General features: G+C 43.5%; 2 protein-coding genes across 4 annotated transcripts; one reads left to right on the top strand and one right to left on the bottom strand.

The window, feature by feature from the left end:
• Positions 1 to 25,956: 25,956 nt before the first annotated feature.
• LANCL1 (LanC like glutathione S-transferase 1) lies at positions 25,957 to 54,541 on the bottom strand. 3 transcript variants are annotated; one of them, XM_088668054.1, is made up of 10 exons: positions 54,448 to 54,541; positions 47,225 to 47,322; positions 42,296 to 42,413; positions 34,944 to 35,151; positions 29,903 to 30,038; positions 29,232 to 29,378; positions 28,599 to 28,781; positions 27,973 to 28,149; positions 27,030 to 27,102; positions 25,957 to 26,429 (listed from the first exon to the last, which is right to left on the bottom strand). In XM_088668054.1, the coding sequence occupies exons 1-10, from the start codon at positions 54,539 to 54,541 to the stop codon at positions 26,353 to 26,355; spliced, it is 1,311 nt and encodes a 436-aa protein (XP_088524180.1). In that variant the 3' UTR covers positions 25,957 to 26,352. The 3 variants fall into 3 exon arrangements, with proteins under 3 accessions (XP_088524180.1, XP_034994642.3, XP_034994647.3); XM_035138751.3 differs by lacking the exon at positions 54,448 to 54,541 and adding an exon at positions 47,415 to 47,693; XM_035138756.3 differs by lacking the exon at positions 54,448 to 54,541 and adding an exon at positions 47,636 to 47,693.
• Positions 54,542 to 63,878: 9,337 nt separating this feature from the next.
• Positions 63,879 to 201,374, top strand: CPS1 (carbamoyl-phosphate synthase 1). The gene is made up of 38 exons (XM_035138778.3): positions 63,879 to 64,330; positions 78,389 to 78,498; positions 82,082 to 82,226; positions 83,039 to 83,128; positions 84,067 to 84,123; positions 86,521 to 86,613; positions 92,678 to 92,767; positions 93,505 to 93,633; positions 94,189 to 94,295; positions 95,014 to 95,155; positions 97,656 to 97,733; positions 100,633 to 100,731; positions 104,650 to 104,745; positions 107,646 to 107,835; positions 109,511 to 109,668; positions 112,112 to 112,240; positions 116,444 to 116,588; positions 117,849 to 118,059; positions 118,760 to 118,958; positions 123,009 to 123,185; positions 125,458 to 125,576; positions 148,608 to 148,749; positions 154,905 to 154,970; positions 157,248 to 157,311; positions 158,470 to 158,651; positions 161,018 to 161,212; positions 162,923 to 162,990; positions 174,072 to 174,147; positions 175,944 to 176,021; positions 177,399 to 177,506; positions 178,054 to 178,143; positions 180,287 to 180,457; positions 182,229 to 182,303; positions 188,829 to 188,927; positions 195,935 to 195,994; positions 196,832 to 196,944; positions 197,981 to 198,110; positions 200,941 to 201,374. Exons 1-38 carry the CDS (start codon positions 64,205 to 64,207, stop codon positions 201,037 to 201,039), a joined length of 4,506 nt encoding a protein of 1,501 aa, XP_034994669.2. The 5' UTR covers positions 63,879 to 64,204; the 3' UTR covers positions 201,040 to 201,374.
• The last annotated feature ends 61,875 nt before the right edge of the window (positions 201,375 to 263,249 follow it).

Here is a 263,249-nt window from a genome sequence, read left to right as displayed (position 1 = left end):
CTAGGTTTGTCATTGCTTTTCTCCCAGGAAGCAGGCGTCTTTTAATTTTGTGACTGCTGTCACCTTCTGCAGTGATCATGGAACCCAAGAAAGTAAAATCTCTTACTGCCTCCATTTCTTCCCCTTCTATTTTAAGTTAAAGGTAAAGGTACCCCTGACCGTTAGGTCCAGTCACAGTCAACTCTGGGGTTGCGCGCTCATCTCACTCTATAGGCCGATGGAGCCGGTGTTTGTCTGCAGACAGTTTCCGGGGTCATGTGGCCAGCATGACTAAGCCGCTTCTGGTGAACCAGAGCAGCGCACGGAAATGCTGTTTACCTTCCCGCTGGAACGGTACCTATTTATCTACTTGCACTTTGACATGCTTTCAAACTGCTAGGTGGGCAGGAGCTGGGACCGAACATCGGGAGCTCACCCCATCACGGGGATTCGAACCACCAACCTTCTGATCAGCAAGCCCTAGGCTCCGTAGTTTAGACCACAGTGCCACCCACGTCCCATTTTACAAGTTAGGTTGTATTAAATGTAGAAAAGCACTCAAGATTCAAGTTAGTTACTTTCCATATTAATTACTGAACTTCCCCTCCCACAGTAGTTTGGTCATCTTGAAAGTTTGATCACCTGTTTATCTGCCTCAGAAGGGTATACCACACATTAGAAGCAGATATGGCAAAATGCTCAATTATTTGGACTCATGGTAACCTTAAAACATACCCACACTCTTCTTGGGCGGGGGGGGGGAGGATGCATCTATATTTTAAGGAAGAGAACATCTGGGAAATGGTCTGACATGACTGGCAGCTGTATTTCTGACTGTAAACTTAAAATATTGACTACCCATGGCTGGAACCTCCTATATGGAGTGCAAAAGGTCTTCCTTTAATTTTGTTGTCTAGCTTTTGGTCACAATTAGGCCACATAACATAGCCTACCGTAACATGGGGTCACACACACAAAACCTCTTTGGTTTCTTTCCAATGCTGCTGTTATGCTTGCAAAACAAGACTTCTGCTTGGACAATGGTACTTAACCTTCTTTTTCCTTCCAGGGGGTTGGAGGACCCTTTGGGCTCACACAGGGAGATAAGGGGAAGGGGAAGTCTCCTGCTCCATGAGTTTAACTCTGCTCGTGCAGTGTTAGATGCAACCCTTTCTGATGTTTTAGTTTATTTATTAAATTTCTATCCTGCCCTTCCTTCCAAAGGAGCCAGGATTGCAGGAGGACTGTGCTAAACACTGCATTTGTCCCTGGTTTATTAAGCTCTGTACATTTGCATAACATTTAGTTTACATTACTGTGAATCTACACCTTGCAGAACTGTAGTTTATAATTTGCGGTAAGCCAGTAAACTTCATAATGACTAAGGGTGATATTCAGTACATTTTTGCACAACTTGAGGGGGATTATGCTCTCTCTCTCCCCCCCCCCATTGCTTTTTCCAAATTTGCTCTGGAAGGTTGGGGGAAGGTTGGGGGAAGGTTGGGGGAAGGTTGGGGCAGGGAGGAGAGGGGAAAGTGATTCCATTGGAACCACATGCCTAGCAGTGCACTGAATACAATCCATAAATGGGGTTTGCACATAGAAGTTACAGCAACAATGTAATGGGATTATCATCTCCCAGTTTGACTCCACTTGTTAGGTAATTGCCTACTGTTAAGTAGTAGCCCAAGATAACCAATCTGGAATGGCAGTTTAACACATTGAAATATCAAATGCTAATTAGAATGACCTATAACCAGCGAAATCCAAGAGGGAGGCAGCAGTAGCATAAGACCTTTATTAGAACCAGCTAAAAGTCACAAGGCAGTGAACTACCGGTAGCTTGAGTTTCACAAAATTCTTCCTCAGGCTGGATGTTAAACAAAAAATGGAAGTGGGGGGATGTTGTCTGAAAAGGGCAGAGCAAAGGCCCATCTGTAATATGGGGCCATCTTAAGATGGTGTCCCAGACATGCAACCTGATCCTTTGCAAGTTTACTCAGCAGTAAATCCCACTAAGTTCAGTTACTCACAAAGTAAGTCAAATAGCAGCACCAGCATCGAGACAAATAAACATGTCAGAAACCATCCTCAAAGCCCATTTCATTTTCAGCTTTCTAAAAACTATTGGTGAATATACAGTATGTGGGTTCTTGCATGTGTGAAAAGGGCCCATACACAAACCAGACAAAAATATATACAAACAAATGCTGCAAATCTGGGTTACACAAAGAAGGAAGAGGCTGCTTTGCAGTATGCATTAGTATTGTGTGTTAAGCAACTGAGGCACAGGTTTAGGTCCCACAAGGTTTATTTAGAAAATCAGAGCTTGTTTTAACACCCCCCAAAACAGCAGCAGCAGCAGCAGCAGCAGCAGCAGCTGGAAACTCTTTGTTTTTAACATTTTGATGTATTGTGGTTTTATTGGTGTCAAGTAAATTATTCAGTTTTTAATATACTGTAAACAAAAAGAAAAAAATACTGTAAACCACTCTGTGGTTTTTCATGAAGGCATGTCTATAAATGGAACAACAACACCCAGTTTGTCTGAGAAAGACTGACTTGTGGTGCCTCCCTCAATGTATATGGCCATCCTTGGCCCTGAAGTTGCCATTAATGGTCTAAATCCTACAAAGGTAAATTTGCTTAAGCCCCGTTAAATCAATTGGCTTAAACATGCCTACTCTGTGTTGCATTTAGGCCAATGATCCCATATAACTTAAACCTCTCTCTTAGAAAGCTTTATACACCCAACCATGTATTCATCAATTGGGCAACATGTGCCCAAGAGTGAATGATGGCTAAAAGGCCAGTGCGCATGGATGTGAGAGCCACTTATCAAGCAAGACAGTCTGGTAGCAGTTCAACAGGTAGAGAGATACGTGCAAGCCTCAGTATTATAACTTACGGCTCACTTGGTGAGGTGTTCCGAAGCAATCTTGAAAATGATGCAGAGGTAAAAGGAAGGAGGAGAAGAAGAAGAGCGGGAAACATAGTGACAAACATGTTTTTTTAAAAAGCAGAGTCAGATGGCAAGGCAAGCCTTAAAGTGAGGAAAGACTTCATAACACAACCAGTATGTCATTATTATTCATATTATAGAGAGAGAAAGGAGAAAAACACACATTTGCCAAACCCAAACCAACTCAGATCACCGTTTTTTCTTATTTTACAATTGAGAACTCAGGATGAGAAAACATTTGGATGTTTTTTATAAAGGATGTCCCAAGTTTGTACATCACATGGGTGGGATGCCTCCACACATGCAGAAGGTTCCCTGCTGCAGATGTTATTCTCAGCATGGCAACTGAGGGGGCAGGAAGAGCAGCACAACTCCAGGGCAGGGCTAAATGGTGAGCTTTGCAACCCATTTCACCACGCTTGCCATCTGTATGTAACATGTGAAGATGGCATAAGGATTGGATTAGATTGATGTTAGTTGCTGCCAGACTTGTCATAACACAGCTGTGGAAATCGCTGTTGTGGAGAAGCTTATGCATCAAATCTGTGCCGTCAAGGGACAAGCAAAACAGAATACTGTACTTTTTTGCTGAAGGCAGTAGTTTGGTCCCCCACCCCCCAATACTAAGATTGACAGTTCAAGGATACTCCCAGCCCAATATGCAACAATTTGGGGAAAAATAATGATTCAAGCGTCCAGGGAATTATAATCAACTGATGTTGTTTATGGTGCCTTAAGTTTCTGCGACTTTAGATATGTGTGATCCGCTTAACATAGCCATGTGGACTGTGCTGGGGAGTAACAGTGGGGTGTGAGGCACACAAGCATAAGATACGTGTAGATCTCAGTAAAATAAGAGAACATGGTAGTGTCTGTGTAAGAGACTGTGTAATGAGGCTGGGGAGGGGCAAACATTGGAGGTGCAATACATGGATTGGGTCAGTGGGCTGTGTGGAGAGGTCAGGGGGGAGGAGAAAGCAGGAGCTGGAAAGGGTAACTTAAAACAAGCAAATTACAGCCTGTTTCTTTTTGCTGCTGCTCTGAGGCCAATTCATCTTCAGGAAGAGAAGGGTGGTGGACTAGCCCAGTTCTGCTGGGTAACAGAGGGTTAGAAATCAACATAAAGCTTTTCTTGCCTTGGAGCTTAGCTTTCACACCTACTAATAGGCACATATCAATTTGCTGTTGAAGTTTCAAGCTCTGGCATGGGAGGCAGAGACAAGCTGTGGACTGCTAGCTGCCTAGTTCAATCAACATACCAGGTTCAATCGTCATAATCAGCAACAGCCAGCAAACACTACTGGACAATAAGACCTACCGTCCTTTTCCAACTAACCATTGCCCTAGACATCATGTAGGAGAGTCCATTTTCTGTGAATAACTTCTTGGGTGCCTAGGACAAAGTTTAAGTAATTTAAGCATGCGGACAGGAGCTGACCACAGAACTGGAGAGCTCCACCAAGATCTACTTTAAGAAGCCCTGGCTCAGAGGTGCTTTGTACTTTTCAAAGCCCCTGAAAGAAATTGGAACACCATTGAGGAATTCACACCAATTGTTTAGTATGTAAAGCTTAAGATGGACAGCTGCAGATTTAGATGCTTTCCTGTATGATGGCGTGAAACAGAAACATTGAGTGTCATTTGGGAAGCTGGCTAGTGCTCTACTTTGCACTGGGAAAAGACATGGGAAATTGCTTAACACTGATGGTCCAATGTGAACAGTGGTAGAGGCTTATCTGTTTCCAGGTGTTATAGAAATAGAGTTTCTCTTCTGCTTTTAACACAGCAAATAACTAAATATTAAACCCATGTCAGATTTGCTTTCACTGTTTCACTCTGTCATCCCTGGCAGTGTGACTTGACAAACTTCACTTGTAATGGAAAGCAAAGGCAACAGCTGAGGATTCGGGTGTTCCATAGCAGCTGGCTTTTTATACGTTCTGCTCCTAGACAATAGAGTCCTTCACTTCATCATAGGTCTTGCTGCTAAACTCTCTGAACTGGGGCAAAGGAACTTTGCTTATTAGAAGCATTGCATATTTGCTTTGGAGTTAAAATTGTTATACCATTTCCACAGAAGGTAGAAAGCTGAAAATTGTCCAAAACACTATTACTGTACTAGAAGAGTCTGGAAACTGGACATTTGTACTTCTTGTCCTCAAAAATGTAGAAGATGAAGTACTCCCAAGAACAGACAAGGCACTTTCACATCACCTAGAAGCCTGACTTGAACATCATTCCTTCAAAGCAGGGGATGTTCAGAACTGGTTAAGGACTTTTACATATTTACACTGGCTAGAATGCTACTTTAAATACGTATATTTATAAATAATAATTAGTTGCTTTGAATAGGGGTTTTAAGCTACAACCCCATACACACTTATCTGGGAGTAAGTCACACCGAGGTCACTTGAGCAGAAATGAAGAGGATTTTGCTATGAGTCATTGATGGAGAATTTTGAAAGTTTTGCATCTGACATCCTCAAAAGCTGTTTGTCTGACAATCCTGTACACAGCCAACTGGAAATAAGCCCCATTGATGACAATGATGAAGCTTCCTTCTGAGGAAACATGACATAGACTTAGATTTAGATTATGAGGGTGCTTCCACACAAGCAGTTGATCATTGTTGGGGTTACACTGTACTGTTACCAGCATGGAATTCTAATTTCCCCATGAGGAGAGACAGCCCTCCAGACAGAGAACTGTCCTCTGTAAAGTAGGACCTTACATGGAAAAGTAATTATGAATCATTCTAATGAGCTCTTGGTCCTGCATCTTTTAATTGTGTTTTTCCACGCAAGAACTTGGCTGAATTACAAGTCCATCAAGGGTTGGCTTTCTTATCATAGAATCATGGAACTGTAGAGTTGGAAGGCAATGTGAGGGTCATCTAGTCCAGCCCCCTGCAATGCAGGGGTTTCTTGACCTGAGATTGAGAGTCTAATGCTCTACCGGGTGAGCTATCCTGCTGCATCATAGACAATGAGAAAAACGCTCATTCATGATATACTGGATTAATCTGAAACATGGAACAGAAGCGTGGCTATTGAAGTCTGACCATGATTTACAGATACCTACTGAATCATTAAGGATTGACACTGACAGATCATTAAAAGAATAAAAGGAGTAGCCAGTGGCATCACAACAGGGGCGGGGGGCGGTGCGCCCCGGGTTCCCTGTCTGTGGGGGTGACAAGAAATCACCCCGCAGGGGCTAGCGGTGGCACAAGCAGCCATTGCACCGCCGCCGCATGTAGAGGATCCTCTGTGGAGCAGCGCCAGCAGCAAACTGCTATACAGTGCATGTGCAGCGTCGCTATGTACAGCGCATGCGTGCGATGTACTTAGCGGTTTGCCGGTGCTGCCGCACCAGCGCCATACGGGTGGTGCCGGGATCCTCTGCTCACAGCTGCAGCCATGAACGGAAGATCCTCCATTCGCGGCTGTAGCGGCGACGGAGGGATCCCGGCACCATCCATACGGCGCTGGAGCAGCGCCGGTGGCAAACCACTATACAGCACATGTGCGGTGTTGCTATATACAGCGCATGTGTCGTATGCAGCGATGCCGCACATGTGCCCCACATAGTAACGCCTGCCCCGGGTGCCACGATGCCTTCCTTCGCCCCTGGGAGTAGCCCCAAAGAAAGTGATTGTATATTTAAAAGCAGAGAGGGTGAGACAAAAAAGCAAAAGAGTTAGAGTTAGAAGTGTATAAAAAGCAACTAGAAAAGCAAACAGTGAGAAGAAAGCACCACTTTTCTCTCTTATAGTTCGGGTTATGTGTTTTTCCTTTGTGTGACGTGGGGCTGGTGCGGCTGTGTCCAATCGCTAAGAGGAAGAACGCCAACTGCTGTGCTGCATATAGCGGATGGCTGACTTTGCAGTTGTGCCTCATTGCCCTCTCACTCAAGGTTTTCTAATTCTGTCTCAAAGCAATATCAGTGTCTCTAAGCGATCAGCCCTGAGGAATGCAAATTATTCCTTCTAGAACTCTCCACCACCTCAGCCCCTCTCAAGGGGACATAGCATGCCCAAAGAGGAATGCCTTCCTACCACGGCAGTTGTTTACTAGAGATCAGAGCCCCACCCACAAGTCCAGATTCAGAAGCAAAGAAACTAGTATTCTACGTTCTTTTCTTTAATTAAGGTTTTCTACCGTGGGTGGGGGGAATTACAGGAAATTTGAAAGAATTGATTAGTATGCATTGCGCTGAAATTAATGCTTGAGGTACTTTAAAGGCTAGGGTTTGTGTTCTAGGATTACTTCCCAACAATACAAATTAGAAATTTGTTTTAAATTAAAAATGTGGAGTGCTGGGAATCTTAAGTGCTTTGCTAAGTTACCAGCTTACGTGAAGAATTTCAAAAGAAGCGTATCCATGTATACACAGCTTTTTCTCTGAAGACATGTGCATCCTTGTGGAGAGCCAGGGATATGTTTTTCCTTCATTTTCAACAACCCTGAAAACTTCCTCCCTTTCCTCTATTTTATTTTATTTTTAAAAAACTCAGCTCCTCAAACCACCCTTGGTTTATTGGTAATCCTGCTACCGCTGGGGCTATCAAATGTAAGCAAGCACTATAATGTAACAGGAAAATTTGCGACAGCCACTTTGCCAGCACCTGTTCACAGCTTCTTTTGAGATATCTGCAGTCAACACAAAACACATATAATAATGATTCACATCATGCACAACCCTTCACAGGGGAAAGAGTTTAGCTGACAGGCCCAGTGGGGTAGTTCTCACTGGATAGTTTAAAATGTGAAGATTAAGCTCTGCGCAAGATGCTAATTCCAGCATTCGTGCTTGTGCTGTGTGTGTTAAAAATAAAATCTCTCTGGTAATTCTTTGGACAATTTGAATTCTTGTAGCTTCAAGGCCCCCACAGTCCGTGCATTTACTGTAAAAAGTTTCCACTTCAGACTATTTCCTGGAATGCTGAACAAACAATTCTACTTGATTAATTCTCATTTAAATGAGCTGTGTCTTCCTTGAGTCTCATTCAATATTTGCCTTCAGTGACTTCAGGGTTAGAATGAGCATTATAGGATGGTGAAGTAAATAGTGCATGGACCCTCAGAAGTTCTATATTTCCATATAAATGTTCCAAATTTTATATCTGACATGTCAGGTCCAAGCTACCTAAGAAAAGTTGTCACACTCCCCATCTCTCTCTCCTGCCATAGAGAACATACAGGGCATAGGATCTAAGACAGTCTCCATGCTTAAACTGGGGTGAAATCCTAATTAAAATGGTTCTAGAAAATTATTTTGCTCCAAGAGTGCCTGAATCTGGTAACCTAATAACCTTGCCCAGGAAAATATTCTGGGTCCAATGCAGGATTTCCTTCGGCAACTGTAATTCTGGGTCCTCCATTCTTTAAGATTTCTAGCCTTCGGTGGCCTTCTATCTCTGCAGCCTAGATAAGTAGGGAATTTAAATTTAAAATAAATGTAAAACAATTTTTTAAATATATATTTTTTAGAGTTTTCCCAGTACTTGTCCATTTATCACTCAGCAAGACCATGGTTTATCATCATGTTTATAGGTAGTGGTACAGTACATATTCAATATACAGTACAGTATATACATTATTGGGAGCAGTGACCATAGCGCTGTTAAACAAAGTGTACATGTAAAAGACCAATTATCAATAAAAATCAAACACAGTCACTTTGGACTTCAAAAGAGGAAACTTCCCCAAAATTGGGGGAAAGGAAGTTGAGAGAAGTTCAGATTATCCCAAAAAAGTTTTGTTGTTTAAAATTATAAACTGATAAGAACAAATTAATTCAAGAGGATGTTTTTGTGTTATCATAGCCAATAGAAGCTCGACTGGACTGTTTACTAAAGATCAGGAAGCGTACCATAAGAGCCAAGAGGATTCCGGTGTTCTTAATGAGCAGAGTCAAAGAAGCTATTACAGGTGAGAAGGCTTCCTTCAAAACGTGGAAGACTTGTCCAAATGCAAAAAACAAAAGGAGAACAAAAGACGTATGGCCAGACAGTAAAAAAAAGGTAAAGGTGAAGGACCCCTGACAGTTAAGTCCAGTCGTGACCGACTCTGGGGTTGCGGCGCTCATCTCGCTTTACTGGCCAAGGGAGCCTGTGTTTGTCTGCAGACATTTTTTCCGGGTAATGTGTCCAGCATGACTAAGCCGCTTCTGGCGAAACAGAGCTGCACACGAAAATGCTGTTTACCTTCCTGCCGGTGTGGTACCTATTTATCTACTTGCACTTTGACGTGCTTTCGAACTGCTAGGTGGGCAGGAGCTGGGACCGAGCAACAGGAACTCGCCCCGTCGCGGGGATTTGAACCGCCTACCTTCTGATTGGCAAGCCCTAGGCTCAGTGGTTTAAGCGCCACATCAGACAGTAAGGGATACTAAAAAGAATTTGAGGAGCACATTGCTAAAAACATTAAGACCACCAACAATAAGTTATTTAAATACATTGGTAGCAGGCAGGGCTTTTTCTCCCAGCTGGAACTCAAAGGAACCAGCATCTCTCAGGTGAGTGCCATTGCCATTAAAAGGGAACAAGGAGGAGTTCTATCCTTTCCATTTCTTATACATTCCCTTCTTACATCTCAGCTTATCTGTAAGCTCCTTATGCAGCTACACTGATTTCTTTAGGTGCCTCCCACTTTTCTTTCTTGTTGGAATTGTCTGCCTTTTTGCCTTCAATATTTCATGTTTAATAAACTCCCATCCATCCTGGACTCCCTTCTCTCTGATACTTCAGTCAAAAGAAAAATATGCCATCAAAATATGCCATCTTTCAAGCAGAAAATGTTAATTCAGACTTCCTGGCGTGTCTTATCTCAAAAAGGGTTGCTTATTAACTTTGACAAATTGGAAGATCTTGGGTAACCTGAACACATTTTATGAAACAAGGCATCTCCAATTTCTGAGGGGGGTGAAGTCATATCTCATGTGGTCTAGAACTAATCAAGATACTAAATTCTGATAACAGCCAGTGACACTACCAGTCAGATGTTCTGTGTTGGCCACTCCGCCCCCTAGCATAGTGGCCAGATACGAAACTGGACAGGGCTAGTTGTGCAGAAGAGGAAATTCCAACAGGTGCTGCCGCTACACTTGCTGAAATTCCCTCTTCTGTTAAAGGTACAGGAGTGCACTCCCCTCTAAGCTAGCCTTAACTTTAATATATTGGTCTCTGGAAGGAGAGCAGACCGATGGGAAAGTAGCTAATGGCCCATCAGGCTATTTTGGGACTATGCAGACTTTTGAATAGACGTAGCAGAAATAAATGAAATCTGTATAGGCTGAAGAATAAAGAGGTATCTAAACATCATAGCTTATTTTAGCAGGTGAACTTGATTCCTAAAGTCAGAAAGGAATTTTGCATTTTAAAATGGCTATGAGCATATGGTACTGCCTTATACTCAGTCCCATCATTGATCCATCTGTCTGGAAACGGCCTACTCAGCTATCTAGTTTCTCAGGCAAAGGAGGGTCTTTCCCCAGGACCTACTACCTGAGATTCTTTTAACCTGCCCAGGATTGAATGTGAGACCCTCTACATCAAAGTATGTACTTTGCCACTGGCCCTCTACCTAAAGGCAACACCATTGTTAGCATAATACAAGTAAAATATAATAAATAATTTATGCACTTTTTAACATATGCATATAAAGCTTTATTGGTATAATAATAATAATAATAATAATAATAATAATAATAATAATTTGTTATTTATACCCCGCCCATCTGTTTGGGTTTCCCCAGCCACTGGGTGGCTTACAACAGAAAAATGAAATAAAACAATTAAACATTAAAAGCCTCCCTAAACAGGGCTGCCTTCAGATGTCTTCTAAAAATCTGGTAGCTGTTTTTCTCTTTGACATCTGATGGGAGGGCGTTCCACAGGACAGGCGCCACCACCGAGAAGGCCCTCTGCCTGGTTCCCTGCAACTTGGCTTCTCGCAACGAGGGAACCGTCAGAAGACCCTCGGTACTGGACCTCAGTGTCTGGGCAGAGCAATGGGGGTGGAGACACTCCTTCAGGTATACTGGACCGAGGCTATTTAGGGCTTTAAAGGTCAGCACCAACACTTTGAACTGTGCTCGGAAACGTACTGGGTATACATATAAATATAATCTATGGGTTTGTCAATGCATTTCTTATGCAACTAAATGCTCCAGGGAACGAGAGGTTGACTGCAGCTGTCACACAGAGCAACAAACATATGTTAAAGGCTTCTTTTTTTTTTAAGTATTTTTATTAAAGATTTCTTGAATTACAAAGGTATGTGCAGTGTCTCTCTCTCATATTTTTACATGTATCATCTTTGCAAATCAGTTTCATTTGTTGAGACACTGGGAAGAAAGAGTGGGAACGAGGTGGATCTAATGGCTTCTTAATTTATTTCAGTCCAAACTATACCTTCTTGTGGAACCTAATCTATGTTCTGGCTTCAGCATCTCCCAGAAGCTCAGTTTTCCTTGTATGGTTTGATGGTTAGATTTCTGTTGCTTGATCTGGGCTGGTTTTGTGGAAGGAAAAAAAGCTTGTCATTAGGATTTTTTAAACATAATGTATATTTTAAAATATTGAAAGTTTTTTTAAAAAAACTCCACTCAGCTTTTTGGAAGGGTGGAATTAAGATTCAAAAGAATTTCTACTGTGTACATATGACTAAAAAATAAATCTTGTTGCATTCAATGGGGCATACCCGCAGGAAAGCGTGTGCAGCCTTACTGACTAAATTGGGAGGGGTGGCTAATACCCCAGAGGACAGGATCAGACTTCAAAATGACCTTAACAGATTAGACAACTGGGCCAAAGCAAACAAGATGAATCTTAACAAGGAGAAATGTAAAGTACTAAACTTGGGCAAAAAAAATGAAAGGCACGAATACAGGATGGGTGACACCTGGCTTGAGAGCAGTACATGTGTAAAGGATCTAGGAGTCTTGGTAGACCACAAACTTGACATGAGTCAGCAGTGTGATGCAGCAGCTAAAAAAGCCAATGCAATTCTGGGCTGCATCAATAGGAGTATAGCATCTAGATCAAGGGAAGTAATATTACCACTGTATTCTGCTTTGGTCAGACCTCAACTGGAATACTGTGTTCAGTTCTGGGCACCACAGTTCAAGAAGGATACTGACAAGCTGGAACGTGTCCAGAAGAGGGCAACCAAAATGGTCAAAGGCCTGGAAACGATGCCTTATGAGGAACAGCTGAGGGAGCTGGGTATATAGAGGAGGGAGAAAGGTTGTTTTCTGCTGCTCCAGAGAAGCGGACACGGAGCAATGGATTCAAACTTCAAGAAAGAAGATTCCACCTAAACATTAGGAAGAACTTCCTGACAGTAAGAGCTGTTCGGCAGTGAAATTTGCTACCAAGGAGTGTGGTGGAGTCTCCTTCTTTGGAGGTCTTTAAGCAGAGGCTTGACAGCCATATGTCAAGAATGCTTTGATGGTGTTTCCTGCTCGGCAGGGGGTTGGACTGGATGGCCCTTGTGGTCTCTTCCAACTCTACGATTCTATGATTCTATGACTAATTTTCTGATATAGACATTTGCTGCTGTGACTTGATCATTGAGAGTATAAGAATGTGTGTGGAAGATGATATAAACCTCAGCCACTCTATGTGTGTGGAAGCTTTTGAGAGCTGTGCAACTCAAAAGCTGTGTAATGTGTACCTTTACCATTTGTTAATTTGTTTAATTTAGAGCATTTGTACCTGTACTCTTCAGTCAAAAAGGTTTCCAGAGTAGCTTACATGAAATCAAAACAAGTCACTCCCTACACACATGCCTATATTCAAACAAACAAACAAACAACACACAAAGGAAAGGGGAGATGGAGGGAAGAGGAAAATACAACTCAAAACTGAGGCATCAGTTTATAGACCATTGTTCCTATATTGATCGGCTGGCATAGTTCAGAGGCAGGAGGTGTCCAGTGGCTAAGTGGTTATATATATGTGTATGTGTGTGTGTGTGTATATATATATATATATATATATATATATTTCAAGTGGGAGCAACTGAGGTCATGTTGGCTCTTCTCGACTCATAAAATATCTCTTCATTCCAAGAGCTTGGTAGTACTTAACTTCTAAAATGAGACATGACGGTGCTCAAGCATGCCAGGAAGACCTACTTTTGATATGTAAATGCTTGCATCCTAATTATAGAAGTAGAGATTGGTGTGGTGATGGAAATGCACTCTGCACATGCTCATAGGCACCTGTTGTTGGTTTGGAAGGTGAAATAATAATAATAATAATAATAATAATAATAATAATAATAAATAAATAATTTATTATTTATACCCTGCCCATCTGGCTGGGTTTTCCCAGCCACTGTGGGCGGCTTACAACAGAAAAATGAAACAAAACAATTAAACATTAAAAGCGTCCCTAAACATGGCTGCCTTCAGATGTCTTCTAAAAATCTGGTAGCTGTTTTTCTCTTTGACATCTGATGGGAGGGCGTTCCACAGGGCGGGCGCCACCACCGAGAAGGCCCTCTGCCTGGTTCCCTGCAACTTGGCTTCTCGCAACGAGGGAACCGCCAGAAGGCCCTCGGTGCTGGACCTCAGTGTCCGGGCAGAACGATGGGGAGCACTCAGAATACAAGCAGGCATATTAATGAATGATACAGTGGATTGTGAGGAGGGTAAATAGGTTGAAGGCAATGCAGGAAGGGAAGCAAATAGTAAAAGTAATCACAGTGCTCTGTCTGGGATGAACCCTAATAAAATAAAAACACCTGAGGGGAATTGGTTCAGAAAGCCGTGTGTAGGTATTACTGTTCTCTCCCCCCCCCCCCCGATTACTTAAGGGAAGGGGTTTGACACTTATAATAAAATGTTGGCAAATACTGGAAATTCGATAAACTCAAATAATCCGGTTAGAGCAAGAGTCGTGAAACATTTGTTCCAGTTCTGTACACTGTTGCATGCTGAAGGGTAACTATTTATGAGGCTGGCTCCAGCTGGATTTGCAGGCGATGAGGAATCGCCTGTGGTTTCAGTTACAGTCACTGCAAAAATTGCAACAAATTGTGGCTGCTGTGAACACCTCTAGCACAAACACTTGTACCTGTTTCCGGAAATTTCTGAGCCATGTGGAAATGCTTTGGGAGAAGAACTAGTTCGTATTTCTTTGCCAGCCTCAAAGACCATCCTTGTTCTCTCTAGCAGCAGTCTCCTAGACACCATGTCACCATTTGCACTTGGCCGTCCCTCTTTACAGACTCTTAAAATGAATCAAGGTCTGAGCAGCCACCTATTGCTGTGCACCTACAGTACTTCATAATTATTTTCCTCCCAACTCAGTGGCTGCCTTCTGTGTAAGCAGCTGGAGCAGGAGACTGTAAATCAGCCTAGAAACAGTTGGGTAAATGAATGCGCAGTGCGCAATCTGTTCCAGCTAAACTAAATATTTAAAAAGCTCCCAGTTCATGTGCATGTAAAGAACCTTAGCACTGAATTTGATGTATACTTACTTGAGAGGAAAACACAATAAAGCCAGTAGAACATGTGTAGAAACGGACTGGATTCTGCTGCACAAATTGAAGAGAGTGTTGCTGCTTGCTTGAGATTAGATGTGTGGGTCTTTTGAGAGAGAGGATCCCCCCCCCCGCCCAACTTCATTTCATGCAACCTATAATAATTGACACGCATATAATGTAGCATAGACATAGAGATCATAGATTTTAGCTTGAGTTTTCTGGATTGTAACTGACAAGACAATATATGCCATTCTTCTCTAGTCACTAACATTGTAGATAGGGCAGATTTGTTTTACAGAGGGCTTTTTTTCAGCCGGAACGGAGACATTCATAGTGAGTTCCAGCACCTATTTTTCTAGAAAAATAGCACTGGTTTCACATATCTGGACATGCAGAAAGGAGGACTAGTTAAGCAATCTCCAAAATTTCTCACACTGGAGATGGATACATATATGTTTATTTTTTTTATCTTTAAACAATTTGCAGAACTGCAAACTATCCAAACAAGGAATTGTAAAGTTCCCCAAGTAATTTAGATTCTCTTTCTCACCTCAGTGCATATAAACCTTAGCTTTAACATATCAAACCAAAGACTTTGAGTTATGATGTATTTGGTTTATTTTGGCATTTTCAGCAAAACTTTTCAGCTGCCTAGTTCGCCTTAATGGACGCGCCGGCCCTGGCTTTATGTATGCTTCAGAACCCCTTAAGGGGAGAATGAGGTTAAATCATGCAATGATTTTCTACAATGAGTAGAAAAAAGCTTCCCACTGTAGACATTCAGCCTGCAATATATAGAGGCTTGTTTGAAAATGCCACCATGTGGGTGGTGCTGTGGTCTAAACCAGAGCCTAGGGCTTGCCGATCATAAGGTCGGCATTTCGAATTCCCGTGACGGGGTGAGCTCCCGTTGCTTGGTCCCAGCTCCTGCCCACCTAGCACTTCGAAAGCACATCAAAGTGTAAGTAGATAAATAGGTACCGCTCCGGCGGGAAGGTAAATGGTATTTCCGTGCGCTGCTCTGGTTTTCCAGAAGTGGCTTAGTCATGCTGGCCACATGACCTGGAAGCTGTACACCGGCTCCCTCTGCCAGTAAAGGAAGATGAGCGCCGCAACCCCGAGTTGTCTGCGACTGGACCTAACGGTCAGGGAACCCTTTGCCTTTAGGGTCAGGGAGCGCAGCCCCCCCATTCTGCCCATCATGTGATGGCAAATGTGTGAGGGGAAATGTCTGAAAAGCCCTAAAGAATAAAGGGGTGGCCACAGATACCAATGTTATCGGAGGTGCCTTGAGACGCAGGCGATACCAAGCCTCTGTGCTCGAAGCTGTGGTGCTGCTAGCCTCTGAATAGTCTGATATAAATTCATTTTGCCTAAAAAAAAGATGCCAGTGATCTCTTAGGTGTTTGCCATATAAGGGAAAGTGCTACCACTTTCCCTTGTGTTTGCAGCTGTTGCTAATAAGCCCTTATAGCATGCATGGAATGTGGAACGCGGCTCAGCCATTCAGTTCGTCTCGAAACCATTTGAATCTGCAGTTTGATGGGGGGTGGGATGTAGAAGAATTTTCAAGAAGTCGTCTGAGCAAAATGTTAGACATAGCAGCTGCTATGAAGCAAAGGGTTAACGTTGGCCATCTTACAAATCTGAAGATTTATCAGTCTTGCTTATCTCTGCATGCCTATTGCAAAGAGTATTCCTTTGTGGTATGCCTTCATAGAATTGTTGGAAGGGTTCTCAGGGGTCATCTAGTCCAACCCCTGCAATGCAGGACTCTCAACAGTGCCCCATCCAATTTGAAACCATACTGGACCCTGCTTAGCTTTGCAAACATGCTAGCAGTTTTATTCTCATACATTTCAGCAAAGGCATTGTGGCCACACCCTACCCCAAGTTTCATTTTGGTAACGTTTCTGTTTGATTGCTGTAACATATGGGGGGCCTCGCCACATCTAAAAGCTATGACGAAACTTTTTCATTTTGTGTAAGCTTTTCAGACTCTAAGCTTGAGGGCAGGGTCTGTCATCTTTTATTTATTCCTAAGCTTTATTCTTAGGAGCTTTTCTGGCTAAAGGACAGGGGTATAAATAAATGACCCACACAACCATAGCTGCCAAGTTTTCCCTTTTCTCGTGAGGAAGCCTATTCAGCATAAGGTAATTTCCCTTAAAAAAAGGGATAACTTGGCAGCTATGCACACAACTATGGAAATATATGAAGCAGCCACTGCTTGCCTTCTCCTTTATGTAGGATTCCATGATAGATGTCGAGGGACACATTTAGGAGGGATGATAGTTCCTCTGAACAGGCTCTCACCCCCACCCCCACCCCGATTCTGTTTCAGTTCCTTTAAAAGGACCTTGTGCATAGAAATTTAGCAGGGGTTTTCCTAGCACAGAGGGAAAAGGCTCACTTGCTAAGCTTCTGCAACCATGCTGCTGTTAAAATCAGATGACTGGGCCCATTTAAAATCAGCAGCAGTAAATCCTAAGAGCCAAGGAACACTGACACTCTGAAAGGGGGCAGAATCATGCAGCACTTGAAAGCCCAAGCATTTAATTGTTGCATTACTGAACTGCTTTTATACTTCACAAGATGCTCTCAGGTGTGTGTGTGGGGGGGAGCGGGGAGACACAGGGCTCCACAGCTTTGACTTCAACATACTAACAGATTTTGGAATCTGGTGACTTTAATGGATTTCATTATTCTTAGTCAGCATCCCAGTGTTTTCTCATGAGAGGTAGGAACCCACCAGACGACAGCACCACCTGCTGGAGAAGAAGAAGCTCTCTTCTACAGGCAGCCCATTAAGCACCTCTAACCAATTTTATCAAATGTGTAACAAATAAAGATTTATAGGCAGGTTGTAATCATGTTGTAAGTCTATATATATATATATATATATATATATATATATATATATGTATATAACACAGGGTGACAAGCAACATTTGTCATACTCTTGAGTAGGCCCATTATAATTTGTGGCTTAAGCAGCCTCTAGGTAAAACAAACATTACACATCACCCATGCTGACTGTAAACCCAATATGAATGCTCATTTTTATACACTTTAAGAACTAAAATCTGTTTTATTTGTGGAATTTTTGATTTTAGGATACGAGTATTGAACATAAGCATGCACACACATATACATGGGCATGTGAAAGATGAAAAATAACAGTCTATTCTTCAGGGTTGCACTTTATTAAATGTCTCACAGCTTCCAGCTAATGAGCCATTTCCCCCTGCAGTTTCAAAAACATTCAAATATAAGCTGGTACAAATGTTTATAAATTAAAAGCTGTAGCCATGGTGACGCTGTGGCACACAGGTTCTCGAAAACTGTCGTGGCAAACCTCCTTGGTTAAAAGAAAGTTGTAGCTGAGAACATAGGCATGCACTAGGCCAGGGGATGGCAAGGCTTACCAGGCATGGGCTGGATCACTCCTGTAGAGATCCTCCATGGGCCAGACCGGCGCAGCACGATGCTGGAAATCGTGTATGTGCATGCCCAGACGCTGGAAATCGCACCTGCGCAGAAGTGATTTCCGGCACCGTGGACATGCACAGATGCGATTTCTGGCATCTGCACATGTGCAGACGTGATTTCCAGAGCTGCGAAAGAGAGTCCCTGTGCCACACTGTGCCAGTTTAGCGCAGCGCGCAGGGACTCACCAAGCAGGCGGCTCGTTTCAGGGGCAACTTGTGGGCCAGTTAAACGGTCTCCGTGGGCCGCAGGTTGCCTACCCCTGCACTAGGCGCTGCCTGCTCTCATCTTGGCTCTGGTGTCAAATAGAGGGAAGCAGTTCTCAAAGCAGGAACCCATGAAAAGGGCTTAAGTACAAACTCTGTGAGTGCACATGGGTACAGCTACTGATTTTGAGAGGGGTATGTTCCAGCATGTTGGGCTGGAAGAGAGAAACTGTACCACTCTTGACAATTGCTTGTGTCCTCTTGGGGAGACTCACTGCATACCCTGAGGGCCAGGGAATCTCATAGTTAAAGGGAAGATGCAAGTACAGCGCAGGCTGTATTCTCCATCCTTGGAAGTGCAATTTTAGTTTATTCACAACATAGCCGATGTTCAGAAAGAATATAAGACAAAGATACTGGTCCAAGGCGGTTTTAATTGTGACAACTGTGACATCTGGCAACAGGCAAATTAGCTTCATTGTGTTTAAAAAGCTTCAATTTAATTGTCCACACCAGTGCAGAAATGCTTTGCCTGAAAGTCAAGGAGATTGCAACGTCTTCAGAACAACTGGTCTAAAACAGGACAGGGCAAACTTGAAGTTTGTTGGATCTACTTTGTATTTCTTCTAGAACCCAAAAAATCTACAAACCAGAGGCAGACACAAAAGATCTGTCATTAGAGTTAGCTCATAGTCCTTTAATGCTCTTGGTTAGCTTTCTTCATTTCAGTAGATTAAGAGAAAAGTTGTTTTGTTTTGTTGCTATTATTATTAAAGAACTATTATTAAAACTTACCTACTTACTTATCTACAGCAAATCTACTAGCAGATCCAAACCAACCTTTGGCTGCTCCTCCTCTGAAAGTATTTTTAAGCTACCAGAAAACCTAGTAATTTATGCTGACATGGGATGGGGAAGCATACAGTTATCAGTCCCTTCCAACAATCAACTGGAAGGAGCCAAGGCAGCAGTCAGCTATCAGTGACACTTACCAGGGCTAACTCCAGGATTTGGGGGCTCTCAGGCAAGGCACCCTCAGTGGGTCCCCCTAACCTCAGAGAATCAGGACATGCATACCTAGAAATGCTTTAGGCTAAATCTGAACCATATTGGATATGCTGGACAAAGGGAACAAGGTAGCAGTGATAGAGCAGCAGGCACTCTGGGCATTTTCCAGGACCCTGAGACCAACTATCTTGTCATCCTCTGAAGCAGAACCTGAAATTGAGCTTTCCATATCACTTACACAGCCCCAGATCAGTTTGAGGTTTGCTGCCTACCTGACTTCATACGGGTACTTTCCACTTTTGAGAATACTTCGAGAATCTACTATTAGGTCAAGCTTATGCCACATTGCCGTCTGACACCAAATTATGGTTTGGATAGCCCTTTTCACAAAGATCTGGTAGCACACTGATTTGCTACAGAGGATGCAAATTAGTTCCAACCTGTTGCAGATTGTAAAATACATGAGGTAACAAGTCCAAAAGCACGATGTCTCTGCTAGACTAGGTTGCCACAGATCTCAAAGCATTCACTGAAGAAACTGTATTATCAGTTCAAGGGGTTATAAGCTTAGGCACTGGGTGCTGATGAAGCAAGCAGCAGTAAACAGAACCTTTGCTTAAAAGTGGGACGATGAGACTTTGGTACATTCCTGTCATAGCTACAAGCCTTTGCAGAGTTATTGGAGAACATCATAAATAAGCATTGCTGCTATTCAAGAAAAATAGCTGTAGCTACTTAAAAAACAACCAAGGTTCCAGCTTGAAAGTGATAATATCACAAGACCCTGAGGACAATACCTGTTAACACAAGGGGGAGCAGGAAATAAATGTTATTAACCTCCAATATTAATAATTATTCTTGGGGATTATGAATGCAACAACCTCAATTTACACCTCCTTTTTTCTCTGTATGTTTAATTCCAAGAAATTCCTCATTTCTTACATGTCATGTGTCACAGTGGCCGGAGTGGACTACTTCAGAGTAACGACGCTACGCAGCTCTGCATTTTATTCTTTTATTGGTGCTGCGTATTTACAGTGCTCAAGTCATTGCTATTTACACGGAGCGATGTTGTCAGTCGGTTTCAGAACCTCCTAATGGCTTTTGGCGCGTCTTTCTCCAACACAAAAGCTTTGGCAGACCCATCCTCTTGCCCCTGCTCTTCCTGCGTAATTCTGGAGTTGGGGGGATGGGTCTTCCCCCCTTACTTGCCCCTTCCTGTCCCACCTGGGACCCTGGCTCCTCTACCTTGCCTGAGCCTCGGACACGACTTCCTGCTTCCCCACTGGAATCGGAACTCTCCCTGCTTTCCCCTTTGCTCGGGGACGGGCTTGAACTCAGGAGGGGAGGGACTTCGCGATATCCCCTGTCCCTCACATCCACCCCCCTCCCAAGCTCTCCTTCACCCCTCCCCAGGCCCCCCCCATGTGTCGGTGACGACTGGAAGCCTAAAAACTCGGTGCTCTCCGAGCCCGTTGGTGTGAACACCTCCCCCCAGTCCTGCGAGCCCCCCCCTTCCGCCTGGGAGGACGGGAATCCCAAAAAGTCCGTGGCGTCAGAGCTGGTGGGGGTAAAAATGTTTTGCCAATCTGCTCCTTCCTCTGACTGGGTGGATCTTGGCGACACCCATACCTCATCCTCTGGTTCCTCAAACTCCGCTTCCCAGCGCCATGGTGAGCTGTTCTCCCGTGCCTCCTCCTCCTCCCCCTCCCTTTCCATGTGCCAGGGCTTGGGTCTGTGGGGAAAGAGGGCGTGAAATTCTTCCACCAAGAATTCCTCCTGTATCTGAGTGGCGGGAACCCATTCATTCTGGGACGGTGGAGCATCCTCCCATGCCATGAGGTACTCCAGGCCCCCCACCCCCCACCTTGAATCCAGGATGGCCGTGGCCTCATTGAGTTGCTCCCTGCTTTCCCTCTCCCCCCCTCCCTCGGGGGTTTGTTCGCTGTCTCTGAGCCTGCTGCTTTCCCTGTACGGCGACAGCAGCGATCTATGAAACACTGGATGCACCCTCATGTCCTCTGGCAGTGCCAGCCTGTATGCCACCGGGTTGACCTGTTGCGTGACCGTGAAGGGGCCCAGCCATTTGGGTGCCAGCTTTTTGCACCTCCCTCTGGTGGGAAGGCCCTCCGAGGACAACCACACCTTGTCCCCCACCCTGATGACCTCCCCTTGTCGCCTGTGGCGATCTGCCCCCTTTTTGTACGCTTCCTTGGCCCTCTCCAAGTGTTCTCTGAGCTGCTGGTGCACCGTCTCCAGTTCCTCTGCCCAATCCTCAGCCTGTGGGCCCTCCTCCTCCTCCTCCCTCTCCCTCTCTGGGAAAGATCTGAGGTCGCGCCCGTAATTGGCCTTAAAGGGCGACACCCCTGTGGAGACGTGCACTGCATTGTTGTAGGCAAATTCTGCTAGTGGCAAGCGATCCACCCAGTCCGTTTGCCGCTGGCTGACGTAGCATCTCAGGTACTGCTGCAGAATGGCGTTGACCCTCTCCGCTTGTCCGTTGGTCTGCGGGTGTCTAGCCGTCGACAAGCTGACCTCCACCTGCAGGAGGTTCATGAGCCGCCGCCAGAACCTGGAAACAAATTGGCGGCCACGATCCGAAATAACCCTTAAAGGTAATCCATGCAGTCTGAAAATGTGATCAACAAACAGTTTGGCTGTCTCTTCTGCCGAGACTGCCCTGGCACACGGTATAAAGTGACACATTTTGGACATGAGGTCCACCACCACCAACACTGCAGTCTTACCCCTGGACGAAGGCAGATCTGTGATGAAGTCCATGGACACCACTTCCCACGGCCTGTGTGGTGTGGCTAAGGGCTCCAGCAACCCTGGTGGCGCTGCTCTGACCACCTTCGCCCGCTGGCAGGTGGTACAGCCCCTTACATAGTCTCGAACATCTTCCCTCACCCCTGGCCACCAGAAGTGTCTCATGACTAGGTGAGTGGTCTTGTCCCTTCCAAAATGCCCCGCTGTAGGGTTGTCGTGCATCTGCTTGAGGACCGTACGTCGAAGCTGGGTGGTGGGTAGGTACAGCGCACCCTTGTAGAAAAGCAGCCCTCTGCGTTCTGCAAAGTCTTTTGCCTGCTCCCTCCCCCCTCTCAGTTCTCTGAAGATGCGGTTGGCAAATTCATCCGCTGCCGTCAGTGCTGTGAGTTCTGCCTCGCTCACCACTGCTGCTCCGCAGGACCATGCCGACGGGGGGAAAATGTGCCTTGGGGCTGGTGGCGCCTCCTCCTCCATGTACTCTGGCTTGCGGGAGAGGGCATCCGCCCTGACATTCTGCTCTCCTGGGATGTAGTGTATGGAGAAGTTGAAGTTCGAGAAGAACTCCGCCCACCGTATCTGCCGCTGGTTGAGCACCCTGGCAGTTCTCCAGAACTCCAGGTTCTTGTGGTCTGTGCACACCTGGATGGGGTGCTTGGCGCCCACCAGGAAGTGTCTCCAGTGCTGGAACGCCGCGTGGATCGCAAGAAGTTCCCGATCAAAAACTGTGTAGTTTCGCTCGGGCTGGGTCAACTTCCTGGAGAAGAAGGCACAGGGTCTCCACTCTCTGTTGGCGTCCAGTTGCAACAAAATGGCGCCCACAGCCTTATCAGAAGCATCTGTTTCAATGCGTAGGGGCGCGTCCTGAACCACGTGGAACAGGTTCTGGTCTGAGGCGAACACCCTCTTGAGGCTTTCGAACGCTGCTTGCGCCTCTGGTGTCCACCTGAACTTCTGCTTGCCTCTCAGGCAGTCAGTGATGGGAGCCGTAACTCGAGAGAAGTTCTTGATGAACTTCCTGTAAAAGTTGGCAAAGCCTAGTAGGCGTTGGGCATCTTTGCGCGTCCTGGGGCTGTGCCAGTCCAGGATGGTCTGCACCTTGTCCTTGTCCATTGCCAGCCCCTTGTCTGACAGCTTGTAGCCCAGGAAGTCCACCTCCTTGGTGTGAAACTTGCACTTCTCCAGCTTCACATACAGGTGGTTCTCCTTCAGGCGCTGTAACACCTCCCTGACGTCCTTCACGTGCTGCACTGGGTCGTTGGAGTAAATAAGGATGTCATCCAGAAAGACCAAGCATTTCCTGAAGAGTAGGGACCCCAGGACGTGGTGCATGAAGGCCTGGAAGCATGCTGAGCCCCCTTGCAACCCGAAGGGCATCACCAGATATTCAAAAGAGCCCAGAGGCGTGAACATCGTGGTTTTCCACTCATCGCCTTCCCGGATCCTGATCAAGTTGTACGCCCCCCTCAGGTCTAGCTTGGTGAAAATCTTGCCTCTGCGTGCCGCTGTCAGGAGATCATCCACTCTGGGCATGGGGAAAGCCACTGGCTCTGTCACCGAATTCAGCCGTCTAAAATCCACCACAAGACGGCGCTGTTGCGTGTCTTTCTTGTCCACCCAGAAGACCGGGCTGCCCCCTGCTGCCTTGCTTTCTCTGATGAACCCCCGCTTGAGGTTCTTGTCGATAAAAGCGCGCAGATCCTCCAGTTCCTGGTCTGACATGGCGTACAGCTTGGCTGGGGGTATAGTTGCCCCAGGCACCAGGTTGATCTGGCAGTCAAAAGGCCTGTGTGGGGGCAGGTGGTCGGACTCCGCTTCACTGAAGACCTCCTGCAGGTCCCAGTATGGTTTGGGTATCGCCTCACCCCCTTTGACGTGCATGGTGGCCACCGTGGCTATCGGAGGCCCCTCCCCTGGTTGGTGCTGCATGCAATGTTCCAGGCAAAAGTCCGATCCAAAAGTGATGCATCTCTGATGCCAACTTATGGAGGGGTCGTGGCGCGCCAGCCAGCTCATGCCCAAAACGATTGGGGGGTCTGAGATGGTGGTGACGTTGAATGCCAGTGTCTCTGAGTGCCTTCCAACCGTCATTCTCATGGGGGGGGTTTGATGAGTGATGGCCCCTCCCAGCAGCTCTCTGCCGTCAATGGTTGCCACGTGCAGAGGAAAATCCAGCTGCAGAAGCTGGATCTGGTGCTCTTCTGCAAAGTTTCTCGAGAAGAAGTTGGCTGAGGCACCACTGTCAATTAGGGCGAGGACCGTCAATGGATAGCCATTTGGGAGCGTGAGCGTCACTTCTAGAACCACTCCTGCTCTGGGAGGGGTGGGCTGGCTCTGCTCCTCTCTGTGCGGGTGGGTGGGCTGGGGCTGTTGTCTGCTGACTGTGCCTGGCTGCCGCCCCTTGTCTCCTGCAGCCAGGCTTTCCCGTTTCCCTGCTGTGGTGCTGCGTCAGTGGGGGAGGGCACAACCGTTCCCGCCTTTCCTTGCCACTCCCTGCGATGTGGGCAGTCTCTGACGAGATGCTGGGGGGAGTTGCAGAGAAAGCAATTCCCACCCCTTCCCTCCTTGCGTCTTGGCGCCGCTGGGGTTTGAAAAGCCCGCGCGCGCGCGCTATCAATCTGCATGGGTTCCTGGTCCTGACTGGCCCCAGGCGTGGCTTGAAAGGGTTGTTGAGGGAGTGGCTTCTCCTGCGACCGTGGGAACCAAGCCCGCTTTGCGCGCGTTGCTTGCTTGTCGCTCCATCTGGATTCCTGCCTCACCCCCACCGCCAGAGCCGCTTTGCTCAGTTGATCCATATTACTGGGCTTTGGACCTCTCGAGAGCTCATCCTTCACCTCCTCATGCAACCCCAAGTAAAACGCCGCTTGCATTGGGGCAGACTCCAGATCCCACCCCAATCTGTGCACCAGCATGGTGAATTTCGCCCAATACGCGCGAACTGTCATCTTTCCTTGGCGTAAATTATGAAGTTCCTCCTTAGTCTGGTCCATATGACTATCGGACGAATACATCGTTTTCAAACCTTCTAGAAATAGTTTGACATTCTTCATGCAAGGATTCCTTGTTGCAATTAACGGTCTTAGCCACTCCCTGGCCGCCCCTGTAAGGTGCTCCACAATAAACGCTACTCTGTGCTCATCATCAGGGAACTCATCGTGGTGCAGCTCAAGAGCATACACAATCTCAGTCTCAAAGCCCTGAAACTCCTTCGGGTCTCCATTGAACTTGCTTACTAGGGTCCCGGCTCTCCTTCCTGGCAGCACTTGGACTTGGGGTGCCCCTCCCGCCTTGTTTTTCTCTGCATCCAGCTTGTTTTGGAGGTCTACCGCCACCGCCCTTAAATGCTGCTCTTTTTCCTGGAGCTCTCTCACCTGTTCCGCAAGTTGTAGCCGGTCGTCCTGGACCTTCTTAGTCTCCTCTTTAGCTGCCTTCAATTCTCCCTGCGCCTGCAGCGACAGCTGTTGCAGTTCTAGCTGGGCTTGCTCAGCGATCTGCCGCCACTTCTCCGCCTCTGACACGCTCATCCCGGCAACTCCAAAGTAGCCCAAAAATGATTAGGAGGTTGCTGTCACAGTGGCCGGAGTGGACTACTTCAGAGTAACGACGCTACGCAGCTCTGCATTTTATTCTTTTATTGGTGCTGCGTATTTACAGTGCTCAAGTCATTGCTATTTACACGGAGCGATGTTGTCAGTCGGTTTCAGAACCTCCTAATGGCTTTTGGCGCGTCTTTCTCCAACACAAAAGCTTTGGCAGACCCATCCTCTTGCCCCTCCTCTTCCTGCGTAATTCTGGAGTTGGGGGGATGGGTCTTCCCCCCTTACTTGCCCCTTCCTGTCCCACCTGGGACCCTGGCTCCTCTACCTTGCCTGAGCCTCGGACACGACTTCCTGCTTCCCCACTGGAATCGGAACTCTCCCTGCTTTCCCCTTTGCTCGGGGACGGGCTTGAACTCAGGAGGGGAGGGACTTCGCGATATCCCCTGTCCCTCACATCATGTAATTTGAAAGATAGAAGGGATAGCACACACACACACAGGGCAAACAGCTGGGCTCCATATATTTTATCCCTTCTATCTTTACAAAACATTAACCAAGTTGCACCCTTATCATTAAAACTGAGAAAGATATATTCATAATGTGAAAAGCCCCCCTTCCTCAAAATAAGATACATAAAATAGCAAGTTTTTTTAAAAAAATACTCCAACAAAATATAGTGCATTTGCCAGCTTTAAAAGCCTGTTCCTTACCTGTAAACCTAAACAATGCACATAATAAATTGGCTAGTAACTTTTAAAAGCAGATCAGACACTGAAAAGAATGTAAAATACTGTACTGATAAACCCCAAAGATTTTTCCATGTTAGACAAGATATGAGATGAAATCCATTTAATCTGCCTTTTCCAGAGATGTGAAGTGCAACAAGCTTCATGCTGGGATGGAATTTACAGTTCAAAAGCTGGGAACTTGGCCTTGGCTGGTACCAGCAGGTCAGCAAGAAAATGTATTGTTCCAGCCATTCCTGAGGAGACAGAAGACAGAGAATAGCAATTACTTACAGCATAAGGAATGTGGCGTTTCCCTAGCTCTAAAGCAGCATATGCAACAGAACCTGCAGAATTGGTTTCTGTGGTCCCTTACTGAGCCTGGCGGCAGCCAAACTATCCCTATAAAGTATTTAGAAGTTTGTTTGGATCCTGGAGAGTTAGCCGATCAATGGTTCTGAAAGCCAACGTGAGTGGCAATCCAAGTGGAACAGGATTCCAGATCCCTGGATGTTAAGGACAACCCACAGATCCAGCTTCCCTTACCTGCTTCAGCTCTGAGAAAGAGCCAAGTAGTCAGCCGAGCTATGGGGGGCTTCAGCCTAAAGTACTGGAACAAGGGAAGCCAGGCCTACCACAGCTAGATGTGACAAATTTAACTTCATCTACAGTGTTTTCCTTTTAAGTATAAGCTTTGAATGACAGTGCTTCAAGCTGATTTGACCAGGCCCCACATGTGCTTATTTTCAACCACATGCTCTAGTGAGCTGATGCAGGATTCTGGGCTGGGAGAACTGTGGAGTAAATACATTCACATCTGAAAATTGTTAAGGAGGAACAAGCTTAACAATGATTACCTTCAAAGAGAGAAAACGGAGTGTCTGGTGTCCGGCAACCATGCTGCCCGTAACTCAAACACCATTCTGCAAACTAAGAAAAGAAAGAAGTTAAGAAGACTAAGGCACAATCCTGTATTAAAGATCCCCACTTGAGGGGTTATATAATCAGCAGAACACTTCTGATACGTCAGTGGGCCCTGGGACAAATTAAATACTGGGACTGAATGATGGTGAGGCAGAGTAGCACTAGACCTAGATCACCACAGATCTGCCAAAGGTGGCAGGAAGAGAAACATGGAACAGGGACATCCTATTTTCCCCACAGCTACTGCTACACTTTAAGTATCACCATATCATGAGTTTTAGAAAAACAGGTCATGCACTTTTAATTACTGTGACCTGTATATGAGTGACTCATTAATAGAAGCACCATGTGCACAGAAGTTTTGCAACAGGTAAAGGCCAGCTTTCCAATTATTATCACATTTCATGATTTCCTAAGTTTAGGTAAAACCCCAAAGCAGAGATAGACAACTCAGAGTTCATGATCCAGAGGCAACAAATAATCTTCCTTTTGGGCAGCCTGTGTGCTCTTTTCAAAATGCAGACAAGCCTTTAAAAAAAAGGCAGTATTCCCCATCCCAGGAGTGATACCAAACATCTGTCATACTTCACTGAAATCAAGGGACTTGAGTACATTGATTTTAATGGATCTATTCCCAGTATGACTAAAGTTGAGTATCTCCCCAAGTCCTTAGCTGGCTGGCATTTGAAGGCTGATCACAAATGATTTTGTCGTGTGTTAGGATCAACCTTCAGTTAGTGGATACAGCTTAGTTTCACCTGACAGGATGTTAGCATGCCCTTTTCTTTATCAGAAAATTGCTTTTGACGACTACCTCAAAATAAAACCTGCTCATCCCAAACAAAGTTCTTGTGTGTGTGTGTGTGTGTGTCTCACCTTGCAGGCTCTGTAGAGATATTTCATGTCTTGAGTGAGGTTGTAGAGAGCCAGGAACGCATATGCATTGCCAGCTGTACCGTGACACAGCCCGTAACCTTTCTTCAGCAACCCCCACTGCCAAATCACTTCAGCACACTGCAAGGCATCGCTGAGGTACTTCTGTTCGCCAAACACCTGCGGAGACAAGAAGCGTTTTGCTCTGGTGTCATCATCCGAGAATAGAACAGGGAGGACTCGGGCATACGTTTGCCAATTAGCTCTTTTATCAAGGAGTGGCCACACACACACACACACTTGGACAAGAACACAGTGACTTTGCCTTACCTTCAAAGACTTTTGGAGTGATAAATGGAAGGAGCACGACCATTATTTAAGTCACAACTGGCTGTCACCATTAGTCAATCGCCACAGAACAGGACACATGGCCAACTCTGAGCAATAAGAATGTCCCGCATTCATGATGCATGACAAGGACGTCTTCAGGAATCATTTGTAAAAGTCTAATTTACATTTCAGAAGGGGGCAGTTATTGCATTTAAATATTATAATCTCCCTGTAAGCAGGGGCGAAAGCTTGCTAGGCTTCTTTACTGTTGCTGCCCATCTCTCTTCTGGAAAGCTTACCTTATAGGCCTGAAGGAGCATGTAGAGAACGCCAGGAGCACCGTGGCACCAATGGACCAGCAGGTCTCTCTTATCCTCAATGCATGGCGGGTAATTTCCCGACGGGAACTTCAACTGGCAGACGTAATCCACACTGGGCTTGACCACATTGTGCAGTTTTGCCTGACTCACTCCAAGGCCAGGCTGAGAGATAAAAGACAAGCACCATGTTAAATCACAGGTGAAGCACTGCTTCAGCCAGCTTTCAATGCATCAAATATGCTAACTTTGTGTCTTTTCTCATTTTCTGTCTCTGGGGCGTAACAAGAAGTCCGGAGGGTGGCAACATGAAAATGCCCCCCCCCCCCCGGCAGTGGCACCTTCAAGGCACCAGCTGAAAATGTTCCTCTTCAACTAGGCCTTTAGCTGATTAACATCCTATGTGGGGATGTTTAAATGTGGGGGGTTTTTTTGGGGGGGGTTATGGGTTTCTTTTGTTTTTATTATGTCTTTTGTGTTTTTATTTTGTATTTTTATGTTGTGAACTGCCCTGTGATCTTCAGATGAAAGTTGCTATAGAAATCAATCAATCAATCAGAAGTTTCATACGGTACAGAGGAGTGGAGCTCCTTCGCTCTGAAGGATGCCTCTCACCTGCATCAGATAGTAATAGATCCCTGCCAGGCCATGAGCAGCTCCTACATAATATTCCTGGTACCATTCATACATCAGGGGGCTCTTAGCTGTGAAGTTCCGCCTCTGGGCCAGGTTCTCGCCAGATGCCACAACTGCCTCACAGACCTGCAGGAAAATCAGAAATAAATGGTGAATGACAAAAACAAACATTCTGAAGCATTCAGTCAATTATTTCTGCTTTTCTCAAGTGACTACTGTTCTGAAATGGATGCTTTGAAATTTTGTTTGTCACAGTTGGACTTAGGGCTTATCCCCATTCCCTCAGGCCCCAGCACTTTCTCGGGGTGGGAACACTCTTTAGCACTTAGTTGGAGCAAACAGCAACCATGTTTTCCACACATTGGTGTTTGTACCGATTTAGAGCTAAGGAACAGGTTTTCTCTGGGAAAGGAGTGGAGCAAGGGGGAAACTGCTTGGACCTGTGTTTTCCAGGCACGGGGCACCCAAAAGTGTGGACAAGCCCCTAAAAAATAATAATCGTGGACTAAGTGTGTGTAGCATTCAACTATCCCATCAGATACACAAGGATTTCTGCTTGTACAACAGGACTCCCTCCCCACCCCACCCCCGGAGGCAGAGAAGATGGATACTATGGTAGTTTAAGGTGGAAGAGGAAATGGGCACAGTACCTGTTGAATATGGTTTTGAGGAATCTTTTCCTCCCCAAATTGTTTGTTCACAAATAGCAAAGCATACAAGTACCCCATACGTCCGTAGAGCATCTCGTCAGGGACCCGAGGGTCAAGTTTGGGCAGATGAAGCAAGCTTGAAAGATAAAACATTTATGAGACTTATACATCTTAAAACACACACACCATGTACAAATTCAGTGATATACACATTTTTCAATTTGTGGGTACAATTCTAAACAACAAAGTTTGTCACCCCTTCTTGTTTATAAATCTGGAATTCTACCCCATAAACATGGATACTGTTTGTATGTTCATTTTTCCCCAAATCACAAGCGAATAAGTATAAAATCAAAACTTCAGGGCTATTTTTGACTTTAGTTTCTGAAGGATAGCTGTGCTCCCAGTGATAAAGCCAGCAGGTATGTTTTTGGTGTGGGGGATAGCTTTGGCTGCCTGCCATTTGGCATTCTGAAATAGAATAAGGCAGGCATCCCCAAACTGCGGCCCTCCAGCTGTTTTGGCCTACAACTCCCATGATCCCTAGCTAACAGGCCGAGGTTGGGGAAGATGGGAATTGTAGTCCAAAACATCTGGAGGGCCGAAGTTCGGGGATGCCTGGAATAAGGCTAGGAGAGCACTCCTAGTTACAGCTGCACAGTAAGGGAGCAGGGCTTGAAAACTGAACCCCCCCCCCCAAAAAAACTTCTTAAAAATTGATTAAAACGTTTGTTAACCACTACTGAGCCAAGACTGAGAATACCTCTGCAGCCTTAACTTTAACTCTCCAGCTCTGTAGCCCAATCATTCAAGATGTAAATGAATCCGCAAAGTATTGCTTCTCCCTGTCCCTGACAGGGAGATAAAAAGAATATTGGTCCTCCCTCCTTTTTTAGAGACAACATCCATTGTTCCAAAAATGACAATGTGGTCACAGCAATTCATATTTTCCCTTCTCGGTGCTGCTTCAGCAGATTTAACAGAAAGCTGGAAAGGAACCTTAGTGAAAATAATTCAGCAAAGCAGGGCAAAGGGCACATGGAGAACATCTGTCCTTCGACAAGCAGCAGGATTCTGTTTTTACCAGCTCTAATTTCTACTGCACTCCTTGATGGTGGTGGTTTTAACCTAATGCCTGCTGGATCAGACCAACAGTCCACCTAGTCCAGTCTCTTCTTCCCATAAAAAGGTAAAGGGGCCCCTGACCATGAGGTCCAGCCGTGTCCGACTCTGGGGTTGCGGCGCTCATCTCGCTCTATAGGCCGAGGGAGCCGGCGTTTGTCCGCAGACAGCTTCCGGGTCATGTGGCCAGCATGACAAAGCTGCTTCTGCTGAACCAGAGCAGCGCATGGAAATGCCGTTTACCTTCCTACCTATTTATCTACTTGCACTTTGATGTGCTTTCAAACTGCTAGGTGGGCAGGAGCTGGGACCAAGCAACGGGAGCTCAGCCCATTGCAGGGATTTGAACCGCCGACCTTCTGATCAGCAAGCCCTAGACTCTGTGGTTTAACCCACAGCGCCACCTGGGTCCCTGATGATCACCTTCTTCCCATAGTGATCAGCAAAATGCTTGTAGGGAGGCATGAAGGAAACAAATCTCCCTCTACCCCTATTTATTCCCTTAGCATATAGAAGTCAGAGGAACATTTCGCGTAGTTGTAGCAACAGAAGGAGTGGGGGAAAACAAGGGTCCCTTCATCAGCTTGGCTGGGACCAATGGTTACTGAAAACTGAAAACGCTGGTGATAATCTGCTTAGGTTAAGGAGGAAAACCATTATGGGCTCTCTGGCCAAAGATGAGTAAACCCATGTCTGGGCTGTATCACTTCAGACTAAATGACTTCCCCTCCCTTTTTTTTTTTTTTAAAAAAAGGCATACCATGAAGTTTATCACCCTTTTTCTGTCACAGTTGTTTTCTATGCACAGTGATCTTTTTGTCTAGAGGAGCATTCAAGTCATGTGACACCCCCCCAATGCAACCTGAAGTGGTACAGTGTGCGCAGAAATTTACTACCTCAGTGAGAACAAGGCCTGTATTATGACTAGGGGAATGTAATGTTCCTCTGTGTCTCTGAAAATGGCTGGTTGTGGAAGTCTGATGGATGCACACGAAAGCTAATACCAATGAAAAACTTAGTTGGTCTCTAAGGTGCTCCTGGAAGGAATTTATTTTGTTTCATGCTAATTTTGCTACTTTTGACCAAGTAAATGTGCATTACTTGTATGCCAATTACATGCAAAACACCACTCTGACATGTATGGCTATACTAACTAAAAGTCAAATCTGAACTGGCCTTTAGTCTAGATATAAGAAAAAGGGCAAATGCATGCAAACAAACAAGGGACTCCCTTCAGGTAGACCTTCTGGAACTGTTCTTGACCAAAAGACAGGCTTCCCCATTGACTGCTCAATATGGCCCAGTGGCAAGAGAAACCACCAGTGAGAGCACATGAATTTATCATAGTTTCCAACATACTTCCTTTTATAGCATCTCAATACATTTCAGGGGAAAAAATGAAATTCCAGCAAGATTAATGTAAACTAGGCCTTAAAATGAAGAGACAAAAATCCCACCATATATTCTTAAAAGAGGCAAATGCACACATGGATTCCACCTAACAAAATAATTGCGGTAGGTGCTAGGTTTAAGAAGTATTTCCTAACAATATACTTGCCACTAGTTGGTGGCTCAACTGGAGCACATGCTAGATGTTATGGTCACATCCATACCAGTAAGGATTCAGAGAAGAAATGAGTCAAAATCATGTATGAGGATGGCATAAAGCGGATTGTAATGGGCAATGGCAGCAGTTTTCTGACACATAATGGAACAACCACTAACAGGAGCAAAACTCCAGAGGGTTAGGAGAAGATGGAGACAGGACAAGCTGCAAAAAGATCCATGATGAATAAATATGCTTAGGATCGAAAGCAGGAAAGCACGTCAAAGATGCTCAGTGGTTGTTCCTTCCTTTGAGGTTTTAATCTCCAGCTATAGAGCAGTTATATGAAAGCATTAAAAGTAAATAAAGAGAATGCATATTTGACCATTGCCAGTTCTGGATGCTTTAGACATCCTGTCCCCAAAGCGACTCTTACGCTCCCTTCACAACACTACTGTATGTATATGGCTGCTTACCCTCACGATACCATTAGGTGGCAGTGTGGGATTATACTAAATTCCCACTCTGTAGCACAACTGAGGTTAAGTGCGGAAGGAACAAAGGAGTAATTTCCAAAATGAAACAAAGAGCGGGATTGCGTTGGAGTGAATATTCTTATGATGGAGAGTATGTTTCTGTCTCTAGTGATAACAGGCCCATGCCTTTTGTAAAAGCCAGAGTCACATCAGGAAAACAACATGAAATCTGCAGAATCACATGACAAATGGAAAACAGCAGGGAATATTGAAATCCATGTGATAAGAATAAAACAGGAAATATGAACATGGGGAATATATAAAGATGACATGCAATGCACATCATATGTTGCTTGCTCAAATGGAAAAAAAGTTTAAAGTAGCTTTAATTACAAAATGAACTATAATGATACCGGCCAAAGTCAGTAGAATAACTGATGAAGAATAGCAAGGATGTATTTTCTGTTCATATACATATTTTCTGTTCATGAAAGGGACGTGGGTGGCGCTGTGGGTTAAACCACATAGCCTAGGGCTGGCCAATCAGAAGGTCGGCGGTTTGAATCCCTGTGACGGGGTGAGCTCCCGTTGCTCGGTCCCAGCTCCTGCCAACCTAGCAGTTCGAAAGCACATCAAAGTGCAAGTAGATAAATAGGGACCGCTCCGGCAGGAAGGTAAACGACGTTTCCGTGTGCTGCTCTGGTTCGCCAGAAGCGGCTTTATCATGCTGGCCACATGACCTGGAAACTGTACGCCGGCTCCCTCGGCCAATAGAGCGAGATGAGTGCCGCAACCCCAGAGTCGGTCACGACTGGACCTAATGGTCAGGGGTCCCTTTACCTTTATTTTCTGTTCATATCAATGCCTTTTATGCAAGTCCTAATAGTATGACAGAGTGTTGCGCCCTAACGCTATTAGGCGGGCTGTGGCTGAGATGTGTTTTCGACGCCAAGTCTCTTCTTCTCATACTCCTGGTTCACCCGGAGTGAAAAGTACATTTATACCAGTAAAACATATAATAAGCTATCTAAGATGCAGAGACGGGGCAGCAACATCCATCTGGGACCAACTGCCCAAACTGTCTCTCAGTGCTCATTCCACCCAGTCATAAACAATTATGTAACATGATTTAAGAACCAGTGGGTGAATTTGCTTAAATCCCCCTTGTCTCTCCAGCCTTTTTTCCTCCTGTTGTGTCTGTTAAGACTGCACGCCACTATTTAAAACTGTACATTTCCCTGAATGCATTAGCAGAAACGCAACATACAAGTACGGTAAGTACTGTATATTCCTGCGTATAAGACTACTTTTTAACCCAGGAAATTTTTCTCAAAAGGCGGGGGTCCTCTTATACGCCGGGTCATATTTCTTATACGGCGAGTATATCCCAAACTCTATATTTTAACTGGAAAAGTTGGGGGTCATCTTATACGCCCAGTCTTATACGCCCAGAATATACGGTAAATAAAAATATACCTGATGGAATCACACCTAGGACAGAGATGCTTTGGGCTGCAAATACTATACACTTACCTGGGAGTAAAATCCCAGTGAACTGCTGGGTATGGATATGATTTGTGACTTTTGCAACTCTTCCCTGACAAACCATTTGGTCAAAATAAATAATGCAAAATGTTTCGCAGTGTATTAACAGCCCTTTCCAAATTTACGTCAAAATCAGTTACAGTGGCAACAGAAAACACTGGCTTTTATTGAGGCTGAAGTAATGGGTATTGCATACTGAATGGAGAACTCCCTAAACATTATTGTGTTTTCATGGAAACGGTATTTGAGTGACCTCTTTGACTGCCTTTCTAGATATTACAGTTTACCCTGGCTGAGATGATAAATCCTAGCGTAGTGAGGAATATCAGCTGAAATACCCTTCAGGCATTACCGGGCAATGCAATCTTCTGCTTGCTTGTCGTTCTGTAGTTTGTGGAATACCACAGCAGCCACTGCCAGAGGTCCAGCATCCCCACACAAGAAGGTGATGGATCGCTTTGTCAGGCAACTCAGGCTCTTCTTTACATATTCCTGGGCCATCTGGAGGAAGGATGGGTCTCCATAGACATTATACAGATGTAAGTATAGCAAAGCAATGCCTGCAAAGAGATTAGAGAAGTTAACCCAAATTAACTCTGATGTTGTGTAACATTTTAATATCTATTTCAGTAATTATGCGCTGGTGTAGATCAGAAATCCAGCAATTGTTGACACCCACGTGGGCATACTGACAATTGTAGATTTATCCAGAGAGTGTCTGTTAGGTGAATGTTAGCGTTCTCCAGTGAGACTCTAAACATTTGCTGCCATGTCTTTCAAAAAAAATAAAATAAAAATGGAGAAATAGATATGCATTTTGAGATTATTTCATTTCTTACATTCCTTGTCCATGTAGTTTTTGTGGAAACTGACAATTGCTGAAGTTCTCAGAACATTACTTTAGACACAACCACTTTTCCACTTTGAACTGGAACCTCAGTCTCCTGTATCATCACCACACACACTTTTGAATCTTTCCATCAGTTTCAAATTCAGCTTCATGAAGTCACATCTCTAGCTCTAGTTTTGCCACTGTAGGACAAGAAACCACCATCATTAGACTAGCTCATAAGACTGTGGCAAGGATAAGTAGGCGCTGGACTGTAAAAAGAGCTGGTTTGTTAAAGTGGACAAAGACTAAGCTGAATCAGGAAGTCTGCAGTTCAAGTATTACTTCTTCCAGGAACTCACCATGGCCTAGTTCACACATAATGCTAAACTATACAGTGGTGCCTCGCTTAACGAATGCCCTGCTTAACAAAATTTCCGCTTAACGAAAGGTTTTTTCTAGCGGAGGTTGCCTCGCTAGACGACTGCATTTTACGAAAAATTCGTCTAGCGAATTGCGGTTTCCCATAGGAATGCATTGAAATTCAATTAATGCGTTCCTATGGGCAAAAAAAAATCAATAAAAAAATCAATGCATTCCTATGGGATTCGCTAGACGAATTTTTCATTATAAGAGAAGACCTGTGGAACGAATTAAATTCGTCTAGCGAGGCACCACTGTAGTTCATTATCTCCTGCCAACCTAGCAGTTCAAGTAGATAAATAGGTACCGCTCCAAGTGGGAAGGTAAACGGCGTTTCCGTGTGTTGCTCTGGTTCGCCAGAAGCGGCTTTGTCATGCTGGCCACATGACCTGGAAGCTGTACGCCGGCTCCCTCAGCCAATAACGTGAGATGAGCGCCGCAACCCCAGAGTCGGTCAGGGGTTCCTTTACCTTTACCTATAATTCATTATACCATGGCTTAGAGTTATGTGTGAACTCTGCCTAGTTGCTTAACTGTGGTTTGCCTATTGCAAGCAAATCTCGATCTGAAGCCGTGGTTTGTTGTTGGCTTACTAAACTGCGCTTGTTTTAACGATGTCTTGGCATCACACATGAACACATAGTACTAATCCAATGTACAGGACTGTTGTAAGGATTACAGCAAGATCAATATACTAGAAGGCCTCTGAATACCCTTAGAATGCTTCATAAGCGCTTAGTTTTCTTATTAGGCACAAAGCAATTATGAAAGCGCTATATACAGTACATTATAAATGGAAATAGTTAACAAGGCAGTATTCTGAACCTGTCCAGGCAACAATCCTCTTATGAATCATGAACGTGACAGCAGCCATACTGCAGCAGTAGGAGCTGCTAAGGCCCCAAATAAACTAAGCTTCTTTAGTTATTTAAATATTAATGTAGAAATCTAAAAACAAATTCAAGCAGTGCTTGGACCAGTGTGGTTTAATCATGAGCTGAACATACAGTGAACCACCCCTCACTGAATCCAGTAAGAGCCAGCGGCTTGCATCAACTCCAGAATTCTCATTTTGTCCCTAGCAGCGTGCTTTCCATCTCATTAACCATTTTTAAGATGACACAGGTCTCTGTATTTAAGCCTAAATTAATAGAGCCAATGTCTTCAGATTTCAGTGCAGAAAAGAAAAAGGGAAAAGAAGAACAGCCTTCAAAATTACCTTTCACTATACAGGGGATCGTTTTAAATTTAGATCATTTTCTCATTTTGCATGGGTAATCTCCAAAGCTTCACACCACAGACAATTCAATTCAGCATGTATATTAAGGGCAAATTTCCATTTCTCGCTAAAGTTAATAACCTTGTCCGCTCTTTAGGCAGTTTCAGTGTTAGTATTTCCAATGAGGGCAGCTCAGAGGTATGCTACCATCAGTCATGTCTGCAAAGGTGTGCACCTGAAGCTGTTTTTAAGAAGGGAAAGCCTTATGCTGGCAGGCAGGCATCTTTCTAGGATTTGGTAAAGCAAAACACTCCAGGACTGAGTCCTTAACAGACAGAAGGTCCACCTACACCTGAGTAGTCGCTTGCCCGGGCAGCACAAAATTGCCACTGGGGAAAGTATCTCAACAGTCAGTACTTTTTTCTTGAGCCTAAAGGAAGGCATGGCAATATTGTCATTGCAATTCCTCATCTTTTAAAGACTGGAGGAACGGGTGATGAAAAAGCTGAACTTCCTTCCCTAGAAATGTTGGGCGTGATTGCAGCTGATCCTCTGGACTCTTAAAAAATTTCTTTCCTATTAATGCTCTGCTGATCTTTACATCAGTTAGTGAGGCTCAAGGATGTGGACAAGGTGCTTGGATCAGTCAGGTCAACCACTTGTGTTTTGGATCCTTGCTCCTTTTGGCTGACAAAAGCTAAGGGGGGGGGACACCTGGCTGAGCCAGGGAGGCAAATAATGCCTATGAGAGGGGATGGTCTCTGCCTGCTTGAAGGAGGCAGTGATAAAACACTCAAGAAACCCTCCCTGGATTAAAAAAAAAATCCAAGTAACTACCAGTCAGTTGCTAATCTTCCCTTCTTGGGCAAGCTTCTTGAGCAGGTAATTATGGACCAGATCCAGATACTCAAGATCCATTTCAACTGGGGTTTAGGACCAGTTTTAGCACAGAAACTGCTTTGGTTGCCCTGCATAATGACCTCTGTTGGGAGAGAGACAGGGGGAATGTGTCCCTGTTAATTCTCAACTGCTTTCGATACCTTCGACCACGGTATCCATCTGGAGCAGCTGTCCAAGTTGGAAGTGGATGGCTCTGCTCTGTGGTGGTTCCAGTCCTGCTTGTGTGGACGTTCCCAGAGGGTGATGCTTGGGGAGTGCTCTTTGGTCCCAAGGAACCTGCAATGTGGGTTTTTCAGGGTTCAATTTTATCCCCTGTGCTGTTTAACACCTACATGAAACTGCTGAGTGGGGTCATCTGGAGTTTTGGAGTACGGTGTCAGTAAAATGCTGATAACACACAGCTCTACGTCTCCCTTTACATCTGCAGGTGAGGCAGTGGATGTTGTGCTGGACCTTTGTCTTGCCTTAGTAATGGACTGAACAAGAGCCAACAAACTGAAGCTCAGTCCAGATAAGACTGAGGCACTGTTAGTGGGCGGTTCCCTAGATCAGATGGATGGGAAGTCACCTGCTCTTGATGGGGTTACACTTCCTCTGAATGTGCCCCTCTCTTGAATTTAAACAGGCCAGACTCCCTGTCAAACACTGGCATGGAACATAACATGCAGAAGGAACTCCACTAGATGTTTCCACACAGTAAAAGCTTCACAAAAGAATTTGCCCAACTGTGACATCCTTTTTTGTGTATAGTTGTTTTAATAAAAAAAGCTTTTAAACCAAAACATAACAAATACAAAAGGAATGTACAAAATAACTCAATACCAAAACAGTACAACCATAATTTAATATTATGCCAAAAGAAGTTGTGCAGCAGATAAAGATATCCACTTAAATAAGACACCAAACAGATTTTCATTTAAGATGCAAATAGGATTTGCCACCTGCAATCTTATTTTGGCAGCAGACACTGCATACGGAACAACTTGGCATGTAAATATTTAGATTGCTTTAAGTAGCTGTTCAGTTTGTTGCTTTTCAGATAAAAAGTGATCCAGACCAATACTGGATTCAAGAACTAATTCCTGATCTTCACAGAAAGTATGCTGCTGCCAACTAAATGCAAGGATCAGACACAATCCTTTTTAAAACAACAATTTTGTACCATAGTCAACATGTTTTTAAATTTCAGGTATTTCAAGCATCTATATCAAGGCAAGATATGAGATGATCTTGTTGGGCTTCTGTATCTTGCAGCCCAGTCTTCAGGAAAGCCCCCTTGGAGGGGGAAGAGCATGGAAAATTGGCATCAAAGGACCAAGGCACAAAACAATAAATGAATTCAGTTGCTCCAGCTTTCCCTACCTGTTGCGGAGGAAGCTTTCTAGCCAATATTCTAAACAAGCAGCATCTCGTGTGGCAAGTATAGCATGCAAGCCAGGCCCTTTAACAGGTGAAAACCATTCCCACAACACTCTAACAGCACAACCTTCTGCTGTGCCAGTTAAGGGGCTGAAGGCAGAAATCCAAGGCCCTTAGCACAGTTCAGGTGACCATCCACCTTAGGTCTGCCAATTGCTCTTTTACAACACATGCAGTGCATGCTGGGTCTTCGGACCAGGGAGGAATACCTGATCGGTGCCTCTACCATCCATCAGAGGATCGGACAGCAGTGGCATGTGATCAGTAGACTAGGGTGACTTGGCTAGTCCCCTAAAAGTTCCTGGTAAATTAGAGTATTAAAAGCCTGGTGCCTCCTTCCCAAAGCCCGGGAAGCTTCTGTCCAGCTTAGGGAAGGAGGTGTGATGCTCGCATGTGCAATGTTAAGCCTCCCACACATTGCCCTCACATGCTGGTGCCTCTGGCCCTAACTGTTCCCCTACAAAAAAATTCACAGCATGCCACTGTGGGATAGGATCCCAGAAGAAGCTAAGGAACATCCATTCACTGAAAGGATGGTAACAGAAACCGTATCTGTGAAGGAAAGGGGAAAATAGAATCATAGAGTTGGAAGAGACCACAAGGGCCAACGAGTCCAACCCCCTGCCAAGCAGGAAACACCATCAAAGCATTCTTGGCATATGCCTGTCAAGCCTCTGCTTAAAGACCTCCAAAGAAGGAGACTCCACCACACTCCTTGGTAGCAAATTTCACTGCCGAACAGTTCTTACTGTCAGGAAGTTCTTCCTAATGTTTAGGTGGAATCTTCTTTCTTGAAGTTTGAATCCATTGCTCCGTGTCCGCTTCTCTGGAGCAGCAGAAAACAATCTTTCTCCCTCCTCCATATGACATCCTTTCATATACAGATGCCTTGCACCAGTCAACAGCCTAATGACAAGATTCAATCAGAGGAAAACATGCTTCTGAAGCCCAGCGCCAGCATATGCCAAATCACTGCTCCCATGTCTCAGCCAGTTCCCTTTTACAGAGGAGGAATTGTGAGGAAAAGAGCCATGACCATTCCTTCCCAACATCTCTTATTAGCTGCCACACAAGCGCCAATTGATTTTGGATTGCCAGGAGATTATCTACATGAGGAGATGCTCAACAAGCCTTTCCCACAGAAGCAATTAAGATGGAATGCTGTTGCCTTGGCCCGATTAATTTCTTATAACCTGAAACCACACTGAATAAATTAACAAAAGTAGGATTGGGTGGGGTGTGTGTGGGAGAGCAGGCAAGCCCTGGAACAGCAACACATTCCAGTTCCCTGGCTGTGACCCAGAGGAAATCCTTCAGAGACTCACTCTCAATTTCAAACATGTTAAGACAAGCCTATGAGTTTAGAATCCACAAGCAGAAAATCAAGCAGCAGCAGCAGCGTTGAGGCACTTCTCTGCCCTATTCAGGAATGCTTTGATGGTGTTTCCTGCTTGGCAGGGGGTTGGACTGGATGGCCCTTGTGGTCTCTTCCAACTCTATGATTCTATGATTCAAGTTGAATTCTGCCTCTCTGGTGGCAAAGCCACTTCTCCCACTACAATTGATGCCTGCAGAAAGTTTAACAATTCCACAGTAAATAAATGCCTCCCCAATCGCACATTTGCTTCTCATGATAAGACATGGAATAATAAACAAGGAAGCTGCAATTAAGCTCAGTTTCAAAAGATGTCAAGGCAGGATCGTGGTTTGTTTCTGCGTAACAAGTCAAGGTTCCTACCCAGCCCTAAACCAAGGTTTGCTGTTGACTTTTGGACCTTGGCTTATTAGCTACCAACAAATCACAATCCTGAATTCATACAACACAGGAAGCTAAACTTAACTGCTCACAGGAGGAGAAGCAAATTCGGAATGATCAGGCACCATGTCCCAACACTAGACCACAATAAACTAGAAGGCTGCACATTTTTGTCTACTGATCAGTTTGATTGATTAAAAAAACAAACCACTGATTTTTTTTAAAATGCCTGGCAGATTAATGTTTTTAAAAGAAAAAAAATTGTATATATATTTACAAATCTCCCCCAACTACGGTTTTATTTATAACTAGTGGCCTTGTAGTCAGCATTGCTCAGGAATCCTAAGACACATCCCCCACCCCCAAAAAACTATATACGGTAGTTTTGAAACCAGTGAGTAAAATCAGGGCAGTTTGAAAAGGTTCAGTCCACCATCTTGATTCAAAATGGCATCCAACTGTATTCATAGGCAGAAAAAAGGCTCATGGATCTCGAGAACCATCTAGGCAAAATGTTATGATATAATAAGAGATGTTCAAATGCTCTGTGAACAATCAACTCCCCCAAATACATAGTCAATTAACCAATTATAGCTGCATAAATTTGCATGTACTGAGTTATCTTTAACTCAGCAATAGCTCCAATTCCTAGGCTTTATTAGCACCTTGATATGAATGCCAATCCAGGACTTTTTGTTACAAGGCCAAACCAAGCCACCTGATTCACACAAAGCTAAGCCAGGTTTTATAAAGTTGTGCTTTATTAAGCCATAGGCTGTTGGTGTGTGTGAACCCTGCCCTGCAGATTAAATGTGATTTGTTTACTAACAGTTATTGGCTTAAAAACCTTCGCAACAAAAGGTGCATGCCTTGAGCCGCATTCCTAGGCACAGTTTCCTCTCTGCACACAAGTATAGAAATGAAATGAAAAACAGAAATAAATCCTGGGTGGGGTGGGGTGGGGGGAGGAATAGCACCTAGATATTGTTGTGGTGACTGTAACATAGTTTTCAAATGCCATTTGGCAATTACCTTATAAATCTGAGTTTCTTACCCTGCTGGATGTGTCCTTCAGCTGCTCTTTAGCCTAATGCCACATTTTTCTCTGAGTGGCAAATGTATTTAATTCACACATGTCTTCAGGTGCCACCATCCTACCTGCCCAGCCGGTGTAGCCAGTGCAATCTCTGGGGTCCGCAGACTTCAGGCCCCTTTCCATCTGCTGGAGAAGCTCCCTGATCTTATTGTTCAGGTGCTGGGTGAACTCAGGAGTCAGCTGTGAGTGTTAAGAGAAATACTGTAGTTATGCCTCGGCAGACACACTGCGGCTTATCAAGTTGCAGCAAAACAGCATAGCGGGATAAGCGCTTTAAAGCGCTCAGCACTTTTAAAAGAAAGCTGGATCTCTTTCGGCAACCTCAAGAAAATAAAGAGCTTATTACTCAGGCAGCAATAATTAGGGAGAGACCGAGAAAAGCCCTACTCACGATCACTCCATACCTAAACTCATTCACTTGGGGTTAAAGCCCCACTGATTTCAATGAAGCTTTTGTCCAAATAACTATGATTAAGAACCCAAACATATATATTGAGAGCCATATTCTCTCTCCCAATAGTAACCTGGTTATCCATGCCTTTATTACCTCTAGGCTATAGCACTGCTGTGCTATACCCTCAGGGGGCCCTCCAGCCTACTCAAATTCTAAACAGTAGATTCTGCTAGTTGACTGCAGTTTGACAAAAAAAAAGTATGGGAATAGTACATTACAATGCTGTTTGACAGTTTGCGCTGACTCGCCACATATCTACTGCAAGTTAAGTTGCTGCATGGGACATTGTGGGATAGATACATCAGTGTTTGCTGTTGTAAGCATGCCTCCCCAAATAGTCAAGGGTGCCAGGTGGCATCAGCCAAGCCCTATGCCAAGCCCTATGCCAAGTCCGCTGCGTTTTCCTAATTGTATCAGGACATGTGCACCCCCTGCACACTTTGAATGTTTACCGTAGCAAAAAATGACATCTCTGTGCTGCTGCGTCTATTGGTTCTGATACTCGCGGGCCCTGGAAAGTGATTGCTACCCCATGTATGGTGGCGTTTATATACCAAGTAAGCAATGGCCGAGGTCCTGGGGCTTCTTCTAACCTTGCCTTTATTGCCACTACAATGTGGCTCCTTCCTTCGCTGCTTAGGAATACTGGAATCTCCAGCTTCCCGGAAATAGCACTGCTGGACTTAACACAGAAAGGAACTCCTGGAAGATTAGTGGCTACGGCCAAACTAGATATGATGGGGCAGTTTGTTCCTTTTTCTTTTTTCACATATAAAGCTGGGGTGTGGGGGGGGCACTACTTTATATTTGTGGAAGAGGATGGCTGATCTTTCTCCCACATGGCTCCCAGTTTGGTTCACTTCTGGCACTGGAGCCAGGTTGGTGGTGGTGGTGGAGGAGTGCTTGACGTGACGGGAGTTAAAGGAGGCACGGCAGGGGAGAATTCATCTCCACTCACCCACATGTAGTTTTTGAGACGCAGATTCCCCTGTTTTATAAGGGCAGATGTGTGGTGAAACACAGCTGACCCATCACAGTCACATCACAATTTTTTGATCATCTGTACTCAGTTATTCTGCTTTTAATCGCACTGTCTGAAAAAGTGCTAAGTAATGATTTCACTTTTGAATAAGGCAAGCATTAATCAAGAGATTATTATGATTATTTTGCTGTGTGGTTTGTCAAGATGCAGAAGTTTACTACTCAAACCATAACATTTTGTTTATTTACTTTCCACTTTAACAAAAATATAAATAAATTCTGGCTTTGCAGGCCAGGGTAAAACTCCTTAAGACCAATCTGTCCCAATGGAGATCTTCCCCACTGAAGATCTATGTATCCGTTGCCAAAGGCGAAAGTGAAATGGTGTCAATTAAATAATACTAATGAGAAATTCGAAGATTGGATGGGTCACTGCTGTAGTCCTGCCTGCTAGAGACCCGAGCCAACAGTTCCAAACATCTTTGGTGAGTCCATTCAGTTTAACAGTCCCTGCCCCCCCCCCCAAGCACTAAACTTATGAAGCAACCATTGAGCAGTCTCAGCAAGTCCTGCATCAGTTGGGAGGGGTTACTGACACAGGAGAAGTATGCACTATGTTTGTGTGTGCGTGTTTGAACAGGACTTTTATTAGGGATCAGATGCAGGCAACCTGTCAGATTCAGCTAGTATGGATTTCAAATTAATGTCTGGTCCATGCACAAAAGGCCTAAAAATAAATGCTTGCATTACATTGCATTGGTTTGCAATAATCTTGATAATGTCATAATATGGACGACCTCACTGTTATGACAACAGAATGTCCTAAAAGTTATTATTTTGAGATATATGATATTAAAAAGGAGGAAGTGCCATTCTGAACAGCAGAGCAATGCTGTCAAAACAAATATTTTATTCTCTTTACGTTCGGATTCATGAGCGTCACAGGCACTCAGCACAGCACATTTCCCCCCAAGTGATGTTATAAACATTCACTACCCTGGCCAAAAATCATACAGCATCCCCCCCCCAATATATGAAAATTTGAAGCGGTGATGCAGTGTCCTGCCCAGGGGCAGTGACAGAACAATTGCAATTTCTAGCTTATTGGACAAGTTCTCATGCCACACCCTTCTCTGAAGATAATTCAGTTCTTTTCATCTTAGCTTTTCAGCAGTTGTAGTAAAATGGAAACCATGTTCTCATCTCAAATTCATTAAGGAATAAGCAATATATGCAGACAGGCCTCTTTATTCTCTAGTGTGAAGCTAAGATGCTTAGATGACTTGAAAGACCTGCATTGGCTCCCAGTACATTTCTGAGCACAATTCAAAGTGTTGGTGCTGACCTTTAAAGCCCTAAATGGCCTCAGCCCAGTATACCTGAAGGAGCATCTCCACCCCCAATCGTTCTGCCCAGACACTGAGGTCCAGTGCCGAGGGCGTTCTGGTGGTTCCCTTGCTGCGAGAAGCCAAGTTACAGGGAACCAGGCAGAGGGCCTTCTCGGTAGTGGCACCCACCCTGTGGAACGCCCTCCCACCAGATGTCAAAGAGAAAAATAATTACCAGACGTTTAGTTTAGAGGACATCTGAAGGCAGCCCTGTTTAGGGAAGCTTTTAATGTTTAAGAAATTAGTGTATTCTAATATTTCTGTTGGAAGCCGCCCAGAGTGGCTGGGGAAACCCAGCCAGATGGGTGGAGTATAAATAATAATAAATAATAATAATAATAAATAAATAATAATCATCATCATCATCTTTCCACTGAAATTGTATGGTGGCTTGTTCTAAAACGACAATAAATTCGGCTTTGCTTAGATCAGGCTTCTTCAACCTCAGCCCTCCAGATGTTTTGAGTCTACAATTCCCAGCATCCCTGACCACTGTTCCTGCCAGCTAGGGATAATGGGAGTTGTAGGCCAAAAACATCTGGAGGGCTGAGGTTGAGGAAGCCTGGTTTAGATAAAGGGCACTTCACTGGGAAACCAGAACTTTCCCTTTGGCACATACAGACATACTTACAGGGCAGGAGGAATAGTTCAAATCCTCAATGCTGAGACTCAGCAGGTAACCTAGTTTCTCCCCCCCCCCATGCCTTTGCTTCTTTATTAATTTCACCCCTTTAGAACTATTAAAGCACACCATGGAATTGCATTTCTCTGATCCAGGAGCTGAGGCTAAGATTGAGCTTCATTAACCAAAGAGGTCTTTTGAGCTTAACTCATGCATCTGACACGAGCCTTTTTTCTTGACGTCCAAAACCTCCTAGCAGCTTGAAAACTCTTGCCTGCCAGTCCCCTAAGGCAGTGTTTCTCAACCTTTTTTGGGCCACGGCACACTTGTTCCGTGAAAAAAATCACGAGGCACACCACCATTAAAAAAGTTTAAAAAATTAACTCTGTGCCGCCCTATATTGACTATAATTATGACTGTAAGAAACACTTGCCAATTGCTGTGTTGGTTGCAATCTCCTGTAATAAGGCTTCACAAGCCGTCCGGCGGATCAGTGCTGTGTATTGGCGGCCGCCAGGCTCGTTTGCACTGAGCTTTGGGAAAGAGGAGGAGAAATTTTGCTTTCCGGCGGGTTAGTGTTGTATATTGGCGGCCGCCAGGCACGTGACAATGCAAATCGCCCTTCTCGTTGCCGCACGTCGCGGCACACCAGCCAGCGTCAAACGCTGCCCTAAGGGACACACATTTTCCTTCCCCACACTAGTGGATCCGCAATGGAGTAATCAGCACTGGTACTTTTGAGAGAGGAACCGAATGAGGGTGGTGGACAGGCAGGGCCAGCTCAAGAAATTATGGCACCTGAAGCAAACAAGAAAATGGCACCCCCTTCCCACCAACAAGGAAGAAGAGGGAAGTGAAAATCTACATCAGGAACAAGGGTGGGGGGGAGACAAGCAGCTCCTCCTATTTGCCAAGAGGCCAGCATGGGGGATGCTCAGGAGGCAGAAGAGCCAGTCTCCAAGGCGCACGCCACAGGCGTCAATGCCATTGTGGCAGCCGCAGCACCAGCAAGCATTCCTGGGAGGCTGGATCTGCTGCCCTTGTGGGTGCTGCCGCCTGAGGCAGTCACCTCATCTTGCTCACGCGTGGGCTGGCCCTGTGGACAGGGCAGATGGTTCTGGAAGGTAAAATAACAGGTTTTCATTTCTAGTTAGAAACCAAGCACCTTGTGACTCTATTGATGAAACAAACAGTGAGAAGGTCAGAAATTACTATCTGAGGGGGCAGTATTCAAAATAATCAACAAAAGAGGTTTCAGAACAGGATTAGATCAGGTCGGTTATTACTAATGCTGAATCGAAATGTTGCAAATAGCTCAGTCGTCACAGCATGAGACTCTTGATCTCAGGGTTGTGGGTTCGATTCCCGTGTTGGGCAAGATATTCCTGCATTGCAGGGGGCTGGACTAGAAGACCCTTGTGGTCCCTTCCAACTTTACAACTCTATGACTCTATCGGTCATACAACACAAGCCACTTCTCCCACCTTGTTTTCCCGCTACAGATTTCTGCAAAAAGCAAATCTTTAAAACAAACACCAAAACTCACCCTCCCTGCAGAGTCAAAGTATCCCGTGGCCAAGGATTTGTCATAGTCTGCAAAAGGATTCGGGAAGGCCCTCTGGGCCATTGTGGCAACGAGCAAACCTGCCAGGAAAGACAGAAAGATACAAAGCTACACGCACACACATATATATCGATATACTGTATGAAGGGAGGCCACAACAGATGCAGCGCACCAGCAGACTGACGAGCCTTTTGCACCGATTTGGAAACCGATCTGCGCAGAATAAAGGCCGCCGCTTGCGCTTTGCAGCAAAAGAGCAACGCTGCGCTCCCTTGCCAGAAGCCCATGGGTGGTAGTGGGGGTGGGGGGCTCAAAGAGGCAGCCCTGCCACTCCCGCCCCGCAAAGGAAGCACGGCCAGCTTATAAGGCGTCGCAGGGGAGCCCCGCTCTTACCCTGCGCCTGGAGACAACAAACCAGCGCGAAAGCGCCTCTCCTTCCCCTTCCTGCGACGCTGACCAATCGCTGCTGCAAAGCTCCGCGTGTCTCCGCCGCCCGGATCCGGCCTCTTAAAACGACAGGCGCCGTTTAAACTTTGCAAGAAGAACAGCAGCAGCAGCGACAAAGCTGGCAGCGCAGCATCCGAAAGTTGCGGCTACAAAGGAACGCAGCAGGCGCGCAGCTGGTTTCTTTCAGGGCTTTGCTAGTGAGGTTGATTTAACCTCCTTGGCTGCGGTGGTTGGTTGCACGGACGCTGCCGCCGGATCCCGCCCACCTACCCACACCTGGCTCAGAAGCCTGTCCCAACGAAGTAGATCAAGCTTAACCCGATTAGAAAATGCATCCTTTCCCTGTGCTCATCCCGCTCCCTTGTGTCAAATGTTAGGTCGTGTAACATTTCCCTCCTTGTGGGAAGGGACTTTGTCTTTTTCCTCTGCAAAGCGATGAGAGAATTGGGGAGTGCGCGAGCGGGGGCTTGACAACTATATCAGCTGAACATGCCCAAGGAAACGACGGCCAAAGTGAGATTTTGACTTGGAGATATTTAAGAGACTTAAATTTTAACATCGCAGTTCACAAGATTATTCAAAATGGTTTGTGTGCTAAAAGGTTTTCTTTTGTAGACGATCAAAGATTTCGTAGATAATCAAAGATTGTTGTATTACTTATTCTTGCCATTTAAACTAAATTTAGCAGTTTCAGTGTTTTGTGCTTTTCATTTTTCCCCCCACAAGTCATCTGTTTGGGAAAATTGAAGTTACGGTAGCAAATTTTGGGTTCTTTGGGAGGTGTGGAATAACTTGGCCCTGCTTACCAGGGAGTCACAGCCTTACTTCTGAGTATACACGTGTAGAGGACTATGCTGTTACAGTGGGATAACAAACCAACTCCAGCCCATATCACCTGGTGCTAGAACACAGGTGGTGGTCAGGGGTGCCAACTTGAATAAAATATGGGGCGGGGGGGGGGGTAGGGGGAAGCCCCACTGTACATATGGTAATCGATCACATACACCATTTGAATGTCAATGTCTATCAGGGCGGGGTAGCCCCCTCAAATATTTTACTGAGGGGGCCAAAGGGGCCTTGACCCCTAGCAGCTGGCTTGATTTTCCCAGATGGATAACAATCCATTGTGTGTGTGTCGTGTTCCTGTGTGGCACGATCAGGTTCCAAGCAGGCTTTGGAGGGTATAACATGCACCATCCCTTTTAAAGGTTATGCCTGTCAGATCCTTACCTGTCTGCCAGGCTGCCTTTTGGCAGGCAAATGAACTTTTTCTGCTGGCCTGAGCTTCTGTCTGTTGGGCTGGGGGGGCTGGCTGGCTGCACCATACCCAAGCCCCCCCTATAAGATCAGAAACAGCAACATTTGTCTGAGCTGCTTGTTGGCCCAGGCAAGCTCTCCCCACCCCCCCGGAAAAGTGCAGTCTATCTTGTTCATGCTACCATTCTACCTATAAGCCTGGGACCGGCTGGAGAAAGAGCCTAGTGGACACCCTCAGGAGCAGACCTTGTAGCAAACCCCTTTCTGTTTACTCCGGTGGCTGGGGCTGGCACATAGAGTGGGCTCAGCTTGTGCTTCCAGTATGGAATGAAGAACCTGTGCATGGAAACAGGTGAACGAAGAAACTTCATAACTGCCCTGACCAGTCCAGCGCAACCCATCCTGCCACACTTGGCTCAGTATAATTTGTGTGTGTCTGTATGGAAAGAGAGAGAGCGCAGCAGAGCACCTGCAGTCTCTTAATCTCATAGCTTGTGAAATGCCATCCTGGGCTGAGCTCAGTGATATGGGCTGTTTACTGTATTTGAATAGATTTATGCAGCAAGTAAAATAGCTGCTGGTGATTTTTTCCCCTCAAACCATGACAGATTTACTGAAAACTAAAATAAAACCTGGCAACCAATCCAAAATTATGGCTTTTGCACACTGTTTTATGACAAGTGACCAGGAGGTAAAAAAAACAAACCCCTAAAAAGCCCCTGGTTGACTGGCAGGCCTTGTGGGCTACCTGGGGATTGCTCAGAAAATAATTCAACATTCAACTGAATTTTTTTCCATCTCAGGCCAGAAGGTTGAAGTAGTATTTAGCTTAGATTGCATCCTCAGCACACACCTGAGATCTATCAGGTCTGAGGAATAGCATGCTAAGTGGAAGGAGAGCTCTTCCTTTGGCCTGGTCTGAAGCTGTGTATAAAACTGAAGAAAACAGGCTGTAGGATTGTTGTTTTCTAAAAATCATTCCTTCAGTGCACACAAGGAACTCAGGTAAATAAAGGCTGCCCTGTTCTTTTCTCCTTCAGGGAATATTCTACTTGCAATGGATAATTTCCATTGCCTGTATGTGTTCAGCTGTGTTTTCTCTCAGAGAAGAGGGAAGGAGAGAATGGTTTCATGTGTAGATTGGTGTGACTCTGTGATTGGAGCCTCATGCAGTCTGATGCGTTGGCTATTGGTGTTTCATGAGCTGCAGAATTAAAGAGAATGTCTGAAAATTGCTTTGGGGGTGAGGATCATTGTTTCTGTGCCCTGTGCCACTTTTTCATGATCTCTGGTCAGATAAACCACCCCATATATACTTACCTCGTGCATATATTCACAGTTTCTTACTATATTACTGTACATAGTTTCTCCCTCCCCCACTTCTCTGGAGCAAATTTCACAAAAGCTCAATTATTCTGGCAGAAATAAAAGATGACTGAACCAGTTTAGGAGCACATAACTGTGGACTCTCCTTCACTGGAGGTTAGAGGTTGGCTGGCCATCTGTCATGGATGCTTTAGTTGAGATTCCTGCATTGCAGGGAATTGGGCTAGATGAAGAGTCTCTTCCAGCTCTTCAGCTCTATGATTCTATATTATTAGCTAGCATCACTTTATTTTGAGCACTGCTATTTGGATCACCCTGGCTTAGAACCTTAACTGTACTGGCTGAGGTTAAAAATGTCCTGGGCATTTGCTGTTCTGCAGATGTTGAGCTCAGATCACTATACTTCAGCTCTGCTGCTGATTTATACAAATAACCTTCCATGTCATGTACTTGGATTAAAGCTGGATGTGCATTATTGGTATTTTCAAAGAGATTGCGTACGTACTTCCTGGAGTGGATCCAGTGTAGCTGCCTGAAATTGGGACAGCTGCCAGAACCTCGGTGCCAAGATAAGACTGCTGTGCTAGCTGTTAAGGGGCACTCAGAATGATGTCTGTCAGAGGGTTCTCAGTCATGTGTGAGGTGGTAGAATCATAGAACCATAGAACTGTAGAGTTGGAAGGGACTCCAAAGGTCATCTAGTCCAACCCCCTGCAATGCAGGAATCTGAACTACCGGTAGATCATGCATGACAGTCGGTCATTCAACCTCTGCTTAAAAACCTCCAAGGAAGGAGAGTCCACATTTATAGCACCAAGAACTGGACACAGTATTCCAGATGTGATCTGACAAAAGCAGAATAAATAAACTGATTCTGGATTGTATGCAACTAAGTTCTACTCAGAGTAAACCCATTGAAATAAATGCAGCTGTTAGTCCAGTACAGTGGTACCTCTGGTTATGAACTTAATTCGTTCTGGAGGTCCGTTCTCAACTCGAAACTGTTGTTAACCTGAGGCGCGCTTTCGCTAATGGGGATGTGACTTCCTCCGGCATGTGACTTCCGCTCGCATCCTGGGGCAAAATTCACAGCCAGGAGCATCTACTTCTGGGTTAGCAGAGCTCGTTACCCAAAGCGTGCATAAGGAGGATGGTTCGTAACCAGAGGTATTACTGTAGCTAAATTAGGGGAAAGACTGTAGCATCTGCTTTGCATGTTGGAAGGTATAGAGTTTGATCCCTAGTGTTTCCAGGTGGGGCTGGGAAAAGACTCCTGCCTGAAACCCTAGACAGCCACTATCAGTCTGAGTAGAATCACAGAATGGTAGAGTTGGAAGGGACCCAGAGGGTCATCTAGTCCACCCCCCTCTAATGCAGGAATCTCAACACACGGTTTCCCCATCCAATCTGAAACCATACCAAACCCTGCTTAGCTTTGCAAATGTGCCAGCAGTGGAAAACAGTGGGCTAGATGGGCCATTGCTCTGGCTTGGTATAAGGCAGGTGTTGATGTTCCTAATTTCAATGACAGCTCCAAGTATGAGTAACTCGGAATGCAACCCTCTGTTTCAAGTGGTGGTGTATTCAGCACTGAAGCTCTTCTGAATTGTATTGGTTTTGAAGCATTAGATATGGGGGAAATTGTGCTGCCTCAAGCCATTTATGCCCCACATGTCTCTTTTTTTCACTCATTCCCTTTTTTTTATCTAATATTTCAACTCAGCTGAGTGTGATATTCAGGTATTAAGAGACAGCTGGCTCCTAGCTGTACCCAGACATTGTTGTTCTGTAAGCTGCAACCAGAATTACAAGTGACTTTCCGCACTCTTCAAGCATAGTACTTTTTCACAATGCATTGTTCTGTTGTACTTGTGGGTATAACATGGCTATATGGATGGGATGGGAAAGATAAAATTATCTGAGCGCACTATTACCCCATCCCATTTTTAAAAATCGGTCGTTTTAAGAAAAGAAAAACCAATGATATCATTATTTAACAATAATGAGTAAACAACTCTAAAAACTTGCCTTTAAAGTGCCAAACACTTTAAAATGTTAGAAAGACTTTTAGGGGCAAACAAACAATGTTGTAACAATGGTAATGACCGGAAGGTCAGGGTTTTGTTTTTTGAAAACAATATATTTTTTAAAAAATAATTATTCCTTCTACACAGTATTTCACAAATGTGTTTCTTTAAAAATCCCATCTAGCATTAATTAGACTGAAAACAAGAATACAGAAATAAAATGACACTCACTGGAAAGGTCAAAGTGCAGGTGTGCCAAAGTGATGATAGTGTGAGGGGTGTGGAGATGGCACAAAAACAGTGGAAGGTGGTGGGAAAAGAAAACAAACAGGCATTTGGGATAGAGGTGCATAATTTGGGTGCATAATTCAGGAAACAAGCTAAAAGGACATGAGAGAGCTAAAAGGACTAAAGAGTATTGTATTGTATTGACTAAAGCAGTGTTTCCCAACCTTGGGTCTCCAGCTGTTTTTGGACTACAATTCCCATCATCCCTGACCACTGGTCTTGCTAACTAGGGATGATGGGAGTTGTAGTCCAAAAACAGTTGGAGACCCAAGGTTGGGAAACACTGGACTAAAGAATGCAAAGGAGGAGGTTCTGGGTGAAAAAGCCCAATGGCACACCAGCAAAAGGGAATCAGATTATTAACAGAGCTAAAGCTGGTGGTGAGAGGGATCCCTAAATCCTTCGGAGATTAGGAATCTTCTAGGCAGACTTGGAAGCAAGAAAGTGCTCTGGGGCTCTGAGGGCTCTTCTAAAAAGAACTTTTTGATACTTGACAATACATCACAGCACACTTCAAAACCACACCTGGTTTAAAAGACCAAAGAGCAGAGTTACAGCATTTTATATCTGCCGGTATTGTGCCACAATGCTGTTCTTTCAAAACAGATGACAAGAACACAAGGAAAGCACAGGTGGTTAACAATTTGATGATGGCACCATATAGCTGCCCAGTAAATGGCGAGTGAACAAAGTGCAACAATTCCACACTAACTCTCACACACAAAGGGAATGAGTGAACTGTAATATATTTATCTTTTGTGAGTCACAGTACTAACTGCACTTGTGCAGTTCCAGAATTCAATACTTTCTCCAACTGTTGGCCCCATTGTGGCTAAGGCAGATTTTTTTCCCCTATTCTTTGTAAAATATGTGCATGCAAGTGATGTGGCACGTGTTACATTTAGTTGCCGTGGATTGTCCTTGAATCAATAAATGAAGATCTAATTTAAAACCAGGTGAACCATGACATGACTAACTAAAATCCATTGATTTAAGTAGAAATCAATGCCAAGTATGACTTAAAAATAAAAAAATTCCTTCAGTAGCACCTTAAAGACCAACTAAGTTTTTATTTTGGTATGAGCTTTCGTGTGCATGCACACTTCCTCAGATACTCTGGTTGATGGACTTCCATTTCATGCGGCTCAATGTGGTGCCTTCCATAGTTCTAGTTACAGGTAGGTAGCCATGTTGGTCTGAGTCGAAGCAAAAATAAAAAAAATCGAAGTGTGCATGCACACGAAAGCTCATACCAAAATAAAAACTTAGTTGGTCTTTAAGGTGCTACTGAAGGATTTTTTTTTTATTTTTGCTTCGACTCAGACCAACACGGCTACCTACCTGTAACTAGAAGTATGACTTAGTTGGATATAACCCTTAATCTTCATATTTACCAGATCTTAAATGGATCAGCTGCCTTCACATGGTACAAGGGCTTCATCCTCACAAACCCCTGATGTAAATCCACATCCCCCTCCCATTTTTCCCAAGTCTTTATTATTTGCCTCTCAAGTATACCAAACTGGTGAAAATGCTACTTCAAATCTTCTTGTTTCTCTCCAACCCACTCACCATATGTGCACAGCACAATACATATGGTGATCTCATAATTCCCCCCCTGGACTAATTCATCCACAATCAAAATGAACCCATCTTGGTTCTCACACTTAACCAGTAGGGATTAGCGCTCCACACCTTAAAACAAATGCTGAAAAAGCAAGAGAAAAATCCATCCTTATGCTGTGGGTACAAGGGTGGTTAAACTGCATTAAGGGACAGCTAAGATGAGTTGTGAGACCCTGAGTATCCATTCCTAGACATAAATACTTCCACTTTAATTCACAGTATGTTGTCACTTACCTATTTCTTGGTGTTGATGCAGCAGTAGCCAGTTGAAAAAGAGTTCATCAAAGGAGCTGTTGACCACACCTAGCCAGCATGACCCAACTGTCATGGAATGCTGTGCAATTTGCTCTTTGCTTGTCAGCCTTTTCATGCAGATAATTTCTGTTCTCTTACTCCTGCCCAATGGAGCCTACAAATCATAATTCTCCTTTAAAACCTCAATTGCTGTACTTCCCCAATATTTGTATTTTTTCCAGTTGGCACGAGAGAAGATAAGCACATAAGAAGAGCCTGGTGGATTTGTCAAGTATTATGTGGCCAACCGTGGGACCCAGGTGGCGCTGTGGGTTAAACCACAGAGTCTAGGGCTTGCTGATCAGAAGGTCGGTGGTTCGAATCCCTGCAATGGGGTGAGCTCCCGTTGCTCGGTCCCAGCTCCTGCCCACCTAGCAGTTCGAAAGCACATCAAAGTGCAAGTAGATAAATAGGGACCGCTCTGGCGGGATGGTAAACGGCGTTTCTGTGCGCTGCTCAGGTTCGCCAGAAGCAGCTTTGTCATGCTGGCCACATGACCCGGAAGCTGTCTGTGGACAAAAGCCGGCTCCCTCGGCCTATAGAGCGAGATGAGTGCCGCAACCCCAGAGTCGGACACGACTGGACCTGATGGTCAGGGGCCCCTTTACATTTACCTTATGTGGCCAACCAGTTGCCTACGGGAAGCCTGAAAGCTGACGAAGATAACATATTTTTTTATTTTGTTTGTTTTTAAACTAATTATTTTTGAACATTGGGGAAAGTTTATTATATCTATATAATACCTAAACACTGCAAACAATATACCAAAGTGAAAAAACACAACACAACAAAAATAAAAGCAGAAGAACCCGTGAACCATTAAAATAGAAAGTTTAGAACAGAGAAAGTCCAATATTCTGCGGATATGATACCGGTAGATGGATTGCTATTTTACAGTCTGAAAAGTAGCTCCAGAAGAGTTATTGACAAACTAAAAATGAGTTATAAGTATTATTTTTTGGTGTCCAGCTACTTTATAATGATGTGCAATTTCCTAAGCAATTGAGAACATCTATTATTTCCTATACAAAGATATCTCTATAGATTCCGTCACTAAAAAGACCGACACAGCTTTCAAACTGTTTTATCTTAAAAAGACAACAATCACAATTTAAAATGATGCCAATGTTTGTAACTAATGCTATTAGCAAATAGTTGCCAAGGATGCAACAACTTCCCAACAGCCTCTGGATAAAATACCGTACTGTATATGGTGCAGGTGAGAAAGGACAATGCCTTCATACTTACCTTTGCTACATACAAGTAAACTCACAATGAAGTTTCGAAATCTAGAGCTAAGTCCAGCGCATGACGTACCCTCCTACATTCCGCAGCTGAAAATAGAGACATTATATTCTACATCAGTATCACTGTTAGTTGACTGACTGCTATTTATTGATTTGGGCTTCCCTAAATGCAATACATAAGCTCAATGATTTCTGTGCTTAAAATACAGCAGTTTCACATGTTTCCTCTAATAACTTTTGTACTTGACCAGGAGGAAATGTTGCAGCTGTGGTATACGGTAGTATGATTGTCTCCACAAGGTGGTGTTTGGTGAATGTTGTTCAGGCCTTGGTGTCTCAGGATAGGCTCCTCAGCCTTATTCTGCCCAGTACTTAAGCAAAATGTTCATTTCCTTTCAGTCAGTACAGTTACCCAGGGCTGCTGGCCTACCCATGAGGTGACCGCCTCAGGCAGCAGAATCCACAGGGGCAGGAGATCCGGCCTTCAGGGAACGTTTCGCCTGCTGCTGTGGTGTCGGCAACAGCTGCAGAATACGCCTTGGAGGCCAGATCTGCCGCCACCTCAGCGGCCCCCACAATGCTGCCTCTGCAGCAGCCTCTTGGTGAACAGGAGGCGCTGCTGGTCTCTTTCCACTCTTGCTCCCAGTGTAGATCTTTATTCCTCCCTTATTCCTGATACAGATATTCGCTTGCCCCTTCTTTCCTGGCCAAGGGTGGTGGTGCCATTGTGTGGTTCTCCCCAGGTGCCGAAATGTAGCCTATTGGGCCAGCCCTGCAATTAATACATCCACATTACTAGGTTTAAAACTCCTTGAGAAGCCATTTAAACTCTATGCTATTTTCCTGCAAAGGCAAGGGAGTCTCAAATATATATATATATGCACTTATTCATGTCAGGATCCAAGTTAGACTATTCATCTGCTTTCATATATGCAGATTTTTGAAGTCCTGACAATGGAGGGCACTGTAGCTCCATGCCTTTTAAAGACCTAGTAAATGTTTTGAAGGATGATAGTCACATGAATACACCCTCACACACAAGGTTGCTTCACGTACTGTGTTAAAACTCCTCCGAGAGAGGACAAAGATAAATTTCTCAGGTTAAAAATCGGAGCAGCCATTTGGCTGAGTTAGTAGATTTGTTACATTTTCCCCCTGAGAATGTTTTACTGGCCGATGGAAATTCACCTCCTTTCTTGGTAAACAGCAGTGTAATGGAATGTATGCAGCAGGAATTTGCTGTCCAATTTAAACAATTGTCCATGCCCCGAGGCACATCTTTGCCTACTGTGTATTTATGTGTAAGTTAAACCAACAAGCTGGATGTATGCACACTCAACCTCAGCTGCAGCTTGTTATCAGCTTTTTCTGGCGCAACAAGAGAAAGCAAACAAAATGTTGTAATTTTCGCCTCTCCTGGGGCACAAGGAATGAAGCTTTGGGTGAAGTGATAATGCGGGTTCTCCATCATGGAGAGCACGATTTGCGGTGGGGGCTAGCAAACCATGCCTGTGACAAAGGTGGGGGCATGAGTGGCCACCGTTTGATTGGTTATGGGCTGTTGTTGGGCATAATCACATGTATCAATTTAGTAAGTCAAGCCCCTGGGGTATAAATACTTAAATGCTTGGTTTTTTCCTTCTCTTTGGCTGCGTTTCTGATCCCCACCCTCCCTCCGCTGTTTTTTAGGCCTCTGTGTTGACATTGCTATGATTTTTTTTTTGTCGCCTGTATTCAGGGGCCGGTAGGAATTTTTCCCATTTGGCTGATTGGCTGGTGCCATTTGGGTTTTCGCCTACTGCATAGCAAATAGTCACAACTTATAAGGTTGGCGGTTAGGCATTGGTTATTTTGGTTGTATTAAAGGGTCTTATTGATTGAGTTGGCCCCAAGTTTATGCCTGCTTGGTTGGGGAAATCCTGGTCAGGAATACAGGGGCTCTATGCTGTGTCCGTAACCCCAAGGTAGGGGGCCAGGACGGCATATTGATGCCTCTGGGAGCCTGAAGGGAGAGGGGAGAGTTCTGTGCACCCGGGTCCCCGTCTCTCCCTGTTGGATTTCCCCGTGTTGACAAGGCAAGTTATTATTATTATCATTTCTGTCCTTAGGTGACAGTTGAGAACCAATGCCTACGCAACCACTCACATTGTTTTGGATTTAATAAAGTTGTGGCCAAATTCATGCCAAAAACCATTAAACTTAAATATTGTCTACGTTGTGATTTATTTAGGGGTGGTTTGGGGACCTCCACACGCAATTGAACAGTCTTGATGCACAGACAGTGGGGGGGGGAGATATTCAACCCACAAAATGCTCCTTCCCTCAGACATGTGGGAAATTATCCTGTGGTGGGCTGTTCTAAGCCTTAACACTTGGAGAGCAACCATTTTGTGAGGAGAGAAGCATTAGTAAATGGCACAGTGGTGGGCAACCAACTCTATGGCGAGAAAGTTATTGGTGTCTGAGTTGGAACTGCCGTTTTTACTACGATATGTCACCATTCAGGAAATTTCCCATTGAGCACTGGAGGCTGGTCCATTGAGGCAACCAGAGCTTAGCCTTGAAGCTGTGCTAATTGGGGTGGCAGAAAACATATCCATTTATAGAACACAGATGTTACTCTGATTGAAGGAAATAAAATTTGACGCTTACAATACAAGCGCTAAGTCTGCCTTTTCAGTCATGTTAAGGACTCCTACTTCTTCACATCAGCCATGTGAGGTAGGCCGAGTGTCCACAAGGCAGTAAATGAGGAAAAGTAACGATGGGTAAAGTCAGTTTTTAAAATGTGGAACTATAGGCTACATGCTCAGAGTATTCTTGATGCTGTTTATCAAGGCATTGCGTGTTTATTTCCAGTTTCCCGTCACTTTTTTTCTGCTAGTGAATGTTCTGTTTTATACAGTCACAGATGTTTGTTTTCTCTATTTTAAAATTTAAAACAGCAGCTAGCTTTCAGCCAGCCTGCCCAAGATGGATCCCAGTCTCCCTTCTTTTTCTCCTCCTCCTCCTTTTTTCTCTTCCTTCCCAGCACACCTTGCTCTAAAGACTCTCTTTTCCTGTGTGGATGTTCAAATCTACATCCCATCGCCGTGGCAACCTCTGTCTGCTAGGTCCAGTGCTCTCTGATGGGCCACAAACTCCTTTTATAATTACAGGTAGGTAGCCAGGTTGGTCTGCTGTAGTCAAAAAAAAAATAAAAAAAAATCCTTCCAGTAGCACCTTAGAGACCAACTAAGTTTTTCATTGGTATGAGCTTTTGTGTGCATGCACACTTCTTCAGATACCCTTTTATAATGTTCATGCCTCTATCCCAGGTGAGGCCCTGGCTTGGATAGAAAGCTTAGCCTGTACTTTTCCACTGGCCTCCAATCTTCCCTTCAATACTCCAAGTAATCAAAATCCTATCATTTATTAATTTTCAGGGTATCCTTTTGCTGATCCTTTAACACATCTTTTTATATTCTTTATTTCAGAGGTTTCCTAAACGTTTTCACTGGTGCGGTTTTCAGGGGTCAGCAAACTTTTTCAGCAGGGGGCTGGTCCACTGTCCCTCAGACCCTGTGGGGGGGGGGCGGAATATATTTTGAAAAAATATATGAACGAATTCCTATGCCCCACAAATAACCCAGAGATGCATTTTAAATAAAAGCACACATTCAACTCATGTAAAAACACCAGGCAGGCCCCACAAATAACCCAGAGATGCATTTAAAATAAAAGGACACATTCAACTCATGTAAAAACACCAGGCAGGCCCCACAAATAACCCAGAGATGCATTTAAAATAAAAGGACACATTCAACTCATGTAAAAACACCAGACAGGCCCCACAAATAACCCAGAGATGCATTTTAAATAAAAGGACACATTCTACTCATGTAAAAACACGCTGATTCCTGGACCGTCCATGGGCTGGATTTAGAAGGCGATTGGGTCGGATCTGGCCCCTGGGCCTTAGTTTGCCTACCCATGGTTCAGAGGGACATCCATAAACCCTGCTTTTCTCCTTATCCAAGGAATAGAAAGCCATTGCAGGAAAATAGCTTGCCATGTACGAAGGACAGAAGTAGGTTTCTTGAACTTGTTCTCCTAGCTAGGCTTCTTAGTAGAAATACTGGCTGATATGAATAAACTATTCATGGCTGGGCCTCCAATAGAGGTAAATACTCATTTATTTAAAGTCTAGTCAAGGACAGGATTATATTGTTTCCGCACGCTACAGCAAACAAACCAAGGAGATCCCTCATTACAGCCTTCCAGACTTAAGGAAAGGAAATAAAATAGACCTTGAACAGGATGAGGAAGGACACATTATTCTTAAAGCGTAAAAAGGAATGTGTAGCCTCAGGGCAGACATCTCTCTCTTTTTAAATGCTGCATACGGAATGTCTCCCAATCTCCGGGTTTCTTATTTGAGCAAAGTCCTTGCTTCCAAGATAAGCCAGTATCAGGAGGAAAAGGTCATGCAAACTATTAAAGCAGAATGCACTTTGTTTTAAATTAATCAGTGCTATAACCACTAATTGTCATTATTGTGATTGTCTATTTATTTATGTATAAATGAGTTTCCACTTGGAAGAAAGGCTTCAATGAGCTGCTGGGAAAGATATACGTATAGTTGGAGCAAGGGAATTAAAAGTTAACGTTCTGCTACAATGAATGGCAAAGGATCTGATGTGAGAGTGTTGGTGTTGGGGCAACAAGCCTTATCACTTGTCACCATATCTATGGCTAGTAAGAAATTTTACCAAGTTGAGATAGCTGCTGATTCTGCTGGCTTTCTGTGAAAAATAGATTACGGTCTGTTTGCTTAAGTCATGTTGCCTGTATATTTTATCAATAGCTTCCTAGATTGCAGGAAACATACATCATTGCCGCTCGTTTAAAATCCCTCTTATGTTTTAAAATAAAAATTTATTAATTGTACCCTGCCCATCTGAATGGAAACACAACTGTTGACTGTCTTACCTGTCACATACAATTAATATGGTAACTGCTTTGGGGGTCTTATTACCATCAAATGGTATATAAATGAAATAAATAATTTTGGATGCCGTTGTAATTGGTAGCCTATGTTGGAGAATATATTTGCCAGGGGCAATTGGGCATGGTTTTATTTCAGGCGGTTGAACTAGATGGATTTTGAAGCTGAGTTATATAGCCAAGCCATAAGGCTGAGAATAATATTGGTTGAGCCAACAAAGTTTTTGGCAGCCTTGTGAGGTGCCTTCCTATGTGTGGTTTGCTATAGACTTCACACAGAAACAATCACTCAAGTATTTCATTGAATGTTCATTCACTCAACCCACAGACTCAGTGTGCCAGTTTGACGACACTGGATGCTCGCTTGCTCCAGTTCTCCGCTACGGCTGTTCTTGAAGAAAGATGAAGTCTGGGGGGTTGTTAAGCCGTTTTGAAATCCTTACCTACTTAAGTGTCCTTTGAATATTAGGAAGGTATTTCATGTATCGTCTGTGTCATCTGACTCTGCTAATCCTACCGGCAATGGAGTTTGACCTATTTCTGAGACCTTGGTTCCTTCTCATATGATGAAGATAAGAAAAGAGTCTTATCTCGCTTGCGTCTGGAAAGACCACAGGTCCCATGTGCATGGAGGAGCAATTGGCTTAGGCCCCTAATACCAAAAGCCCTGCAAACAAACACCCTGGTCATATTTGAAAACAGATTTTGCTAACCTGGGGAAGAAACACAGCCACAAACACAACTGTGATGGTTCCAGCTAGGTGGTCAGTGATTTCAGATTCATCTACAAGTAGCAATAAGCTAAATCTTGGAACTTTCCTCTGTGTTTACACATGCTAAGCAGCTGAAAGTTGCTGAAGTTTCATGGCAAGTGTAAATTGCATGTTCACACAGCAAAATCAACCCCATGTGCAAAACGGTGGGATCATATTCAGCTGTAAGCTTTCAGAACAAGCTTGGGTTTTTGCCAGGCATCCCCAAACTGCAGCCCTCCAGATGTTTTGGCCTACAACTCCCATGATCCCTAGCTAACAGGACCAGTGGTCAGGGAAGATGGGAATTGTAGTCCAAAACATCTGGAGGGCCGAAGTTTGGGGATGCCTGGTTTTTGCTCTCAGAACGTTGTGAGGGAAGGTGTTCTGAAAGACACACCCTCCTTCCTTGGCTCTGTCTGTTTAGCGACACTCTTTCATCTTTGGTCCTAACCCTTCTTTAAAGAAACTGTATATGAGGTAACATCATATAATCAACAAATGTACCCTTGAGCATGTGCAGAATGCTTTATCCCCACTCAAAGAGTGCTTAACTTTTAAAAATAGAGATAGCACCTTCATTCAGAGTGGAAATACACCTGCAGTTGTAAAGTCTGCACCTTTGTAAAGTCAAAGGTACATTTATTTGTTATGGATTGTTAATAATAATACTATTTTATTTCCTATATAAAGGTAAAGGTAAAGGGACCCCTGACGATTAGGTCCAGTCGTGACCGACTCTGGGGTTGCACGCTCATCTCGCATTATTGGCCGAGGGAACCGGCGTATAGCTTCCAGGTCATGTGGCCAGCATGACAAAGCCGCTTCTGGCAAACCAGAGCAGCACATGGAAACGCCGTTTACCTTCCCGCTGTAGCGGTTCCTATTTATCTACTTGCATTTTGACGTGCTTTCGAACTGCTAGGTTGGTAGGAGCTGGGACCGAGCAACGGGAGCTCACCCCGTCACAGGGATTCGAACCGCCGACCTTCTGATCAGCAAGCCCTAGGCTGAGTGGTTTAACCACAGCGCCACCTGGGTCCCTATTTCCTATATAGTTTCTTTTAAAAGGCAGCATGGCTACATTGCCAAACATGGGAGAAAATGGTGCTAAATGGATGCAGCTAAAGGATGATAGGTTCCCAAAGTCTACAGGACCCAAGAGCCAACAAGAGATTTTTTCCCCCTACTTCAAGAGATTCTCTTCCATGAGATTTTCTTTCAATGTACACCATTATTTATAAGTGTAGACTAAAATTGGAGCAGATGACTAATTGTCACATGAACGTAAAATGTATTAGTATCACCATATGTTTAAAAGAGAATAGTGACCCAATTAAAGAAAAAAGTTTTTCAAAGAAGACTTGGGGGTCAAAACATGTAACCTGAAGCACCAATTCACAAACATTATTACTGATCCACAGTAGCTCTAACTAGCATGCCATTTTAGTGCCAGAATATTTATGAGAGTCATTTTTTCTTGTTAGTAGACCAGAAAATATGCCTACTGATTTAAATTTATGTTACATAAGAATATGGTATTTCATGAGTGACCTTTTAATTAATGTTTTAGAGGAACATATCTACTATTCCCACATCTCCTGTATGAAAATTACACTAATATTCCTTCTATCATGCATACTGTATACTGCTTGAAATATCAGTGTTTCATTCTACTACTGTTATATGTATACTAGTGTAATTCAGCCCGTTGAGTAAACGGGCGCTAGAACATCCTGGAGTTCGGAGAAGCGCTTGCGCAGCGCTTCTCCGAACCCCAGGACCTGTCCTTGATGTCGGCGGCAGGGGGAGAGGAAGGAAGGAGGAGAAAGCAGCCCTTTCTCCTCCTTCCTTCCTCTCCCCCAGCCACCGACAGGAAGGAGACATCCCGGGGTTCGGAGAAGCGCTTGTGCAGCGCTTCTCCGAACCACGGGACCTACGCCGGGGAGGAGAGGCTACTTCCCCGCCCTGGCGGCATCGGGAGCCAGACCGGGCTCCTCAAACGTGCCCTTCCTCCCCCCATTCACCTCCGCCGGCCTCCACCCTCACTTCCCCGACGTGCCCAGGCGTGTGCAGTCTCTTCGTCCAGTCCCTGTGTCCGTGGGGCACATGCGCAGTAGCGCGGACACAGGGACACAGGGAATCTGGGCGCAGAGACATTTGCACATTATTATATAGGATATGCTCTCCACTTAAACTTCTAAACTGTTTGCATGTATTTGGTTGGAACTAGCCAATATAGCAAAATGTTTTTGCGTTTTCTATCTGACATAATCTACAGTCTGTAGTAAGTGCCAGTTGTAAATTGTCTCTAATCAGCATGACTAACGTTAAGTGGAACTTCCTTGTCTTCTGATTTCGCAAATTTACACAGCTAGCCTAATCCAGGGCAGTGGGACAGATAGTCCCTTGCAGTTCCCAGGTGCTTTCCAGTAGAAGGAGTGCTGTTTATGCTTGGCCTAGGACACATCTTCAGGACATCCATGACGTATTTTATCTCTCCAAGAATTGTGTCAGACACTCCTCTAAGGAGGAGCAGAGAGGGTGGAGTCAAGCTGAAACCTTTTAATGGAAGAATGAATGAAAATGCAAAGCAAAAGCTGCCAGCTGAGTCAATAGACCAACTGCCCATGAAACTTTGCCTCCATATACATTTTGTGTAGTCTCTATCCACCTTAAGAAGATAATTTTTATTTTGCCACTTTTCCCAAGATGACAAGAATTTTGACAACTTGCAAAATGGTGAAAATGTTGAGAGGGGGATTTGGTGTTTTCCATAGGAATTCTCAGCATAGCCGATATTTTTCAAGAATTGGTATCCGATCACTGAGTATGAAGGTAATTACAACTTCACATCAACTAATTGATTAATTCTCTCCCCCCCTCTCTTTACCTGAGTCTGTAAGTAACATGCTAAGAAATAGTTGACTGCAGATAACCTTGTGTATGTCCAAACAAATCTTTGAGCAAAACTAGGGTTCCAAGTTCCAATTTATTAGAGCCTGTTGACTGCAGGATTATTGACATAGCAAATATTTCTTGTCTGTACCCTGATTTATAGGATAAATTATGCAGGACTGTGAAGGTTCACAAACCTTGTTAAATATGCAGAGGTCTCCAAATAACCTGGGAAGTGTTTGGGTGAACTAGCAGGCTGTTGCTACAGAAGCACAAAATTACCCGCTTGTTTAATCTGAAGCCTCTTCTTAAGAACAATACAGGAATACTGGACATCAGGGGGTATCACTTCCTTTTTCACACATAGGTCTTCAGCAGTAACTTTTGTGATGCATTTACACACTGCGCGTTTACACAATTGGTGCAGTGGAAACATGCCTGCTGCTGTAGGCTCTGTGTTTCTCTGGTTGCACTATTTATTATTGATTTCATTTATTAAAAAATAACTAGAGGCCACAGGGTGATTTAGAATGTGCTAAAAAGATAACAATATACTTACAAACAAAGATACATCAAAACCATTTTTTGAATCATCACAACCAATATAGCAGCTGGCTACCTAAATGCACAAGCATAGCACAGCATTTAGGAGGACTTTAAGCCTGTTTGATTATCCCAGCCAAAGCAGAGTTAAAGGGACAACACAGATGGTTCCAGCATCCAAAAAAGTACACTGGGCAGTTGCCAAGCCATCCTCCTTGCATACTGCTTCCTTTCTGTGCACTTACCTTATATGATGACATATGATTCAGCCCATCTTCAATCTGAATTGCTGAAGGGCTTGAACTTCCCAAAACTAATGGCCCCAGTGTGCTGACAGCAATTAAAAGATGCAATATTAAAAATAGTTTAAAACAATTAGGGTGGGCTACATAAGCAATTAGCCAATGGAATCATATCAGAAGCCAACAATCATACATTCATGAAAGCCTGGGAGGCTTCACATATCTTCTTTTTAAAAAAACCCATTGTTGGAGGAAGATGTACATCAGGAGCCAGGGGCGAGGCATAAGAATTGTTGCGGAGGTGTGTTGATATAAGGGTGCTTCCCAGATTTATTTATCTAGTACAGACTGAATTCAGAGGAAGGGCAAGTGGCTTGCTTTTAGGGATCGATGGAAAGTATGCAGACTTTCTGTGGCTGCTTATTCGTTGGGTCTTTGTGTTATTTTGCAGTTATCCTCTGTTGGCTGTTCTTGCTATCTGCTGCTGTATGAACATAGTACTGGCATGTCTTCTGTTTTTGCTATCCTCTTAGTATAAAGCAGGGGTGTCAAACTCAAATTCATCGGGGGCCGCATCAGCAGTTTGGTCACCCTCCAAGGGCCGGTTGTATCTGTAGGACTATGTGTCCACTCTTTATTCTCATAAATTATTGTCACTGCATTCAATTATTACTGTTTTTTGTAATAATGTAAGTAATAACTAGCTCTGAAAGCAGAAACATAGTCAGAATAATGGCAAGTAGATATTCAAATGTACAATTATTGTACAATTTATTGAAAAATGATTTTTGGTAACTGCACTGGGTGGTGGAGGCTCGCTAGGGTTTCATGCAGGACCTTTGCAGAGCTACTAGTACCTGGAGGTGCTGGGGTCCTTCTGCATGCAGGACAGATGTTCTGCCAGTGAGCCACCACCCTTCACCAAAGGGACTGGCTGAGGTTGACTCACTGGAGCTGCTCTCCTGGTTCCAGGGTTTAAGGGCTAGAAGTATAAAGCAGCATCCTATGTTTCTGAGGAGAGGGAGAGGGAGAGGGAGGGGAGGGGAGGGGAGGGGAGGAAGGAAGGAAGGAAGGAAGGAAGGAAGGAAGGAAGGAAGGAAGGAAGGAAGGAAGGAAGGAAGGAAGGAAAGAGGGAGTGGGAGGGAGAGAGGAAGGAAGGAAGGAAAGAGGGGAGAGAAAGAAGAGTAGGAAATAAGGAAGAGAATAAAGAAGGAAAGAAAGAGGGAGAGAAGACAGAAAGGGAGAAAGAAGGAAGGAAGTAGAGGGAAAGAAAGAATAAGAATGAGGGAGAGGAAGAAAGTTGGGAAGGAAGGAAGGAAGGAAGGAAGGAAGGAAGGAAGGAAGGAAGGAAGGAAGGAAGAAAGAAAAGAGGGAGCAGGAGGGAGAGAGGAAGGAAAGAGGTGAGAGAAAGAAGAGTAGGAAAGAAGGAATAAAGAAGGAAAGAAAAAGAAAGAGGGAGAGAAGACAGAGATAAGGAAGGAAGGAAGGAGAGGAGAGGGAAAGAAAGAATAAGAACGAGAGAGAGGAAGAAAGAAAGGGAAGGGGGGGTCGCCGCCTTGATTCAGCGCCAGAAAAGAGCGCAAAGGGACCCAGGGGCAAAAAGCATTTCCCCGGCCCCAGCTGTTTGTCGGCGCTTTGTTGGCGCGGCGCTTCAGCAGCAAGGTCCCACTGCTGGGTCCCGCTGGCTGGGGCGCTCGGCGGGCCACATGACGAGGTCTGGCGGGCCGGATTTGGCCCCCGGGCCTTGTGTTTGACACCCATGGTATAAAGCAACAACCAACACCATTAGTTAACTGTGGGTAATCAGTGGGGACAAGTTGGAATGTGATAATTTGCAGTGATAGGGAGGGTGCCAATGAATGGATCTGTAACATCCCCTTTGCACCTACCATGAGCAACACACACACAAACACACATGCACTTGAACATACAGTCTCATATACACCTGTGCTAAACACTCTTATATCACCATTATTTATGTGCTGCTTTTCCATGGTAAATCATGGTCAAAGTGGCAACAGCATCTAAAGTTTACATTAAGACAACCTATTTACAATTCATTAACAATTCACTATCAGTAATTAGAAGGCATAACAGAATTTAAATAGTTACATAAACAATAGGCTAATGAAAACATTTAATATTAATAAATGTAGAATATTAAAGAATCCACTGATAATTCAAAATTAAGTCCCAACAGTAAAAAATATAAGAAAATAATCCAGATAACAGCCAGGTAGTGCATTCCTGAAACTAAATCTTGACACCATCAACAATTCAAAAAACAAAAACACCCCACCCCGATGATCTCTAGGCACTTTAAACAACAGGAACAGTCTTTACAGCTGGAGTCAGGAAGGGCCCCACCCCACCAGGAGATGTGGGAATGGACCACACAGAGAACCGAGACCCAGTCATGCTGGAATGCATTTATGCACACCGTGTATTGCACATTTAAATAATATTGGTGAATAATAATAATTTATTATTTATACCCCGCCCATCTGGCCAGGTTCCCCCAGCCACTCTGGGTGGCTTCCAACAAAATATTAAAATGCAGAAATCCATCAAACATTAAAAGCTTCCCTAAACAGGGCTGCCTTAAGATGCCTTCTAAAGGTCTGGTAATTGTTGTTCTCTTTGACCTCTGGTGGGAGGGCATTCCACAGGGTGGGTGCCACTACCGAGAAGGCCCTCTGCCTGGTTCCCTGTAACTTGGCTTCTTGTAGCGAGGGAACTGCCAGAAGGCCCTTGGCGCTGGATCTCAGTGTCTGGGCAGAATGATGGGGGTGGAGACGCTCCTTCAGGTATACTGGACCGAGGCCGTTTAGGGCTTTAAAGGTCAGCACCAACACTTTGAATTGTGCTCGGAAACGTACTGGGAGCCAATGTAGGTCTTTCAGGACCGGTGTTATGTGGTCTTGGCTGCTGCCGCATGGTGAAGGGTAATAGACCAGAAGCAGGGTGCCTCTTTGCCCTCCCTCTCTACATGCACAAACGCAGACACTCCTGCATGCACATTTGAACAGATGTACACACACCTGTAAGGGATGCGGGTTGCGCTGTGGTCTAAACCACTGAGCCTTGGGTTTGCCGATCAAGAAAAAGGTCAGCGGTTTGAATCCCTGTGACAGGATGTGCTCCTGTTGCTCAGTCCCAGCTCCTGCCAACCTAGAAGTTTGAAAGCATGCCAAAAAAGTGCAAGTAGATTAATAGGCACTGCCCCGGTGGGAAGGTAAATGACATTTCCGTGTGCTGCTTTGGTGTTGGTGTTCCGTTGCGTCAGAAGCGGCTTAGTCATGCTGGCCACATGACCCGGAAAGAATGTCTGCGGGGTGGGCAAACGCCGGCTCCCTCGGCCTGTAAACCGAGATGAGCACTGCAACCCCAGAGTCGTTCGCGACTGGACTTAACTGTCGGGGTCCCTTTATCTTTACACAGACCTGTGGAAATAGGACGGAAGGATATCCTTCACCTACATATGAGTAGTGCAACACAGGAGCTGCAAATTTACACAAGATCGTGGCTCCACTTCCATAAAGAAACATTGCGAACTGTGATTCCCCTCCTCCCAGCTCACAGCAGAGAAGGGGACAATCTTATGTACTAGCTGTTCCGACATTGCACTGCTCACATGTCACCTGCTTGCATGAGCAGTTTTCTTCCACAAAAAGTATAGCCAAAAGTTACTCTCAGTTTCTAACACTGCCTGCTGCAATTTCGTTTGCCTCACTGGGTCCATATTCATAATACACGATGGTCTCTTGCATTATTTAGACTGCCTTGCTCCTTTCTAACCTTTTGGAATATCAGAAGAGACAGAAACGATGGATGGTGACACCAAGGGGGCTGTGAGCTGTGTGGGAATAGGATTGCAAAGGCTGATCAAGCTGAGCTATGATTTCCTGGCTGAAAGAAAAAGTGCTGAGCACTGTAACAAGTTCCTAAATGTGTTGTGACAGGTCGTTTGGAAGTGTAGTCATGTCTTCTACACAGCCTGCATCTGGATCTACTTCACAGCTTTAGTGTCTCTCCAGTTAACATGTCAAGAAATATACGAGCTGGAAGGAGAGGTGTCGTTGCAAGCACGCCACATGAATAGTAAGGGCTACTAATGTGCGCTTTCATAGAATCATAGAACTGTAGAGTTGGAAGGGACCCCGAGGATCATCTAGTCCATACGCAGCTGTCCCATGCGGGATCAAACCTGCAACCTTGGCATTATCAGCACCACACTCTTGACTAACTGAGAGCAGCAGGGGGACTGCCAATGCCAGCTTGGAGCTTTTGAAAAAGGTCAAAAGCCAACTGTGTCCTTTTAATCCTCTGCCCATAAACTCCCTCTCCCAGACTCAACTCCCTTGTGGAGAACTTAAGGGCCAACCCTCTTGCCTGAAGATGGCGACCGTGAACTCCCTGCAGTGCTGGACCACTGAGGTGTGGTGGGAGACATTTGGTTCCTCGGAGGAGGGTACCTTTGAGGGTCCTGGTGCTACAGGAGGCTGTTCTGTAGGCTATGTCAGCCAGCCCAAGGCTCACTGGTCTTCTGATCTCTAGTAGCAAGTTCAGAGCCCTGCACCTGGTCTCGCCTCTCAGCTTGTGACGCTGCAGCCTCAGAAATTGTGTCTTCATCATTGCAGGAACTCCAGGGTCATGACAGGTGCTAATAATTTCCTGTGATATCCTCTTGACCACCAGCACCCATGAAAATGACACAGTACAGTTAAATCTGTGGTGTTATCCAGATTACTTCTACCCTGTCTTCCCAGGCCGTTGCTGATTTTTTAAAATAAAAGATTGTTATTGATTTTCTACAAATGCCATTCCTGATTTCAAACCTCTTTTTCCCCTCCCCCCTCCAACCTCTGGACTTCCTGCCCACTGGGGCCAAACTACATGGTAAATGGAGAAACTTACTTAAAATGCAGCCAGGTCGTTCTTTTGGATTGAAGCTGGCTTGGGAGAAAACACAACATCTCCTAAGAATCTACAGGATAGACATGGTTTGTGGCTAATGTTGTGTGTACACTGCTCCCCAAACCATCGGTAGGAGTGCACTGAATGCGGAATAAATAGGAGTATGTACACATGCTATGTTACACGACCTCAACATATTGGTGTTTCTCTTCCCCAACTTTCTTGTACTTTCGGTGGAGATGGGAAATGGCCCCATGATGGCACCACATCATGCTTTTCTCCCCTCTGTCCCCAACCACTGTTTCCAGGGAGTCATGGGATGTATAGATGCAGATCAGGAGGGCCTACTTGTCTTCCTATAATGGGCTGATTTGGGTCTTGGCTTCCCTGACTCCCGTAACCTTTTTCAACTTGGCCTGTCTTGGCAACTCAGCCCCTCCTGCCTCCTAGAACCAATGTGGCGTTTTAGTTCCAGCAAAATCCCCTTGCTGGAGGAAGATTTCATACTCCCCAGCCTAATTTTCAAGTGAGGTGGGCAAATAATAACCAAACTCTTCTGCTTAAGCTTACAAGTGGAGGCTCACATGACTGAAATGCGCCTCCATGCAAAATAAATAAATAATTCCTTCACATAGATGTTTCAAAACCAAGGAGAACAGTTGTAGCCTAGGCTTTGCCTTGATGTATGCAATTAGTCAGGGACCCAGGTGGCGCTGTGGGTGAAACCACTGAGCCTAGGGCTTGCTGATCAGAAGGTCGGCGGTTCGAATCCCTGTGACGGGGTGAGCTCCCGTTGCTTGGTCCCAGCGCCTGCCAACCTAGCAGTTCGAAAGCACATCAAAATGCAAGTAGATAAATAGGAACCGCTACAGCGGGAAGGTAAACGGCATTTCCATGTGCTGCTCTGGTTTGCCAGAAGCGGCTTTGTCATGCTGGCCACATGACCTGGAAGCTATACGCCGGCTCCCTCGGCCAATAACGCGAGATGAGCGCCGCAACCCCAGAGTCGCTCACGACTGGACCTAATGATCAGGGGTCCCTTTACCTTTACCTATGCAATTAGTCTAGCCCAATTAGTATATTTTCATTTATCTGTTTACACTTTGCTTTGGATCGAGACTGTGAGAAACTGTTGCCAATAGTACCTGAATAATAGAAAATGGTAGCATTCCCCTCTGTCAAACAAAAATGTCAATGGTAAGATGTGTTTCCTGCTTAACGAGACCCATCAAAATTCAAGATAATGCTCTGGAATTGTATTCCTATAACCACTAGAGGGTGGAAGTCAGCTACGTTTTTATTGGCAGAAAGAAGAGAGGGTCGGTACAAAAAAGAACGCCCCCTGCAAACCTCAGAATGGTGTTATTTGTAAAATTATTATTTACTGTATTTATATGGGCTACCCAGTAACGTTCTCTGAGCAGCTCACAAGACATAAAAGAATGAAATGATTTCCAGAGGGGTGGCAGGGGTAGGCTGCTGCAGGAAAAACAACAAAGCGTCTAAAATTACAAGAGCCAAACAAATAAAGAGCAGCATAAAAATACTTGATGTGCCCAACATGTTTCAACATGTTGCAATGTCACTTGGCTGACATTTTTTCTTCTCTGAAAAATATACAATAAGTTGTTAGCAATTCAGTCTTTTTGGGGAGGTCATTAGTTGACTCATCTGTCGCAGTGTGGTTACAAAGAGATGTTTTTGGTTCTATGGCTTGTGCCTTTGCAAACATAAGTGCCCCTGACATGTGTTGAAATGGGATGGGTTGTGTTTATCAAATGTCGCAAATAAAGTCTATTTATGAGCACTAAGCCAAGGTAGCAGCTCATTTGGGGAGGAGGGAGCTGACATTTTTTGTTAGGCTACTGGATACCTCTGTGTATTTGTGTCAGGAATCTATCATTTCATGATCTGAATCAAAAGCTGGGTTTCCATGGGAGGCACTATTCTGAATTCAGTGTGACCAATTGATTGTAGCCTGCTATGACACCTTCCCCGTTAGCTTTTGTCATAGACCTAGTAAGAATTGTGCCTGTGAGCTGTGCTGTGAGAAAGGGAAGGAGCTCACGTCAACCACCAGCCATTTTGTCAGCAATTTCCACCACTACAAGTAGCTACTGAGTTAGCCCTGAAGAGTAGCAAATAAGGTGCCCTTCAGTTGTTTTGGATCACAACTGTTATCAGCCCCAACCAGCATGGCCAATGGTCAAGGATGATGAAAGTTGTAGCCCAACCAATATTTGAAAGGAACCTTGTTGGCTACCCTTGCTAAAGATGATCCAGCCCTTCTGATTTTGTATGTTGTTAATAGGATGACCCTGGATTACTGCACTGTAATCCTACCTTAAGCCCTAGATACTCAGTTCGCTATCTTGAGAGGTGCTATAACAAAACTGGGCCCTTCTCCATTCTCCAGCATTACCAAGCAGTACCTTGGGAAGGGGGACCCAGGTGGCGCTGTGGTTAAACCACTGAGCCTAGGGCTCATACCTGCCAAGTCCGGGTCGTAAATATCCGGGATCAGCAGCGCGCGCATGACCGGAAGTTGCGTGACGCAACTTCCGGTGGCACTTCGCCCTTCTATGGGCACAAGAAAATGGCGGCACCAGCGCCGGAAGTCGCTTCCGCGCATGACCGGAAACACGTAAAAGCGACTTCTGGCGCCGGCGTAATTTTCTTATGCCCATAGAAGGGCAAAGCGCCACCGGAAGTCGCGTCACGCAACTTCTGGTCATGCGCGGAAGCGATTTCCGGCGCCGGCGCCGCCATTTTCTGCTGCCCATAGAAGGGCAAGCGGCACCAGAAAAATGGCCGGGTAATTAGGGTTGCTAACAATTGCATTCTCCTCCACTCATAGCTGCCAAGTATCCCGATTTAAGGGACAATACCGGGATTTTTCGCTAAACGGGAGACCGCCGGGAAACGGTAAGAAAAAAGGGGTTTTCCCGGCAGATATGGGATACTTGGCAGCTATGCTAGGGCTTGCTGACCAGAAGGTCGGCGGTTCGAATCCCTGTGACGGGGTGAGCTCCCGTTGCTTGGTCCCAGCTCCTGCCAACCTAGCAGTTCGAAAGCACGTCCAAATGCAAGTAGATAAATAGGAACCGCTACAGCGGGAAGGTAAACGGTGTTTCCATGTGCTGCTCTGGTTTGCCAGAAGCGGCTTTGTCATGCTGGCCACATGACCTGGAAGCTATACGCTGGCTCCCTCGGCCAATAATGCGAGATGAGCGCGCAACCCCAGAGGTGGTCACGACTAGACCTAATGGTCAGGGGTCCCTTTACCTTTACCTTGGGAAGGATGTACTTTTAATAAAGCGCAATATTCATTTCAACAGGGGTTCTTTAGGAAAGTGACAATTGCTGTAAAATTTAACTGTGTTTTAGGAAGGTGCAGAAGCCTGTTAAAGCTGGTATCGTTGAACACACATCCAAGGGCCCTGAATTTAAGGGGTGAGTGATCTAAAGAGCCGTATGAGCAAAGCAATAAATAGGGAGCTTGTAACAAAACAGCCAGCTTGGCAAAGGAAAGGGATTTGGAGATCCATAAAACCCCTAGGAGCAAACTAAAAAATGTAATTAAAGGAAGAGGAAAATATTGAATGCTGGCTTTAAAGACTATTTTTGTCAACGATAAAAGGACTCTTTCAATAAATTTGAAGGAGGCAGGCAGAAGATGGTTTCATTAAAAGCAGAGAGGCAATGCAGATGGAAACAGCGTTCTCAGTAATCCTCGTAGTTTTCAGTGACCCAAAGTGGAAGAATTATTTTGAAAGAACATGTAGGAGGGACACATGCCTGCACAGAGGGGTTCCTGCAGAAGCCCCACTGAAAGGAACAAGAGCTGAGCAGAAGCACTCTCAGTGTATAGTCATGTCCAACATGCAGTCACTGCAAAACTTTTTATTCCCTTGAATGTATGTTGTGGAAAATAGATTCATATGCAGGGGAGCTGGAATGCTTTATTAAAATAACAATATCAAATTATGTGTTTGGAATCAAATGTGTTTACTTTAGGGGTTGAATTATGAATGATCAAAAAAGGAAAGGTACACACTTTCTTTTATTTGGGGAAAGGGTATGTCTGTAAGCAGGGTGTTTAATGCAATGGACAAGTGATGGAATAGAGAAGCCCTCATCCAGGCCACAGAAATTCCCTGTCTCTGTTTGTAGATAGGGCACAAGGCTACCTTTGCAAACAGAGCTGGCCCACTGATGAGGCAGGGTAAAGCATTCACCTCAGGCAGTAGAAGCACAAGAGGTGGCATATTGCTTGCCCCACGATTGGTGAGAAGGAAAAGATGAGTGGCAACGCCTCCTGTAGCACCCCATAGAGGCAGTTTTCCTCTGGCATGATGATTGCTGGAAGAGGCATTGAAAATAAATGGATTTCAAGTGCAAATTGAAACACATCTCCAAAGTGATGAGTTTTTGAAGTCTGGGAATCACCTACTAGCTTTTTTTTTTTTGGTAGGGGTTCTCCTTTCATAATGGGATTGGGGGTTGGCGCCTCTGTGTGCTGTAATTTGTTCTGAGGGTCACAATGTCTGACTTGAAGTATGTGAAAGTGGTCTGCATTTGGGAACCCAAGAATGGACAAACAAGTCTAGTTGCAAGACAGTGTGTGGGGTCTCCCCATCCCCCACAAAATTATAATTGGATGAAAACTCATCTCCATGAATGCTGTTCTGGGTTTCCTAGGCTATACCATAAATGGCCTGCTATTTCTCCACATCCAAATGGTTTCTATGATCTTAAGAACAAGGGAAATATCAAACTACTATAGTGGTCATCTCAGGGACACAGATGTTGGGGAGGACAATGCGACTAGGTACATGGGACCTCTAGGAAGGTACACAGACTCATATGTTGCTAGTGAATGTCATCATACAGCCTTTGCACAACCCAAGAATGGACAAACAAGTCTAGTTGCAAGACAGTGTCTGGGTTCTCCCCATCCCCCACAAAATTAAAATTGGATGAAAACTCATCTCCATGAATGCTGCTTTGGGTTTCCTAGGCTATACCATAGGTAAAGGTAAATGGGCCCCTGACCATCAGGTCCAGTCGTGTCCGACTTTGGGGTTGCGGCGCTCATCTCACTCTATAGGCCGAGGGAGTCGGCGTTTGTCCGTAGACAGTATCCGGGTCATGTGGCCAGCATGACAAAGCTGCTTCTGGCGAACCAGAGCAGCACATGGAAACGCCGTTTACCTTCCCGCTGGAGCAGTCCCTATTTATCTACTTGTACTTTGATGTGCTTTCGAACTGCTAGGTGGGCAGGAGCTGGGACTGAGCAACAGAAGCTCACCCTGTTGCAGGGATTCGAACCGCCAACCTTCTGATCAGCAAGCCCTAGACTCTGTGGTTTAACCCACAGCGCCACCTGGGTCCCAGGCTATACCATAAATGGCTTGCTATTTCTCCACATCCAAATGGTTTCTATAATCTTAAGAACAAGGGAAATATCAAACTACTATACAGTAGTGGTCATCTCAGGGACAATGCGACTAGGTACATGGGACCTCCAGGAAGGTACACAGACTTATATGTTGCTAGTGAATGTCGCTAGTGAATGTCATCATACAGCCTTTGCACAACCCAAATACTGGAGAAATCTCCTGCTGCTACTACTACTACAACTTGGTTTTGATCAGGTGTTTTAAAAACTCATCTTGTTTATCTGTGATGCTTTATATGATTTATATGATTTCAATAAATCCAAAGGCAGGCTGTAAATATATTTAATATTTATAATCCAGAGGTGTGTATTACATGTCATTGAACACAACTGACATCCTATTAGTTGTGGGTGGTATTGTATCACTCCCCCCAAAAAACCAGCAGTATATGTACATGAATAAAAACAGCATATGTTTATTAGGTCCATACACAAGAGCATATTTACAGTTTTTGGGGTAAAGCATTGCTGTTGGAGCAGGGTGTGCAATTCAGCAAGCAAAACCCCAAAAGCAAAAATAGAATTGCTTAAGCTGGGGGCTCTAAGGGATATTTGCATTTAAGAGACGGATCAAGGGATCTTTAATTCCATTTCAAACTGAAATCTTTCACACAGGGAACTGATTAGCCCAAGCGGCCTTTTCTAATGGTTCTAAAACTCCCCCATCTCTCCTTTCCTTTCCTTTCCTTTTTTGCTTTAGAAAGCAGCAGCATATCAGCTGAGGGATGTGTGATAATGTCCACACTTGCAAGTTAAGTAAAAATAATTGCTTCAGGAGTGCTGCATAAACAAATCTGTTCTTATATAATGATGACGATAAATCAGGAAAATATTTATCGGTCTGTAAATATACAGGGTACTGTTTACCTGTGCTACGCTGGGCCCTTGGGGCAGTATAATAAGTAAGATCAAATAATGCAACTTTGTGCTTGCAAATACTACTAAACAGTTTTATAGCATCTTGAGCCTAGCAGCCATGTTTACTCAGAAATACGTCCCGCTGAATTCAATGGGACTTCAATCCCTTGTACCCTGTTAATCTGTAATATTTATTGTGTTCTGTCTACTCAACAACCCGGGGCATTGACTGAAGGCAGATGAGGCAGTCACCTTTCTGAAGCTAAGCTGGTTTGGGTGTGATCAGTGCCTACATACATACGACACCATCTGGGAGCTCCATGTATGCTGCTGTCACGGAATTAAAATTAGGATATAAATGTGCTAAATAACTTACAGAAGGCAACAATCGGTGGGAGAGATGAACTGAAACCCCCTTACAGTGGAACCCTAGCTCTCTGGGATGTTTTGATAACAGAACAACTTCACCAGCAATTAAAAGTTGCCATAAAGCAGAGGACTTTCTCTCAACGCGGCTCTTTTTGATCCGTAGGTTGACAGTAAGCCAGAAAGTGGGTAGCATGGACACTTACCATTCTGACTGTATTCATCCATACAGTTCCTTTACTGGTTGTATTGTATGCTGGTATGCTGGTGGCTTGTGTCATTGGGACTGGTGGGGCAGGGAGCTTAGCAGAAGATGCAAGCCAGTAGGAGGCAGCGTCACCCAAGATGGCAGGCAGGTGGGGCTGGTTAAGGGCAGACTGAGCTTGGTGGGGCAGTGTCCTATTCGTTCTAATGGCCCAGCCTGCACTGTCCTTTACTGGTTATAACAACAGAGAATTCGGCCGTGGAGGGGAGCTGACAAGATTGTTGCCAAAATGGGGCCACTGAGAAATAGGTGTGTATTAGTGTGTTTAGGGGAACCCCAAGCTTTTTAGAAGTAAATAAGGGTGGAGGGAGAATAAGGGGAGAACCTCCCCAGGGAGATACCTAGGGTTTGGTGTGGTTGGCCCCCACCAGGGAGGCAGGCCCTCCGCCCCTGCAAAAATCATGCCTCCACTCTGGCTCAGAGTTGCTAGGAGCCTGGCCATGCACTCCCAGGCCGTTCCTCCGCTGCTCTGGGAGATGGCCAGGCTTCAAAGGTGCAATGAAAGGGGGAGGGGGCTCATACAGCTCCTTGCCAAGGGCACAAGGGAGCCAAAGTACAGCTCTGAACCTCCCTCCCTAACTGTCCAATGAAGACTGAGCATGTTCAGTAGATACTTTAAAAAAAGTGTAGGATTGCATAGACAATCTCCTGCACTGTAGGAACCATATAGGTTACAATTATGCCATACAAGTCAGAAGAAAAAGCATCCCTCCATTCATTCTCTGCCCTCTGTCTGCTTCCAGCCTCTCCCCATAGAAATTGATCTAGAAGAGCCCTGCATAATTGTTGAACTAGAAGTGGTGTTAAAGACTGTTCAAGACAGGAAAACTGGCATTCACTGCTGTGGGGTTTTGAGTGAGAAAGGAGTACATGATCTGGACCACTCACTGGCTAGTGCAATAGGCCACATAATTGGCAACAGGAAGGTTACATACTATTAGCTAGGGCCGGCCCAGTAGTGAGGCAATTGCCTCAGGTGGCAGGATTCACTGGCGCAGCAGATCTTGATGTAGATATTCCTTCCCTGCTTGTTCTTCACCCACTCCTTCTTCGCTGGTGGGGAGGGGGCACTTTTTGGTGACCACACCAGGTGCCAAAATGTTTTGTGCCGGCCCTGCTATTAGCTGAATAATCTTTGGTCTACTGTAGGAGGATCTTACCTATCACTTTATCCCTATTATCCAGGATTAGTACAGGAACAGCCTTTCATACCGATCAATATACAGACGACGGGCATGTTAAAGGTAGAAGGAAGGCATTTCGGGGCTGAAAATTGTTGGTCTAGAGTGGCAGTATGTAGAAGGAAATATAAATGATGAGTTTCATTGATTCCCCCCCCCCTCTAGGCACACACAGCCAACTTAGTGCTGGAAGATGGAACCAAGATGACGGGCTACTCCTTTGGTCATCCATGCTCTACAGCTGGGGAAGTTGTATTCAATACCGGCCTGGCTGGGTAAGGAGGAGATTTTTAAAAACCTATTTATTATATCTAGGAATCTACTTCCATATTGCAATGATAATTAAATACTACCCACCATTATTCAATGAAATGAGCTGTTGGTCCCCCATATTTTAAAGTGAGATCTTTAAAATCTGCCCTTCTAAGTTGCTTCCAAGTTCCCCTCTTCACTTAGCATAGAAAGAAACCACACAATTGGTAAGTTAAAAACGGTTTACTGTACTTACAAACACTTCAAATGTAAGATCCATGTACTGGTACTTTTCCATACAGCAGCAAGAAAAGACAGGGAGTTTAATTTAGGTTCCAGAATCGTAAATGTTTCAAAATTATTTGTATAGAAACACAAAGATGGTTGCTTAAGCCATGTGGTCAAATATTGGAGCATGTGGCTTAGACATCCTTACTGGTCAGGTTCACAAGGAAGAGAGAACAATGAGTTTGATAACCCTCCCAAGGTGAGGGGGAGTGACCTAGCTAAGCCTGGTAGGGCAGCTTGCTCTATTGTCTAAACCTCTTCATGCATTAATCAGAGTTAAGCATATTAGTTATATAAGGCTGTATATCCCACAAAATTGACAGAATTGCCATATATGCCTGGCTACTTAGAGGAAGGGTAGGATAACATGCAATGAAACTAGGGAGTGCTCTCATATGAAAGGACAAAGTTACCATTTCACAGAGAAAAAGAAGAAGACATTGCTCTTGACTATGTAATTGTGATTTTTCAGGTGGTGGAGATTTTGGATAAAGCTTTCCAAGTGAAGCTGAGGTAGTAACTGAGTAATTTTGTGTGAGGACTTATCATGCCAAGTGTATTGGACTTCTAATAACCACTTTATGTCTTTCTTTCATCTCCTCCCTTCTTACATCCGCCAATTTATGAGTTCTAAATTTGCTTGGAGGAACTATGTCTCTTACTGTAACTGCAAAGTGCTCTAATAAGTTAATTATCAGAATCCTTTTATTGGGCGTATTTTATTGATTTTGATAAGAATGAAGGTTCCTGAGATTCCTCAGAGGTGAAGTAAGGTCTTGGAATGGAGAAAGTGAAAATGTTCATGAAGAAGTGAGGGAGGGAAGGAAGGAAGGAAGGAAGGATATACTCCTCAAGAGGGAACACAGACTTGGGTCAACAGTTTGGACCTCTAAATGTCAGCCCTGGCTAACCTTGTGAATGTCATCTATCTGTAGTTGCCTGTCTGTCATAGTGACATGCTGAAGATCCTTCATCTGCAACAGAACATTTATAGGATCCCAACTTAACGAAGCTCAAGATTTTAGGTCAAGACCTACAGCTTTCACACAGTTGCAAGATGCTGTTCAAACTGCATTCTCTGTATGCATGTATCACCACAAGACAAGATGGAATCTTAAGCGGTTTCTCTGGTAGAAACACTAAATTACAGGCAAATCTGTTTGCAAGGTTTTGCATCTGAAGGTGCACTTACGCTTTTTGAAAGCACTAATTACTAGCTGTGTTAATATACCTGCCAACAAACAACTGTTTAATATAGATCAGAATGATGGAGGGCATCAAAGTTTTCTTCCCTGTGACAGATTATGGGCAATAAATCTTGTCACATCACTAAAGCCAAGCAGCAGCTGATGGATTACCTCCCCTTCAACAACCTGCCTCAGTTGCAGAAACTGTATTTTTTTTTTTTTGGCAGACCATTCTTTGAGCTTGTTTTTGCATGGCATGGCTCCTGTTTCCATAAAGATGCACCAGCCAGCGTATCTCATGAACCTTCACAAAAACTGTATCTCTCTTGGGATAAGAGCACACCAGGACCTTCTTCCTTTGTGCGCTTGCTCAGCTTTGGCAAAGGTGAGGCTGAAGGTGGGATCAACAGATGCTCCTTGCACAGATGGTCCTGAGCCACCACTGGCAACAAGTGTCCTCTCCGTAGCAAAACCAAGCATAATATGTACGAGTTATGCAGGACCTGGGCAGCTCCAAGCCAGGATGGAAGCAAAGGAATGGAGTGGAAGATGGTTCAATCACAGATCAGCAAAACACCTTTTATTATCAGAGATAAAACTCCTACCTGGTTTTCACAAGAGTTCCTTGTTTTGTATACTTCTTTCACTAACTTACCTGTTGGCTTGCAGCCAAGACCACTGGACTGAAATAACTCCACCATGGTTATTTGTCTGAGTCTGAGTGCCTGAATCTGATGATGGACGTGCCAGTATCCGGTTTGCATGGTTGGGTGCTGCCGTGCACTCCAAGGCATTGCATTTTTCTTACAAACTTCTCTTACTGTATATAAATGGTGTTTTTTTGCAGTTTAAAAAGTGTTAATTGATGTCAAAGGTTCTTGAAGCATGAGGTGCAAAATATGGCTGATTGTAACATGAATTATTAGCTATGCCATGTTTTGGGCTGCTATCCGCTGTAGTGAACGACTTTTGTACAGTACAATATGGCTGAAGATGTACTTGTGTATCTTTAGATTTATATCTCTATCTACAGCAATAGCCATATTTATCTGTAAAAGAATTTACCCTTAGCAAGAGACCAGGGGTGTAATTCATAACTGACTTATTTCAGAGCAACCCAGCTAATTTTAATAGGATTACTCTGTAATAATTGTAGCCTGATTGTGCATATTTATGTATTCTCCAGGCTTACGAAAATCATACATTAAAACTAAGGACCTAATTCATTTTAGTCGGTGGCAACGCATACATATTCAAAGAGTAGCACATTGCAACTTGGAATATTTCATACCAATTGTTTAATTTGACACATAATTTCTCTCAATTGGCCTGCACACTCATTCGTTGATATCATTCTGTAACCATTCTGGATTATTTAAAGAGTTTTCCAGTCTGTGACAATCCATCTTTTCATAAGGATGTCACCATTCCATAAAATTGCCTCTTGCAACTTGCTGATATCTGAAAAACTGTATGACTATTCAATTATATAAAATTTAAATAACAACAACAAAATAAATTAGATTTAGCTTGTGTAAATCATTCTGAAGAATCCCAATGTACTTGCAAACCACACATTGGGCATATTTTATCCTCTTGCGGCGTGATATATACCCACTGCTGAAGTGAAACTCATCAGTTCAAGAATACCTCTTGACAGTGCGAAATACTTTATCTAACCGGAGAGGAATTTTAGTATCACTGGAAGAATATCACCCTATACTACTAATTCTATATGCCAATAAAGGTGTTGAGTTGAGTTGAGTTGAATTGAATCGAATACTACTAATTCTCTGTCTCCCCCACCCCTTTTAAGTTACCCTTTGGACAGGGAGGGCCCTCTCTCCTTTGCAGATGGTGAGAAATTTCATGACCGTGTACTTCACCTATGTTGTTCTTTTAAAAGCATAGCTGCTAATGGAAATTGTTTCTAAAAAAACAATTATGGGATGAGCTTTCAATATAAGTAGTCCATAAAAATTATACACCGGTAAGAACCCGACACACTTTTCTACTGCATCACTTTAAGCCTGTCCAGTATCCAAGCTTGCTGCTTTGACAGGAAGGTTTAATCTTGACTCGCTTTTTATTCCTCCCTCATGAAAATGATTTTCTATTGTGTTCAACTCAGGTATACAGAAACCCTAACGGATCCAAGCTACCATGGACAGATCCTCACACTGGCTAACCCTATAATAGGGAATGGTGGTGTCCCAGATACCGCTGCTTTGGATGAAATGGGACTCAGCAGGTTCTTGGAGTCTGATGGCATTAAGGTAAGTGGCAGCAATGTCAGAAGAGAGAGAGAGAGAGAGTTGGGGGGCAAGGTTCCTGATTGTTTTGCTAGTACAGTGGTGCCTCGCTAGACGAAATTAATTCGTTCCATGGGTCTTTTCTTATAGCGAAAAATTCATCTAGCGAATCCCATAGGAATGCATTGATTTTTTTTTTTTGCCCATAGGAACACATTAATTGAATTTCAATGCATTCCTATGGGAAACCGCGATTCGTAAAACGCATTCGTCTAGCGAGGTAACCTCCGCTCGAAAAATCCTTTCGTTAAGCGGAAATTTCGTTAAGCAGGGCATTCGTTAAGCGAGGCACCACTGTACAGTCATACCTCGGGTTACGAACGCTGCGGGTTGTGTGTTTTCGGGTTGCGCTCTGCGGCAAACCCGGAAATACCGGAATGAGTTACTTCCGGGTTTTGGCGCTTGTGCATGTGCAGAAGCGCAAAATGACATCACGCACATGCACAGAAGCGCCGAATCGTGTCATGTGCGTGCGCAGACGCTGCACTGCAGGTTGTGAATGCTGCGGGTTGCAAACGTGCCTCCTGCATGGATCACGTTTGCAACCCAAGGTATGACTGTAAGTATATTGGTATCCCTCATAGTCCTTCTAAGGTAAACATGTTGAAAGGACATTTATGAGATCATCTAGAAATGTATCCTTTGTATCCTTCTGATACAAACAAAGAAATGAAAACATTTCTGAGTGTCAAATTCTTTTGATTCATTGTAAAACAGACTTCAGGTTATAATTTAAAATTATATTTTACAGTCAGATTTCCTGTCATTCTTCACAGGTTTCAGGCTTGCTGGTGTTGGATTATAGCAATGAGTACAGTCACTGGCGAGCTGTCAAGACCCTTGCGGAATGGCTGAAAGAGGAAAAGGTGAGGAATATTTTTGGATAACCAAGAGCAAATCATTTGCTGCAGTGGAACATGTTTTTAAAACCATTTGACATTGAATGGCTTCAGCATTGTTATTCAAAACTATTATTCAGTTGTTGCTTTTTTTGAGATGCCTACCTGTTACACTGTTACGTGGGTGGCGCTGTGGGTTAAACGACAGAGCCTAGGGCTTGCCAATCAGAAGGTCGGCGGTTCTAATCCCCGTGACAGGGGGACCATCACATGGTGACTGTTACAGAAATAACGTAAGAATTGGACTTAAGAGAGCATGATTCGTAGACTCTGCTAAAATGTTGCTTCTGTTTGAGATCACTGCTGGTTTTAACAGGGGCATTTAACAGGGGCACCACAGTGTGGTGTAGTGGTTAAGAGCAGTGGGCTCGTAATCTGGTAAACCAGATTCGATTCCCTGCTCCTCCACATGCAGCTGCTGGGTGACCTTGGGCTAGTCACACTTATCTGAAGTCTCTCAGCCTCACTCACCTCACAGAGTGTTTGTTGTGGGAAAGGAAGGGAAAGGAGATTGTTAGCCGCTTTGATACTCCTTAGGGTAGTGCTAAAGCGGGATATCAAATCCAAACTCTTCTTATTCTTTACACTAATGCAAGGATTAGCACTAGTGCAAAGGGATTTACCCTTCTCCTCCATGCCCCCCTGCATATGCCCTGAACCATTCCTAAATTGGGAAGGTTGGAAGAACAGGTCTAGAGGGAGCATGGGAGAGGAGAGGAGGAAAATAATCTGTTGCACAAGAAGAAATTGTGCTGATGGAACATTCCCCTTTAGCGTTGCATTGAATACACCCTAGGATTTCCAGGACGGTCTTCCACAAAGGCAGCTAGTTTCGATATTCTGTTGGGAATGTAACTGATTTAGGTTTCTAAATTCTAATCTGCCTGTATCTGTGTTTTTTTCAGGTCCCGGCACTTTATGGTATTGATACCAGGATGCTTTCTAAAATAATTCGAAACAAGGTAGATGAAAAACACAAATAGCTGTGCTGGTCCATTATAAAACAACAACAACAACATACTGGGCTACTACAATAAATCCTGTATCAGAACCAACTATAAATCACAAAGTAGTGTGCAAGCCTCTGAATTCCACAGAACTCTTCCTCTTGTTAGATATTAAGAAAAAGAAAGGGCAGCAGTTCAGGTTTGCTAGCTGATTTTGGAGCACACAAAGCTTTATTAAGTACTAAATGGACCTTGATTTTCCATAATTTGCTTTATTTCTTTGTGGCCAAGCAGGCCACAATATACACTTGAATTCCCATATTTCTCTCATTCCTTCCTTCCTTCTTTCCTTTATTTCAAAGGGAAAGCTGAGTGCATGCTTAAATCTCTTCTGTTGAAACCCAGTGTTTCAACAGTGCTTTCTTATTAAAACAGCTAGCTAAAAATGTGAATAATATCTGCAGAATTGCAAGAAAATAGGAAATTTCCAAGGAGCTGAAGTGACCATTTACAATGAGTAGGATTGCTGAGGGTCTTGCCAAACCACTAAAAGGCTCCTGGGAGGCTGGAGGGACATTGCTGCTGCCTGAGTGCTGAAGAAAGATCTGCAGAGCCGTAGCTAGGTGATCTTGCGCCCCTGGCAGAACCATCCAGATTGTGCCCCCTAGCCACCGACAAGTTAGCTCTTCTTTCCACTTCTCCTCTTTCTTGCAATGAGCATGGCAGTAGGAGTGGTAGCGGTGGTGGTGGCGGCAGCAGCAGTGTGTGTGTGTAGCTCCACAGCTGCAGGACCGAGTTTGGTAGAAGCTCCACAGCAGTGGAACCGAGTTTGGTAGAAGCTCCACAGCAGCAGGACTGAGCTGCCCCATCCACCCCTTTGGTCTCTTCAGTGGTGGCGGTGTGCTGGGTCCCCTCGCTCTTCCAGCCCTCCCCGCGGGCTGGCTCGGCTGGAGCTTGAAGTGTGCCCGGCAGGACCCTTGGAGATACCTCGCTCCCTAGCAACGTGGGTTGAGTTGTCGGGGGAGAAGGAGGAGAATGCTGGGAGTGAGCAGAAGGAATATTTGCAGGGGCAGCAGGTCATGTGAGGGGAGAAATATGAGGGGCAAGCCGCACACAAGAGACATGGCTCCTTCCGCCACAGCGAGAGGTCCCGATGCTACCAGGTGGTTTGGAGCCACACACATCCCCTCACTGCCCCCGTTGCCCTGGACAAAACCGTTCACTCTCCTCCTAAAGCCCAGTGCCACCCTTAACAGAACTGGTGTTCCATTAAGAGTCATACGCCAATATGCTGATAGACATTATCAGAAATGTACAGTGTCCACATAATGGACATCCATAAAATGGCAAAATGACAAAACCTCAAACAAACAACTTGGTGTGAATCAGGCAAAAGTGTGGAAAATTCTTGGGGCAGAGAGTTCAGATGGGTCAAGATTACAAGATTAGTATTGAGAGCTGGATCATGTAAAAAATTGGTTCATTTTTAGTTGGATTTTCTTTTTTTAACAGCACCTTATTGCTACTCTTTAGTCAGATTAGGTTGGTGCATTATAACTCAAAAAGGGCAGATTTTGCTATTGGAGTTTAGAGATGTGAAACCCTCAGTTGTCTTCATTCTCTCTTCTTCTTTTACTTAAAAAACACTCAGTTTAGGCTGTCTAATTTTAACAAGTTATAAACAAGTTGTTGGGTAACTATCGGTATTTTAGTTCCCAATAAATTTTCTCCCCCAGTAACTGATGCCCCTCTCCTTTCTTGTGTGCACTCATTTATTGTTGGAGGCGTTGGAATGCCTCTCGGCTTGCATTAAGGCTGGTAGGTTTGCATGAGGAGAAAGTAGATAGAGAGTGGAACCGCCAAATTTCCTAGACAGTCTTTCTGACCTAACCTGTGCTGACCTTCCTTCTGATATTAGGTTGAAACTCTCAGGGTAGCTGACATAACTTTGTATTCATCCTCCTTCTCAATCCCACCTCAGAGAAGGGACGTTTTTCTCGTCTCTTTCTTTTTGTACCTCCAAGTTAGATTGAGCTAGGATCTTTATTATCCAACGTGTATTTCTTATTAGCTTTTTAATTTTCATACTAAAAGTCTCTGTGTGATTACATCCAGGGTAAAGTGTGTTCCTCTAAGCAGGGATGTTGTGCAGTGCGCAGTTCAAGCTTCTTCTGATGCACATAAATGCCCTATGCTCATCACATGAGGCCCTGAATCATGTGCCTCCTCTGCAAGAGATCCAGGCCTTTTCTGTGGTGGCTCCCAATTTGTTGTTATGTGATATATTTTGTGTTTTTATTTTATGTTTTATGTTGTAAACCATCCTGTGATCTTGGGATGAAGGACGGTTTATAAATTTAATTATGATAAAATATAAAATGCTATCATTTGTTTCATTTTTGTTCTCAACAGGGAACTGTTCTTGGGAAGATTGAATTTGAGGGTCAACCTGTGCAATTTTTGGACCCAAACAAGAGAAACTTGATAGCTGAAATTTCAACAAAGGTAAACATTCCACTTTTAGTGTGCTAGTCTCAGCTCCTACAAATTTCACGACGAGTTTGACTAATATGTATCTGCTAGAAACAGGCTTGGCTGGGGAAAGAGTAGGTCAGGTATATTTAGCATGTCCCCAAAGGTCTGTTAATGTAGGGATAGGGGGACAGGTTTGTGATGCCAGTGGCAACTTGTGGATGGAATCGCTAACTGAGTTGCTCCCAGTTAACTTGTCTTTGGGAGAGCTAGAATTCACTCCTGTGTTTAGGATTGAAGGAAGGGCAGTGCAATGGAGACTCTCCCTCCTCCTCATATACCCTTTTTGAATTATTTCCATTTATTTTTCCTAAAGAAAGTTCGATTAGCTGACATATTATCAGGTAACATTTCATAATTGTTAGAACAAGTCAGCACTGGAATGAAGTGTGCCATCTATCCGGAATAACTAAGGTCTAGAGAACCTTGAAATTGTAAGAAGTAGGATGAGCTGACTCTTTTGGTGGATATTGGGTATGATGAAGAACATAGGACTATCACAAAGATCAGGAAACACTTGTGGAGTCTCTGGCCACAGTCGCCCTAATGAAAATTGCATCCTCCAAGTGCCTCTTTCATACATTAATCGGATTTGAGCATTTTGTTTTTTGTTTTTTTATAATACTTTTTATTGGTTTTACATAATTTTATACATTTTAACTTTAACCATTTCAAGCATTACAATAAGAAGTTCTTTTGAACCTTTGGACCTCCTTCCCTCCGTCCATGGGTTCCATATTTAAAATAATGTTTTCTGCATTTTTACCATTATTCATCTGTTATATATCCATAGTTGTCATACAGTAGTTAATTCCACACTACAAGTGTAATTGCATCCCTGCCAATGATTTTAACTGTTTACAGTGGTCTTTTAAATAAATTAATAATTTACTCCAGTCTTTAAAAAATACTTGATCTTCCCGGTTTCTGATCTTCCCCATCAGTTTTGCCATCTCTGCATCAGTTTTGTCTGCCATTCTTCTCCTTCCGTCCATCTCAGGGCTAGTAGCATTCTCGCTGCCGTCGTTGCATACATAAAAAGTCTTTTATCCTCTTTTGGTATCTCTTCACCTATTAACAAATATATTTTTAAACATTTTCTTTAATTCATTATATATCATTTCCCAGAAAGCTTTTACCAGTGTACATGTCCGCCACATATGGTAAAAAGTACCCTCCTTCCTTTTACATTTCCAGCACAGATTTGAACTAGTTTTGTACATTTTTGCAATTTTACTTGCTGTTTGATACCAACGATAAATCATTTTCATATAATTTTCTTTCAACGAATAGCATGGATTTGAGCATTTTGGTTACAGAGGCTGGTTATCCCACAGAATGTGAGATTTACCATTTTATATGCTCTGCTTTGTATTATTAGATTTCTTACATATTACAATTCTAAGCATAATTTATCAGTGAGTAAGCTCCACTTACCTTGAGCAAACATTATTAGGGTCACCTTTTAGCAGGGGCCTTGTCCCCTACTAATTGAGTTGATATTCACTTGGGTTTTTGATGTGATAAGAATAGTTGGCCTGTACAGAAGGGCTAGAACCTGGGGGGAAGTTGATTCAATCCAAACATTGTGGAATTGACCCCTTATTTTGATGAGAAATAATTTTGTGAAATGGACCTGCCCCCAACTTTTCTTCTCCAAATGATTCTGCTGATTCTTCAATATGTTTACTGAGTAAACCCCATTAAGCTCAATGGGGCCTTGGATAGTTAATCTATTATTCTCTGTCCCCCCCCCCAAAAAAAGCCATGACATGAGACACTTTTTAAACGTTAAGGTCTGGGTTCAAATACAGAATGTTTGGGTGTTTGTTTGTTCTTTGTATTTGTAAGAGACTCCTATTTTGAGAAGGAAAAGAAATCCAAACCTAAAAACATCGATGCCTTCTCATTTTGCCTTATAATTCTCAGTCAACAAGGAATAAACTTTTTTTTATGAAACCTGATAGTCTGGGTCACTTGCTGACCCTGGGCTGGGTATCGTAGTCCTGTCTGTACCTTTTCTTTGTGGACCTATTCGCCAGCCTTCTTCAATCACTTCCTGTTCGTTGGAGGAGTATTTAATATTGCACTACTTGAACAAAATGTGCTTCTGGGAAAAAAGATACACCTGTTTTGTAAAGTATTTCTTTATCTTTTGGGTAAAGATTCTGCTGCAGTCCACTATGTAGTGGGAAGCCATTTTGAATTCCCTCAAATTCAAATAGCACTTAAGAATGGGGTTTTCTAGGAAAAACAAAATGGTGGACATTCCGATTCTGTTCCTCTCAGCCAAAAGAATTTCATTTCACCCTCAAAATGTAACTGAAGTAAAACAGCTGATTCAGACCCCCCCCAAGTGTCCCTACTTTCCAGGGAAAGTCCAGGATTTACAGAAGCCATCCCAGTTTCTGAGTTCATCCCAGAATGTCCTGCTTTTTCCTATTTTCATTGGAAAAATGTTGGAGGGTATGCTAATTTCAAGGTGTGTGAAACGTCTAAAAAATGGTTCCTGTCAATTCAGTCCAGCCCTAGTGGAATGCCTGATATCTAAAGCTATTTTATAGAATAAACTAGCTGGCCCGGCCACGCGTTGCTGTGGGTTTTTGTGTTAAATGGACCTTTTTCTGTTAAATGGACCTTCAGAGTCTCCCTTCAGAGTCCCCTCACCTGCCCTGTCCCAACCCTGACTCCCCTACGGCAAGTTTCAAAAATAAGACTCCCCCCAGGCGTGTTCCTGAAAATGCCCCCCCCTGCTTTGGCTGACTCAGGGTCCTACCTCCCCCCCCCATGGCTATGTGTTTCTCCCCTCCCTTTGTTGTGCCTCATCCCTGTGACTCCCTCCCCCCGTTGTGAAAGCCCCATATTCTGTTTGTTTTTGCCTGTGCAACCCCCAACCCACCCCCAACTGCTTTGGCTGACTCAGGGTCTGCCCCCCCCTTGGCTATGTGTTTCCCCCCTCCCTTTGTTGTGCCTCATCCCTGTGCCCCCCCCCCCCATTGTGAAAGGCCCTATTCTGTTTGTTTTTCTCTGCTTGGCAATGCTAAAGCTGGGCCTTGTTGCTGCAAAAGGACTTTCAGTTGGTTGCTGTGGAATTTTGTGATGTCATCTGGCAGCGCAGCTTTGGAGGTGGCAAGGTGCGATCTGCCTTTCTATTGGATGCTGCTGGAGTCTTCAGAGCTTCTGGTGGTGACGTCTAATTTGTGCGCCACTTTTTGTGTTTAATCATTATTTTAGGTGTGAAAGGTGTGGTTTTTTTGGAAAAAAATTATGCCAGATCCTTCCCTGATGGGCATGGAATGTTGTGGCCAAATTTGTTACATTATGGTTCAGCGGTTACGGAGAAAGGCTGTGACCTCCGTGCGCGCAATGCCTACATTTATATATATATAGATAAGCAGCAGGAGTAGGTGCTGTTGATTGTCTGTGCCATTAACAAGAAGGGTTTGCTATAAAGATGCTGAAAATAGCATATATAAATGAGATATAAAAAGATTAACAGAACTCCTGTGATCTCATTATCTTTATAACTTTATTTTATAGGCTTATAAAGTAACATCACAAATAAAGCTGACAATTAACTAAGCTCTTCAGTGGTGGTAATTATGGGACATGATAATCTATGTCCTAGTAAGCAACTGTTTCCATGTAAATCAATATGTGGCAGCATTTTAAGAGTTTTCTTATGAATGGTAGGTTAGAAAGGATTTTTTTTATTCCTATGAAACTACAATAGGCTACATCTTGCAGAATATATTGATTCAGTTGGAAGCTTCTCAGCTTTGTCTGCAAGAAGTTAGCTGTCGACTTACGAGAGTTACATTCGGGTTCCCACAAAAAGATAACCAAAATTGTGTATTTCTGAAGATATAATATATTTTTTCCATACAATATTAATTAGGAGCTACATTATTTCCTTATGTTTCGGTCCTGCCTTTATTCCATCATGGAACCCAAGGTGGCATAAACCTATTTCTCCGGTGGTCAACCATCCAGACACTGACCAGACCAAGGCCTGCTTAGCTTCAGCAAATTGGTGTCCTCATGTGCCTTCAGACCATATCCTGCAACCACATCTCATTATGCTGGCCTTTCTTCACGTCTGTCCAGTTCACGTACATGTACACAACAAAGGGTAGAGGTTTGATGTTTACATTAAATAGTGTGCACTGTCAAGGATTGCTGAATCAACATACAATCCACAACATGTGGAGAGCCGGACACCATGGACTAGAGCTTTATGTGCCTATAGTTATTGGCTGGGGAATGAATTACTAGAACTCTTTCTTCCAGGAGCAGCAGTGCTGCTAAGCTCAGGCAGGGCAGCTTGGCTATGCAGTGATAGGATTCCCGTATGCCTGCAGTCTGGTAGGCAGCTATGTAGAATGAGGAAGCTAGAATGTGTCCACTCAGCACCTTTGAGTGCTGTGTGATGCAACAGTTTTGAGGCTCAGGCTGTATATTTAGATTTGCATGAAGGACTTGTGTTTTAATAGCATCCGTGTACCCTTCAAATAAGACTTTCCTGAGTAAAGCTTCTGTTTTTCTCCTGAATAGTGGGAGCTCACCTGTGAAATGATTCAGTTAGGAGATTATCATCTTATCATGAAGCCTTCCAGCTGTGAAATATCAGCATGCCAAAAGAGCCTGATTAAAAGGGGGTTATTAAAAGAATAAAAATAGTTTGCTCAGCAGTGGATCAGACATGGACTCTGGAAAGTGTGCATTTTAAAATAGCAGCTGTCTCAGGTTCAGTGGGTTTGATGAGGAAGAAGAATGCTGAGTTGCTCATTGCTGGAAAACATTCTTGGTTACCCAGGAGTAGGTGCAAGGGTGCAAAAGGTATTTTAAAAAAATAGGCATCTAAGAATCCACAGGTTGGTCAAATGGTCTGTACCAATGTGGGGCAATAAATGGTGAACAGCAAGCTTATGAAGCTAATTTTCCACAAAGTTTGCTGAAAGAGAAAACAACATAAATCATGATAGAAGTATATAAAATCATGAATGGTATGGCTGTGGAGAAAATGGTATAGAGAATTTTCTTGTAATACTGGGGTCACTCAATGAAATTAATGGGCAGTAGATTCAGAAGAGCCCCAAAAGTTCTTCTATACACAACACATAATTCACTTGAAGTTCACTGCCTTAGTTTGTGATGAATAGTGTGGGATGGGTTTTAATGGGTAGGAGAGGATATATTAATTGCAGTTCATCTCCAGGTGCCCACATTCAAGGGTTGAACAGAGTTTCAAAATCCCATCCTTGGCAGCAAAATTAAAACATAGGAATTAGGCTATAAAAAACTTGTTTTAGTCAAGTCCAGCTATGAAGTAAGTTGGCTCTCTCTTTCTTCCCCTGGTTAACAAAGAATCAGTCAACAACTTGGAAAGTAAGTTTAAAAATACAATTTACTTACTTCTAATCTTGCATTGGTTCATAGCAATGGCAGCAGTAAAAACTATGCAGGCAAACTATAACCAGCTTCAGGCATGTGCCTAAAGCTGGAGCAGGCAGATGCATGTCTGCATCCAATGCTGGTCAGAGGGAGAGAAAGGGGGAACCTTCCTCTTCAGGAGGTAAACTAAGCCCCATGACATAGCCAGTAGAAACATGACGCAGCAAACTTACAGTGAGTCTAGTTTTAGCCTAAACAAAAGATAAAAAAATTCCTTCCAGTAGCATCTTAGAGACCAACTAAGTTTGTCATAGGTATGAGCTTTCGTGAGCATGCACACTTCTTCAGATACGGATATCTGAAGAAGTGTGCATGCACACGAAAGCTCGTACCTATGACAAACTTAGTTGGTCTCTAAGGTGCTACTGGAAGGAATCTTTTTATTTTTTGTTTCAACTACGTCGGACCAACACGGCTACCTCCCTGTAACTAGTTTTAGCCTAGTTCTGGTTAGTGCCTCTATGAGAGACCACGTGAGACACTATCAACTGCTTACGTTCCATAATGGAAGAAAGGTAAGGATATGCATATAATAAATAAGTTGCCAATGACAATGTCTTTTTTTTTCTAAACATATCAACAGGAAGTCAAAGTATATGGAAAAGGTAATCCAATAAAAATTGTGGCTGTGGATTGCGGATTAAAGCACAATGCTATTCGTTTGCTTGTGAAGGTAAATCATACATTTTAAAAATAGCTTTCTCTTCTGTGGAACTGGTTTTATCCTTTTGATTTACTCGTGACCAACAAACTGGACAATTGTTTAATTGCTTGAGTTTTCAGAGATACTCTGGCAGTTTCGATTTCTGTACTCTGTACACACCTTTGGCAAATCTAAAGATGGACTGTCATGTCCGTTCTAGTTTCTCATTGGGTCTGATAGATTTGTTTTTCAAACTGGGGAAGAGGATGCACAAAGATGGGGAAACCTCTGAATATGTGCGAAGAGCGCTCATTCATTCTGTCCATGTAGGCCAAACTGAGAAAACCAGTGGACATGAATTAGGAGTGTGCAGTGGATCTGCAGTGTGCTTCAGAGGGATTCTAGGCTTGTCCAAGGCAAAGCAAGATATGAAGCCTCATAGGGATTCAGTGATTCAGATACCCCAAAAACAAAAAACAAAAAACTACAGAATAGTGTCTGCTGAAACAGTATGTTTCAGGTCTAAGTATGCCATATAAAGAAAATATAAAGAAAATGTCAGAATGGGAGTGAGGGAGAGCAAATGCCAGATTGAGAGATGGAGGACCACAAGCTCCATTGTGATTGATAGGTCAAATCCTTTTAAAGTTGGCTTTTTCATATTCAGACTCTACTGTATCATGTTAGGCTGTACTGTTCAGCATCTCGGAGTTACATGTTGTTCTGTAGTAAACCTTTTCATACTTTCCCTTTTGTTTCCTTCCCAGAGAGGTGCCGAGGTGCACCTGGTTCCTTGGAATCATGATTTCACCAGGCTGGACTATGATGGGCTTTTGCTTTCTGGCGGTCCTGGTGATCCAACCCAAGCCCAAGAACTAATCGAGAATGTCAGGAAGGTAGGAAACATGCACTAGAATTGATATTTTGCTCAAAGCACCGTTGTCCTAAATTTCCCATGTTGCACAGTGGCAACTCACAACCTTGGGATGTGTGCATTCCTTAAACCTCAGCTCTCCAACATTTCACCTTGGTAGGAAAAAAAAGCGGGGCTGTTTTACCTTGACTTGCTGTGCTCCTTCCAGAAACTCCCTTGCCTTTAATGTGAGAAAATGTGAGATGGAAAAGTAGATTGTCTATGGTGACATGATATAAGTTCATGAAATTATGCTTGGCATTGAGAAAGTGGATAGACACTAGAACTCATGGGTACCCAATGAGGCTGAATAATGGCTACCAGTGGCTACTAGCCATGATGACTGGAGGCAGCAATGCTTCTGAATATCAGTTGCTGGAAGCCGCAGGACGGGAGAGGGGTCTTGTGCTCAGATCCTGCTTGCAGAGTTCCCACAGGAATCTGGTTGGCCACTGGGAGAACAGGATGCTGGACTCGATGGGCCACTGGCCTGATCCAGCAGGCTCTTCTTATGTTGATATAAGTCTTTCCTATCCAGGTTCTACAGAGTGATCGTCAGGAACCTTTGTTTGGAATCAGTTTGGGGAATCTAATCACTGGCCTGGCAGCTGGGGCTTCATCCTACAAAATGCCCATGGCCAACAGGTACGGTGACAAATCTGCACCTGCGACAAGAGCATATTCAAGATACATATTTATCCTGCCTTCACCCCACACCAATCATTTTGTTTTGGAAACTGCCCAAATATGGCATCCTGGCTTTGTAACATTACTATCTATAGATCTATATCTAAAGGTAGGAATGTCTGGGGTTGTGCTGCAAAGCTGCCCCCTCCCCAACACCAGTGGTGCTGCTTTAAGGGTGGGGCTGAAGTCACCATTGCACAAGTGCCTTGCTGGGCTTTTGCCAGTGCCCCTCATGGCTGCCCTGCCCCCCACCCTGTCCCCATAAGCAGCAGTGATGCCAGTTTAAAGCTGATACAGATTAATAGTTGAATATCTCCACTGATTGTGTCTGAGCCCTTTTTCAAAACCTCTGTGGGATTATTGTAGCTCCTTTTGTGCATTTCTGTTTGGTGTTGTTAAATATTATTATTATTGTTATTATTATTATTATTATTTCCCCCAATAGAGGATTAGGCATTCATGGGCTAATAATAAATGCAAATAAATGTAATTAAATAAATATGGCAGAAAGCAGAGTTGTTATCCTCCTAATGGATAAGGGTAATGGGTGTGTTCCTTTCTGCTTGCCCCTGCATGTTTTTAATTGTGGCCTTTTTCTCCTGCCCTTCACACGCGCACCCTCCCCTCCCCAAACCACCCCTTCTCCACTTCTCTCTCTTTGCGTGTGTCCCTTTAGAGGACAGAACCAACCAGTTGTGAACATGATAAATGGACAGGCTTTCATTACTGCTCAGAATCATGGCTACGCGATTGACAGCAACTCCCTCCCTCCTGGCTGGAAGCCTCTATTTGTGAATGCGAATGATCAAACAAATGAGGTAAAGCTCCCTCTCTCTCTCTGGGTATCTGTGGAGAATTTCATGAGACAGGGAAGATGAGCTGTACTCTGCTCAGGTGCACCCAAGAACATGCTTGCCCCATGATTTGCCTAGAATGTCAATCTCCTGGTGTGTGTTTTCGCTCCTCGGTGAATAGTTTCTTTTTGATTTATTACTGGATAATATACTGGATTTATTCCATTCAGGGATAGCAGGAAGATTTCTTTAATAGAGTGAGCCAGAAATCACACAGTAGCGTCCAAGGTTTTGAGTTCAGAAAAACAGGAAATATGACTGGAGGTGATGGAAACCCAGACTGGTAGACTGAATGGAGAAGTCTGCAGACCCTAATTAGGTATGACTGTTCCTCATGGAAAGAGAAATTGAAGCCAAGGCACAATGAAACAAAGAAGAAAGGACTCTTCTGCTCTTGAAAATATAAAAGCTAGCAGTTATTCAGGTTTGCTTCCAGCATTAATTAAAACTCGGGGGTCCTTTGTACGGAAGAGAATAGAAGTAAAGAAAAAAGTTGTATTTGCAAAGATTGAGATTAATTTTTAGTAGTAGGAGAGGTAGGCATAGCATTCTACATTGGCAGGGCCCAGATCGGGTAGTATTGCACCCTCCCTGCTCACCAAAGGACAATACTTCATGATGTTCCCCAATCATCTCTCAAGGCAGATTCAACACTGTAACTTTCACGTCATTATCCCTTGGTCATCTACACACTGTTCCAGTATTATCTGCCTTGCAGTGCATGTGGTGTGCAGCAAATGTGACGGGGCGGTTTCTTGTGGAGATGTCTTCTGATAGACCCAAGAGAAGCTTTCATAGCTGCATGAGTTTATTCCCTCCCTTTGATGATGTCAGCAGTACAAACAATCTCATGTTGAGCGCATCCTTGGTTTGATCAGGATCAGACACTTGCAGACATAAATAGACAGAGGAGCATCACTGGCTTGATAAAATCCAGAAGTGAACATTTTAAACGTGAACAAAAAAAGAGAAAAGGTTGGCATTGCCCTTATTTGACAGAAAATTCCTTAATGGAGGCAACTGTACTGAGACTACCCTTTTTTGTGTAGCTGCAAACCAAACATTCTGGATGTTGTGGAACCACCATTACATCACCTCCAGCATATCTTTAAGTACAGGCATTGAGTCTGGCTTGGTAGCAAACAGGCTACCAGTGAAGTCCTTTAAACATAGAGGTGATGGGTTCCATGCATGTTTGTGCCACTATATTTTTGCACCAACTGAGGTTTCTGTACCGTTCTCCATGGCAACCCTGCGCAATGGCCAGACTCTTGCTGTTCTAAGAATGGCAGCAAGCATCCTGGACTGTGGAGACCACCACAACAACAGTAGTGGATCTAGGAGCCCCCCACCACTACACACCCATTCTTTTTAGAGATAGTGCGACCCCTTCCAGAATGGGCAAGGCAAGGCATGGGGTTAGGCAGGTGTGCCAAATGCTTCACAGAGAAGAGGCTTTCGAGGAGGGTTTTTGGACCAAATCAGAGAGGTGGCATCACACAGGAGTTCTGGGAGGCAGTTGCAAAGCACATATGAAGCAAAGATGGAATTGTCTGAGGACCCTCGGGCAGGTGAGGGTGGCAGGTGTTGGAGGAGCAAAGGTCAAGGGTAGGACAAGAATAGAATAGAATAGAATAGAAACTTTATTGTCATTGTACATAGTACAACGAAGGGGCCAATTCAGTGAATGGGAGTGGATAGGATGCCAGTGTAGAGATTTGGGCGGGGGTTACATAATTGGAGCAATCACAGAGTGATTTTGACAGGCTAGAAGTGCTGGATTGTCATGAGAGGGGACCAAGGTGAGACAGCAGAAGACAAGAAAGTCTAGTTAAGGCAAGAGATGGCTGGGACTTGATTTTTTTTTTTTTTTTCTAGCCAATGGAAAGAAGGGAAATGCCATGTGTCTGCAGTGTTATAACGGGAGATATGGCACTGCTGAGCATTGAACTGAATGTGGGGAACAAAGGAGCAATAGGAGTCAAAGATAAAGGCAAAGTTTAATGTCTGTTCAACCAGGAAGAAGGCATCAGTCACTAAAGAGAGTACTTGAGGGGAGGAAGGCTTGGGAGGTTGTTTAGTTTTGGACACAATGAATTTGAGATGGCGATGAAACATCCTATGTGGAAATATTAGGGAGGCAGTTGGAGAGAGATAGCATGCTGCTTTTTTCTTTCTTTTTTTTAAAAAAGGTGCTTGGAATTCAACAAGCCCTTTGTCAAAGCATGTGCACTAGCCAGTGAATTACAGAGATGCTATTGTGAGCTGCTCAGCAGTTTAGTGGATAAAACATCGTTTGAAGACCTGGAGTGTAATGAATTTCAGCTGTTGTTGCTAAGTCATCCTGGGCCTTTAAACCTGATTGCTTGCCGGGTTTGCCAACAGTAGCATTTTGATAACTCTCCTGTTTGCAGAAGGGAAATTAAGGTAACCCTTTTTACCTTCTTTTGAAAAACCCTTGTAGGGAATTATGCATGAGACCAAGCCGATATTCACAGCGCAGTTTTACCCAGAAGCCAATCCAGGACCAACAGACACAGAGGTACTGTGAAAGGATGAATCTGATAAAAGGTGCTTTAGATTTAAGACTTGTTGGAGGAAAGCATGTGACGTGTGAGACTGGCCAAGACTTGGAACGCAACAGAAATATTCTGCCAATTGTTTCCCATTGAGACCAGGCACTATACTGTCTTCTGTGCATTTGGCCATGCCACGAATTAAGGCCATGGGACCCCTGTATGCTGTTGGTACTGCCAACCATGATACAGCAGTCCAGTCTTGGTGCCAGTTCAAAGGTGTCCCCACACAGTGCAGCAGCTTGTTAAAACCAAAACAAATTTTGTGTTGCATCCTACCTTTTTTAATCTGAGAGTTCTGCAAGACCTATTGGTTTAAAAATGTATTTATTTTTGAACAATGTGACTAGCCCATACCACGTAGGGAAGATAATAAGAGAAGAGGAACATTTGTCACCCTGAGGGCCACATTTCTTCACAGGAAAACTTCTGGATGCTGCATGCCACTGGCAGGCCTGGCCAGAGGGGAAAATGGGGTGGCACAAAGGATTTGACTCCAGTCATGCAAAAAAAAGTGGTTTTTTTACATCCTCTTCCCCATGTGCAATAAACATTATTACCGTTCAAGGAGACATTCCAGCCAGGCACCTGTGAGGGGCATGATTGAGACAGGATATGGCCTAAGGAGAGGGTGTGACTTGGGGAGAGTCCTGAGGGCCAGATAGAAAGGCTTGGGAGGGCCACACCCAAGGCCTCAAGTTCCCCATCCCTGATCAGATTAAACACCCTTCTTCCAGCAGTGGCCAGCCAGATGCTAGATGCTTCAAGGAAACCCACAAGCAGCCCTTGAAAGGAGTAGATCTCACTGAATTACAGTATATGCCCAGGCCTTGCTGTGCTTTGATCTAAGTGTGATATTTTGTATTAAACTAAACAGGACAATTTGCATACCGGTAGGTAGGATTGGGGCCCAAACCTCATATGCATGATTTATGTAAATGAAAGCAGTTTATGTCATTGAAGGGCATATGTCCTTTCCTTTATTTTAAAACAAGACCTACTATATTTCAAATACATTGTGAATACTTTCCCATTATTGAAGTTGTAGAGCTATTTAAATGGATTCATATGCACACTTCCTTGTTCTCACGTCTGAAAATGAGGCTTAATCCCCTCTCTGTGATCTCCCATGACAATCCCTCCCGGCAGTAGGCTGAGTAGGTGGGAGATTGTGATTAAACAGCATCAGGATGTGAAGCGAGGAAAGAGAGGACATGCCTGCCCATATTTAGCATTCATTGGAGATAAACAGCAACAAAAAAAATGCTTAAGTGGGTGCATTTTAATCATTATTTATTTGGGTTTTTTTTTTTGTTAACTAAACATAGACCAGAATTTACCAATGGTAAGAACTTTATGTGCAAAGATCAGCAACCAGTGTTGGAAGTACTGGAAAAGCACCCACCTTATGAATGAATGAATGAAAGAATGAATGAATGAATAAATAAATAAATAAATAAATAAATAAATAAATAAATAGGCACCTCCTATAAAATTGCATATTTATATACAATGTATAGATAGTATTAAGCCTAAGGTCTGAGCCAGACATTTTGCTGCAGTGAACTGCTGCCACAGCTGATGAGCCGCAAAGTGGAGAGCAGGGAGGTGCCCTTTGCAGTAGGGAAAAACAGCATGTGAGAGGGAGGGGGCTTAACCTTTACCCCTCAGCCATGTGCAGAAAACACATGTCTAAGAACCACAGCTCATGAGACTCATTTGTTGTTGTTGTTGTTTAGTCATTTAGTCGTGTCCGACTCTTCGTGACCCCATGGACCAGAGCACGCCAGGCACTCCTGTCTTACACTGCCTCCCGCAGTTTGATCAGACTTATGTTCATAGCTTCGAGAACACTGTCCAACCATCTCGTCCTTTGTCGTCCCCTTCTCCTTGTGCCCTCCATCTTTCCCAACATCAGGGTCTTTTCCAGGGAGTCTTCTCTTCTCATGAGGTGGCCAAAGTATTGGAGCCTCAGCTTCACAATCTGTCCTTCCAGTGAGCACTCAGGGACTCATAATGGGTGGCAACCATCCTTTTTTATATTCACAGTAACCCTGTGAGATGGAGCACTATTATCCCCAATTTAATAGCCTAGGGAACTGAAACAGAGCAAGAGTGACTCGTTGAAGATTGCTTAATGGAATTGCAGCAAGACTGGTGTTTAAATCCAGGTCTCTCGATAAAACCCTGAGGTTCTGTCCATTGGAACACACAAGCATGATCCAGTTTGAGCAGAAGTGATATATACAGTTATTCTTCATAGCAGCTTCTTTCGTAAATACCTTGTTGATCCATGCTAAGATTTTCCTGCAAATTGGATTAGATGCATGCCTTAAGCTTCTTAAGCACTTGGGTGCTTGGTTGGTTTGAGATACAATACAATGAGTGCATCTATTAATTAGGTTAATTATTAATTAAGTGAATTAGATTCACAACCTAATTAGAGAGAGTTCTAATGATACTAAACAGGGAAATTCCAGAGGGGGTAATCATGTTAGCTTGTTGCACTAAAACCCTTCAAATCCTGTGCTTATGATAGTAATTCTGTAGAACTTATGCTAACTTCCAAAAAATACAGATTTTATGCAAAAAAAATCTGCACAGTATTCACGACTTTATGTGATGAGCTGATTTTGTATCAATTATTTCGGTTAAAGGTTAGTAAGAGTAGATTGGGTCAAGTGGCTTTGTAGTGAAAATGATCGAAGACCCTGATTGTGTCCAATACCCTTTTACAACTTGAGAAATATATGGGACTCAGCATAGTTACATTGATAGCCATAGAGATACATTCTTTCTGTCTTTTCATAATATAAATGTGGTCTTCTTTTGGATGCTGATATGCATTTTGTTTACTTTCCCTAGTTCTTATTTGATTCATTTATTTCGCTGATCAAGAAGGGAAAAGGTACCAGTATCGCTTCAGTGCTGCCCAAGGCTACAGCTGCGACTTCGAGAGTGGAGGTCAGTTTATTAATGTGTTTTGTGTTTAGCCATCAGTCATACAGTGACTGGTATCATTATTGAAAAAGATGGGCAGACTTGCTGTCCAGAACTATTACCTAGAGATTTGCACAACCGAAAGTACCCTGTGAAAAATGTCCTGATTTTGTTACTCATTATAGTTATATTAACTTTCATTTTGCTTTGAAATAATTGTTGATACATAGGGATTTGAGCTGTGTGCCTTGCAAGTTAAAGCAGAATTTTTGGACATAGATGAGGAAGTGAGGCAGAGATGGAGCGACTTGCCCCAAATCCCCAGTGAGCCTATGGAGGAGGAGTGGTTTGAATCCAAAGCCCACTGCTGGCATATTATTGGGATGCTGAATGTTGTGGGTCCTTATATGCTGTTAAAAAGGTAAAGGGACCCCTGACCATTAGGTCTAGTCATGACCGACTCTGGGGTTGCGGCGCTCATCTCGTGTTATTGGCCTAGGGAGCCAGCGTACAGCTTCCAGGTCATGTGGCCAGCATGACTAAGCCGCTTCTGGCGAACCAGAGCAGCACATGGAAACGGCGTTTACCTTCCCGCTGTAGCGGTACCTATTTATCTACTTGCACTTTGACGTGCTTTCGAACTGCTAGGTTGGCAGGAGCTCGGACCAAGCAATGGGCGCTCACCCCGTCACAGGGATTTGAACCGCCGGCCTTCTGATCGGCAAGCTCTAGGCTCTGCGGTTTAACCCACAGCGCCACCTGCGTCCCACTTATATGCTGTTAGGTGTAAATAAAACTTGGTTGGTTCCATTTTTGATTACACTCCCCCCATAGGACTCTATATCCTCCCACAAAGCATCTGGGGCGCAGAACAAATAATATAACACAAGAACTATGATCAACCATATTGAAGCACACTTGCCTGTAAGTTAATGTGGCAATAAACAAATGAGTTGCACATTTTGCACAGTCATTCTAGCTTGCTACCAAATAAAGCTGAAACAGAATTGTGTTTCAGTTTATTTAAAACTCTAAAAGACCGTTAACTTGTATAACAAAAAACAAACAAAAAGACTTACTGTATTGCCCACAACTTTTATGACACAGAATTTCCTCCTCTCAAGTGGTTCTGCTTCCTTGGATAAATATAGTGGGCTGTGAAGCCATTCAATTCTCCTGCACCTTAGGCCTGGGGCTACTTAGACCTAGGGATACTGGTCCATGGTCTTACCTCTCTTTCTGTTGTTTCCAGGATCATATTCTGCCCTACACATGGAAGGGCAGTCTCCAGGCATTTCCAGTGATTTTTGTTTGAATCAGTGTGAAATACAGATGTAAAACCTATATTGGTCAGAATGCTAATTTTCATTACAAATGCCTCTGCATTTATTTTGCAGTAACAGCAATTGGGCATTCATATAAACAGCACGAGAGTCTGGATTTTCTATGAAGCTCCTCCTTTTCGTGGCACAGTTATTCCTTCCTTCGGAAAGCTGAATTTAATGCAAAGACAACTTCAGAGTCAACTCATTGCACAAACCAGTGTATGCAATATAGGACTGGTTCAGTCTTATATTGAGTTGCTGTGTTAGAATCCTTTGTTCTAAATATTTAAATTTTTGCTTTTATACAAAGGACAGGGTATTGTAGTTTTGAGCAGAAAGGAGGTGTGACAGTTTCCACGAAGCTCTTCTTTAGAATTGAAAAGGGTTTCCCCTCTTTGCAGTTTCTCCAGAGATCATTGTGAAAGGGCTGAGAATCTGTTGGATTCGGATTCGTAATAGACCCTGTTGGCCAGGATTGCCCATAAGACATGTATAGGAAGTGTAATTGGCTTGGATTTCTCATGGATGAATGAAAGGGAGACAGGAAATGGTTGCCAAAGCAACAGCTGAAGGGAAACACATTGGGGAAAGATACAATTTTGTGTGTGTGTTAAGGGGGGGATTTTGGTCCTCTGCAATTTCTACTTTTGAGGTAAAAACCAAAACTTGAAAATATTTAGCTCAGCATCAGTATGATGCAGGAAGATAAGCAAATTCCAGGAGGAACATGAATATGATGACATTGATGTGTTAGCAAATTTATATCCTGACTTTCTGTAAAAGTACACAAGGCAGCTGGCATGAAAACGAATCAGTACAAAATAAGATAGACAACCTAAAGCCACAGAGCCAGCTAACAAACCAACCAACCAATGGCACTTAAAACCAAGCAAGAGTTTTAAAAGCAGGAAAATGAACATGGGTGAGGAAGCAGGTGGGGTGCGGATCCTGATCACGTGTATTGTGTATCAATAACCATTAGCATATTCTAAACTCTCATGAATGGAAGTTGAGATGCAGTGCCAAAGGAAAAAAAAAGAGGTACTCTCCCCTAGGATATGCTCCAGGAACAACTCATGCAGACAGGGCTGCCTTCAGATGTCCTCTAAAAGTCTGGTAATTGTTGTTCTCTTTGATCTCTGGTAGGAGGGCATTCCACAGGGTGGGTGCCACTACCGAGAAGGCCCTCTGCCTAGTTCCCTGTAACTTAGCTTCTCGTAGCGAGGGAACTGCCAGAAGGCCCTCGGCACTGGACATCAGTGTCAGGGCAGAACGATGGGGGTGGAGACACTCCTTCAGGTATACTGGACCGAGGCCGTTTAGGGCTTTAAAGGTCAACACCAACACTTTGAATTGTGCTCGGAAACGTACTGGGAGCCAATGTAGGTCTTTCAGGACCGGTGTTATGTGGTCTCGGCGGCCGCTCCCAGTCACCAGTCTAGCTGCCGCATTCTGGGTTAGTTGTAGTTTCTGGGTCACCTTCAAAGGTAGCCCCACCTAGCAGTTCAAAAGCACGTCAAAGTGCAAGTACAGTGGAACCTCGGTTTATGAACACCTCGGTTTACAAATTTTCGGTTTACGAACGCCGCGGACCCATCTGGAACGGATTCATTCACTTTCCATTACTTTCAATGGGAAAGTTCGCTTCAGTTTATGAACGCTTCAGTTTATGAACAGACTTCCGGAACCAATTACACCCATGCTTCGGGTTAAGTACGCTTCAGTTTGAGTACTCCGCGGACCCGTCTGGAACGGATTAATCCACTTTCTATTACTTTCAATGGGAAAGTTCGCTTCAGTTTATGAATGCTTCAGTTTAAGTACTCCACGGACCGTCTGGAACAGATTAATCCATTTTCCATTACTTTCAATGGGAAAGTTCGCTTCAGTTTATGAACGCTTCAGTTTATGAACAGACTTCCGGAACCAATTGTGTTCATAAACCGAGGTACCACTGTAGATAAATAGGTACCGCTCCGGCAGGAAGGTAAACGGCGTTTCAGTGTGCTGCTCTGGTTTTGACAGAAGTGGCTTAGACATGCTGGCCACATGACCCGGAAAAACTGTTTGCGGACAAACATCGGCTCCCTTGGCCAGTAAAGCGAGATGAGCGCCACAACCCCAGAATCATTCATGACTGGACTTAACTGTCAGGGGCCCTTTGCCTTTTTAATCCCATCCATGATAAGACGCTGGGGATGAGCACATGAGCCCCACCCCTCATCCCCACCCCATCACCATGTTGGAGGAATGCCTTCTGCTGTAGGAAGCCTTTATACTTGTGCAGGCTGAGGTTCCCTGCATGATTTAGGATCCTTGATTTAGAACTTCTCCATGGAGCAGCCTCACAAATGCAGAAGTTCAGCCCCCAAGTCAAGGAGGGCTGTAGTACGGTAGCCGCGATGCAAGGGAGGAGCTGGGGGTGAGAGGGTACTCTGCCATTATCCCTCACTTGCGGCCAAAGCTTCCCAACCCCTGTAGTAGGAGAACAGCAGGCCCTTTGTCATCCTGGAAACCATAATGAAAGAGAGAACAGGTAGGACCCAGCTTTCTTGTGAGATGGGGACCAACAGCGCATGTACTGATATAGCTCTACTGACCTATTGCTTGTCTTCAGGTTTCGAAAGTTCTAATCCTGGGATCTGGCGGTTTGTGTATCGGTCAAGCAGGAGAATTTGATTATTCTGGATCACAGGCTGTCAAGGCCATGAAGGTGAGAATGTGGGAAGCAAAGGAAAGTGTTTGTTACAAGGGTGGGGGACCCGTGTCCCTCCAGATGTGGCTGGACTCCAAATCCCATCAGCCCCAGCCAGTATGGCCAGTGCCCAAGGACGATGGGAGCTGTAGTCCAACAACATTTGGAGGGCCACAGGTTCCCCGCACCTAGTTTAGCGTGCTCCACATCCATCCTTGCTCCTTCATGTAGTGGTTATGCAATTAGTTGTTCTGCCTTGTTTACATTTTTGATAGCATATGGAATTATAGGTAGAACTGGCTGCATTATTCAGTGAGCATAAAAACCTCTGTTTATCATTCCTGTGAACAGGTTGTGATCAAATTCTGTTATTGATATGTGCGCAATGAAATAAGTTCACATAAATGGTTGTGCAAAAGAAATGTCAGCCTTGCTGGTTTATTATGGGGAAAGCATTCATTATTTGCCATGTATAGCTTGGTATCTTCTATCGAGTTCTGTCTGTTCCCTGGTTGGGAGACCAAGATAGGTTTAAATGACAGATCAATGGTACTTGTGTGAACCAGATCACAACACATCATATGTGTTAAAATAATTTAGGCATCCTGGGTTTATGTATATCCTCCCAATATACTGCTAGTCACGCAGGTGACCTGACATTGTTTTTTTTTCCTGTTTCAAAAAGTGTAAATGGGAACATTTCTGAGGCAGTAAGAGGCTTTGAAAGCCTTAAATTATTCACAAAACACTTTGTCTGGACATATGTCTGTAGCCAACATACTTAGGGTTTCTATAGTAAATGGAGCCGGGGTGTGTGTGTGTGTATGGGGCTTCCAATGCACTCCTATACATGTCTACCGTACTGAGAACTAAGCTCCATTGGGTTAAATGGATTTACTCCTTGTCCCAAGTAAGTGAGCATAGGATTGCAGCCTAAGAAATCTTGTCCAATAACTCACATATTACAGCTGTTTCTTAAGTTACCTTTTGCAACATGGAGGTTAAAATAGCAACAGAACCTTATGAGGTAAGAGAACAAAATGTATTCATTCATTCATTCATTCATTCATTCTTAGAGAGACGGAGCATTTACATGGTTCCTAATCATGGGAATCAAGGCATAACTGTCCTGAGAAAAGATGAATTTACATTTCCCAGCCAAAGTTTTTATGACATTTCCCAGCTAAAGTTTTTTATGTCCCATTGATTTCACATGTTTTGATTCCATTCCATTGAAATCAATGACACGTAAGGTTAGTTTCTATAAAACACTGAATTCTCCAAGCAAAATTCTTTAACATTTATGATCATGCTGTGTTTGGCTGTACTAGAAAGGAGACCACCCATTCCCTTGGAGTCATAGCTGTCAAGTTCTCTCTTTTTAAAGGGAAATTTCCTTATGCTGTATAGGCTTCCTCGCGAGAAAAGGGAAAACGTGACAGCTATGCTTGGAGTTGTCAAACAGATTCATCATGCTTTTCTGCAGCCTGGATGTAGATTGCAGCCAGCCTGTGAGGAAGGAAACTCTGCCGGCTTGTGATACTGCTTGGAAAAATCAAATCATCAGAGAAATGAATTGGAGGCACCTTCGCTATACAAGGATCATCTTGATTTCTAAAGAAAAGCATTTCTTCTCAAACTGACACTCTCCTGTTCTCTGCTTCGCTCGCCCTCTGCTTTCACATTTAAGAAATGTTATATTTCCCAGTAAATCTCGCTAGCTTGACCTTCCTGGGCTCACCAGCAGTCGGCCGTCTTGATCTTGGTGCTAATCAGCCATTCCAGAAGCGACACTTGCTCTTGGTGACCTTGCCTCTGGCAACGTGATTTACAACAGCATGTGAAGCCAAGGCAGTTTGTGCGAGTGTAGCACTGCAAGACGTGCCTAAGTGTTCACATCATTATTCGCCTTCCATTGTGTCGATGCAAGACTAGCCTTAAGCTGCTGTTTATTAGGCAGCTCAACACCATGAATGATTAACATGAGGCCAAACGTAAATAGGCAACATATGCGAGCAAGTGTTAATTCACAAGGGCAGCCACAGGAAGAATGGAAAGCAGAAATATATTGAAGTAGCACATGCATTTAAAACACTCCCATAGAGTGGTAGCCTGTGCTGGTGTCCTGCTTGCAGAACTCGTGTGGTGGTTGCAAATTTGCAGCTGGAATAATACACATTTTAGACCACGGTCCTGGGCGATAACAGGCCACAAATTTATTTGCTTATACAGCACGTATGCAGAATTGGCATAACAATAGTCGGGCAAGAATCAGATCATTCCACTCTGACCTTGCTGTTGGAATGGAATTCTGTTTGATGGCAGGCACCCTTGAGAGTTGGCCGGTGCTGGACGCCTGCATGGTGCAGGCCAAGCATCCGGGATCCCACTGGGCAACTGGGGGAGGGGTTTAGGCAAGGCTGGGCCACACCTGAGCTGGGGGTGTGCCTTGCCCGTATCCTGCCCTAGAGCCCTTTTGCCTCTCTTCTGCTTTGATCCTTCCAATGCCATTTTTGTCACAAGAGAAGCTGCCGAAATCCCAGCAACTCCACCTACTTCTACAACCAAACTTAGGCCAGAGCATAGGTCATCAAGCCAGGCTTTGCCCATGTTGGATAGGTGCACACCATCCAGTTGAAAGAGGCCCATCCAGTCACATCTGATCAATGCCAGATTCGCTCTTCCATCGGAACTTGAAACACTTCATCCCAGAGCCCATAGATGGTGGCTGAGTTGATTTGTCTTCAACATTGACCTTGTACGCTGTTCCTCCCAGTGCATGGTGTTGTGTTCACAAATCTACACACATTTCTGGCCTGCAGCAGATTAAAAAAATACCAGCACTAGGTTGTTCCTGTGAGTTGTGAATGTAGCTCTTGAATGTATAGTTATTGTGCTTTTATTTTTTATTTTTCTAGGAAGAAAATGTGAAAACGGTCCTGATGAACCCCAATATTGCCTCAGTTCAGACCAATGAGGTTGGCCTAAAGCAAGCTGATACAGTTTACTTTCTCCCAATCACCCCACAGTTTGTTACAGAGGTTATCAAAGCAGAACGGCCAGATGGCTTAATTCTTGGTATGGGTGGGCAGACGGCTCTCAACTGTGGTAAGTTTGTTGTGGGAATGTGTTTCTCTCTTCTTACCATTGAAAGCTATCCTCATTAACTTAGCATGCTGTAAACTAAATGAAATGTAGGAATCTTTTATATAAATAAGGACAATTATTATACCAAATGAACTATGGTCCTATCTTCTATTAGGGTTTTTTTTAATGTAAGAATATGCCTGGTTTCAAGATATGCAGAGTGTTTCATGAGGTAAATTGAAAAGCCAAGGTATCTACCAAGTTTCAAGCTGCAGCTGTCATTTTGTGTGTGTGTGTGACTGTGTGTGTATGACACATTTGCTTGCTTAACAGTACCATGCTATGATAACTCCTCCAGGCTACATAGTCAGATATGTACCTGTGTACATAATGAGGGAACACAGATGTCTCCCTATCCTTCACACATGCATGCCTGCAGATGAGGTAAATTCAGACCAGATGGCTTTTAAGAGGCAATGATTTTAGCCACATTAAGAAGGATAGTGGCCTTGCCACCTTTAGCTCTTTGAACCAACAACCTACAGACAATCGTGACTAGAGCTAATACACTGAGCTAATATGTACACTGAGATATCGAGTCATTGTAACAGCAGATTGTAATCTTACTGGTCAATTCCTCGCTTTCAAATGCTGCATCTTGAACTCTGTCACACTTTTTGCAGCAGAATCAGAATGTCACTATGTACAGTGCATGGAAGGGACCCAAGGGTCATCTAGTCCAACCCCCTGCAATGCAAGCGCATTGCACCAGAAAAATCACAATCAGCCTCTTTGGTTTGAAATGAGGGAGAATATCTTCTAGATTTGGGGAAGGATGGTGTTAGTCAATATGACATTCAGATAGGATACCGGTAGAACCCACATTTTTCATTTTAGAAATTCACTGACAAAGTCCCACAAAAGCAAACAAGAAATAATAGCAGCAGAACATGCTAAAACAGGCACCCCCAAACTGTGGCCCTCCAGATGTTGTGGCCTACAACTCCCATGATACCTAGCTAACAGGACCAGTGGTCAGGGAAGATGGGAATTGTAGTCCAAAACATCTGGAGGGCCGAAGTTTGGGGGTGCCTGTGCTAAAAGCTATGAGGAGTTCTGGCCTTCAAGGAAACAGCTCTGAGCATACTCAAAACAGGTGTATGATTTTGATAGGCTGCTAACATGGCAGTGCTGTTCTTCAAGCAGTCTTCCCTAATCTGATCTGAGGCTGCTGGATCGCCTTCGTTACATCAGAGAGACTAGAAACTTGCCCAGCAGGGGTTGAAAAACTGGCAGTCCTCCAGTTACTCTTTTGGGTTGGAACTGACTGAGTGGTGCAGACAGCTGATTGACATAAATCTTCCTAGAGAGTTTTACAATACAGTCAAACCTCGGTTTACACCTACCTTGGCGAGCGACCGTCACGGACCCGGAAGTGTTTACATCCGGGTTCCACGGCATTGTATGCGCAGAAGCGATTTGCGCAGCGTCCGCGTGCACAGAAGCGCTCTATTGGCGCTTCACGCACGCGCAGAAGCATTCCTTCGGCGAGTGACCGCTTTGGCGAGCGACCGCCTCCGCGGAACGGATTGCGGTCGCAAACCGAGGTACCACTGTATTGACCATAGGTGGGTTGATTTCAGAACATATTCTTATTTTTAATGCTTGCTGCCCATGCCATTCATTCTCTGTGCAGGAGTGGAGCTGTTCAAACGTGGCATTCTGCAGGAATACGGTGTGAAGGTCCTTGGAACTTCAGTTGAATCTATCATGGCCACAGAGGACAGGCAGATGTTTTTGGACAAACTGAATGAAATCAATGAGAAGATTGCACCCAGCTTTGCTGTAGAATCGGTACATCAGCTGAGTTCAAATATACTTGGTTGCATCTTAAAACAGTTGAAACAGACAGATGGATATATTTGGAGGATGTTGCTGTCCTCATTTCAGCCTAGCTCTACCTGTCTGGGGTTTCCACAAATGCATGTGAGGCAGGCAGGAGAAATCAGCAGTAGGACAGAACTTCAAGGAAGGGAATACAGAACAACCCATTGACAGGCAGGTCTATGCTATATTAGCACATGCCCCTTTTTCCCTAGAGAAACATCCGAGCCTTCCCCTCCTCTCTGCCATACTCTCTCTCTCTCTCTCTCTCTCTCTCTCTCTCTCTCTCTCTCTCTCTCTCTCTCTCTCTCTCTTCTTCACACAGTCTTTGTCTTCCTCAACATAATTGTAGAAACAATTGTTGAAGGTATCAAAAGGCAGTCATATCTGTCCTCTTTGCCAAAATATAGGGTCACCCAGCCCACAACCTCATTTACAGATTAGTCTACACCAACCTTCACCAGCTGGCTGGGGCCCATGAGACTTGTAGTCTAGTACCTTTGTCTAGTACCGTTGTCTAGTACTTTTGTCTAGTACTTTGTCTTAGTCTACTTGTAGTCTAGTACGTGGGTGGCGCTGTGGGTTAAACCACTGAGCCTAGGGCTTGCCGATCAGAAGGTCGGTGGTTCGAATCCCTGCGACGGGGTGAGCTCCCGTTGCTCGGTCCCAGCTCCTGCCAACCTAGCAGTTCGAAAGCATGTCAAAGTGCAAGTAGATAAATACAGCGGGAAGGTAAGCGGCGTTTCCGTGTGCTGCTCTGGTTCGCCAGAAGCGGCTTTGTCATGCTGGCCACAAGACCTGGAAGCTGTATGCCGGCTCCCTTGGCCAATAACGCGAGATGAGCGCCGCAACCCCAGAGTCGGTCATGACTGGACCTAATGGTCAGGGGTCCCTTTACCTTTACCATTCGAGGACACAAAGTTAGTGAAGGCTGGTTTGCACAAGTCTGAATGTGTTGTATTGCAAGCAGAGAAGGAGCATGGGCAGAGATACCAGGACAAATATCCTATTTCCAAAGGAAATAGCTCAAGTGAGTAAGCACAGGATTTCCAGCGGAGGTGGAGCCTCAGAAGGTGTGCAATGCAGAGGGGCTGAGAGCTTAAAGAAAAGATGCAAAATATCAGTGCTTGTTTCTTAGAGTGATAACACTGAGATGGTGGCCTTGCTTGCCTCTAACACAAAGCCAAACCAGACCATAGCTAAGCAAGTGTGCTGGGGCACAGTTAGAAGATGGCAGTCGCTTTGCTGCTTCACCACTGGCTGCACTAAGTCATTGCAGGGAAGCAGGGAAGAAAGGAAGTGGCTGCTGTTTTCTACTTGCACCAGTAGGCCTGCTTCTTCCCCATGCTTAGCCATGGTGTGGTTTACCATCACATGCAAACCAGGCCAGTCAGTAAGTCAATAACCAGAGTCACTTGATTGAGAAAGTAACTTCGAGTTCCTTTCCTTACGCTACAGTATTAGCGTAGAATCGCTTTTAGCTCAATGGGCTCCATAGAGTTTAAAGTAATATGGTAATAATTAATAGGTCAATAGAGTGTACATTTTGATGAGTGTTGGACATTTTGGCTGTGAATTTTTGGGCAGATGGATTTGAAAGAATTGGCCACCTCTGCAGTCCACACCTCAAAATATTTCTCTCCTTGCACACCAACTGGCATCAGAAAGCTAAAACAATTCTTTTCAGTGCCTTAATATATGGAACAGGTTCATTGTACAGTCACCCTCTGTGTCAGCGGTGTTACCAGAAAAAGGGGGTTGGCACATACAGAGCTTTTCTAGAACAATTACTAAAAAGAAAAAATAAGAAGGTATCTGAAGGTATCTGAATAAGTGTGCATGCACACGAAAGTTCATACCTATGACAAACTTAGTTGGTTTCTGAGGTGCTACTGGAAGGACTTTATAATTTTTTTTGTTAAAATCAAACTTGATTTTGATTTGTGGTAATTTCTCATTTCTACAGCTCTTCCCTACTTCTGCTAGTGATAATTTACACGTGAACATATCAGAGTTGAAAAACTGATGCGCAATCGCCTTCCCTCTTTAGTTCTGCAGAAGCAGGATTCCTTGGGTTGGTGAGGAGGGGTTGTAGTCCAAGCCACACCTTTGCTATAGATTTTAATGCTTAGTAGTCATTCCCTCTCCTCAGGAAATATTGGGAACTGAGCTGTGTGTGTGTGTGTTTGTATGTTTGGGACAGGATTCTTTTATCACCCTCAACAAAAATGTAATTCCCAGGATTTTTTTTGAGGAAACCAACCTACCTAGTATATTCTTCACATAACATTTAGCACAGTCCTGACCAGCACCTACGATTCTGTCTGTGTCACATTATGTTGTAATGTAGATGATACATACAGGTCTTTGTGATTGTTTTGGTCTTTTCTACTTGTTCTTATTTTTATCATAGACAGACGACGCTTTGGAAGCAGCAGAAAAGATTGGCTACCCAGTCATGATACGCTCTGCTTATGCCTTGGGTGGACTAGGATCAGGTTTATGTCATGACAAGGAGCAACTGCTAGATCTCAGTACCAAGGTATTTCTGTGGGAGTTGTGTCAACATCTGCTGCCCACAAGGGGAGCCATTCCCTGGGGGATGAAAGCTCAGGGTGGTAAAATCCAAGCAGGGAAGAGGTGCAGCCAGGTCTTGGTAGATAGGGAGGCAAGACAGTAGAACATTCAGTCCAAGTCCAGAGTCAGCAAGTTCGGTCACTGCACTGTGGGCACTACAGACAAGACGACTTAACCATTATGGCCTCAAGTCAGCAAAGCACTAACTTGAAATATTGCTCCAGCACTAGCCTGTTGCTTACTGAGGGCTGAAATAATCCTGCGTAATGATGGCATAGCTGCCAAGTTTTCCCTTTTCTCGTGAGGAAGCCTATTCAGCATAAGGGAAAATCCCTTAAAAAAAGGGATAACTTGGCAGCTATGAATGATGGGTGTCCCAGACCTCCCCTCCTCAGAGCTGCTCTGTTCTCAGGCTCTTGGTTAAAGAGGCTGCCCCGTGGGATGTTGTTTTTTTAACAGTAACTTTTTTATTCAGGAAAAATACAATGCCCCTTCCCATAAATAGGAATATATACCTGCAAATTGTAACACTGAAAACAAAAACATAAAGTTTGCAATTATTCTAAAATAAAATAAACAAAGATCATCTCTGACTAAACATATCTGCTGGTTTTCTAAAATAATTTGTAGAAAAACAGCTTGTTAGCAATGCAACATCACATAATCCAGTCTGGTCTGCCCCCAGCATGCTGTTATAGACCATTTAACCACCATTAGCAAATTCAGCACCAAATGGAGATTGTCCATTTCCATATTGTTTTGTAAAGGACCCAGTGATTTTTCTTGGGGTGTGTGTGTGTGTGTGGTGGTATCAGCAGGTGTAAGGGGAAGAGAATATAGGGATCCTCCTCCCCTCATCAGAAGCAGCTCCTCCACAAGCAGCGATAGCAGCGAGAACACTCAAGAGTCCAGTCAGGAAGTGGAGAGAGGGGGCCAGGGCTCTGGCAGCATGGGAGAGCCCTTGCTACACAGGAGAGAGGAAGAGAAAGAGGGGGAAAGGGGGGGGGAGAAGGAAAACATGGAGCGTAGACCCTTTTCCCCTCCGGTTCCGGAATTACGCAGGAGAAGGAGGGGAAAGAGATTTGCTGCCCCAAGACTCTTATGTTGGAGGAGGTCCAGGGGCGGTCCAGTGCCAGATTCTGCATCGGACTGAGCAGACATGTTGTACATACCCAGCTCACTGTAAATAGCCTGCACTAAATAAAAGCTGCTGAAAGACAAGCATGCGGAGCGTAATTACTCTAGAGTAGTCACAAGAACCTCTGACAGCAGGCAATCAATATACAGAGATTTTGCAAATCTTAACTGGAATTTATTTCCAGTATTACTGAATGATAGGGCAAGACCATAAAATATCCAGATGGCCTGGGTCTTCAACTGAATTAATAATACTATTGATTAATAACACGATGCCGCACCGTGTTCTTGAGGTATGTTATTTGCTAGGGCTGTAAGATCTTCTGCTGCCTCTGGGACCAGTGAAGGTTGGATCCTCTGAGATGAGGGAATATATGGGGAGCGGAATATATTGGTGTCTGAGAATGTGAGCAAGGAAACCTTCTCAGCAGCTGTAGTATTGTGCCCCCTTTTCTCCCTCATCTTCCATCTGTGAAAATCTTTGTGTCAATGGCAGAAATCCTCCCTGGAGGGGAACTTGACTATCCTTAATATACCATCACTATGCTGGTGTAAAGTTTACAGGTCCTGAACCATGACACAACCTGGCTGCCAGGGCAGCGAATAGTAAAAGCTGGTATTTGTGGCGTCATTGCTTCTATTCCGTCCATCTGGGTCTCGGATCCAGAGGCCATTGCTCTTAACTTTAATCTGGGCCACAGTTGGGCTGGAATACACAAACCCAATAAAAGCCTTCTCCCCCTGTTTAGGGAGGTGAAAAATTACTACTGGGATAGCAGACTCTTCTAAATAATTGCTGCCAAGTGTTTCCTGTTCCTTGTCACAGTATTGACAATACTGCCTGCTTTCCCTCTCTCGTAATTTATTTATTCTAGACATTTGCATCTCGTTCTTCAGTGAACAAGTCTCCTAGAACAGCTTACATAAAAAATAGTAGTCAAAAAACAACAAAGCAGAACAGCTGGTCGTAGAAGAATGAAGCATCACAGCAAAGAACTGTAAAAGGTTTTCTTAAGCATAAAACCCAACTTAATGGTTAAAAGCCCTGGGCATTTTTTAAAAAAATTAAGTTATCAACCAGAGCTGAAAAGAAAATATAGATGGTGCAAGATGAGTGGGTGGGATGGAGTGCTGCAACTGAAAAGACCCTGTCTAGTCACCACGCTTCAGTCACAAACACTAGAGCTTGTAGAGGTGCAGGCGAAAAAGAAGGAAGGCTAGTGTAAAGTTTCAACAGCATGAAATGCTTAATGAACAAAGAAAGCAAATATATTTTACTGCTGGATTCAGGAAGGAAAGCACAGCATAGCTACCCCCTGAGCGTCTAGCTCACCAAGAAACACCCCCAAACTATCTTATCAATAAAACTGCCCAATCTTAGCCAAGTCAACAGCATATGAAGATGACACTGTTTCAAGATTCTACAGCCTGTGGCTTTTTCTCTTCTAAGGGGGAAGGGAAAAAAACCTCCTGAGTCTCTTTAATGCTCCATCTTCGTGTTGCTTGCTCTTGAGTTTGGTAATGTGAATGATTAAAGTGAAATTGTCAGAAATGGACCTTAATATGTGCAAATAGTTCAGCAACTTGGGTCAAATACAATAGTGTAATTTTTATTTTGTTCTCAAAAGATAAGTCAGGGAGGGAGAAAATGGAGCACGGTTCAGTGCTCCATTGGACTGAGATATAGCAATGCACCAAGAGCAGGACAGAATAAAGTGGCCAGCTGGAGATTTCTGGGAATCTCAACTGGGCAGTAAGGTGATGTTTTGTCTTCAGCACCTGGTCTCCAGAGGTATCCTGTCCATGAATAGTGAGGCTCTATTTAGCTCTTATGCCTGGTAGACCGCACCTCCCTGATTTTTTTCCACCCCTTGTTTAAAGCACACCTAAATTAGTAGCTATCTCCATATCTTGCAGGAGTGAAGTTTAATTGCCAAATTTACTTTCAGGTTCCTAATGCTATGCCTGAAAAACAGAGAGCAATGCTGAGCTTAACAAAACCCAGAGGATCAGCTTAATGTCTGTTCTCAGAATCTTCTTTTTTAGGGTGGTATATGTTGCTTTTGCTTCACTGATATCAGTGGCTCTCTTGTGGACATATGGCCAATTATCACTTTAATAGGAAGCAATTATGCTCTTTACTAAGCCAGTGTGCTATATAGCCATATGTTCCATAAAAAAATATATCTAAATTTAGGATCCAATAATGCAAGGGACAGAAATTTCTCCCCCCACCACCATATGCATCACAAGTTTCCTCCGCTCCCCACTTGGCTATTCCTTTCCCAGTGTCCCTTAAAATTTCCTCTCCATCATAATGAGATAGCAAATGATGACTAATATATGCTTGGTAATTATTTTAGTAGAGTAGTTGGTTCACTTGTTTAGGCCATAAATTATTGCACAATTACCGTTTTGGAAAAATGACAAACACAGATGCACATTAATTTCTCATTAAAACAATCCACTACATCAGTTTCAACACATTTATGCTGTACACATACTGCCACAAAAGCAAAGGTAGCAACTTTCCCTATGACATCACACTCCAAATTAGCAAGAGAAAATTCAGCTCTTTGCTGAGTTGATCAACGAGTAATAGTCTCTTCATATTTGTACCTCTTCTCCTTTGCAATGAAGCAGCTCAGCAGACATTAGGGAGGGTGTCCTTTACAATGTCCGCCTACAAATATAATCTTATGAAATTTCTCTTAAATCAGCCATTCAGAACGACCAATGGCATCTGCTTGAAGACCGTATTGGAGGAGGTCAGGGTCTTCCTAATACCGAACCAAGTAATATATATTAAATCACTCTCATAACATTTACACAAGGGAATGATTTTACTTTTTTAAGCAGAGACAAATCCTTTTGCACTGACAATTTTTTACTTTGTTTTTAATTGCACCGAGGCAGGAACTACTATTATACCAGCAAAATATTGCTGTACAAATATCAGTCTCCTGATAGTTCAGCTTACACACTTAACAAACATTTCCTTTTTAAAATCTGTCTTCCTGTAACAATCAAGGCATTTGCAATGACCAATCAAATTCTTGTGGAGAAATCTGTGGCAGGATGGAAAGAAATTGAGTATGAAGTTGTGAGAGATGCAGCTGACAACTGTATCACCGTTTGCAATATGGAAAATGTCGATGCAATGGGAGTCCATACAGGTAGGTTCACAATTTTCCTTGAACTAAATACTTTGGAAAGAAAATTGATTGATGCAATCAGAGAGCTGTAGAGTTATGTGGGACCAAGGTGTTGACCGCACTGTTCAAAGGGAGGAACACCTGTATTCACATCATAGCCTCCAGCCAATACAGTTCAGTTACAATGCATCATAAGTTAAGAGAAGTTGAAGTCAGGGTCCATTATCCAACTGGGCCAGTCATATTAAGGTCACTGTATAAAGTAGTCCCATCGTGACACTCCTGCTAATAAGATCTTATGATGACCCCATGCATTATGTGACAATGTGAAGTTGGGTCTCTTATGCCAGTGGAGCCGTGGCCCTGGGCACACAATTTTGAGGGGACACGAGCCAGCTGTCCCCATGCAAATAAATTAAAGACCAACTGATAGCCTAACCCTGTGCACATTTACTCAGAAGAAGGTATCACTGAGTTCAATGGGACTTAACTCCCATCTAAATGCACATAGGAATATGGCCTGAGTTGTTCAGGTTCCTGTGAGTTATAGGACATGTCTAATGATCCACAAGAGGTACAACATCTTGTTCAGAACTTGCAATATGAGAGATTACACAACCTTTATAGACACTGTGTCTCATAGCAGAAAGTCATATGTGAGATCTTTCTGGGGTTCATAACATAAAATAACCTAGGATATCTATTAAAAAAATGAATTAAACATTGGTCTGCTGCTCAAGCATAATTGGCAGACCCTTACCAATAAAGAATGCAAATGCTTGTGATGCACAAATGTCGGAAAATATGTGGAATTCAATATAGGCTGAAAACCGTTATAGGCTTGAAAGGATGCCTGTCTTTGAAATACGGAAAATTTCAGCATTTCTGCTTAACATTTTATTATCGTATTTATCTTAGATTTAATTAAATTATATACAATGGGTAATTCAGCATGCAGTCCTAAACATACTTACCAGAGTGAAGCCTAGTGGCTTATGGATATATGGGTTGGATTGGGTTCTCGGTCTAATTAGAATATATATGATCACTTATATATAAAGCCTTTTTCGTGTCCTGTAATTTGTACTCTACTCAGTGCAGTGGATGAGCTGTGTCTGTACCATAGGATCTCCAGGTAGGGATGGTAAAGACCCCCTTCTGAAACTCTGGAGAGTTGCTGCAGGGCAGTGCCAGAGGAACCAATTGGTTTGACTCAGCACAAGACAGCTTCCTGTGTTGCTATAACTTGAGACCATCGGCACTTTTTGCTTTGACTTGCAGGTGATTCTATAGTAGTGGCTCCCAGCCAGACACTCTCAAATGAAGAGTTGCAGATGTTACGGGAATCGACCATCAAGGTTGTCCGCCACTTGAACATTGTAGGGGAGTGTAACATCCAGTATGCCTTGCATCCTACCTCCCTGGAGTACTGCATAATTGAAGTGAATGCTAGGCTTTCTAGAAGCTCTGCTTTGGCATCTAAGGCCACAGGGTAAGGCAAAAAACAGTCCTGGGAGAAGAGCTAAACTGGGTGCGTGATGCAAGGGAAACATTTGGAAATATAAAAAATTGTTGGTTAGATAAGCCCAAAAGCTCTTCTTCAAAGAATACCTCCAACTTGTGTTTGTTATTGCAAATTTCTATGAACTCTTCACAGTTTTAAAGAAAATGGCAGCGCTAGTTGCCTTTGACCTGTTGGATAAATCATAGTTCACCAGCACCCTGAGTTAGCTCTTTTCAGTGGTGATAAAAAGCAGAAGCACCTCCACATAATTTACCGTGTATGAAGTGCATTCTTTAAAAATGCTTTTAATCATATTCATACTAGCTCAACTATATTCGTAAGCTGCTTTATGAAGCTTCCCCCCCCGCAACCTTGTAAAGTATAAATGCTATCCTAAAATAAGAGTAACAGGGCCCAGCCCATCATTTTATAACCCAAACCACTTGTGGGTCCAATATCAGGCTCCTGGTTCGGCAATAGCTGTGCTGTGCTCACTTGTTAAGGCACAGGATGGGGTAGAATGCGGATCCTTTCCCAGTCAGCTCTACACCACTTCTGTACCGTATGAATGACTGATGGCTTCCTAATGTCTCTTCAGGCCAGACTTCTGGAGGATTAAGCATGTTCTCAGGATTTGCAGGTTTTCCTTTGCCAATTTGAAAATGTCTCACTTTGCTCTCGATGCTAGGTACCCTTTGGCTTTTATTGCGGCCAAAATAGCTCTTGGGATCCCCTTGCTAGAAATCGAGAATGCAGTATCAGGAAAGACAACTGCCTGCTTTGAGCCTAGCCTGGACTACATAGTAACCAAGGTACCCCGCTGGGACCTCGACCGCTTTCAGGGCGCATCCCGCCAGATCGGTAGCTCAATGAAGAGTGTGGGTGAGGTGAGTCTGAGGATTATTCCCCCCCTCAAAAAGTGTCCTTAAACCAATAAATGATTCGTAAGTCGAAGCAACCCTATCTAAAAATTCGTAAGTAGAAAAAATCCTATCTAAACCGCATCCAAGATGGCGGACGGAGCTCCATTCGTAAGTAGAAACATTTGTAAGTAGAGTTATTCGTAAGTAGAGGTACCACTGTACTTTGCATTTATATTGCACTTCAGAGCATTTCCTCTACATTTTCCTGTTGCAAAGCAGTTAGTATTATTCTCACCATATTTTCGAGAGGGGACTGAGGCTCAGAGTGGCATGCCTAAGGCCACCTAGGGAGCTCAAGGCAGAGGTAAGGTAAGCTTGGGGTTTCCTGATTTATAGCTCAGCTTCCTTGCCACTACTATATACCTCACCAATAGTCCCAATACCTTTTATATACATGGCACCATCTGCATTGTATATATGTTATCCCTCCAAAGAATCCGGTGAGGGTAAAGAGAATTATCTTCCAGAGATCTATTGATAGTCCCTTCCAAGAACTGCCTTTCCCAGATTCCCTAGGAATAAGGCTTTAGCATATAATATAGGCATTGTGTCAAATAGTACCTTTGAGCATCTGTAATGCTGTTTCTACTGTGTTGTTAACGCACGGTAGAAAGCAGAAGAGAAATGGAATGGAAGAGAAATGATAGTTTATGCAGTTGCACCACAGAGCAATTTTGGGGGAAAGCCAGTTTAAGCCTTATGTATAGAACTGTATGGAATTGGTTCTGTCATGGCGTATGGTGAGACGGCAGAGACAGGAGAAGGAATTTCTTCTGTGTTCTGTTTCACCTGGGATGCTACATAAGCATCTTAAAATCTTAGGGCATGTACTTTCCACAGTGTCTAATTTCAGTGCAAAGGACAGTGCACCTACAGGAAAACAACATTCCCCAGGATAACCAGCACCTCCTGCAATTCTCCTGCAGCACCCCAGATGGCAATATAGCCTTCTGCTGCTGCAACCAGACCATGCAAGAGAGAGGAGGGAGCAGCGGGGATGAAAGGACTCCCAGGCTGCACTGTGCTCTTGGTAATGCCATTAGGAATGTAATAGCATCCAAACTGGACTTGGAATAAACCAAGCTATTTTTGAATCTTTTTTGGACATTGCTTGGCTTGTTACGCCTAGTTCCTAATTGAATTTGGGTGGATGTCCTGAGCTAACCGTATACCAGCTTTCATCTTTCTGTCTCTTTGTGAAGTTTGTTGATTTTAATACCCCTCCTGAGCGAGTCAGTGAGGCGCAGGTTTCTGCATATATTTTCTCCTTTTAAATTACTGTTTACAGCTGTGAGATGCATGCATAGGGAAAGCTCTAAATATTAATAACTGAACTGAAAAATCAAAAGCTGGCATCTGCAGTTCTTTGTAATACATCAAGTTGCATTTCCACAGACAATTTTTCTTTTGGAATTAATAGGATAATTTTGGACAGGTCTTTGTATTATAAAGGTGGTGAAAAAGAGCCTGACATTTAAAATCTTAATTTAAGACTGTCTGGAACAGTATTGACACCTTCATCTCCTAAGTTTCAAGAGGAATGGAATGAGGCAAAATGGGTAAATCATGCAGCTAATTACCTAATTACCCATCAGCTACCCAAAGTACAATAATTAACAATATATTTGCTGCTTGTCTTGCTTTTTTCCAAATATTTTTCAAATACAGTTTCTCTTTGGCTAAGTTATTTTGACATCTGAGAGCGTGTTCAGAACATTAGTTATTTTTCCTTCTCTTTCTTCCCTCCCTCCATAGCAAATTATAATCTTTATCATTCCTTTATTTATTTATGAGTTTATTTTATTTAACAAAATTAATATACCCTTTGATTGAAAGAAACCTAAGTATTTAACAAGAAAAGCAATTCCTCTAAGCAGTTATAGAACCCTTGAATAATTGTTTATCCTAAAAATCACTATTTTTATCATTGTTGGGTTTTAAAACCTAAGGTTTGTAGCCATCTAAGCTATATTTTGGGTTGACCCGTAGAAATTAATGATCCTAAATTACCCACATCCATTCATTTTAATGGATCTTCTGAGAGTGTAACTTAGTTGGCGACAGGCCAGACGTATGCATATCGCGTGTGAGATGTTGTGTGAGCAACTTGTATCATGTGTGCGCGTACATGACATCATGTGAGCCCCTTTCCAACAAAGATTGATGGGGCCAGAGAGACATCGGCCCCCTAAGTTGACATGCCTGCTAAAAGCCTAAGTGTGAATAACATGTATGGATTCAAAAAGAGAGTTGTTTCACAAGCTTATTTATTTATTTAATAGGTTTATATTTGCTTTTTTGAGAAACCTCCACAAAGCAGCTTAGAACTGTATCTAAAATCACAATATTACAAAGATAAAAACTCATCCCATCATAATTAATCTATCTAGAAAACCCAACAAAACAAGAGTAAAACCCAAGAGGCTCACACTTTTAAATAATAATAATAATAATAATAATAATAATAATAATAATAATAATAAATATACTCCTTTCTCCTTTCTCCACAGCTTTACAGTGGATTAAATGTCACTTAAAAGAGCTTTCAACTCTAAAAACCCAAGGGGCAGCAGCAGAGCAAGCCAATTGGGCGCCAGGGGCGGGGCAGGACACTCTGCAGGGCCTCTGAGGAGTCTGCCTGCCTCCCCCCACTCAGCCGCCCCACAGCTGGAATGGAGTTGGGCAGATGGTGCCATCCAAGATTTGGACTCATTGTTTTTTTTGTCCTCCATTTTATTACAGCTCTCTGACAGCTGCAGTAAGATGGATCCATGTTAAGGCAATTCACTTAATGAACATTTAAATAAACCTAAAACAATGCTTTCTAGGAACAGAAAAAGCTCACTGTTGCTTTCCAGTAAGGTTGAATTTTGACCAAGTGTCACTGGTGGAATCTACACGCATATAAAAAGCACTGTGAAAATGCTTTTTAAAAAAAATGTTTTGAAAAATACATTGAATTTTGCATAGCTCACTGTGGCCATATAGTGTCACATTTGTGTACTGCATTTTACAACGCATTTAAAATGTTTTATTTGCAGCTGTTTAGATGAGTCAACTGAATATGCAAAAAATTAGCATTATCAACAATACATCTCCAGCAAATTTTAGGAAACTGGCAGATTTGCTGATATATGCATAGTTCCACTGATGTATAAGATTTTTGTTGTGGCAGTCTCCTTTTTAGCTTTAGGGGTCAGGGAATGTACAGTTGAAAAGGCTTTCTTTTGAGGATTAAAAAGCAAGGCAATTTATGCATAGTCTGCTGTGTTTTTAATTATTTCAGTATTGGTTTTTTTTTAAAAAAAAATGCTTGGATTGTTTCATTGGGTTTGTAAGCTGCCTCAACCAGAGAATGAGTGAGGATATGTATAATTGAATGAATTCAGCATGCAATATGCAGAAGAGACAGGAGTACAATTGACAGTGGAGCTGCTCTTTTGGGCGTGAAAGTGTTTAGTTTATACATTAAACAGTGATCTACTTTTTAAAGCATGTGTTGGCCCTCCAGATGTCCCTGAACTACAATTCCCATCATCCTTGGACGTTGACCCTTGCTTGCTGGCGGCTGATGGGAGTTGTAGTTCAGCAACATCTGGAGACTCAAAGCTCCTCACACCTGTTTTAAAGCAAGGGTGGGTAATCTGGGGCCCTCCAAATGTTGTTGGAATTCAACTTCCATCAGCCCCAGCCACTGCGGCCAACAGTCTGCTTGACGGGCGTTGTAGTTTGGCAACATGTGGAGCTCTCCCATTCCTGTTACAAAAGGTAGATGTTCCATGGCTCCCTCTTGTGGCAGCTTTACACCCTGCTGTGGTGTCCTGTTGCACAAATTTCTTCTGTGCTATTAACTCTTTTCCATAGAAGTTTCAGCCTGATGTTTTCCCTTAAGGTATTCTTGTAGCGGGAGCCCAAATGGTTCTCTTCTTGCCTTGACGGAGGAGTCTGGGAAATTCTGGGGCAGAGAGATGGCTTCTTCTATGCATATCAGTCAAATGAATTTCCTTGCCGCAGGTTATGGCTATCGGGCGAACGTTCGAAGAGAGCTTTCAGAAGGCCTTAAGGATGTGCCACCCCTCCGTTGATGGCTTCGCGGCAAGTCTGCCAATGAACCAAGAGTGGCCTGCCAACGTGGACCTCAGGAAGGAGCTGGCCGAAGCCTCCAGCACACGGGTGTTTGCTATGGCCAAGGTATTGTTGTAGAAAGATTGGACCTCATCTGCCCTGTAGACATTCCCCCCCCCCCCGCCCAATTCCTTACCCATGATTGGTGATTTTGCAGTGATCAGCTTACCTGATTATTACCAGCCAGATTTTCTCATCAGATTACAAATTAAGAAAGAGATCAGCACTTTGTGCTTCCATGCCATGTGGTCCTTATGTTTGGGGTGGTGGATATTAAGTACTGTTGGAGCAAAAATAGAAGTGCCTGGTGAACCCAAGGCACAAAATTACCTTGACATTTTCTGTGGTGACATATTCCAACACTTTGTTCTCTAATTTGCTGTGTAAGAAAGGGGGTCATTGACATAAGTAGACATTGTGGCAGCCTTACATGAAATCTTCCCTATTAAGAGGCAGGATCTAATTGCTTCACAGAAACATGAATTGGCAATAATTTATCTCAGATTCCCTACTTTATTGCACAAGTCTTTTTCTGGTCTCATTCCTAATATTCTTCAGTATGAGAAGGGTAGATATTGATTATTCTAGAATACAAAATTATATAAATCAGTACCCTAGTTCCTTTAATAATAATAATAATAATAATAATAATAATAATAATAATCCAGCTTTCTTTACTTGCTAAAATATAGTTCATACAGCTGGCAGCGTGCTGGTCAGTAGTCCCTAAACATTGTTCTGACACCTGGAGCATGAACAATTTATTGGTATTAGTGCAAAGCCTACATTAAGTCATGTTGCAGGTCCTGTCAAAAGTCCTTTTTAAAGAAGAGTTTGGATTTGATATCCCGCTTCATCATTACCCGAAGGAGTCTCAAAGCGGCTAACATTCTCCTTTCCCTTCCTCGCCCACAACAAACACTCTGTGAGGTGAGTGGGGCTGAGAGACTTCAGAGAAGTGTGACTAGCCCAAGGTCACCCAGCAGCTGCATGTGGAGGAGCAGAGACGCAAACCCGGTTCCCCAGATTACAAGTCTACCACTCTTAACCACTACACCTCACTGGAGGGAAACCTCCATTTCCCTCCTCAAGAAGCGTCATTTATTTTTGTTGGATTGAAAAGTATTATGACTATTTGCATTTGAAAACCAAATGCAATGAAGAAATCCAGGCAAGGACCCTTTGAGCCAAAATAGCTGTCTGTATCCAGAAAGGACGAGCAGTACTGCTTGAAGTAGCAGTTCAAGGGGGAGGCGAAGCACTCAAAGCTCATGCCAAAGAGATTGTGCAGGGCTACCTGGCACAGATTTTCAACCAACCATATAACCCATGAACAAACTGTTTCTTAGTCCATGAATTGCACCTGCCTTCTCCACTATGGAGACTTTTATGTTGGACAAAAGACGTTTGGTATAAATTATTTTCTTTACTTCAGAAGGAAACAGAAGCCTGCATAAATATAGAAGCTTTCATGTGAATAGACATACCAATGTCAGCTGCAGGTATCAAGAGGAATGTTGTAGATATTCTGCATTAGACAATAAGGCTTCTACGGAGCCCTGTGCAATATAGCAGCAGGGTTTTCAAACTTTCTGTTTGCAAAGAGACTCTTCTGCTGCCAAGGAGTGTGGTGGAGTCTCCTTCTTTGGAGGTCTTTAAGCAGAGGCTTGACAGCCATCTGTCAGGAATGCTTTGATGGTGTTTCCTGCTTGGCAGGGGGTTGGACTGGATGGCCCTTGTGGTCTCTTCCAACTCTATGATTCTATGATTCTATTCACTCCTCTGCCAACCCATTGACTAGGAGAATCCCTGCATGCTCTACTACAGAAGGGCAGAGGAACCGATCAAGGAACAGCTCAGGGAAGCTCTTGAGCTTTGGGAGCAAGAGAAATGTAAACTTGTAAACAGTTTGTTCTGGTGTCCAGGACAGCCACAATTTTAAATAGGCACTCAAAAGTGGTATGTGAAGAAGTGTGCATGCACACGAAAACTCATACCAATAACAATCTTAGTTGGTCTCTAAGGTGCTACTAGAAGGATTTTTTTTTTCTTCGACTACGGCAGACCAACACAGCTACCTACCTGTAACTCAAAGGGACATTAAGCATAAAAGTGCTTTTCAGTAAGTGAAAACAACAGAAAAATTCAGAGCATTGTTTTAGTTTGTGACTTACAGAGCCCATCCAAACTGCTGTTGGAAGTCACACTCCTTTAGCCCCTTCTCAGATGGGCCAAGGTGGGGAATATACCTAGTATATATTTTCAACTAATCATATACTCATGAACAAACCAGTTCTTTGTCCATGAACTGTAACTGATCAGTACCTCTTTCCGGCAGGCCTTGAATGACAACAACCCTGTAGACTATATCCATAAACTTACAGCCATTGATAAATGGTTCATCTATAAAATGCATGATATTGTGAAAATGGAGAAGAGCTTGAAAAGTCTTAATAGGTAAGACCGCCAAATTCCTTTCCCTTAAAGCTCACTTAGCATATTATTCACATGCTTATCCCAACGCTTCAGTGCTTGCTTCACCATATGCTTGTGCAGATGCAACAAAGATTTCCAGTTACAGTACTTCTACATATTCATTTTTTTAACATTTGAACTAGCGAGATGCCCACCAGTGCTGGGCATGTATACCAGAATAAGGTAATAGAGGTAGTCTGTAGCTTTGAAGGTAGGCTGAGTTGCATCCTGTCTCTTCCCAGCTTGCTGTTCCCTATCTTTCCATCCCCCTTGGCACCAACTTCTTTCCTCCTCCTGCCTCATCTTCTGCTTCATTTCCTCCACTGCCTCGTCTGAACTCTGGGTTGCATTCATTTGTGTTCTCGGACAGTACCTGCGCTGGCATCGTTGGGCACTGGTTGAGGTCTGCACCTCAGGAGGGGCCCCTGTGTAGGTCTTCAGAATCTCCTGGACCTGCTTCTCCTCTTCTTCTTTGCTAAGCTTCCCCCACTTCTCTTGGCCTCACCATCCAGGCAGTGTCCCCACCCAATTCTGGAACTTACACTGTTGGTTCTTTATCTCCATATTCCTTCTGAACCTATTCCTTGTTTCCGTGTCAGCCTTTGCGCCTTTATGAACCGTGTTGGTTGCTAACAAGTAAATAGGTTTGAGATGCACTGTGAATGGGTAAAATGAATATTTTGAAAGTTTTGCAAAATGAAAAATGAGGGGAGTAAACATGTTTAATAAATAATACCATCACATATGCCAATCTAATAAATATTTATTGCTTGTAGCCATAGGCCATTGCAAATATAGTAAAATGCCTATTAGCACAGACATAAAACATGGATACATTCCATTTAAAATGCAATCAAAAATAAAATAAACTTTAAAACTTCCTGGGATTACTGTTAGATTTAGCTTGCTCAAATTATAAAAAAAGCCACTTTTACAAACTGTTGACATTTGGTTCAAGATTCTCACTTGGATTTTCTTCACTTCAGTTGCAAACTGTGCAACTTAATAGGATATATACAAGATAAAATAGCCTTTTCCTTCTATGACAGCCATACAGTGGGCAGTGCAATAAATAATGGACTAAATTGTTAATACAACCATTTCCACAGGTGCACTATCTGTTTCTTATAGGGATAGGATGGCATCTGTCATTCGAAGAAGCAGATGGCATCTGTTGAGATCTTACTGTATTGGCCCGAATATAAGCCACATCCGCAAATAAGCCGGACCTTTAAAATTCAGGGCTTATTTGCCCTCACAGCTCTACTGCCCTGAACATGGGGGGGGGGGTGCTCACTTCCAAGCGCGCTGCGTGCCCACCCTAATGACACTACCGCCTTTCAGCACTCCAGAGGCTTGGGAGTGGTGGGAGGGTGGCCGCCGTCATCCTGGAGCCTCTTGGTGGCAGGGGGAGGTTCTAGGGGGGGGGGTAAGTGGGGGAGGTGGGAAGAAGTCTAATTATAAAAAGGACCACCCGATTGTCCATTCACTCTGGGACCTTCTCGTGGCAGGAGGAGGCCTGGGGATGGGGGGATAGGAGAAGGTGGATAATAAGTTAAAAAGAAAAAAGAGCAGAATGTTTTAGAAATATGAATAGCTTAAAATAATAGTTGGTTAGATGATAAGGGTTAAAATTTGGATATATGAAAACTGCTAAGGATAAAAATGAATTTAAAAATGAAAATCAGAAGGGTGGGATTTGAGGAAGTCCTCAAGACAATGTTAAGTAAAATATGAGGTTAAAAAATATTATGTTTGTTTGTATCTTGTTTAAGTGTTTCTTATGTTATTTTTTAATCATTCTGTGTATTGTTTAGGATTTTTGTTTTGTGATGTATTTGTTTTGTTTTGTTTCTGTTTTGTTTCTGTTTCTGTTGTATGATGTCTTACTATAAAATGAATAAAAATTATTTTGAAAAAACCCCCACTGAATATTATCAATCCCTTCCGTATCAGGAGATAAGCGGCCTTTCCCAATCTGCTGATTAAAAATGGGTTGAAAGCCAAGCATGGCCACATACTGTACTCTGTAGGAAGAGAATACAGATTCATTTTGTCCTAGCAGTTTTCCACCCATTCCCACCAATCTCAGTTGTTCATGCCAACACTTCTCTGGGAGTCTCAAGTCGGCCATTTAATGTAGTCTGCACCGACACTGGATCATGCTTTTGTTAACTCGCAATTCAGTAGAGGGCAAACCTTTCTCTGCTCTCAGCAAACCTGCTGGTGTACCTGGATATCAAGCAACTAATTGCCTTAAGAACCCATTTTGGAGTTTTTCCAATGAAGTGACATTGCCGTCACCCTAGTTCTCAGGCTCATAGCACATTTGGGTGAATGCTTTCCTAAGAAATATTTTTAGAACGGGCTGTGGCATTTGTCTGCCTTCAGAAAAAAACTTTAGCTCTGGATACCATTTTGACAGCTTCACAAAGTGTTTCCCACTGAAGCTTGTCCGGAAAATGGATGCTCAGGTATTTAAAGGCGCTATGCTATTCATTAGCCATCCATTGTCCATTTGTGCTTTCTGTGTCCTTTCTTGAATTTTTTCTTTTCCTTTGAGTAATTAATGCTGAGATGCTCTTTATTGCAAAAAGATCTAAACAGTTATAGTAAGATGCTTATCCATAGCCAGAACCTTTCACTCCTGCAAGCCAGATGAAGGAAAAACTACAGGAGTGGCTGTTCAAGAAAAACAATGAATTAAAGTGGTTGAATGTTCTTCTTTGGTTCAGGGAACGGAGGCAGAAATCTCCACAAAAATGGAGACACACCCCATTTTGAAAAAACAAGAATTAAAACCCTGCCTTTGATTAGCTGCCAGCATTAACCACATGGAGTTTCTGATTGAGATCACTGTTAGCAGATTGGTAGCTGTCTGAACCAAATGTTAATCAGACAACTGTGGGAAAGAAATTTTTAACTTCCTTTTTAAAAATGATAATTTTCTGGGAATGAAGAGCTCTCCTTGGGATGGAGAGAAATGAGCAAGGGATGGTTGCTGGATCCCAGCTAGGAGTGTTGGAGAATTCCAACAAAAACGGAAAAGAAAATGGAAATTTGTGTAGTTTGTGTGTTTGCCTGTGGTCAGAAATGGAAATCACGGAAGCAAATAGCTATGGTAACTTACATAGCGCACTTTCTATTAAAGGCAGAGAAGCAAATAAGGCTGCCATGTCTCTTTGGTCAGTGCTGGGCTTTTCTCCCCATTGTCAAACACCAAGGATGTGAGTTGGATCACTCTTTGCAGAGTTTTCTGCTGCTGTGTGTACTCAAGGCGGTATAGATGTTTTATGAATAAATATTAGAACCTCAAGGTGTGATGCCCTTTCTGCTTCCTTCACACCTGTGTTTTGGTGTACTGTTTAAATACGTACCAGAATAGAACATTCTGCAGCTGGTGGGACCTTAGGCAGAATCTGAAGCAGCCCTAAGGAGATACCTACATCAGTTCAAGCATTTCTGCTTGCCTGATGTTTGCAAAGGTAGAGTCTTGTGTAGAGAGTGAGTGAGTGAAGATAAGTGTGTGGGAAACAATCAAAGCAGGTATCTGGGCTGTATTTCTTTTCCCTTTAAATATTCTATAATGTTCAATTGTTTGCTCTCACAAGTCAGTTGATTTAATTGCTTATATGCTTATATAGAGACTTTAGTGACATTGATGGAATTGTTTTTTCTTCTTCCTGGAAATGGTCATGACTGGCTTTGACCCGCTGGAGATCAAAGGTCAGAAGCAGCACTAATTTGCATAAAGGTGCATTTATTTGTATGTGCAGAATTTGAGGCTTCTCAGAACACAAGCCTTCTTTTAGTGCAGAATTCCAGCAGTTAATGTCCTCACTTTTTATGCCATAATATACCCATATATCCAGTATGACTCACTTCTCTCCTCTCTTCAGAAAGCTATGGTTGTGGAGGCATTTCACTCTGTAAAACAAAGTGCAACCGGCGGCAGTAAATTGAGGACCAAGGCTGTTTATTGGTCTCCAGCCTTTGCTGATGTGGGCATTCTCTTTGTATTTTATGGAGCCCAGAGAGCCTCCTTGATGAATTAGTGCCTGCAACAGTAGTCCATTTTTTCTTCGTGATGCTTATGGCTCTCTGAGGTTCAGCCACAAGAGGGTGCCAGAAACTCACAATACAGTACATGGAAGTGCTGTTCAAAGAAGTAGCTTGGCAGAAAGCTTCCGATTATTGTTATGAAAAAGGCTTTCAGCTAATCTTTGTTCTGCTGCTCCTTTGACAATCTGTAAATGTTTAATTATGTAGTTCTTATTTCACCCAGAAAGTCAGCTGGAGTTTTAGTGCTTATGGAAGGAGAGGAGAAAGGTTGCAGTAGGTTATTTACTGTTTCACATATAATCATAGAATTGTAGTGTTGGGCGGGACCCCCAAGGGTCATCTAGTCCAACTCCCTGCAATGCTCAGCTAAAGCATCCATGACAGATGACCATCCATCCTTTGTTTAAAAACCTCCAGTGAAGGAGAGCTCACCACCTTCCAAGGGAGTCCGTTTCATTGCCAAACAGCTCTTAATGTCTGCTGTTTAATGTCTGATGTTGAGTCGGAATCAGCTTTCTTGTAACTTGAATCCATTGCTTCAGGTCCTACCTTCTGGAGCAGGAAAAAAGGAAGCTTGGTCCATCTTTCATGTGACAGCCTTTTAGATATTTGAAGATGACTGTCATATCTCCTCTCAGTCTCCTCTTTTCCAGGCTAAACATACCCAGCTCCCTCAACTGTTCTTCATAAGGCTTGGTTTCCTGGCCCTTGTTCATCTTGGTCACATGTTCCAGCTTGTCAATACCCTTCTTAAACTGTGGTGCCCAGAAGTGGACACCGTACTCCAGATGAGGTCTGACCAAGGCAGAATAGAGTGGTACTATTACTTCCCTTGATCTGGAGTAACTTCGAATCTAACTTCCATGTCATGTTTTATTATCTTTCTGATTTCACTTAAGCATTCATAGTTACTGTGGTTGAAATGAGCCAGAATTTCCCACCATTTGCATTGAGTCCAGTCAATATACTGCTCAGTTTGCTAAGAAATTCAAGCTATTTTACTACTGTATGTGTGGATTTCTGCAGTACCTTTTCTTTTATGGCACGTGAGAGTTGACTCTCATGAAAGGATCTTGGATATGTACACATATCCGACTTAATTGGGTGTTTATGGACATATATCAGAACATAGTTAAGAATGGGAAGGGGTAATTCTTTGAATTTTGCGATGTGCACAATATGTGTATTTTACAGAGAAAATACTTACAACATGCATATTTTAATGGAGAAATAGAATGGGTCATTAGGAGGGTGAGTAAAGTGTGTATGATATGCATATAAAACACATACTTCATGCAAAATGCATATTGAATAAAATATGTCCAATTTCAGTGCAAGTTTTTCAAACAGTTTTTTTTAAAAAAAATCTGCAGAAGGTTGGATACAACTGCTTTACGTTTGAAAGCATGGAGTGGGAATGAGGCTGATCTGTCCCTCTCTAGTTAGGGAAGGGTTGTGATGGTATTTCACGTGTGGCTCATGGCATTGATTTAACAGATGCACATGTTCGTGCACATACCAAAACGGTATGCTTTTACGCATTTCATAGTTCAAACAACTATTGTTCTTACTAAGACCTCTCTGGGTGAAAGGCTTGTCTTCAAGCTTGCAGTTTTCCACTTCAGGGAGATTCAGGTCTTGCTAGTAGAGGATGGGGGCAGAAATCTGTTCAATTCACATTTTTAATGTGAACCTACGTGGTTCACGTTTCCCAAGTACGTGAACTGAAACATTGCTGTCCTTCAAAATGTGCACATCTCTGAATTTTGTGAGATAGTCTTCCAACCAAAAGAACACTTACAAAAAGAGAACAAGCCTGTGTTAGGCAAAAGTGCACAGAATAATGCTTGCATTAGTGATAATGAGAACGCACAGAATGCACTTTATTTGGGGAAATAGTTTGCACAAAATGCACATATGTCTTTAAATGCACTCAAGTTGTCCATGAATGTTCACAGAATCATAGAATTCATAGACTCATAGAAATGTAGAGTTGGAAAGTTCTCCTGGGGGTCATCTTGTGGAACCCCCTGCAATGAAGGAATCTCAACATATTTTTTATTAAAAGTGCACAAACTAACATGGAGAGGGCTGGATTTAAGATTGAGGAAAGAGAGAGAGAAGCCAAGGTGCACATATTCACCCTTCCATAGTTTCCAGAGAACTGAGTCAGCGTGCGCCCTCTGTGTGTACAGCACAGAATGTGAGGGATATTTATCGATGAATATGCCTGTTCTAAAGATTTTTTTATATAAAAAAACACATGCAGTGATATCGGAGGGAATGTTAGGCAAGGGAATGAAATTCAGGACAGAAACAGGCCCCATCTTGGTACTTTACATTAGTTTATATACTACTAGAAAATGATAATGTATTGTGACTTCAACTAAGGGTAGAGTCCTATATTCCACATCAGGCAGCACTTCTAAATGATGGCCAGAGGAAAGTTAATGTCATGATGGAAATGGGATTTGGCACTTTTATGCCCCCCCTGAAGCCTGCAGGTTCCAATCATTCTTCCACTCCCCCTGCCCCCTGTGTAGATCTTGTTCTACCTTCACTGTGAAAACTGTTTCCAGCTTGAAAGTAACCCACTGCGACACAAGCTTCGCTTTAGATCCCTCAGCAATTTTTAAATATGACCAAACGCTCATTGACAACTTCCCAGCTGCTTGCCATGCATCTCCGCTAGCTACAAGATGGCTCTTCTGTTACAATTATTATTAATTGTTTGCATTATAAAAGTGCCTAGAGGCCCAGCCATGAATTGTTCCAATGGAACATATAATCCTTTCGAAAAGCAGATGCTTTATTTGGCTTGATCTGTTAGACAGATAAATAGACTAGAGAGTGATTAAACCCTGTGAAATGAATTACATTTAGAAGAAAATGCTGTAATTATTACCAATCCATAGTTCCTGCTATATCCATGATATACCCCTATTTTCTCAGTTAACCGTCTGCAGCTCTTCACACATTAGGATGGTCAGCTGGTGTTCCCTGGGCCAGATCCAGCCTTCTTCCAAGGCTAGGTTTTTCAATGCAATTTAATCTGTCCACCATTAGGCCCTACCAGAGTTTAATAAAGGTCTGGTAGAAAGTTTACCCTCCATTTCAAGCTGTTGGAAGGTTACACTATCTACATAGCTGCCAAGTTATCCCTTTTTTAAAAGGGATTTTCCCTTATGCTGAATAGGCTTCCTCGCGAGAAAAGGGTAAACTTGGCAGCTATGCACTATCTAGCCCCATGTTTCCCAAACTTGGATCTCCGGCTGTTGTTGTACTACAACTCCCATCATCCCTAGATACCAGAACCAATGGTCAGGGATGATGGGAATTGTAGTCCAAAAACAGCTGGAGACCCAAGTCTGAGAAACCCTGATCTAGTGTATATTTAGGGATGGAAAGATCAGTCTATTTCTGGTCCAGATCAAATTCACAAGTTTTCAGCCAGAAGTCATTTCTGCATTGATTTGTGACTTTATAAATTTTTGTATCAATGTTTTTATTCACATTTTATCTCAATGCACACATTTCTGATTGTATTTTATCCCAAAATGCACTATTTTTTATTCATTTTGATTATTATTTTTAAAAAAACTGAGATGTGTATTTCCCAATGTAGAGAAGTGCAAAATCCAAAGAATAATCATGTTCTGTGTTTTAGGTGCGAATTAGGTCAGTTCACTTATAAATGTGCCCCCAAAGAAATTATCTTCAAATCCTTGTGAATATTCCCAATTCTCCATCAGCATCTCGGTTTAATAATGGATATATTGTTGAGTAATTGTTTTCCCTCCCTAGGGCTCCAGAGCCATAACCATTCCCCAGCCCCTATAGCCTGCTGGATAATTCTATTTCCCTTTCTTCTGGCTTGGCAATGTGGAAGCCAGGGCAGTACCCTGCAGAGGGGCAAATTTCACATGGAGCCCACCAATTGCTGATTCGTAATTTACTGGATTCAAATAATACAAAAGGGGCAAGGGAAAGAAAGATTTCTTGCTTCGCCGATACCGATAGCTTATGTGATTGGACTATTCACTTCATCTCTGCTTTTTCTACTTCTCCTAACTGCCCTGTAAATCATCCTGATTGCTAGATGGCAGGGGGTTAGTTGCTGCCATTGGTTTATGGAGGGGAGACTTAATGCACTTGTAATTCTTGTTAAAAGGCTTTGTACGGCTTCTGTACAAGCTGCTTGTAGCTGATGTTTCCACAGCCCTTTGTGAACCTGAACTCTTAGACCCTCCCTATAACTCACTTTATAAAGAAGGAAATTGTCCTTTTCTGAAGGACATGTCAAGGATGGCCCTTCTCCTCTTTATGTTTGCATTAGCTATGGAATCTTTTGCTCAAAGACTAGAAGTAATGAAAGACTAAAAGGCATACCTGCAGTAGACTGTGAACATAAGAGAGCTATATGCTGGTGCCATTATTCTTCCAGCCTCAAAATCATTAAACTCTCATACAGTTATCATGGAAACGATAGGAAAATGTATCTGTGTCTCAGGGTATGAAATAAATTATAGTAATTGGAGAATTTTCTGTTATGGTGACAACAACAAAAAAGAGGTAGGGTTTATAAAAATATATATTTTTATGCATGGGGAAACTGTAATGAAGTGTAGGGGAAAAATGATTGTAAGGCAAGAAACAATAGTGAAGTACCTCCTGTGAATTGTCTTGCCCCAATCAAATGGAAAACACATACACACAGTATTAAATTAATAGGGGAACTGTTAAGATTATGGCTATGTATGTTTTAGAATCTATGATGCACCCTTATAAGAAGAATAGCGCAGTTAAACCTTTTCTTTATGAGTCCATTTGAAGTAGCTGGGAGGGGGAATGCTATGAATAGGAACTCAGTGGTACGGATAGAGATGTAATCCAACAGCTCCTAGAACACACTCATGTTAATACCACTTTAATGTCAGACTCTACGAGGTCGGTCGGTAGACTAATCAATAGATTCGAATCCTCTCTCTCCCCCCTCCAGGCTACTTCAAACAAACCTGTAAAGGAAATGTTTTGTAGAGGGCTTTCCTCCTTCTGAGGAAAGGATCCTTGGTTTCAAGGGTGCAAAAACAGCTGATCCTGCAAATGTGTTTCAGATATATATTTGCTCTGTGTCCAGGGACTTCAGCGGGAGGTGGCCGAGGTGACACAAAATCCATCTCCAGGTAAACAACTGAGACCAGACATTTAAAATGGCAGCTTTCCTGAGAGATTTTGCACAGGCATTGCCGTGCAAAGGCAAGGACGTTCCTTTTAATTCACGCTTCCTTCATCTCTTCACTTTGCCGAACTTTTATTGAAAGATAATTGTCGGTTGTATTTTAAAAAATAGGTATTTTGCTGTGGTAGTCTAGATACAAAACAATGATGTTGCTTTTTTCATTCTATATTTTTGCATTTAGCAAATTCATGTTATATGTAGGGTTGCAATAATGTTCGGAGGAAAAACCCCAAGAACTGGTCTAAGCTCTGGTGGATTTTCTCTGTCACTACGGGAGTGCAAGGAATCCTTCATTTCAGGCAGGGCAGTCCCAACCCTGAGGTGGAGGGTTTTTTTTATGAGGCAGACCCCCTCCCTGAAGTCTTGTGTGCCCCCACCAGCCTTTGGCAAGGGGGCAGTTCCAGCAGCAGTGAGGAGAGGGTCTGCCACTGAGCAGCACCCTGGCATGTCTGTTGCACATTCTGGCCAGCACTAGTCAGCAGCATCCTCTGAAATGGGCTGGGTTATTCTTATTCTTATACGAATCCAAGGCGGACCTTTTAACATCACAGTAATCCAAGTTTATGCACCAACTACTGGTGCTGAAGAAACTGAAATTGACCAATTCTATGAAGACTTACAACACCTTCTAAAAATGACACCAAAGGAGGATGTTCTTCTCATTATGGGGGATTGGAATGCTAAAGTAGGGAGTCAAGAGATAAAAGGAACAACTGGCAAGTTTGGCTTTGGAGTTCAAAACGAAGTAGGGCAAAGGCTAATAGAGTTCTGTCAAGAGAACAAGCTGGTCATCACAAACACTCTCTTCCAACAACACAAGAGACGACTCTACACATGGACATCACCAGATGGGCAGCATCAAAATCAGATTGATTATATTCTCTGCAGCCAAAGATGGAGACACTCTATACAGTCAGCAAAAACAAGACCTGGAGCTGACTGTGGCTCAGATCATCAGCTTCTTATAGCAAAATTCCAGCTTAAACTGAATAAAGTAGAAAAAAACACTGGGCCAGTAAGATACAATCTAAATCAAATCCCTTATGAATACACAGTGGAAGTGAGGAACAGGTTTAAGGATTTAGATTTGGTGGACAGAGTGCCTGAAGAACTATGGATGGAGGCTTGTAACATTATACAGGAGGCAGCAACGAAAACCATCCCAAGGAAAAGGAAATGCAAGAAAGCAAAATGGCTGTCCAACGAGGCCTTACAAATAGCGGGGGAGAGGAGGCAAGCAAAATGCGAGGGAGATACAGGAAACTGAATGCAGATTTCCAAAAAAAGCAAGGAGAGACAAGAGGGCCTTCTTAAATGAGCAATGCAAAGAAATAGAGGAAAACAATAGAATGGGGAAAACCAGAGATCTGTTCAAGAAAATTGGAGATATGAAAGGAGCATTTTGTAATATGGACAACAGTGGTAAGGACCTAACAGAAGCAGAAGACATCAAGAAGAGGTGGCAAGAATACACAGAGGAATTATACCAGAAAGATATGGAGGTCTCGTACACCCCAGGTAGTGTGGTTGCTGACCTTGAGCCAGACATCCTGGAGAGTGAAGTCAAATGGGCCTTAGAAAGCACTGCTAATAACAAGGCCACCTCATGAGAAGAGAAGACTCCCTGGAAAAGACCCTGATGTTGAGAAAGATTGAGGGCACCAGGAGAAGGGGACGACAGACAATGAGATGGTTGGACAGTGTTTTCGAAGCTACGAACATGAGCCTGACCAATTAAAGAACCTTTTAATGAGGGTGAAAGAGGAGAGTGCAAAATATGGTCTGAAGCTCAACATTAAAAAAACTAATATCATGGCCGCTGGTCCCATCACCTCCTGGCAAATAGAAGGGGAAGAAATGGAGGCAGTGAGAGATTTTACTTTATTGGGTTCCATGATCACTGCAGATGGTGACAGAAGTCACAAAATTAAAAGACGCCTGCTTCTTGGGAGAAAAGCAATGACAAACCTAGCATCTTAAAAAGCAGACACACCACCTTGCCGACAAAGGTCCATATAGTTAAAGCTATGGTTTTCGCAGTAGTGATGTATGGAAGTGAGAGCTGGACCATAAAGAAGGCTGATCGCCGAAGAATTGATGCTTTTGAATTATGGTGCTGGAGGAGACTCTTGAGAGTCCCATGGACTGCAAGAAGATCAAACCTATCCATTCTGAAGGAAATCAGCCCTGAGTGCTCACTGGTAGGACAGATCGTGAAGCTGAGGCTCCAATACTTTGGCCACCTCATGAGAAGAGAAGACTCCCTGGAAAAGACCCTGATGTTGGGAAAGATTGAGGGCACAAGGAGAAGGGGACGACAGAGGACGAGATGGTTTGACAGTGTTCTCGAAGCCACCAACATGAGTTTGACCAAACTGCGGGAGGCAGTGCAAGACAGGAGTGCCTGGCGTGCTCTGGTTCATGGGGTCATGAAGAGTCGGACATGACTAAACAACTAAACAACAACAACATTCTTATTCTTAATTATATTGGGGTGTTTTGGAGGGGGGAGAGCTGGCAGAGGGATGGACTAGGTGACCCTCAGGATTCTTTCCAACTCTACAATTATATGGTCATGTGATGGCAGTGAGCCTGATCCAAACCTCCTTGATGTGCCAGCCTGGGAACTGCCACAGCAAAGAGGCATTTTCTTCTCCTCACCCTCTGATGTGGGTTTGGTGGTGGCTATGCTGCTTCAATCAACCCCTCATTGCTAGTTCCAGGTTTGGAATGTGAGCCTGACTCTTCATTTCTTCATTCCTAGCATGGTCCCTCTCTGGCTTTGATATGGCACAGGCCTCGCACATTGGAGAGAAGGCTAAGCTTAGAAATCTTTTCCCTGACATGCTAGATTTCCATATCCTGGGAAGATTTTTTAAAAACAAAACAAAACCCCCCACAAAAACCCCTCCACAAATATGGGGGGCCATTCAGTCATGCTGGACCATCCCTCGCCAGCAGCCAGAAGTCCTGCCAACAGTTTTGTTACCCACTTTGCTGTAAAATAGTTGAACAAAGAGCGGAACTGAAAAGCTCTGGAACTCCTTATTCATTTGTTGTTCAATCCTAATATGACACTTCCAAATCCAGATATTATGAAGTAAGATTGGTATCCTGGCTTGTTCCTTGACTCAATCAGGTATCTTATCTGCCAAGGTGACCCCTCTCAAACCACTTTCTAGCCAAGTCCTTTCAATCCCTGATGCTTTCAACTGTCAAGGCCAAGCAGGTCTAAGCGATCCTGTTCGCAACAAAAGTTCTGTTGAACACTAGCTTCTGGAAATAGAGGGAAATGCTTTGGGGGGGGCATTCTTTGTGCCCATATGTCTTGAAAGAGTACAAAGGTGTACTTTGAAAACAGATTTTTGCTTTCTGGAAATAGGACTTCAGTTTGCAGAGATAAAAGAACTGGAAGGAAAAAGCAGAGATACAAGAACTGGAAGGAAAACCTTAGACTTTGCAAGCAGAAAACAGTGGACTGGAATGAAAGAAAGACCAAGGGATCATCAATAGATTTTGTCTTTTCTGTTGAGTGTCACACATGATTTGCAAAAGAAAAGTAAAAAAGATATAAACTCCAGATCTCCATATAGGGAACTAATGTGCATGATTCACCCAGAGAGACCAATACTCCTGTATAGATTAACTCCCCATGGGTGGAAATTGCTGAAATGCAGGGAAAGTGCACTCATCAGGGGCGAAACTACACTTTCTTACACCCAGGTCCAGTTCTGGGCACCACAGTTCAAGAAGGATACTGACAAGCTGGAACGTGTCCAGAGGAGGGCAACCAAAATGGTCAAAGGCCTGGAAATGATGCCTTATTAGGAACGACTTAGGGAGCTGGGTATGTTTAGCCTGGAGAAGAGAAGGTTAAGGGGTGATATGATAGCCATCTTCAAATATATAAAAGGATGTCATATAGAGGAGGGAGAAAGGTTGTTTTCTGCTGCTCCAGAGAAGCGGACACGGAGCAATGGATTCAATCTACAAGAAAGAAGATTCCACCTAAACATTAGGAAGAACTTCCTGACAGTAAGAGCTGTTCGACCGTGGAATTTTCTGCCAAGGAATGTGGTGGAGTCTCCTTCTTTGGAGGTCTTTAAGCGGAGGCTTGACGGCCATATGTCAGGAGTGCTTTGGTGGTGTTTCCTGCTTGGCAGGGGGTTGGACTGGATGGCCCTTGTGGCCTCTTCCAACTCTATGATTCTAGGTCAAAGACTCGGTTTGGCAAACCCCCCCCCCATCTTATTAATAATGTCCTCCAGGATTTCTCTCTCACACATAGTTGCAAAAACACACAGGGAAAGGGGAAGGGGGACTGTTGCTTTTGCCTCTCCAGGTTTTCCTGCTTCCCCTTGAAAATTAACCATCCCTCCGGTCAGCGGTAGTCAGCCTTTTTATACCTACAACCCACTAATGCACCTTTCTTTATGGTAAAATTTCCTTACTGCCCACCAGGAGGATTCACCTTGTGCTGTAGAACCCCCTACCAGCCACCTAGAATCCTGAAAAACCAACTAGAGGGCGGTAGGAACCAGTTTGACAACCCCTGCCTCCGGTGCTCAGCAGCTCAAGATCCAAGAGGCAAGCAGTGAGATTAGAGCTGGCTAAGCCAAAGGACGCTTTTAGACTCTGGAGCTGCAAGGAGGGGCCAAGGTCAGAGGAAGCTCAGGTAGGCTGGGAGCCTCCATGGTGCCCCTCTGGAGGCTTTACCCGGGGCAAAAACGCTGACTAGTCCCCCCGCCCCAGCTATTCATGGCTTGCTGAAGGTTTTTGCCTCTGCAATTTGGTCAGTTTTACATGTTTGCAAGCTAATAGGAATTCTCCTTTTTCTTTTATTTCATCTGAAGAAAAGGAAAACATGGGAAGAAAGAATTACATAAGGACCTGAGTTAGATGGTTTTACAGTGGGCCTGCTCAGTGTGTGTGTGTGTGTGTGTGTGTGTGTGTGTGTGTGTGTGTGAGAGAGAGAGAGAGAGAGAGAGAGAGAGAGAGAGAGAGAGAGAGAGAGAGAGAGACAGAGAGAGACAGAGAGAGACAGAGAGAGACAGAGAAAGAAAGAAAGAAAGAAAGAAAGAAAGAAAGAAAGAAAGAAAGAAAGAAAGAAAGAAAGAAAGAAATCTCAACCTGGTAGAAGTCATAGGTGCACAAGCACTCCCTTATGTTTGGTTTTGTTCATACACTATTTCCCCATGTTGCTTTTTTATTTAAATTTAGGGGAAAACCCACACTTTAATGCATGAGTAAGATTGTCCAAAGCATCAGTTGTCTTAAAATATAATAGCTAATCGTGTTTCACTAACTCACATCATTAGGATATTTACCTAACTAAAATTAGCTCCATATTTGTCAATTATGAGTCATTGTCTAAAACCAAAATGCCATATGATAATTATTTGCAATGTGCACAACATATAGATCTAGATACTGAATCAGTCAACATGGAAGGCTGTTTGGGGATGAGCACTTGCAACGTCTTTTGATGCTTCTCTTCTGCATACATGTGAAAGACCTGCCATGATTCCCATGTACCACTTCCATTTTTCAAAAGGCATACAAAAGTTGTGATCTGTGCAGGCTGCACAGCCCTCCATAAATATGAGAAGCACAAAGCTTCTAGAACATTGGGAAATATCCCTGCGAGAACTAGAGGGGCATATTACACATTCAGGGCTCGTCTGCGCTTCTGCTTGTCATGCCGCTTTCCCCCAGGGAAACTGGATCCTTACTGCTGAATTGGAGCAAATGTTAACTGGGTTTTCTATGGATTGGCGTTTGCTCCAGTTCGGTGGCAAAAAGCAGGTTTTCCTGGGGAAGGTGCTGGAACAAGCGGAAAACCGCTCAGACTCATGCTTTCTAGGCGCAGGACAAGTGAAATGTGGACAAGCCCTAAGCCAAGGTATTGATGTACCTTTGCAGAAACTTGTAGCAGTCTGGTGGTGCAGTATCTGAAAGCAGGGCATTGAGAATAGCAGCCTTTTAACATATTTTTGCCCCAAGGTAAAGGTAAAGGGACCCCTGACCATTAGGGGTTGCGGCGCTCATCTCGCATTATTGGCCGAGGGAGCCGGCGTACAGCTTCCAGGTCATGTGGCCAGCATGACAAAGCCGTTTCTGGCTGGTTTGCCAGAAGCGGCACATGGAAACACCGTTTACCTTCCCGCTGTAGCGGTACCTATTTATCTACTTGCACTTTGATGTGCTTTTGAACTGCTAGGTTGGCAGAAGCTGGGACCGAGCAACGGGAGCTCACCCCGTTGCAGGGATTCGAACCGCTGACCTTCTGATCAGCAAGCCCTAGACTCTGTGCATTAACCCACAGCACCACCTGGGTCCTTATTTTTGCCCCAAACTAGTGCCTATTCTGCCTCTTAGGGAGAGCAGGTTCCCATAAAGAGTGAAATGAGATCATGGAATTGCTTCCCCACTGAACTGAACAGAGAATGTTGTGTTGGAAACCCATGTACGTAGATATGAGCTCTCCAGTACAGAACTGTAAAACTAGGTGGGGCATTTGCATAGCTTTGCCTCATTAGCCATATTTGATCCATCTCAGGGTGTCTTTGCAGGGTTCAGATGAAGGAAATGCAGCTGGTGTTCTTCCTCTTCTTAGACTTCTGGATTAACATGCAAAAGAAGTCCATGTATAGTCCCCATGGTAAGACATCCAGCTCTAGTTACAGATATGGGTCATAGATCTTAGTGGGAAGTGTGGGGCATATGAGCTCTCCCTTCACACTAGGGCTGAATTATATTACTGTTCCATAGTTTGGCTGTGCTCCACTTCACCTGCCTTCCAATTTAACTTGAGCTCAGTTGATACAGCCTCTGAGTGTATATTGAATAGATTTGCCTGTCTCTCGCGTATGCGTTTGTATGTTTGGGGATCATCGCGTAAGACCCCACTTTGAACTATGCATATGTGGTAGACTATTAGAACATACCAATTTGCATATGAACTGTGCACATAGACTCTGTATGCACAGTCAGGGACCCTGGAGGGGGCGGGGAGGGAAACAGGTCCACTGACTGTGTAGCCAAGCTTACACAGTTTGCACATACTCTAATGAAGGGATAGCAAACATTGTGCCCAACAGATTTTGTTGAATTCTAGTTCCCATCAGCTCCAGCCTGCATGGTCACTGGAAGCTGGAGTTTACCATCATTTGGAAGGCACCACAATAAAGACACCTCATCTGTTGCATGCAGGTGGGATCTCCAGCCATAGTGCTACTCCCGTGTGCACTTTATAGATACATATTAGCCACACAAATAGGATAATTTTTTAAAATCCATTTCAGAATTGGTCCAGGTACAGTATCCTGTACAGTTTTCAGTTCATAGATTTTCCCCTTCTAAGTTTACTTGTATGTACAAGCACACATTGATGAAAATGCCGCTCAAACAGAATCTTGTTCTGGTCATGTGATTGCATCACAATTGCATCACAATCAATGTGCACATGCACTCAGGTGCATCAGTAACCTGTAAGATACAAAGGACATAACTGAAGACCAGAAATCTGTTCATGTGCAGTAATCTAAACAAAATCTGAAATTAAAAATGGGAAAATTTCAGAAGTGCCACTTGGCACACAAGATCAGGTAACTTGGGACCCAAAAATCTAGGGAGAACTTTAGCTGAGGAGAACTTTATAAGCGTCTAAATATAATACATTATTGCAGAAGTGCAAAAAAAAAATCAAGTATTAAGTACCCTAAGAAGCATAATGTGAGATATTTATTTGCTGTTATTTATATTACTCCTACAGAAACAGATCGCCAGTTCCGCCTTATTTATGTGCTGTTTGGCTCCAATGTATTATTTCAACTTCTTTAAATGAATTTATTTATGTGACCCAGACCTAAGAAGTTATAGCTATGTGTGCTGAAAGAGACGAGAGTGAGGCTTGTTGTTGGTTTACATCTCCCACCATTATAATGGGTCCTGACATATCCTGACAAGTCATCTTTTGAATGAGGTTCCTCTAGACGAAAGCAGTTATAACCTGTCTCCTTGAGGCAAGGAGACAAACAATATTTGCCCCGATCTCATTACTGTAATTGCAGCTTATTCTAGAGCTTGTGAAGCGTCAGAACCAATCGAGTGAACCAACATGAACCTCCAAAGAGCAAACTTGGCAGGAAGAAGAAAGGAGAGGGAATGCTTGCTCCCCTGCTCCCCCCCCTCTTTCCTTTCAGCTATTCTAGTTCAAAAATCAAACTGGACTGATAAGCATTGAGCAACCTCAGTCCAACTGCCATTGTTCTGTGGTTTTTGTCTCTACATCCACACCCTGAGAGCATTTGTAATACTGGAACCATGTTGCTCCTCCTCCTAATATATATGCCCTGAAATTACGTCAGCATGCATATATTCCCACATTGACTAAATTTTTGGTCCTTTCCTAAGGTTTTGTAACTCAAGGGATAAAAGGAAGTTCTATTTCAGAGGTATGTATAGGAAATGGTACTATATGGGCCAATAAATCACACCACTTATCCACATTTCCCCTTTGCCCTTCTCTTTCCATGCAGAAGTCTGCACTTTAATGCTGCGTGTCTGAGCGCTTTTTGATTATTATTATTTTTGCCCTGAGTTTTCCCTGCGAAAACCTGCTCTTTAAAGTGGATTTGGAGCAAACATCAATTTGGGTTTTCTGCAGATTAACGTTTGCTCTGATTGAGGTTTAAGAGGAAAGGTAAGTGTGGGTAGGCCCTGACTGAACCCAAGGGAAGACAGTTCCCTGATGGGCTCCACTCACAAGTGAAAGTTTTTTTCATTTTCCATTCACACTCCCTGCTTCACATTTATTACTCTTCTGCCTAACTGGAACCCAAGGAGCTCAGGAGGAGCAGCAGAAAGAGTCAGATAGACAGGCAGAATTGTACCAAAGGAGGCAGCATCCATGGCTAAAGGTAGGTTCTGTTTTAGATCCTTTAAGCTAGGGATGGGCCAAATGTGGTTTTCTGGGCCTCTCTATCTGACCCCCAAGACACGCGCCCTTCCATGCCATACCCCTTCCATTGCCTGCTTTACACCCTTCTCGTGTACGTTTGCCTGGCTTGAATGTATAATTGCTTCTTACTTGCCTGGACAGAGGGCAGCATTGGATATGTGGCCCCTGGAGAATTCCCAGAAGGGAATATGGCCCTCAGGCTAAATATAGTTTCCCACCCCTGCTTTAGGCCCTATCTATACCACCACCTCCAGTTGTACCAGTTCAGCTGTCACGGCTTCCCCAAATAAATCTGGGAATGATAGTTTGTCACAGATTCTGCAGGAGAGGGAATGGCTGTTGAACTGCAGCATCAACAAGTGAAATACGTCCCTTACGTGGTAATAACTTTGCAAAGCCCTTCAGTTAGCAGAATGCTCAGTTGCATATTAGAGAGGGTGCTTTCCAAAGACACGCTAGTTTAGTATTACTCACGAGCCAGTAGATCAGATGAAAGCCAGTCAAGTGGAAGAGAGGACCGTACTGAAGCGTTCTGGCTCCCCGGGTAATTGCAATGCTGCAGGCATTCCTTGAGTCAGTTAATAGATTTCCCCAGTTCCTCTGTGCCAGGTGAAAATTTCCTCATTAAGGGGAATTTATTCCATTTCATTTTATCATTTATTATTGAAAAAGAAGCATCAGTGGATGGAGTTTCAGAGATGACAGGGTAGAATTTTAAACAAAAAAAGAAAAAAAACCCCACAGCAACAAACATCTACACTAGAAGCAGCTGAAAATGGAGGGAGGGAAAGCACAGGGGGAATAGTTTATATTGTTTATAAACAGGAAAACACGAGAGACTTCATTTTGTTAGGAAGTGAGCTGTACTGCCTAACCATTAAATGATTATGGCAGTGCGTAAAAAGGTTGATTGTCTAGCTGGAAGACAATTTTTCTCCTGCTCGAAAACTTCAAACTGTCATTTTGTGCAGGCAAATATTGGGAGTAGAACAGTATAAAAGACGTTAATCACTGCCTCTAAGAATGTCAGGGCTTTGAATTTAGTTACAGGTTGGAATTAAGTGAATTTAACCTTATGAGGCTTTTTGAAGGGTATTTGTGTGTGTTTATAAAATTTAAGAGAAAGTACTCAGGAGGCCAGAGAATGTGAGAGGTGGGTGGGGGAGAGAGACCACAATGAAGCTGGAACAGGAAGAATCTCTCTCCCTGCCCTTCCCACTTCGAGCAGTTGGTTGAGTAAGTCGACCTGTCCTGTTGAGGAGCATTGATTGAGAGGGGCCACAGCTCAGCGAGTGGAGCACATGCTGTAGATACAAATTATTCTAGTCCCTGGCATCTCAGAGAATGTCAAACCAGGCAGGATGGCCATGGGGACAGGGGGGCTGAGTCCCTCTGCCTCCCGACTTCCATGGCAGCTTTACCAGCCTCAGCAGTGGTGCAGGACTGTTGGGAAGAGCTTTGGGTGTGCCTATGGACACATCTGGGGCACCTGGTCTATAGAAGGCCTGAAAGGCAGCCAGGGTGGGTGTGGGCTGTTGCTGACAGACACATATCTGTGTGGCGAGTGTGTGGGGAGACTGGGTGCTTGCTCTGGTGCGGTGGTTCTTGTAGGCATTTTTGTTGGATCAAGGTCCTCTTAAGGAATAGGGATGCAGGTGGGACTGTGGTCTAAACCAGTGGTCCTCAACCTTGGGCCTCCAGATGTTTTTGGCCTACAACTCCCATGATCCCTAGCTAGTAGGACCAGTGGTCAGGGATGATGGGAATTGTAGTCTCAAGACATCTGGAGGCCCAAGGTTGAGGACCACTGGTCTAAACCACTGAGCCTCTTGGGCTTGCAGATTGGAAGGTTGGCAGTTCAAATCCCTGCGATGGGGTGAGCTCCTGTTGATCTGTCCCAGCTCCTGCCAACCTAGCATTTTGAAAGCACGCCAGTGCAAGTAGGTAAATAGGTACTGCTGTGGCAGGAAGATAAACTGTGTTTCCGTGCACAGTGTTCTGCTGCCCCAGAAGCGGTTTAGTCATGCCGCCCACATGACCCAGAAAGCTGTCTGTGGACAAATGTTGGCTCCCTTGGCCTGAAAGCGAGATGAGCACTGCAACCCCATAGTCACCTTTGACTGGACTTAACCATCCAGGGGTCCTTTACCTTTACCTCTTAAGGAAGTGTTGGGCAGTGTGCTTTAAAGAATAATGAATGTGATATTGAGGTAATGGGTGTGGATGCATGCAGTAACTATGCAGCCTATTTTTTTTCCTGCTGTCTTGTTAGTATTGTTTTATATACTACAGGAAGCAGGTTAGGAAAAGACTGCTGCGTGAGATCTCAGAGAGTCATTGCCTGTAGGCAATTCTGAGTGAGAGATGGACAAATCTGACTCTGCATAGGGCAGCTTCTTATGCCTCGTTTCCCAATGGCAAAAACAGATGCAATAATATGACCTTGACAGTTGTGAAAGACCAGTGTTAGAAACTGAGATACGAAAGCTAGGAGCTAAATGGCACCTTAAAACTAGGTTATGGGCACCACAACGGAGTGTCTAGGCATGTTTTTTTATAACATTTCCCTATAATATAACTGCCATTTTAAAAACGTCCCCTGACATTTTCATCGCCACTCCAGTGTGCAAGGAATACGCTTCTTGGAGGTATTTGGTTGGCCTCTGTGGGATTCTGGGCTGCATGGAACTTTGGCCTGACCAAGTGAGCTTTTCTTCTCCTTGTAGCATAATAAATTCAAAGGTCCTCCTTCAGAAAACAGTGTGTTGTCAAATTCTCTTTCCAGAGCCAGTGCTTGCTTGCACATGAAGATATTGCTGCATTAGGCAAGCTAACCAATAATGCTCTTAACCATGAGATCCAAAAGCAGTTTGTGTTTGTGCAGGAGGAGGTTGGGGCTTGTTGTGGTCTCACTAAAGCTGAGCTGCCAATAAACTGAACAGAGGCAGAAGGTTTATCAGAGTGATGGGTAGAGGCCATAGAAGAAATAGGTGTGTGTGGCTTGCACAGGAGAAACAGGAACTGAGGAGATGAAAAATGCATAAGCAGAGCTGGAGGAAAGCACTTAGTTCAGCAGAAGGCCAAAGATGGCAAAGCAGCAAGCTGATGAGAAGAGAGACCAAAATTTAGATTGACAAGGCAAAGTGAATAAACATATAATAGGAACCCTTCCAAGTATTTGCACCTGTTGCTTGCATTTGGAAGTAACTATAGAGAGTAACAGCTTCTAGTCATTGGTCCACCAACTGGTTGCCACCTGAGGCTGTGTTCAGTGCGGCAATGCCACCTATTTGTATGCACATTTTTAGTGGAGGATTGGCCTTAAGCTTTAGATCTTTGTAACAAGCACAAACAGAAGGTTAACTAACAAAAACCCTCCATTCTGAAAAGGTGTGGGGGGTGATTGATGCAGGTGGGGGGGGGGGGAAGAGAAGGAAAGCGCAATTCATCCAGAATTACCATTCTAATACATTTCACACTTTAAGAAGCCGTTAGCACTGAACTCGTTCATATCCGTCTTTCACATCCAAGCCCTTAGCTTACTGACAGTGGCACACTGACTCTTGTGGGTTTATACAGCCAGCTGCACAGCTGTGCATAGTTTGTGTTGGACAATTTAAAATGGCAGTGGGCTAACTGGTGGTTGAAACCTTCATAGACACCAAGACGATGGGGGCTTTGCCTGGCACAATATGCTTCCACAGCAAAATACTAGTGTAGTTCACACACAGGCCCACTTCATACATAACCTGATGGGGCAGGCATGCAGTGTGTCATATGACCACACAAAGCTTGTGCATGTCATCAGGAGCCGTATGGGAGCAGCTGTAGGTGTCTGGCAACCATGCCCAAATGGGTGATGTCTGAAGGTGGACACAGCCATACAGTGAAGGTTGCTGCAGAGAGAACCTATTTACGTGTGTCCGAAAGATAATGCATGTTGGAGATGAGGGGGAGAAATATGGAAAATACTAGGATAATGGATTAAGTTTTGCTAGTATTGGAATAGATTCAACCAGCTCGGAGGACATAGCTGGGTCAAAGTCATGCATAGTTAAAGATGTTGGGGGTGTTTTGAAGCTGCTAGATAAATATAGTATTTGTACTTCTTATATATATATATATATATATATATATATATATATATATATTGGATTTTTGTATGTTGTGATGTTTTATGAATGTTTTTCTTTATTATTTTACAAAGTTTGTTTATATTGTTAATAAATAATAATAAAATGTTTCAGGAGCGTAACATGAGTGGTAATTATAATCTCTGTGTTCTCTCTGTGGAGAGTATAACCTTGCAATCTAATGACTCTTTGTGACAATTAAGTGTTTGTGGCAAGTAGCTGGGGAGTTTTGATGGGTCTGTTGGCAAGGCTGAATGTCAGATTTGACCTCAAAAGATAAATGTTTGCGATTTTCGTGCCAGGTAAGTCCATTATTACCAGCCAATATTTTTTTTCTATTTTGTATTCCACACTTTCATGGAGTAATTTAAAACCCACAACAGTTTATTGGGGGGGGGCAGAGTTGTGTTACCAAGAGGTCCTTGCTTTCCGCTACCTCATGGGATTTAGGGGCAAATGTGGGGTTTGAACTTTGGGTTCCTACACTTACATTCAAACTGCATACTAGCACTGAGTACTTTTGTCCCTCTCCAATCTGCCCCCTCTTTAAATTCAGACAATACTCAAGAACCTGAAATGTGTGGTATTCGTAACAATTCTTTTTGTGTTCATCCTAGTGAATCGATTCCAGAGGAGAGCCTGAGGAGAGCCAAGCAGATCGGCTTCTCAGATAAGCAGATTGGGAAATGTCTTGGAGTGTCTGAAGCACAGAGCAGGGAACTGAGACTCAGGAAGAACGTAACACCTTGGGTGAAACAGGTATAACTTGTGAATCAAGAGTTCAGTCTGTCTCTGGGTTTGTGTCAGTTCCACAGGTGGTCATTTATAAGTCCATTTCACCGTGTTGCTGCATAAAGGTGATTTTGTTAAAAGGCTCATGTGGAAATTTGTATTTAAACACTGTATGCTTTTCTAAACGTGTTTTAGCACTTTAAAATTTATCTTTGGATTATCGTTTATTTTTAGCTGCGTCACAAAACTTTTGAAAAGCATAGGATCCCCAGGATAGCTGTGTTCCAATTGCATATTAATCTGGGAGGGGCAAAATAGCTCCGTTTGCATAAAAATTCACAGAAATCGAATTCCTCAAGCGTCCCTAGTATAATTACTGACACAGCTGTTTCATAATCATGGAAGCATCCCTAGTATAATTACACACACATCTGCTTCATCATTGTGGAAATTAATCTTTCGAGATAGGGAGGCAACATTGTTTCCATTCTACAGGTGAGAAACTGAGATCCAGACTACACAAACTACTCATCACTTGGAAATGTTTTTTTTTAAAAAATTTTTTTTTAAAAAATAAAATAAACTTTATTTCAATTCTTTAAAAAGGTTACATAAAACCATAAACAGGTAATGTAGTCCTGTGTTAGCTGTGACTGTGGAGAAGCCTGATGACTTTCTTGTAGACAAGCAAGGGAAATTTGAGGCTATAGAATCAATGGTTACCTTTTCCACTAGTCGTTTATGCTTACCATAGTTCTCTCTCATGTGCTCTTTTTGTCTGAGGGTTTGGAGTGGGAGAAGCAGTCGGTAAGCATTGGTGGAAGGTGCCCTGAGGCTTCGGCACCTCCATGACTTTGCCTATTAACAAAGCTATTTCTTCTTGCCTGTCTATGGAGGCACCTGCAGAATTCATAACAGAGCAGGGATGTGAACTGGGTCTAGCCAGCTGTCCAGATCTTTTCTTCTCCTCACCCCATAGGCCACCTCTGACTGGTGGACCCAGCAGGGTTCCCTTTCAGCACTCGTCAGTTGATACATGCTGAGGGGGAGCCCATCTTGCTGAGGAACATTAGGCAGGGCACTGGCTCCCGGTGGAGTACAGGGTCAGGTTTAAGGTGCTGGTTTTGACCTTTAAAGCCTTATGCGGCTTAGGACCCTTGTACCTACGGGACCGCCTCTCCTGGTATGCCCCACAGAGTACATTAAGGTCCACAAATAATAACATACTGGAGATCCCGAGTCACAAGGTGGTTAGACTGACCTCGACCAGGACCAGGGCCTTCTCAGTATTAGCCCCTCAGGGCCTGCAAGACGGAGCTGTTCCGCTTGGCCTTTGGACTAACTCAGTCTGACCCCAGTGTTACCCTCCCCTAAGGATTTATCCTACAGATATTTAAATGCACTTGTAGATTCCTAATTTTAAAATTAAATTTTAACATTGCATTTTAACATTGCATTTAATCAGCATTTTAATTGAATTGTTTTTATGCTTGCTTTGATATTCTTGCTGTTAGCCCCCCTGGGAAGGGCGGGGTATAAATAACATTATTATTATTATTATTAGCTCCTTTGCAGCCATATCGTCACCTGTCCCACATCTGACTTCAGGTGTGAGGCAGGTGGGCGTGGTTTGGGAGAATTAGGTCTCTTGGGTGGAAGTTCTCACCACCACTAATTTAAGCTTACATCAGGCATGACCAAACTTGGCCCTCCAGATGTTTTGGGACTACGATTCCCATCATCCCTGACCACTGGTCCTGTTAGCTAGGGATGATGGTAGTCCCCAAACATCTGCAGGGCGAAGTTTGGCCATGCCTGGCTTACATCCTTCCTATGAGGTAGATATCAACAAGAGGCAGTGGTTTTCCTGGTCTTAATTCATAGCACCACAGCATCATAGAATTGCAGAGTTGGCAGGGACCCCAAGGGTCACCTAATGCAGTCCCCTGCAATGCGAGAATCACAACTAAAGAATCTTTGGCAGATGATCAACTGGGATCTAAACCACCATGTAAGTGCCTAGCAATGCCTGCCTATGAATGTTGAAGCTGCAGGTTTCTTCTGTGACTTTGTCCACGTCGGCTCTGACTGGCAGTTTTTGAAGCTGACCCTCTGCCACAGCTGAAAAGTTTCACTCCCACATTCCCCACTTAGCTGGAGGGCAGCTTTGCACTTTGAGGAAACCGTGGGCTCTCTTTGTTTAGCAGCCAGGGATCCAGTGGTATTTCTTGGGCATAGACAAGGCAACACTCCCAATACTTGTCAGTCGCAGCATTTATTACTAACAACCAGTTAGACCAGAAACATGACAAAATTGAAATGCGTTCTATTGCCCCCCTCCCTTTACATCTTACTAAAATATACACAAGTATATCAAATGGATTGAAAATGACATGGAAAGATGGTACTGAGATAACAATAGAATGAAATGTGTGGGGCAAAGTATGAATGACTCAAAGAAAACTATATCAAAAACTCTTAGGGAAAAGTATGTTCAATCTGTCTGTCTGGCAAGGGTTACAAATACAGCAATGAGTTTCTGCTATATGTGTTAGACTAGCATTAACTCTTAACAATTTGGGAGGAATAAAATGAGAAACTTACATCTTAGAAACTTAAAGCATTCCTGTTGATGCATTTCTTTTTACACAGAATTCTTGGTACAGTGAGCAAATAACCATGACTTGGCAACTTAAGTTAACTAAAGGCAAAGCTATAATATATATATAGTTTTGCTCTCATATCATATTCAAACCAGGGACATATGCAGCAACATCGATCAAAGCCTTTTGTCAGATTATGAAAAAGAGACCAAGTATGAACTGTATACCTGCCATCTTAGGGGACATTTTCGGAAAAAGAAAAGGCTAAGGAGTTAAACCCTACACAAATCTGGAGTAGAGTCCCTGAGATGGTTAGGTAATGTCTTGTATGCTTCCTTCCAGCAACTCCTGCAGCCAAGCTAGTGCAAAATGTATTGATTGCTCTTCTTTCCTTTGGATCAGGCATCCCCAAACTTCGGCCCTCCAGATGTTTTGGACTACAATTCCCACCATCCCTGACCACTGGTCCTGTTAGCTAGGGATCATGGGAGTTGTAGGCCAAAACATCAGGAGGGCCGCAGTTTGGGGATGCCTGCTTTGGATCATATCAGTGAGGCCTGGGTGGGGTGGGGGAATCTTGTTGTCTTGGCAGCCCAGGACCACTATACACACTGCCTAGGCTTGAGCCCTGGGGAAGTCACTTCAGTGCTGCTAAAGCAGCAAAAACAGTGCAGGAGGCAGGGCTTACGAGGTACCAGTCTCTGCAGCCACAGCAGTGTGACTTCACCCCTGGAGGATCACTCCATTGTCTCTTGGGACAGATGGATGCCAACAATGAACTGTAATATTATGATGAAGTATGCGGAAAGCCTCAAAGTGGCCAAAGGATTTTATGTATATGTTTTACCTAAACATAAAGAGGGAAATATATTAAACACATTACCTTCTGTTAGTAATTACAATATGTAATTTTGTCTATTTTGATCTTTGCTGTCTGTTTTTGGATGTTGGGTTTCCAGCGCACCTCACCACCACCAAGAGATTCCTCCAGTTAATAAGGTCCCAGGACTCAGACTAGGAATGGGAGAGAGTGCATATCTGGGGTGTCTGATGCATTCCAGGTCAGCCAGGGAGCTAAACATCTGGCGGATGTGTGCGGCTGCTTGTCTTGCACATATGCAGGGATATCAAGTACAGAATCAGTGCATTGATCCTTGATGTCAGGGCCATTTCATCACACCCCAGTTCAACACCTAACACTGTGTATCTCAGTGAGGACTCGAAGCCTCAAGTTAAGTCATTATACAGAGCACTTGGAAATATGTGCTTGACTTCCTTTGTAAAATGACATCCCAAGTAGCATGCTTTGCTTGAGGTCACACGGAAGCTCTGTGACAAGGGAAGTTGTAGGGCTTTTGACACAGCCTCATGTGAGCAAGCCATTTTTTCTCTCAGAAATGTGAGGGAGGAAGTTTGAGATTTCGTGTCATCCCACCCTCATCCACACTTAACATCCTTGGGATGTTGTGCGAGTGAGACCTTCCTTCTCCAACTTGCATTGGAATAAACCACCTGCCTTTGCTTCAGTTTCAAGCAGGAAAATATAAAAGGTTGGAAACAGTTGGTGTTGACCCTTCATGCTGTGTGACCGTGAAACGTGTGACTCCCTTTGTCTCCCTGCAATAAATTTTTATAGGATAATACTTTATTTTAAGTGTCCCATCATTGCAAGTTCATTTGGTATTCATTGTGATAGCGCTGAGCATAATACGTTCATCTGGTATTCATGGTGATGTCACAATTGCTTCCATAGGTGTTCCATAGTCATTTTCACATTTTGGTGTTCGGTTAAGGGAAACTGATATGAACGTCCTGCCAGTTGTCCCCCACCCTCACCCCCAATTCTTTTTAAAAAGATCATTGAACTACTTGAAGAGCCCTTTGCGCCCTAAATCACTGTTGTCCAAGTTTCTATCCCCTTTCTCCTGGCTTTCTTAATACATTCTGAACTAGTTTAGGCAGGTGTGTCAATTTTGTGCTGCTTTGCGTTGGCAGAATGCATGAGTGCCACCTGTCCTTTAGTTGAATGACCAGTGGAAATCTATCCTTCGTAAAGTGATTCTGCTTGTGACAGAAAAGGGTTCACTCTTCTTAGACACAGACCTCCTATGTTGCTAATGTGAGGGACTGCCTCCCTGCCTCCCTTGGTATTGTGTTTTTACAAGGACCTGCAATTATGTTTTGCCCTCTCAAGAGTAGGTAAGAAGGGGTTTGTTTGGTCAGATATTGCCTGCAATGTGGGGCTAACAGCCCAAACTAATTCAAAGAACAACAGCTGCAAGCCATGGAACTGCAGAGTAAATATGGATAGAATTAGCCTGCATGTGGCCCAAAGGCTCACCGGCATTTGGAAGCTACATAATGGTTATTTTGGCAGTACTTAGGTGCTTCCAAGGACCTGGCTATCCCCAGGTAGATTTTTGACTTTGGACATCAGACCTCCATGTTGTATTACAAACAGCTTTTGAAACTCCCCTTAGTTTTTAAAGCAAGTTTCTATGTGAAATGTGTGGTTACTGTTTGAGAACTACAAGCAAAAAGATTTCCTGGCTCTGCAGAACTAGTTGTGTGAGATCCCAGCCACTGTGAATGCCACTGCCCAAAGTGAACTAAATAGCCAACAATCCCAGTGATGATGACAAGTACTGTAGTTAGTTGCACATCTCTTTGTGCCAAAATGCAATATAGCAGCTTTAAAAACTCACACATGGAAGCTACAACAAAGTGTTGCAGTATGGTTGTGCTCCTGTTCAGGGGTCCAACCTGTCAGACATGCCCTCTTCATGAGGTCCCATGCTTCTGTTTCTGCCTCCCCAACAGTCATTCAACTTTTTGCACCAGGTGAGCATGCTTGGTCTACTTTGGGCTCCTTTGTGTTCCCCTCCTGAGGATGTTTTATTCTTTAGCTATCTTTGGGGTCCCTGGAGGTTGCTTGTGTGTGGATGGTGTCATTTTGGTGACAAAAGGGTTGGCAGTTGGAAAATACATTCCATATCCCTATAAAGGTAAAGGTAAAGGTCCAGTCGTGTCCAGTCGTGTCCGACTCTGGGGTTGCGGCGCTCATCTCGCTCTATGGGCCGAGGGAGCCGGCGTTTGTCCGCAGACAGCTTCCGGGTCATGTGGCCAGCATGACAAAGCTGCTTCTGGCGAACCAGAGCAGCGCACGGAAACGCCATTTACCTTCCCGCCAGAGCGGTCCCTATTTATCTACTTGCACTTTGATGTGCTTTCGAACTCCTAGGTGGGCAGGAGCTGGGACCAAGCAACGGGAGCTCACCCCGTTGCAGGGATTCGAACCGCCGACCTTCTGATCAGCAAGCCCTAGACCCTGTGGTTTAACCCACAGCGCCACCTGGGTCCCTCCATATCCCTATACAGCATGGGATTAAATAAGTAAGATGAATAATGCTCAATGGCTGATTGCTGGTGTATTGTCTATAAGTACTTGAGCAGGGAGGAGAGAGAAAGCAGTGAGCCTGGAGACTCACTAAGTGGAAAGCAAGAAAAAGTTAAGCATCAAATCCTGGCCAGGAAAATAGTTTTGTGTTCACATTTACCATTTCTCCCCTTCCTCTGCAGATTGACACACTGGCAGGAGAATACCCTGCTGTAACTAATTACCTCTATGTCACATATAATGGTCAGGTAAGTGCCCTCGTTTACTTCTGTATAGCTGCAGAGTATTATGATGTATTTTCTCCCATTACTATCTATTGACCTTGCAACTCAAATTCACTCACTCTAGGGATAGCTCAGGGAAGGGTTAGAGCTGCTGGCAGAGGCATAATCCCATTGGAGTACAGGTAGAAATGTTTGCCTACTATTGTTATTGAGAAAGTAAAAGTGTAGCTGGGAGCGTTCTAGTCCTTTTGAGCCGGCGTTGCAGGGATACAAGCAATGAAAAATCCTACCCACAGTGCCACAGTTTTGTTCTTTAAGTTCCAACATCTATAAACAACAAACAGGAAGCGTTTGCTCTTTGCTCTGGACTACCGATGAGAGAGCAATCGATATAAGTTTTGCTTGTGAGACTTGTCATGTGGGAGCTTCCTCCCCCCCCCCCCCGCACTTCTTCTTGCGAAGTTGAACCTCTTCCTACCAAATTCAATTTCCGTGGCGCAATGCGTTTTGAGCACAGTGGGTAGCTCTGTCCCATCCCATTTCACACCACTTACTGACAATGAATTGCATAATGAAAATGCAAACTCCCTGGCAATTTGTAAAAATGAATGCGAAGTAGGTGATTACTTGGAGCAGCTTTATGGGCATTGGGGCAATGCATTAGAAATAGCTTTTTGGGATGTGAGTCACAAGAAAAAAAGGTTTGGTTTGGACTGAGGGTGAGGATGACCTCTTGAATGCCACTGAAGCACGAGGCACAAACCAAAAGGGCCAGAGAGCCAGTACAGTAATGCCAAAACAGTTTGGCGCATATCTCTGCAAGAGTTGAAGATCAGAACACAAACTGTTAGGAGTCAAAGTCACCTAGTACATAGTGAAAGCAGTGGGAAGAATGAGGACAACGCTTAGCTGAGGTGCTTGTGAAAGTAGTTGGGTAGATTCCCAGACAGGCATGGCAGTACAACTCTTATACAGTACACAAAACTCCTAAAGCCTATTAGCCTGAGTTGAGGCTAGGCAAAATGACCATGTTGTTGTTGTTGTTTAGTCGTTTAGTCATGTCCGACTCTTCGTGACCCCATGGACCAGAGCACGCCAGGCACTCCTGTCTTGCACTGCCTCCCGCAGTTTGGTCAAACTCATGTTTGTAGCTTCGAGAACACTGTCCAACCATCTCATCCTCTGTCGTCCCCTTCTCCTAGTGCCCTCCATCTTTCCCAACATCAGGGTCTTTTCCAAGGATTCTTCTCTTCTCATGAGGTGGCCAAAGTATTGGAGCCTCAGCTTCATGTTTCCTTGGGCTAGCATAATGTGAAAAACAGATGAGCTATCAAAGGTGGGGGTCAATTCATATGGGAAGGGTCCAAAGAGTCATCTGCATTGCCGGCAGAAGGGCCTAGGTTCACAGACCCCAACATCTCCAGTTAAAAAGGTTTGTGGGGGAAGCAGGTGCTTGGAAAGGGCTTGACTATCAGAGTGGACTGTGCTGAGACTGTGAGATAATTTAGTCTGATGCATAATGTGGCAGCTTCGGATGCTCCTTCCTAGACAGAAGCATTACTCAACTATTGATACAAATCATCAAATCAAGCTATCTGTTTAGTCCTTTTGTAGTTGCCCTGTTTTATGACTTGACTGTCAGAGAGAGAGAGAGAGAGAGAGAGAGAGAGAGAGAGAGAGAGAGAGAGAGAGAGAGAGAGAGAGAGAGAGAGGTGAGCCTGGCTGGAGCAAAAATGCTTCGAGGGAGTTGGAGCTGCAGGGAGTAAACAGAGATAAGTGATGGTGTCTGTACTATTCATCTATGCAGCTTTTGCTCTTTAAATCGGACCTCCATCCTCCACTTTCATAGAACAGTGGTGCTGAGTCAACTGAGCCAGTCTTCATAAATGGGACTCTTTCGGTAAAGGCTCTTGCTTTTGGACTCTAAACTCAGTAGCATAATGGATAAGGGTACTGTGACCTCACTGGAGTGAGTCTGTACCTTCAGTGGTGTCCTTTAATTAAAAGCATTCATTATGGCTACAATATTCTGTAAGCCAACATTAATCGTTAGTAAGATTAGAAGGCTACTAAAAAAAAAAAGAATCTATAAATTGGTCCTACAATTAAGGTAAATCAGAGTTTCCAAAAATCTGTTTAATTCAGTGGCATTAAAGTAAACTAAATGAGGTCAAAGTTAAGTCCCAATAATAAAAAAATTAAAATAAAGAATTGTGAAGCATAAATGGTGTCTTTTCATGAGTGCTGTGGATGCTGCTGAGAACAATTCCGGATGACTTCGCGTACTGTGTTCTATTTTAGGAGCATGATGTAAAATTTGATGACCATGGAACGATGGTGCTGGGTTGTGGACCATATCACATAGGTAAATCTTGTTTTTAGTATCTCGGCCTTTCCAGACTAGAAGATCCTGTAAAAGTGTGCAAGGTGTGTTGGGGACCCTCTTCTGCAATAAAGTTTCACATTGTCTTAGAATTCCACATGCAAAATTTACATTGCGTCGTTGCTGGAACATTGAATTTTGTCCGTGTAGAACCAAAGCCATTTCTTTTTTGCCAAAGATTTTAGACTGGTTCTAAAAATACAAATTATAAACCTGGAAAGTGCCGGTATAGATGTAAGCACAATTAAGAGATGGTGAATGGGATTCTCCCTCCCGTTTTGCAATACGGGCCCCCAGTCAGACCCATGAACAACTGAACTAGTTCCATGAAGGTGCTATTTAGTACAAGGATGGCAAAGGGACCTGAAGACCAGGAGCCCTATGGAGAAGGGGTGAAAGTCTTGGGTATGTTTCATCTGGGGAAGAGAGAATTAATCTGAAGAGTTGTCACAGACTTGATGGAGCAGATTATTGTTCTCTTGCTCCAGAAGTCTGGGCCAGTGGCTTCAAATGACAAGAAAAGGATTCAAAAACAGTAGTAAAAACTTCCTGGATATCCTTCCTTGGCAGCAGTGGCGGAGCTTCATGCTCTGGCACCGGGGGCGGGGGGGCGGAGAGCAGGCAGGGGCGGGGCTGGTATGTGTCCTGGGCGCAGGGCGCCCAGTATGTGTGGGGGCAGCCGCGATGGCACCCTGCCAGGATCGTGCTGCCGGGGTCGGTGCCCTCCCCTCGCATTCCTCTTCCTCCGCCAGTGCTTGGCAGTGGGTTGGACTAGCTGACTTTGGAGGCTCCGTCCAATTCTATGGTTCTATGAGCTCAGTCATTCACAGGTATTGCTGATGTTTGCACAGCTTTTCACTGGGAGGGCGCATGCTATGGCTTACACGGAGGCAATTGGAATCTTTGTTCTGCCCTTGACCGCTCCTGATGTTCTAAACCAGGCATCCCCAAACTTTGGCCCTCCAGATGTTTTGAACTACAATTCCCATCTTCCCCGACCACTGGTCCTGTTAGCTAGGGGTGATGGGAGTTGTAGGCCAAAACATCTGGAGGGCCGCAGTTTGGGGATGCCTGTTCTAAAGCTACCTGCACCATGACCTCCTTTTAAAACTTCACCTGGTTTTGCTCTTTCATTGGCAGGGAGCAGTGTGGAGTTCGACTGGTGTGCTGTTTCTTGCATCCGCACATTGCGACAGCTCTGTAAAAAAACAGTTGTCGTGAACTGCAACCCGGAGACAGTGAGCACTGATTTTGATGAGTGTGACAGGCTTTACTTTGATGAACTGTCACTGGAGAGAATCTTGGACATCTACCAACAGGAGGTATTTTTTTTTTTAAATCCAAAATCCAGCCTCAAAAAAAGAATCAAGGCCAGGGTTTCCTAAACCATGCCAAACAGTTTGCAAAGTCAGTCTCACTGTCCTCTTTGGCTGGGCACTTTTTTTTTTTTAAAGACCCTGGCATTATATTTTGCATGTCATTGCAGTTCCTAACCAACTGCTCCATAATGACTGCCAAATAAATATAGAATTATTTTCCAAAGATGACATATTGCACAGTATTTACAAGCTGATTTAATTTATTTCACAGTTATTTATGGATCAAATTGTCCTGCCCTTGCTGAGCTGAGTTTTAACCTGTGATTGTGAAAGCAATTACACACATGCTTAATTTTATGCATGAGGACAATGCCATTGAAGCTAACATGATTTTTCAAATGCCAAACGTAGCTTTCAAAAAGTTGCTCTGATAGATGTGCAGCAGTTTTTGAAGGTCTCTGTGGTGCATCGGCCTGCTCATCATCTTGGACATCTCCCAACAGGAGGTAAAAAACCCAAATAGTCTCAGAAGAACATAAACCAAGGTTTCCTAAACCTTCCATTTTGCAAAGTCAGTCTCATTGTCACCTTTGGCTCGGCAAAGTGCTTAAGCAGAATACTTAAAAATGTATCTTCTTTGCAACTCTGTTCCTAAAATGCTTGAATTCGTGACCCTGTCTCCTACCAGGGCAGCACGACTGCAATCCAATTAATACCACCTGTCAAGTACCTTTCTCCTCTTTTTTTGGGGGGGGGGGGAGGAGGAGAGAATTCAAAGAATCCAGGCGAAAAGCCTCCAGGCTTGACGACATGAGAACACTCCTTTTGTTAGGAACAAGGCCAAGTGCCCTTTCGAGGTCACAGCACCAGGTCACCCATTAGCAGTCAGGGTTCATGATGTGACTAAGGAACAGGAGGCTCCTTTGGAATTTTGTTTTAAAAACTGGCCCGCCTGACTTAGTCCAGACAAAAGTAGTGTTAGTGGAGTCGGACTAAAGGAGGGAGGGTTCTTTCATATTGTCCTGGAGCTTACTGGGAGGAGAGAATGGTTAACTGGGGCTTTGGCAGCCAGAGCTGCAACAACCCTTGGGACTGGTGCACCCCATAGGGGGCTGCTCTGGATAACACCCCTTTTTTACAGAGAGTTGTTTTGGGGGTGTCAAAGTGGGAAGCTTAAAATTCCCAAAAGAATAATAGAATTATAGAAGCAACCCTAGTTACAGGTAGGTAGCCGTGTTGGTCTGACACAGTCAAAACGAAATAAAAAAATCCTTCCTAGCACCTTAGAGACCAACTAGGTTTGTCATAGGTATGAGCTTTCGTGTGCATGCACACTTCTTCAGATACACTGAAACAGAAGTCACCAGACCATAGCTGCCAAGTTTTCCCTTTTGTCGCGAGGAAGCCTATTCAGCATAAGGGAAAATCCCTTAAAATAAGGGATAACTTGGCAGCTATGCACCAGACCCTATGTATAGTCCCAGGGTGGGGAGGGGTATTACTCAGAAGAGGGGAGGGAATGGGTGATTGGCTGGTAGGAGTGGAAACCTGTTGATGACTGTTAACGACTGTTAACGACTGCAATTGGTCTTGCAGGAAAAGCAAGGGCTGAGGTGCTAAAGAAAGCTTGATCATGTATAATGAGATAAGAATCCAGTGTCCTTATTCAGACTGGTTTCTCTGTCTTGTGATTCCTGATGTCAGATTTATGTCCATTTATCCTTTGGCGTAGGGTTTGTCCTGTTTGTCCAAGCAACCCTGAGGGTCATCTAGTCCAACGCCCTGCAATGCAGGAATCTCAACTAAAACTTCCCTGACAGGTGACCATCCAACCTCTGCTTAAAAACCTCCAAGGAAGGAGAGTCCGCCACCTCCCAAAGGATTCTGTTCGCCTGTCAAACAGCTCTTACCATCAGAAAGTACTACTCTTCTTGTAACTTGAAGCTATCGGAGCAGGAGAAAACAAGCTTTCTCCTTCTTTCACGGGACAGCCCTTTAGATATTTGAAGATGGCTATCATATCTCATATCTCAGTCTCCTCTTATCCAGGCTAAACAAACCCAGCTCCTTCAACTGTTCCTCATAAGGCTTGGTTTCCATCATCTTGGTTGCCCTCCTCTGCACACGTTCCAGCTTGTCAATATCCTTCTTAAATTGTGGCCCAGAACTGGATACAGGATACAGGACTCCAGGTGTGGTCTAACCAAGGCAGAATAGAGGACTGTTACTAGAACCTCATCCTTCTCTGGATCCAAGCTGTTCTCTCTACCTTGCTTCTGATTGTGCTAATAGATGGTTTGGTTAGGCATGCAGCTGCACATAATCAACTTTTTTTGGTCTAAGTTTCTCTCTGTTCTCATTTTCTATAGGAATGCAATGGCTGCATCATCTCTGTAGGAGGGCAGATTCCAAACAACCTGGCTGTGCCACTTTACCGGAATGGAGTTAGAATTATGGGTACTAACCCGCTGCAGATTGACCAGGCAGAGGATCGATCTGTATTCTCTGCTGTTCTTGATGAGCTGCAAATAGCTCAAGCACCCTGGAAAGCAGTTAATTCCTTGGTATGTAGACATACCGGTACATCTAATCTGTGTTTAGTAATTTAAGGAGCAGCAGTTGAAGGCTTAAGCCACTGTTCACAATTAATTTTCTTTGTCCGTATTTAGAAGGGTGCATTCATCCTGCAGCATGGATGTAGGAGCAAGTTAGCTTGTGGCCTAGCTGGATCACAATCCTCTCCTTGGGTTTATTCCTTGCTATACATGTGAGGGCTTTGAAGATGAGTTTCCTCCTATCCCACTGTGTTCTGTTCATTTTTTTAGTCAGTTACAGTTATAGGTCAGTTTCTGAGGCATTTAATTTTTTTAGGAAGCACTTTTGGTGTCCAGGAAGTTTGAGTGAGGGGTTATTTTTGCTCTGCCATGCCTGTCTAGAAAGCCCATGAGAGCCTTGCATGCCCCCACTCCCCTCCCCTCTTTCTGTGTGACCATTTTTAATTACCCACAACATCGTTTCATCTGGACTGAGAAACTAGTATGAATTGTGGTTTGTTCGAAACAAGCTGGCTTGTTTCAAACAAGCCATAGCTGTTGTTAATCATGGTTTGGCTCAGGGGCGTAGCCAGGATGAAAATTAGGGGGGCCAAGGGGCAGGGCCAAGGGGCGGGGGGAGGGGCCACAGTGGGGCAAGGAAAGCTCCCTTCTCCCTTGCCAGCTTTCCCTCTACCCGCCCCGGCAATCACAGAGGGGGAGGAGGGGATCAGAGCAGCCCGATTTCGGGCTGCTCCGACCCCCTCCTCCCCCTCCTCGAACGGCAAGGGCGAGGGGGCGCCAGGATCAGCCCGAAATCGGGCTGCTCCGACTCCCTCCTCCTCCTCCACGATCTCCGGGGCGGGTGGCGGCCGCCAGGATCAGCCCGAAATCGGGCTGCTCCGATCCCCTCCTCCCCCTCTGCGATATCCAGGGCGGGTGGAGGGAAAGCCCCACAGCCGCGCAAAGCGGTTGCCTGGCTTTCTCTTCGCCCGCCCCACAGCCAGCCAGGGAGAAGGGAGACGGCACTGGGCGGGCAGCGGGGCAGGCTGGCCAGCGGCCCTGCTTCTAGGGGACGCAACTGCCCCCTCCTGCCCCCCTGCCTACGCCCATGGTTTGGCTGAAATGACAAACATGGTTAAGCAGAAGTATCCACATGGAAGAATGGAAGGAGGCACAAGACCTCAAGCTTTGGCAGGAGCAGGCAGAGAGGTGGGGGCTGCACCTGGGCTCCCCGCATACCAGGGTGGAGTGGGGAAGGGATGGGGTTGGTGTGGTACCTTGGCAGAAGCACCAGATGGGATCCGCTGTGGCACCTGCACTGTGCCAACCTCATCGCCACCTCGTCTTGCCCCTCTTTGTCTTGATATGCAGCAGTGGCAGCCAGAGAGAGGTCACATAAGTGGCCTGGCGCAACCCTGCCGCCTGCTGTTGAGCTTTGCCTCCTAGGGTTGTTTACATTATGCAGAATGATGGTTCAAACACACCCAAAATGTTAAGCACCCTACTTTCATTTGCAAGGCTTCTTTTGTGACCTGCTGTGTGATATCACCATTCAGGGTGGTTAGGTTCCTTCTCCCTTCTAAAAACCTTTGACTACACCCTTCTGCTCCTCCACATACAGATTAGCTTATTCAGGTACACCGAAGACTGAGAATGTAACCAAATTTTACTTGTACAACATGTCTAGGCATTCTCAGTATCTTATATATATATTAAAAAGATCCTTTCTCAACTTTTTAGGAGAATGCTGTTGAATTTGCTAACTTGGTTGGCTACCCATGCTTGCTGAGACCTTCCTATGTTTTGAGGTAAGCCTCCTCCCCCTTTGATAATGTAAATTGAACTTCCTACATTGGATGAGATGGTTGGACAGTGTTCTCGAAGCTACCAACATGAGTCTGATCAAACTTTGGGAGGCAGTGGAAGACAGGAGTGCCTGGCGTGCTCTGGTCCATGGGGTCATGAAGAGTCGTACACGACTAAACAACACATTGTTTGCACTATCAGGAAGCTGCTCAGTTTTTAGACCAAGAAGCTGCAGGTCTGATAGATACCGAGACAATGAAAAGGTATTAGACCTGTCCGGCACTCATATATTTGAGCCAACAGCAGGCTCTCTCAACTTAATATGGTATTAAGAACTTCAGTGGAGGGTTCTTAGTCATTTTGCTATTTGTCAGCATCTTATCTCTTTTTCTATCCTTTACCTGATTACAGAGTATTGACTTTGGACCAGCTGCACCAAACCAATGTTAGGGCTATTTGCTCCCCAGTTTCCAAATCAGAACAGTCTCCTAACCTGGCATCCCCTACATAGCAGCCGGCAGTTAACCTTGATTTTCCCATTCCCATATTGCCCTAGGTCCCTTCACTCAAAGTGCTTGGGTGAATTCTCTGAGGAGTCCTGGTGGGTCAACCAAGAAGCTATCTAGTTCAACCTCCTTTTCACAGTAGTGACTTACCACCTGCTTTGGAGAAGTCCCAAGCAGGGCATGAAGGCAACATTCACCCTCTGTTGCTTCTCTTTCTCTCCACCTCTCCTGCCCCACATCAGCAGCTAATGGTTCCATTTGGCAGTCATGGTTCACAGGTGTGGATTGACTGACTTTCCATGAATTTACCCCATCCTCTTTTTTCAAAGCCCTCTAAGCGAGGGACCATCTTCACATATTTTATTCCCTTCCCAGAGCACCCTGGCTTATCCTGCTCTTCAACCTACATACTTTCCAGCCATCTCCTCCTAAGGCTTACTTCTTGAAGCCACTCTAGTCTGGGCAGCAATGGTTTCCCTTCACTTTCTTGCTTCCTGCTTGCTTGCATCAGGCATCCCCAAACTTGCTTGCATCAGGCATCCCCAAACTGCGGCCCTCCAGATGTTTTGGCCTACAACTCCCATGATCCCTAGCTAACAGGACCAGTGGTCGGGGAAGAGCTTGGAGTGCAGTGACTGAGGAAGGAGCAGAAGGTGAGCTGAGCTTGGGAGACACTCTGTAGGTTTTGTGGTTTTGTCTTTTGGGGCTGTGTGTGAGTAAGTTTGTGTGCTTATTTGTTTTCTTACTTGTTTGTGTGCTTGTGCTGGTTTTCTAGGGCTGCTGCCTCTTGGATTTGGGTGACTGTCCAGGCTTGTGTGGGTGTTTGTTTCTGGCTGTGACCTTGTTTGTTTCTGGCTGTGACCTTTCACCTAGAAGTGTGAGTCAGGAAGTTCAGGTGATTAGCTGTGGGCGGAGCTAGTCAGAGCTTGGAGTGCAGTGACTGAGGAAGGAGCAGAAGGTGAGCTGAGCTTGGGAGACACTCTGTAGGTTTTGTGGTTTTGTCTTTTGGGGCTGTGTGTGAGTAAGTTTGTGTGCTTATTTGTTTTCTTACTTGTTTGTGTGCTTGTGCTGGTTTTCTAGGGCTGCTGCCTCTTGGATTTGGGTGACTGTCCAGGCTTGTGTGGGTGTTTGTTTCTGGCTGTGACCTTGTTTGTTTCTGGCTGTAACCTTTCACCTAGAAGTGTGAGTCAGGAAGTTCAGGTGATTAGCTGTGGGCGGAGCTAGTCAGAGCTTGGAGTGCAGTGACTGAGGAAGGAGCAGAAGGTGAGCTGAGCTTGGGAGACACTCTGTAGGTTTTGTGGTTTTGTCTTTTGGGGCTGTGTGTGAGTAAGTTTGTGTGCTTATTTGTTTTCTTACTTGTTTGTGTGCTTGTGCTGGTTTTCTAGGGCTGCTGCCTCTTGGATTTGGGTGACTGTCCAGGCTTGTGTGGGTGTTTGTTTCTGGCTGTGACCTTGTTTGTTTCTGGCTGTGACCTTTCACCTAGAAGTGTGAGTCAGGAAGTTCAGGTGATTAGCTGTGGGCGGAGCTAGTCAGAGCTTGGAGTGCAGTGACTGAGGAAGGAGCAGAAGGTGAGCTGAGCTTGGGAGACACTCTGTAGGTTTTGTGGTTTTGTCTTTTGGGGCTGTGTGTGAGTAAGTTTGTGTGCTTATTTGTTTTCTTACTTGTTTGTGTGCTTGTGCTGGTTTTCTAGGGCTGCTGCCTCTTGGATTTGGGTGACTGTCCAGGCTTGTGTGGGTGTTTGTTTCTGGCTGTGACCTTGTTTGTTTCTGGCTGTGACCTTTCACCTAGAAGTGTGAGTCAGGAAGTTCAGGTGATTAGCTGTGGGCGGAGCTAGTCAGAGCTTGGAGTGCAGTGACTGAGGAAGGAGCAGAAGGTGAGCTGAGCTTGGGAGACACTCTGTAGGTTTTGTGGTTTTGTCTTTTGGGGCTGTGTGTGAGTAAGTTTGTGTGCTTATTTGTTTTCTTACTTGTTTGTGTGCTTGTGCTGGTTTTCTAGGGCTGCTGCCTCTTGGATTTGGGTGACTGTCCAGGCTTGTGTGGGTGTTTGTTTCTGGCTGTGACCTTGTTTGTTTCTGGCTGTGACCTTTCACCTAGAAGTGTGAGTCAGGAAGTTCAGGTGATTAGCTGTGGGCGGAGCTAGTCAGAGCTTGGATAGCAGCAAGTCTCATACGTTTGTTAGGGGGGACCTAGGCCTCTTCCTCTTTCCCCCTTGACCTCAAGGTTTTCAAGATGGAGGTGGAGGGAACAACCATTGTCACCTGCAATTCCTGTGCAATGTTTGTTTTCTTGCCAAAGGATGTGGGTAGCTACACCTGCAACAATTGTAAGTTGGTTGCCCTACTAGAAAACAAGGTTGCCCTTCTGGAAGAGAAGGTGCAGCAGCTTCAGGGGCGTGTATCTACGCTCCAGAGAATTAAAGAACTGGAGCTTTTCTTGGATGCAGCAGAGCACACTGTCTGCACCAAGGAGGAGACAGGGGATCTCCCTGAGGAGGAGGTCAGTTCCCCAACACAGCAGCCAGATGTATGGAGGAACGTGACTCATAGAAGTAGAAGGCCCAGGGATCGCTCTGAGTGCTTAGAATTACACAACCGTTTTGAAGTGCTCATGGAAGACGAGGAACAGACTCCACCTGAGGATCTCTCCCTCATCACAGTTGATGAGGAATATGAAGACGAGCAACCAAGTCAGTCCTCTGGAAATATGCAGGTAACCTTGGAAGGGACAGCACATAGAAGTATCCCAACCAAGCCCATGAAGAGGCGTGTAGTGGTGATTGGGGATTCCCTACTGAGGGGTACAGAAGCAGTGATCTGTGGGCCTGACAAGATGTCTCGAGAGGTGTGCTGTCTACCTGGGGCCAAGATCAAAGATGTAACAGAACGGCTGCAAGGAATCATAAAACCCACCGACAAATACCCCTTCCTTTTGGTGCATGTGGGAACCAATGACACTGCAAGCCATAGCTTACAGAAGATCAAAAATGATTATGAGGCTCTGGGCAGGAAGTTGAAGCAATTAGATGCACAAATTGTCATCTCTTCTGTCCTCCCAGTTGAACGACATGGCCCAGGGAGAGAGGGAAAAATAGGGGAAGTGAACAACTGGCTTCGCAAATGGTGCAAACAGGAACGGTTTGGATTCCTAGATCACGGTCTGCAGTTTCTTGAAGATGGACTTCTGGCAAGTGATGGACTGCACCTCACAAAAGTTGGGAGGAATGTTTTTGCCACAAAACTCAAAAACCTCATCAGGAGGGCTTTAAACTGACTTATGTGGGGGAGGGAGACAGTGGTCCTGAAGGTAGGAGTCTATCAAATGCTGAAGATGATCATCCAAATGTCAAGGACCAAATGGAGCAAGCAGCATGCAGACCTAGTGGTGGGACGAAAATATCCTTAAATAAGAGACATGGGGGAATGATCAACGGTCTTCAATGTCTGTATACTAATGCACAGAGCATGGGAAATAAACAAGATGAACTTGAGCTCTTGGTACAGCAAACTAAATATGACATAATAGGCATCACTGAAACCTGGTGGGATGAGTCTCATGACTGGAATGTAGTAATAGAGGGATACAATCTATTTAAGAGAAATAGACCAAACAGGAAAGGAGGAGGAGTAGCTTTATATGTTAGGGATATGTATACCTGTGAAGAGATCCAGGATTTAAAACTTCAAAGCCAAATTGAGAGTATCTGGGTCAAAATTAAGGGAGAGAAAAACAACAGTGACCTCATTGTGGGAGTTTACTATAGATCCCCAAGCCAAACTGAGGACACAGATGATGCCTTCCTGGAACAGATGGCCAAGCATTCCAAAGGAAGTGAGATAGTAGTAATGGGGGATTTCAACTATCCTGATATTTGTTGGATGTCAAACTCAGCCAAGAGCATAAGGTCGAACAGATTCCTCACTGGCCTTGCAGACAACTTCATTGTCCAGAAAGTGGGAGAAGCAACAAGAGGATCAGCCATTTTAGATCTGGTCCTAACCAATGGTGATGACTTGGTTAGTGGGGTAGAAGTGGCAGGATCATTAGGTGGGAGTGACCATGCTCTTCTGGAGTTTATTATCCAGCGGAAAGGAGCAACCAAGCATACTAAGGTCCAAATTCTAGACTTTAAAAAAGCCGACTTCAGAAAACTTAGGGAAAAGCTGGGTGAAATCCCATGGACAGTAATACTAAAAGGGAAGGGAGTTCATGATGGTTGGGAGTTTGTTAAAAGGGAGATATTAAAAGCACAACTTCAGGCAATACCAATGAGACGGAAACATGGAAGGTGCCTAAAGAAGCCAGGCTGGCTATCTAAAGAACTTTTGACTGAGTTAAGATTTAAAAGGGATATGTACAAAAAATGGAAAAGGGGGGAAATCTCCAGAGAGGAATTCAAACATATAGCCAGCACGTGTAGAGACAAAGTCAGAAAAGCTAAAGCACAGAATGAACTCAGGCTCGCCAGAGAGGTTAAAAGCAACAAAAAGGGCTTTTATGGGTATGTCCGTAGCAAAAGGAAAAACAAGGAAACAGTGGGGTCACTCAGAGGAGAAGATGGTGAAATGCAAACAGGGGACAGAGAAAGGGCAGAACTCCTCAATGCCTTCTTTGCCTCAGTCTTCTCCAAGAAAGAAAACAACGCCCGACCTGAAGAATATGGAGCAGATGATTCAGCAGGGGAAACACAGCCCAGAATAAGTAAGGAGGTAGTACAAGAATACTTGGCTAGTTTAGATGTATTCAAGTCTCCAGGGCCAGATGAACTACATCCAAGAGTATTAAAAGAACTGGCAGAGGTGATTTCAGAACCACTGGCAATAATCTTTGAAAATTCCTGGAGAACAGGCGAAGTTCCAGCAGACTGGAGGAGGGCAAATGTTGTCCCTATTTTCAAAAAGGGGAAAAGAGAGGACCCAAACAATTACCGCCCAGTCAGCCTGACATCAATACCAGGAAAGATTCTAGAGCAGATCATTAAGCAAACAGTCTGTGAGCACCTAGAAAGAAACTCTGTGATCACTAAAAGTCAGCATGGGTTCCTGAAAAATAAGTCATGTCAGACTAATCTGATCTCATTTTTTGACAGAATTACAAGCCTGGTAGATGAAGGGAACGCTGTGGATGTAGCCTATCTTGATTTCAGCAAGGCCTTTGACAAGGTGCCCCATGATATTCTTGTAAAGAAGCTGGTAAAATGTGGGCTAGACAATGCTACCATTCAGTGGATTTGTAGCTGGCTTACTGACCGAACCCAAAGGGTGCTCATCAATGGCTCCTCCTCATCCTGGAGAGTAGTGACTAGTGGGGTGCCACAGGGTTCTGTCTTGGGCCCAGTCTTGTTCAACATCTTTATCAATGACTTGGATGATGGGCTTGAGGGAATCCTGAGCAAGTTTGCAGATGACACCAAGTTGGGAGGGGTGGCTAACACCCCAGAGGACAGGATCACACTTCAGAATGACCTTAACAGATTAGACAACTGGGCCAAAGCAAACAAGATGAATTTTAACAAGGAGAAATGTAAAGTACTACACTTGGGCAAAAAAAATGAAAGGCACAGATACAGGATGGGAGACACCTGGCTTGAGAGCAGTACATGTGAAAAGGATCTAGGAGTTTTGGTTGACCACAAACTTGACATGAGTCAGCAGTGTGATGCAGCAGCTAAAAAAGCCAATGCAATTCTGGGCTGCATCAATAGGAGTATAGCATCTAGATCAAGGGAAGTAATAGTACCACTGTATTCTGCTCTGGTCAGACCTCACCTGGAGTATTGTGTCCAGTTCTGGGCACCACAGTTCAAGAAGGATACTGATAAGCTGGAACGTGTCCAGAAGAGGGCAACCAAAATGGTCAAAGGCCTGGAAACGATGCCTTATGAGGAACGGCTTAGGGAGCTGGGTATGTTTAGCCTGGAGAAGAGAAGGTTAAGGGGTGATATGATAACCATGTTCAAATATATAAAAGGATGTCATATAAAGGAGGGAGAAAGGTTGTTTTCTGCTGCTCCAGAGAAGCGGACACGGAGCAACGGATTCAAACTACAAGAAAGAAAATTCCACCTAAACATTAGGAAGAACTTCCTGACAGTAAGAGCTGTTCGGCAGTGGAATTTGCTGCCAAGGAGTGTGGTGGAGTCTCCTTCTTTGGAGGTCTTTAAGCAGAGGCTTGACAGCCATCTGTCAGGAATGCTTTGATGGTGTTTCCTGCTTGGCAGGGGGTTGGACTGGATGGCCCTTGTGGTCTCTTCCAACTCTATGATTCTATGATTCTATGATTCTAAGATGGGAATTGTAGTCCAAAACATCTGGAGGGCCAAAGTTTGGGGATACCTGCATCAGATCCATTTGAGCAGAGACAATGATGATCGCTGCTGATGCTCAGGAGCACCTGATGATGGCAGGAGTGCTCTTGCCTTAAGATCTGTTATGGACTTTTACAATGCTGAAAATCACAACAGTCACTGTCCTGCAGGACTAAAAAGTCACATATCTTGGCAAATGCTGCCCACACAAACGTGTTTGGACCTCCCCATGTATACCCTCTTCAAAAGAAGAAAATATGTCACCTAATGTGTGTGTGTGTGCGTGCTATAGTGTCAGAAATGTAGAGAAATTGACAGCTACTGGTAATATCTTAAGATTATAAAAGGCCCAGGAAGATGAGTCAAAACATTCTGACATGTACTAGGCAATATAAAAGTCAGCTGAATGCCCTTAGTAAATCGCAAAATGTCATCCTTGCTAAAAAATAATAACAACAACCCTTGTTTCTTTCATTTACTCTAAGAGTGGTGAAGTATATCTAGGCATTTCATTCACTTTATTTTCTTATTTTAAAAGATTTATATACCACCTGTCATGTAAATGCTTCTGGCAAGTGTACCTGAATAGAAGTAGTACAGTAATCTTAATATATGATGTAGTTAAAAACAGAGTAGCTGAGCAATACTAATTCTGGGAAGCTGGTGAAACTTATGTCAGTTTAAGACAAGTCATGTGTAACTCCTGGCAGAACTAGAATGGAGTTACGATGGCATAGGCCCAAATTCATCCCAGCAGATCTTGGGTTTGAGTTGGGCTGAAGTAGAACATAATCAGTTCCCGGGTTTTCAGCATGTGCTAAAACTGTAGCAAAGTTGGTGCCTGCTTTCTATCTAGTGGAGCCATCCTGTTAACACTGTCATCTTTGTCATGCTACCCACACCAGGGAAGTCTGCACCCCGTAGTCCATATCTCTAGCATCTACCACTGGTTTGATGAATAGAATTTGTACTTTTGGAGTTGGATACTGCATATTTTCCACTCCTATAGTGATCAGTAGAGAATTTCTTGTCGTATAACGAAATGTAAGGCATATGCCATGTGAAACAACAATTACAAGACAAAGGCTTCAAAGGGTGGTGACAACCCTCCTTACAAATAGACTAGCTTTGGAAACCTGGCAGCAATGAGCTAAGCCAGCGGTTGGCACACCACAAGTGCACCTGGGCCATCGGTAGCCCAAGGGCATGCCTGAGAGGCTGTTGACCTAACAAATTGCCATTAAATGCCAGCATTGTCCAAATTTCTAACATTTATTGTTGCATATTATTCAATCAAAAGATGGGGAGAGGACCCCTCTGAGTAATGGTACATTAGGAATGACCCTAAGGATGTCACAACACGCATCTTGCCAGCCTCGTTTTTTTCAATTATTGAGAAATATAGGCATACCTGTGTTGCGTTGACCATATCTACAGTTTCAATGTGAAATTCTCTTTCACCTGTAAGAGTTTTATGTCAAGTATGTGCCATGGCAGCTGCTTTTCTTTCAGGATATGGCTGACAAAACAAAACAAAAAAGAGAGCTGGGAATGAGCTGAATCAATGCGCAGAGATGTTCTAAATACTCCCTCAACGAAGCTTAATGTGGCAAAGTGCTTATTCACAGATGAGAGGGTAGGAAGAGAAATAGAGTTTGCTGAGCACAGTTCGCAAGTGCAGATGGAAATTGAGTTGAAGCCTTCTGATAATATAAGAGAGGCAAACTATCCTTCTGGGGGACGCAACCTTGGAACTGAAGGAAGCGGGAAGAATGTTTAAGCAGGGGGCGGGATTCTGATAAGTGCAAAAGGCCTTCGTGATATGATTAACCGTGAGTTATTGTTAAATAATTCAATTAAAGCCTCTTTTGAATGGGTTTTTTTTTAAAAAAGCAATCCACAGGATTCTCAGGCCTAGAATGAGTTCTTTGATCTGTTCTGAAGTGCTGATCTTTTGTTTAGAAAGACAGGGACATCTTGCAAAAGGAGGTTTACTTTTGAAGGTAATTGGCACATGGAATAACTTCCACATAGCCTTTAATGGTTTCATCCTCATTAGTTCCAGTAGAATATTGAATAAAAAAAATAACTAGAGATCCCATAATATGAAGTATTATATAAGAACTGATGCAGCATAGTGGTTAAAATTTTGGTATGATACAGCAACAGTACCAACTACATAGACAAAACTGTATCTGATTCCAAAAGCATTTCAAACACCAATTTCTCTTAAGGGAAAAAAGATGTTTCACAAATAGGTCGGGCATTTGCCATCTTTGGGCTCTTCTGGACGGATTTTGCAGCACTTGGGTCTTTTTGCATTTCCCTGCATCATTCCACACAGTGGTGGTGTTTGATTTTGATTTGATTTATTATTACGGTTCCTGACCAGCACCAGTGGTGGTGTTTTCTTCTGCTGTTATTCCAGAATAACATAGGCACCAGACTGCAATATTTGAAGGAAGATCCAGTATGATCCTGCTATATGTTCAGTAGTGTGGAAGGTGTTGGGTGTATGGTGCCTGAGCAACACCTGCTTTGTGCCACTTCTGAGTCACTTCAGACCAGAGATCAGGCAGTATTGAAGCTATTCCAGCTCAGTTGGTGGAGCATGAGACACTTACTCTCGGGATCGTGGGTTCAAGCAATGGCCTTGTGGTCCCTTCCAACTATGATTCTATGAAATTCTGGGGTTAACCATCAAGGCAGGGGGTGTGCAATTGCAAGAGTCAGATTTTTACTGACAGAACAATTTAAAGAATTTCAGAATGCAAAGGGTGAAATGATTAAAAACAAAAAGAGTAAAGAAAACTACGTACACACACTCATAAACCAGATTTTTATAGGCATAATAATTAGAGAATTCTGGAATATCAAGGGTGAAATTATTTTAAAGAAAAGGCACCTGGACATAAGTCAGATATTTACTGGTTGAATACCAAAAGAGGGAAGGGAGGTTTTGTGATGTTCCAGGAGCAGAAGATCCTTAGAACATATCCCAATAATGGTGCAAATAACAAAATCTGGTCTCATCCTTCAAAAAGAGTAGGAATCATTCTGATGGTGTGGAAGAAATTTTTAGAAAGACAAGAGCATACTCTATAAACAGTTCACCTAGACAGACTCTTACCGGTAGTTGATGACCTGGTTCACACATTGCATTGAACCATAGTTTAAAACAAACTAAAACAAACCTGGGCCTGCCCTGTCTCTTTCAGGCCAAACGTCAAGATCTATGAATTTTGGAAATCATAAATATTGCTGGGTTGGCCCCAGGCAATGTGTGAGGATACCATACAATGTCATAGAGATTGTATACTTTAGCTAGATAACTCAGGGCAAAGCAACTACGTAAGGAGAATGCATACATGGCTTGTGGAGAGGTTGTTTTTTTTGGGGGGGGGGTTAAACTGAATTCCCAAGAAGTATACTTGGAGTCCTGCAATGATTTCATGCTCTTTATTGCAGCTTGTAAAACAGTGATTGATTCCCCCCCCCCAACCTTAGGCTTTTATATACATTATTTACACAATGAGTCCCGTCTGATTGGCTGATTCTGCTTCTCTCCTGGAGCCTGATTGGTCTTCTCCTGCAAGCCAATCAGTTGTTGCATTCTAGGATTCTACCTGCCTATTGTTTAGGATTCAAGCTTAGTACATAACACCCCAACTACCTGTTTTTTCCAGGTTACCTGAACTACTGTATTTCACACATATTATAGCTGACCAAACCCCAAATTCAGAAATAACAAACCTTGAGAAAACTGTGAACATTTGTGTTGGCATTGTATTTTGATATGACAAACAACAGGTCCACACATTCTCAACTTTCTCTGACATGATTCTTGTGATTCCAAAAAAGGGATTGTTTGGGCTTTGTGTGAAATAACCCACTATGAAAGAAGATCAAATATGGATGACAAACCAAGTTGAAAACTACTTGTCCCTGAATTAGCATTTCATACACCGTTGTTTTCAGCAATGTCAAGTTACATTTGAAACCATTTTAAATGATTGAGCAAGAGTGGATCTTGGGGGAAACCAGACTTTTACACAATCTTTAGTCAATAATCCTTCCTCCTGATTTGGTATGTTCTTGGGGGCACCCACCTTTTTAGGAGTAAGTTCAATATTGTTTACCTTTGGTGAAGAGTTGCTTTATCCTTTCAGCTTAAGAAAGAACTGGGAGGTTGAGTTGAATGGAAGACAGTTTCTGAAGATGAAAAGTGTGACATGACAGTATCTTTAACCTTTCCCTCCCCTCTTTCTTCATAGTGGCTCAGCAATGAATGTAGTCCATACAGAAAAAGAGATGAAAAAGTTTTTGGCAGAGGCAACCAGAGTTTCACAGGTATTGTACAACACTGTCCTCATTTCCCTCCACTCATTTGATTTTTGTTCGTTTTAGGAAACAAAGCATCTTGAATATTATTAAATTTGCTTATCCATTTCCTAGCTTCCTCTAGTGCAGGGGTTCCCAGAATGTGGTCTACCGGTGGTCCATGAGCTTTATTCAGATGAGCCACTGTTTGTATGTAGAAATGCAATTAAAAATTGAGCACAGTGTATTAAAATTTCTACAACAGGCAGAAAAAAATCAAGGGGTCTGCCCAGATGCTCAGCAATTTCCAAGTGGTCCATAGGTGAAAATGTTGGGGAACTACTCCTTTTAGTGCTGTTTTACTAGCATTTGCACTGACTATTATACTTGGGTAATTTAGCTCCCAGGAAATTGTCCACACCACTGAATCATTCCTCATTGGGTGTAACATCTCATGTTAATCTATTTTCTTTTTCTTTTACCGTTCCCTTTCATTCACGCATGAAGTCTTGCATGTTTCTTCCCTTTTAATTTGGGAAGTTGTTTGATACTTGGAACATTCCTTATTACAAAGGTGCCTTGGATTTATAATAATAACAGTAAAAGATTAATGCAATTTGTAAATTCGTAGTAGTGTGTGTGTGCGCACATGCCTGTGTATTGCCTTCTCCTTCTTCATTATTATTTTAAAATTTCCAGATCAAGTGAACTTTGCTTATACCTCTATTAGTTAATTGAATTTCATGGCTTCATTAAAAAAAAGAAAAAAAACTTTTAACTTCATTGCTTTGTGCTGCCTATGTTTCCTTTGGCCCAAGGAAGAGTACCATTCCATTTAGCATTAACCTGCTGTCATTATTGGCCTAAAGAGATTGCAGTGTGAATGATGACAGTCACAATTTTCCAGTGAAAGTATTTCAGAAGATCCAGGACAAAATGATGTTGGTTGTTCTTTTTTTGTACTTTTCATGGGAAATAAGTTTGATTGGTGTGCCGGGTGATGTTCAGTTGGAGTAAGAAAAGTGTAGTCAGTAATTTTAAGGAGAATTAATAGCATACAACAATGCCCAGGAAACAGATCCTGAGCAATCATTATGTGCAGTATTAAACAATTATACGTTCTGCTGACTTGCGTCTGTAACTGCCATTGGTAGTGATGAAGCTGTAGAAGAGGCACGAAGAAAGGAAGATTAAATATTTTGTTTTCAGACAACATATTGAAATTATATGAAAGTTCTTAAGCCAGTCTGCGAATCTTTCCTGCTAATGTTCTTAATTGCACATGACTCCCGAGTAATAATAACTCATTTTGCATGTACAGAATCAGCACCCTCCATTACTCACACTTCCCAGAATGTGCTTGTTGGAGGGCCACAACTTTATTTAACTTTTCTCAGCTACAAACAATTGCAACAACTTTAACCCTACCCCATCAGTGTGGGTTTCCTAACGCTTAAGCTGAGATAGAGCTCATGTTTTTCCATTTAGACTCTTCCATTTTCTGGCCTGGATTTTCACATTCTAAGAAGAAGCTCAGTTTTCAAAAGCGAGCCCAGCCAGCAGCTTCTCTTATGTCATGTAGGCTGCAAATCATGATGGCAATTTTCAGTTCATTTCCAAATGTCAACTCCATAGCCAAGAGGGGGCTGCAAACTTGCTAAGACTGATTCTGTTACAATGATTCTCTCTCTCTCTCTCTCTCACCCCCCTTATCCTTTCTTTCTACTGAAAAATTTAAATACTAGAATTCATGCCAGTTACTAACACAGTGCGAAATCATAGTCATACAGGATGTATATTTTTCTTCTTCCTTGTGATATCAATAGGAACACCCTGTTGTGCTGACAAAATTCATTGAAGGAGCTCGGGAAGTGGAAATGGATGCTGTTGCAAAGAATGGAAAGGTACAAACTTCTTCCTTAAATAATGCTTTTAAAAAATACTTTCCAGGATTTGCAGAAGGAATAGTAAAGCAGCTTGCCAAATGTTTCATTCCAAGTTCTAGATCAGGGATACGGAGCCCGTTTTTTTCCAATGTGGGCAACATTCTCTTCTTGGAAACCTTTCAGGGACCACATACCAGAGGTGGGCAGGGCCAGAGGCAAAAGTGAGTGGAGCAATACATGTAAATTTTACCTTTGGACAATAGGCTAGTTATTATGCACAACTGCACATGCCTCTCTAATCTCCATCAACACAAGCAAAATGCATTATCAGAATTCAAGGACCCATTCCAACCAGGCCAAAGCTTGAAACAAGATACAGTATAGCAGACTCATCAGTTCACACATACTTTCCTTCAGGACAGGCTAGCAGAGGATGTCTTAGAGTTTGATAAATGTTAGCTGAATTCTGTGATGGATCTGGAATGGCTCTCCATTACGCCATGGTACAGTAATTCTGCACAGAGGTCTCTAATTCCCGGCATCCACTGCAAGCGTCACCATAGTGTGAAAAAGCCTGGCATAACAAATAGAAATAAATAAAAATAATAAGTATTTGTTCGTATACTGTGTTTGAGGGTTTGAGGTACTTTGTGGTCCTTACAAAAACCCTATAAAATAGGGCAGGAGTAAGGACCCAACATTCCAGGTAAGTTCATATGCTTCAGATGGCTTGGACCTAAGTAAAAATAATAATATTTAGAATGATAATAGGCTGCAGCACTATGCATACATACCTGGCTGTAAGTCCTATGGAATTCACCAGGTTTGCTTTTGAGTGGAAATGTATAGATTTATTTATTTATTTTATTTTACCCCACCCACCTGGCTGGGTTTCCCCAGCCACTCTGGGCGGCTTCCAACAAAATATTAAAATACAATAGTCTATTAAATATTAAAAGCTTTCCTAAACAGGGCTGCCTTCAGGTGTCTTCTAAAAGTCTGGTAGTTGTTTTTCTCTTTGACATCTGGTGGGAGGGCGTTCCACAGGGCGGGTGCCACTACCGAGAAGGCCCTCTGCCTAGTTCCCTGCAACTTGGCTTCTCGCAACGAGGGAACCGCCAGAAGGCCCTCGGTGCTGGACCTCAGTGTCCGGGCAGAATGATGGAGGTGGAGATGCTCCTTCAGGTTTACTGGACTGAGGCTGTTTAATTAGAAGAAGGCTAGTAAGTGAAGAGAGAAATATATTTGGGGACAACAGTCATTAGCAAATAACAAGGTTTCAACATTGTACAGCTTATTTAACCACGAAGTGCTAGCATAGCACTGGCTCACAGCCATTTTAGCTACCAGTTTGCTATTATATACTAACACTTTTACTGGCTCTTTTTTGAGCAGGTTATCTGCCATGCTGTTTCTGAGCATGTGGAAGATGCTGGCGTTCACTCTGGAGATGCTACGTTGATGTTCCCTGCACAAACAATTAGCCAAGGAGCCTTGGAGAAGGTCAGCGTGTTTTTCTTTCATTTTAATGATAACAGGCAGCATTAGATTGTGGACACTATTAACTATACTAATAGAGACACAGTGAAAACAATTATGGCCACCAGAGTGGAATTTGGTAGCTCTCATGGAGTTTGTTTTAAAAAGAGAGGAAATGGCTAGCGTATATGTTCTGTACCAAGGCACTACAGCAATCCAAAATGTGTTCTGCCTCAGGGCAAGCAAGTTAACTCAGAGATACATTATTTGCATTCTCTTGATCCATAAGTAATGGAGAGACCTACTGGTCCTCCATGTTGCATATCTGGCTGCTTCCTTTATTTGCTCTGGAATTAGGGGGTGATCAAGCAGGCCTGGAAATTCAACTTGGAGCTCATTCTCAGGCCTATTTTGTGGCAGTTCTGACAGTGAAGAGCCAGCACTTATCTGCCAGATGTTCAAGGGAGCGGTGGCTGTCCAATTCCAGGTTCTCAGGTTGTTGTTGCAGTGGTAGTTGTTTTACTTTTGGAAGCATGAGGTTGAGTAAACACATGCTTTCTTCTGTTCTCAGGTGAAAATTGCAACCAGGAGGATTGCAGATGCCTTTGCGATCTCTGGACCATTCAATGTTCAGTTTCTCATCCGGGGAAACGATGTCTTGGTGAGACCCATTTTAGCTCAATGTACAAAGTGGCTCATCATCATAATAATGAGGGAGCTCTCCTTCAAAAGCCCTCTTTTTCTTGATACCCACCAGGTGAAAAATCACCAAGGCTGTTGCCGCTGTTTGCTGCACTGCGTGAGATAGTGCTAGGCACATAATATCCGCCTTGTTTGCTGCTACATGGGTCTTTGTACCACTGATACTCTGCCATTCACCACTTTATAAGGCGCCCTGTGATACAATTTTGAGAAAAGAACTTTGCCTGCCCACACAATGCAGTAATTTGAGGATAAAGCAAGCTCTGTAGAATTGCCGTCTGTCAGCAAGTGTGTTAGCTCAGCACTGGGCTTAAATCAGATCAGCACTAAATAAGATTGGTAAGAATGTTATACGAGACTCATCCTATTAGCACAGCACAAGTTTGACTCTACAATACATATCTATGTAGCTTTCTACGGTCATTATGGATAGCTAGGGAGCAAAACGGAAGGCAGAGGGATAGAAGAAAACATAGGAAAACTGCCTTCAAAGCAGTTTTACTGAAAGGGCAACATTTTCATAGAGCTCTTGCCCCCATGTAAAAAAATCTAGTACCTAAACTTATTCCTGGTCCTCAGGCCCAGATGTTGCAGCACTTCAGGACCAAACTAAGAAAGACATTAATTGCGTGAATGCAATTAGCATGGACAGCTAAAAAAAAAAAATTAATTGCAGCTGGCAGTGGGGGATGGAGAGCAATATTTGGACTGCAGGAGGTGGGAGTGAGAGTTTAACTCTTTTCCTTCTTGGTCCGTTGTTGAAAACTCTCCCTCCTTCAGGAAGCTCCTATTTGCACCCGGAGGGAAAACTCATTTGAGGCCAGTGGAGACAGCATTGTAGGGAAGGGACTTGAGTTGGGACCACTGTGGAGCAGGGCAGGAGAGAAGATCAAATGTTCTTGAAGCTGTTATATTTTTTTTAAAAGTTTATTGTTTGCTCCCCCCCCCAAAAGCAATTATGATCAAAGTCGTCTCTGAGGGCTAGAAGGGCAATTCAGCCTCTGTTTGTGCTCCTCACACTATGGATGGCCCCAAATCCTACAAGGTTAAAAAAAAAGTCTTAGGATAAATCTAACCATTCCCCTTTCTTCCTTACAACAGTAGGAGCATGGCACCATTCTCTTTGTGCATGTGCTGTAATACAGCACACTGTTTTTAAGCCTGTATGCAACTTTCTTTCATATACTTACAATAAAGGAGCATAGCTACTCTCATGAAAGCCTGTCCCGCTTCTCTGATGTGAGCTGGGAATTCAGAGTGAAAAATCACGAGGCTCAACATATCGTGAAACAACCCCCTTATGGTTTCAGTCTAATTCTTTCCTGTCCACAGATCCTTTGTTTCCCTTTCGCCGTCCTTCCTGTATCGTTATTGCCCTTTGGTAGTGTCTTGTCACTCTTAAATGTGCCACACATGCCCCATTGACTCTTACATACACTTCTCTTGTGGCTCCCCCTGAAAGTGCCCGCAGAATAACACCGTTTAGCTTCATGGGCCTGCAGTGTTCAGTTATGGGAAATGTTGCTCGTCCTGCAAAACATGATCTGAAAGAAATGATTAACCCATTTGGGGATACAGATTGTCTGACTTTAAAATCTATGATCTCAGAAAGTGTTGAGACTTTACTAGGCCTTTCCTCTTGCTCAGGGGTCCCCAAACTAAGGCCCGGGGGCCGAATCTGGCCCAATCGCCTTCTAAATCTGGCCCGCAGACTGTCCGGGAATCAGCATGTTTTTACATGAGTAGAATGTGTCCTTTTATTTAAAATGCATCTCTGGGTTATTTGTGGGCCATAGGAATTCATTCATTTTTATTTTCAAAATATAGTCTGCCCCCCCCCCAGGTCTGAGGGACAGTGGACCGGCCCCCTGCTGGAAAAGTTTGCTGACCCCTTCTCTTGCTATTGCCTATTTCTGCTTTGAATATAGCAGGTGGTCATTTCTATTCACCCTCTTATTCAGATGGTGGGAAACTGAGGTCTAACTTCTAGAAAAGTTTTGAGTCTATAGGCTTGCCAGTGTCTAACACTACAAGGAAGGCATCTGTCTTTCCTCACAATGAGGGTGTGGGGTTTAAAGGTGCTTTCCCTGCCTCATCCTCAGGTGATAGAGTGCAACCTGCGAGCTTCGCGCTCTTTCCCGTTTGTGTCCAAATCTCTTGGTCTTGATTTCATTGATGTGGCCACTAAAGTGATGACTGGGGAGCAAGTCCATGAATCCAGCCTTCCTGCACTGGACAAACCCATGATTCCTTCGGACTACGTGGGCATTAAGGTAAGCCTGAAACAGTTAAGGCTTCGTGTGATAGGTTCAGCTCTGATTGCCCATTCATTTGATGGAGAAGGGGGGAAAAGGGGTTATATTGGTAAGAGAAATGGGTTGAATATCCCCACTTTATGATGAGAATGCAATGGGCAAAAAAAGGGGGGAGTAAAGGTTGGAATTAAAAGTTAGAAACATCAAAAGTGGGATGACTCTTGCATAATGGCAGCATTTTATCATATGCAGGGGCAGCTGGCGTGCTTAACCAAAAGGAGGCAGCTGACTCTGCTGTATCTAGGAGGGGTTGGCCCTGGTTTTCATAGTTTGGGACCCTTTCTCTCTGGTTATTCCCACTCCAAAAGAAGCTTTGTTGTATGTCTGTGTTTTGCTTTAGTTATTTGTATGGAAGTCACAGCCACAGGATTTGTCTATCTAGGAGGCAACAAAATGCTTTTACGTGCCTATGGCAAGTATGATTATTAAAATGTCAGAAATAATTAGAAGTCTCTCAACAGGCACTTTTGGACTGACAGAACCTTTTACATATTAAGCACCTTATTATTAATTAGTTTTACCTTCTCCTGAAGTGCCCCAGACCCCCCACACCCTGATACTGTCTTCCTTTGAACTTTTGCTCTCCCATTAAAAAAGTTAGCCCAAAACGTCTGGCCACAAGCTAAACTTGTCAAAAGCCAAAGAGTGGGAGGCTTCCTTGCATCTCTATCACAGCCACAAGACAGGAGGACCCATCACAACCACTTCTCGGGGTTGGATTGTCTGTCCCCGTCCGTCTCTGTTTTCTACCCTGTCACTAAAGAAGGATTGGCGAATGAGGCTGCAAGAAAAATTGTGGGTATTTGTATAAATGTCTTGGTGAACAGAGGAGGGTCCCTGGCTGTCCTTGAAGATGACTCATAATCTTCAGTTGGTCCAAAATGCAGCAGCCAGGTTACTGGCTGCTGTTCACATCAGAGTCCATATAACTCCTATTTTAAAACAGCCTCACTGGCTGCAACTAGAGCAATTTTACCCTTAGGCTTAAATATTTACAGTGGTACCTCTACTTACGAATTTAATGCGTTCCGAACGCACATTCGTAAGTAGAAAAAAAATTGTAAGTCGAATCCCATAGGAATGCATTGGGAGAAAAAAATTGTAAGTCGAAGCAACCCTATCTAAAAATTCGTAAGTAGAAAAAATCCTATCTAAACCGCATCCAAGATGGCGGACGGAGCTCTGTTCGTAAGTAGAAACATTTGTAAGTAGAGTTATTCGTAAGTAGAGGTACCACTGTATTACCGTACATAACTTACACTAGAAATATTTTCAGATACCATATCTCAGTCTAGGGTTATAGAAGTACATGACATTTAATTTCCCCCCACATTGAACAACTCACATGGTACTGAAATGTTTTAAGCATGTACGCATCATATGAATGGTCTCCAAGAAAAGGTTTCCAAAATTTACAACCTACCAGTATAAATACAAACCAAGCAGATATGAACCGTAGTCTGCCCAGAGTCCATGCATTTCTTCCCCATGTTTTTGCTGGAATGGCAGAGTGGTCAAACACCTGGCTGGCCACATTGGCACACCAATGGACTGCGCTTGGGTTGTTGGGTCATGGCATGTGCAAGACTTAGAAAAATCATTACTATTTCTGCTGTAAACTTAATTCATGAGCACTTAGTTTCGTACCTCTCATCGCAACAAGTTGGGCGATGGCTGGTGTCACAATTTTAGTGGAGCAACAATTTATTCTCTCTTTCTCTTTTTCTAGGCTCCAATGTTCTCCTGGCCCCGTCTGAGAGATGTTGACCCTATTCTCCGATGTGAAATGGCATCCACTGGGGAGGTACTAATTTTTAGATGTTATCTCATAACGTCAATACAGTTCTCCTTCAAATATGACTTCAGATTGCAGTCCCTCCTTCTAGCTCCTCAGCTGTTGTTCATTTAACAACAACTAGCCAGGATCTCTATTGAGTCAGCGATTTCACAATCTGAGTCTTACTGGAGAGTAGGTCATTTTTAAAAGACACCACACTAATGATATCTTTATTGTACAGGCAACTCTCAACTTATGTGGGGGTTACATTCCGGGGAGACCACATAAAGCCAAAATTGCATATACTGTAGTCAAAACACATTGGGTGCAATGGCAGGTGGGGTTGCCAAAGTCCCCCCCCCAAAAAAAATACCTGCCTCCTTTTTAATTTTTGCTATTTTTTTTTGTTTAAAAGGTTTGCTAGGCGTGTGAAGCTGAATGCATAAAAGTTTAATGCACATAAGTTGTGAGTTACCTGTACTTAAATTGCTAAGTGTCTTCAGGGTAGGGTAGGGGGGGGGCAAGAAATTTAGACCTTGGAAGCCCTCCCCCCCACTCAGTGCAAAGACATCTAACCTTTCTTATAAAGGAAACCAAACTGATTATCTGGAGAAAGTAACTTTTTTTGACCACTGGATGTCCCTCTTCATTTGTGTCTGAGTCCTATCTATTTGTGATGGTCATTGCAAAGGCATGAACTCCCTGTTTGTTTTTCCTCACAGAGAGCTGTCGGGTTCTGGTAAATATTTCAGAGTGACAGAGAGTACATTTTATGAAATACCTAGCTAGCTCCTGACAGACAAGTATATGCAACCTTCAAAATCCTCATTAATGCAGCGTCACAGAAACAACACTAGACATCAAAACAGGAATATTTGGTCTTTTTTGGAACTGGGAAGTTACGTCAGGGTAACACATACCTGGGGTGATATTTTTATGGTTGCTTGGTTACCATCATGATGTGTAATGCAGAAAAAGAACTGCAGGTAGGACTCTTCGAATCCTGAATGACTGCAGATATAATACTGTTTATGGATCGTTTCCATAACTTCCCTCTAATTAGCATATCCCAGGAGAGGAAGGAATCCACTGCATGTTCCTTTATTATGAGTTCATTTGTTAGGTGCCTTAAGGCTTTTATTCTGTAGCATTAAGTATGCACTGCTTGAGCCATGCATGGCCAGCCTCCTCCTCGCGCAACACTAGTAACCTTTCTGTACACCAGAACTGCAAAGGGTGCAATGCTGGCCAGCACTAGCAGCTGCTTCCCTCCTGGCTTCCTAGGACGACCAGTTTATCAGGTCACCCGGAAGTGGAGATTATAAATTTGACCCATCTAGGGATGCTGCGGTAATCTCAACAGGTTCAGAGTCTGAGCTGGGAATTGCAGTTTCATTTTCCATTGGGGAAAAAGCTGTAAGTGGCTAGATGTGTGGATCCTTTTGCAAGGTAGTTCAGAGGGGAAAACATGGCTGCTCTTGTCCAAGGTAGTTGGGGGAGGGGGAAGAATCATCATTATGTACCCAATATGCCTTGCATTGAAAGCAATGGAGTGGCTAGACAGCATCAACATTTGGTTGTTCATCCGATTTACACCTTTGGTTCCTATAAAATCAGGGAATTGTGGCGTTGGAAGGGACCCCCAAGGGTCTTCTGGTCCAACTCCCTCCAATGCCAGAATCTGAACTAGATCAAGGAATCACAAATTCTACTTGAGGCTGTGGTGTGGAAAAATTGGAAACTGCGCATGGGCATCTTCAGAGGGGAACAAGATTGTAGACTTGTGGGTGAAAGGTAGATGTCTTGTATGTGCTTGTATGCATGTGAGCACACAGACCCATAGGCTCAAGAGAGAGAGAGCTTCCATTTTACCCATTCTCATATTACCCACACAGTTAAGCCTACCCATGGGTATGAGTAGGAGATTAGACATGGGACCTCAAGGTCCCTTCTATTTATAATCATTCTAGATAGGGCAATTAAATGTACACGCAAATTATAGCCAGTAGGCAATAATGAGGTGTTAAAAATATATTCTATAACTCAGGAGTAAATCCCAATGAATGCAACGGATTTACTCCCAATAATTACAAAATAAATATGATGAATAGGATAATAAGTGTTCAATTTTGACATATAGTATCTATATGTTATATGATATATTTCATGCAGAGTATTGCAAATATATTGCTGGAATATTGTCACTTCTGCTCCTTTTGGAGATTTAAAAAAAAATATTACTCTGTTCTTCCAATTGTAGTCAAATCCTTAACTGCAGCAAATTGAAATAGTCTGATTGTCCTTCTAACTTTCTGAAAGGAGTTGACATCTTGAGAAACAAAAAAAGAACAGTAATTTGGCCAAGGGGTGAGACTTAGTTTTCTGCATGTTAGATGGAGAGAGGGAGAATATTTTAGTCATAAATGAGAGATTATTAACTTTTATGAGTTAGAAAGATCCATATTCACAATTGCCATTAAACAGACGAGTAGAGAAGGTCTTTCTTATCAGTGAATAGAGGGTAATAACTCTACTGGTAAAACAGCCACTTATTCTCCAAATGCATTTTAAATATACACAGAACTTACTGTCCATGTGACTATGCTGTCACTATATAGCAAGGTATGTGGAATAAATTTTGATTTAAATTTGAATTTCCAACTGCTTATATGATTGCCAAAAACAGAACCATAATACTTTTGAGATGATGTTTCCCTTTCCCACATGCACAATTTAGCTACTGTATTGCTATCTAGAATGATGAGTAGAAGATAAGAGTAGAAGAGAAGGCAATTGTTAGGGTTAATTATATTCAGGCTCCTAGTATGGTTACATCCATGTTGATCTGCCTCTTTGGAGTTTTGCATACTCTGCTGGCTGACAGTGAGTGACAGATTAATGGTTTACTAACGGGCCATTAAGCTCGTTTTTTATCACTCCGAATTGAAGTCCTGTCCAAGGTGGAATTATTTTGCCTTGGTGGAGCCTGGGAGAGAAAGCGAATGTGCATGTGAGAGGGAAAGCGGCAAGCATGTTTGCAAACATCATTCCTTAGGAGAAGCCTTTGCCCCATTGTTTCTTTCTTTCTTTGAAATCCTGAACTTAGTATTTCCTGTGTTGCTTCTGCTCCACCCCCGTACTACTGCTTCAGCATCTGTATTTGTAATTATTATTATTATTCATTTCATTTCTGTTCTGCTAATATCTTTCAAAGAAATAAACTCAAAGCGGTTTACAACCTACATTAAAAAAATCAAATGAAACAATCTAGAAGAAAGTCAGATGTAAAGTATACATGCAAAGCAAAATAATTAACAGGAAACTAAAGTATTATCTTAAAGATTTCAAAACAAAAGAGTACAAAGGAGGTCAACCACAGAATGCATACTTAACAAAGCAACATTACACACATACACACTGTCAGGGAGCTAGTCTTCCAGGGCCAAAACACCTCACTACAAAGACACTGTGAGGCCCCACATGTCTCTCCTGTAAAGACTTGAGTCTCTTACTGCTGGGAAGTCCTGAGCCAGGCACCCCCAAACTGCGGCCCTCCAGATGTTTTGGCCTACAACTCCCATGATCCCTAGCTAACAGGACCAGTGGTTGGGGAAGATGGGAATTGTAGTCCAAAACATCTGGAGGGCCGAAGTTTCGGGATGCCTGTCCTGAGCAGTCCTCAAGGAAGAGAAGCATAGAGTCGTTTTGATAGAAGTGTTGCCAAACGGAGAAGAAATGCCAGACAAGTTGGAGAAATGATTACTCATTATTACACCTAGGAGGTCTCTGAGACATTAAAATCTGGTCTTAAAGGGACCCACTTTACCTTTAGTTGCTCCCTGGTAAGCAGGTTTTGAAGGGAAAAGCCATACCCTTCGACTTTTGTTTTGTCCAGCAACTATCCATTCTACATTCACTGCCCTCTGGGACCTGTATGGTCCTAGTTCTTAGCACCAGCCCTGCGCTACCTTAATCTGGTAGACTAAGCTTTATCCCAGGCATCCCCAAACTTCGGCCCTCCAGATGTTTTGGACTACAGTTCCCATCATCCCTGACCACTGGTCCTGTTAGCTAGGGATCATGGGGAGACTTCCGGTCTGGCGCCATTAGCGATCGGCACGGATTTCTCGGTCTCCGAGAAACCTGGCCCCGCCGAGGAGGGGTGAGCCGCTTGGGCGAAGCGGCCGCCCGGAAAACCCCCCGATTTGGCTTTCGGGGGTCGTGGAGATCCAGCTGTGCCCCTTAAGTCCCGGCTGATGCCCGGTAAGCTCGAAGTTTGAGCCCCGAGAGCAGTCAGTCCGGGACGGAGCCTTGGATCCATTCGCTACCTCGGCGGAGTGAAGCCCTAAGCCACCGCTTCAGAGCACCAGATACCTTCAAATTAAGAAGAATCAGGCCGTGAGTAATCAAGATCTTTTGAAAATTTGGAAAGAATTTGGACTTGGGAGGGGAATTCCAAAAATTAATGGAGGTCGCCCCCCCCCCCTTATCGAGGAAACAAGATGCAATTGCCGAGCCTGCAGCCATAACACCGGAAAGTGGCTTTGAACTTTGCTAAAAAGGAAAAATTGAATCCCTCCCCGGGGTAGCAGAGCCTAGGGGGGGGATTATTACGCTGATTTCTGCAAAATTGGGAATGGACCTTCAACGAACCCACCGGTAGCCCGGCGACGGGAACCTGGAGGAACTGACCAACTCAGCTTTGATTCCGTCTCGGACACAAACAGCCTATTCGCCATTTTGTAACCCGAGAAGACAAAGGACTTCGATAGACAAAACAATCTGACAAGATGTGGGAGAGCAAGTTACAATGTCTCTGGGAAAAAATTCAAGAAGTTTCGATGGGAGTAAAGGAGTACCGAAGAGTTACTAAGTTACTGACTGAATCCCTGCACCAACTTGCTCCAACTGACAGCTTAGAGACACAGCAGGAAATTATAGAGGACAAAAATTCGAAATTATTAGAAGAAGAGGACCAAGACGAACTCTGTATTGTGAACGAAGTGCAACCGGTGGGAGAGGTTGCACGGGACCTATGTTATAACAAAAGAGCTACACTGGATTTAGACTCCCAGGGGCAGCTTCTCTCAGTGAGAGAGGGAGAACGTGCCCCTGGTAACAACAACCAAGCTGTGATGAAGAAAAAAGAGGTGGCCTGGATTCGAACCTCCTTAGTGAGAGAAAGGAGGCGAGATCCAGGCGAAGGACTTGTTAAATGGGGGGACAAGAAAAAGAAGAATTTAAATGGGGGTTGGCAGAGGAGGTGCTGGGTGGAGGAATCTGTGCTGGAGTGGGTGAGAGATGGTGTGGGTTGAGAGGTAATGTAAATGAGGGACTGATAAAACGGTTTGGAATTGGATTGTACACAGGAGTTGATCTGGGACTTCCAGGGACTGGTCGCCGGGAGATGGAGGGGGGATTTTAGAATAGAGATTAAGTGAGATGTTAGAATGTAAATTGTTTAAGTTAGAATAATTTTAGTGAATAAACAAGAGGTTAAAGGGAATATTTAGAGTAATAAGAAATTTGTTAAGTGGTAGAAATATTTTTTATATATGGTATTATTATAAGAATTAAATGGAGAAGTTTGTAAGTGAAATAATGAAAAATGGAAAATTGCCAAACAAAGGATGGATTAGACTCGGAAGGGGAGGAGCGAGGAAGTCAAAGTTATGACAGAGTTAATAACATTAGATTGATTTTTTCTTTTTCTTTTTTATTCTGTATTGTCTATTTTTTCTGTTTGTGCTTTTTTGTTTTTTGTTTCCTTTTTTGTTTCCTTTTTCCTTTTTTGTTTCCTTTTTCTTTGCTAGATGGTTGTTTATGATGTAAGATGATGATGTGAATGGAAATTGTAAGTTGAAAATGTCAATAAATATAATTTTTTTTAAAAAGCTAGGGATCATGGGAATTGTAGGCCAAAACATCTGAAGGGCCGCAGTTTGGGGATGCCTGCTTTGTCCCACGTTTTATCAACCTCTAGGAAATGGCCTGCAAAACTATATAGTATCCAGATGTTCCTTGCTGTGTCCCAGTCAAATTTGTGTACTTAAATAGTCTGAATGGTTTCACAAATCCTCAGGAAATGCCTAGAACCTCATGCTAAGCAACTGTGCATTTCCACTGCAAGCTGTACCATTCATTGATGGGCCCAGGGTAGCGTTTATAACCCTTGCTGTTATTTAAGCATTAAGTATTATGAACATTTTGCAGAACACCTGCATACTGTGTGAACCAGAAGCTGTGTTTGGCATCCACATAATTCATAGCAGGATCCATTTATGTTGCTCCATGGTGTGCTATTTGAGAGTAAAGCATTGCTTATTCCTTCATTATTGCTTAATTAAAATATAAGATTTGTCTGTGCTGATCTGCCATTTCCCTGCTGGCTCCTGACAAAGAGAGGAAGAACTGCAGAAAGAGGGGAGGCTAGGATTCCTTGGTGAAGAACATTTCTCCCCTTTTCTTCAAATGGGTATTCATTTTGTCTGTAATCCAGCAGTAATCCCCTATTCACTTTCCTTCCTCTCCTCTAACCTTTCCGCTGTCTAGGTGGCCTGCTTTGGGGAGAATATCCATTCTGCCTTCCTTAAAGCAATGCTGTCTACTGGGTTTAAGCTGCCACAGAAGGGAATTCTGCTTGCAATCCAGGTGAGTTTGAAAAGGCATGGGAGCTCTCCAAGGTCATTTCTAGACTGTTGCTATTTTATGGTGGAGATCAGTTACATGCTGGAAAATTCAGGTTGCACGATTCAAATGGAAGTGGAAGCCCTGTGAAGGGACTTGTGCTTGCTCTCCCCACCTCTCCTGCCCCTGCCCCTTAAAATTGACAGGGGTTGAGGCGGGAGAACCCCCAAAGAGGAGAGGAGAGGGGATTGGGCTGATTGGCAAGCCCCAATGAGCTTGTCCTGGTGGATCTATCGGCCTAGCGCTACGTTGAGTTCCCCCCTTTGATACAGTTAAGTTATAAATCAGGCCTTCATTTCAGGATAATAAAAGGATCCCAACCAAAAATAAAGAAATAAATAAATTTCTTCCCCGCCACCCCCTCCTCCTGCAATGTTGCTTAACTGCCTCGGGGTAATTACAAGCAGGAGACACAGAAGTATGATACGTTCATAAATCTCCACAAGGCCTGTGTATCTGTTCCCCAAATGATCAGTCACTACATCTGAGATTAGAAAATGCTTGGGGTCTCATAAAAACAATTGATGGCCTTTTGCAATTCCCCCGCTGTGCTTGTAATAAGCTTACACCCTGCATAAAGTCAATAAGAAAATAATTAAAAACAATACCGACTTTCCAGCCTGTGAATGATTATTGCAGACGCTGAAACAGGGTGTGGGAATTGGACCCACAAGTTTTAACCTCAGAAATCCTGGTGCAACTGGATTTCTCTGCCACCCTTCCCCTCTCAGTCGGGGCTCGGCAAAGCGCGCGCTGCTGCCCTTGCTGGGTCCCGCTGGGTCGGGACTTGGCGCGGCGCGAGCTGCGGGTCACACAGGGTCCTGCTGGGTCGGGGCTCGGCGCGGGGCGTGCTGCAGCTTCTGCCGGCTCCCGCTCCATCTGAGCTCCACGCGGCGCACGTTGCGCATCCGCTTCCGGCAAGGACAGGCATCTTCCTTTTCTTGTTCCTTACAGAAGCGCCACCCTGACCTGCTCCCACCAGTACCCCAGCATGTCTTATTTTGGGGGGATGCCTTATATTTTATTGCCTTGAGAAAATCGTGCCATGGCTTATTTTATAGGCACATCTTAAAATGTGAGAAACACGGTATTATTATTATGCAGGACTTAGTGCAAAAATTACCATGTGGGGTGGGGGGAGGCAATAATGTCATGGGAGTGGGGGGGATGCCTTGAAGAGAATAGACATTACTCAGCTACTATTACACATTTAAAATGAATTCTACTGCTAGGCTTGATACAAACTGGTGTGTTCTTGGGGCAAAAATAGTTCTGGCTTTGTGTCTCTGTTCAACACTTTAGAGTGGGGTAGATATTCATATCCCTACAAACTGTGTGCTCCAATGAGCAGATGATGCTATCCCAATAAGATAGTGGTATATAAATCATTGTGAAGGTGCAGTACTTGACCTGTAAGTAGATGCTCAGTCAAACTGCATGCCCTTTTGGAAAATCCCTGGCTAATGATTAATGAGCACTGCATATGTTTTCTGTGCTGCAAGTGTAGGTCTTGAAGAGTCACCAGGTCATGGGAAGTGGAAATGAAGTGTCAACTTCATTTATTAACTCGCTGATTTTCTTTTTCATGCATCTTTCCCTCTTGGTTTAATTGCTCAGTGACAGGGGTGCTTGTGGGCCTGGAAACCTCAAGAAAAGGGAGGAAACCCAATTTGAATAAAGATGCAAACTGTTTCTTCTTAAAGCAAAATAATCGAGGCATAATTTAGAAGGGAAATGTGATGTTCAGTAGAATTTACAAGAAACAGGGCACCTTATCAGCTGGCAGAAGACCAAACACCCTGTCAGCTACGGTACAACACCCATTGTGCCAATAAAGGCTGAATGAATGAATGGAAAGCTACAACACCACTAACGCATGGAACAATATAAGCAGAATGAAAGGTTCTGTTTACTGAAGCTCTATGTCCCTTTGAGAAGACTTTTAGACACTGCCTGCTCTCAAGGGCTGTGAACGGACTAAACAGATCTGTGGCATTTTTCTTCCTCTGGGGGTATTTTAAATTGGCTTATTGGGCATGGGGAGGGTGTGCAAATGCCAGGATGAGAGGTACCAATGGGCTACCACCGTGAATTGCCTGCTGTATTAGGCGGGCGGGCAGGCATGGAATAGGGAGTCTTGTTGACTTATCAGAAGCTACCTTGATGGAGGTGGGTAGAGGAAGCTGCCTCAGGGTGTCTCCCTCATCTGGCATGGCCTACTCCTGTTACTGCGGCCACATCGGTGGCAGGAATAGTATGGAACAGCTTGTTCAGCCCAGTTATTGTGCCTCTGGTAAATGCATGATGTTTCCTTGGTCTCTTCTCAGTCACCTTCTTGAACACATCCCAAACAGCAGCAGTTCAGCTGTTGTAAGTCTTGTGATTTATTTATTACCTTCACCCCTAGGTGCCAGTGTTGGAAAACTTAGCCCAGGCCATGTGAACCCTCCGAGAGCCCCCTCCTCCAGAGCAGCCTGGGTGGGAAATTCTCCCAAGGTTGTGGCTTTTGCAAATGCTGACTCGGGCAAACCCACCAGACCTCCCCACTTTCCAATATGCTTGCAAATTCAGTTCCATTCAATACAAATAGTGCCCTTGAAATTTTTGAACTGGTCAGGGGCATCACTATGCCTCATAAAATGACAATAATGGTGCTGATTTGCACCAGAAAGTTCCGATGATTCCATTTAGATGGTTTTGAGGGTGGGGTGGGGGGAAGTGACTGACGGTGCTAATGAAGTGATTTTTGGCTGGAACCTTGCATTTTCTATTAAACAACATTAGATGAATGGCTCTTTTGATTCCCTTTCCTGATTGGGCTATTTAAGTAATGCTTGTGGGAAGATGTGCATCTGTCTTACAGCTGTGGTGCAGAAATGCTGAGCATCATAAAATGCTGACAGCATTCAAGGAGTGCTTTATTTTTAGGTCCAGATAACAGAGACCAATTTCTTGGTAATCTCGTGCCCGAGGCTGTGCGTATTCTGAGTGTCTGTGAATTGCAGTGGTCCTTAACCTTGGGCCTCCAGATGTTTTGAGACTACAATTCCCATCATCCCTGACCACTGGTCCTACTAGCTAGGGATCATGGGAGTTGTAGGCCAAAAACATCTGGAGGCCCAAGGTTGAGGACCACCTCACTAGGGCACTTGCTGCTGTGTCTCTTCCCTGAGTGGTGGGATGTTCACTGCAGCCTTTGGACTTCTGCGTTCCTCTGGAGGGAAGAGCAGCGCAGACTAAGCACCTGGTCCTTAAATACACTTATCACGTTAATATTGACGATGACTATGCAATCCTACCTGTGAACTGCTCACACATGGAACTGAGCAACTGCTTCTGTCCCCTCCAGCATGCATGCTCTGAGCACATGACGGGCACCATCCTGCTATGTGCTTCCCAGGAACTGTCCTTCCATTGTGATGGGTTTTTATAATAGCTGGCCAGTGTGCACTTGTACAGGTTATTCAGTAGCTGCTAGCATGGTGCACAAGTAGTATTACTACAAAAAGACTTCCCGAAAACCTAGCCTGCTCCAGCTTTGAGCAACTTCTCAACCAAAACCCAGCAAACATTTGCATGCAATGTCTCTCCTCTGGTAGGAGAGTGCAACTTGCTGGGGACATGCTGTGAATTGTAGGTGTGCTATAGTGTGTGTGTACATGTGTACTGTCCAGAATTCTATAATGAAAGGTGGGATATTTCTAGATTAAAAACAATGGCTGGTGAAGACGCCTTGGTTATAAATCCTTTCCCAGCATCATTTTCTTTATCTAAAAGCAGCTGTTGGAGCCCCAATTTGGGTCTGAGTTGGATGGGGATTGGATCAGTATTTCTCCCCGTGCCACAGCCTCTTTCCTTTAAAAAAAAAAGTTTAGGGCCCTTTAGATGTCCCTTTATTCTTTTTTATTTTTTATTGGTGGGAAATGCAAATGTAAGCAAGAATATCAACATTCATGCAAGCACTGAAGTGAAAGAGAGGCTGAAATGTGCTCATGTCAATACAGTGGTGCCTCGCAAGACGAATTTATTTTGTTCTGCGAGTCAATTCGTTTTGCGAAAAATTCGTCTTGCAAATCACGGATTCCCATAGGAATGCATTGAAATTTCTTTTTTTGCCCATAGGAACGCATTAATTAAATTTCAGTGCATTCCTATGGGAAACCGCGATTCGCAAGATGAATTTTTCGCAAAACGAATTCGTCTTGCGAGTCACCATCAGATCGCAAGACGCATTCATCTTGCGAAAAATTTGTCTTGCAGGGCATTCGTCTTGCGAGGTATCATTGTATGAAAGCGCAACCATATATTATGGGACTTGGCAGATACACATTGTGCTCTAGACTCTTTCTGGGGTGCCTCTTTCCAAATCACCTCTGCGGAGCCATATTGTTTTCTTCTCCATAGCTAGCAGCCCTGCAGGGGAATTTGTATTGGGGACTGAAGTGCAGAAGGAATGGGTCAGCCCCCTCTCCCTCCTTCTGTGCCACGGCCCTGATCCAATCTGGGGCTCCAACAGCTGCTTTTAAAAGAAGAAAATTAAATTGGGAGACCCCAAACATTTGTTGCTTGTGTACCATATAGTTCAGCCCTTAAGACTTGCCAAAATATGATTTGAAAACAGATTCATTCAGTGTGCATGTAGGCAGTTACTGGCTAATCTGTGTAGATTTATTCTGAGTGTAGAATCAGGGCTTTCTTGCGTCAGAACTAGGTATTTAGAGTACCGTGCAGGCCTGCCTGATCCCACATTCATCTTAGCTCAAAAATTGCTTTGTATTCTGAATCTAATAAAATTCTTAACCAATGCATCGGGGGAGATATTCTCTGCTACTTTTAGCTTGAATTGAACTGGCATTGGTCCATAAAATAAAAATTAAAAAATAAAAATCACCTGAGGACATGCGTCTGTTTTTAAAGGCTAATTATGTAACAGTGTGAAAAACATTTTGAAAGAAATGAGAAAATCCATTTCAAAACTGAACCCTGATAGCTTGCTGTAAATAAGCAAGCTTGTACTTGGTGGTTTTTTTAGTAGCGAATGGTTTCTTGCTCAGGTACTTTCAATCAGCTTTTACATCTAGGGCAGCTCAGATGAAGGTTGACAGCTGTAATTTCTTTTCGAGGAGAGCCTGTTTTATGTGTCACAAGTGTTCAGTACATGTTTGATAGAAGTTTATAATACTGTTGTGAAAGCCAACACCCCTGACCACAAGGCATAGCGATTCCATAGCAGGGAAGCTGCCAAGCCTGTCATGTTGGATATTTGTTATTTCCCATTTAATGTAGAGGGCAGAAATGGTTTTTTTCCATGAAGTTCTTTCCAGTGCCTGTGGACCTTGAAGCTATGGCTTGGCTCACTTTCCACCACAAACTCCTTGCTCTACTCTTCAGGGTTGTTCAGTCAGTGTGACTTCTCTCAGAATCAGATAATCCATAGCGCTAGCTTGAAAAAACAAATGGCTTTGTGAAATCCTGACTCCTTATTGGTCAAAAGCCATTGTAGATTAACACATGGAAAGTACTTTCCCCTTGAAGGACAACATCTGTGAACTCCCCTGAGACCTCTGGGTATAGGGAGGTATATAAATTCAATAAACATTAATAAATAATAATTAATAATAATGATAACATCTGCTGCCTTTCAACTGGCCAATGCCAAATTTTCCACAGTATAGCAAATATATATTTTTATTGGAATGCTATTTCTAAGCTGCAAGCCGAATTCATTGAATCATAACTAGGTTGTAAACTTATATCTTTCCTGTCTTCATTTTATTTTGAATGGAAGACTGTTGTGGAAAGCGGTCAATTCTATGCATGCATTTCATCCAATTACCAGCTCTGCCTGCATCTTTGCCATCCTTCTCCACCACTCTGTGCCTGCCTATCGCTGCTGGCTTCACGGCAAGAGTGGAAACAACAGCGCTTCATGTGGGTAGCCAGAGAATGGCTGTTGCGTTCAGAGCTGGTACCTCCAGGAAGTTTGTACCGCACTTCTGGGGAAGAGAACAAGCTATATTTCTCATCTTCTGTTGTCACTGGGCTTCATGCATTGGGGCTGAAACTTTCTAAAGTCCATGAAGAAGAAATCCCTCAGAAAATATTGTTTTCTATAGATAGCTGTTTCAAAAAGCTTTTCTACAATATAGCTTCCAATTCTGGACCGGGTTCATTCTTCAGCCTCCTTTAGTTATCAACTTTCATTTAAAAGAAAAAGCAAGTTTCCAATTCTCATGATCATAGAATCTTAGAGTTGGAATGTACCCAAGGGTCATATGGTCCAACCCCCTGCAATGAAGGTGGAGAGAATCCTGCCCAGGTATGATGTCTGGGAGCTGGAAGAGGGTTTTTACTTAAGATGATTCCCTGTTCTCATGCCCCTGCCCCTCACACAAGTAGCCCTCTCTCCTTCCTCCATTTCCCCAAATACATGGTAAAAATCAGGATACAAAATTCTAAATTGCACGCGCGCACACAAATGTGACTAAGCAAAGATTGTTAATACAGTATGCCTGTTTAGGCAAACGTGCCCAAATCGTGTAAGTAGCCCTGCTTACAAATTTTGTTTTTCTGGTTGCTGAATTTGACACTTCGTAGTCCAGTAATCCTACTCCCCAGCTATAAAACCCTCAAAGGCAGTGTGCTGTGTTAATACTATGGGGAATCCAGCTTATTGGCGAGATATGGACTTCAGTTTCGTGGCAAACAGTGCCTTTGAAGCTTGTTAATCTACAATAACTTGCCAACTGCAAGAAAGCTCATGTCTTTTATAGCTTTCTGTGACATTCACTTTTAAGAAGAGGGAGATGTCCAAGACTAACACGGAGCTTTACTACATGCCCCACTATAATAGCAGAGCTTTACTGCATCTTGTGAAATATCCACTCTGCAAACACTTTCACACCTGTGGGGAAGGGATGTTGCTGCGCAAAACATGGCTTTGAGACCCACTTTCTTCACTGTTCTTTCAGCCTTCCTTCCGTCCCAAATTCCTCCATGAAGCAGAGCAGCTCCATAGTCAAGGTTTTAAGGTATTGTCTCTCTCTCTGTGTGTGTGTATGAAAAGCTGAGACCTCCTGTGTTCAGGTAAACCTAAGAAGTGACCATGTATGGACAGGCATGTTGTGTGTGTTGGATATTTTTTCCTGGCAAGACATGCGTGCCAACCAGACCCTAATTTTTGTAAGAGTAAAAGGGAAGGGTCACATGGCTGAAAGCAACAGCAGCCATACATCCTGTAATTCTCTGCCTCATAATAAATCTCATAAAATAAAATGTCTCATTACATTTTTAAATTTTTCAGCCCCTGCTGCACTTCTCTGGCTGCCATTCACAGGGGGTAGGAAGCTGGAAATGCGATGATGTTCTGTCAGAAACATATATGTTAGTTTACCAGATGCTACCAAGATAAATGTTCACAGGACAGCAGACACATGCCCTTGGTAACACCCTAGTTTCATCAATATTTTGAGACCCATTATTTCTCTTGAAAATGAGTCCAGTGGGTGATGCACACATGAGGAGACCAAGTTTAGAATGCTCCAAAATCTCCTGCTTGCTGCTGGCTCTTTAAGCCATAACAGAGGTCACTAGGCATAAGTTATCAAGTTTCCGCACAGTGGTCAGTGTCCCATATACTGTACCAGACAGAATTAGGTATGTGACATCACCTTACAAGAATCTTCTTTTTTAATATGGGCATTTAAAGAGAAAAACTGCAGTTCACATATACCTAAGTTTATTAGCCCTCCGTGATGTTACTGAAAGCATTTTATTTATTTTAGTCAGCCGCATACAGAACTGTTAAGATGAAGATCTGTTTTTTTTAATTAATTATATAGCACAAATGTATTTTTATTGCTTTGCAGCTTTATGCTACAGAAGCAACTTCTCAGTGGCTCAGTGCCAACGGCATTCCCGTGTCTCCAGTTGCGTGGCCATCACAGGGAAACACGGACCCCACACTCCTTCCAGTCCAACAGTAAGACTTTAAGCAAATTTGCAGTAAGGGGAGGGGAAATCTGAGAAAATAATCTTGGGATTCTGAACATGTTATTTTTGGGCCTGTTCTCCCACTTTCAGCTGGGAAATTGACCTTACCTCTGTTGTCTGACAGTAGTCCAGCTGGCTCACTGGCCTACCCACCCCACGGTTCAACTGGTGTGAATTGTATAAACATGGAAAAGCAAGTTATTGTGACTTCACAACTCTTCTTCCTCACAGCTTGTGGTGTCCCAGTTCGTGAAAGACAAGTGTTGGTTTTGTGTAATGTGAAGTTATTAGTGCAAGTGAGCAAGCTGGAATATAGCCTGGCTGTAATTCATTTGTTACATCAGGAAAATCTATTTTATCCACTGCACATAGATGACAGAGGAGCACTGTTTCCAAATGAATGTATTATAGTCAGCCATTGTGGGGGGTCCTGTGTAGTTTAAAGCCAAAAATAATAATAAGATGGAGCCAGAGGGATCAGGACCTGCAGGAACCCTGAATGCCTCCAGCTCCTGTTGGCTTTGCAGGCATTTTAACTTTATCCTGATTCCTATCTGGCATCCTGATCATACGGATTAGTTTAGCTTAAGCTTGCTGAGCTGGTAGTGGCTGCGGAAGCGCAATCCTGTGTGGAGCTGAATATGGTCCAGAAGACTCCATGCATCTTTCGTACATTCCACCCACTGCTGTGCTTGGGTCTCATACTGTTTGCTTTTAAGTTTGAATATCTTCACCAGAATTGTAGGCAAGTAGCTTCAAGGTGCTTTAATGCCTTTGGACCAAGCTTCATAGCTGCCAAGTTCTCCCTTTTTTAAAGGGAAATTCCCTTATACTGAATAGGCTTCCTCGCGAGAAAAGGGAAAACTTGGCAGCTATGCCAAGTTTTAGAGATGTAAAACACCTACAGATTACAAAGTTTTGTGCTGGTGGAATATTGGAGGGTGTGTGTGGAAATATGTTATTTTGCTTTGCTGGACTTCATAATCTTTTATTTTTACACAAATATCTTGTGCCTTTCATTTCAGGCTCCTGAAAGATGGGAGCATAGACTTGGTAATTAACCTTCCCAATAACAACACCAAGTTTGTCCATGACAATTACGTGATCCGCAGGACAGCTGTCGACTGTGGGCGCTCTCTCCTAACTAATTTGCAGGTATATTGCTCGCCATTTCCCACAATAGGGTTTCTGTCCCATCCCCCGCCCCCCCCTCCCGGCATGACTGAGGTTAAGGCCCATTTTAAAGCCCTAATTAATGTTTGAAAGCCAACTATTTTAAGCTTCATCCAGCTCACTGATTTAAGGCATTTCCTGTCATCTGTGTTGTACTTCATAGGCAGCACCTCTTTCTTGTGTCTCTGTTGCAGTTCTAAGGCCAATTCTTTAATGAAAGCAGGGTTTCTGGTTTTCAGCAAATCCATATACATAAAAGCTAGTGCAGTCCAGAGGTTAGTACTGTAGCTGAGAACTAATCTCTGTGGTAATCTCACTAGCTACCGTGTTTCCCCTTTTTTAATACGTAGTCAAAAAGTCAGGCATGGCAGGGTTTTTAATCGTTTGAGAAATGTAAGTCATACCCCGAAAATAAGCCATACTTCCGCGACGTGCGGAGCAAGACCACTGAGCGCCCCAGCCAACTAGCGGGACCCAGCACGGCGGCCGCAACAGGAGGAGGAAGCCTGCCAGGTTGGGTCGGTGTCTGGAAGCGGCGGCAGCTGCTGCAGCGCCAATAAAGCGTGCAGCAGTGCCGCACGGAGCACGGAGGGCACAAGCCAGCAGGACCCAGCTCCTGCAATGCCGGCCGTGGCAGGAGGAGGAAGCCTGCCAGGTCGGGTTGGCGCTCGGAAGCGGCAGCGGCTGCAGCGCTGACAAAGCGCAAAGCAGCACCGCTCTCTCTCTCTCTGTGGGTGTCAGTCTCTTTCTCTCTGTGCGTGCGCGTCTCTCTCTCTCCCCCTGTGTGCGCGTCCGTCTCTCTCTGTTTGTGATCGCGTCTCCCCCCCCCCCGACAGAGAAAAGGTGCTGCGCAGGTTCCTCTTCGGCTCGTCATTCAGCTACCCCGGCCTCCTCGCCGAGAGCTGACGCCACTCCTCTCCCCCTCCTCCCCTTTCCCCCCTCCCTTCCCTTCCTTCCGTCGGTCCGTCAGTTGGGGTTACGCGCGCCAGAGGCGCAGGCCCTAGCCTCGTCCCCCTCGCGCTTCCCTCACTAGCGTCTTGGAGCGGGACGGGTCCCGGCCTCCCTCTCATTCCCCGGCCAGCGTGAGAGAGCCCGGGGAGCAGCCTCTATACCTCCGCGCGCACATACCTCCGAGCGCCAAGCCGAAGCAGGAGGAGAAGCACCTAAAGCTGCTGAGGGAGATGGGCAGCTTTGTGTATACCTCCTGCTCTGGCATCCTACGAGGTTTAAATCCACCTCACAGAGTGAAGCCCCCCCCCCCATGCACGTCTGTCTCCTAGGCAGGTGGACATCCAGCCTCTGCTTAGAAGCCTCCAAGGAAGGAGAGCCCTTGACTCAGGATGGGGAGGAGGGGAAACGGAGAGAATAGAAGAGGCAGAAAATGCACGCGGAAGAGAGCGCCAAGCGTCCTGAGCCAGTGGGACCCAGTTGTACCGGCACTTTAAAATAAAAAAAAGACACCCCCTGAAAATAAGCCACCATGTGTTTTTTTGAGGGAAAAAAGTTGTAAGACGGTGTCTTAAAAAGGGGGAAACACGGTAGCTTTAGGCAAAAGCCTCTGTTCCTGAAACTCAGCCTGCTATCTGCAGTGCGGAGAAAATGATGTGGGGCTGTTGTAAAGATTTAAAACAAGACAACCGTTATGTGAGGAGGTGGCAGAAGTAGCAGCAACAGCATGAGCAGAGAGCAGGAAGTTTCCTCCTTTGCCTGACTTCCTTCTCTCTTGCTCTGATGTTCTCCTGAACTCTTTGGGGAACTATATTTGCCATGCTGGGGTTTTAATTTTAATCTGAGCCGGAGAAGGATTTCAGGGCTTGTAAAGCTCCCTTCTCGCCCCCTCCTCCCTGCCTTTTGTTCCCCCGCAGTCTCTCATACTGCAGAAACTGCCCCTAAGAGCATGTGAATTTGGATGAGGATCTTTTTAGATTTATTTTTATTTTGCAAATTGCTTCAGAAATGTAGAGGACCAAATTTAAGATTAGTAAATAAGATGCTGAGAGCACCGAAACTGACCTATCCCTTTCATACCCATTACTAGCCCTGCTTCATTGAGCCAAGAAGCAGTGGATGGAGGTATTTTGGGAGCTCCTCCATCATGCGATCCTGCCCCTCATGAGTGGTTGGTTTTCATAACACATGAACTAAAATATGATTAAATATGACAGGAGTGGGGAATTGACAAATACAGTAGTTTTGGGAGGTGAGAATGCAAGATATAAATGCCCAATATATATAAATATATGTGGTTTGTATTGGTATAGTTCATTTTGCTGTCCTCTGTACTCTCCCTTCTTTGTTCAGAAGCAGGACTTTGTCTTCTTGTTGTATGGACTTGATTTAACCCGAGCTGAGCCCTTAACATGTGTTGCTTGCAAATCACTACAGCAAAATAAGCCCCACCCCACTCCACCCATTCAGCTTTGGTGATTGGACTGTAAATCTATATAAGAAGTGTGTTTTTGAATCTGCAATAGAAAAAGCTATTAAGTTGATGTGTTTAAAATGGATAAATCTGCATAAAACAACCTGCAGATGAGGCCTAGATGTAGCCTAATTCTCAGCAGGCTGCTTTGTTAAATTACTGTATTTTTCCGTGTATAAGACACCTCCTATTTTGGGGGACTCCAAATTAAGAAAACACCCCTCTTATACACTACCCATGTATAAGATGAGCCCCAATTTTAAACCTTTTTTAGGGGGGGGGGAACCTAGTCTTATACATGGAACCTAGTCTTATACATGGAAAAATACTGTAATCCTTTCAAAATGGTTTGTTAACATGTTAGTAGCGCCTTGGTTTTTCTGGTTCCAGGTGGCAAAGCTCTTCACCGAAGCTATCAAATACTCTGGAAAACTCGACTCTAAAAGCCTCTTCCACTACAGACAGTTCAATGCCAACACGGCAGCGTAGATAGAAGAACATCCCACTGGTTTTTCTTCCTGATACTGAAATGAGGAATGGTATTCCCGACTGATGTCTGCCCAGTTCTGTAGATAATGACCTCAATGAATGCCTGTGTGTCATAGATTTGTCTTCTACTTTGGAGACACCTTTTGTGCCTGTATATTCTAAATGCTGAATATTTGAAATGATTGTGCCCTTGAACTGTGTCCCTCTGAAGGCTTCCTTAGAAGTATTTCATTGAATAGGGTGGGACTTACTTCTAAGTAAATTTGCATAGTATCTGGGTGGTAAACTGAAATCCCAAAGAATTCTGAAATTGATTAAAATGTTGAAGTATAAAATCAGTGTCTGGTGTTAATTTTTGGTATGGTGAGTGACGGTGGAGGACATATTTGAAGTAGAGGTGAAAAAAATAGACCTCCTGTTTGAGGTGAGAGCTATGGTGAGTTGGTTCCTTCCAGTCGGGGGCCAGTCGGGGGCATTCAGGCAGCTCTAGAGATGCTGCTGCCGCTTGCTGCCTCACCCTGGGGTGCTTCCCTCTGAGAGAGGGGACTCTCAGCCACACAGAGGTTACCTGTAGTGCCAGATCTCACCTGAGCATAACAGGGAACTCTAACCAAGGATGTTGCAAACTCAAATCCCTGCATCAACATTACATGCCCGTCTCAAATCATACAATACCCTGTTGCACATCATTTTTATTTTTGAGGCTGCTATCTTATTATATATTCATATAATCAAGCCTTAATTGCAAATTAATCTCACAGAGAAACCTAACCTTAAAATCTCTTGCACTGCAAGTGGCTGTGAAATCAAGGAGGCGACTTGACTCTGCAAAAGCTGGGGAACTAGTATCAGCCCATAGATGTGCACCACTAAATGCAGGCATTGCTGTTTAGTCCGGTGAGCATACTGATGCATTTCAGGTAAGCTGTGGCTGTCCAAACTAAAGAGGGCATTTGAGTATGGCCTAGGCCCAGCTAAGCTTTGCCAGGTTTATTCCCCCAAGATCCATTAAAAAAAAAACTTTCTGAGATGGTCTGCTATGACTTTCAGGTCCTGGCATAAAGGAGCAAGAACCTGGAGAACATGCTGCCCTTCGGCTTTGGCCTGTTTTGCATCTCTCAATCAGGGAAGAAAGGAAGCATCAACTGCCAGAGTTCCTTCAGGCGAGTCAGATCCCTGCAAGATCTATGCTGTCAGCCGCCCAGAGCGGCTGGGGAGATGCAGGCAAACTAACAGTGGGGCATAACTCACATTACAGTCCTTCTTATGATTCTGGGAGGACACGAGGCACAGGCACAAGTGTCAAAAGCTATCGTTCTGGACCAAATCCAGAAGTACTGGTTAGCTGGTGTGTAAACATACTGAACTAGATGGGCCAATGGCCTGGTGCACAAGGGCTCTTCACGTGGTCTTCAGTCCGTGGCTTGTATATGCTCAATAACCTCATCTAGAACACAAGGACCACTGGGCACCTGTGCAATGTGATAACATCAGACGGCATCAGTTTAGAAAGAAGGGCGGATCTTTTTCTTCAACTGTACTCCGTCAGAGTTCTGGTACAGGTACGTCATGGTACTGAGCTTGGGATGGAAAGGGGGGCAGGCCTGCCTCTGTGGGGAGGGGGTGCCACAACCTAGGGACTGTCCTCTGCTGGGCCACCCTGCCGAGCTTCTGAGGACAGTGGAACTGCCAAGACTGAGGGCTCCCTCTGCTGATCTCAACCCCTGAGAGTGTCTGTAGGGAAGGAGGCCGTCTGTCAGATATTTGGGACCTGAGTCATTTCAGACTGTGAACACTAGTGTGAGCACCTTGAATTTGACTCACAAACAAATTAGCAATGGCAACCACTGCACCCATTTCAACACAGGGGTGTTAAGAGTTGTAAATAGACCCCTAGCCAGCAATCATTTCCTTTTTTTCTGAAATGATTCTGTATTCATTTAAAAAGAGGGGAACATGTGCCTGAGAGTCTGGCACTTTAATTTTATATTTTTGTATTAGCACATATTTTGAATTTCCCCCATGAATGTTCTACTTTTGACAAACAGTTTGCTTTTACTGGAAGGGATTCTCATTTCCCCTTTAATCATACAGTCCTTTGTATTCAAATGATTTAATGCTGACTTTTTATGCCCTTTCCAAATAAGTGTGTGTGTGTGTGTGTGTGTGTGTGTGTGTTTGTGTACATTTGCAAACACACATCTGGAGGGTGGGGTGCCAAACTGGGTCTTTGACCCAGGTGACAGAAAGCCTTGTTTTGGCCCTGCTTTGTTATATCAGAATGCCTGTATTCAAGTAGGTGCCAAACTCTCAGGCACGTTTTCCTCTTTTTAAATAACTGCAGAATCATTAAAATAGGTTATATTTTTATAACGTTTTAAACAGCTTTTTCATAGCATTTTTTTCTATAACTGTAGAGACTATAGAGCCAAGACGGAGGAAGGTCTACGACCCAGTTGTGGAAGTAAGTAGAATTACTTATTTGTAGTTCCACTCTCTGTCTACACAGTAAGTACACATAGATCAGTAGAAGTGTTTGGCACTAATCCTATCCTGTTCGTATAGCAGAGCAAGAAGTTAGGGTTATTCTGTTAATCTCAAAATGAGAATTTATGGGTGACAATCATAAACCAACACCTGCAGGTGAAAAAGCAGACAAGAATGACCACGCCACACATCAAACGTGGGGCGACCTTTGCGTGGTCACGCGCAGCCCCCGATCCCATAGGGTGACTCAAGGTTGGCACCACCTTCCCGGGTAGGATGCCAGGGGTCTCCGTCTACCCCAGCTTAGCGTCCAATCCTGTCTGGGGAGGTGTTGCCAGGGGATGGCCAAGTAAGGGGAGGGACTTCCCAGCTCACACAATAGAATTTGAATCTTACCTCCAAGCACCAGTTGAGTCCAGAGCTTCTCCCACCCTCCACACCCTCATTCAAGTTTCTTTTGCAGGTTAACCTTTTCTCCACAGGTACACAGGTACACAGGCGCTGCTACGTCAGGGCCGCTGCTGAAGGGCCAGAAAGGAATTTTCCTGCATTGACAGGTTTTGCCTTTCCCGTAGCAATATGTCACAACTTTGGCAGTGTCAGGCCTTGGGTGGAATTCTTTGGCGATTTTCCTAGAGGGAGGGGTGTAAGGTGGAGACCTCACCCCCTTGCAGCAACAAGTTGGGGGTTTGGGGGAAGCGTTGACCACACCTGGGTGAGGCGATGGCGCCGCTGCGCCGGGGTCTGTGACTGGAGCTGGAGGCGCTGCTGGCATGGAGTGGCAGCCGGGCGGGTGGCTACTTCCTGAAGGAGCGCTGGGTGCCTGAGTCTCCAGCGCAGCCGCTGCGTGTCCTGCAGGCTCTGCTGGCCGGCACCGTCCCAACTACACCCTTCAAGGTGGCTTTGTCAGAGGCGCAGCCCTCTGCGCCCTGAGGAGCGCACGGCGTCGGGTGACTGTGCTGGGCTGAACAGGTGGGGGGTGCCACCGCTGCTGCCTTGCTTCAGGCACTGCCACCGGGAAAGGAACAAAGTGGGCGAGGCGGACGCACGGGCGGCTCCGTGTGCCACCTCGATGCGCCCCTGCTCGGTGGGCGCCATGGCACATTGCGCCACCTAGCCCAACGGGAAAGATGCCCCTGTGAGCAAGCTGGAATATAGCCTGGCTTTAATTCATTTGTTATATCAGGAAAATCAATTTTATCCACTGCACATAGATGACAGAGGAGCACTGTTTCCAAACGAATGTATTACGGTCTGTCATTGTGGGGGGTCCTGTGTAGTTTAAAGCCAAAAATAATAATAAGATGGAGCCAGAGGGATCAGGACCTGCAGGAACCCTGAATGCCTCCAGCTCCTGTTGGCTTTGCAGGCATTTTAACTTCATCCTGATTCCTATCTGGCATCCTGATCATACAGATTAGTTTAGCTTAAGCTTGCTGAGCTGGTAGTGGCTGCGGAAGCACAATCCTGTGTGGAGCTGAATATGGTCCAGAAGACTCCACACATCTTTCATACATTCCACCCACTGCTGTGCTTGGGTCTCATACTGTTTGCTTTTAAGTTTGAATATCTTCACCAGAATTGTAGTCAGGTATATTCAAGGTGCTTTAATGCCTTTGGACCAAGCTTTAGAGATGTAAAATACCTACAGAATACAAAGTTTTGTGCTGGTGTCTCAGACTGTTTGAGCATCTTCATCAGATTTGTAGGCAAGTGGCTTCAAGGTGCAGCTGATCCTTTTTAGATAAACTATTTTAGTTTAGTTTTTTTAAAAAAATCTTGATGATGTAATGCATTAATTTACTTTGCTGGTTGGAGACCGTAATAAAGATTTGAGTTTGTAAATACTCAAATTATATAAATATGTGGTTTGTATTATATCATCCCTTCTGCTGCTCTAAGATATGTGCTCTCCCTTCTTTGTCCAACTGAACTTTTGAGAAGCAGGAATTTGTCTTGTTGTATGGACTTGATTTAACCCGAGCTGAGCCCTTTTTTCTGATATAATATTTATTAAATTTCCATTTTATACTATTAAAATACATCCATATTTTCCATATTATTGTTCAAACAAACTGTTGACCTCTCTTCCCCCCATCTCATGGTTACCTTAATTCATATATATATATATATATATATATATATATATATAATATGATATATATATATATATATATATATATATATATATATATGCATATGTACTTCTTCCTCTTTACATTTATGTCCCTTCATCAATTTTTTTAAATAATATGTAAAAAGGTATGTATCGTCATCATTACGGATCTTCTTAATTATGTCCTGCTAGTGTTGTTAATTGCTTGCAATTGTCCTTCAAGTATTGTATAAATTTACTTCAGTCTTTTTGGAACATTTGATCATGCTGGAGTTTCACTGTCAGCTTTGCTAATTCTGCATATTCAATCATTTTCATCTGCCACTCTTGTATCGTTGGTAAGTCCTGTTGCTTCCATTTTTGAGCTGCAGTTGTTGCATACCTGAACAGTCTTTGGTCTTATTTTTGGAATTTCTACACCTATTATCCCCAGTAAAAATGCTTCTGTTTTTTTTTAAAAAAATCATGCTTTTGTACATTTTCTTTAACTCATTATAAATCACATTCCAGTAAGCTTTTACTTTACTACAAGTCCACCACATATGATAAAAATTTACTTCCTTTTCTTTACATTTCCAACATTCCTTATTTGTTAATTTGAACATTTTGGCCCATTTTGTTGGTGTTAAATACCACCTGTACATCATTTTCATTATAGAATCATAGAGTTGGAAGAAACCACAAGGGCCATCCAGTCCAACCCCCTGCTAAGCAGGAAACACCATCACAGCATTCCTGACAGATGGCTGTCAAACCTCCGCTTAAAGACCTCCAAAGAAGGAGACTCCACCACACTCCTTGGCAGCAAATTCCACTGTCGAACAGCTCTTACTGTCAGGAAGTTCTTCCTAATGTTTAGGTGGAATCTTCTTTCTTGTAGTTTGAATCCATTGCTCCGTGTCAGCTTCTCTGGAGCAGCAGAAAACAACATTTCACCCTCTTCTATATGACATCCTTTTAATATATTTGAACATGGATATCATATCACCCCTTAACCTTCTCTTCTCCAGGCTAAACATACCCAGCTCCCTAAGCCGTTCCTTATAAGGAATTGTTTCAAGGCCTTTGACCATTTTGGTTGCCCTCCTCTGGACGTTCCAGTTTGTCAGTATCCTTTGTTAAGTTAATCCTTTCAAAGTTGTTTGTAAACATGTAAGCAGTGCCTTGGTTTTTCTGGTTTCAGCTGGCAAAGCTCTTCACCGAAGCTATCAAATACTCTGGAAAACTCGACTCTAAAAGCCTCTTCCACTACAGACAGTTCAATGCCAACACGGCAACGTAGAAGAAAAACCTCACTGGTTTTTCTTCCTGATACTGAAAGGAGATGATGTCTGCCCAGTTCTGTAGATAATGACCTCAATGAATGCCTGTGTGTCATAGATTTGTCTTCTACTTTTGAGACACTTTTGTGCCTGTATATTCTAAATGCTGAATATTTGAAAAGGTTGATGCCCTTGGACTGTGTTCTTCTGAAGGCATCCCAAAGAATTCTGAAATTGATTAAAATGTTAAAGTATAAAATCAGTGCCTGGTGTTAATTTTTGGTGTTGCATCTGAGCATCTAAATCCAAGTTCATTTATTTTACAGATGGTAACTTTCTAGGAATCAGAGAATATGCATATGATAGAATGATTTCCTGGAAATGACCATAAAAATATGAAATGTCATGAGATATAGCAGCATTACATACATTTAACCAACAAACTGATTTGCATTTTCCTGTCTCATAAGTTGCTGGGAAATATTGGCTCCTTCTAAAAAGAATAATAAAAAGGTGATTTCTTGGGCTTTTCTTGAAGACTCGTTCTCTGCTCTACCTTCAATAGCCAGGGAGACATTCAGAAAATTTGTATAGGCTAGTAAAAACCCTCCATTCAACTGTCATGTAGTCTTAATCTATTTCCTTCCCACCGCAGCTCTTTCTGAAGAATTTCCTGCCTTCTCCTTGGCAGTAATCAGCCTTCTCCTGCTTGATTTACCTCAGCAATACTGCAATCACTTGCTACTGAATATGATGAATGTGACAGGAACTCTTTCAAGTAAAGAGAACAGCAATTCACAGCTTTTCGGTGACAGCAGATGACAGTAATAATGCTGCTTCTTTTTGTTTGTTCTTAAGCCTAAATTGGCCTACTGTCTCCTTTTACACATGGGGGGGGGCAGGTCTCCCTTTGCCTTGTTATGTGATACAGGAATGCCTCTTATGATGACAAAAGATTTGTGGGAGAAGGTTTTACCCCAGGACAACCTCACAATAATCCTGTGTTATGTCAGAGCTCAGAGAGAAAGTCTCCTTTGATAACTTGCAAAGATGTGGGAGGACCGTCACTGACTGATACAGTGCAAGGTTTTTCACGCAGAAGGTCCCATTACACCAACAAATGGCTGTTTTATTGTTACTTGTGCTGCAAAAATGTGTAGAGACCACATGGAAGAAGAGGAGGAGGAGTTTGGATCTGATATCCCACTTTATCACTACCCTAAGGAGTCTCAAAGCGGCTCACAATCTCCTTTCCCTTCCTCCCCCACAACAAACACTCTGTGAGGTGAGTGATGCTGAGAGACTTCAGAGAAGTGTGACTAGCCCAAGGTCACCCAGCAGCTGCATGTGGAGGAGCAGGGATGCAAACCCGGTTCACCAGACTACGAGTCCACTGCTCCTAACCACTACACCACACTGGAAAGGTCAGCCAAATCCAGCAGAAATTCTAGCAGAGGTTTTCCCGTATCAAAGTGTTTTTGGAATATGAGGAATGGCAATACTGAAGAGTGCTATTCAATATCTGTCAGTGGGACCATGCACATTTATTCCAATTCTGCTTCCTTCCCCACTGCCTTTCATCCCTTTATTGGCCCTTACTCCTTCGGCACTGATAAGAAATGGCACGAATAGAGGCAAAGATTATTGCCTGTGTTAACTGCTGCCTGGTTATTACCACAATCCTATAAAGACCTGAGAGCAGGTCCTGGTCGACCGACGCCTAATTCACACTGTGGCAATAAACTTACGTCTGCGCTATAGCATTTCAGATTGCTAGCTGCACCATACAAATAAATATTCTTCCATAGGAAATTAGCAGGTGAGGGATGAAACGGAACCCTTCTCCCTGGCATGTTACGTTTTCTGTTCTGCTTTTTTGCACACATAAAGCCTCATGTGCAATGATTCCTTCAGACTGGAAGCTGCTTCCAGACTGTCAATGTTTTGCAAGAGGAATTATTCAAGTGCACACCAGAATTTTAGGTCTGCACAATTAAAGCGGATTCAAGTAGATTAAAGCTCTCTTTTGCCCTGGTACAACAAATCCACATTAAAAAATACAGACTTTTTTGTGATGAGGAAATGCAGTAAGTGAGGGATGAACAAATGATTTTGTGGAAACACCACACAACTAAATCAAGATGAATGCTAATTGTCATAAACGTGGCCCAGAAATAAATCAGAATGAGTTTTCAATAAAGACTGAATGTAAGCTACCACGTAAACTTCCTGCAAGCAAATATGGATGAATGCTGAGTCAAGTAGAGGAGCCCTCAATAAACAAAGGATTGGGCTATAAATGTGTGCAGTGCCAGTGGAACCAGTAAATTCTACCTACATCTCTAAATTCTTACACAAAAACCTTAGACATTGCCTTCCTTTTCTGTGATTTCCACAATTAATGTATGGGGGACTTTACAGTCCCTTTAATATACCTTCTGCATGTGTCACATACATCAAACTTAAACGCAGATGTTTTCCTGGTGTTCATTCTGCTTGTTCCCTTCCCTTCCTGCACAGGAAGGAAAAGAATGGGGAGCCCTACTCTGACTTGAATGTTCATTTACCTCAACAGCTGCAGGTACTTGAACCGCACTTTCTGCAGCGTCCATAGCCTCTCATACAATGGAGGAGGAAATTAGCTGAGAAACAAACCAGGATTGAATGCATGCTAAATGCTTGTTAATTGCAAACCAGTATTTCCATTTTGCAGCGAGTGCCAAGCTTCCCGCAGACACAGGTGCTATCAATGCACCATCCATCTGAAATCACCCCTTTAATTACACGCTGCACCAAAGGCCTCTCAAATGGCAAAGATCTTCTTGCTCACGGTGACCGTCGCTCTGCTTTTTGTTCTGACTAAACAAAAGAGGTTTGTTCCCTGTTGCGCACAGCTCCTTATGCCAAATGATGCAATGCACTTTTGCAAAAATGCTCACTTCTGTTTTGATATGTATCCTGGTTACTGAGACAGAGGACAATCTTTCCCGCCCTTTCTTCCCGGGCGTGCAAGCTCTGATTGTATCTGCATCCCAGGGCCCTCTTATCCAGGAGGAAGAGGTATAACCTTAAAGCATTCTGGGAGAAGGTTTCAAGTGCTTGCAACTGCTGTTGGGATCAATGCAGATTTCAAAATAAATTTCTTTCCCTGCTGTGAAACAATTTTGACTTCCAAATTTTCAGTCTTTATTATTCTGCATCGGAAAGTTGATGTAGCAAATAAGCAGCGGCCATTTGCTAACTTATAAAGAGCCAAGTCAACTGTTTGTTTTAATGAAGGTTGAGGACCAAAAAAGGGGTGAGGAGGCAATAAAGAATAGAAGTTTTATCACTGCACAAGCTAGGAAGCATGAGTCTGTTATCATAAGCACAGGCTGGGGAAAGAGGACGGCCCAGTTTCTGGTAACAAACCGTGTTCTGCAGGAGGCTTTTACTACTTGATAGCATGTTCTTGCAATGCCTACAACTTGAGGCCTAGTTCTCACTTGGGTGCTGGGCCTTTTTCTGGGCTCCTAGCCTCAGACTGCAGGCAGAATCCCATGACTGAATGCTCCTTCTTGTCAACACCATTCCCCTCTATGTCAAAGACTAGCATGTCGGGAAGAAAAGTTCTCTTCTAAGCTTCTTCACAACATTCCAATTTTCTGGGTCACCTCAAAGTCCTTCATCCAACAGCCTAGTGCTGACAGAAAGTTCTGCCCTTCACCCATATCTGTCCTGACTTTGATTCCTAGTGTATTTGTTGATATTATTACAAACTGATAAAATTCTGGGTTGTGCCTTGAGACAGAGCAGCAAATGGTGCTGTAGAGGGCCCACCACTTAATACCACCAATTAATAATGTGGTGGATCCACTCCACTAACTGCCCACTATTTAATGGAGTGCACCCACCTCATGGCAAACCAATTACACAAATTTCTACAATTTACCACAGATTATCTGGTGGGGGGACTTGTGTGAGGGAAAACTTAATGATTAGGAGAGTCTCAGTGTCAGGGACTGGGCAGAGGAGGAACGGTCGAGACAGTATAGATTTACAACAGTGGTTTGCAGGATGTCACAGCTCAGAGGCAGATGAGGGGGAAAGTTGGGAAATAACGCCATTATCCAAGAGGCTGGGTTCTATAACCTCTCATTAATAATTAGTATTATTATAATTATAAGATATTATATACCTGTGTTTCTCCAAAAATAAGACACCGTCTTATATTTATTTTTCCTCAAAAAAACACACAGTGGCTTATTTTCAGGGGATGTCTTTTTTATAATTAAGTATGGTACAGTTTAACCTACAAGTTTAACTGCCTATCACTATGGCTTATTTTCGGGGTATGGCTTATGACACTATGGCAGAAGTTGAACAAACAAACAAGAAAAGTTTATTGACCAAAATAGGTTTATGAAACAAAATCAGGAAATGTGTTCTTTCAGATAGAAGCTAACTTGTTTACTTTAACTAACTTTAAGATGTCTCAATACGCAATACTATAGGCACATCTCTTCTTGAACTTCAGTTACTAAAAGCCGGGTGTTACACTTCAGGTGGTAAATATTCAGATTTCTAGGACAGTAAAATGCTCAGCTTCATTTCTGTCACTTAGATATTACAATTAAATACTTTCCATGCCATTTAGCTTCATTCACAGCTTAATTCTTTGGTTCATGAGCGAGGGGCCCTCAGTTACCCACTCTTTTAACATCCCACAGCTGAGGGATTCCCAATGGTGTAACAGACTCAGGGGATCCCCTTGTCACTGGGTTGGGAGTCTTCTGGACCTGGAAGACCTCTCCTTTCTCGCTAGACTGACCCCCAGGGAGCCTGGATTCCCACAATATCCACCTCTCCTGGTTCAGTCACAGCCCTCCCACAACACTCCTTTCCCAGACCCTCAACCCGCCTCCCTATCCAAGCTGTGAGGCTCTGTGCTCTCACTGTGGAGAGTCTTCCTCAGAGTGGAAGTCTCACTTCACTCAGAACCAGTTCTCCCTATCACCCAGCCTTAAACCTGTTAACATCTCAAATCCAGCCCTCCTTCTCCAATCCATCCCTGTCTCTCATCTTAAATCCAGCCCTATCTAACTCATTCCCTCAGAAACGGCTCCTTTTATTCTCCGTCCCAAAGTGCTGCTCCTCCCCCCTTCGTGATTAGCTGACTCTGCAGCCAATCAGCAAGAGGCTCCAGCCCTCTGGTGGAGTTTCAGAGAAACTGCACCTACAGACTCTAGTCTGGCTCTGCTGCCCATCACAGGTGCTTGCCCTTCCCCCAAGGTAAAGAGTACCAAGACGGGCTTAGCTGCCAAGTGTCCTGTTTTTCGCAGGAAACCCCCAGATTTTAATCCGTTTCCCGCCGTTCTCCCGAATGGAGAAAAATCCCGGAAATCCCCCGGATTTCCTACCTGCTAGGGAGCCTCCATTTTGGGTGCTGCTCTGCCCATGCTCTGCCCGGAAATAGGGCAGAGCGGCACCGGAAGTCGCTTCTACGCATGCCCAGCGGCCATCTTGGTGGTGGCCGCATGGCGGCAGCCGTCACCAAGATGGCCGCCGCCGTGCAGCCACCACCAAGATGGCTACCGCCATGTGGCCACCACCAAGATGGCCACCGGGCATGCGTAGAAGTGACTTCCGGTGCCGCTCTGCCCTATTTCCAGTGCCCAAACATGGTCAGAGCTTCTACGCAACTTCCGGTGCCGCGCTGCTGCTGATCCCGCATTTTCAGTGGGAGACTTGGCAGGTATGAAGACGGGTAAAGTTATTGTAGCACCTGAGGAAGGAAACCACAAGCATTTCTTCCCCGTCCTGATGGTGAAATTATCAGCATCAAATAAAGGACAATTTGCTGTCCCCTAGTGACTGCTTTGTGGTCATTCCTACTTGAACTGGGATTTCCTTTATTTACATTCAAAATTTCAACATGCATCTGCCGAAGCCATAAAGGAGCCACTGCTCTCTCTTGATTGGATCCATTCTGTTTACACAGCGGACATTGTAGGCTACAAATGCCTTCTCCAGATATCTGGACTTGAATCACAGCCAGAAATATAGTGCCAACAGAGATGTGTGACTGAGTGAGAGAGAAAGAAAGAAAGAAAGAAAGAAAGAAAGAAAGAAAGAAAGAAAGAAAGAAAGAAAGAAAGAAGGGGGGGGGAATAACACTTTAGCTAAGAGACTGAAGCCTCAATAGAATGGAGAGTGGCAATTAGACTAACATGTGTCCAGGAATTCAATTGTAAATGATTGCATGGCAGTCTTGTTTAATCCACCTAGCTCCTCTGATGCACCATTGTTAAGATATATTCAAGCCAAGTAGAGTCATCTTTAAAAGAAAACAGTTTTTATCATTAACTACTGGAGAAAGAGTCAACAAATTGAGAAAAGTTATTGAATAGAGTCTATTAAAAGAATAGTTACGACTTCCATTGTCAAATAGTCCATAATGAAATTTTGTCTTATAAGTACTTCGGGTTAATTGTTTCCACACTAATTTTGGTGTTTTTATACTGCTTGAGACGAGGAGGAATTTCTTTTCCTTGGTACTGCAATCTTCTTACATAAAATAAGTAGTAGCATTATGTCGCCTGATAGAGGAAATTCATTGCCTGACCCTTGAAGAATTTTAAAAATGGTGAGAGGTGCTGATGTAATATGTAGTCCTCAACCATCATAATTAATGAAACAAAAAACCTTAATTCAGTGAAATAACGAATTCAACAAATCATGCACAGAGACTTCAAAATACAATATTAAAAGTCCACCTAACAGTACTATCCTAGCCATGTCTGCTCAGAAGTCAGTGCTATTGAATTATTCCTTGGCAAGTGTGGTTAGGAAATTCATCCTAACTTAGTCAGTTGCATTTTACTTGCCGGAATAATGCCAGGATGAGCCAGGGGTAGATATTGAGCTGCCATGGGATCACCCACCCCCCCACCCATTCAGCCAAAGACATTATGAGTTATGAGCCCAGGGGGTGGGACCATTTTAAGGAAAGTAGAAAATTGGCTAATTCTTCATGAGTCAGCAGAGATTACTCATTCCCCGCAATACAGCTGCATGCATTTTGTGACTGTCTTATCAATGTTATCCAGAAGAACTATCATGTAAAGAAGGGGGGCTCGGGTTACAGCCTTTGGTGTGGTGGGACAGTAGTGAAACAGTTTGAAGGAGAATAATTGGAACTGTTGAAAAGACTGAAGCATAGGTGGCAGCTCCCTGAAGCCCTGGGTGCCCGAGCACCCACAAAATTCCCCATGAAGTGGCCAGGCACCCACACATTTTGGCACCTGGTTCATGCACACTGCATGGCACCAACGGTCGCGGGGCGAAGATGGCACTCCTCGACTGAAGACTTTGTGAAGAACTGCTGGACTCTGAAGCAACTGAACTTAGCATTTGGCTTTGGACTTTAACACAGCAAGGACTTTGAAGCAAAGAACTCTCTCTGGGCTCAGAGAGACAGAGGAGACTACTCGTAACATCTGTAATGTGTGTGTGTGTGTGTGTGTGTGTGTGTGTGTGTGTGTGTGTGTGTATAATGACGTGTGTGTGTATGTATATATATATATATATATATATATATATATATATATATATATAATGACGTATGTTGGTGTTGAAGTAGTAAATACAACTCTGGTGAACGGCTGTTTCGTGTGGTGAGCTTAACCGCCTGGCTGAGCTTCTGTGGCACCCAACATCCAACAGACCATTCCCATGCCTATTTGTTGAGTAATAGAGTTCACCTGAGCTGGAAGCTATACTTACAACCTGGGACTGGAGTTTCTTTTCTGCACACTCCATAGCCCGACAGAGAAAGCATTCCTTGAAATCTGCTTTAAGTAGCTTCTCAGGTAAGGCCCCCATCACAATAATTGTTTAGTACTGTGGGTCCTAAATTGTGGCCCACAAACTTCACTGCGTGTCTGTGAAGAATCCAAGGAGCAGGGACTGTGAATGGCAGTGGCTGCTTGGCTGCTCTAAGAGCCCAGAGGTCTGTCCACCAGGTGGGCAGATGGACCAGAGGTGAAGGGTGGAAGGAGGCAATTGAAAGGAGTGGAGAGGACTAGAAGCATGAAGGGCAGAGCAGGAGGGGGACAAATACAAATAAATAAAAGAAGCAATAAAAATACAGTTTAATATCATCCAGCATCCAGCAGAGCAAGTTACCATTGCTACAAAATCTTCAGCTGGAACATCAGCCAGAATTCACTAAAATGCATCAATTACAGCAGAAATTCATTTAATCACACAATTAAGCTGCTAAACTGCCCATAGGGGTTTGGATAAAAAGAATCCATTGAAGGATCAAGATGTAATATCCTGCAGTGTGAAATTACTAGATTAGACCTAGAGCAAATTTTCTATTTTTGGGATCGCAAACAAAAATGGTTTTTAGATAAAGAATAAATACACTCCCCTCCCCCCCAAAAAAGGAAAAGGAAAAAAGAAATCTGCGAGTGAATTCAGGAAGATAATACCAAGCATATAATAATAATAATAATAATAATGCTGTTATCCTCTGCTCTGCCATGGAAATGTTATGGAGATGCGAGCTCTGGGCCTAGTGTAGAGTGTCTCAAGATATGACTGGTTTGCAGGCATATACATACCGTAGCTGTCAACTTTCGGATTTGAAAATAAGGGATCAGCAGCAGCCTCACCTGTCCCGGGGACAGTCTACGGTATATCTAACAATCCAGGATAGCAGCAGGAAGCGGCGCTGGAATAAGGGAATTTCCAGCAAAAAAAAAGGAAGGCTGACAGCTGTGGCTTGGAATAAATGAGTTTCCCACAAAAAAAGGGAGGGTTGACAGCTATGGGCATCTAGGAATGTGTGCTTCTCTTTTTGCCATCCTCTCAACCCTATTTTAGCTGTTCCACCGCTGCAGCCAGAAGCAGAGGAAGTAGATCCCTGGAGTGTCGCCCAGCAAAACCAGAGCTTCTGCCAAATCAAAGGATTGTGCCTTAAGATGACCAAACTCTCTCTCTCTCACACACAAACCCAACAGAAGCAGCAAAAAATGGAAAAAGATAGTGTAGAAAGCTGATATCACAGCACAAATATTGCCACTGCCAGTAATACCATATTTTTGAACTGCTGTAACACTACTCATAACATATTTAACCTACACTTTTATATTTCCTCTTCCCATACCGGATGAACGTATTTTTTATACAAAAAATACGCCACACACTGGCTTTATTTTTAAGCACACATGGAGGAAAATGAACTGTACAATTCCTTACTTATTCTATGAATACAGTGGTACCTCTACTTACGAATTTAATGCGTTCCGAACACACATTTGTAAGTCGAAAAAATGTGTAAGTCAAATCCCATAGGAATGCATTGGGAGAAAAAATGCGTAAGTCGAAGCAACCCTATCTAAAAATTCGTAAGTAGAAAAAATCCTATCTAAACCGCATCCAAGATGGCGGACGGAGCTCCATTTGTAAGTAGAAAAATTCGTAAGTAGAGTTATTTGTAAGTAGAGGTACCACACTGTACTTATTATTTCTTTTCCAAAACAAGACTGTTCTATTTTCTCTGAATTCTTTTTAAATATAATGTTCAAGCTGTTCAGAAAACTACTATTGTATGTGTGTTATGGGGCAAGTGGGGACAGAGACAAACAAAACGTTTGGAAGTCCAAATGTGTCTCTGAGGTATTCAGGCTAAAGCATCAACAATACAGATTTTCTTTTTCTATTTTTGCCTTCAAGAACAGGGTTTGCATATAATATAGATTATTTGCAGGGGTTGGACTAGATGCCCCTTGTTCCTTTCCAACTCTACAATTCTGTGAGCAAGCTATGCCTCAAAAGGTGGCCTATAGAAAAAAATGATTGATAATTAAATACCCAAAGCCATGTTTACACTTCTGTGGTATAGTGATGCATGCTTTTTGCCAAGAAAAACTGTATTTGAAACTGCTTTGGTAGTCACAGGAAGGAGCAAGGAGCTACACAGAATTAGGTAACCCCGAGTGGTGTTTGAAGACGTACACAAAGTGTGCAAGCACAGAGAAAACTCATGAAACCCAATAGCTTAATTTTGGGGTGCAGCCCCCAATGCAAAGCCTGAATGTAAAGTGCAAACTGTTTTTGATTTTTGTTTTGTTTTGATTGCAGTAGTTTTAATAAACATTGCCTAGTGATGAGCTATAAGAATAATTAAAAACAAACCACAGTAATTGTTCTTTCGGCCCCTACCCCCACTCACCCCGGTTTGTAAATCAAAATCAAACTTTAAACATATTTTGCTCCTTCTGATGAAGTTTTTGGATATTGGAGAAAACTGGGTATTGAGACTTGCTTAACCCAGTTTCCAGCAGAGTATACACAGTCAGAAGTCGACCTGGCTAATAAAACACCACCAAAAGCGTAGGGAATTATCTCCCTTATATGAAACCCCTTACTAGCTGCACACTTGTAAAAGTATACAGATAAAAATAAAACGGTTGGGTTTCTTTAACTGAAAAACAAACTGACTCAAAAGAGACTTTAAACCAGGGGTCCCCAAACTAAGGCCCAGGGGCCAGATGCGGCCCAATCACCTTCTAAATCCGGCCCGCGGATGGTCCGGGAATCAGCATGTTTTTACATGAGTAGAATGTGTCCTTTTATTTAAAATGCATCTCTGGGTTATTTGTGGGGCATAGGAATTCATTATTATTATTTTTCAAAATATGGTCCGGCCCCCTACAAGATCTGAGGGACAGTGGACCGGCCCCCTGCTGAAAAAGTTTGCTGACCCCTGCTTTAAACTAAAGATAAATGCTTTCTCTCTTAGCAACTTTATCTACCCACATTCCAACCTTCAATCCATTTCAAACCTCCCACAAACTCCCACATAACTCCCATTAAACTACCCAAGAATTAACAGCAAACTAGCATTATAACTAAGCAACTCTCATACTAAGATTCAACTAAGGAATCTCTTAAACTGAGAGTCTCTCTTACTAAGATTCAGCTTGGAATCTCTAAACTGAGAACAACTGAGAATCAACTAAGTATTCTCCAACTAAGGTACTGATCTCACTGAGAGATACAGTTCTCCTAAGAGATACATTCAACTGAGAGAGTGATCTACTAAGAGATGAATCAAACTGAAAGATCTAACTAAGAGATACAGAAGGCTTTCTGGCAGAGCCTTATATACAAGGAGCAGAGCCCACGCCTGTGAGCAATTAACAGAAATCACCGGCACCTGTTTCTCTTAAACAGACAGTATTTACATTAGACCGGCTCTAAAGTAACTTGACTATTCAAAAAATCCAACAGAAGTAAGGGGGAGAAAACAATGAGGTTCTTGCTTGGCTTGGCTGCTACAGAGGATTTCCATAGTCAAAGATAAGGGCATGAAGCAGATAGGCCTCCCTCCCTAAGGGGTTTGGGGAAGGTGTTGCGTCAATGCACCAAGAGGGAGGGAAACAGATGGGCTTCCCGAGAGTGAAAAGCAGCAGCCCCCCAGCCTGGTCCCATCCCTCCCCACTTGTGCAAATAGAAAAGAAGGGTGCAGATCTGGGTTCTCACTTCATCCCACGTGGGGTGGGGGAAGGGCGGGACTCTCTCCTGGTCTTTGGGGCTTCTGGGAGGGGGAGGCAGCTCATGGGGGCAAAATGCAGTTCCTTTTCTCTGTGCCATAGAAGCCAGGCTTTGTGATGCAGCAAGGCTGGCTGGGCAAGGGGGCTTCTCGCTTTTGACCATACCTGCCAAGTTCCTCTCTGAAAAATAAGGGACCGGACCAAAATTAGCATACCGGAAGTAGCGCGGCGGCCATTTTGGAACTGGTCGGAGCATGCTCAGAAGTGACTTTTGATGCTGCTGTGCCCAGTTCCAAAATGGCCACCGCACCAGAAGTCAGCTGCAGCCATTTTGGAACTGGGCAGAGCAGCATCAAAAGTCGCTTCTGAGCATGCTCCGCCCAGTTCCAAAATGGCCGCCGCGCCAGAATAAACCGGGGAAAAACAAAAAAAATCCGTTTTTTCGGCTGAGGACAGCTGGAAAAATGGGGGTTTCCCGGGGAAAACAGGAGACTTGGCAGCTATGCTTTTGACATGAGCTGTGTATCAGAAGCCCCTATCTAAAGTCTCATGTCATGTACACATGGCATAGCTCCAGGCAAGCTGATCTCTCTGAGTCCCAGTCCCCTCCAGACACTAGCCTCAGTCTGGAGAATCCTCAAATTACCTTTAAAGGTTTGCTGAGATCATGTCTATGAAAGACTTAAGCAATCTGGGAAAGGATTATATAAATACCGGGTTAATATGGAAACCCCCATAAATATCTTTTGACAAAGTGGGGGAAGGTAGCGCTTTTCCAAATTTCACCTCCAAATTCTAATGATTCAAATTCTAATTTGCTGAGGAGGGATCAGAGTGGTGATGTGAGAGTCAACATCCTCTTTCTGCAGCTAGGGATGTCAAAAAATTCAGACAAAAACAAAAACAAGTGGAAATCCCTTTTAACAGAAATTAAATGATTTGAAGAAGGAAATTAATAGCAGCAAACTGAAGGCATGATTAAAAACATTCATATTTTTTTTAAAATAGTTGCAAACTAATGTAAATGCATATAGTAGAGAAAACAATTTGATAGAATCTAATAACAATTAGAAGCAAAAAATACAGTACATGACCATTTTTATCCAAAATAATATGAACACAAACAGTGTATGTTTGCCAGATATCAAGAATATCAATTTGTGGTGTTCCTTTTTGATTTATATATACAACATTTGGTTTACTGTTTGTTGAGACCACAGAGGAAGACCAAGGTTTGCAATAGTTTGTTGGCTGAATTTGTTTTGTTTGTTGGCATTTTGCGGCTCTGTGATATCTTATGAAATTTCTTCAGTTTGTTGATACAGTGGTACCTCGGTTTACAAACACAATTGGTTCCGGAAGTCTGTACTTAACCTGAAGCGTACTTAACCTGAAGCAAACTTTCCCATTGAAAGTAATGGAAAGTGGATTAATCCGTTCCAGACAGGTCCGAGGAGTACTTAAACTGAAAATACTCAAACCGAGGCATACTTAAACCGAGGTATGACTGTATTTTAATGCAACAGAAATAAATCCAGCTGGGTTTTTCCCAGTCCATGAATTTATAGTAATTTCATTATTTGCACCCTGCCCATCTGACTGGGTGCTCCTGTCTTTAATTGTGTTAAATTCCAAAGTTACATGGCATACATAAATAATTTTGTATGTTGTTGTTGTTAAATTATCTGTACCACCCTTCATCTGAGGATCATAGAATAATAGAAAAGGGCAATCACAAACAACCTGTAACAAGGTACGTGCAACAAAAACCACATACCGTATCACACCCAGGAGAATTTCACTGAACTCTCCACTGATAAATTTCAAATGTAAATTATTTTCTCATGAAATGATGGACAACTGAGGCACCTGGAAGCATAGGGCTGGCTTTTAGCACAACAGGGAGAGAGAAGAGGTTCCCTAAGAATATGTTTATCTAATGTGTATTGCATTTTGGTTTCGATTTGCTCAAGGAAAAGCTTGATCACAGGAACTGATTTTACCAAGCACCTCCAAATACAGTACTTTAAGTCCGGAACAGAAGGCATTTGAAATAAATGGTGTCACTTTTGCACTTTTGCAGAGGGCAACGCCCTCTAAGTAATCAATTATTTGAGATTGTAATGGCATTCCTGTTTTGTGGTTCATTTGGCCAGTCAGCTTCTGTGAGCTGGGGAAGGTCATGCTATAAATAAAAAGAAAAGGTTTATGTCCACCTTTAAACTCCAACCAAACTATAGCTCATCAACTGTCACCCCAAACTAATTGATGCTGGTGGGTTTTATTGAGCTAACACTCCTTTCTCATTACCTGTAATCACTCTGTTGTCCTTTTCTCTGCGGTGTTTTGTAAGGATACTCTCCCACATTCCCAAAAAAGTCATACTGGAAGCTGCTTAGCAACTGGTACATAGTGAGGAAGGCAGTGCTGCCCAGTCATGGGCTTAGGATAAGTACTGTATATAATAATAATAATACATAACTCAGGGACACAAAGGAAGGCAAAGGGTGCAACAGAAAAGGAAAACCAAAGAGAAACCAAAGCACAGGAAGATAGTAAAAAAGAAGAAGGTAAAAGTACACAGTTATTAGGGGTGGGGGTGAGGAGTGGAGTTTTATATTACTGTTGGCATCCGTCTGTCTCAAGAGACAATGGAATACACTTCCGAAGATCAAATCAAATTGCAGTACCAGCACCAAAGTGACCTCCCTGGGGTGCAAGACTGGGCAGTGTGGATGGAGGTTCTGGGCTGCTCAGATGACAAGACTGAGGATGTGCTCAGTAATCTTTGAGAATTCCTGGAGAACAGGCAAAGTCCCAGCAGACTGGAGGAGGGCAAATGTTGTCCCTATTTTCAAAAGGGGGGAAAAGAGAGGACCCAAACAATTACTGCCCAGTCAGCCTGACATCAATACCAGGAAAGATTCTAGAGCAGATCATTAAGCAAACGATCTGTGAGCACCTAGAAAGGAATGCTGTGATCACTAAAAGTTAGCATGGGTTTCTGAAAAATAGGTCATGCCAGACTAATCTGATCTCATTTTTTGACAGAATTACAAGCCTGGTAGATGAAGGGAATGCTGTGGATGTAGCCTATCTTGATTTTAGCAAGGCCTTTGACAAGGTGCCCCATGATATTCTTGTAAAGAAGCTGGTAAAATGTGGGCTAGACGAATGCTACCATTCAGTGGATTTGTAACATGCTGACTGTCTGAACCCAAAGGGTGCTCATCAATGGCTCCTCTTCATCCTGGAGAGAAGTGACTAGTGGGGTGCCACAGGGTTCTGTCTTGGGCCCAGTCTTGACTTCATCGACTTGAGGGCATCCTGATCAAGTTTGCAGATGACACCAAATTGTGAGGGGTGGGTAATACCCCAGAAGACAGGAACAATGGGCAATGCTGGAGTCCCCCACAGCCAGCCACAGGTGGTGCCAACAGCCAGCCACAAAGGGGGAGGGATGGCCCTCTCCCTGCTCCCTGTCTCAAGGAGCTGTGCCAGGCTGCAATCATTGCCCACCCCAAAAGGGTAAGCAACCCCTTGCTGTTAGTCAAGAGAATCACATGTGCCATTTCAGAATTGGAGGGTGTGGAGAGAGATGTTGGTATGGGAGGCAAGATGGAGAGCTATTGCAAAAGACCTGCTCATAGATATATTCAGGACTAAACTGCAGCTAACAAGTGCTTTATAAAGCTATTTTTGTGTGGTTACTTTGAATGCTTAATCATGAGATGTAGGTGCTACTGAGACAGAATCCCTTACAGTTTGACAGCAAAACTAGATATGATGGGGCAGATATGTTTGTTTGCTTTTTCACCTGTCTGGAGAATTCACATGTATGAGCCACTTAGATGGGGAGAGGCTCAATTCTGAAGGGTAGGAGTCACACTCTCGTTTAGCACCCACTGCCCATTTTACACCTGAATGAAGTGGTGTGAATAAGAAAGCTGCCTATCTCTCTCTCCTGAGAAGAGTAGAAGTCAAAGAGGTGCAAGACCCCCCTCCCCCCAAAAAAGAGCTGCAGAAGGTTCTGGAAAGTTGGGATGATAATCTACAGATGATAGTATTTTGGAAGGTCAATGGAACAAAGGGAGTCAGCGAACATAAAATGTTCAACTGGCAGATCATGAACTAAAAGTTTAGTTGTTGAGGCCTTTTAATGGACTAGCATTTAAAACATTATCTCACTGGATCAGTGAAAGGCAGAGAAGATGAGCTTCTGCTAGGCAATGAAACCCCTGCTGTTGCTATAAGGATTTAATTACTTGCCACATTACAGGAGAGTGAATGAAGCTGGCACTGGAATAGCTGAGGATTTATTTTTGTCAATGAACGCTGCAAAAAAATATTACAAAAAGGTGGCTAATAAACTGGATTTTATTAGCTGTACTTATTAACGGTGTTTATAGGCTAGCATGCTGATGGGCACTTGAATGGGGTTGCACTCCTGAGTTGCGATCACTTAGGGACTACTAAACAACAAGAAGCATGCCAGAAACCTGAAAAACATAATGTGCGCATATGTGAAATCAACGTTTATATATCCAGACAGTCCATAATTGGTTTGGCAGCAGGTGTGCTAAGCTGCTGAAGCAGTTGCGGTATTGGTCTTATTTGATTTATACATTGTTTTTAAAGCAGGATTGACCATGCTGATGAATTTAAACTTGGAATAGAGGCAGGAAACCGTCTTTTAATTTCTTGCAGTAAAACTACAGTACAAAACAATGTAGTGTAGGAAACAATGACATGAAAAAGAAATAATACAGAGATTACTTTCAAGCTATTGTACATAATTTATACAATATAGAACTAAACTCTTCTCAGAAATTTGTATGGTTCAAGATTATCTTGTGTTTTCTTGCACCCAATACATAGTAGAGAGCAGCACTTCTCAGCGAAGCAGTCATTGAATTCCTTCCCTTACTGTACTCCATTAGTTAATTTTATCATTTGTACCACTTTCCGTATTCATGATATCCACTCCTCCAATATTGCAGGATTAGTCTTCTCCCCCAGTTATAATTATCTAACATTGGTTTATGGGATAACCAGCCTCATATAACCAACATGTTTAAGTCTAATTAATGCACGAGGGAGTTAATGCCATGGGGTAAGCTGTCTTGTCAGGCTTAGCTAGGTCACTCCCCCTCACCTTGGGAGGAAGGTAATCAAGCCTATTGTCTTGATCAATCAAGGTAATCAAGCCTCAGTCTACCTGAGAAGCTCAGTTTGTGAGGAAATCTGAGCTCAAACCACATGGGTCTAACAAGTATCTTTTTGAGTTCCTATAAATTTAGGAACTTTCACCACTGTAACTATGCCATTCTGCCTGTGCAGCTATTTCTCAATGCTGAATAGAAAAGCACATGAATCTGACTTTTGGTGAATTTGTAAGTAAACCATTGTTAACTTACAACTGTGTGGTCTTTTTCTATGCTAGTGGAAGTGGGAAACTTTGGAAGGAACCTGGAAGGGCCTGTTTTAAAGAGCTAACAGCCTATATTTCCTTGCTTTATTTTGCTGTATGTTTTGTGATTTTAAATAGCTACTGGGGTTCGCTTACCAAAGAGCACTTGCCCCCAACGTGGATCTTGGCATCTAGGAATTCTTCCTTTATATACTTATTTTTCTTCCCTGCCACCAACATAGTTAACTGATGTATTACCATCGCTCTTTCTCTAATACAAGATCTTTTAACAGACTCAAATAGTATAACTTAATGACTCTACGGCTAGATCATATCCAGTTGGGACTTCATTTTCTCTTATTATAGCAGATCAGAAGGATCTTTTTGAGAACAATGACCCAAAATATGTTATACATTACCTTGGTTTCCTTTATATCTCCAACATAAATGGATAGAACCTCTACAGATATTATTTGATCTCTGTGGGTGTTAAATACCATCAAACAGTAAACTTATTAATGATTTCTTTCAAACTACTGCCAATAGTTTGCTGTAGAAGATTTTGCCAAGTCCATTTCCATACTGGGTTATCCATTAAAATATTGTACAATAGATCCTATTCTAAATGGTCAAACGCTGTTTCCATATCAAAAAATAAAATCCTGTATGACTGTTTTATTAATGAGGTTTCTTGAGGTTTCTTGAACATATATTTTTTGGGGTGTGTGTGTGTGTGTGTGTGTGTGTAAAAAGGTAAAGGACTCCTGGACGGTTAAGTCCAGTCAAAAGTGACTATGGGGTGCAGTGCTCATCTCACTTTCAGGCCGAGGGAGCCGGTGTTTGTATGCAGACAGCTTTCCGGGTCATGTGACCGCTTCTGGTATACAGAGGACCGTGATGAGTGCCAGAGTGCATGGAAATGCCGTTTAACTGCAAGCTACAGCGGTACCTGTGTGTGTGTATGTGTGTGTGTGTTTTCAAACATGGAACACAAGTAACATGTGCAGCAATGTACCAAAAAAGTAAATTGACAAGTACAGATGAATCTTAAATTGTAAATGTTGTTGTTGTTGTTTAGTTGTTTAGTCGTGTCTGACTCTTTGTGACCCCATGGACCTGAGCACGCCAGGCACTCCTGTCTTCCACTGCCTCCCGCAGTTTGGTCAGACTCATGTTCGTAGCTTCGAGAACACTGTCCAACCATCTCGTCCTCTGTCGTCCCCTTCTCCTAGTGCCCTCCATCTTTCCCAACATCAAGGTCTTTTCCAAGGATTCTTCTCTTCTCATGAGGTGACCAAAGTATTGGAGCCTCAGCTTCGGGATCTGTCCTTCCAGTGAGCACTCAGGGCTGATTTCCTTCAGAATGGATAGGTTTGATCTTCTTGCAGTCCATGGGACTCTCAAGAGTCTCCTCCAGCACCATAATTCAAAAGCATCAATTCTTCGGCGATCAGCCTTCTTTATGGTCCAGCTCTCGCTTCCATACATCACTACTGGGAAAACCATAGCTTTAACTATATGGACCTTTGTCGGCAAGGTTATGTCTCTGCTTTTTAAGATGCTGTCTAGGTTTGTCATTGCTTTTCTCCCAAGAAGCAGGCGTCTTTTAATTTCGTGACTGCTGTCACCATCTGCAGTGATCAAGGAACCCAAGAAAGTAAAATCTCTCACTGCCTCCATTTCTTCCCCTTCTATTTGCCAGGAGGTGATGGGACCAGTGGCCATGATCTTGGTTTTTTTTTATGTTGAGCTTCAGACCATATTTTGCGCTCTCTTCTTTCACCCTCATTAAAAGGTTCTTTAATTCCCCCTCACCTTGTGCCATCTGCGTATCTGAGGTTGATATTTCTTCTGGCAATCTTAATTCAGGCTTGGGATTCATCCAGTCCAGCCTTTCGCATGATGTATTTTGCATATAAGTTAAATAAGCAGGGAGACAATATACAGCCTTGTCATACTCCTTTCCCAATTTTGAACCAATCAGTTATATTGTAAATACATAACCATATTTACAGTATAATAGGGAATAGGTAACCAAGTCTTTTGCTCTCTCCGTCTGCATGTGAACTTCAGCAACTAAGCAACTTTTAAAACTTCCTGTACATCTTTTCTTACTGCTGTGTGCAAAAGCACATGAATCTGACCTTTGAAGAGTTTTGTAAGTAAAACCATTTTATGACTTACCTGTGCTAGGCAAGTGTGAAAGTTTGGCAATAACTTTTAAAAAGGGACATGTTGAGGGTTCACTGGAAGAGCACATTTTAAAATGGAGGGTTTTTTGGTGTGTGTTTTGTGATGCCCCATGCCCTGTATAGTCCATGCCTTTCCCAGAGATGTTTGCCTGGCACAAATGTTGATTTCTCTTTGGCACCAAGTGAATCCTTTTTTATTGCCCAGGCAATCCCAACGGTGTGTGATTTTTTTAATGGCTTGATGGATTTTATGGGTCCACTGTTTTTTACTGGTTCTTGGTGGCTGCTCCTTATTTGTACTGATGTTTTATGGGATCATCACCTTATTTTAATTACTTTTGTTGTATTCCATCCTAGGAATCTCTGTACAGAAGTGTAGTCTGTGCATCAAACAGCAAAGCAACCAAATCATTGTGGGACGAGACATTACATCTGACCTCATGGCTGATTCACTGGTATTTCAAAGAATATGATCCTTTGTGCAGCATACCTGAGAATTGGCTTGTTAAGCTATGTAGGAAGACCATTACCAGCTCATAGTTTTTCTTTTGAAAACTGTTCTGGAATCCAGTGCTGACTGGGTGCAACAATTTAAATATTTTTTAAAATGGCCCAGAAATAATAAGAGCTTCATTCTAAGGATGGCTTTTGGAGTTATGTAAGAGTAGATTGCAAACAATGCTAGGCAACCCTGCTCTCTGCAGTTTTTCTGAGTGCCAATTTTGTACCGAGTAAGCATTGCATTTTTTTTTTTTTTGTATCTTGCAGTTAATAAGAGTTTGCCAAAATGGCACGTGCTAATATAAGCAGCTGAAAGGATGAGGGAAGGTAGCAAGTATGGATAATTAGGGACCAGTTCCATCAATCTGAGACTCAAAGTTAACAGAAAAGTTTCTTTCTTATTTGTGTGATTAGTAGGATGGTGATGGGGACCATATGTGTTAACATCTGTACTGGGAGATTGAGGACTAATCATGCAGAACGAATGAGATTCACTCAATGCAATGCTCTCTCCCTCCATATGCTATGGTAGAAATTGCAGGTGGCTACCAGGACTTGCGATAGGGACATACGGAACCATTATCTACAAAGAGGTGGCTTCGTCTGACTTAGAGATTGCAGACAGTTAAAATGTGTTGTTGACAAAAATCAAAGAGTAAGAGAGACATGTGGAGTTATTGATTGTCCCATCTTTAAGTTACCAAACTTCTTCTCAAACAATACCCAACTCCATGAGATCCAAGCTTGTTAGTATTGGAAAATAATATATATATATGATAAGAATAATATTGGAGAAAACTGGGTATTGAAACTTGCTTAATCTAAATCATATAATAAACTATATATAAAAATATAAACTAATAGTAAATAGCGTCCTAACAGAGAACTTAGAAATCGAGAAGGGCACCAGACAAGGGTGCCCTTTATCGCCTTTACTTTTCATTTCAGTGTTGGAGATATTAATGAAAAATATAAGGGAAAACAGAGCTATAAAAGGCATAAGAGTGGGGATGAAAGAATTCAAACAAAAAGCATTCGCAGACGACCTGGTTTTGATGCTGGAGGAACCGCAGGACAGTACGGGTGAAGCGTTAAAAGAAATAAAATAATTTGGTAATCTTGCAGGCTTTAAATTGAATACTGATAAAACGAAAATGTTGACTAAAAATTTAAGTAAGAAAGAGGTGGAAGAACTACAGTACAACTATGGTATTAAGGCAGTGAAAAAAATTAAGTACTTAGGAATATGGATAACCCCTAAAAACATTAACCTATTCAATGATAATTACGACTCAACTTGGAAAGAAATAGAAAAAGACTTGGAAAGATGGAAAAATCTAAATTTGTCCTTATGGGGACGGATAGCCACAATAAAGATGAATCTGCTACCGTGGATGCTCTTTCTATTTCAAACGCTCCCGGTAATAAAAGGAACAAGCTGCCTCAATCAGTGGAAAAGAAAGATCTCGAAGTTCATCTGGCAGGGTAAGCCTCCAAGGATAAAACAAATTGTTAATAGATAAAAAAGAGTGAGGAGGCTTTGCCCTGCCAGACCTAAAAACATACTATGAGGCAGCCTGCTTGGTGTGGGCACAGGAGTGGATGACATTGAAGGATACAGACCTTTTGGACCTCGAGGGTTTTAATAACAGGTACGGGTGGCACTCATACTTATGGTATAATAAGGTCAAAGTTCATAGAGGATTCCTAACGCATATATTTATAAAACCCATTTTTGAAGTGTGGGAAAGATATAAAGACCTATTAGAAAGAAAGACTCCGATGTGGCTATCACCGACCGAAGCCTTAACAATAAAGAAAAAAAAAAAGGGAACTAACTGGTTAACTTATGGAGAATTAATAGTAAGATCTCAGGAGGGCTTAAAAATCAAATCATATGAACAAATACGGACAAAGATGACAAGCTGGCTCCAGTATCACCAGATTGTGGATTTGTTTAAGGAGGATAATAAGAAAAATGGCTTCGAAAGGAATAAATCTCAATTCCAAACAGAAATAATGGAGGGTGACAGAAAGTTGTTGTCAAAAATGTATGACTTCATTCTTGAATGGAATACTAAAGATGAAGAAACGAAAGATGTTATGATCAAATGGGCGAGGGACATTGGTCATAATATTGAAATTGATTTATGGTTAAAACTGTGGAACCAAAACATCAAATTTACCGCATGTACGATCTTAAAGGAAAATATCATGAAGTTAATGTACCGTTGGTATTTGACTCCAGTTAAATTAGCGAAATTATATAAGAAAAAAGACAGGAAATGTTGGAAATGTAAAGAGATGGACGGTGACATATATCATATGTGGTGGCTATGTAAGAAAGTTAAACCATTCTGGGAGTTAACGAACTGAAAAAGTTGTTAAAATATACCTTCCCGAAGAAACCAGAGTTATTTTTGCTGGGTTTAATAGGAAATGAAATAAAAAAGGAGGACATAAGAATATTTATGTATGCCACCACTGCGGCCAGAATGCTACTGGCACAGCAATGGAAAACAACAGAGGTCCCGTCAGTAGAAGATTGGAGAGGTAAAATGATAGAATATGTAGAATTGGCTAAGTTAACTGGAAGGGTAAGAGAACAAAAAGACCAAAAAACCCAGAAGGAATGGAGTAAATTTACAGAATATCTCAAAACACATTGTAAAACACTAAAAACACTCACAGGATTGTAAAAACACCTGCATCAGTAATAATAGGGAATACTTGGATGTAGATGAGAAAAACTCAAACAAATTAAGTATGGTAATATAAGATCGCGGGAAGTAAGAGTCTGATAAATAAAACCAAAGTGGTGGGAAGGGGAAGCCAAGTTCGGCAGAACAATGTTGAATATGTGGTAATCAAGAAAGATATCCCTAAAAAGTGGGAATTTGGGATATTTGTATATGTTTCTTTTTTGTTTATGTTGTGGTGATTGTTTATGTTGTGGTGACTGGTTTGGTGTATTTTTGGAAATCAATAAAAATCATTATGGGGAAAAAAATAATCTAAATCATAGGTGTCAGAGACAAGGGCCGCGGGCCTAATCCGGCCCGGGAGACCTCGCGATGCGGCCCGCCGCCGGCCGGCCAGCCTGCTGCTCGCCCGCCGGCCGCTGGGCAGCCGCTCGCCGGTGCGGTCACTGTTGAATGATTGTGTAAAAGTGTCATTATTGTTTCACTGTACCTTTAAGAGTCAGGAAAGATCTAGTGATTGGAGTTCTGCAGCTGTGGAGCAGCTCTACAGGTGTTGCTGTGAAGCTGATGATGCAGGGTATATCAGGGGTGTTGCGTGTTGCCTCTGTGCTGGGCGTTTTCCCAGTGTGCTCTTGGTGGGTGGTTTGGTTGTGTGGGTATTTTGTGTAAGCCTAATTTAATTTTTGTAATTTTTTCTTTCTCCATTAAACCAAGCATTTGTTTAAGCCTTGGTCTCTATGTGTAAGTTCCTCAACCAGTTTCTGCTGATGAAACTCAATTGCTTCTAACCCTAACAGTCACATGGGCGGCCTGGGCGCCACTTCCGGAGGAAAGGGCAGGACAAAAGTTGCATTCAAGGCCCCATTGGCTAGTGGCGCTGCTAATCTCAGCCTCTCAGGGCTCGTCTCGCCATTGGACAACGGAGTTTGGAGCGAGGCAGCCCATTGGCTGAAATTTTTTTCCCGGCTCCGGCGGTGGCGCGAGAGTTGAAAAGGAGCCTGAGAAGCAGCGTCCTGAGAAGCAGCGAGAGGCTGGTGGCAGCAGCACAGAGGTATTTATTTTCTCCGCTGAGCTTCAGCGTAGTCAGGCTGCCTTTAAATGGGAGGTTGTTTCTTTAAAAGTTTTCAATCCAAAGTGGGGGGGGGGGGAGAAGGAAAAAAATCCTGCCTTTCCGTGCACAGAGGTATTTATTTTCTAGTCGGGCTGCCTTTAAATGGGAGGTGTTTTTTTTTTAAAAAAAAGGTTTCAATCCAAGGTGGGGGGGGGGAGAAAGAAAAAAAATCAACTCCTGATACCTCTTCACCGGGTGCCTTGTGCATCCGCGGAGGCTCTGCTTCTTAGCTGGAACCCTGGAAAAACAGGACTCACACTATGAACATGTGAAGGGGGCAGAAGTAAAGCTGCAGACATATCGGTGTTCCCTCTTGGGGCAATAATTCCTGGAGAGAGCTTGAGTCTTGAGTTTTGTTTCTGTTCTAAGTCCCTTTGCATCATCCTTCTTAAAAAAAATTGCAGACCATGGTGACTGCCTATTAAGTTAAGAGTAAATGCCTCAAGCTTCTGTGAGTCTTAATTTGTGTGGTGACGTTGCACCTAATGCAACCCAGGGGTATAAATAATAAAGGTTGTTGTTGTTACATGTGTGGCGATTGAATTTTGGATTTTGCAAGGTGGCTGTGCTTGCAATATTTCCACATCCCTCTGTGCTTGCATGATCATTTCCCACCTCCTTTCTGCCTGCCCTCCAGCTCCCTCCCTGGCCTGCAGGACCACAATAACCTTGTGAGGCACTGAGATGTTTACATGTTGAACCCCTTGCCCTTAAGAAGACAACATTCCCCCCCCCGGGGAAGGGGAAGACCCTTTTTGAATGTGAACTTTGCTGGCTAGGCCTATGGGCAAAAAAAAAGAGCCCCCTGAAACTCAGTAGGGAGCATTCCTGGCGAATCTCTGCTGGAAGGGTGGACCACAGCATGGGACTGGCAACACTAAATGCCTAGATGAGGCCAGTCAGGCCTCTGTAACACAGGGGACACTGGCGGTGCTCCTCTGGATGATCTCTGTGTTCAGGCTGGGAGTTACGAGATCAAGCAGTCCTTAGGATGCTTTTTACGCTTGTCCTTGTTTGACGAAATTTATTAAACCTTGAAAGTTCACCTGAAGATGTCATTGTTTGGTTCTTGAGCTTTGAATGAGCTTGGTCTGGTGCAGCTGCTGGAAAGGCAGGATTAGACTGCCTCTCATCGTGCACTCCACGACTCCCATTTTGCAAACACTCACCAAAGGCCCTGAAGAACTGGGAGGCACTCGATTTGGAAAAGGTCAGTTAGATCATCCACTCCAGAGATGTGTCTCTCTGGCTTGTGTATTAATCACATATCCCAGCCATGGAAATCTAAGCCCTCACAGCTCTAGCCAAGAAGAATTACTCGTCAGATTTCTGCCGTGTCTCCAGTTGGAGAGGGGCCATTGCCTCCAGGCAGCCATACGAGGTGAATAGAGAATGGTTTCTCCACCCTCAGAGGATTGACTTGGCACAGGGAGAAAAGCTCCCTGCCCTTTTTGAGGCTAATTGAATACAGTGACAATAATTTATGATAATAAAGAGTGGACACATAGTCCTACAGATACAACCGGCCCTTTGAGGGTGACCAAACTGCTGATGCGGCCCCCGATGAATTTGAGTTTGACACCCCTGATCTAAATCATAGATCCCAGTTTTCAGTGGCCCTTTAAAGTACGCTTCACGCAGAGTATACGCAGTCAGAAGTTGACCTGGCTAAGAAAACACCACCAAGAGCGTAGGGAATTATCTCCCTTATATGAAACCCCTTACTAGCTGCACACTTGTAAAAGTATGCAGATGAAAATACAAACGGTTGGGTTTCTTTAACTGAAAAACAAACTGACTCAAAGGAGACTTTAAACTAAAGATAAATGCTTTCTCCCACATTCCAAACCTCCCACAAAACTCCCATTAAACTACCCAAGAATTAACAGCAAACTAGCATTATAACTAAGCAACTCTCATACTAAGATTCAACTAAGGAATCTCTTAAACTGAGAGTCTCTCTTACTAAGATTCAGCTTGGAATCTCTTGAACTGAGAACAACTGAGAGTGTGATCTACTTAGAGATGAATCAAACTGAAAGATCTAACTAAGAGATACAGAAGGCTTTCTGGCAGAGCCTTATATACAAGAAGCAGAGCCCACGCCTGTGAGCAATTAACATAAACACCGGCACCTGTTTCTCTTAAACAGACAGTATTTACATTAGACCGGCTCTAAAGTAACTTGACTATTCAAAAAATCCAATAGTTAGAACTCCCTAGGGAGTTCTAAGGAGAATTTGTTTCATACTTGTGGTATTGGTCAACATTTTCACAGTGCTACAAATAATATGAAACTTATTAGATATGTCTTCACCCAAAAGGAAAGTGATGCCCAACTTGGTGATAACAGAATAAATGATGTAAGGAGGGGGCTGAAGCCCAAGATAGGAAAAGAGGTAGTAAGGGAACACTTTGAAATGAATTTAAATCTCCAGGGAGCTGCATCCAAGGGTTCTAAAGGAGCTTGTGGAAGTAATTTCAGAGCCTTTGAGAATTCTTGGAGAATTCTCCAGGTGAGGTCCCTACAGTCAAAAAGGGGACAAAGGAAGACCTAGGTAACTACCAACCAGTGAACTTGACATTGATACAAGGGAAGGTCCTAGAACAAATAATTCAACAGTCAGTCTGTGAGCTGTGATTACTAAGTCCCAGCATGGGTTTCTCAAAAATAAGTCATGCCAGACCCATCTGATTTCTTTTTTTGATGGAATTGCAAACTTGGTGGTTCAGGAAAATGCTGTGGACATAGTGTATCTTGATTTTAGTAAGGCTTTTGACCAAGTCCCCCATGGTATTCTTGCGAGGAAGCTGGTAAAATGTGGATTGAACGAGGTATCTGTTAGGTGGATTTGTAGCTGGTTGGCTAACTGAACCCAAAGAGTACTCATTAATAGCTTCTCATCATCCTGGAAAAAAGTGACAAGTGGGATGCCACAGGGTTCTGTTCGAGGCCTGTTGTTGTTTAACGTCTTTATAAATGACTTGGATGAAGGAACTGAGGGGGATGCTGATCATATTTGCAGATGACACCAAACTGGGAGGGGTAGCTAATGCCGCAGAAGACAGAATCAAAATTCAAAATGACCTTAACAGATTGGAGAACTGGGTGCAAGCTAACAAAATGAATTTAAATAGGCACAAATGTAAGGTTCTACCCTTAGGAAGCAAGAACCAGATGCACAAATGCAGGATGGAAGACACCTGGCTTACCAGCAGTACCTGTGAAAACGATCTTGGGGTCTTGGTGGACCACAAGCTTAACATGAGTCAACTGTGTGATACAGCAGCAAAAAAAGCCAATGCTATTCTAGGCTGCATCAACAGAAGCATAGTGTCCAGATCAAAGGAATTAATAGTGCCACTCTAATCTGCCTTAGTCAGACCACACTGGGAATACTGTGTCCAGTTCTGAGCACCAACATTTAAGAAAGATGTTGACAAGCTAGAACATGTGCAGAGGAGGGCAACCAAGACAATCAAGGGTCTGGAAAGAAGAGAAGACCGAGAGGAGATATGATAGTCATCTTCAAATATTTTAAGGGCTGTGACATGGAGGAGGAAGCATACTTGTTTTTTCCTGCTCTGTAGGATTGAACCAATGGCAAGAAAGGAGATTCCGACTAAACATTCGGAAAAACTTTCTGACCATGGAACAGACTCCCATGAGAGGTGGTGGACTCTCCTTCTTTGGAGGTTTTTAAACAGAGGTTGGATGGCCATCTGTCATGGATGCTTTAGCTGATTCCGGCATTGAAAGGGGGTTGGACTAGATGATCCTTGGGATCCCTTCCAACTCTAAGATTCTATGATCTTGAAGAGTAATTTTATAGTACAGTAATGGGCAAATCTATTATATTTCTGTTTGTGTAATTTTCACATATTTATCAATAATTCAGATCAAGGTTGGGAAGTACAGGTTTAAAGCACCCAAGAACTGTGTTACAACATTCTAAGAAATGTGAAATTTGAAAGATAGCAAAATTCTGATTTACATATTTGTCTGAACTTGTGGACCATGTTATTCCACATAGGAGTTTCCAAAAAATAATTTTCTCAAGCGTCCCTGTGATTTTTCTATATCCTTTTTGAATAAAAGTTTGGAAACTAGCAACAAATCAAGTGTTGCTTAGAGGTGATGAGCATAGTCCCTGGTCAAACTAGTAAAAAGTATTTATTTTGTTTCGACTCTACCAGACCAACACGGCTACCTACCTGTAACTAGTAAAACGTATGATAGAGTTAGCCATCTTGTAAACACAGGTGCACAGAGAGTGCCTCTCCAGGTGTGCAAAAAGGTCAGCTGGGTAGGGAGACCACACAGCTGGCAAAGGTGGCACATGATAGCGGGCTGAGCAGTAGACATTTTATGTGCCATAATGACAGTGCCCGGGGGGCTGGTGAAGGGTTTCAATTGGCTTAAATGGGGTGAAATGTGACAGAGGGGAGGAAGAGGAATGCCTTAAGAAGTTCAGTTTTTCTTTAGGAATAGTGGTACATAATTAAAAATGCTTATGTCTCCTTGAGCAAAGTTGCTTCTGATAAAATTAATCTCCAAACTCCACACTCAAATACGTTCTGATTACTCCTGTTTTTCCCAGTTTAGCAGCTTCTAAGCTGCTGAAGTGCAGTCTTTTGTTCGTAATGTATATCCTCTATTGGGATAATTTTCTTATTGAAAATGGAGTCCATTCAGCTGCAGATAAGATAATCAAATGATCACTTGCCTCCACAGAACAAAGCACAGCCTTCCCTCAATTTTGCCAGCTGCATCCAATTGAACAGATCAGCCAAGGGCTGGGGTTTTGTTGTAAGCAATAGGAAATGGGCGTGAACAACAGAATCTGAATTGGAACATTCTTTCCTGGCTTTTCCACCTCCTTTCCTTTGGCTGTCACTCACACTGGTGATTTTCCTTTAGTGAAAGAGGAACACATTAGTTAAAAAACCTTCCCATGAACTACCAAGGGCAAATAGCTTCAATATAATCTGATTCATAAACTTCAAGGAGAAATAAATCTCTCTCTGTCCACTGAATTACTCTCAAGTAAGTAGGGACGCGGGTGGTACTGTGGGTTAAACCACTGAGCCTAGGGCTTGCCAATCAGAAGGTCGGCGGTTCGAATCCCCGCAACGGGGTGAGCTCCCATTGCTTGGTCCCTGCTCCTGCCAACCTAGCAGTTCGAAAGCACGTCAAAGTGCAAGTAGATAAATAGGTACTGCTCCGGCAGGAAGGTAAACGGCATTTCTGTGCGCTGCTCGGTTCACCAGAAGCGGCTTTGTTATGCTGGTCACATGACCTGGAAGCTGTACGCCGGCTCCCTCGGCCAATAAAGCAAGATGAGCGCTGCAACCCCAGAGTCGGTCACGACTGGACCTAATGGTCGGGGGGTCCCTTTACCCTTAAGTAGGGTACTGCCCTGCACATAAGAGGACAGAGTTTGGGCCTAGCTATGTGTTCCTCCCTCCAGACTTGCTTGACGAGGCCCCGGGGCCCCCAGTTCCCCTCAGAAATAAACATACCAACATGTGTGTTTGGTTAATGTGATAAATAAGGCCACAACTTTATTGGTTACCGATGTGAGTGGTTTGACTTAGGCATTTGGGTGAAGCCAGACTATAACCTGACTCTCCTGCCTGTCTGCAGGAACCAGCACTAGGCTTCCCTAAACAACTTAAAGGTAAAGGGATTCGAACCGCCAACCTTCTGATCGGCAAGCCCTAGGCTCTGTGGTTTAACTCACAGCACCACCCGCGTCTCTAAACAACTTAGGCTTCCCTAAAAAAAAAAAAGCTCAACAACTTTGGACAATCCAATGGGTAGATTACTGCCAGTTCTTTTATAGTGGGAGTAGATCGCAGTCTCTTGGAAGTTGGACATGCCTGATATACATCAATTAAGAGCACCCCCAGGGTCACCGATGGGGGCATGGCCCTAGCCCACGCCCAGGCTTTGGACAGGAACCACACACACCCGGATCCCTTTAACAAGATACCCTTAACAAGGAGGGGCAGGCAGAGGCAACAACCTCCCCTCCCATGAACAAGGATTACCCAATGCCTACCTGGCCCTGGCAACTAGGTGACCAACGTTAGTCCATAGCAAGGCCAAAGTCAAGCAAAGCATGAAATAGAGGGTAGATGGGCTGGGAGTTCCGGGGAGAAGGCGAGTGGAAGCTGCACCCCAGCCACGTGGCAGTTTAAACGGCAAGCAGCCATGCCCCCTGGCTAACCCGATTGGTAAGTCAGGGGCGTGACGTGGCTGGGTGCTAATGATGTGGGCAGCATCCATCCGCGCCCCTGCTCCTAAGCCTTTTTCTTAAAAGGCACATGCACTCAGACTCAGAACAAGAAAAAAGAAATGAGGTACATGAAAGCAAGTCTGAAAAGTAATCACACAGATTGAATGGGAGGGATTTACAGTAGAAACTCTTCAGATTATCAAATAGTTAGGCTGCAATCCTAACCCCACATACCTATGGGGGTAAGCCCCACTGAATTCAATAGAACGTGCCCTAAGCACCCATTTGTTCATTAACTTATTCCAACAGTTGCCATCAAACACCATACAACTTTACGGAACATGCTGAGTTTCGATGTTCTGTTTTGTCTGCACTTTCTGCTTCCACCACATGGAGGAGTGTGCTTGTTTTTTGGGTTTTATAAACAAGAATAATGTTATACAAACAAGTATACCAAATTTTCAACAAGTATACCAAATTTTCTCATGTCATTAGTATATCACAAAAATAGCATAATAAATGTGGAAAAAATATCTACAACACATGTTTCATTATTAGTGGTCAATCTATAAGTTCTTGAATTGGTTTAAACAATTAGGAAGAAGAAGGGAGGAGAAAAAGAAATTAAAAGGGGGGAGTGGCGAGTGGGGTTGTTATGCTTCTATTATTCTACTTAGTGTGTGTGAGGGGTTTTGTCAGCATTACAGTCATACCTTATGTTGCGTCCACTGAGGGTTGCGTTTTTCGAGGTTGCGAACGCGGCAGACCTGGAAGTGTTTACTTCCGGGTTTCGCCGCATGCGCAGAAGCGTTCTGTGCGCTTCACACATGAGCTCTATCGCGCTTTTGCACACACACAAAAGCACCACTCAGGGTGCAGACTTTTCAGGGTGTGAACGGCACCCCGGAACGGATTGGGTCCGCAACCCGAGGTACCACTGTACTTGTATGGGTTCACTTACTATTCACTTATTGTATTTACTTGGTGGTGAGAGAGGTTGGGGTGGCTTAGGGTGTGGTTGGTTGTCTTTGGTTGGCTGTAGTGAGAATTGTTTTTGTGTGCGAGCAGGGTGTGAGTGTGTATTTTTGAATCAGGTTAGCCAGACTGATTCGTATGCTGTCGGTGGATTCTTGTTGTCTTGTTGGGCTGTGTATGTGATAAAAGGGGACCATACTGGGGTGAAGGCGTAGTCTTCTATTTGTTCCCGCGTCAGTTTCAGTTTATTGGTTAGTTTTTCTAATAAGGCTGTTTCCCATACTATTTGATACCATTGGTCCATGCTTACTCCTGACAGGTCTCTCCAGTGCAGGGCTGTCTTAAGCTTATCTGGCGCCTTGGCGCAAGGACACCTGCTGCGCCCCCATCCCCCACGTTTCTTTCTGGGCGGGCAGCAGAGAGAGAGAGTCCTCTTTTTAAAAAGTTGAAGGGCTGGTGGGGACGAGGCCTTCGGGAAAGAGCTGCGGCCACCGTGGGGCTGGGCGGTTCTTAAGCACGCGGCTTTCCCATCGCGGGCGCGTCAGCTGGGCTTCTGGGGCGCAACGGCTTCTGCTTCTGCTCGCGGACCTCGAAACCGTTGGGGAGTGCGTGGAGGAGCAGCGCGAGGAGGAGCGGCCCAGGAGGAGCCCGCGTCATGCTTCCCTTCCTCGGTGCTGCTGCTGCGCTCAGGACAGGCGCAGGCTCCTGGTGGCGAGGAAGAGGCGGCAGCTCTGGGGCTCGCCCTTGGCGGCTGGCCACCTCCTGCCCTCTATGGCTAAGACGCCCCTGCTCCAGTGTCTGGCTATGATGTCTCTGGCTGCTGAGGGATGGTGGGTTATGAGCTCTTTATGGTGTGCTTGTTAAAGGTTTGCACAAGTCAAAACATTTTCCTATTCGTATTCGTTGTGTTGAATATGAGTTGAACTGTTTTGGACCCAACTTTTGACGAGAGTAATCTTGAGTTTCATTTAGGGAAAGCATTTTTGGAGCCACGTGCAATACAGAAAGGGTAGTGGCTCTCCTCCAACAATGTTTTAAATCTTTTCATTCTTTTGAAAGCCCTTAGGGTTACAACAACTGCAGTTGTGCATCTCCACAGGTCATACCCCCTGTTATGCAGAGAAGACCTTCTTCCTGCTTATTACCTATCTCACCTCTCCATAGGCAGGTGTCCCCCAAGGATGAGCAGGTTTGAGCAGTTTCATGGAGAGCTAGGCAGTCCTTTAAATACCTGGGTCTTGAGCCATATAGGATTTCAGAGGTTGTACAGCAATTAAATTTTGCCCAAGGGATGTTCATTCCTGAGCGTTCATTTTGGTGGTCCTCCGGACTGACACCTGACTGCTGACTGATGAGTTTATGCACATTTAAAAGAATCCAAAAACCCTTTCTGGCACTCTATACTTGTGTTAATTAAACATACATAGAGGCAAACGGCACAGATAACCAGGAAGTAGGGGACCTCCTATGCTCATGGAAAATCGAGGTTCTGAAATGCATGGGAAGCAGGGATTTTTTTTTTCAGGGGAAACTCGCTGGAACTTAGTTCTGGTACCTCTCAGGTGGGTGTCATTGCCATTCTAAGAGAATGAGGGAATATTTCAAGAAAAGTAAAGGTAAAGGTAAAGGGGCCCCTGACCATTAGGTCCAGTCATGTCCGACTCTGGGGTTGCGGCGCTCATTTCGTTCTATAGGCCGAGGGAGCCGGCGTTTGTCCGCAGACAGCTTCCGGGTCATGTGGCCAGCATGACAAAGCTGCTTCTGGCAAACCAGAGCAGCACACGGAAACGCCGTTTACCTTCCCGCCGGAACAGTCCCTATTTATCTACTTGCACTTTGATGTGCTTTCGAACTGCTAGGTGGGCAGGAGCTGGGACCGAACAACAGGAGCTCACCCCATTGCAGGGATTCGAACCGCTGACCTTCTGATCAGCAAGCCCTAGACTCTGTGGTTTAACCCACAGCGCCACCTGGGTCTCAAGAAAAGTAGCACTCCCCATTTCAGAATATCATCCTCCAACCTCTGGAAAGTGATTAGAACAGCAATTGGGGGAAGCAGAATGAGCTTGCTCTCTCGTTTGTTTACTTAATGTGAATAGTGAATGTCTGAAAAAGGCTACAGTGTCATAGCTGGCCATGTAACTGTGGATTGCAACAAGACCTACTCTTTACTGGACAGATTTCTTATTCTTTGAAAATGCTCTCCTTTGTTCTCTCCCTCCTTTCTCCTATTTATCAGACATGTAAAATTACCATTGTGTGCTTTTCATTCTATTTTGAAAACGCATTCACCTGGGCTCAAGCCAAGCATTGGGGGCAATGTGTTTCTCACAAGATAACTTTTTTTCCCGCAGAAAGGCTTCCTGCTGGAGCTGAAGAGTTCATTTGTTCAGTCGCAAGGTTGCCCCCACCGCTCAGCCGCTGTGAGGCCGTTCAAGGTGACAGAAGGCATCCTCTGTAATAAGCAGATCTGAGACTATCCAGAGCTTTGAAGAGCCTGATCAACCCCTCAAATAAAAAGTATGTATGACATAACCTTCAGCAAGACAGAATATATTTTAGTCACCACTCCAAGAGCTCCTCTGAGAATTAGAATGAAAAGCTTGTCTGAAGGGAGAGAAAAAACACACACCCCAAATCTCCAAAACCCGAAATTTCTCCAATGAGCATATTATTCCAAGATGGCTCTTCAGGAACAGAGTGAAATGCAACATGCCTTCTCCCCATAAGTTTCTAACACCCCCTGCTTATTAGCAAAGGGAGCCCTATAGCAACACACGAACCAACACAAATCCAAGGAGAAAGCAATAGAAGATTAGCAGTGTTTATTACAAATCGGTTGCAGGAAACTAGAGATTGATTCTTATGTTATGACGAGATGTACACTCACATCTCCTCCCTAAAAATGCAGAGAATTTTACCGGGGGTGGGGTGGGTCATACTTACAGGTATGCCAAACTTCCAAAATACACTGAAAAATGGCTGTCCCTTTTGTAGAATTGGTGTGGTCCACGATTCATACGCTACGAGTTTGATGGATCTCTGTATTTTAGTGTTTTGTTGGAAGCCGCCCAGAGTGGCTGGGGGAACCCGGCCAGATGGGCGGGGTATAAATATTATTATTATTATTATTATTATTATTATTATTATTATTATTATTATTATTATTATTATATTATGACAGCTTATGGAGGAGTGCTATTGCCACCATTAATACTTGGAATTGATCAGGCTTGCTTATTATAGTCTGAGACCGAACAGGCTGCAAATGTGGCTCTTTTTTGGGGTCTTGGCACTTTTTAAAAAAATTGAAGTGGTATGTGAAGTGGCAGTAACTCCCCACCCCCACCCCCCAGCATGGACACTTAGTGTGTTCTCCTCACTACTGACAAATGTTCTCACTGTTCCCAACCATCAAAGGAAAATAAATATGCCATTCTATTGGGAAATCCCAGCAGGCTTTTGGGAAGTAATGACTGAGTAGGAAGGAAACTCCCATGCCCGGCTCTCATCCTCCCTCCCTCCCTCTTCTCCTCAGCTGCCAGGGCTCGGGGCTTGGTGACAGAGCTCTGAGCCACCTTGGCGATGATTACCTGATGACAATTTCACAGGCTGTCAGTGACCGTCTTGCCTGAGTGGGTCTCCTGAAGGGTAATGGGGTTTAATTGCCCTTTGGAGGACAGAGGAGAGGAAATTTTTGATGGTACTGTGGATACCATTAAAAAAAATACCTTTATGAGCAAAAGCTGGAGGGACAAAGGAAATGCTGAAAGCTGTTCATTTATGTGTGTGTGTGAGAGGGGGGGAGTTTGAGGTGAAAGTTGCTCTGTAAGCAAACCTATCCCAAAATCTGCTTGGAAATTCACATCTGACAGACGTTGGTGGAGCTCCATCAACGCTAATCTGCACTGGCTAAAAATTCTATCCATCTTCATTTAACTATCTGCTCCACCGTGTCCCATTTATCTAAAGCAGGAATGCTAGACGATGCCGTGCAAGGTTAATCGGCTCACCCACCACCTCTGCAATTCCGTTACATGGATAAGAGTTCAAATGTGATTCTCACTCCATTTCCCAACCTGCACTTGCCCAAATTTCGAAATCACCATCCGAATTCATCTTGGCACCATTTGGTACTTTCTGCTGAGCATTAGAAACCACTGGAGGTCAAAAGGAAGTGGGGCCCTGGCAGAATCATGAGAGGGGGGCAGCCGCCTGTCCAGACAAGTTTTGCATAATAATGGACTGACTCACTGTATGCCCTGCAAAATGATTCCAAGCCTGCCATTTGCAGGGCAAATGTGAGCAAGGTCAGTCTGCACTTTCCCTCTTTGTTCTCCTTGCCTGCTCTTTTGACTGGTGAGACGGGCCCTGGCAAATCCAATTTATTTGTTCATTTTTCACTCTCAGTAGCGCATTTGAAACTCTAACTGGTACCTTGGGAAATGAGCTGCATTCACCAAGCAGGAGAGCAACCCCCCCCCCCCGCCCCGGATGCAAGTTAGCTGGAGTACTGATGGATTGGGCAGTCCAGCCCTGAAAACCACCAATGTATTTGCCATTGGTAAAAGACTACGGTAAGTACAAACCCTTTTGCCAGTCAGAGAAATATGGATTTTTGTTGTAGTAATAAAAATAAAAAATAAAATGCCTTCCACCATTTGTTTTATAATGCTGTTGCCATTTTATTTATTTTATTTCATTTTACAACATTTAGATATTTTACCATCAGTCATACTTCAGCTATATTGCCTAAGATGTCCTTGGTTTTTTGCTGGTGTGTGTGTGTGGATGGATGAATTTCTTATTTGCCTTTTATTTTGGGGAAGAGAAGATTTCAGTGTAACTAGCCTTTGTTGTTGTTGTTTAGTCGTGTCCGGCTCTTCGTGACCCCATGGACCAGAGCACACCAGGCACTCCTGTCTTGCACTGCCTCCCGCAGTTTGGTCAAACTCATGTTTTTCTTTTTTCTTTCTTTCTTTTTTTTTAAAATAAATTTTATTGGTTTCAAAAATAAAAATTATTTACAGATAAATAAAACAGATACAAATGAATACAGATGTTACATTGTCTTGATTTTCCCCGTTCCCTCCCACCCCTCCCACCATACCCTCCCTCATTACCCTCCCTACTTCACGTCCTGTACTAAGCTCGTCCCTCTTATATACATTAGTAATCTCCATTGTTTTTTTTATTTCTCCAACATAGAATCGTTATCTTTCTGAGATAAGGTTTGGTTTTTCTATTTTATCTTTAATATACATGTTAAATGGTTTCCACATTTTAGTTGCTTCTTCTAGACTTGTTCCTTTGACTTCTTCGTATCTAATTGCTAAATTGTAATAATGGAATAACTTAATTTGCCAATCTTCTTTACTAGGGATTTCTTGGGTTTTCCAATTCTTCGCAACTAACAGTCTAGCGGCCACTACGGCGTAACTAGTTAAACCTCTATCATTTGGTCTGATATCTTCCGGCATCATTCCCAGCAAAAAAAATTCTGGGTTTTTCTTAAAAGAATATTTCAGTATTTTCTTTAACTCCTTATATATCATTTCCCAAAAACCCCTGATTACGCTGCAGTTCCACCACATGTGGATAAATGAACCCACTTCCTTTTTGCATCTCCAACACAGATTACTGACCCCTGGGTATATTTTAGACAATTTTAGTGGTGTCAGATACCACCTATTTTGCATCTTTAAAACATTTTCTTTCAAATCATAATTCGTTGTAAAATTTGAATCCCGTTTCCATAAATTTTCCCATTTTTGTACTGAAATTGGTTTTCCCAAATCTTGGGACCACTTAATCATAAACTCTTTTGTCATCTCTTCCTCAGTTTTCCATTTTAATATTATTTGATATAAATTTTTTATATATTTATTTTTGTTTACCAATAATATCTCCTCCAATTTTGATGATTCTCTTTCAAAGCCTATTTTTTTTATCAATTTGAAATCTTTGGTTTATTTGAAAATATTGTAACCAGGTGGTCATGTGATCTTTTATCTCTGAATAATCTTTCAATTTTAATGTTCCCTCCTTTTCTTCCAATATCATTTTGTATGTGGGCCAATTAGGTTCCATATTAGTCCTTTTTACTGCTACTAGTTCCAGTGGTGAAACCCACCAGGGGGTCTTGGGTTCAAAGAACCTTCTATACTTTTTCCAGACCAAATATAGCGATTTCCTGATTAAATTAAACATGAAGAAATTCCTTTTTTCTATCTTATCCTTCATTAGGTAGTGGTGCCACCCAAATCCCAGTCCTTGACCTTCCAGGTCTAAGAGGTCTGTGTTTCTGAGTTCTATCCACTCCTTAAGCCATGCAATAGCTGCCGCATCATGATAGCTTTCGAGGTCAGGTAGTCCGAAACCTCCCCTATCTCTATGATCTATCATAATTGTGTATTTCACCCTCGGCCTTTTCCCATTCCAAACAAATTTTACAACATCTTTCTTCCATTCTTTGAAATTTTTTTCTCCCCCCAGAATTGGTAAATTTTGGAATGAATAATTCATTTTAGACACCACACACATTTTGATCAATGATATTCGGCCCAAGAGTGATAATTTTAATTTATTCCATGATTCCAAATTTTGCTTTATTTTTTTCCAAATTTGCTTATAATTTTCCTGCACCAAATCAATTCCTTTAATTGTCATTTGGATACCCAAATATTTTAATTTTTTGTCAATTCTTAGGCCTGTTTTCTCTTGCAATTCTTGTTTTTCCTTCATTTCTAAATTTTTCACTAGCATCTTTGTTTTCTCATAATTTATTTTCAGCCCTGCTAGTTGCCCATATTCATTAATTTTCCCAATTGCTGAGGGGATACTTTGAAGAGGATCTTCAGTAGTTATGATTATATCATCGGCGAAAGCCTTTACCTTGAATCTTTTATTCCCAATCACAATTCCTTTAATAGTTTCATCTTCTCTCAAATTTTTTAATAATATTTCCAATGTAAGTATGAAAAGGATGGGTGATAGGGGACATCCCTGTCTGGTGCCCCTTTCGATGTTAAATCTGTTAGTTGTTCTTCCATTTATTGATATGCTGGCTTTTTGGGTTTTATAAATTGCTTTTATTGCCCTTTCTAATTGTTCCCCCATTTTTAATTTTTCTATTGTCTTTGTCATGAATGCCCAAGAGACTCTATCAAAAGCCTTCTCCGCGTCAATTGATAGGAGGGCTGCTGGTTTGTCTCTCCGGTTCTCCAGACATTCCATGATATTTACAATATTCCTAATATTATCTTTGGCGTACCTACCTTTTACAAACCCAACCTGATCTTTATGGATTAATTCTTCCAATATATTATTTAATCTATTAGCTAATATTTTGGTGAAAATTTTATAATCACAATTTAATAAGGAGATCGGCCTATAATTGCCTGGAGAGTCCGCATCCACTTGTGATTTAGGTATTAAAATGATTTGTGCCTCAGTCCAAGACTGAGGTATAATTCCCTTTGTAAGTATTTTGTTCATTAGATCCTTAAGTGGGGCTAATAATAATTCCTTGAATTCGTCATAATACTCCATTGGAAATCCGTCTGGGCCAGGGGCTTTCCCTTTTCTCATTGATTTTATTACCTCAGATATTTCTAACAAAGTAATTTCTTTGTTTAGTGATATTATTTTCTCGTGTGGAATTTGTGATATTTGATATATTTTTAAAAATTCCTCAATTTCCTGATTATTTATTTCTTCCTTTGAGTACAAAGTTTCGTAATATTTTTGGAATATTTGCATAATTTCCTCTGTTTTATGAAAATATTTTCCTTCAGATTTAATCCTATTTATTATCCTTTCATTTCTTTTTTTTATTTGCCAGGTTAATAATTTACTCGGTTTGTTTGCCCATTCAAAATTCATATATTTCCAATATTGTAATTGGCTTTCGAGTTCTTGATCTATTATCTTTTCAAATTCCATTCTTAATAACTTTAATTCTTGTTCTATCCTCTTATCATACTTTTTATATAATATTTTTTCTTTTCTTCTAATTTCTTGTAAAAGATTTTCTTTCTTTGTTTGTGCCGCTTTCCTTCTTATTGCGCTTTGTTGGATAAAGTACCCACGCATAAAAGCCTTCCCCGCATCCCACACTATTGTCTGGTCTGTCTCCCCATTGTCATTCAATTCAAAATATTCTTTAAGTTTTTTGTTCGCTTCTTTCTTAACATCTATGTTTTTCAACATGAATACATTTAATCTCCAATTTTTCTCTCTTTTTTCTTCCTTTAATGTCATGATCATTGGATTGTGATCAGATATAGTTTGGGGGCCAATTTCTAACTTTTGGATTCTCTGTAATAATTCATTTGTTATCCATATCATGTCTATTCTACTTGCTGTCTGGTGCCGGGCTGAGATGTGTGTAAATTCTTTTTTTATAGGGTTTTTATATCTCCAGGTATCCGATAAATTAAAATTTCTAGCCATATCAATCAATTTCTTAGGTAATTTCATTCTATTTTTCTTCCCTTTTGTCCCATTTTTATCAAATTCAGGGTCTATTATTCCGTTCATGTCTCCCATTATTATAATTTTTGCTTCAATATGATTTATTAATTGGGATTCTAATTTTTCCAAGAAGGCTAGTTTGCTCCCATTTGGGGCATAAAGGCCCACCCAAATCCATTTCTCGCCTTCAATCATTGTTGTTACCATCACTATTCTGCCTTCTTTATCAGACCATAATAATTTCGGATTCCATTTTTCTTTGATGTAGAATACCACACCTCTTTTTTTCATCTGCCGCAATGAATTCTCTTCCCAATTTCTCATTTTTCAATACCCTCAGATGTTTTTTGTTTATGTGTGTCTCTTGGAGACAAATCACGTCCAGATTCTGCTTTTTTAATATATGCCCCCACCCTATTTCGTTTTTTGTTTGTTATTCAAACCGTCTACATTCCATGAAATAGTTTTTAAATTCATATTCGTTTGAATAAAATTTATTTATAATATTTATTTTGAATTAATTGATTAAAATTCAAAGAATCAAGCTTAGTGTCTATGCTAAGCAAATACGAGGAAAACAAGGCTAATTTTCCTATCCTTTTACAGTATTATTTCGAATGTACATTCAAAAGTCGAAGCAAGGGGGAGGGGAAAAACAACAATTATAACAACCACATCTTCTAAACCACCGAAATTAATTTAAATCACAGAAAAGATAAAGAAAATTCTCAAATACATTTACATCACAGATTGAATCTAGTCTGGATGTTATCATGTCCTTTCTTGTCAGTCTTCTATTTCTCCATCTTCTTCTTTTTCTTCGTCTTCTTGTTCCTCTCCTCCTCCTTCTTCTTCCTCTTCTCCACTGCTATGTTCTTCGTCTCTCTCGTCGTCAGTTTTAGGTTGTTGGTCTTTGATTGTTTTTAGTTTGTCACATCCCAGTTCCTGATTGTAGGTCCTGCAGAATCTATCCGCCGCCTCTGGAGTATCAAATCTCCTCCATCTTCCCTTGAATGCGAAGGCAATGCCTTCCGGATACTCCCATTTAAAAAGAATTTTTTTTGCACTCAATAATCTGGCTAGGAATTGATATTTTTTCCTTTTATGAACCAGTCTTGGGGGTATTTCTTTCAATATGATTATTTCGGTACCGTCCATAATTAATTTCTTTTTTCCCTTGGTTTTTAAAACTTTACTGCGCAGCCCCATGGTGGTAAAAGTTACAAGGCAATCTCCGGGCCAATTGTTTGCTTGGGCTTTTCTTGAATTAACCCTGAAGATTTCATCCACGTGGGTTTCAATTTCCAGCTCCTCCAGATTTAACCAGTTCGCCAGTGCTGTTATTATTCTCCTCTCAATGTCCTCATTAGGAATTTCAGGGATATTTTGAAATCTCAGAATTTTTTCTCTCATTCTCATCTGTAGCATAGCAAGAGCATCCTGTGATGCCTCCAGCATTGCTTTATGGTCCTCCAGGTCTTTCTTTATCTTTTCTGTTTCTTTTTTCCCTTCTCGTTTTTCTTTGGAGATATTTTTCAATGCATTTTCCAATAATTGGTTTTTGTTTTGCAATTCTTGGGTTATTTCCATTGTCTTACTTGATGCCTCCTCCACTTTATTTAACTGTTCTTTAATTTCTTGTTTGTCTTTTTCATTTGCCTCCAATTTCCCCTCCATTTTCTCTACTTTATCTTCCAGACCTGTAAACCTTTCATTTATGTCTTTCTTCATTTCTGAGAGGTCTTGCTTGATTTCCCCTATATCAGTCTTTAAGCTCAGAATTAATTCCCTGAGATCCATCTCATGTTCTGCTGTTGAGACTCTTCTCTGGGAGGTACTGGCTGGGATGAATTTCTTAGATTTTTCTCCCATTTTTTGGTTTCCCCGCAGTGCCTTTTTTCCTCCACACGGTGTAGCTCTTTAGCAAGTTTCTCGAGGGAAATACTTTTTAGCTATCGGTAACCGCTTGATGTCACTGTGTTGCTCTGAGAGTGGCTTTTTTTTTTACTGTAATCGTCACTTCTGGTTACCTTGTTTCCTCGCTTGCTTAGTCATCCTTTTTAGTGTGGCATCGCCATTTTCTTTCTATTCCCGTTCAGTTTTTAAGCCAATAAATAAATCAGTTTAACAGTTGGCCAGGTTAGAAGATGCACCCCTTTCAAGCATTCACAATGTCCGTTATACTTTCTCAGAAAAGGTTATCGTATCTGTAGTTTTCCAATCCACACCGCGATTCTATCTCGTGCTGTGTGAAGCTTATGTAAAAAGCAGAGCTCAGACAGTCCCTATGTAAAAGGCAATCTTGTTTTCCCGGCTTGGAAATACTTTGTTTCACCCCTGACAGCGTCTCTTGCATGCGCCAAATTCCTTCTTTTAATCTTTCCCACTCCCCCGCTCTGCTTTTACGTTCCTTCAAGATGCTCAAATTTGCGGGGGGGGGGGGAGTCTTCCTTAGTCCTTTAAAATCCCAGTCCCTTAATTACGCTCGGGTATAGTGCTGGGGTTATGTTAAAAAGGAGTTTTACCGTCGTGAACGCTGCTGGTTTCGGCTTGTGCTGGCAAGGTCTCTGTCGTAGTGCCCAGGAGTCTCCCCCTCCTTCTGTGTGTTACGAAGGTTTCCGGGAGGTCCCTTCGGGGAACCGCCGACGCTTCAGTTGGGAATCGCCTTCCAAACCTTGTCCAGAGGGGTTGCTTGCCTTGCGAACCCCCCTCTTGTCCAGCAAAAAAAGTCGAGAGCGGCAGAGCTCCCGTTTTTTGCCAGCTCGCGCTCCGCGGTCGGAACCGGAAGTGGTCAAACTCATGTTCGTAGCTTCGAGAACACTGTCCAATCATCTTGTCCTCTGTCGTCCCCTTCTCCTAGTGCCCTCAATCTTTCCCAACATCAGGGTCTTTTCCAAAGATTCTTCTCTTCTCATGAGGTGGCCAAAGTATTGGAGCCTCAGCTTCACGATCTGTCCTTCCAGGGAGCACTCAGGGCTGATTTCCTTAAGAATGGATAGGTTTGATCTTCTAGCAGTCCATGGGACTCTCAAGAGTCTCCTCCAGCACCATAATTCAAAAGCATCCATTCTTCGGCGATCAGCCTTCTTTATGGTCCAGCTCTCACTTCCATAGCCTTTAGCTGAGTAAACTAGCCTTTAGCTGAGTAAAATACCCAATCTTTTTCTTCTGCACTAGGCTTGCTGAAAACCTCTGAGTCAAGCTAAACAAACAGTATGGATAATTAAACCTTGTGGGCCATATTCAAAGAAACTTATGCTAGTGGAAGCCAGTTCAGTGATTCCCACTAGTGCAACGGAGCTTCCGCCCCACTTCCGCTCCCCTAATCTGCTCTGGAGGCCTGGGGGAAATCCCAGAACTGTACATGGGGGGAAAAGAAAAGGTTGCTCTGTTGGGCGAGTAGAAATGCTTGTGCTGATGGAACAATTTCCGTAGCACTAATTTGAATGCAGAAGAAGGTTGCCTGGCAGACTCTGGTGTATCATACTCATTAAGGGACCAAGTTTGGTTGGCAACCCACCTTTGCTAGGAACTCTCTAGGTCAGCCATTATCCACCTGTTGTCCTCCAAATGTATTGGCCAGGTTGGTGAAAGCGGCTTTAGTTGGGCTGATACAAGTCTTTATTAATTTCATTGCATTAATACCCCACCTTTTTCTCCATGGACCTCAAAGTGGCTTCCATGATCTCCCCCCCCCAAAAAAAATCTCATTTAATCCCCACAACAACCCAGTGAGCTTCATGACCAAGAGGGAATTCGAACTGTGGACTCCCATGTTGCAGTCCATCACTAACTGCTACACCACACTGGCTCTCATGCGGGATCAGCCTTCCTGCCCCTGTAATATGGGAATAATATAATACATATACTTTACAAATTTGCTGTAAAGAGATAAGAACAATCTAAGCAGCATATGTGAATTCTAAGCATTATTCTATTAATCCACAAAAATAGATATGCACACATTTACTGTATTGGTTATTTAATCTAAAAAAAATGTATCCTACTTTTATTTTAAAAGTTCTAGGCAGCTATCAATGACAAGTTAAAAGCAAAATGAAACAAACATGACAAAATTGCATACCTGTCCATATGAAAGTCACATATGAAAATACATGTGTCAGGAGAAATTTGCACTAAAGTGATGTTGAGCTGATGTTGAGCTTTCATGAGGATCTTTAATATATTTGGCAAAACTGATGTGGAAAACTGAACTGAAGAGGTACCAGAATGGAGATCTTCCCCCATCCCTAGCTTCAGCTACCGTACCACTTGCACCTACGATCACCAGATCCTGGGGACGAACGGCAAGGAGGCGCTGTTGCCTTCATGGCCTGAATGCATCTGGCTGGCCACTGCTAGCCACAGAATAATAGACTAGATGGAAATTGGTTGGATTGAGGAAGAAATACTTATGCTCTTGCGATGAGACATAATTCATACTTCATATAGCTCTTTGCAATGTGCAGGCTATTTTATCAATTGCTTCCTCCTCCTTCACAAACAAATCTGTGAGCTCTTTCTATTTTACAAGTGTGGAGCTGAGGAAGAGACTTGTCCGGGGAAGCATTTTTCAAACTTTCTACTTTCAATGGCACTCTGCAAATTGAATCCTTTGTCAGGGTCATGTAGGGACATGCACATTCAGGTCATTGGTTTTTTTTTTAAATGAGCCCATTGAGCTTCACTGTCACCCGCTATGAACTGAGACTTCAGCTTAGCACCAAAGATATATCACATCTCTTCAAATGTCTTTTAACATTTGTCGTGTGGCTTAATCCTTCCTTTCTAAACAGGGTCAGATCAGTAAACTGAGATTAAAACACAGTTTCCCAGTTTTAAAACGAGAACATTGTGGCTTAATGGGAGGAGAGGAGAGACAAGGAGTGCATGTGCAGGCCCAGGGCTCATTATTCGGCCATGGAAGCATGGTTGTTACATCAGAACCAGTTTAGGCAAACTATAGGTTCTGGGTTATCTATGGAGAGGAAATAATTGTGAAACCACTTTGGCGGCTTGGTGATTCTCATCAGTGTTAGCTCTCCATGTGTGCCCAGGCTCCAAAGTTGCTATTTCTACTTCAAGGAGAATAAAAGTTGGAGCCTGGAAGTTGGTGTCCAGGAAGTTCTCTCCTGCCTTCTGTTGGTGCAATATAATGTCATTCCAAGTTCCTTCCAAAGTTTCCCACTTCCCCCATCATAGGAAAAGACCACACATTTGGTAAGTTAAACATGCTTTACTTACAAACTCTCCAAAAGACAGATTCATGCGCTTTTCAATATAGCAGTCAGAAAATGTTGCACAGGCAGTAAAATTTAGCTCAATAATAATAATAATAATAATAATAATAATAATAATAATAATAATATAATGATGATAATAATAATTTATTTATACCCCGCCCATCTGGGCGACTTTAAACAGAATATTAAACTACAATATTTATTAAACATTAAAAGCGTCCCTAAACAGGGCTGCCTTCAGATGTCTTCTAAAAGTCTGGTAGTTGTTTTTCTCTTTGACATCTGGTGGGAAGGCGTTCCACAGGGCAGGTGCCACTACCAGGAAGGCCCTCTGCCTGGTTCCCTGTAACTTGGCTTCTCGCAATGAGGGAACCGCCAGAAGGCCCTCGGCGCTGGACCTCAGTGTCCGGGCAGAACGATGGGGGTGGAGACGCTCCTTCAGGTATACTGGGCCGAAGCAGTTTAGGGCTTTAAAGGTCAGCACCAACACTTTGAATTGTGCTCGGAAATGTACTGGGAGCCAATGTAGGTCTTTCAAGACCGGTGTTATGTGGTCTCGGCAGCCGCTCCCAGTCACCAGTCTAGCTGCCGCATTCTGGATTAGTTGTAGTTTCCGGGTCACCTTCAAAGGTAGCCCCACATAGAGCGCATTGCAGTAGTCCAAGCGAGAGATAACTAGAGCATGCACCACTCTGGCGAGACAGTCCACGGGCAGGTAGGGTCTCAGCCTGCGTACCAGATGGAGCAGATAGACAGCTGCCCTGGACACAGAATTGACCTGCGCCTCCATGGACAGCTGTGAGTCCAAAATGACTCCCAGGCTGCGCACCTGGTCCTTCAGGGGCACAGTTACCCCATTCAGGACCAGGGAGTCCTCCACACCTGCTTTCTTACAAAGTGGTGAAAGTTCCTAGAAAGTCTTGTTAAAGCCATGTGGCTGGAAGGAGCAGCTCAGAGCTCCTCACACACCAAAGTTCACAAGTAGATTGCGGTGGGTGGGACAATAGCCTTGCTGAGGGGAAGTAGACATAGCTAAGCCTGGCAGAACAAGTTTACTGTCATGCATTGTTGTTGTTTAGTCGTTTAGTCGTGTCCGACTCTTCGTGACCCCATGGACCATAGCACGCCAGGCACTCCTGTCTTGCACTGCCTCCCGTAGTTTGGTCAAACTCATGTTCGTAGCTTCGAGAACACTGTCCAACCATCTTGTCCTATGTCGTCCCCTTCTAGTGCCCTCAATCTTTCCCAACATCAGGGTCTTTTCCAAGGATTCTTCTCTTCTCATGAGGTGGCCAAAGTATTGGAGCCTCAGCTTCACGATCTGTCCTTCCAGGGAGCACTCAGGGCTGATTTCCTTAAGAATGGATAGGTTTGATCTTCTAGCAGTCCATGGGACTCTCAAGAGTCTCCTCCAGCACCATAATTCAAAAGCATCAATTCTTCGGCGATCAGCCTTCTTTATGGTCCAGCTCTCACTTCCATACATCACTACTGGGAAAACCATAGCTTTAACTATACGGACCTTTGTCGGCAAGGTGATGTCTCTGCTTTTTAAGATGCTGTCTAGGTTTGTCATTGCTTTTCTCCCAAGAAGCAGGCGTCTTTTAATTTCGTGACTGCTGTCACCATCTGCAGTGATCAAGGAGCCCAAGAAAGTAAAATCTCTCACTGCCTCCATTTCTTCCCCTTCTATTTGCCAGGAGGTGATGGGACCAGTGGCCATGATCTTGGTTTTTTTGATGTTGAGCTTCAGACCATATTTTGCGCTCTCCTCTTTCACCCTCATTAAAAGGTTCTTTAATTCCTCCTCACTTTCTGCCATCAAGGTTGTGTCATCTGCATATCTGAGGTTGTTGATATTTCTTCCGGCAATCTTAATTCCTGCTTGGGATTCATCTAGTCCAGCCTTTCGCATGATGAATTCTGCATATAAGTTAAATAAGCAGGGAGACAATACACAACCTTGTCGTACTCCTTTCCCAATTTTGAACCAATCAGTTATTCCATATCCAGTTCTAACTGTAGCTTCTTGTCCCACATAGAGATTTCTCAGGAGACAGATGAGGTGATCAGGCACTCCCATTTCTTTAAGAACTTGCCATAGTTTGCTGTGGTCAACACAGTCAAAGGCTTTTGCATAGTCAATGAAGCAGAAGTAGACGTTTTTCTGGAACTCTCTAGCTTTCTCCATAATCCAGCGCATGTTTGCTATTTGGTCTCTGGTTCCTCTGCCCTTTCGAAATCCAGCTTGCACTTCTGGGAGTTCTCGGTCCACATACTGTCTAAGCCTGCCTTGTAGAATTTTAAGCATAACCTTGCTAGCGTGTGAAATGAGCGCAATTGTGCGGTAGTTGGAGCATTCTTTGGCACTGCCCTTCTTTGGAATTGGGATGTAGACTGATCTTCTCCAATCCTCTGGCCATTGCTGAGTTTTCCAAACTTGCTGGCATATTGGGTGTAGCACCTTAACAGCATCATCTTTTAAAATTTTAAATAGTTCAGCTGGAATATCATCACTTCCACTGGCCTTGTTATTAGCAGTGCTTTCTAAGGCCCATTTGACTTCACTCTGCAAGATGTCTGGCTCAAGGTCAGCAACCACACTACCTGGGGTGTACGAGACCTCCATATCTTTCTGGTATAATTCCTCTGTGTATTCTTGCCACCTCTTCTTGATGTCTTCTGCTTCTGTTAGGTCCTTACCACTTTTGTCCTTGATTATGGTAATCTTTGTACGAAATGTTCCTTTCATATCTCCAATTTTCTTGAACAGATCTCTGGTTTTCCCCATTCTATTGTTTTCCTCTATTTCTTTGCATTGCTCATTTAAGAAGACCCTCTTGTCTCTCCTTGCTGTTTTTTGGAAATCTGCATTCAGTTTCCTGTATCTTTCCCTATCTCCCTTGCATTTTGCTTGCCTCCTGTCCTCCGCTATTTGTAAGGCCTCGTTGGACAGCCATTTTGCCTTCTTGCATTTCCTTTTCCTTGGGATGGTTTTCGTTGCTGCCTCCTGTATAATGTTACGAGCCTCCATCCATAGTTCTTCAGGCACTCTGTCCACCAAATCTAAATCCTTAAACCTGTTCCTCACTTCCACTGTGTATTCATAAGGGATTTGATTCAGATTGTATCTTACTGTCCCAGTGGTTTTTCCTACTTTCTTCAGTTTAAGCTGGAATTTTGCTATAAGAAGCTGATGATCTGAGTTACAGTCAGCTCCAGGTCTTGTTTTTGCTGACTGTATAGAGCTTCTCCATCTTTGGCTGCAGAGAATATAATCAATCTGATTTCGATGCTGCCCATTTGGTGATATCCATGTGTAGAGTCGTCTCTTGTGTTGTTGGAAGAGAGTGTTTGTGATGACCAGCTTGTTCTCTTGACAGAACTCTATTAGCCTTTGCCCTGCTTCATTTTGAACTCCAAGGCCAAACTTGCCAGTTGTTCCTTTTATCTCTTGATTCCCTACTTTAGCATTCCAATCCCCTGTAATGAGAAGAACATCCTTCTTTGGTGTCATTTCTAGAAGGTGTTGTAGGTCTTGTATTAATTAGACTTAAGCAGGTTGGTTTTAAGAGGCTGGCTATCCCACACCTGTATTTTATACAGCCCCCAAAGAAACAGAAACGGAATTAGAAGTAAGTGATATCAGTACTCTTGAGTCTGAAGTAAATAAACCTGTGTCAGTTACTTCACTGGGGCAGGGGAAAAGAAATGATATGACTTACTGGAAGAGTTATACTGCTGTTCCTTCTGCCGCTGGGGGGATAGATTTTCCACCGGGGATTTCTTAGTAGGCTTCTCCCACCAGGCACTATCCGTTGCACTCTGCTCTCCTTCCCCCTCTCCCTGAAGAGCAGGCACCCCCAAACTGCGGCCCTCCAGATGTTTTGGCCTACAACTCCCATGATCCCTAGCTAACAGGACCAGTGGTCAGGGATGATGGGAATTGCAGTCCAAAACATCTGGAGGGCCGAAGTTTGGGGATGCCTGCTGAAGAGGAAGCAGGGAAGTCTTATTATTATTATTATTATTATTATTATTATTAGTAGTAGTAGTAGTAGTAGTAGTAGTATTAAGGATGGACCTGGCATGCTCTTTCCAAGCCCCACCCTGCCCCATTTCTGTGTGGGACGCTTCCCCCTGCCTTCAGCCTTGCTCCCAGTTAAGTCCCGGAGAGGGCAATGAACCCTTCCTAACTTATATTGAAATTTGATTGCAGCACCAAATAAACTAAATAATGTCTCTTTTAAACAGTTCCTATGAATGGGAACCTTTTACGCAACACCCTATTTGCAAAGCCTGTCTCTTGCATTCACCATGCTGACAGAGGCATTAAAATGTATTTATAACAGCCAGAGATAGCTTGGCCTGAAGAGTGAACTTAATTCTTTGTCTGCCAGGCATTCTTTTATGTACGACAGTGATTTGCCCCTGGTGTCCTCACTCGCTCACATGCCCTTCTCTGTTTCTCTGTCTCGCTTATAAAGCTGTATTTGACAGTCTAATTTCATATAACTAATAACATTATGTGGTAAACTGACTCTTTATTAGTCTCGCAGGAAACTATTTGATAAACACTCTCCCACGCCATTGTTTTCCTCACCTCTTCTATAGCCTGTTGGTTCTACAAATACGCTTGATTTAAAAAGTTAGTTTTATCTTCTCCCCCAGTGACTTTTCAAGGAAAAACCTACAGTGGCAACCACCGGTGTATTAATGACCTGCAGTGAGTGACAGGTTATGGTCTGTAAAATACAGTACAAAAAAATTTGCTTCTAGGGGGGGCAGCTGCCCCCTCCTGCCCCCTCTGCCTACGCCCATGGTTAGACCTTTAAGTAACACTTTCATTTAACCGAGAGAACCAATGTGGTGGGCAAATTTGACCTCCAGAACTGCCACTGAAAATTGATTTTTAAGGCATATTTGGTAAGCAAAAACCTCAGAGGATCTCCAGGGTATACCCCATTTTAAAGCCATACAAGTTGGTGGCAACATCTTGTGGTAGCCAGTTTCATTTGTCTGTCCTGAACTGACAACTTCTTTGAATGGCTCTGGGTTTGAGTATTGTGAGCAAGGGAGGAAAATGCACTTTCTCTACACACCATGCAAAATCATGCGCTGTACAGTTGTGTCCTGCAGCACTTTATTCACCTCATTGCAGTAACATAACCATTGTGGTAGTCTAACCTAGAGTTCACTAGGTCATGGATAAAATGGCCCAGATGATCTTTGCCCAGTAGAGTTTGTAGCTGGTGAAGTTGATAGAACACCTTGGACAATGATATGATCCAGTAGAACTCCCAGGCCATGAACCTGGTCCTTTGGGGCAGTGTGGTCGCATTCAGAACAGCTTGTGGCACCCCACTTCCTTAGATAGATACGGGCCACCTCCCTACCACAGAAGCTCTGGTCTCAGCTGCAGTTCATCAATCCTCATCCAATCCATTACTGATTCAGAATAGCACCAGCATTAGGAATTAGCAGCCAGATATGAGCTGGATCATATTTGCCAATGATTTTAACAATAAGGTATCCTACCTTGGACACAGGTGGCGCTGTGGTCTAAACCACAGAGCCTAGGGCTTGCCAATAAAAAGGTCGGCAGTTCGAATCCCCGCAACGGGGTGAGCTCCTGTTGCTCGGTCCCTGCTCCTGCCATCCTAGCAGTTCGAAAGCACGTCAAGTGCAAGTAGATAAATAGGAAGGTAAACGGCGTTTCCATGCACTGCTCTGGTTCACCAGAAGCGGCTTCGTCATGCTGGCCACATGACCTGGAAGCTGCCTGCGGACAAACGCCGGCTCCCTCGGCCTAGAGAGAGAGATGACCGCCGCAACCCCAGAGTCCTCCACAACTGGACCTAATGGTCAGGGGTACCTTTACCTTTACCCTACCTTAGGGGACCTGCATAAATGAGATAAAAAGTTATTTCTACAGTAGTTTCTGTGGGCCATGATGAGAGAATGGCTGGTAATGTGCCACAATAAATTGTGAAGTTAAAGTACCCTGTGAGTTGTCCAAAATGCATACCCCATAAATAATAATAATAATAATAATAATAATAATAATAATAATAATAATAATAATATATTTATACCCCGCCCATCTGGCTGGGTTTCCCCAGCCACTCTGGGCGGCTTCCAACAGAAAAATGAAATCAAATAATCAATTAAACATTAAAAGCCTCCCTAAACAGGGCTGCCTTCAGATGATGGGAGGGCGTTCCACAGGGTGGGCGCCACCACTGAGAAGGCCCTCTGCCTGGTTCCCTGTAACTTGGCTTCTCGCAACGAGGGAACCGCCAGAAGGCCCTCAGCGCTGGACCTCAGTGTCCGGGATAAACGATGGGGGTGGAGACGCTTCTTCAGGTATACTGGACCGAAGAGACTGCTGCCCGTTGCCTCTCTGCCTGATTAACCGCTCTGGCTTTTTCTCCTTCCAGACGGCTCCCACTGGGTTTCTGCTGCATATTGGTATCAGGAGTGTTTGGACCATTCAGGGGAAGCACACCCAGGTCATTCAGAAACACAAGGCAGGGAGGCAAACTTGTCTGAAGGTGGGCATGTGTCAATCAAAAGGCAAGAGTGGAATGGTCCTCCAATTTTTTTCCATAAGAAAAGTCAAGTGTGCTGTAAGAATTGTATTTGGAACTTGATCAGAGTGCCAAACATTCTCACTAGTCAGTCAATGTTTGAGAGCTGTTTCTTTTTTTTTTAACACCTGTATCATGCTGTTGTTTGTAATGACTTTATGGTGCCATGTTGACAGTTAGTCATCTCCTTTTCTTTCCATCTAAGAATCCCAGTTGATTAATCCCAGTGTGTGTTTAAATAAAGACCAGGGGGATCATTATCAGTTTATCCTGTTTGCAGCGGAGTAAACTACACTCCACTGGAACTTCTCGAAATCCATCCAGTCAGCAGGTAATAAAATCAGAGTCGGTGTAACTGCTCCATTGGATGGCCTAGAGACCATGAGGGTGGCATTTGTTTACAAGATTTATCTTGCTGAAAAGTCAGGAACGGTGGAGGGCAACTTTCCGTGCCCAAGGCTGAGCTGCTGAGGAAACGATGAGACAAAAGGGCCAAGGTTACTCTGCTTAATAGTGAAGCTTTAAATCAGAAGTCATGGCCAGTGATGGCTAAGAGGACCTGCTGGGACACTCAGTCTTCAGCTTTAATACAATGGAGTTCCTATAACAAATGGTATTTCAAAATAGGGATTTAAAATAATCACTCATTTATTTATTTTTTAAAAAAATATGATATAAAACCTAACCTCTGCAAGCTGGGTCAGAAACCTCATTTGTGCAAAAGCCAGATTGGGGCTAAGCTCAGAGAGCAAGAGAGGAAGGAGAAGGCAGGGCAATTCCAATACTAGCTGGCGAGGAGAAGGGTGGAACAGAGCAGGCATTCTGGACACAGTGACCAGGAGAAGGCCTTTGCTGCGGGTAGCTGCAGTGGTTAGAATTTTTTAATAAACCTTTTTTTTAAAAAAAGCTGCCACATGAAACCACGGCACAGGCATTTTCCAGACCACCTCACCCAGCATGCTTGAGAAGAAAGATGCCCGAGCCCCTTCTCAGAGACCAGGCAAGGTTGGAGCTAGGTGGCCACCACAAACGGAGCAGTCAGATGCTGTCACAAATAAGAGACAGGCCCAGCAACTAGTGTGGCTCTTTTCTCCCTCTTCTGTTGCCCATGGGTTCTGAGATAAGAAGTCACGAAAGCCCCATCAGATGTTCGGGTTCCAAAATAATATTCGCCAAACCGGAACAATCATTTCTGGGTTTGTGGTGTTCGGGATCCAAGGTATGACTGTACTCTTTTTATCCAGCAGCCACACTTATTTCTTAAAGCTCTTTTAATGCACTCAGCTGCCCAGGCCTGCTTATCACATCTGTAGGACTCATTTCTGTTTGGGAAGGTAGAAATTGTTTCTGTTTTTGGATTCCTCTATTCTAGCGTCATGTTTCTTTCTGACACAGACAGTAGAGGAAAATGTATCCTTATGCTCTTATGCTCATACTGTTATGAATTTGGGATGGAGGGAAGTCTTTCTCTGGCGATCACTCATAGCTGAGTAAGATTGTCTTCCATAAACACGGTTTTAACAGTTGGTCCATAAGTGACTGTGGAGGCCAATTCTGGATCCACACATCTTTCCACAGCAGGGACATTGGTTTCCGGGTGGGAGTTGATCATGGTGTGGATTTGCCAAGCGTGCCTTCCGTTTAGCACGTTTCTCCCTTGTGTCCTGAGTTCGAGCGTCTTCAAAGCCCATGACACCTTTGGTAAAGGCTGTTCTCCAACTGGAGCACTCACAGGCCAGTGTTTCCCAGTTGTCAGTGTTTATACTACATTTTTTTAAAAAAATTGCCTTGAGACAGTCTTTAAACCTCTTTTGTTGACCACCAGCATTTACGCTTTCCATTTTTAAGTTTGGAATAGAGTAGTTGCTTTGGAAGACGATCATCACCCATCCACACAACATGACCAGTCCAATGAAGTTGATGTTGAAGAATAATTGCTTCAACACTGGTGAACTTTGCTTCTTCCGGTACACTGATATTAGTTCGCCTGTCTTCCCAAGTGATGTGTAAAATATTTCGGAGACACCGTTGATGGAATCTTTCAAGGAGTTGGAGATGGCGTTTATGAGTGATCCATTTTGGTTTCCCTGCAAATGTCCCGGTCCTCAAACACTCTGCACTTCCATCGGGAGAAAGCCGCACTTGCAGAGCTCAGGTGATGCTGGATTTCGGCATCAATGTTGGCCCTTGTGGAAAGATAACTGCCAACGTTACAACATTGAGTTGGATTTGTGGCGCTGCAGAGGGGTTATTTTGTACTTGTTGGTGCAGCACTTTGGTTTTTTGGATGTTGAGTGATGGGCCAAGCTTTTCGTAAGCTTCTGCAAAGATATTTAGGATGATTTTGAGGTCATCCTCTGAGCATGCGCACACTACGTTGTCATCAGCATACTGATCCTGAGGCTGTATGCAGAGACTTTGCTAACCCTTGGATCCAGCAAGTGTTAAATACAAGCCAGTCTAGCTTCCTGTGTTGAGGCGATGCCTGGAGGATGGGCCGCAAATGAATATGGATCTGTTTGAGATGGCAAATGGGTGGGAGGCCCCTCCCTCAACTGGCTGGTAACTCGAAAAAGACCAAGGCGAGAGCTGAGAGTTTGCAGTGATGTGGTATCGAAGTAAAGCAGAAAGCTGGTGAGAGAGTCAGACCAACGTCTGAGAGCAATGTTTGATTTCTGTTTGAATCCAAGACTGTGGTTAGAGGTGAAACGAGACCCTATGGGGCTGTTGATGCTGTGAACTCCTCCATCGCAGGCTCAGGTTATATATATGTGTGTGTATAAATAAACCACAGACCATAAACTTGCCACAGTCTCTGCTGTGCCTCATTCCCAACGGAAACACGAACCCTGGGTAAGCGCCTGGAACTCCTGGGATCTTCCACCACTTGGAGATGAGGGTGGTGAGCAGCAATACAATGAACCAACTCACATCCATTCCCCTACCAGTGTAGAAGGTGCCCCAAGGAAACAGAGACTTTTTTTCATGTTCTATTGCAGATTTTCCCCATTGGTTCCCACAATTTGCTATTGGGGGGGGGCAGGGGGGTAGTTCCCTCCTCAATGTCTTTTTGGCCACAGAGTCCATGAAAGACATAAGTGTGCACACTACTTCCTTAAAACACAGCAAGGTAGTTTTGTGTTTTTTTTCAATTCCGTTTAAAGCTGGTTGAATTTGCATCAAAACCCAGCATTTCACAAGAAATGACAGGCTAAATATGGATTGCCACTAACATCCCGTGTCCACTGCTTCCCCAAGCAGGTTTGGGGGTGGAGTAATTGGAAGTGTGTGTACACAGCCATAGTCTCTTAAATCTGTTGGGCTTTTGTGTTCCACTCTTGAGCCCCAGGGCAAAACTTCTAAATGAAGAAAGCCTTGTTGCTGTTTACTCCCCACCCCTGGCCTTCTTTGTGAAGCTGGATCTACTACAGTCTTTGCCTTTTCATCTCTTCCCCCTTCATTAATATGCATTTTAAAGGCTTAATTTGGAAACTGCTAATGTCCTTGATCACCTCCCTGCTTGCATTTCATCAACACTCTCAGAGCAAAGGGACTCTGCGTCCTCCCTCTTTCCACATGCTCCCCTCCCTGCCCCCCTACGCCTGCTCCGTCACCCTCCTCTGAGATCAGTTTTCAAAAGATCAAGAGCAGAGATGAGACTTCAAATGCAATAAATATTGTAAGAGCTGCTGCTCTTCTGAGACCAGCATCTCTGAGATCGATATGTCTTCCTGGTGGGAGGTGGGGGGGACGGGACCAAAACCTTCAAAGTAAACACATTGGCAACCCTGATCTAAACGCTCTTTGTGATACATACGCGCAAATTGATGCACATGGCTGGGTTACATAAGTGTTATGTAAGTGTAACCATAATGCTAGGAGATGACATTCCTCACAAGGGAAGGTTTATATAGGGCACAGATGCCCACCTTCTTGCAGCCCTTCTGGTCTCCAAAAAGCAGTCTTGATGACCAGAAGTACATAGCTATCAACCCTCCCTTTTTTTGCAGGAAACTTATTCCAGCGCTGTTTCCCACTGCTATTCTGGATTGTTAGCTATACCGTGGACTGTCCCCGGGACAGGTGAGGCTGCTGATCCCTTATTTTCAAATCCGAAAGTGGACAGGTGAGGTGCTGATCCCTTATTTTCAAATCCGAAAGTTGACAGCTATGGAAGTGTATTTTCCTGCACAACTTGCCTTCCTCACAAGCAAATTCGCTAGAAGAACTTCCCAGTTCTGGAGAACCTACACCCAACTCCAGGTGTATTTATTATTTTAGACATTTGATTATATTCTGCCCTACGGCCTCAAGAGACAGTGATACAGTAGAACATACAGAAGAGCATTGTAATATTAAAATTCAGGATATCTTTATTTTTTTTACAACTTGGAATCATTTTTCATTTCTTTTACAAGTGAAGCAGACTTGACAGGGCTTTGAGAAGCCAAATAAAACTAGTTGGGTTACCATCTTGGCCTTCTTGATATAGGAGACAGAATTGCTGGTAAGTGTGCACATTGGACTGCAGTCTAAATGCACACTTACCTAGAAGCAAGTGTGTTGTTTTGTAAATAATAATAATAATAATAATAATTTATTTATACCCCGCCCATCTGGCTGGGTTTCCCCAGCCACTCTGGGCGGCTTCCAACTGAATATTAAAACAGTAGAGCATTAAACATTAAAAACTTCCCTAAATCAGCAAATAATCCGGAGGCATAGTCCGTAGGGCTTAAACCACAGTTAATGTATTTCACTGTACCTTCCAAATTCAAATTCTTTACACACCCAAAGCAAATGGAGGTGCCACTCACAGGACCTTATGCAACTCGATCCCCTCCACATCCGTTCATTAGGCAAAGGGAATAATTCCTCTGCACTATACAACTTCCTAATGATCAAAATAAATTAAAAGGCTAAAGAGGAAATTCTCATTACCTTTTCGATTTTATCCACCCGACAGTACATTCTGAGGAGGAATGCTATTGTGCTGAACACAGAGTTTGAACGTATGTATTTTTAAAATTACATTTTTTAAAGAAAATTTGCATAATCCGCATATTCAAGCTTTAACTTTTAGATATTTATTGGCACACGAGGAAGGGTATGATACAGGCATTGACAGAGGATGACTAGATTATATAGTGGATATACTGTATTGTTCCATGTATAAGACTAGGTTTTTTCCCTTTAAAATGTCAAAAATTAGGGGGCGTCTTATACACGGATACATCTCCCCCCCTTTTCTTAAATCTGAGTCCTCCAAAATAGGGGGTGTCTTATACATAGGGGTGTCTTATAGATGGAAAAATATGGTAATGCATTTCTTCTTTGGGATGATCTGCAGTAGATCGG

Source organism: Zootoca vivipara, chromosome 1, assembly GCF_965207765.1.
Source record: "Zootoca vivipara chromosome 1, rZooViv2.hap1.1, whole genome shotgun sequence".
NCBI lineage: Eukaryota > Metazoa > Chordata > Lepidosauria > Squamata > Lacertidae > Zootoca > Zootoca vivipara.
The sequence above is the reverse complement of the archived record's forward strand: the minus strand, read 5'-3'. Positions and strand labels throughout refer to the sequence as shown.

Excerpts from the sequence above, each read along its gene's own strand:
- CPS1 (XM_035138778.3), top strand. The coding sequence starts at position 64,205 with ATGACAAGAATTTTGACAACTTGCAAAATGGTGAAAATGTTGAGAGGG. Across the intron at positions 125,577-148,607 it reads AGCTTGAAAAGTCTTAATAG|TGAATCGATTCCAGAGGAGA; the intron begins GTAAGACCGCCA and ends TGTTCATCCTAG. Across the intron at positions 196,945-197,980 it reads ACACTCCTTCCAGTCCAACA|GCTCCTGAAAGATGGGAGCA; the intron begins GTAAGACTTTAA and ends CTTTCATTTCAG.
- LANCL1 (XM_035138751.3), bottom strand. The coding sequence starts at position 47,529 with ATGGGCTTCTGGCAAGGGAGCGCAGCGTTGCTCTTTTGCTGCAAAGCG. Across the intron at positions 30,039-34,943 it reads GCAGAAGATTGCATTGCCCG|CTTGCTTCATCTGCCCAAAC; the intron begins GTAATGCCTGAA and ends TTATCTTTCAAG. Across the intron at positions 27,103-27,972 it reads ATCTCTACAGAGCCTGCAAG|TTTGCAGAATGGTGTTTGAG; the intron begins GTGAGACACACA and ends TTCTTTTCTTAG.